At 40.8% G+C, this 288,358-nt stretch overlaps 11 protein-coding genes and 1 pseudogene across 15 annotated transcripts in view; 9 read left to right on the top strand and 3 right to left on the bottom strand.

Moving 5' to 3' along the window:
• Positions 1–3,808: 3,808 nt before the first annotated feature.
• Positions 3,809–23,925, top strand: urb1 (URB1 ribosome biogenesis homolog). Its single transcript, XM_083773778.1, has 39 exons — positions 3,809–3,987; positions 4,304–4,443; positions 7,615–7,766; positions 8,359–8,488; positions 8,837–8,933; positions 9,673–9,758; positions 9,835–9,960; positions 10,044–10,174; positions 10,404–10,599; positions 10,699–10,836; positions 10,949–11,122; positions 11,216–11,348; positions 11,457–11,579; positions 11,665–11,777; positions 11,856–11,975; positions 12,279–12,395; positions 13,058–13,196; positions 13,865–14,035; positions 14,130–14,329; positions 14,451–14,669; positions 15,196–15,378; positions 15,528–16,365; positions 16,736–16,943; positions 17,248–17,434; positions 17,521–17,579; positions 17,689–17,888; positions 17,998–18,108; positions 18,207–18,270; positions 18,928–19,096; positions 19,173–19,272; positions 19,810–19,970; positions 20,051–20,162; positions 20,258–20,364; positions 20,604–20,747; positions 21,428–21,537; positions 21,648–21,854; positions 21,992–22,233; positions 22,372–22,950; positions 23,266–23,925. The coding sequence occupies exons 1-39, from the start codon at positions 3,861–3,863 to the stop codon at positions 23,460–23,462; spliced, it is 6,810 nt and encodes a 2,269-aa protein (XP_083629904.1). The 5' UTR covers positions 3,809–3,860; the 3' UTR covers positions 23,463–23,925.
• Positions 23,926–30,622: 6,697 nt separating this feature from the next.
• On the top strand, positions 30,623–66,466 carry LOC310864997 (SR-related and CTD-associated factor 4-like). The gene is made up of 18 exons (XM_083773922.1): positions 30,623–30,806; positions 35,232–35,315; positions 36,123–36,167; positions 36,285–36,446; positions 36,536–36,659; positions 37,638–37,771; positions 37,857–38,003; positions 38,308–38,381; positions 38,548–38,641; positions 38,786–38,869; positions 39,258–39,340; positions 42,294–42,472; positions 45,157–45,257; positions 45,364–45,477; positions 45,595–45,751; positions 47,111–47,202; positions 62,764–62,902; positions 64,714–66,466. Exons 1-18 carry the CDS (start codon positions 30,777–30,779, stop codon positions 65,145–65,147), a joined length of 2,277 nt encoding a protein of 758 aa, XP_083630048.1. The 5' UTR covers positions 30,623–30,776; the 3' UTR covers positions 65,148–66,466.
• A 197-nt stretch (positions 66,467–66,663) lies between these two features.
• Positions 66,664–117,073, top strand: LOC310864169 (rho guanine nucleotide exchange factor TIAM1-like). 2 transcript variants are annotated; one of them, XM_083772752.1, is made up of 27 exons: positions 66,664–66,802; positions 91,908–92,000; positions 92,119–93,052; positions 94,493–94,949; positions 95,325–95,497; positions 96,634–96,858; positions 98,520–98,705; positions 99,673–99,819; positions 100,806–100,880; positions 101,683–101,853; positions 102,249–102,353; positions 103,022–103,103; positions 103,518–103,604; positions 104,189–104,401; positions 105,246–105,346; positions 111,628–111,813; positions 112,521–112,589; positions 112,864–112,989; positions 113,101–113,209; positions 113,509–113,688; positions 114,255–114,373; positions 114,481–114,589; positions 114,789–114,847; positions 115,063–115,174; positions 115,350–115,437; positions 115,558–115,730; positions 116,076–117,073. In XM_083772752.1, exons 3-27 carry the CDS (start codon positions 92,129–92,131, stop codon positions 116,546–116,548), a joined length of 4,749 nt encoding a protein of 1,582 aa, XP_083628878.1. In that variant the 5' UTR covers positions 66,664–66,802; positions 91,908–92,000; positions 92,119–92,128; the 3' UTR covers positions 116,549–117,073. The 2 variants fall into 2 exon arrangements, with proteins under 2 accessions (XP_083628878.1, XP_083628879.1); XM_083772753.1 differs by lacking the exon at positions 66,664–66,802 and adding an exon at positions 77,254–77,279.
• Positions 117,074–127,433: 10,360 nt separating this feature from the next.
• On the top strand, positions 127,434–128,268 carry LOC310864813 (claudin-17-like; annotated as a pseudogene). The gene has a single exon. The product of its transcript is annotated as a claudin-17-like (transcript).
• A 3,092-nt stretch (positions 128,269–131,360) lies between these two features.
• Positions 131,361–132,428, top strand: LOC310864812 (claudin-8-like). The gene has a single exon (XM_083773601.1). It carries the CDS (start codon positions 131,405–131,407, stop codon positions 132,296–132,298), a length of 894 nt encoding a protein of 297 aa, XP_083629727.1. The 5' UTR covers positions 131,361–131,404; the 3' UTR covers positions 132,299–132,428.
• A 3,729-nt stretch (positions 132,429–136,157) lies between these two features.
• On the top strand, positions 136,158–137,820 carry cldn8.1 (claudin 8.1). Its single transcript, XM_083772893.1, has one exon. It carries the CDS (start codon positions 136,229–136,231, stop codon positions 137,027–137,029), a length of 801 nt encoding a protein of 266 aa, XP_083629019.1. The 5' UTR covers positions 136,158–136,228; the 3' UTR covers positions 137,030–137,820.
• A 1,655-nt stretch (positions 137,821–139,475) lies between these two features.
• On the top strand, positions 139,476–140,903 carry LOC310864265 (claudin-8-like). The gene has a single exon (XM_083772892.1). It carries the CDS (start codon positions 139,575–139,577, stop codon positions 140,625–140,627), a length of 1,053 nt encoding a protein of 350 aa, XP_083629018.1. The 5' UTR covers positions 139,476–139,574; the 3' UTR covers positions 140,628–140,903.
• A 1,209-nt stretch (positions 140,904–142,112) lies between these two features.
• Positions 142,113–170,767, top strand: LOC310864381 (glutamate receptor ionotropic, kainate 1). Its single transcript, XM_083773063.1, has 15 exons — positions 142,113–142,477; positions 151,025–151,192; positions 151,679–151,936; positions 154,269–154,450; positions 155,381–155,434; positions 158,030–158,203; positions 158,677–158,820; positions 160,353–160,460; positions 162,696–162,809; positions 162,909–163,112; positions 163,783–164,006; positions 167,395–167,513; positions 167,691–167,908; positions 168,848–169,073; positions 170,275–170,767. Exons 1-15 carry the CDS (start codon positions 142,393–142,395, stop codon positions 170,562–170,564), a joined length of 2,568 nt encoding a protein of 855 aa, XP_083629189.1. The 5' UTR covers positions 142,113–142,392; the 3' UTR covers positions 170,565–170,767.
• Positions 170,768–180,394: 9,627 nt separating this feature from the next.
• Positions 180,395–187,769, bottom strand: bach1a (BTB and CNC homology 1, basic leucine zipper transcription factor 1 a). 3 transcript variants are annotated; one of them, XM_083774093.1, is made up of 5 exons: positions 187,672–187,769; positions 185,773–186,031; positions 184,408–185,538; positions 183,278–183,484; positions 180,395–182,316 (listed from the first exon to the last, which is right to left on the bottom strand). In XM_083774093.1, exons 2-5 carry the CDS (start codon positions 186,010–186,012, stop codon positions 181,912–181,914), a joined length of 1,983 nt encoding a protein of 660 aa, XP_083630219.1. In that variant the 5' UTR covers positions 186,013–186,031; positions 187,672–187,769; the 3' UTR covers positions 180,395–181,911. The 3 variants fall into 3 exon arrangements, with proteins under 3 accessions (XP_083630219.1, XP_083630218.1, XP_083630220.1); XM_083774092.1 differs by having other exon boundaries at positions 187,668–187,755; XM_083774094.1 differs by lacking the exon at positions 187,672–187,769 and having other exon boundaries at positions 184,408–185,432; positions 185,773–185,890.
• A 135-nt stretch (positions 187,770–187,904) lies between these two features.
• Positions 187,905–196,763, bottom strand: usp16 (ubiquitin specific peptidase 16). Its single transcript, XM_083773602.1, has 18 exons — positions 196,526–196,763; positions 196,296–196,365; positions 195,915–196,108; positions 195,524–195,627; positions 194,408–194,523; positions 194,057–194,268; positions 193,765–193,866; positions 193,325–193,455; positions 192,610–192,697; positions 191,983–192,043; positions 191,727–191,818; positions 191,582–191,635; positions 191,318–191,485; positions 190,107–191,007; positions 189,903–189,997; positions 189,210–189,296; positions 188,725–188,872; positions 187,905–188,624 (listed from the first exon to the last, which is right to left on the bottom strand). The coding sequence occupies exons 2-18, from the start codon at positions 196,357–196,359 to the stop codon at positions 188,503–188,505; spliced, it is 2,739 nt and encodes a 912-aa protein (XP_083629728.1). The 5' UTR covers positions 196,360–196,365; positions 196,526–196,763; the 3' UTR covers positions 187,905–188,502.
• A 280-nt stretch (positions 196,764–197,043) lies between these two features.
• On the top strand, positions 197,044–199,214 carry rwdd2b (RWD domain containing 2B). The gene is made up of 4 exons (XM_083772774.1): positions 197,044–197,371; positions 197,472–197,539; positions 197,710–198,117; positions 198,922–199,214. The coding sequence occupies exons 1-4, from the start codon at positions 197,159–197,161 to the stop codon at positions 199,163–199,165; spliced, it is 933 nt and encodes a 310-aa protein (XP_083628900.1). The 5' UTR covers positions 197,044–197,158; the 3' UTR covers positions 199,166–199,214.
• A 26,254-nt stretch (positions 199,215–225,468) lies between these two features.
• cadm2b (cell adhesion molecule 2b) overlaps positions 225,469–288,358 on the bottom strand; it is a 167,069-nt gene continuing 104,179 nt past the window's right edge. The window contains exons 2-9 of the mRNA XM_083773804.1: positions 267,667–267,816; positions 247,616–247,768; positions 246,472–246,609; positions 241,148–241,306; positions 240,217–240,307; positions 239,864–240,042; positions 227,820–227,942; positions 225,469–227,481 (exon numbers count right to left, since the gene is read on the bottom strand). Coding sequence (XP_083629930.1) covers positions 227,363–227,481; positions 227,820–227,942; positions 239,864–240,042; positions 240,217–240,307; positions 241,148–241,306; positions 246,472–246,609; positions 247,616–247,768; positions 267,667–267,816 — 1,112 coding nt within the window. The 3' untranslated portion in view covers positions 225,469–227,362. The remainder of the gene's footprint in view (positions 227,482–227,819; positions 227,943–239,863; positions 240,043–240,216; positions 240,308–241,147; positions 241,307–246,471; positions 246,610–247,615; positions 247,769–267,666; positions 267,817–288,358) is intronic.

Consider the following 288,358-nt stretch of genomic DNA (forward strand, 5'->3'; position numbering starts at 1 on the left):
AAACGCTATATGAATCATATATCTTTGTTGATTATTGTAGCACATTGTGGCATGGAAAATAGCCACACCATAAATAACCACTTTCTTTTCCATTGCCAGGGCAGGAACATGTCCCTTTGCTGACATGATGATTCTGCCCAAGCCACATGTGGTAGAGCCTCTCTATGCTGATGACCATCCTGCGACCAGATCCCAGAGCTGAGGCCTGACCAAACCCATTCCTCTCTGGCCTACAGAGTTGTGACAGGCTTTGCAAACCCTCCATTTTTGTTTAGCAGGAAAAGTATTTTAGGAAGTGAAGCACACAAGGGCAGAACTTTGAAAATAAACCTGGCGTTTATGGACTGGAAAAGACTTGCATAGCTGTGCCACTCCAGCTTCCTCTGTAGTCCGCCAGCCCTGCTGGGTCCCATTGGGATAGCTGAACACTCAGTTCTAATGAGGCAACACTGCTGGGTCCCATTGGGATAGCTGAACACTCGGTTCTAATGAGGCAACACTGATGCACTGCATGCATGGAAGAATACTGGCTACAGGCCATCTTATAGACTTAGATTTTACTGGCACAAAGATTTGGCTATTAAACAAAATGGGACTTTTCTTGTACCTGAATCCAACAATTAATTTAATTAATGTCTGTCACATTTAGTGACAGAGATCGTATAACCATCCAAATGATTTCCAGGTTCTATGTCAACTGTGCTTTAATATGACAATATTTGCAAATATACAATTCCAGACCTTATCTAAAATGTACTAGAATTGGAGGAATGTCTAATCATATTCATAATCATATTAGCTTAACTGCACTGGTGCACAATAACACCACTTGGGATCTGACACTAATACCACTGGACACTGGTTGCAGGTCCACTGGATTAGTTACAGAGCGGTGTGTGTGTGTGTGTGTGTGTGTGTGCGTGTGCGTGCCATGCATGTATGCACGCGTGCGTGTGTGTGTGCGCGCAAGTGTGTGTGTGTGTGTGTTAAACTAACCTTCCAGAGCCCAGGCGGTGGCGTAACCGTCTGGGCACCCGACTGGTAATCCAGTCGCAGTGTGCCGCGGGTTCGACTCCCGAGCCCGCCACAGCCTTTACTGCATGTCTTCCCCCATCTCTCTCCTGTTTCCCGTCAGCCTACTGTCTGTCCCTTCAAAAAACCAATAAAAGTCAATTAATAATTTAAACAATTGAATTGAAAGACAGATGACTTAATAGATAGAACCTGTTGACACGGCAATGAGAAAATCTTAGGCAAATTGGAAATGACCAGGAGCAATACATGACATTGAGACTCAGAGGGAGACAAGCTTTCACTTCACCACTTCTGTGGGAAAGGGAATATTTTGGGTGGGGTTCCTTGACTGAATTATTATGAAAAGCTGGTGCCTTTAGTTTGTAAATGATTCGACCATGTCACAGACCAGACCTTGCATCTTTCCTGCAAACAGATGTGTACTGTGTGCCACAGTGTACTGTGGCACTATAAGAAATTCAAATTGCATGTACAACCAAATATAACTACTACATTTTGGATGGCTCATTAAAAACCCAAACCACTGCTTATCCAAGGGCGAATAAACCAGGTAACAGGTTGTTAAATATAACTAGCCAACAAATCCATGGATTCTAATCCAGGACACCATTTACCATTCTCATTGCCTTGTTGAGTTTAAAACAGCAGAGAACATTTTTATTGCCAGGTTAGGGCTGTGTTGACCCCAAATCCCCCCTGCAGCAGATGGCAGGTGCAGCTGCATCTGTAAGACAACGAGTGTTTGAAGCATACTTTATGAAAACTATAAAGCTGATAAGTTAGATACAGTACATAATGTACTGTAGCAGCTAACTTATCATCTTCTAGTTTGTATTTGGTGAATGTACAGTACATTCACCACCATGTGATGGGTATTATTTTTTTTAAATTTTGGAATATATTGATGTAATGTGAGGGCTCATACGTCTAAGACTTTTAACCACTCTTTCTACAGCATGGTTCTATAGGACTCAAGGCTAGACATCTGTAAGAGGCCTGGTGTGTATGTGTGTATGTGTGTGTGTGTGACTGTGTGTGTGTGTGTGTGTGTGTGTGTGTGTGTGTGTGTGTGTGTGTGTGTGTGTGTGTGTGTGTGTGTGTGTGTGTGTGTGTGCGTGCGTGCGTGCGTGCGTGCGTGCGTGCGTGCGTGCGCACATGTGTCTGTTTGTCCGAAGTTTTCCGAACCGGAGCACAGGATATTTGGGAAAGACTGACATCATCAATATTATGTCAGAGATCCACATGGGAGCCACACCTTTATTAGACGTGCTTTTTCCTCATACTGTATGTTTTGTTTTTGAATTTCTTTTGTTTAATTTTCATTTAATATAATAGAAATCAATGGGGCTCAAACAGGGCTGAGACCTTGAAGTAAATTTGGAGTCATACATCATAGATGCATCACATGACGACAGACATGATTGAGACATCACAGGCTGGCCAGATTATTTGATTCAAGAATTTGGTTGATACAGTTGCTGCAATGTTGAATGTACGTATAGGCTACATGTCCCCAGATGAATCAAGAATCAATATAATCAAGAGGGGTTTAGGCTAAGGTAGATGTTGCAAAGACTGTGCTAACGCAGCCCAACTTTGCACATCAAGTTGCCTTGTTAGAAGAAACTGAATAATACTTATGGTACTGTGGAGAGGTGGCACTCTTAGCTTGTTCAGAACACACCCAATGGATATATGACCATAATGAGCCAGGTGTGTGAATGGCAATTTATGGTTATACATCTGGAAGTCTGCTTTGTTTTAGTGAGGCTACAAATCAAGTTTAGGAGGGAAACCCTAACATAAATGACCTCTTGTGGTTACATGCTTCAACCGCACCTGGAAGGTAAAAGGACATCTAACATTCCCAGTTCTGCCCCTTTATTCATGAGAAAATTGCCATTAATTCTCCCATTGCAAAACAAAATCAATGCTACTAATTCATTAGGAACAATTATTATGCCAATACATTTTTAAGTAAGGTTTCTAATTTACTTTACATCCTTACATGGTGTCACTATATTTTGGGCAATAGAAAATGGTTCTAAAACAGTGTCTATATTATTCAATAATAAAATAATCCTTCGCTGTCCTGTCGTTTTTTTTAAGTATGCTGTTTGTTGGCTAACATTTCAAGATCACTTTGAAGTTGTGTCTACAGTTAACATTTTGACTGAAAGAATAACTGAGAACGGAGAACCAGCTGTAGTTTGGTTTGAAACCACTACACTTTAAATACAGTGTTGAGCCACAAGTATGTCTGCTCAGCCTGAGCAGAATATATCTTTTCCCAAAACAAAAGTATTACTCTGTACTTAACTGAAACTAAAACAAAGATTGTAAAGAAAGAAGAAAAAACTAAAGTGAGGGGAAACTAAAATTAGCCTCAGACTGTAATCATACCCCTAAATCTATAAATTAAGCGGAATGTACACACACACACACACACACACACACACACACACACACACACACACACACACACACACACACACACACACACACACACACACACACACACACACACACACACACACACACACACTCTTTGATTTCATAATTTGCAAATGAATGAGTTATATATATAAAACCAGAACGAACCTTATTTTTTTTAGAATGGAATGATCAGCGTTCGACGGCCTGTAACCATTTTTATATCTGTGCTTGTAAGTGGGCTCGGAACTAGTATTGCAGCGAACATGTGGCTCGCCCGGAAGATTATATTTGCTGGACTTTTTTCTGTTTACGCCTCACGCAGGCTGGCAACGTGTGCTTGACACACGCATGTAAACTTTTGACCAAGACCGCTATTACGGTTTTACAAAATGGCTAAGAAACGTCCCAATGAAGACTCGAATGCGACTAGCTCGCAGGCTAAAAAGGAAAAGTTAATAGAGTTCAATGGAACAGTTTTTAAAAACATGTTGAAGGATCCCACGAAGGCAATGAAGGGTGAGAATGAAACTTCAACCTACTTAAATGTTTGGGCTACAACCTACTAATGCTAGTTACTTGACGGAATACACTACTTTTTCTAAATCAGTGAGCAAAACGAAAAGCAAGATATTTTAATGTCACTTGTGTGGAACTGTACTGTAGGGTGTAGGCCTATTGACATTTAGAGATAAGGAAATCTGCTTTGAATATATATAGGCCTACCATTATTATGTACTGTATCATGTATGCACTATATTACGAAAGCCGGTGGTCATACCTTAATTTTAGTATCTCGTAGTGCAGTAACCTTTCTTTGTTATATTTCCAACAGGGCTGGATACATTCATATCATTAGCAAAAAAGCTGCCATGTGCTGACCTGTATGATGTTGTTGAAGGCTACATGAAAATCTCCATGGAATGTGCTGAAATGTTCAAATTGTTGGAAGGAGAAAAGATCATAGAAAGTGAGGTAAGCTCAAGGACAAGTACCCTCTCACTTTGCACCACACTTGGTGGGACAGTCCCGGGACCCAGCGGTGGTCAGGCTTTAGATGGGTCCCACCGTCCCAGGGACATTTTTAGCCCCTTTCGGGGCCCTCCATAAAGCTTTTCTGAAATTTGGATGAGTTTTATGTAGGGTCCCTGCTCATAACTATATTTTCGTATGGGAATTCTGGAACGCGGACATAAATATTCTCTCTAAGATCGTATCTGTGGCGTTTGACTGCCTTTTTTAGTTTAAGTTATTCTGAATTCATGAACTATAAGTACCTATACAAACCGCTGCGAATATCTCCTGTGGCGCGGAAGCCGTTAAGTATTTTGTTTGACCGATTTGGTCGCTTTATTTCTTCTTGTTTGTTTACCGTTTATTGTACCGCCTCCCGATGTGCCATTGGCTTGTGCGGCTACGTCCCTGCCTCTGATCTGCTCTGTCATAGCTATAGCGCCACTAGCTAGCCAGATAGGCGGTACAATGAGGTGTCAATAAACAAGGAAGGAAGAGAAGCATCAAAGCGACCAAATCGGTCAAACAAATTAAAAATACTTAACGGCTTCCGCGCCACAGGAGATATTCGCAGCGGCATGTATGGGTACTTATACTTCACATATTCAGAAGCCCTCACACGAAAAAATGTCGTCAAAGAGCGCAGACAGGCGTTATCCACGTTGTTTATGTTTTATGTATGTCCGCGTACCAGGTGGCAGGATACTGCTGGAACAGGACCCAATGGTCCGTGTCGTCAAAAAGTCAGAAACTTCAGTACCATTGGGTTCTGCTTGGAGGGCTAGGACATTTTATGAGTCCTACTTCAACAACGTTAAGAGTACAGTACTGAGTACAGTATTGCATCCTAGGACCCTCAGAGGGTGACATGATTGCATCCTTTTACAATTTAGTGAGTCTCTAATAATGGGATGAAATGAAATCTAGTTGCAATACCCTTCATTGACTCCCTACTCATCCAATTTTCATCTGCGATCTGCTTGTATTAAACGTAGTTAAACTAACCAACATTGAAGCTCTAGGCCAAGCTTGAATTATCCTCTTTCAACCTGCCGAGCTTTTGTGTCATAAAAGTCCACATGTTATGAGCTACTTTCTGTCAAGAGATTCGGTGCAGGGCAGGTGATTCTTTTTCTAAGTGTTGGAGTTTGTTTTTATAACGGATCACGCTGCTGCCTCCTGCATTATGTGCAAATGCAAAACGGGTGGTACGCAGGGCCTTTCAGTGACTTACGACGAGTGCTTCCAAAATCCATCACCGGGGCAGTTTCCAGAGGAAGCACACCTGTTTTTCTTTCTTTATAATATACCTCCCTTCATTGACAGCCCATTGATCCATACGGTGGACTCCATGTTGCTCCCTGGAAGGAAAGAAACATGCTCAATTGAGACCAAGGAAGCTGAACGCGCAAGTGTTGGCTGCATATAGCCCATTGCGCATGTTTCTTTCCTTCCAGGGAACAACATGGAGTCCACCGTACGGTCTTCGCTTGAGGTCCTCTTTTAATAGTCCTTGGCTGAGAGTGGGAAGCTGAGAGCCGACAACCAATAGTCAGACAACCACTAGTAAGACACCCACTATAGTAAGACACCCACTATAGTCAGACACCCACTAGTCAGACACCCACTAGTCAGGGGATCCGGACGCAATTCCGACGGAGCATTAGTCCGACATGCAGGAACAATGGTCGAGAAGCCATGCACTAGTCAGACACCCACTAGTCAGACACCCACTGGTCAAACACCCACTAGTCAGACACGCACTAGTCAGACACCCACTAGTCAGACACCCACTAGTCAGACACCCACTGGTCAAACACCCACTAGTCAGCACTCGCTAGTCAGTAGTGCCGGCCTAATTGTCCAAAAATTGGATTCGATATTCGTTTTAAAAACCCACGTGGATTCGAGCAATTCGGATTTCGGATTTCAATTCGAGCCATTCGGATTTATTAATAATTATATTTACACCAATACAACCTGAGACATAACATTTAAGATCGCATTGCTGGCGCAACTCTCTCCGCGCATTGGTGCTGCTGAAAACGCATGCATTCTCCTTTCTCCAGTAAAACTTTTTTTTTTCTTAAATGAGCAATCCTACCACACAGCCTTATCAAAACGAGGCACGGAGGCAGTATTAATTGAATTCACAGAACACTGCATTGCTGCTGCTGCTGCCGGAACCGGCACCACATTTCATCCTTACGCATTTTATTTATCTTCTTATAATTTCCTGAAGGATAAAGTCGCTTCATGATTCTCCTGTCTATCCGAAACAACACCGACCCAGATTCTGATCACTAGATACGCTGTTGACGGAAGATTTCACCATTCTGAGCAGCCTACACTCTGCGCAAAGAACGTAAAAGGCTCCCGCGGCCCCGCCCGCCCTGTGCTCACTACGCAGGCTGCGCTGCTAGGAAGAGTACGAGGCAGAGATGATTTATTCTTTAATGTATGCCGGTGTCGCGTGGCAAATATAACTAATCTACAAGCTCACAAGTCACAACGCGTCGCTTACCCATGGCACCGTCTCGCGAAAACTAATAATAATAATAAATAAAATATATTTTTTATTATTATTTTTAATTCGGACCTTAATTTGATATATTCGGTTATTAATTTATTTTTTGGATTCGGAAATGGATTCGGAAAACGAATATTCGTTGGCAGCTCTACTAGTCAGACACGCACTAGTCAGACACCCACTAGTCAGCACTCACTAGTCAGACACCCACTAGTCAGACAACCACTGGTCAAACACCCACTAGTCAGCACTCACTAGTCAGACACCCACTAGTCAGACACCCACTATAGTCAGACACCCACTTGTCAGACAACCACTAGTCAGACACCCCAACAGCACCACTCTGTTCAGACAGTGATTCACCTGCATTTTTATGAAACAAGCACATTGCAGATAGAAAGAGGATAATTCAAACTTTTCGTACAACTGCAATGTTGGGGAGTTTAATCTGTCGTTTAATTTAATACAATCGGATAGGACTTTTCTGTTTGGATGTAGATGGGACTTTTCTGTTTGGATGTATGGGCTGCCAATGGTTGGTGTTGCAACTCTAGATTCAATGTACACAGTATAAATGATGATTTTTATTCTCTCTGTTCCAGATGATAGTGATCTTCCAGAGCTTTGAGATGGTCCTTTTGAGGACAGCCAGTGACCTGTCACACTTTAGCATGGTTGGCACCACTATTGTGAGAAAGATAATTTCCAGCTACATGAGTCTCATACAAGAATCTATCCATTCTCAAAATTACAGGTACTTGTAAAGGGCACTCAACAGAATTTTCAATCAAACAAAAGGTTGAAGCTCTATGTTGTGTTTTTCAGTAACAGGGGTTCAGTAACGGGGGGTTTCCCGATCTCTCCAGCTCTTTAATAAATAGAAAAAGCATTTTCAGGTGGGTGGTCACATTTGGTCACATTTAAGCCAATCAGTACCCATTTATCAACTTAAATTTATAGTGTTCCAGTTCCAAATTTCTCTGCTCACTTCCAATTTCACTTATTTATCCTTTATCCTATATAAGTCCTTATTGGATAAAATTGGTATCCTGACCTGAAAATGCAATTTCTGTTTTGTAAAACGCTGGAGAGACAGGGAGACTATAGCAATGTTTATGACTTTTTTTTTGTGCTTTATATGCCTTCATTATTGGCAGGACTGTAGGCTGACAGGAAATGGGGAGAGAAAGGCACAAAGGCTGTTGCGATTGGGACTATAAAAAAAAAATTAACCTTACCTTACCTTAGCTTTAAAACGTTTGTGTGTGAATCATCAACATCCATTTAAATCTGTACTAGTTTAAAGGTTTGTGTCCTTGCTCCTGACATTGTTCCTGTATTCATAGGCTTGTGTGTCGGTGCCTCAGTCTCCTGTCTGCCATGGTATCTCAGGGTCAAGATGCTGCCAGAGAGGTCTTCACTCTGATTCACTTTAATAAAGGCCTGTTTGCATTGGCAAGGAAAAAGAAAACAATGGTGAGAAATTAAGGTTTAGATGGAGATGCTGTTTGTTCTCTGAGGAAGTAAAATGTTCACTCAGGTGCTGAGAACCAAATGGTAATCAGCACAAACTAGAAGATGAATCCTTGCATATTAAAGGTTTAATAAAACAATGAAGAAAGCACAATGTATTGAAACATCTGCTTTTTCACTTGCAACCTGGAATTTGTTAAATACAAAACCTTCTGTTTGTTCTAGAAATTTTCACCTTCTTAATGTAGAAATTCATCATATGACGGAATAGATACTCCTTATAAACATAAACATTCATCTACTTACATAATTCATATCTAATTAGTATTTCTTTTGTGTGGTCTTTTCTAGGGAAAATCTGATGTCCGTGTTGCTTTTATTCGGTTTGCACTCTCCTTCTTGGTGTCCGGTGACAGTACAACGGTTGGACAGCTATTAGAGATCAAAGGTAATACTTTGATGTGCATTGTAATTTACACAATACAGATTAATATTACTGTAATTTGATTATTTTCATTTAGATTATTTATGTCATGCAAGCAAGACATTATACACAGGGCTGCACACAACTTTTTTGGTCTAGTACTCAGAGGAGCACCTGGAGGAGTTACTTGGTGCTCCTAAAATGCGGTGACCCGTCTCGCCGGATGGATAAAAGAAGGATGCATGAATAACTTGCTGTGATTAGCCAGTAGTAGCTACTTTGAGTGGCAGACAGTGGGAAATGCTCTCGCCACAGAATTTACTAGTATTCTGGCCATGATAATCATTCTTTGCGGCCCCAGCTGTTGGTACGCAGAAGCGCTTCCCGGCGCTTGATTGACAGCGCATTATGAATTTTGACGGTGCATGCGCACTGGCGCACCGCTTATGTGCAGCCCTGATTATACAGTCAATTCAAACTGGTGAAAAAAAATCCAACAACAGTTAACCAATTAAATCCTAGCATCCCTATTCTGAGTATTTCATAATTGAGCGAACGTTTGGCAAAAATAGAAGATCTACAAGCTTGTGAGCTTGTAGATCTGCAACAAGATTTGGTTTAGCGGGAAAAATACAGAGCCCTGGAGAACCCTGGTCAAAGTATAAAGGGTTTAAGTCTTAAATTAGAGTAAACCACAATACAGAACACAGTAAACTAAAATACATATTTAATCTTTTCTAATGTGATTATTGTATGTGTTAAGAGTTCCTGCCAGAGATCCTAAACTCGGAGCTGACCAAGGAAAGGATGTCCATTGTCAACCTGATTTTGTCAACACTGAGCACTGGAGTAAGTTTTTGAATGCACTTGAGGCTCTATTTTTTAGATTGTTGTTAGGATTCTAAATCTTTATTTTCTATTGCAGGTTGTGCAGAACAAAGGTCTGAGTAAAACACAGAAAGTGCGTTTTTTCACACCGTCTGTACTAGCCAACATAGCATCTCTATACAAATGGAATGGGATTTTGGATGCAAGAACAGATGAAAGCAAGGTATTTTTGTCTTTTGATGTATAGGCCACAGATACATCACATCTGTATTCACACCAGGCCTAAATCTCGTTTTATTTTTTCAGACTGAGGAGAACCCAGAGGAGGTTGGGAAATTGGTAGTTCGTGAACTTGTTCATAAATTCCTCCTGGACTTGTGCTGCTCCCGCAAACATGGAATCAACTTTTATGACCCCAGCTTAGGAACAGCTGGCAAGTAAGTACTTGTATTGGGCTTTTATTTATTTTATTTCTGGAAGCTCTCCCTTTATTAACCACTTGCCCTATTTCATACTTCATTCTACAATGGTGTTCTATAGCATTTTGAGCTTGTATATCTACTATTTTCCTTTTTGAAATAATTTTAGTTTTCTCCTATAATGACATGCCCAAAATAGGAATGCCAGGTTGACAGTGGTTAACTGCTGACTGTGCTTTCTGTCCAGGGTTGGTAACGTTTTGTTGCTTCAGTTCCTGGTGGGGTTGAAACAGGCCACAGAGGATGAACTGGTGGCAGAGCTGGTGGTCAGCATACTCAAAATTAGCCCAGATATTCTGCCTAGATACTTCAAGGAGACACAATATTCATTCACTCCTCGCCTCACAAGTGCTTGGCAGGCCAACGTCAAGCTGTTGAAGAAGGTGATGATGATTGCCTGTTATTTGTATTATTACCTTTTTGTAGTGGCGACTAATGCTGTTTTCCCCCCTTTTTAATTATTTATAGTCTCTACATTTCAGATCTATGAGGCTCAGCCAGAAATCTCCAACGTGTTCCCGACTCAGGAGGTTGTCCCTGTATCTCGCCTGCTCTCAATGATTATGGTGACATCTTTGCCTCCAGTGTGCAACAAGGCTTTCTTCACACAGGGCCTCAATGTGAGACAGCAATTATCATATAGATGTAGATTCATTGGTTCAATGTCCACAGTACAATAAAAGGTTTGATGGTGTATTTTGATAAACGTCTTCTCTTGCTGGTATCCAACAGTTTTCCAACATTGCAGTTCAGCATACAACCCTCTCTATGATGTCCTTCATCTTGAATAGAGCCCATAAGAATATGGAGTACTGTTTAGATAAGTCTGCGTGGCAGAGCTCAGACATATACTCTCTTGATATGATGGAAGACTTGGTGCTGCAGTACAGAGAGACACTTAGCAAGGTAACTTTGCGCTAACAGAAAAATACTGTCATTTAATTATCCTCGCCACATCTCTGAATAAGATCACCAGCTCCTTTTTATTCTCTACTCTAGACCTTTCCAGATATGACAAATATATTGTCAAAGTGGCAGTCACTGGCGAACAAGAACAAGGCAGAGAGTGGAGAAAAAAAGACTGAGAAGGAAGAGATCTCTGAAGACAAGGATGCTAAAACTAACATCCAGGGTAATGGCATCAGCATTAGCATGCATCTTTCTTATTCTGAGTGGTGCTGTTAAACAGAGGGAAAAATGAAAGATTATTGATCAAATCCTGTGTATTTTTGTTGTGCAGTTGCTGATACAGCTGAGGTCATCCTCCTGAAGGCTCTCATTCTCCAGGTCATTTGCCTTTATCAGAAGGTAGTGCCACATCTGGTTACCCAGTGCAAATTCGACTTCAGCAAGCTTTTAAAAGGTAATAGTCTCTGTATGTTGAAGACACAGTTATTGGAACTAAATTCAATTCAACGAAGTAATTGTTTTTGTTTTTCACACAATAGGGATCGTATCAGAGAAGGGCATGAGGGAAGAAGTTCCTCCTGTTCTACAGTATCAAATACTGCAGCTGGCCTTGGATCTCCCTGCTAGCAAATTCTCCTGGTTCCGTATTCAGGTGATATTACGTTTTGAATGTTCCAGAGATTGTGTTTTCTTAAGAATATGAATTAACTTTCATTATATAATTGTACAGGATATTGTGGATCCAGAAGCAACATCTGGGGAGAAGTCAGTGCTTTACCTGCTTCTCAAGATGTTTGTTAGTAGCAATAACAGCCACCTGAAAACCTCCACTCGGATGCTGGTCCTCAAAGTAAGGAAATGTTCTCCCTGGACATCTAGCCAACACTGAGATGCACGATGATGCTTTCATATTAGTTTGTAATTTTTTGCTGAATTACAATTGTAGGTACCTGCTTTGTGTGCATGCTTTTAACATCAACGTATCAAGTCAATAACACATTAATCACCATTTTTGAACTGCGCAAATTATAATAAATAATCTGTTAACGGAGATGTTAACAGTATTATTTTTATTATAAAAAACAACTGTAAAGCTAATTGGGCAGTATTAATACATTTAAAATACTTTGTACTTTGTGCATTTTCTATGAAGGTGCTAAAGGACAGTGGTGTTTTTGAGTACACTTGGAGGGAACTGGAACTCTGGCTCAACCACTTGATAAGACTGGAACCAGCACAGCAAGAAGCTGTCATCCAGTTTCTAGAAAGAGTGAGTATCTCTTTTCTTCATTGACAGTGCCATTGTTTATCTTATAATAAATATAAATATTGATATCACAACATTGGTGTAATTATATTATATATTCCTTAATGTAATATTTTAGAGACCAAGTGATGCCAATACAACACATTCAACAAAAGTCAAAACAAACAATCCAGTCTTACTAAATTGATTGTAGATAAGAACTGAACATGTAAAGCACTGCAAAATAATTGACTTCAGTATATTTGAGATACTTGAACAATAAATAGCTTATTTTGAACAATAAATAGCTTATTAAGTCCAAAACGCACCAATGATTCGCCATGCAACTCCTTAGTTGCAGCATGCAACTACTTGCATCCATTATCCCCAATGACAGTTGCAAGGAGTTGCATTGGTGCGGTTGACCTTAAAACCTTTTTGTTGCAAGTTGTTAGTAGTTGCACATTGGTGCGGTCTGGGCTTTACGCTACTTGGTATCAATTCCATGATATTTGTATTACTAACACTATTATTTATTACTGTATTCTTCTTGTAATTCTTAGCTTAAATCAGCATGATGTAGAGACTGTATAAAACAAATTGCAGCTTGCAGAATTGTGGCATTGTGGCTGCAAGTTTACTCATTTGCCATTTCTGTGGATAAATAGAGTGATCTCTCTGTACAGGTGCTGGTGAGATTAGTGTGCAATCCTCACACCTACACAGATAAGGTTGCCAGTCTGGTACAGGAGGCAGCCTACGTACAAGCTAACCTGAGTGGTCAGGAGGGAGATGCTGTCAGTATACCCATCTCACACATAGATGGTAAGGGTCTCTACCTTTTTGTTTAAAGACCTAGTGAAATTAAAAATATGTTTTTCACACTTTTAGACCATATCCGTGGTCGTCATCATGGGCATACCTAACAATAGATGCCAAAACAATGGGAAGATTTCCACCTTTGTGTATTTTTATATCAAAAGTCCATACAAATTTTAATTACTTCCTTTGAATGAAAACGTGTTGCGTGATGACGTGTTGAGTGTTGCATAAAAACGTGTTGTGTGATGATGTGTTATTGTGTTGCATAAATATAACTGAAGCTTGATTTCATTCACCTGTTTGATTCCCATTGCTGCAGTTCCTCCAAACAGCTGTTGTTTACAGAACTATTCCGTTTCTAATCTCATTCAAGATCACATCCAGACAGTGTATTACTCGTTTAAACTTAATCAGCATGCTAAAATATCTATAACTTGCCGACTGTCTGACTTGTAAATAAACAAAACTACATGCATCATGCGTGTAGTAGAGGCTGCAGAGCTACCGTCCCATCGCCTGAAGGGATGCAACGATCTGATTGGTTCAGAAACTTACAGCCTTCCGTTTTAAGACTCAAACTTCAAAATAAAATGACAGAAATGGTCATTGCACCAGGTCTTTAACCTCTTGTCAATTAGTGGCGTTTCTACAAACCTGCTGATGTCTTCTAGATGTGCTCGACATGGTGGATGTAATCATGGATGGCAATGAAGGAGAGATGGAGGACTTTGGGCCATGTCTGAGTGATGACCTCATCATTCAGACCTTCCCCTTCAGCCCTGTGGTGCCTGCTGTTCTTGAGGCCCGTAACAAACTGCCCTTGGCCTTCAAAGTGGAGAATGGTAAACCTGCCTTGGATATCACATCAAACAAAACGCGTTCTTTAAGTTAATGAAAAAAGATGTTTAACTGTTATTATTATTATTTTTAATAAAGGTGTGGTTTACGAGTACATGGCGGCAGTGCTCTCGGATGTGCTCCACTGTCAGAGAGATCCTCTGCCTTTGTGTTTGGCACTATTGCAGTACGATAAAGAGATTGTGTCCTCTGAAGACTCTGATGATCCTCATCCTTCCGTCATACACTTTCATCACTACTACTCTAAGTGGATACCGCAGCCGAGCCAGGAGGAACTGGTCAGTGTTAACCTTACTTGACGCATCGATCAAGTAATCGATCATGTAATAGTGGAATTGACAAATAATTCGGATAATAATTTGGATAATGGTTCTGATACGGTTCTGCTTTGGTTCACAGTTCAAATCATCTGAATGCAAGTGCCCAGGCCTGCCAGACCCTTCTTCATTCATCACATTGATGAAGGCTGCATATAACCAAGGCCCCTCCATCTTCCTTGAGGACAGCTTAAAGAGCAATGCAGAGGCATCTCTAGCTGCCATGGAGATGACTGAATTTCCTGTGGCGACCAAGCAGATCTTGCTGTACATCAAATCCACTGTGGATAACTTTGGCACGGTAAGGGGACGTGTCCACAGAATGTGTTTCATGTGCGGTGGAGCGCTCTGGATATCATGTCGGGAGAGCTCACACAGTGTGTATAGATGCAGGCAATGTTCGAACCTATCGAGGTACCTTCATCTGCGTTATTTGCACAAATAGTGTATCTGAAACAACATAAACATGGATTATCATGGTTGTGGTAACGGTTCAACGTCGGCTCGTAAATTATCGAGTTCTCATAAACAATCGGGATCAAATCGCTGGCACTTATCTCCAAAAGTTTATTTATTTAAAGTTTATTTATTTAAAGTTTATTGTCTGCTTGATGAGTCCAGTGCACTCGGCCAAAAATTGCTAGCCGCCAAGAGCACTGACATGCCAGCACGTCTTTACTATAGAAATGCATGGCAGATAGGCAATGCCAGCTCAAGAATGCTTCATGTGGATAAGAAGAGCTGAAAACAACCTGTATTATGGAAGTTGCATGTTAATCAAAAATGTTTAACTGTTATTCAGGTCTAACTTTGTTTTTCCTGTGCAGCTTTCCAAAGACGTATGCACCCCAGTTTTAAAGACCTTAATGGGAATCCTCCTTGACATGGTGAACAAGCTTAAAGGTATTCAGAAAGCAGCAAATTCAGAGTCAATGGAAGTTGACTTGCAAGAAGGATCAGACCTCTTTTTGGAAAGCAACCCGTCTGCAACAGAGGCCAACAGAGATGAGGTTTGAAATAGAGACTTGATTCTTGTTCTTCTTCTTGTTCTTACTTGGGGGAATACTTTTTTTCCTACCTTAATGGCGTGGTTGAGGAATCATGATATAAAATTGTGTATTTTGTTTGGTACTGTATGTAATCACACTATCTTATTTAGATCCTCTTGGCTGTGCTGAGCTCTATCTTCAAACACCCATGTTTTGAGCAGTGGTTTTTGGCTTTGGAGGTGGCTGCTTTGCCTCCTCACAGCCTGAACCCTGTCAGACTGAAGCAGCTATGTGGCCAGCTGACTGATGACATCCTGGTTCTGCTGAAGACCTGCACCTCCCAGCTTCGAGATCTGGGCCAACTGGAACTTTTCAGTAGCTACATGGCCGCTGTTGAAAGAGCGGTGCTCCGAGAGCTGGAAGATAAGAGCTCTCAGGCACCAAAGAGCCAATCACGGCCCATACAAGCCCTCCTTTCTCTGCACGGCTACATGGACCCCTCTCATCTGAAGGAGGTGGTATCCACCTTGCTGCTACTCCCCCAGCAGAGCCTCATCACCCCCAGCGACGATGAGACGCCAGCCGACCTCAGTGTGTATGGTCACGCAGCCCTGCAGATCCTCACAGAGAGCAACTCGAATCATTCCACAGATCACCGCCTTTGCCTGACGCAAGTGCACCTTCATGGTTTGGCCACACTGTTTCTTTCTTGCTCTAGTCCTGCGCTGGAGTCCTTCCTTTTACAGAGGCTCTCAACCGAGCCAGGTGATGCCAAGCTTATCCATGAAGACGTACTGCTTCACTGCCTCCAGCGGCCCCTGCCGGCTACACAGGCTATTTGCTCCCTCCTACTGCAGAACTGCACCACACACCGCCTCCGCTTTGAGCTGTGGTGTCTTGAGCCTGCAAACTTGGAGCAGCTTTCCTGCCAAACCGAAGCCTTCCTCCCCCTGCTCAACACCTACCTACAGGCAGCAAGTAGGGAAGATCCGGCCAGGCCCAAAGATGGTATGAGGAATTGAACTTTTTACATTTTTTTTTTTACATTTTTACATTAACCACTTTAACCCATGCATCCCTATTATTTGCTGAAAATAGCAGATCTACAAGCTCACAACGCTTGCTTGTAGATCTGCTATTTTCGGCAAAGAGGTTTGGTGTACAGGGGAAAAACATCAGACCAAGTACAGAGCCCAAGGCCAAAGTTTACAAAGTATTGAGGGTTTAAGTTGTTAAATGTCTGAACACGTATGAATCCAATATGTAGAAGACCCCTGATCTAGGATTATATCCAATGTGACTATACTGTACTACTATTGTTCTGTGCTCTACTTTCCTTGTGCATTCCTTGATTTTTTATTCTGATTCTGTTTGACAGTGCAAAGACAAGTTTTAAAAGCCTTGAAGCAAGCTCTGCTGGACAGATTATGCCACTCTGTGCTGGGTGATGACAAGACGGAAGACTCTGTGGACCTACAGGCTGAGACTCTGGCCTGCCTGGTCAAGTTGGCTGCCGATGTTAAGGATATCACGGACTTGATCAACAAGTTGCCCTCAACCCTTCACACTGTGGGCCATTTTGAAAGGTAACATTGCTAATAGCCTCTGTAGACATTTTTAAAGCACAGCTCAAGACCCACTTCTACAACATTGCTTTTAATTGATTTTTTGTTATTCATGTCCTCACTGTATTGCATTACTGCTTGTTTTTTAATGTCGTTGCCTTGCTTTTCTTTTTTATTCTCCTTTGTTCTAAGCACTTTGAGCTGCATTTCATGTCATGAAAATAAAGTTTTATTATTATTATTATTAATACCAACCACTAATATTGACATTATATAGTAAATCGATTGAATCTGCTAAAATTATTGACTTATTGTTCTCCTTCAGGTGGCAGCTGGTAGATGTTGTCAGTGAGAAATTGGATGAGTGTCCAGAGGAACATGGACCCTGGAGGAAGTCTGTCATTGCTGCTGCTGCTAAGTGGTTAATCTCCTCTTACAACTACTCTAAAATTCAGGCCACTGCCCCATCAGACCAGGAGGAGAGTGTCCTGCACAGACTGCAAAGACTTCTCGTGGGTTTTTAAACTCCTCATACATACATTTGTGGCTTTTTCTGTATAGTCATTTCATAATATATCATAATCTTATTTTGGTGCAGACCGCTCCTGAAGATATCACTCCATCTGATTGGAACAGTTTTGTCAAAAATGGACTGAAGTAAGATGTTTTTGATGATGTGCCACATTTCATCCATTTTGTGAATTGTGTGCTGTACACAAAATCTGATATCCAATGATAAGCTCATGAAAACCTTCTCCCCCTCAAGATACCGCTACAAAGACCACCACTTCCTGAGCACGTTGAGTGACTTGTTGGAGTTGATGTATAGTGGTGGTGCTGCTGCCAAAAACTTACTGCCCTTAGCTACCATGCATATGATGATCAGCAGCCACTCGCTGTTCCTGCCCACCATGCTGGACTCTGAAAATGATCCGAGTGGAGATCTTCAGCATCTAGAGACCAAAGGTAAATATAGAGTGATTTTCCCATACCCTATAATTAAATTGGAGGGAAAGTTATTTGTTGACTTTCTGTTTTTGTAAATGATAACACACATGTTTTGTGTTCACCCCAGAGGCTGTGGTGTGGCTTCTTCTCTGTCTGGTTAAGAAATGCCCATTGGTCTGTAACGTTAATCACTTTGTTGTGCTTTTGGGAGCGTACGGAGCTACGCTGAGCACTACAGGTAATGCCAACAAATCTAGGATTGTGTGTGTATGCACATGCTTGGCCTCAGTGTTTGTTTGAAAGGCTTCTTCTCTCACGGCTCATTTTGATTTGCAGATCAGAAGCTGTTACTTCTACTTCAGGAATATGAAAAAAACAACATCAGCCTGTTGAAATTTCAGTAAGTAAAAACATTAGGGTCTGAGTCAAAGCAATAACTGCATAACTGTAAATGTGGCCACTTATTCAAACATTACCATCTTTTACCGTTAATTGAGTATAACAAGTAATACTTATAACAAGTAATAGAGTATAACAAGCCATCCCTTATGTGCCTCCATGCAACACTTCCCCAAATCTTCATAGGTGTTGTGCTGCTCAATGAAACTGGACGTGCAATGATATTGGTGACTGTAAACTATAGGTTAAAGTTCAAACTATTCCAACTTGACTGAAATTTTGAGTGGTGTGCTCATGGATGCACTTAACTCTTATGAATTAATTTGCTCTGGCAGATTCATCTGGTTTCCAGGCTAAAATGCACTATGCACCCAGGTACATCATTGCTGAGTTGGTCACACCCTCCATAGGAAATGAATGGTTGACACTATGTTCAGTGCTTTCGCCGCTTTGACACTGATAAAGTGTAAGCAGTCTCCACTCCACACATAGCAGCCCCAAGTGCTTAATGAAATATCCTGTTGATGTGTCAATGATATTCAAGGCTACACAAGAAAAACAAATAATTCGGGTCCCCAGAAGCTGTCACACAAAATGTCTGTGTATGTATGGGATTGACGGTCACGGCTGTGAATGAATTGTGTGTTTTGAACTCCAGATCTCTGTTGTGGGGTCCGGCAGCAGTGGAGCACCACAAGGCCAGGAAAAGCCTAGGAGCTTCTTTATGGCAGCAGGCCAGTTCTGAGGACCTGTTGGCCTTGCTCAGTAGTGAGAGAATGCTCCACACCATTGCACACTTCCCACAACATCGTCGGATTATCCCTCAGGTGGGCACATATTGTAGTTATGTAACACGCTTTAGATTTATTATAAAATAATTAATCACATTTTGCTCTCTTATAGGATGGTAAAGAGCTTTACAAAGATGCTGAAGTGAAGGATGCTGGGAACGTGTATGATCCCCGTTTCCTGTTGCCCTTGTTCAGTGCCATGCTGCGGCCAGGTGGGTGTACAGTATGCAGTCGTTGCAGTGGTGGAAAGTAACTTTTACTTGTACTCCACTACATCTCACTGATCTCAGAGGCAAATATTGTACTTTTACTACACTGCAGTAAACTACCGGTACTCTTTGTAGATTTAGATTACAAAACGTACATGAACCACTTCAGCCCTATATAGTATTTACTGTATATTTCGGCCATTTGAAAATAGGCAATCTGTGTTGCATCGCGACTCATTGTGAGCTTTTAGAGCTGCATTTTCAAAAAGATTTCATGCATTTGAAAACTTGTGAAATGGGACTTTTAGAACTTTACTTACATTTTGATACCAATACTTTTGTACTTTTACCTACATTTTGAATTCCAGACTTTTACTTGTAACAGAGTATTTCTACATTGGAGCATTGATACTTTTACTTAAGTAAATAATGCAAGGACTTTTTCCGCTACTGACCACTGTACCACTGTCATCACTGCTCCAAATCAGCTTTTGTTATTGACGATAACAACTGCCTTTTTTTTCTCCATCCACATGACAGAGAGTGTAATTGACTGTCTAAAGTTTGTATCCAGCCATGCCCTTGGGTTGACCTTTGTGGCCCTGAGTAGCAATGACTCCAAAGTGCGTGCCGCAGCCTATCATGTACTGAGCTCCTTCTACCAACACCTAGACGGTGCTCGCTTAAAAGAGAAGAGACAGGTACTCTACTGTGAAAGGTTGTGTTCACAAATTGCAAAAGAAAATTGGTCAGATCAGTGATATATTTCTTTCTGTTTTAGTTGCTGTACTTGATGGACACTGTGAAAAATAGCATTAGGCAAAAGAATCTAAGACTCCCCTTTGTGCTGACTACATATATTGCCAAAGTCACCCAGCAGATGCTTAAACCTGGTATGTGCACACTCGGTCGACTGAAAAACATTACATAAACCACCCTTGACCTATGGCATTTGGTTAAGTGTTGTTATTTTTGCTCGAATCCCCAGAGGACCACATGTACGCAATGGTAAACAAGTTCCTGCTGTCCCATCACAATCTGGACTTCAGACGAGTCCCAGAGTTTTTCAAGCTCTTCTACAGTTTTGACATAGAGGTATTACTGCTATTTGCATCTGCCCTTATAAGACATTGTTTTATGATGTATTCTGTGAAACATTAATCACAGAATGAAACTGATGGTATCCCCTAAAATAAATAACTGTCCAAACAGACAGCTTATATCAACAACTGCCAGCCTTCATCTGTTTGTTTTTTAACTGATGTTATCCCTCTCTGTATAGAGAGACTGGAGAAATGACCTTGATTGTGTGACTAATGTGATTCTCCTTGCAGCACAAGGTGGAACGGGAATGGATCCTGACTGTACTGGAGGACGGTCTGACCGATCGTTACTGCTACGAGTTGTGTGACCAGCAGGGTATTTTCCAGACCCTGCTGGCATTCAGCAGTAGCCCCTTGTGCAATGATTTCACCCAGGTATACAGAAATATTGTGAAGTCACTACAACTGAATGTTGTCTTCTGTGCATATGTTCACCCCCCCCCCCCTCATTGAGGGAGAACTCTCCTTTTTAAGTGGTCCCGGAAGTCGATGTACAGACGCATACAATAAATGCAGACACAATGCAAATATATTGGCAATAGAAGAAGAATACAAGGCTATATAAATATGAATTAAAACATCAAACCACTGGACTGATCTAGGCCAAATTTATTGTGCACACTGCCAGTATGACAGTACCTTTTGAAATATTTACTTGAATATTGTAAGAGACATGGCCAAAGCAATCCGGGGTCCCCAGCCAAACCCTGAACCCCTGTCTGAAAAATAATTAAGACTGACGTCACAGGCTAGCCACATGAAGTCAATTGTCACATTGGAGCCATGTTCCCATGTGGATGGATCCTGAGATCCACATACAATCTGTTTTCTTTTTTCATTTTGTAAAGTAGGTGATTGTCCTATTTATCTCCAGTGATTAATCTTAACTCTGAGTCATATACTGCATCTAAAGGTTTGAGTGTGGAAGTGGTTGCGTGACTATAAATACAATCCCCTTTAGTTCAACACAAAGATGAAAACTGCTTCAGCAATTCTTCTTTTTTTTCTCTTTGGTTTAACACTTATCTACAATCTGTGTTCATATGATCTTCTAGACTCATATCATCAGGGTTTTGCGCCAAGCTAGCCGTGTGACCAGAGCTGCTTATAACCTCACCAAGGTCTCTGGGCTATTAACCTGGATGCTACAGGTGGTCGAAAGAAGGTTAGCGTTACTGTAATGTATTGGATTGTTTTTTTCAGTATTTTCATTCGGACCACTACAGTGCTTATATTCTGTATTCTCTGTTATCTTATCCTGCTGTTATCTTGCAGGAATCTGGATCTGAACCTGCTCAGTGCAATCATAGATCTGCTCCATGTGCTCTGGTCTACCAACCTGGGACAGAAGGAGAACCAAGTGGATGGAACCACCACTTCCTTATCTGCAGGGGAGAGCCCTAAGAGCACGAAGAGGTGCCTCCCTCTCCCACTCATCAATGAATTCCTGTGTGTGGCATTCAGTGTCATTAGACACCTGAGGTAAAAATTTACTCACCGTGCAAACACTAATCTATTTCTAGTGTCTTGATACTGTAACAACATAAATACATCTTTGACGGGTAATGGTCAACTTTGATATTTACATAACATAACTAGTTGTGTTCTCATCCCATCAGGATGGGTGTGAAGGCTGCTCACCTCAGCCTTTTACTGCAGACGCTATGCTCTGTTCTGAGGCATTGCAGGACGGCTCTCAGTATGAGCGAACAGGCCAACTGGCTCACACTGATCCCCCAGCCCCTGTCCTGTGCTGAAGCCCTCACTCTACTCCAATGCTGGGCCTCACTGTCCCATAGTGCCACAATCCTTTCCCAGCTACAGTCTGTGGCTGAAAAACACAGGGTGAAGGATCTGCTGGGTGAGTGCTAGAACATTCTTTGTTTACTATGCCTGATAGTTTTACATTAAACAGTGGAAACTTTACCCCCGTCCTCGGTTCATAATTTAACTTGCTCCATATGTCTGATAAACACAGCTCTGTTTACCTTCCATTTAGGGATGGGGAAGGACAAGGCCAGAGGAAAAGGGTCCTTCACCCTAACAGGGGACCTGGGAGATGACACTGAGGAAGAGAAACGAGAGCAGGCTCTTCTGAATGAGTGTAAACCTTATCTCAGCAGCATCTTTGTTCACTGGGAGCCTGTTTGTACCCCCACTGTACCTCAGAGCAGTCAACTGAGCCAACCAAGTGACAAACAGGATGCTAGGCGGCTGGTCAACGATACAGCACATCTGCTCACCAAATGGTCCTTGCGTGCATTGGCGGAGGGCTCATTTGATGAAAGCAGAATCATAGACTTCCTGCAGTGGTTTCACAAGGTTGTGATACCACACAAAGACATAGTGGAAGTTGTGGTTGGTGACACCGGCATTAAAGCTGATTTCCTCGCACTCTATCATCAGGCCTTTGAGTTCCCATGTCAGGCTCGTAGTTCATCAAGAGTGGAGACACTCCATCTGTTCACCACCATCATGATAAACCTGCTAAAGTCCCAGCCCCACATCTCAGATTACCTGCATCAGGCAGCGCTCAGTGCGTGTTTGTTAGATGCCACACAGGAGCAGTCCAAAAGAGGTAAGAATTATTGTATTTAGTTATTGCTTAGGTGGAATATGCAGAAGTAGAATTGTACAGGCACATGTAATGTAAAATTGGGTCATGCTTAAATATATGATCATATCTATCATAATTTCATTCCATATTCCACATTTGAGTGCGCTCAAAAAATAGTTCAGTGGGACATGTGGCTGTGGTGGACAATAAACCGATGACATTTACAGTTACAACTAGATTACTCTTCAGTGTCTTTTCAGTATACACTATGATTTTGTTATAGCAAATATGAATGCCATTGCAAAGACAGTCCCATGCCTTTTTTCTCCTCTGCAGAAGCTGGGCTGGTGCTTTTGTCGTTGTACATACATGAGCTGTGGAGTGGTTCCCAGACTGCACAACTGTTCCTTTTTCACGCCAAGCTTGTGACTGGTGCCAAGTTCAAGGGACAGAAGTCGTCCAGCCGTTCAGTGACTAAAACGGCAATCGGAACCATCTGTAATGACATTGTTTCTACAATGAAACCTACATAATCATTACAAAGAGTGGACATTGTACTTACATCTCCTGCAGAGCTGTTGCTCACCAGAAGCAAGCCATCTCTCAACAGAGGTTTGCTCATTGACAAACGTTAAAAGTAGGATAGAAATTAATCCCAGGTGGTAAACTGTCTGGTAGGACCAGTATTGAAGGACCTGACAGAAGCAATTAAGTGTAAACAAATATCACCTTTTTAACTCTCATAGAGCGATAACCCATAATCAGAAAATCGATATAGTCAAAAGTCACACCAATGACGGCAAGCACCAGCCAATGGTGTGGCCTGTGGAGACACCTAATTTGCATAGCATGAGCTATAGCACACTTCTTGGGAGAAAAAAAACTTCAGGCATGCATATATCACTGATTTTATCATGTTTGTAGAATAACTGATTACTGTTTGTAGAATAACTGATTACAACTGTTAATTCTAATTATATTGTTTGATTTTGTTAATGCTTGCTTTATTTGCTTGGATCAACACCCATGGCAGAAAATAAAGCCTAAGCATAGGCTACTCACATTCACTTTGACTGACTCACCAGCACATCTCAGCTGTCTCCTCGTTCCCAAACAGTATCCACACAAGCATTTCAATTATTTGTATGTATTTATTGTTTTAATTACATTACATTTTTATGAAAATCCCTCAAGGCCACAAAGGTCAAGCATCAAATGTTGTTTGGCTACTTGTTTGGGAATGGCGAGCCCTGCACAAAAACAGAATATAATTTCAATCAGCAGACTGTATTCTAGAACTAAAATATTTTCAGTTTGGTCATTATGAACAGATGCAATATCATCTGAAATTAATTTGTCTAATCAAACCAATGGAAATTGTAAAGTTAAGTAATACTTACCGGTACCTTGGAAATGTTTCAGTCCGAGACATTAGACTCAAAATGAGGAATAGAAATCCCACAAAGGCAGCCAGTGTTATCCAAAATATTATAACGATAGAGTCTGCAAAGGAAAGGAGCTGTTACTGTTATTTATTATTATTACACCACAAAGTATTATGGAGGAGGGGGGGGGAGTCAATGTTCTTACATTTGTTGAACTCCAGCTTGCTCTCATCCACAATAATGGGATCAATGTAAGCCCAATAGTATTCATATTGAGTAGTAGGGTATGTGGTAGAGTTCTCCATTGTGATCTTCAGTTTAGTTACTTAGTGGAAAAAAATCAAGGTCTTCCCATCCTTTATTAATAATTCAGTACCAAAGTAAAAGAAAATGGATCGCAAAAACCTGAGGCTATTTCCAAAAGTCATGAAAACGACTGGACCATGTCAGCAGCCTCCCAGCCTTATATATGGTCGACTCTACTAGATCTAAAGTGGGGTATTCCAGCATGCAGTAATCATGTGCGGCCACAAGAGGGCCCAGTGTTCATCGTATTTCCAGCCTGATTAATAGTTACGAATTTGTTTTGTCAAATGCAACTGCCCTTTAGAAAGAAACAAGCCCAAAAAACTGAAACCCACAAAGCAGCAACTTTACAGAAAAACATGGAAAAGAAGGCATGTATGCATAGCAGAGTGCTTCTCAAATGGGGCCAGTGTTTTATGTTTTATTCATTTTTTCTCATCTTTTTTACCTAGATTTAACACAATCAACAGCCAATGAAGGTCCCCAGGAGCCCTTTTCGGGGCCTCAAACCCAGTACCGTGCAGTCCAGTTTCCTTGAAGGGGCCCTGGCCTGCAGCCCCAATGGCTAATTTAATTTGGCCATGTGTCAAGACTCAAGTATTTGACGGGATTCTCAGATTGAGACTCAAGGAGCCCCAAATTGACACACTCATTATGCCAAGAACACCCATAAGAGAAGATTCTTAGGCTCTAGCAGTAGCAGTGATTTTCAACCATTTTCATTTCAATGACCCCCCCGGTTTGACCTGAATTAGGTTACGGTCCCCCATTTCTATCTTTGGGAGTCTGGGACCCCAATGTATATTGTAAAATCAAAGTTAAATTAACTGAGTGTACACAGACCCATACATTCCAGATTCCATGGTTCCGAAATCCGAATCCTAATCCTAACTATCATTTACCTTGGAACTCCCTCAAGGACCCCGAGGGGTCCCCGGACCCCACTTTGGGAACCACTGCACTAGTATCCTTGCGTCACCAGGCTTTCCTGCACTCTAGCACCCTCAGACAGTAAATCCATGGGGCCAGTCCAATGGCGGCTCTCCTACATAGACTTCTATTGAGAATGGGGACAAAAATAGGGACAGGTCCTGGACCGGTCCGGAAGTAGGCATTAATGCATTGGACCCAGGCAACAGCCCTGCAGCTTTAAAGGGGGGATGTCACGGCCCGAGATTAACGTTGCTGATAAGGAACATCACGTGGTCTGAATGAAAACGATTTTAAACGACACGTGACTATATCTCAGGCTCTGACGTGACCTAGCATATAGTCAAGCTGAGTGGCTAGCGCACTAAAGGCTACCTGTTTTGAGGTAACTTTCTGCGTCATACTAGGTGAAATTATCATAAAAAATAAAAAAAAATCGGTCGGAAATCTTCGTTACAATGACATTGAGTTGACGTGTAAGTTTTACGGTAAACTGTTGCGTTTTCTTTTTTTCGCGTGACGAGTTCCATGCTCTCCCCGTCTCCCCCCGCTGACATGGCCTCAAACACGGCTAAGTGCTGAACAGGGCTCCGTGCTGGAGCCCTGGAGCTTCACATGAGGTTACCACTGCCTGTCTAGCGCTACAGCGCCGGGCTAACCTGAGCCCTCTCTCCCTCTCTCGACTCTCTCTCTCTCACACACACACACACACACACACAACACACTCTGTCTCTCTAATGATTAGGCCAGTTGCTGTATAGTGTTGTATAGCCTATCTGATCAGCGATCACCAGGGAGCAGCGACAACACACACACACACTCACGTCTCACACACTGCGTCTTGCATCAGCCTTCAGCGCGCATATGGACTGCCGTACGCACCGCCAGTCTCTCCCTCCGTATCTCTCTCTCTCTCTAATACTAATAATAAAACGCATCACAGCGCGACAACATATATCGGTATATCACAGTATCAGTATATATCACTGTTAACAACTTATCATATGTTGCATCAACTGCAGCGAGCAAAGGCTCTGCTCTGCTGCATCCAATAATAAATATATCAACTAGTCCAGTGCGGACTGGTCATTTCATTTGTATTGGTGCCGAGTGAAAAGCACAAGTTGCACAACCGATTGTTTTAATTCAAAGTGGTATATATATTCTGTGAAATGTGTATCGTCATTCCGTGTATACAAGCTCCAAGTGTTGTGTCCACAACTCACATGCAGCGCGTTGAGCTTGCAGATCGTCGGTGCCCCACTCGCCATGAATCCAAGCAGAGGTCTTCACAAGTAGGCTATAGGTAAAACACTGCCAGTCTGCAGCACAATGGCCCATTGTGCAAAGTGTTGAGATTTTACTTGTGCGATATTCAGATAGTCTACAACCGATTGTTATAATTCAAAGTGTTATATATTCCGTGAAGTTTATATTTTCATTTGGTGTACAAGTCATGTTTTTAATATGCCTTTATCAAATGATAGAGAGATAAGCCATGCAGCCCATTGACTGCATGTCACTCTGCCTACATGCTGACAATGTGCGCACGTTGTATTAGCCTACATTATAACGTGACATTTATTATACAGCTCGAAAATATAGCCTCTCTGCAAGCTCACAACTGGTTGTGGACACTTCTATAGGTCTGACTCTGCTATTAATTTCTGTACCAAGTCGCCAGAGCAATGGTAAAGTGTCTATCATTTTTTAATTATATGGAGAGAAAAGTCGAGAGTCGGGATCTGGAGATTGCTGACAGACAATGAAAGAAACATATACTTCCACTCACAATTTAGGTGGCTTTAGGTGGTACTTATTCCTTCATTAAAAAATATGATTGGCACCTCATAAGTGTAAATATAAAATCCAATATAATATAGCCTACAATTGAAACCTGCTACTGCAGTGATTTTATCCTGTGTTCAATGCGTTGCTGCGTTTGTGTGTGGACATATATCTCTGTCGTATGGCCAGGGATTTTTTCTAAAACGGAGGACGAAAATATCCGTTTTGCAAAAGATCCATGCACGTATAGCCTGGGCCTCAGAAGGCATGTGATGTCTTCATCTAATGAAACGATCATCTCATTAATCATTGACATAGCGTTGTTTAGGCTATAATGATCAACTTGTATGGGTGATCATTTTATGTATATCAAATATTATATTAACTCAAGGTAATTAATGCTACAGCTCTGAATATAAATGTCGGAACTGGTGTAAAATGGAGAATAAGTCTGTTGCAGTGTTGCGCACTGAAAACCAGAACAGGTACGCTCGCCCCTTTTCCAACTCACCCCCACGAAAAGTGAAGAGCGGTCGCCCTGGGATTTCGAAAAGTGAAGGCTTGCCCCAAAGCCATGAATAGCTCGCTCCCAAAGTGTGGTTATCTCGCCCCACAGCGTGGATATCTCGCCCCAAAGCACGAATATCTCGCCCCATGTTTATTTCATGTTTATTTTACCTTATTTCTCATATTAGAACCTTTAGAATCAATGTTGTTTGTCAAAGGAGAACATTTAGAACCAGTTTGTTGTTGGTGGTCAAATGAAAATGATGCATGGTACCCAGGGGGCAAACCACCCTTTTTTTAGGAAACCTGCATTTGCCATGACCTCAAAGGTTGTCCACCAGAAATAATATCTAAATTGTCAAAATTAATAATATCGAAATTGTGCTTTACCATGATTTCTACCATGAGTGTTGACTGTTTTGGCAAACACAAGCAATATTAATCCATTGGCTAATGTATGGCCCAGAAGGGACATATATCCTTGAGCTTGCATATTGTCAATATGGCTGCAAAAGAAAAGAGACAATGTCTCTTTTCTTTTTCACGTTTCACGTTTCGGGTAGGCACCATCTTGTAAATATGCACAATAAGGGTCCAGACACACCCAATAATAAAAAATAGGTATTCCATTGAGTCTCTCATGGTCAGAAACCATGAAATAGACACCAAGTTTGCATTTCTAGCTCATCTGGTTCAGAAGTTAGTGCCAAACCTATATTTTCTGATTTCCAGCAAAAGAAATTGACCGGGTTGTCCATATAGGTTGTGATCCTATGAGATATTATTTCTGGTGGACAACCTTTGAGGTCATGGCAAATGCAGGTTTCCTAAAAAAAGGGTGGTTTGCCCCCTGGGTACCATGCATCATTTTCATTTGACCACCAACAACAAACTGGTTCTAAATGTTCTCCTTTGACAAACAACATTGATTCTAAAGGTTCTAATATGAGAAATAAGGTAAAATAAACATGAAATAAACATGGGGCGAGATATTCGTGCTTTGGGGCGAGATATCCACGCTGTGGGGCGAGATAACCACACTTTGGGAGCGAGCTATTCATGGCTTTGGGGCAAGCCGCCTTCACTTTTCGAAATCCCAGGGCGACCGCTCTTCACTTTTCGTGGGGGTGAGTTGGAAAAGGGGCGAGCGTACCTGTTCTGGTATTCAGTGCGCAACACTGCAACAGACTTATTCTCCATTTTACACCAGTTTTTATATTCAGAGCTGTAGCATTAATTACCTTGAGTTAATATAATATTTGATATACATAAAATGATCACCCATACAAGTTGATCATTATAGCCTAAATAACGCTATGTCAATGATTAATGAGATGATCGTTTCATTAGACGAAGACATCACATGCCTTCTGTGGCTATTGGAGAGCTCCTATAGGATAATATAACTATAGTTGCTACTTGTTATTTTTTCCAGTGGTTCCTAAATGCTATAGTTTCTTCGAATATATCTAATCTTCACATGTTGTCGCGCTGTGATGCGTTTTATTATTAGTCCTATTAGAGAGAGAGAGAGAGAGAGAGAGAGAGAGAGAGAGAGAGAGAGATACGGAGGGAGAGACTGGCGGTGCGTAAGGCAGTCCATATGCGCGCTGAAGGCTGATGCAAGACGCAGTGTGTGAGACGTGTGTGTGTGTGTGTGTGTGTGTGTGTGTGTGTGTGTGTGTGTGTGTGTTGTCGCTGCTCCCTGGTGATCGCTGATCAGATAGGCTATACAACACTATACAGCAACTGGCCTAATCATTAGAGAGACAGAGTGTGTGTGTGTGTGTGTGTGTGTGTGTGTGTGTGTGTGTGTGTGTGTGTGTGTGTGTGTGTGTGTGTGTGTGTGTTGTCGCTGCTCCCTGGTGATCGCTGATCAGATAGGCTATACAACACTATACAGCAACTGGCCTAATCATTAGAGAGACAGAGTGTGTGTGTGTGTGAGAGAGAGAGAGAGAGAGAGAGAGAGAGAGAGAGAGAGAGAGTCGAGAGAGGGAGAGAGGGCTCAGGTTAGCCCGGCGCTGTAGCGCTAGACAGGCAGTGGTAACCTCATGTGAAGCTCCAGGGCTCCAGCACGGAGCCCTGTTCAGCACTTAGCCGTGTTTGAGGCCATGTCAGCGGGGGGAGACGGGGGGAGACGGGGAGAGTATGGAACTCGTCACGCGAAAAAAAAAAAACGCAACAGTTTACCGTAAAACTTACACGTCAACTCAATGTCATTGTAACGAAGATTTTCCAGTGAAAAAAATTTTTTTTGGTTGACACTTTCAACAATTATGAAGCTAAGTCTGACACCAAAACCACTAGCATGAGTTGATAGCCACCAGGACTGCTAACTCGCAGAGCCCAGAGGCGCTCTGCCCTTAGTCCAGATACAAGATCAATTTCATTGGTCAAATTGTGCGATCCCGACCTGATGTCATAATCCAAAATGCTAATTTTAATAGCATTATTAGCTCCCGAGGGCCGTGACATCCCCCCTTTAATGATCTTAAATCCCTTTATTTTAGATTGTTTTGTAGTAATCGTAATACATAAACATTACAGAGACTTTAGTTGTTACTGTACAATACTTTTAAACAGTTGGCATGTTGCACACATCACATGCCTACAACTGCTCCATCTCCAGGCTCCATGAACAGCGCTCGGTTTCAGGAAAGCCTGGTGACGCGACTCACGCGAGTTTAGCATCATTACCATAACCAACAGAGCATTACCCCATGACGTCACGGCGCACAGTCACGCACACTCGCACAGCACTCTGGCCTGCACTAACCACTAATGTGTATGTGCCTATGTGGAAAGGATCAGGAATAGGAGAACTAGCGGTGTTTGTAGCATTCTTACTTAGCACACAGGCAGCTGTGGACGACGTTATGTTTATAAACATCGCCTGAAGGTTGTCACCACTGGAACGACTAACGAGCCATGGATGCAGTGAACGCGTTCAACATGGAGGTAAAGTTGAAGAACGAACGAGCGCTAACAACCCGCTAGCTACAGGCTAACGTGTTCGGTGCTAACCGTGGCTTGACAGCAGCTAACTTAACAAACACATAATATTAATAATAAATGACGAGGTTGCATAGATGTTATGAAGATAATCTGTACCTTATTAATCTAAATGCCAAACTGTTTACGATATCGCCATTGAGTGAATCAATGTGGTGAATGTTGTCAGCGTGGTGTTTAGCGGGCCCGATCACGTCAGTGGCTACATAGCTAGCTAATGTTATGTTATGTATATTGATGCTTAGAAACCAAACATCCGACTAGCGTTAACGTTGCATATTAACGTTTAAAATTACGGTCTGCAATACATTATACTGTCGCACGACCGTAAAAATACGTGGTTTTTTGGGGGGGGGGGGAGGGGGTCATCGATACTCTTAAGTGAAACTACGCCATCCCCATTTCGTTTCTCGGCTCGCAGTAAACGGTGGTCAAAGGTTGACCAAGGAGCGGTTGCATAATATCATGTCTTCTTCCTCAGTGAGATAATGAAGAATTGCAACTAAATTAAAATGAATGAAAACCAAATGGTATATTTATCTGTCACAGCAGATGAAAATGAAAGAAAATAATATAAGGAGCTGGACAGAGGCCGATTGCAACGGGAACTGATCCGAAAGTTTGTGAGAAGAGAACTAGTTCCACAGGTTCAGTGTAGCCCTTTTCGGGACCCTCGGCTACCTTTTCTGAATTTTGGACGTACCCTAGGGTCCCTGATAGCTTATTCCACTCTCCATGATAGCCCCTCTCGGGACCCTACGTAAAACTTTTCTGATATTTTGTTGAGTTTTACGTTGGGTCCCTGCTCACGACTGTATTTTCGTATGGAAATTCCTATACGCGGAAGTGGAGATTCTCTCTAAAATAGGACCCGCGGCATGTGACGCCATTATTTTCCTTGAGTTATTCTGAATTCGGTAACTTTAAGTAGCTATACATCCAGCTGCGAATATCTCCTGTGGCGCGGAAGCCGTTAAGTATTTTTAATCTTTGTTTGACCGATTTGGTCGCTTTATTTCTTCTTGTTTGTTTACCGTTTATTGTACCGCCTCCCGGTGTGCGGTTGGCTTGTGCGGCTACGTCCCTGCCTCTGATCTGCTGTGTCATAGCTATAGCGCCACTAGCTAGCCAGATAGGCGGTACAATGAGGTGTCAATAAACAAGGAAGGAAAAGAAGAATCCAAGCTTCCAAATCGGGCAAACATATATTAAAAATACTTAACGGCTTCCGCGCCACAGGAGATATTCGCAGCGGCATGTATGTGTACTTATACTTTACATATTCAGAAAGCCTCACACTGAATAATATCGTCATAGAGCGCGGGGAGCAGCGAAACATGGAGTAAATGTTTTAAACAGGTGGCATGGACGACGTGGAACAGGACCCAATGCACTGGGTCGAACAAATGTCAGAAACTTCAGTAGCATTTGGGTTCTGCTTGGAGGGCTATCTCCATGATAGGACGCATATTTACCCAGTCTCTGTTCACGGAGAGCCATGGCGCCGCTTGAGTGTTGGTGAGATGTTTCAAAGATGCATAACACAGCTATAGGAGACAACGGAAACGTGTGCGAAACTGCATTATGAATTGAACAAGGTGGACCCTGTTGTAAACAAGTGTAACGCTTAATTGGGTCGTCCACTCACAGTTAACAGTCTTTGTATTGAGTTTGTGCTTGAAATTTACTGTTAGTGCAAACTGTTAATAAATATTTCAATCAATCAAAATTAACCGCTGATGCCGTTAAGTATCTTTTTTTTTTTTTAATTTAGCTTCGCTGAACGTCTCTCTCCTCTCTTCCTTATTGACTTCCCCTTGTACCGCCTCTAGCCCCTTTCGGGACCCTACATAAAGCTTTTCTGAAATTTGGACGAGTTTTATGTTGGGTCCCTGGTCATGACTATATTTTCGTATGGGAATTCCGGAACGCGGAAGTAAACATGCTCACTAAGATCCTATCTGCGGCGTGTGACGGCTTTTTTTTGCTTGAGTTATTCTGAATTCGGGAACTTTAAGTACCTATACTTCCCGCTGCGAATATCTCCTGTTGCGCGGAAGCCGTTAAGTATTTTTAATCTTTGTTTGACCGATTTGGTCGCTTTATTTCTTCTTGTTTGTTTACCGTTTATTGTACCGCCTCCCGGTGTGCGGTTGGCTTGTGCCGTGCGGTACAATGAGGTGTCAATAAACAAGGAAGGAAGAGAAGAATCAAAGCGACCAAATCGGTCAAACAAAGATACTTAAAAAAAACGGCTTCCGCGCCACAGGAGATATTCGCAGCGGCATGTATGGGTACTTATACTTCACATATTCAGAAACACTCACACGAAAACATTTCGTCAAAGAGCGCAGACAGGCCATAAACACGGTGTTTATGTTTTATGTAGTCTGCGTACCAGGTGGCACTGTACTGCAACAGGACACAATGCTCTGTCGTCAAAAAGTCAGAAACTTCAGTAGCATTTGGGTTCTGCTTGGAGGGCTATACCGCCTCATGCACCAGGGCAGGGTGGTCGGTGCAAGGCAGTAACGTGGGGACGAGAAGCAACATTTCAAAATAAAAATACTTGACGGCATCGGCGGTTTATGCAGTTTCGTACACGTTTCCGTTATAGCTGTATTATGCTGTGTTATATGCTATAGCTGTGTTATGCATCTTTGAAACATCTCACCAACACTCAAGCGGCGCCACAGCTCTCCGTGAACAGAGAGTGGGTAAATCTGTCTATGGAGAGTGGAATAAGCTATCAGGGACCCTAGGTTACCGTACGTCCAAAATTCAGAAAAGGTAACCGAGGGTTCCGAAAGGTTCAGTGTTGAACAACTCCTGTCCACTCATTAATCAATATTACTGAATTGACTGTATAATGCCAAATTCTGACTATGTGCACATTTTAGGCTATAGTTGACAGTAACTAGATGGTAGGGGTAAATATTACATAATCGGCTAATTGTAGTTATTTTATTATTTGGTCATAATAGTTTCCATGTTGAAAGATGTTCATACCTACAGTCTATGGTTCATACACTAAAACAAGCAGGAATTGCAGATCAACTATTTGCACTATTAAAACAAAAAAAAATTATTTGTTAATGTCTTCCCTGTGCACTTTTTATTTTTAAGCCTAAAAGGCAAACAGAAATAATTTATATTCATAACATGTTCCAATGCCAAAAAAAAACAGTGCATAGAAAAGCGCAATAGAAATTATTATTATTGAATAATCGTGACCGCCGTAAGTTATGCTGAACTTACACTTACCTGTACTGCAGACTTGGCAATTTTCAACACAATTTACAATTAAAATGTACACATTTAGCAGACACTTTTAATCCAGAGCAATTTACAGAAAGCAAGAACACCAGCCATTGACAATCCATTCATCCAAACAGAAAAGTCTGATCTGCTTGTATTAAACAACGTTAACTCACAAACATTGCAGCTGTAAGGAAAGCTTGAAATCCACCGTGTTATGAGATACTTTCTGTTAAGAAATTTGGTGAGTGTTGGGAGTTTGGAAGTGCTCACTGGAAGTCGCTCAACGCCCCTGCAGTGCTACCACCTGTTTTGAATTTAATTTAATGCATGAGTCAAGATTGTGATTTAATCATGCAGCCCTATAGAGCGTCGCAGTCCTGCCCCCTTTCATGACGACACCAGGCCCAGGAAATGAATCCCAATGCATTTTTCCCATAGACATTTCAAAAAGTATTTATTTAAAGACCTTTTAAGTGCCGTACGAAGCCAACTCGAGTCGTGACAAATCATGACAACACACACAATATTTTGGACCAAACAAATAATTACAAAGTGTTGTAACCTGCCGTTTTTTCTACTTTCTAATTCTTTGTTTGGCCCAAAACATTGTGTTTATTGTCATGATTTGTCACAAGAGTTGGCTTTGTCTGCGGCGTAAACGTCTCTAAATAAATACTTTCTGAAAAGTCTGAGGAAAATGAACGCGGATTTATTTTCCGGGTCTCTCGAGGGGGTGAGACTGCGACGCTCTATAGAGGGTATGCGCCATGCACGTGCATAAAGTCAATGGCAAATCGAGTGGCAAAGTGAGTTTAACAATGTTTAATACAATTTCTGTTTGGATGTGTAGCCATTGGATTTATGCGTGTGCATAAAGTCAATGGCAAATCGAGTGGCAAAGTGAGTTTAACGTTGTTAAACATTGTTTAATACAGTTCCTGACTGTCAAGGCCAGAAAGTCGTTTTTTGCCACTCAGCAGGCATTCCTGCATAACTTCCGGGTATGATGATGATATCATGCGCATACCCTCTATTAGCAGTTTTACAATCTTCATAGAATGTTTATCAAGGAAACTGAGAGCAATACTTTTTTTCTCCCAAATTCATCAGCTGTTCTCCATGATTGACTTGAAGCCTCCAATATCCCGTGCTAAGATGATGTCTCTAACAAAATCGGCTATAAAAGCTATTAAGGTAAAGTGGATATAATTTTTGTTTTTGAGAGTGAATTATATGCATATCTAAGTATTTTCTATGGCTGTTATAGGAACACGTGGTTGTATTGGTGAGATTTTATAAAACGGATTAAACACAATATTTCACAAACCAACGAACCCGACAATACATTTCATAAAACAAATAGAGGAAGATGAACGCAGTCAAAGCACTTTCTTTTCACAAAACAATGCAGAAAATAATGGCTTTTCATGAAAGATAGGCTGTTTATTGGACTCTGTTGATACTACACATCACTGTCTTAAAGTATTGACATTTGAAGGAGCAAATGTATATCATGAGATATATAGTTGAGAATCTACTGTAACTATTAATTCCTTTGCCAAAATAACATATTTAATTTACAATGTGACCAGAACTTTACCTTTTAGTGTGAAATTGGTGGGAGTTAGATTCTACCTGTTTTCAAGGCCCAATTCTGGGTAAGCACTATGGAGTAGTGTCAAAAGCAAATTTTCTGGGACTATACTACAAATTTAGTACCACTTATTTTGGGTAAGATTTTACACTATTGATAAATGAGGGCCATTAACTGTATGATTTCGGATGTGACAGTACAGTACAGTACAGTAGAGGGACCCCCTGTGAACCCCCACACGCTAACTCTGTAATTTCTCAACCGTTTCGGATGCGGGGCGGCTCGCCGGAACCAGGCCGGCACCCTGGGCGCGGTCCTGTGTGTCTGGAACTTCTGGGGACCCCCTGGGGACCTTCACACTGGTGTGTTTCTTTTTAGTTTAACATTGATTTTCTTTTCTCCATTAGCTCTACAAGCATGTTGTCCAGATTGTTGAAAAGTTCATCAAGAAGGTAAGTTTACCGGCATACCCCATCAACAATTGTCACACACACTTTAGATTTCAATATGCGGTGTAAAAATGGATGCCATGGGACTCTTTAATCTTTTTCTTTTCCTTTTTCCATCAGTGTAAGCCAGATTTAAAAGTGCCTGGGTTGTATATGGTTGACTCCATTGTTCGACAGTCCCGCCATCAGTTCGGTATTGACAAGGATGTGTTTGGACCCAGATTCTTGAAGAACTTCATTGATACTTTTCAGAATCTTTACCTCTGTCCTACGGATGATAAGGTAGTCTATTCTTTTGATGATTAACTTAAAAGGAAACTGAACACGGATAAGAAATGTCTTAGTGTGGGTATTGTATCTTTTCTTTTCAGAACAAAATTCTGCGTGTCCTTAACCTGTGGCAGAAGAATGGAGTGTATGATATGGATATCATTCAGCCTCTATTGGACATGGCCAATGGTTCCTTTGTGCCTGCTCCGTCACAAGCAGCTGCAGGTAAAGAATTGTTTAAAATATGTTAAATTAGGGCCAGGACCATAACAAGTTAATTAAGATGAATTAATTACAGACAAATTATCGCGTTAAAACAATTAACTCGTTGTATGAGTCAGACAACAACAAACCCCACACGCAAACATGAATTAACCACCAGATGAGAACGCGTTGCTTAGCCCCGTTGATGGGACATTTACATTTAAAAGGTGAATGGATGGTAGCGTGGATTAAAGCATGGTTGGCTGCAATAGCAGAGGGAGAGGCTCCATATGGGACTAACGTTCACAGCTAACCACATTAGCTTTTGTGGGGGTTTCGTTAATCTAGCCCCATATGGAACCTCTGCTATAGCTACATACGATGGCGTAGTGGCCAAATGGGGCTGCGATAGCGTAGTGGCCATATGGGGCTGACGTTCGGTTAGTTTGACTCAAGTAGGAGTTGAAAGACCCACATTCAACCCTCACTCGGCCATATGACTGGTTCTAACTAAACCGTTATGGCCTGTAAAACGGTGATGATCAGGGTTGCTGCCCCAACCCTGTGGAATGCACTCCCCAAAACTCTCCCCAGATTTCACTGTTAATGATTTTGTTCCTTCGTCTTAGTGTTTCCCCCCCCTAATAAAGTAAGTTTTAGTTGTTTTCTCATGCCTCCCCATGTAAAGCACATTTGAGTACCTGCATATTCCTCTGAGTGGAGGCCTGTTGATTTTTGGGGCCTTGGAGATTTTTGGGGGAGCATGAATGATAAATTAAAACATTAAAAGTCCATAAACTTGGCTGCAACTCGACGGATGGCTGGCATCTCTAATAGAGATAAGGGTGAAATTTTCCTATTTGCTACATCCCAAATATGAAAGTGTATGCATCTCTAAAGACATACTCAAATTGACATGGTGCATGGAAATCCATTTGCTCAAATGTATTCTGTACATGTAAAGCCACTGACTTTACAAATGTTCCTGTTTCCTAACAGTTTCAACTACTGCACAAATAGAGTCACAGCACCCTACTACTGCTGCCTCAACTGTGGCTTCTGTGTCCCAGCTGCCTAATGCTGATGCCTTAGCTGCAGTAGCACAGCTGTTTCAATCCACACAGGGACAGGAGGTGAGCCAGAAATGTGTTTGTGTTTCATTGCAACTGCTACCACTAAATGTCACGTTCGTTGCCTCACCTCTTGTTTTCACATTAGTTGCAGAAAATGCTTCAGAACTTCCAACAAGCGGACAGGTCCATGACACCTACCCATGTAAACAACATATCGGCCCATGACCAGATGCCTGCAGTCCAACCCATTTCCAACAGCACACACGCAGAACAGAAAGGCTCTTTATCCAAGGTACCAACCAGTCTTAAGTGTGTGTGTGTGTGTGTGTGTGTGTGTGGCATTTCACTCCACTTCAATACTTACTTAAAACAGTGAACGAACTGCTTTGCCAGTTATACATTTGTGTTGCTTCTCCACTGGCCAGTTATTCATCTGTGTTGCCAAACGTCAGTGGACATTTTTAATGAGCAATACAGTAAAAGTTATAAAAAAAAAAAATCACTTTCATATTTACTGTACCTTGCTGTTTAATATTTTATTTTCTACTTCTACTACTATTTACTTCATGTAAAATAATTAATTTGTGTTTTCTTAGACACTACTTGACCATTTTGATTACGATGATGAGCCAGAGGATGTGAAACATAAAGAAATCGTTGTCCAACCTCAGTAAGTTCATATTACTACGTGGGTGGCTATGTATGAGAAAATTCCATGGGCAAAAACGTGCATTTAAAATTGTTGCCCACCTTCTCTACTATAAGACCATTATTATATTATGTAATAGAGAATGTAATGATCATGAAAATACAAATTATTCTTTTGACACTTGCAGGACAGTCCCAGGAAGTGTTTTCAATCAATTTCCCGGACAGATGCCAAACATGGAGAATTTTCATCCACATATGGGAGAGACTGCCAGTAATGAGGTATTCAAATTGTTGCTCTGACATGGCTTGAAATGTAATCTCAACATAATTCTTACAAAACAATTCTGATTTGATGTTCTGCTGTTAACCCTCCTCTGATAAAAAATATCACTTAAATCTACCTGTGTCTTGAATTCTCCACAGCACTCTGGACATATGAGGCATGATGTGCCTCAGATGATGACAGATGGATACTCGTCTATGAATAAATCATATTCACACTCACCGGTAAAGCTTCAGATTTATTAAAGGTTTTGATCTAGTAATGTGAGCATCCCTGTTCCATCTGTTCTGTCTGTTAAATATCCACTTGAACCCTGGTGTCGCCGTTCTGGGGGGAAATATTCAGTGAAAATAGATGATCTTTAAGTGCTGTGAGCTTTTTTCAGCGAAGATATACGTAGAGGGGAAAAAAGGAGCGGACCAAGTATACAGTAGAGCCCTGGGAGAACCCGGTCAATTCAGTTTATGGGTTTACCTCAGTAACCCAGCCCGCGGTGCTATACACAAAAATTGTTTGACTAATCACTAATGCTCCGTCGGAATTACCATCGGATCCCTTCTTAAGCTTTATGGGGTAGAATGTGACGTGTATTCCTTTTCATTGGCTCAATAGGAGGGTTCAAGAGAAGAGTCCGCGAGGAGGGAAGGCAGGCACAGAGGATATGGTCGGAGATCCAGGTCCAGATCTGGCTCCAGGTGAGTGCCTGCGCAGTCTGGCTCCAGCCCCTGTCACAGCCATTAAAATAAAATATTCCTTCGATTCAGGGCTCTGGTGACGATATTGAAGGCACCATTTTCTTGTTTGAATATCTTATCAGCAGAAAGAAGAAGAAAAAACCTCCTGATATTTCAAAACAACAATGCCGTCAATGTTGTGCTTTGAATGTGCTTTGAATGCGACAGATTGCAGAAATATCGCACAACAACATACTTTTACCGTGACTAGTTAGCAGGTTAGCAACATGGCAAGCTAGCTGGCCAGTGCTAGCCTGGCATTGAGTGGCAACACTGATAACCTGATCACAAATGCTCCCCAAGTAGGCCATACTTTTAGCATGATTTACTATTGTGATTGGTTAGGGGCATTGGCAGTCAATGAATTAACAGATTGATGTATCCTTATGAAAAGTAATTACTGCAACAATGTATAACACAGGGAATCAATCACGGATGTTCAGTGACGTTATGTGCGTCATGGCTTAACTTCCGCTCACTTCGAGCCATTGCGTTATCATTGTGTTTCCGACAGTCTTCCGGGTGCTTCAAAACGCCACTGAGCAACTCCCATCTAAATGAATAGCGGGGGGCGAGGCTAACGCTCCGGTCTCTATCCTTTTATTACTCTATGACCTATACACATCTAAATGTGACGCGTATGTGATTATATTCACCACTCCTCTCCTCCTCCAGCTTCTATGTCGTTGATACCCTTCAGATTTTTCCACTTCTTCACTACTGTGATATAGTGTTGGGGCTCAGAGTCATTTGGGATCCACGGCTGCCCACCTGTGTCGTCTGTAAAATATAATTCTGTACAGAGATGCAATGACAGTTGAGTTGACCAAAGTTTGGCGGAGCCCTTTTGTGCCTGCTAGCACTCAAGTGCCCCCCGAACAGCTCTGGCTGAAAAGAGGAAGTCAGAAGAGGCGAGCCGAGGGTGCAGTGCAGTGTGCTGCTGTGCTGCTGTGCTTGCCCGACCTCCGCCGCTGTTTATAGAATAAAACTCATTTTGGTTGGTCAGAGGTAGGCCTGTCACGTTCACTGATGGCTTTACCATCGGTAATATTGGTAACACCCTTTTCAACCACTAGATGTCCTTAGAGTCAACACACCCAGGTCAAAACGTCATACTTCATCATGTTAGTAATAATATATCATGACTTTTCATTCATTAAAATACTCAAAAACAATACTAATAATAAACAAATAAATTCATGAAACAAGGTGCACACATTTCAGTGCAGTCACTGCAGTGCTTTTTTTGTATAACAGTCTGTACTCTGTCACAGTGCTTTTTTGCAAACTAAGTGTAACTTCTCAAGTGATCAATCAAAAGCCTCTTTAACTTTATGTTAATGGTAGTTAACATAACAATGAATCCATGATCTCATCGCATCATTCTCATGCTGTAATATAGCAGACTTGCATAACACACACATAACACAAGTTAAGCCAATTTAATTACCAAATCTAAATAATCACTCAAATGTAAAAAGAAACTATCTTAAAGATTTAATTAACGGGTGTAACTATATTCCCCACCCTAAATTCGCCCCTTTTGAGTTGGCATGCTTCAATTCACTCCGAAAACTTTTGTAGGCATTTGTAATTCCTTGTTGATACCTTGTACTGGCAGTCCAATGTGGCCAACATGTCTTCAACGCTTGATTTTCAACTGTGCCGAATGACGCCATGTCTTCGCATATGTACCTGGTCACGGCATCACCGCACACTGTCCTCCTTGTATTTAGTTTTTATTGCTCCAGCAATGGACGGCTGTGTGTGACTGTGAAGCAACTGGCATGGATTTACGCCGGGCAGCAAAACCCAATTTTGCAGCCGCAGTCTTGTGGTTCAATACCAGGTGAGCCTTTAGATTAGAGGTGTTACCTCCAGAAGCTGCCACTTCAATGAGACACAGTTTACAGACAACCTCTTCGACATTCTCAGGTTCCCTATCAGCATTAGGTTTAAAACCAAAATGACGCCAAACAAGCGATTTTGCCTTGGGCTTTGACACCAAATCCACCGCACTAGTGGCCTCTGCGATTATTGTTTGTAGTCTTCTGTAGCGTGCCCTAAACCAACTCAACTCAACCTCCCCCACTCTCGTCACGTGATACCCTTCTGTCTGTGGCTCTGACTGGGACGCAGTGCCTGCTGCAATTACACCGCCGTGAAGAGCAGGCGGTGGAGACAAGTTTGTACTGTCTAAACTACAGTCTACTTGTCTAGATATCCAACTAAACATTGATAAGATTAGCGTAGTAATTTACAAAAACGTGCAACATGGAATGGATGCAAAGCAAAAACGGTTCAATCGGTGTGCAAGTAAAGTACTTGGTGGTGTGCCTGCCCACCGGTAACGCCGGACACCGTGACGCTCTGGGGAAATTCGTTGCTGATGTGGAGCATTGCATTGACTTTGAATGAATGAAAGCGAGTTATTCGCATGAAAAGTTCGCCCCCAGTAGTGTGTAAATACCGTTAGTCTGTCCCCTAGCCCTGTTTTTAGGATTCGAGCTTCGGCAGGAATTTTCAAGCAGATGTCCGAACTATCGATTTTAATTAAATAAAAAAATTAACCTCAGAGCACCCAACCTTCCAAGCGACATTGCATAGTCTATTGGTGAAAAAGAAGTCTTGAGAACTCTAGACTTGAAAATGGCTGTTCTGCAAGGTCACAGCGCGTCATAGATGCAGATCGGATGTTTTCAGCATGATGCAACACATGAAAACGAAACTTAAAACGGCGCTTCCCGATGCAAAAATAAACAGTTTATGAAGCTTATATATGGTGCATTATCATTTCAATATATATCCATGTTAGGCCTCATGGATGTTTATTTGGGGACCGTGTTTGTGCCATGTTTGGTGCAGATTCTCTGAAATGTGAACTAATGGACATGTTGAATATGGTTTGTTCCAGATCTCCCCGGAGGAGAAGGTCAAGGTCCACGTCTCGCTCGAGGAGGACACATCATCGACGTTCTCGTTCCCGTTCTAGAGAACGCCGCAGGAGATCACCCAGGTCTCGTTCCCAGGAAAAGAAGGATAAAGAGCGTAGACAGAAAGGTCTTCCTAGTTTAAAGAACCAGTCACTCAGTGGTATGTATCAATAACATACATTACATATATTAGTACATATATTATGATAATATGTGAAACAATATGTAGGTGGCAACTGGATATTCAACCCAAAATGTACTCTGTCAGGACAATTTAGTTTTGGCTTGTGTGAACTTTCATATCATTTATAGATATTATTCTTGTCACAAAGAATATTTTGAGAAAGGTTCAGGTTTATTTGTCATATGTATAGATACAATATATATTTTTTACTCAGAGCACTCTCAGTCTTATAGACACAGGACAAAAACAAACGTCTATAGTGCAAAGAAGAACAAAACACAAAGTGCAAAGTGAAGTGACCGTGCAATACAGTTCAAGGTCAACTGTTCAGCAGCCTGACTGCCTGGGGGAAGAAACTGTTACTGAGACGGGTGGTACGAGATGTGATGCTCTGGTAGCGTTTTTTGGAAGGGAGTGGTTGGAACAGGGTATTTGCGGGATGGTTGGTGTAGATGTTGTGGAGGCTGGGTAATACTGTGCCGATGATTTTAGCTGCTGTTTTAACGGTCCTCTGCAACCTGTTGCAGTCCTGAGCGTTCGTGTTACCGTACCACACTGTGATACAGCCAGTTAAGACACTTTCGATTATACAACTGTAAAAGTTAACTAGTCCCTTTGTACTTAGGCCAAATTTTGAGGCGCCTCAGAAAGTACAGTCGCTGCTGCGCCTTCTTGAGCATGTACTCTGTGTTGAGTGACCATGTGAATGTGTCTGTGATGTGTATGCCCAGGAATTTAAAGTTATCAACTATATCGGGGGATGTGGATACCTTTGGACTTCCTAAAGTCTACAATGATTTATTTGGTCTTATTGGTGTTAAGTGAGAGGTTGTTGTACCATAGAGTTAGATCTTCTATCTCCCTCCTCTAGGCCCCCTCGTCACCGTTGGTTATTAATCCGATCACTGTGGTATCATCCGCAAATTTAATTATACGGTTATTCCCATATCTGGCGACACAGTCAAATGTAAACAAACTGTACAGCAGAGGACTGAGGCAGCAGCCTTGGGGTGCGTCGGTTCTGGTGAGAATTGTGGATGAGCATCTCTCTCCTATGTGTACACACTGGGGCCTGCCTGGCAGAAAATCAAATAGCCAGTTACAGATGGAGCTGCCCACACCAAGGCCACTGAGTTTCAACACTAATTTAGATGGTACAATAGTGTTGAATGCGGAACTATAATCTATGAACAGTAGTCTGACATAAGAGTTTTCTTTTCAAGATGTATCAAGATGCGCAGTGTGTAAAGCAAGAGAGATCTATTTGAACAGTAAGCAAACTGTAGTGGATCAATGCTAGCAGGAATAATGCTCTTGATATAAGAAATACACAATTTCTCCAGACATTTCATGAGAACAGAAGTCAACAGATCGATAATCTTTGAGACAGGTAACCGTTTTTTTCTTGGCAATGGGCAATATTATTATTATTTTTAAACAATGGCACCACACACAATGACAGGGACAGGTTAAATATGTCGGTATAGACCCATGACAGCTCATTATAGCATGTCTTAAGGACACGAAAGGCTATCCCATCTGGTCCTGCAGCTTTATGAGCATTCACTTTTTTGAACACTTTACTCACAGTCCTCTGCGTCACCTGTAGGTCCACCGCCTCAGGTGAGCTCTGCACCGTTGTAGTTGGGTCCAAGTTATGAGCCTCGAAGCGGGCAAAAAAGTTATTCAGCTCGTCCGGTAAAGACGCGGACGTGTCAGTGATTGTGCCTGACTTGGGTTTATAGCCCGTAACCGCCTGCAGTCCGCTCCACATTCGCCGCGAGTCACAGCCGCTGTAATTGTGTTCCAATTTGTCCCTGTACTGTCCCTTTGCAGCCTTGACAGCCTTTCTCAGTTCGTACCTAAATCGTTTGTAGCGTTCGGCATCCCCGGATTTGAAAGCGATGGTGCGCGCGCTCAGTTTAATACGTACAGTATGTCATTGTTAATCCATGGCTTCTGGTTGGGATAGGAGCGAACGGAGCGTACTGGAATGCAGTTATCCACACAGAACTTGACGTAGTCATTGACAGAATCAGCATATTCGTCCAAATTTGTGGCAGAGTCCTTGAAAATCTGTCGCGTCAAGGCAGCCCTGGAGTTTGGTAACGTGTTCTGTGGACCAGCACACACTCACTGTGGGCTGCTCAGTGAGACCGGAAAGCATTTTGTGCATCAATGCTTGTCTTCTCTTGTTAAAGTTTGCCTACTATGTAACTAATGTAATGTTGTTGTGATTACAATGTTATTTTGTCAAAATATTATATCTTGTACTGTACAAATGGGGTGGTTGTATTTTGTCACCCTGCTCTTCTATTGATACATTTTGATCCTGGGTCTGGTTTGTCTCCCCCCCCCCCCCCCCCCCCCCCCCCCCTGATCAAGCAGGCAGGCTGCATTAGCTTATTTGTTCACTTGCACATGAGACCTGGGTTCTGGAGTAGAACAGGAAAGTTATAGAGGGTAGCTTTAAACTTTCATCTATTTCATTATTATTTTCTTATTTTCATTTACCTGTGTATGAAATATGTACAAATACATGCTGCCTTACCATGTCTTTTATCCTAGGCTGCTTGCGGTCAGTTATCTTGGTATGCCCTGTAGGCGTTCAAATATAATTTCTTCCCCTGACTTCTGAAATGTTTGTCCTTTTTTGGTAGTTTGCAGCACTACACTGTGGGTAGGACAACTAGACAAGAAAACGCAGCAGCACGACGTGATGTCTCTTCTGGAAGAGTTCGGTCAGGTTGATTCCATCAATGTGAGTTTGGCATTTGGAGTATATTGTTCAATTTGCAGGGTTAAAATAAGGTTGAGTTGAGTTGGCGTTATCCATTGCCTCACTGTTTTTATTCACTCTTGTCTAGATGATTCCGCCCAGGGGTTGTGCTTACATCGTTATGGTCCACAGACAAGATGCCTATACAGCCCTGAACAAACTCAGTAGTGGGTCATATAAAGTCCACCAGAAACCAATCAAGGTACATACATTTCAGCACACTTATTTCCACTGCATATGTGTATTGACCAAATGTTTGGGAGTGGACACTGCGTACAACAACGTAATGATTATTGGATATTTCATTCTTCTTGCCTAGATTGCTTGGGCTTTAAACAAAGGTATAAAGTCGACACACAAAAAGTTCTGGGATGTGGAGCGGGGCGTCACCTACATTCCTTGGAGCAAAGTCAAAGTTGAGGAGCTGGAAAGCTTTCGGGAAGGAGGCATGCTGGATACAGAAACATTTCATCCAGGTAAGCACTGAACCATTTCCCTAACTCAGGGGTTTTCAACTGATTTTGACCCAGGGACCACCATCCTGACTAAGAGCAACCTGTGGACCACCACTATTGTGCGTGGCGGGTACATCATAGACCCACCCCACACAATAGTGGTTGGGGGTTCATGCACCACAGTGAGCTGGAGAAAATAGCTATAATATCAATATAATATCTAATAAAATAGTCATTTTGTTTGAATATGATGGAATATGATTAAGGATTACTGTGATTATGGTAAGCTCACATTACATATTACACACACACACCATACAGTAAGAACTCCTGTAAGTTATTAAAAGTAAAAAAAAAAAGGGGGGGGTTTTCTTTTAATGCATGGCCAGGGACCACCTGCAATACCACCGGTTGAAAACCCCTGTCCTAACTAACCACATGCTCTTGTGTTTTGATGGCATGTTGTGTTCTCCCTCATTGGCTACGTTTACATGAAGGGTGATCATTCCGAATAAATACTTCCGAATAAAATACATCCGATGTAATATTTTTTGCCGCGAGTTTACATGGGAAATGGTCATTCCGAATGAGTGTTTATATGGAGAAGTGATAGAAGACATGATACATGTTAATTCACGTGAAACTACGCCATCTGTTGGACACATAAAATATAGGCAGTTCATTCATTGTGACTTTCAGACGAAAGACGACACTTTGAAATCCCATCATTTCATTCCGCAGTAGTTTTGAGGCTGCTGCTTGGATAGGGACGGACATACATGTTTACCGTCTTTTTTTCCCCACCTGCTCCGCTGGGAAGGTGATCATCTCGTTTTTATGTGTAGCCTACTTTATTATCTACAGCACGGCCAGGGCACGCAACACACTGATTATTATTGTATCGGGTCGCTCGTTATTTTTGAGAGAGAGAGAGAGAGAGAGTGTGAGAGAGAGACCGTTGAACACACACACACACACACACACACACAGTCACACACACACACACACACAAAATGCACGAAATAACGCGCTCTATGTGCAAACTCCTCGGCGCGCCTTGGATATGAGGCTTATGAGCGCCTTGGAGTTGGAGCGCAATGGAAATGAGCATGCTCAGAAAGACCAGAATGAATTTACATCCGAAGCAGTGTATACATGAGTCCAATTTTCTTTCAATCGCATTGAAAATCGGAGTAATCCGGCCAGTGACATCGGAATGGTTTTTAGATCGCATCGAGCGTTTTCATTCGGATGTAAGTTTTTGTAGGTGTTTACATAACAACGTTTAATAGGATTGAACTTCTATTCGGAATGAAAAGGGGATTTAACTGCTCATGTAAACGTAGCCATTCACTGATTCTTATTTTCCTGTGTGCACAGAGTGGAGTATTGTTCTGAAGGACCTCAATAAACCAGCTGTAAATGGAGTGGAAGGTGAAAAGGCAGATGGAGGAGCTGCAGCTCAGATTCAGGTAATTCTAATATGGTTTTATATTATTTACCTTACTGGTACATTCATTGTTTATTGTGCTGGCTAGATATTGATTTGCGAATAGGCCAGCACTCATGGATATATAACTATCATATAGTTGATTTTATAAGTTTTAAGCACACAATGATGCTAAAATTGCGTGAAAGGCTACTTCTTTGACTGTGTCTTTCTATCCAAGTGTCAGACTAAGTTGCAAGTCCTGTTATGAATAAAACATTGTGGATCACTCTGTCATTTGAGATATAGTTCATTTAAGAAATGGCGGTATGGTTCACAACATTTTAAAGTTCGAAATACTTAATACTACATCATTATCAAATAATATCAACTAAACTCTTAAATTATTAATTGATGCTATTTGATAATGTAGTACTTCTGGTCTCCCACCGCTAGGGTTTTCCCTGTGTGTGGATTTGTCATCTCAGCAGTAGTTACAGGAGGTAAAAGGTATTGCCTTTCCAGAACGTAGTGTAGTAGAAGTGACGACTAGGTAGCTTTTGCTTGAATCATAACAATCATGTTAACTTGCACACACCACTAGATTTAAGTGGAACAAATAGAGTTGGTCTTACAAGATGAGGGTCAGGCTCCTAGGGGTGGGACGATAAGATTAACTCTATACTATTGCCATATTTGGCGATGTTGCCTTCTAAAAGTCTTCTTGTGCTGTGCTTAGTGTGACAATATCATGTTCCATTTAACATATCTTATACATTACAATTCATATGGAGTGCGGATTATTGTTTTGGTGAGACATGCATATTACACGAATGGCTTGCAAACAAGTTCTACCTAACTGAAAGGATGATACGTAGCCACAGTGGTCTTGTGCCTCGAGTGGAATTCCGTGATACAGGACACCTGCTTGTTGTAATAAAACAATGATACTTGGTGCCAGTGTATCGATAACGTATCCCGAGAGGAAGTACGATGACATATCGCAGTATATATTTTTTTTTTGTCCCACCCCTAACTATGGTTTAAGCCCCCCCTCCCCAAAAAAAACCAAAACGTGCTACACAGTATAACCGTCTAATTAAAGTTAATGCCATCAGCAGCCGCATTATATGGTCAAAATGACAGCTGTTAAATAATCAGACTGCTATTACAGTCTATTGCCACGAGATGGCTCCTTTCCATAATGCACACTCATTTGAGTCTAAAATGAAACCTGTGTAACAACTTATTGACTGGGGCATACAATGTTCCCGCACTTAATTGTATCTTAACTGATTGATGTCTGGTTATTTATGTCACAAGTCAATCAATGTGAATTGATTTGAAATGTGAGTTTGCTGCACCACACCGTCACTTTTCCAGTGGGCTGGACAGGGCAGGATGTATTTTATTTTGCATAAAATGACGTGTGTAAAATAGGAAAATGGATGTTTGGTTTTTTGCCACATCGTTGCCATGAATGATGCAAACTGAACTGCGGTAGGCTACTCTCTTCTTCAACTTCAATGTGTCTCCTAGCTCTTACTCTAGGACCTGGCTAAGATATGTATGCACTTCATTTAGCGGAGAATATCTCAACTATTCTTGGCTACTATGACCCCCGCAAACAACTTAGTAACTGTGAGAAATTCTCTATCTGGGGCGAAATACCCGAAGATGACCACAGCCTTTTTAAAATAACAGTCACTTAAAACATGCCATCTTCTAAACGGAGCTACAGATGTTCTTCAGAATTCTCATGTTTGAATACGCAATAGACCATATGCACACATAAGTTCCATAAGTTAATGGCAGGGTGGAAACTAGCCACAATTTGCCATTGACCGCCCATACATCCAAACAGACAAAGTCCTATCTAATTGTATTAAATTTCATCAAACTCACCAACATTACAGCTGTACGAAAAGCTTTAAATATCCTCTTTCTATCTGCAAAGTGTTTGTTTAATAAATATCCACGGTAGACATAATAATAATAATAATGAATTTTATTTATATTGCACTTTTCATTCACAAGGAATCCCAGAGTGCTACATGGTTAAAACATATCTATCATAAAAGGTTAAAAACAGGGTTATCAAAAAAAACAGTGCAAAGCGACAACAGTTCAACACGAAAAAGCCTTCCGAAACAGGAAGGTTTTCAGGCCTTTATGTCAAGAAATTCCTTGCAGGTGATATTTTGTGTTGGAGTTTGGAAGAGCTCGTTGGATAATCACTCAATGGCCCTGCGTGTACCACCTGTTTTGAATTAGCACATAATGCAGGAGGCAGCAGGATGATGCTTTATTGAAAGCGAGCGCTTCCCAGATAGAGAATTTCTCACAGTTCCTAAGTTGTTTAGTCATGAACATTTGAGATAATCTCCGCTAAATGAAGTGCATACATATCTTAGCCAGGTCCTGGAGTATCTAGCTTTAGTCCTGATAAGAATGTCTGATGGAGTGATTATACAATTCTTGATCGTATAAACACGTTTGTCAGCATTACATTCTACCGTGGGACCCAGGTGTTTCGTATTTGTTGACACTAAAGTCACACACTCAATCCGACTACAGGCTATAGCCGGATGTATACGTTGTCGTAGGATGGTCGTGCGCCAAAGATAGCAGATCTATAAGCTGACAGCACGCTGCGAGTTTGAGTGCATTGTTTGACATGTTGCCGTTTGTGCACAACTGGCAACATTGGCTACAAGCTGGCACAAACGATGCTTTTCAATTTGACTTTCAACCGGAGGGAGCATAAAACGTGATGCTTTTCTGTGTGTGTCAAGGATGAGACTATTGTGAGCTGACTGACTCAGTTTGTACTTATTTCTAGGTTGTTACTACATCCTTTCCCACTTGCTGGAGTTGTAAAGTAACATTCCATGGTTGACTAAGATAGTCAGAAATGTTGTGCAAACGCAACATTTCTATTACAGTGTGTATTGCCCCAAAATATGAATAAACACTACTTTTACTTGGCCAAGAAGGATAATCAAAGATAAGAAAAATAATGCACTATGCACTATGAGTCTGCGTCATGCATTATTTTTGACTATCCATTACATGACAGTTGTTTGAGATGGGGAATATCAATAGGATAATTCATAGGCAACTTAAAGCAAGTACAAAAAAGGATAGAATGATAGTACTATTACTCTTACGCCCAAGATTCCTCAACTAGAAGAAAGTTGTAAAGCTTTCTGTTTCCTAGCCATTGAGACTTGCTGTCTTCTTAAACAGCTGTGGCCATTGGCTCGGAAGGTGTGACTAAATAGTTGTCTATACTGAGTCGTCGGATATCGGTACATCTCATCTTGCTTTCCTTTAGATCAGTTACAGATCACTCTACAACACTTTAAACACAGCCAATTAAACAACACAACTAGTTAAATGTTTCTCTATTGAATAAAAATGTTTTTGTGATGAAGGTATCAATCAGAATGAACTACCACAAAATGTGCCTTGGAGTGCAGACCCTGCTCGCACCATCATCTCTTGCTGTGAACACCTGTCCCAGAGACATGACCGGCTATGTACTTTTGGTGTTGGTTTTGAGATATGCTTATGGAAAGACAGTTTCACATTTACATTGAAAATGTAAAGTGGGACATCATGGACGGCAAAGGATTACATCACTTGATTTAATTCAATCAATCCAATGCATTAACCTCATCTTTCTTCGTCTCTGTTCCTGAAATGATTTCTTAGGTAATATTGACATTGAACTTTTCAACCCAAACCCTGATTATTCCTGTTGGTCCATTAATTACTTTTCAGGGCCAATTACCATTAAAACAAAAAAATAAAAAATCAGTCTGGGTGAACCCAGATAATATCTAAATAGTATTTAATTACAGTATTTGTTTTTATCAGTGTTAAAAGATAGATTCAAGTATGCTTAATACAAACTCTCTCAAACATTACAATTTAATTACATTATTTTGCATGCATTTCCCAAGAGAGGATAAACTAGACAGATTTTTATCAGCCAGCATATAAACCCCAATATGGCCGATTTTAGTTTTGGAGGAATATTTGATAAATAATCGGCCCAGTTAATAATCCGTTGACTCCAACCAGTAATCATGAACAAATTCATTTTGTTCAGACAACTCACTCACACAGTAATTCCAATACCCAGCCATGCATCACTGCCAGCCGGGTAAAAAATACGGGGTAGTGCTAGCTAGTTCAAGCTAGCTTATTGATCTTAAACAGACAAGCTAAGGTTAGCCATCTTACTCCAAGAAAAGTAACTTACAGTGACTATACCCTGTATGACTGACAACCGATGAGACGTGAGTTTGCAATCAGAGGAACCATCCCAAGTTGGGCGATAAGGTAAGCCTACAGCATTGTGAGCCTACGTGGCTTACTCACCTGCATTTTCATTGAAGTTGGAATTGTTTTTTCGGGAAAGACTAAAGGTGTCTCACTAATGGTTTTACAACAGCGCTGTGCAATTCTGGATGGTGGTTTAATGACCATCAAAACGATTCATGGCATCCGTCAACTGTCCTTACTAAATTATCTTTAAAGATTGTCATTTTTAATGGGAAAACACATTTGATCAAGTGGTTTTGCATTTGAAACATTACGTGGTCGGATATATAGGCTCGTGTGACAGCCATGATGCCTTTCCTCAGTGTCGCACTGTTGACAAATAAATGGAGGGCAATATTTGTGGTTATCATTTGCGGGTTTTCTCCTGTCGCCATCAAAAAAAAATATATTGTACACCACTATTAAAACGGCATTGCATTAAAATTGTTTTAGTTCTCTGGGACATAGATGTAAAATGCAAATGTTTATCATTTCTAAAAAATAAGTCTGCGTAGTCAGTTTTCTTTTGCTTTAGTATCATGTTGGCATTAGGAATATCACCACCAATAATCACACATTTTATGACTGTTTAGCTGCATGAGCCCTAGCATACCAGACATTTGGAAATGGAAAATGGATTTGCAAGTTAAAAAATTTGTGAGCTTGTATATTGGCTATTTTCAGCAACGCTATTTGGTGTAGAGGGGAAAAAAAGAAGGGGGGCCTAGCATAGACATCTAGGGGAGTCAGGGCAACTAAGTGTATTTAGGGTGCAACTACAGATTTTATCAAAAGATATTGTGTTAAACAGTACATGGGGGAATGCGTGAATTTAAGCATATATAGCTTGCTGCTTAGCAGAAATGGCAATTAAAATGTAAACATTTTAATTAAAATATGTTCTTGAATGGAAATTGCAGCTTCCTTACTTCGATTTTGGGATAGTTCCACACTATATAGCATTCGGAGATTGTGGAATAGTTGTTTGGCTACGCGAGACTACACCTTTACCAACATGGTTGCAAAGTGCTTTACAGACCAGTTAAAAACAGCAAACATCAAAATGTTTAAAATTGCATTTATAGTCTGCTGGTAAAACAAGTTAAGCAATCAAAGCTGACCTAAGCACGCATCATTAGGAGAAACACTTGACATACAAATGTGTTAAAAGCGTTTTAAAAGACAACACTGACTGCTAGCCTAAGATCCAAGGGCGTTCCAGAGCAAAGGTCACACAGAGTGAAACTAGGAGCCAGTCCATGTAGTCCAGGGCTTTAAATGTGATCAATAGTCTTAAAATCAATTCTGTGGCTCACAGGCAGCCAATGTAAAGTAGCCAGAATAGGTGTAATATGCTCTGTTATCAAGAATATTACCTAATATATTCATATTCAGGTAATGTTCTTGATAACAAACTATTATATGTAGATGTCAACACCTTTTCTAACGGTAAGCATTGGTCTTGGTTATGACTTTGACGTCAAGATTCATCACACCATCCAACACCAGCCATTGATCCTTTTCCTCCCCCAAGAAGGAAAATATATATCTGTCCTTCCAGCCGCTGTGACACATCTAGAAGATGTAAAGAAGGGGACGAGAGGCTACCTTGAGGGGAACCAGTAGAGATGAGGAGAGCTGATTTGAGAGAGCACTAGCACAGTGACCTACCAGCTAAATCAATATAATTTAGGATAGATTAAAATGTCAAATTAAACAATCTTACAAGCAGGAATGGCTGGTTAATGAGTGTTGAAGACAGATTTTACCATGCATATTCGGCCCTTCAAATGCTGCTACAGAACATTTTGCAATGTAATGACACAATCCTCCACTACCCGATCAAGTCATTCCTCGAAATGCATTAAAACGTAGTTTTGATAACCTTCACAAATTACTTCATAATTTAAAACTAAAAATGTCAAAATAATTTATTGCAGTAGTATGTATCCTTGGACAATGGGATGTTTCCAAAGCTTGGCGACCTGCAGCATAATAGATTGTGAAGTATCTAAGTTCTTGATATGCCTGAAAGAGGATTTACCACCCTCTTCATATATTAAGCACTCCTATATGAAATATTCTCATTTTGCAATTATGCTTAAGTCCACACCAATGCAGCATTGACTATTTATTTTTTTGCTGCTGCTGCCTGAAGAGTTGCTAGATTGCCCTCTGTGATGGTTTGTTCCACGCTCTCTTATTCCTAACTGTTAATTATTCCAGGCACCTGTCATTACATGCAAGCCATTAGGGAAGTATTCTTTTCTGTACCATTATGTGAGCATATGTGTTTCAAAGTTTCAGCACATTTTTGCATTTCTTGTAGTAGTACTATATTACAGACACATCTTTAGATGAATATTCAATGGCTCTTGGCCTTCACAATATGATTAGCAAATCATTGTGTTCTGTGGCCTGCATTCAGATTTTTCAATTATATTTTGTCTAGACAATATTTGTCCTAGAGGTTTTTCTTTCTTCTTTCCTTGCATTACATTTTGGAGCTAAATCTACTGAACAATTGAGTAAAAAGACCTCAGCATTTACTTACTGAGATTAGATTACTGTGATATATTCACAATGCAAGAAGTAGTACTATATTTTTTTACCTTATAGGTATTTTAATGTATTGACTCCATGGGGAAATCAGTCCTCTGTAGTGTATTTGATCTGTCTCAACTATTAGGAGCAGCTACTCTGCATCACCTGGGCTCAAGCTCAAAGTGCCTTTGTCAAGGGCGCTGGCTGGAGGAGTGTATCCCTAACATGCATGTCTTTTGGTGTGCAACTCGCATGAGTTAAATCAAGGACCTGAGGACCAGTATGTTGCATAAGCTGCTGTGAGAATCACTGAAATCACAGAACCATCCAACGGCCCTCCAGGAGAACACATTTCAAAGAGACCTCTCGATAGTGTCTTTGCTATCATCATTTCTTCCCAGAGTAAGAAGATTGCTTTGGAATAGGGTGAGTCTCACTGGGCTATTATATTTCATTGATATGTAGGACCTGGTGACTGTAACATGATGTCCAACATATCACTTAAATACTCCCAACATAGTGCAAGCATGAGACAGTTTGCCATGGGCCAGTTGGGCCATTTGGCAATTGTCTAATGAGCACATTTATGCTGTAATGCAGTGGTTCTCAAACATTTTGGGTTCAGGGCACCCCATGCATAATTCTTTTTTTGTATCTATTGCACCCCAAAATTACATACTCTTCCACCTTGTACTAGGCTCTACTGTACACTTTTGTATCGTAATTATAACTACTATTATAAGTTGCTGATTGCGACCTATAAAATGAACACACGGGGGTACGTAAATTAGTATTAATTTTGCTCTGAAATGAGTAAAATAATTAAAAAAAAAAACTAGTTGGAAATAACTACTTGACACAAGCTGATAAAAACTGCAGAACACCTGGACTGGCGTCACGGCACCATGGTGTGCTGCGACTCCCACTTTGAGAAGCCCTGCCCTAATGTTAAAATCAACATCCAAGTTAGGAGGTAGAATCACGTGATGGAAATTATTGCTATGCCCATACAGTCCACTCAGTCAGGGACATATTTCTGCCATGGTTGACATGGAGTGGTTATGTAAAAGATTTGAGATTGACCACTCTCCAGTGTTTTACTTTTTAGAGTAAGTAATTTTAAGAACTATAAGTCATCAAGACTGCACATACAAATTTGTTTTATGTTGTAGTTGTTAAATGGCACTGCATTTGTCATACTGAATGCATTGTACAGGCAAACATGATGGGTGAAATTATATAAAAAGGCAAGGTTATATGTCTTAATGGCTCAAAGATCATTAACCAGTGACCAAATCATGTTATGTATAACATTTAATGTGAGGTCAGTGATTTACATTTATCTAGATGTGCAAAGGACAGGTAAAACAGTGGACCTGTATTTGCCACACAAAAGAATATACAGTATATTGGTTTCTTGTACAAGTCCTATACCATTAAGACTATCCCCTTTTAGATAAGATGTGTCAATCTAAGAATCTTCTAGCTTTATCCCCAGTGATGGTAAGAGTATTTATTGCTGTAAATGCTGCTTTTTCTACCAGCTGTGCGGACTTTATTATTGTTTGTCCTGCACTTTGGCATTCAGAGTGGATCTTTTCATGCAAGAGTGAAGTCATTCACTCTTGGGTGGACATGATTTGGAAAATGAACAAAATTAGGAAACTAAATGGATTTATTTAGATTCATAACCTACAATGTAATTTCCACATAAGAAATTCGAATTCATCCTTATCAGAAATGTGAGCATATTACCCAAGGCCAGAAATGACCAGTAAATGGGTGTATTCTCTCATTCTGCTTGATGGGCATGTAGCTTTTTGACCAGAGCAGATTAATCCATGTGTTTGAATGAGTTTATCTCTTCCCAATGGCACCTTGTGCAATGGGTTAAAATAAAGTTGTAGTACAGAACTTATCAGAGTAGAACATGTAAATCTTATTTGTGTATATAAAAAGACACAACATCTATTTTTTTTTCTGCGGAACAATCCATATCCACATTTTGTCTTGACATTGTAGATGTAGTGCCAGACCCCACAGGCTTAAAGGGATAGTTCACCATTTTTTAACTTAAGCTGTAAGAAATACTTTCTTTATATAGTGGTTGCAACTGTATTGATTGTCTGAGTCCCGTGGTGGGAGTTCTGCTCTGGTTTTGGTGAATATTAAGTAGTTCCAGTCATTTTGTGGGGGGCACTGGGGCCACACATTAAAAGAAAATTAATCCTCAAAACTAGCGTCAATTGTATTGTTGACCCATTTCTAAAATATTAGCGCAACTTTCGTTCAACTTTGACCCTTCTATCACATGGAAATATTTTTGGGCATAGTGATCATCAAATCATAGTTCTGTGTGATAGAGGGGTAAAGAAATGAACGAATACAGTTGCAACCACTATATTAATGGCAACTATTTCATACAGCTTAAGTTAAAAAAAATCTGAACTATCCCCTTTAAGATGCATAATTTCCTAAAATGACAGAACTTCCAAAGTCAGTCATTGCTAAATAGAGACATAAAAAGAGAAGTTTAATTTGCTGTAAGTTATCCCTTATTTTATAACGACCATGGTATACACAGATGTGTGGGTTACATCAGACTCACGAGGGCTCACCACATTGAGTTTTTGTGGAGATAGTGATACTGGTGTATGGATATTGGAATACCCCTCTCTTGGACAATATTTCTGAGTTCTGATGACAGAAAGGTAATCGGGCACTCACACCCATGTGAATAATGGACTTGACTGAATTCTACACCTACCACCTTTACTCTCTGGACAACCTGATGTACTTTGTCAGGATTTTCATGAGAGCTCTCATCATATGAGTGGTGGGTATATTAAACAATGTTTTCAATGGGTCAAAACTGCCAAAAAGATTTCCTTCTTCAAATTTGAGAATGTGGATATATAAATGCGTTGATCCACTCCGCGATTGTGGCTCCTTATCAGAAATACAGTGTACAGGCTTTCCTCAGTGAAACGAACCTTCAGGAGTTTGGAGGAGCAGGTATCCTGAATTCTCTACTGATTGGATCAGAAGCCAGGGTAAGAATAGACACCCCTGCTGCTGCTGCTGCTGCTGCTCCCAGAGTACGGCAGCAAAGATATAACAAATGTGATTGTATAAAGTGGTGGAAAAAGTACTCAAACGTTTTACTTAAAGTAAAAGTATTTCAGAATTCCAAATTGAGTAAAAGTGCAAAATTATTGGCATCAAAATGTACTAAAAGTACCAAAAGTAAAAGTACTCATACAGAATGTCCCATATCAAGTTTTAAATGTTATAAACATATTTTGAAAATAGATCTAGAAGCTGACAATGCGTCGTGATGAGACGCATTGTGAGCTTGTAGATTGGCTATTTTCGAATGGCCAAAATGTATATAGGGAATGGGATCAGGTGGTTAATGCATGTCTTGTAATAATCAAAGTTACTAGTAACTAACGTTTTCAAATAAATATAGTGGAGTAAAAGTACAATATTTGGATCTGAGATATAGTGGAGAGAAGTAAAAGTATTGGAAATTGGAAATACTCAAGTAAAGTACAAATCCCTCTAAATGTACTTCATTACTTTACACCACTGATTGTATAGTATAGAAACAGGACTGCATGCCTGTACTTAAGCTGGCAGTAAAGCTTTACGTTTTTTCCTAAACAACTTAAACTGTTCTTGTTTTGTGTACTTAATTATCGGATTTTACATTCTGTACAAGCCTTGTGCACATTGGGAATCTGCTGGTGGGTCTTAAATAATTCGTCTTTAAATATATTAAATAATTAGTCTTATTACTAAATTGAACATGTGTTACTAATACTATTCATATGCAAGAAGCTATTTTTAATTTAAAGTTGGATTGCATAAATAGCAGTACTACATTTGAATAGTATAGACTCAAAAGTAACATTTCTTTATTTTACCATGCAAACATAAGAGTTCAGGAGACTCTTTACACTTGAATTCATTTAGCTGACTCATATCCTCTTCAACTCACAAAGCACCCTCCTGCAGTGAGCATGGACGTGTGTTTGTGTAGAATTTTGAATTGTCAAATGCAGCTCACTGTAAATATAGTGTTCTAGGTCTATTTCATAAAGGTGTTTGTGTGCCAGCATGAAGTTAACTGCAGGAGTCTTATACACTGGTACACAGTAACAGCTACTGTAAATGATTGACAAAATGACCCACCCAGAGTTCATGTTATTACCTTCAGCTGCATTTACCATGTACAATGTCTGCTACAGTAAGTAAAGGATCCATATACATTACTCCACCTCAATATGCGGAATTAATTTTATGTCACATACCATTGGAAAATGGTATGTGACAGGAGTTGGGAATAGATTAATATATACAGCTCCATCTCAATGAATTAGAATATTGTGTAAAAGTTCGTAATATAATTCAAAAAGTGAAACTTTCATATATTCTCAATTCATTGTGCATAAAGTGAAGTATTTAAAACCTTTTTTGTTTTAATCTTAACCCATTCAGGCCTGAAAAAAAAGTTTTCTAAATTACGACAATTTTCTGAAAGATTTGAGGCACATTTGAATGATTTTTCAAAAATAGCAGACCTACAAGTTCATAGCGCGCCACTTGGTAGCGCGCTATGAGCTTGTAGATCTGCTATTTTTCAATAGCTAAATTATAACATGTTTAAAACACCAAAAGGGGTTCCCGCCCAAAATGGGTTAATTATGACGTACAGCTAATGAAAATTAAAAAATCCTATCTGAGTATCATGGACTGAACAATACAAATTAATTTACGGCTGTTATCAAAGCAACACCTCAACAGTGCCACAGGCTGATCACCCCCATGCCATGCCCGGCATGCCCCATTGATGAAATAATTTGTTCAAAAGTAGCCCAGACCAAGTATTAACTGCATACATTAATATACTTTTCAGATGGTCACAGAGCATACAGGTGTGCATAAGACTTTGTTGCCTATTAAGTGGTCTAGTAAAATATTCAAATTCATTGAGATATGATTCTTTTATTTTCCTGAGCTGTACGCCATAAGCATCAAGATTAAAAGAAAAAAAGGTTTTAAATACTTCATGCACAATGAATTGAGAATATATGAAAGTTTCACTTTTTGAATTATATTACAGAAGAAAATGAACAACTTTTACACAATATACAGCTCCATCTCACTGAATTAGAATATTTTGTAAAAGTTCATTTGTGGACCAACACCATGCAGATAACATGGCCTAAATCATCACTGTTTTGTCATGTCCAGAGTCAACACAACCATCTATTATGATATTTTACAGCACTGCCTCCGTACATTGACAAGCTTTATGTTGATGCTAATTTTCCTTTCCAACTCGATTTGTCACCTGCCCACAGAGCCAAAACTACTAGTAACTGGTGTACTGACCATGGCATTACTGTGCTTAACTGACCAGCCAACTGGCCTGACCTGAACCCCACAGAGAATCTAGGTTGTATTGTCAAGAGGAAGGCGTGAGACATGAGACTGAACAATACAAATTCATTTATGGCTGTTATCAAAGCAAATCTGGGCTTCCATAACACCTCAACAGTACCACAGGCTGATCACCTCCATGCCACGCCCCATTGATGAAATCATTTCTTCAAAAGTAGCCCAGACCAAGTATTAACTGCATACATTAATATACTTTTCAGATGGTCGACATTTCTCGTTTAAAAAAAAAGTAGTGGTCTCGTAAAATGTTCTAATTCATTGACATAGAATTTTTTTATTTCCATGAGCTGTATGCCATAATCAAGATTAAAACTAAAAAAGGTTTTAAATACTTCACTTTATGCATAATGAATTGAGAATATATGAAAGTTTCACTTTTTTAATTATATTACAGAAGAAAATGAACTTTTACAAATTATTCTAATTCGGTGAGATGGAGCTGTGTGTATATATATATATATATATATATATATATATATAGGTCTGTTTCATTCTCACTGCTGTCGCAGCTATTATACCTGAATTGCATTCCGGGCATCAATAAAGGTTTACCTTATCTTTTCTTAATTATTACAAGTGTTTTGTTCACTTGCCTTCTCTTGGAATTCAAAATGTACTATTTACACTGCACGTAGGGGACTATAGCCAAACTTTATCACTGCTCTGACGACTGGTGCAATATCCTAGGACCTAGAGACTAATCATGTTACAGAAGAGATGGGTCGCACTCAGAAAATAATATAAAAAGAGAACTCACCCATGCCATTCTATTAGCCTAAAGACATCAAGAAGAAAACATAGTTGACTCGCTCTTGCCATTCTGAATGTGACCCATCTCTTTTATAATATGATAGGGGACTATAGCTGTCACTTTCTCTTGCCTTGTGGATGTAGAGTGATGTTCACTAAAGGTAATGCATGCTTACTGACCTTGTGATTAATTGTTTTACTTGATCATCCTAGTTCGGGATGGGCAGTATATTGATTTTACATCAATATCATATATGATATGATGTAGTACTTTATTGTCAATTCACACTGAAATGTGTCTTGCCACCCAGCAGCCATGTATGCAGATATGCAATATATTACATACCTAAAGACATGAATATGTTATCATACTTGGATGTATAACGTTTCTGAAGTGATAACTATAGATGTATGGAATTTTGGATATCGTAATCTGATGTGGCATAATTATTTTCTGGATTTAAAGGCTGCATTACAGTAAAGCGATGTAATTTTCGAACTTACTTGAATGTTTTAGTTTCTATTTGTCTTTAACCAATTAGATATTATATGGACATGAGTGATGATTATTTATAAAAAATTGTATTAACCACATGAACCCAATGTCCCTATTCTGGGGGCAAACATTTAGTGAAAATAGCAGATCTAAAAGCTCAGAAAATCCTGGTTAGTATTCACTAGGGCATTTGCACTCCCTAAGCTGTTACGGAGTTTGCAAACTCCCTGGAATCTCACTATAACCTGTATGACGTTACGCTGCACATTCAAAAGCCCCAATGCAAAAATATAGATTTGCTAAATGACACATTTTGACCCATGAGATTTTGAAGTGTGTGTGTGTGTGTGTGTGTGTGTGTGTGTGTGTGTGTGTGTGTGTGTGTGTGTGTGTGTGTGTGTGTGTGTGTGTGTGTGTGTGTGTGTGTGTGTGTGTGTGTGTGTGTGTGTGTGTGAGAGAGAGAGAGAGAGAGAGAAACATGCTAATTATATTAAAGGGTGGTTGCACACTGGATGTGTTTTTCGGGAAACCGATGGAGAAACGCCACTAGAAATCCGAAAAACGCGCTCTGTGTGTGTGGAGACCTTAAGACCACTTTTACGGAGGTTTGGGTAGTGTAGTTACCTTGCTGTGATGTAACTCCAAATGTGGACAAGAAATTATATTGCTCCAGTGATTATTATATATTAAATTGATAATTCAAAATATGGAAATTGACTTACATTGTTTATGTACCGGTACTAAAAGAGTGAGTTTGAGAGCTGTTTCAGCGTACAAACACAAACAAGACAATAATAGAGCATCACCAAAACTCATGTGGTTTTATTGAGTGGTACAACCACTCCAAGGAACAGTAATGTTCCTATGTCCATCCCTATGTCTATATATCCCTATGTTTAGGGTACCAACGGGGGGCACTCTTGCACCACTCACTTCAGACAGGTCTGATCTTTTTTAAATACAAACGTTAACTTCCTGTTGATTTTACAATTTAAGATCTGGATCCGGATCCACGGATCCAGTCCGGGTTTTCTTCCTCCATAAAACCAAAATGAGTTTTGGTGATGTTCTATATTGTCTGAATCAACTTTGTGTTTATTTACGTACTAAAAGAGTGACTTTGAGAGTACAATGTAAATCAATGAGCATATTTTGAATGATCAATTTCTAATCACTGGAGCAATTATTTTTGAGTGGTGCAACCACTCCCTTACGGAGCTATGTGTGTGGCTGGGTAGCTCGGTGGCTGGCTGGGTATGAGCATGAAAACAGCATGGTTGTTTTTCACCACCTGTGTGCAACCTAACGCACACACAAACACAACGCACGTATTAACTGTATATATGATGCTTTCCGCCCCGGCCCCTTGGTTTACAAACTGTTTCAGTATGCTTTGTATTTTTCTTGAAGTTGAAGTGGTGTATATATATATCCACAAAGATTCCTTAGTGATGGAGCTTCACAGAAATATGTCAGCTTATGATGAAATAGGCTTCTCAGTTCAATCCATGGGTCCTCCTGGCTGTGTGTAAAAATGTCCTTAAACAAGACACTGAACCCCTAGTCTCTCGAGCCAGACTGTTGCCTCCCACAATTTTGTGGAATAGTTGTCTGGTTAGTGGCTATGTGAGACTACTGAACCCCTGACTGCTCATAATGAGCAAGTTGGTTATCCTGATTATCTGTTATATATACCTTGTAACTTTCTAAACTCCACAAAGTCCTTATTTAGATTTTTATTTTATTCTGTTTTTGTTTCTTTGTTTTCTTAATCAACATTATTAGATTGTTGCCAACTGTTTCTGCAAATAATTTGTCATTCGGTGAAACCGTAGTGGTTTGTCAAGCGCTGCCGGTATATTAATTGAGTCCATTTACCATTTATACTAAGGAGTAGCTCCTGATTGAGCTCATGAATCATCCATGTAGACTAGAGTTTATTTGCCATCAACACATAGTGGCTCAAAGTGTTGTTTCTTACTGATATTCATTTGATCCGTTTGTGTCTTTCAGGTGCCAGTGGTTCCACAGGCCATGCCCACCGCAGGTCTTCCTGTCTTTCCCAGCCACATAGTTATGTCCCCTACTTCCATCCCTCCTGGGGGCACCCCATTCATCCCTGCAGGGTTCGACCCTACTAAGCTATTGCCTGGTAAGATTCCTGATGGGAATTTAAATCATATTTAAAGAATAACCTAAATGGAGAAACAAATGTCTACAACATTCTTTGCTTGGAAGGTTCAATATGTGGCCTTGAGTATGTGAAAAGATGTGTATCTGCGCTGTTGGGCAGATAAATTAAATGAATGCCCTATTTTATACTTTGTTGTACGGCATCAAAAATAGCCAATCAGTCATTTTAAGTAGGGATGCACAATATAATCGGTAGCGGTATCGGAACGGTCTCGAAATAATTCAGATTATTTAATCCGTTTTCACCAGCATAAAGATTTTAAAATGAAAAATGTGGGATACCTGATGACGGTCATTTAGACCGAAACGTCATCTTAATAAAACTGCAGCTCTATAAGTGAAGACAGTGTGCGGGACCCTTTTTGAGTGGAAGGAACAGCAATGTCCGTGTTCACCTATGCGTGTGCCTATGCATGTGTTGGTTCATGAGCACCAGCATGACTATGACTACCGTACCAGTAGGGGCGCTGTTGTGCCAGAAACAGAGAGAGAGAGATAGTATTAGTGCTGCACTGTTGCCTGCTAATGAGAGAGAGAGGAGGGGGGGGGGGAGAGGGGAGTTGCACCACTCAGTTCACATGGGTGTGATTTTTTTCCCTCATGCTTCGCATTTGGTTGCCGGCTCCTACGCACCTGTCCTTGTAGGTGTGCACAAGGCCTTTTCCCTAATTAAAATTTTAAAAACAATGAGTTCAATATAAATCAAACGTTTCTAGTACCTCTAGTCTATAACAAAAGCCAAATCAAATATGATGTAAAATGTCATGATCGTGCAAGCCTAATTTTAACTTTTAAGTCATCTTGCTGTTTGAATATTATGAATTTGAACAACTGCTATATTCTATCGATATGATGTATTGGGATACAGGAGTATACATGAGTTACTCTTACCTGCCATACCCAATTAGGGTTGATTGATTATAAGTGATTATTCTATTGATTACTTTTTTGATTCATATAAAAAACAATAATTATATATCCACAAATCGATTACGCACTTGAGCCCTATTTTGTACTTCATCACACAATGGTCTCATACAAAAATTGTGAAAATGGTAGATGTACAAGCTCACAACGCATTGTGTTTTGAAAATGTTTGCCAATAATGACATGCCCGAAATTAGTGTTCACTTAGTTTATGATTAACGCATTTAGAGTAGACCGTACGACGTGTGGAAACGTCATAACTAATCCAACTGACAGATTGCTAGGACATATAGTTTATACACACGTCCTAGCGCTTTTTCATTGATATCAAACAAGAGAAAATATTCAGATTTTTTTTCTCTTTTTTTTATGTGTTAACTTTGTGTGATTGTGTTAACTGTTACCCTATACCAAGCCTTAGCCCTTGCTCATAATAACATAGTCATCAGTGGACTAGGATGAGTTTCTACTGGCTTTGCAGAGCTAGGATACTACTGGGCTTCAATTAAAAATGTACTTTTAGAAATGAAACTTGTTAATGATAACAAATTGTAACATAGTACCGTAGTTCTATATTGCAATATTAGTACTTTTACTTGCTCAAGGACACTTCGACACTAACTCTGGGGGAGCCCGTGTTCGAACTGGGAAACTTGCAGTTCCCATCCAGCCACTCTACCCCTGAAACACCGCCCTGTGTGTAGCTATGCTAAGTAGAGAGGTTAAAGGGATTTGCGCTGCAGAACAGAGCGATTTGAGCCGCCTACAGTGGCCAGTTTGTTGTGAATTGTGAATTTCTGATCTCTACAGTGGCTTGATGTACTTGTGCACTTTCTTCTGCAGGTTTTTCTCCAGCTGCCGCAGAACCTGTAAAAACTAAAGAGGATTTGTCTAAAGATAGTACAGCAAATAGTGGTGCATCCTCAGATGCAGGCACTGACAGCCAACTCGGATCACCAGGCGCACCAGTGATGAGCCCCCCAGGTCCAGCAGGCTTACCAGGTCCCAGACCTGGTATGCCACCCATGCACCCCCCTCCTGGCATGACAGCCGCTCACCTACCTCCATTCTTCCCACCTCCAAACATGATGCCCCCTCATATGATGCCAGGGGGCCCAATGTTTCCACCAGATAGGTTCAGAATGATGATGCCCTTCCCTCCCCGTGGGCCTCCTTTCCCACTAAGGCATCCTATGGGACCAGAGGGCATGGAGGGAAGGCATTTCCGTGGAAGACCAGGATTTGGAGGCCCGCCATACCAAAGAGGAAGATGGTAATGGTTGACTGGAAGGAACTACTCTGAAGGCTACTAATGATCTGCTTCTTAAGGACTGCTGTACTCTGGGGATGGAAGGATTCCAGAACTTGTGGGGAGAGACTGTGTTTTGCACCCTAGGCCTTTTTTCAGCATCATAATAAAGTACAAAAGACAAAACAACCAGTGGAAGTCTAATTTTCAATGCGGTCCTTGCTAATAATGTTCTGCTTTTAAATCCAGCAGGGACAAGGCTCTATAAATACTGCACATGTTTGTAGCTGTTGATAATGCTTTTGTATATATGAGAGGTCATTTTTTTGGTTGTGCTGATTAGTTTGAGGGGCGCAAAAAAAAGAAAAGAAAGTTGATGTATTTTTATGCTTTGTCCTTAATCCAAAAAAAATGTGTATTGGAAAATAAGTAATCAATTTCTTAATATGTTTCATATTTAATTATTTTGTTTTTAGTATTTTTGTACAAATCCAACTTAGCAACAGATGAACATCCCCAAGACAGATGGAAGATCCTATCCTACCAGCAGAGGGCAGAGTAACCATTGTTATTTGTTATCATGAGCAACCTCTGTATCCATAGGTCACACCTTGTTTTGGTGGGTAGTCAAAAAAAGAAACAAAAAACTTGACTTGAGTTGTTTCTAATTCAAAGGAGAATAAAATAGGAGAGGTTACCCTGTATTATTTACTTAAAGAGGATTGAGTTATACATTTTTGGTTAAAATCGGTATTAAATAGCTCTATATTAGTATAGTAATTGCTATAGTGTTTGTGTTTGTTCAGTAACATGAATATATCCAGAGCCAACTAACTGAAGTGATGAAACGAATGAGCAGGCAGAAAATAATTAGCACTACTATTGAAGCTGATAATATGCAGGTATCATAAATGTTGGTGACGGTCTGCACATATATTTTCAGTTTATTAAAGAAGCGGAGAGAACGTGGATGCCCCGCTACTGAACAAACACTGGCAATGATTATAATCAGAATATTTTTTTTAACAATTAAAGGCCTACACCTTAAAGGCCTACACTAAGTTAAATGTAAGGGAGAAGTCTGACAACGGTGTTCTTCTGCCACCTGCAGTTTGAATTATACATTGACCATGTAGGATTGTTATTCAGCATAATATGCAATTTTCCTCCCAGTGTTGTGTGGTGTACATGGTCTTTTTCCCCCGTTGTAAACTTGTATATACTTTAATAATCCGCATGATTACGTTTATTGTACCTAATGTGTTGAATGTTAAAATTAAATCACTTGTGTCACTATTCACCATCTGCACCCATGATCTACACACATTAATAAACGTTTATTTTGCTATGTAAGTAAATGTGTCGTGTGTGTATTATACTATCTTCTGCTAAATAGATTGGATATAGAGATTTAAGAAATGTGGCCCGAAAAGGTAAACTGTAGCCTGTAGCTGATTGGCTTGGGGAATGAGAGACATTCTGACGATCCATTCTTCGCGCGCCCGTCTCCAGGGGAAGCGTGCTCCTCCCATTACAGCGCTGTAGCAACAACATGCACGGTGCGTGTGGACGCACCGACCTCGGAGCGGCCGCATTCGCTGACTTGGACAACTCCAACCTGTTAAAATGGTTTTATTATTCGATCGGCAGCAGTGGTTTGTTTACTTGAGAAGGTGATAGCAGGTATGTGGCCTATTCATTGATACAAGCTGTCCCCAAATGAGCCTGATGTACTCCGATGCCTCCCCATGGTCCTAGTGCTGTGCAATTGACCGTGCGTGTCAGTCAGTCAATCATGCAAGTTTATAAGAGCAGACAGTGCCGCACTGACACATTCCGCGCTATAACTGTTTCTCGTGTTGTATAGTGTCATGAATCGGAAGCTTGCTAACAGTGATGGGTGTCTCAGCGCAGCCATCAGTGATTAGGCCGGTTTAGTAATTGCAATCACATTGATATGGCTCAGGCTCATGGGTGCACGCGCACACACTACACAGTCATGTATATATCCGGTGATGTTAACGTTTAGCTATTCGTTATTATTATTGGGGTTTTTTTTTGGGGGGGGGGGGGGGGGGGGGGGGGGGCAAGACGTTATTGTCTGCCATTCATTCATTGCACATTTGCACTTGGCTGTCTGAATTCACCAGCCGCGTATGACGTTGGCAATATGCAAGCGAGACGTGCAACGGTGCAAGATAACCTGTCTGTCCGCGTTACCTTGATCCAGAGGTGTTTTGATGCTGCTCTGCTCAGTCATGTACACACCGTGCAGCATCCAGTGATTGAAGTCAACGGCATGGCATTTGATTTAGCTCCGTGTGTACTGTGTTGTTGCATGGCAGTGAATATGTGAATTAATTATCCAGTCTTACGCAATACGCCGTGTGACAGCTGCACTCGCCAAAAAAATATTGCAGCATCTTTACACCCACTAGTAAACAGGCCATGTCGTGAAAGGCGTAGCTCGTCTGTGCATAACACTCAAATGACCTTGCTTACTTGTAGCCTACCAAGTTTGTTGCAGTATCGTTACAATAGGCCGATTGTTGGAATATTGTTGGACATAAAGTAGTAGGCTATGCTTGCAATGTTCTTGCTGTCAGTTCAAAATCAGATCAGCTACTATACAGCCTATAGCTAACAGGTAGGCAAGATACATGTAAGGAGCCCCTGCACGGCGGTGCCTAACCACTCCTATACGCTGCTATGTGTGTAGGCCTATGTCTGTCTCTGTAATATGTCTGAGCACGGACAGCTGCAACACCTGGGCAATACCGCTGGATAGCACTGTTGAGCAGCGTCTCACACACAGAAGCCAGGGATGTGGGCTTGTACAGTACAGTACGAGTAGTACAGTATTAGTACAGTACAGGTAGTACAGACTAGAGTACAGTAGCCTATGTGGAGTACAGAGGAGTACAGTACGATTAGTACAGTACGAATAGAGGGTATGCGCGTGACATCATCATCAAACCTGGAAGTTATGCAGGAATGCCTACTGACTGAGTGGCAAAACTACTTTAAATTAAAGTATGTGTTTTTTATAGTAGTAGTGGGATCTAGAACTAGAAAACAACAAACAAAACAAAAACAGGCCTGTGCAAACAACATAATGGCATAATGTACATCACTGCTCTTACATCATTCAAAAAAGTGGATGTTACAAGAATCTGTGTCAACTAACTAACATGCACCTTGAAATATCAACATGAGTTTATTTGTGACTCTCACATACAAGTTCAGACATGTTGACGATGAACAGGTTTGGCTGATAAACGGTGAGGTTCCTTGATTGAAACTTAGGTCAGTATCCTGTAGTGCACCTCACACCAAGGCCAAGTTGTGTTGCATAATGCTGCATAAGTGGCAAGTGCATAGTATTACTGACCACCATGGCTCACTCACTGACCACTGTCCACTGATATCTGTAACTAAAGCTAATTTCAAATTTGGCCAACAAGCAGCCTGGTCATATATTTCAGTCTTTGATCAATACAAACTTTGCAACTTGAGTCAGCTGAAAGTCGATGGCCGGTCTACAAAATCAGGGGTCTTGAGCCTTTTCCTATTAGGATCATTAACACAGACCATATCAGCCTCAACTGGTTACAAACTGCAATCCAGTTTACAATCTGTATAATTTGCATCAATTGAGAAACAAGCTTTAGATGTAGCATGCCTTGCTTTTATATTGCCATAATAGTTACAGTCGTATCATACGTTAATTTAAGCTTATCTGTGGTTACTGGTAGTCAAAAACTAGGTTGGTAAGTTACCAGCCGAGTTTTTGACTACCAGTATTGGTTACCATTTGCCAATATAAGTTTGCCTGGATCAAAGTAAATGTTTAGGTAAAGTAAGAACCATGCAGTGAATCCAACAGAATTACTTCAGTGTTATGATGTCCTCAGGGATGTAAACTGAGCCCACCTGACATGCTCATACAGAAAACTCTCATTCTCTCTGTGGATCAAAGTGGAGCTAGTTCAGCTTTCTTCTGATTTGTGTAGGTAGGTCTTTCAGATGACATTTTCCATCTCAAAGATTTCTAATCTATAACATCTGGAGGCATTGGGGAACTGTTTTAATCAGACAAAAAAGAATGTCCACACATTCATATGGTAATGCATTGGCTTTTTTGTACAATTCATGACTTTGTTCTTTTTGTGTAAAGATATGTACTACCAACCACAGATGATTACTTGAAATGCGCATAATTTAGATCCTTAAAAGTGTTAGTGTGCTGTGAATTATTCATTTCCATCCCACATTCACACAAATGTTCATTCATTGGCAAAATGGTACCAAGTAAATACTGTAGGCAGCCTAATGTTTAGCTTGGTGCCAACAGTAAATAACATAGGCACTGGGCAGCCAACTGTTTTCAGTGTTCTGTGGTTGATTCGCCATCCTAGTTAATGCAAAAGACAAGGAATATACCTCTAGAATGGCCACTTCTTCAACCAAGGACCTTAAAACACAGAGCCAGAGACACAAAGGTAAATGTAGACCTATTTTTATGGAAATGAATGGTTATTAGGGTAACATTACCAGGAACATATCACAACTCAGCAACATTATCTACACATAAGCCTGCTTTAATTTAGCCTAGTTTGCTATGAATAACAATAATCATTAATGATTATATATCCAGCCTTCATCAGTGTGATGATGAAGGCTGGATATCCGAAACGTCGTCTTTATTTCACCATGCAAGAATAAAAAGCAGTCTTGGTGTGAGCGACCCATCACCTATATTTCCATTATATGATTTGAACGGGTGACGCACCTTAAGTCAGAGCACGGTGGTCACAAGAAAAACTAACAGTCACAAAACTTGAAATCTTGCCATGATGAAAGTTGTCTCTTTCCTCAAGGTAAAAGGAGATATTCTTGGTGTTGCAAACTAGTTCTATATTAACTATTCTAAGATCACCCCATCTTATTGGATTTCACAGATGACACTGATAACATACAGTACATTTGATTATTGAACACTATCACGCACGCACACACACACACACACACACACACACACACTTTGCTGCTGTGCAATGTGTGAGCTGTTTTGTGTCTGTATTTGTTGCTGGTGGTGTGAATGAGCTATCACTCTCAATCACCCACATTATATAAGTGTGTCACTAAGCTAACTTATAACGATAGAAGAGTAAATTGAAGATGTAATACTGGCAAGACCATGACCATTACCCCATTTTATGAGATTTTTTTTTAGTTTAGTTTTTTTCAACCAAGGTTTTTCATTTGCTGCTTTCTTTTGTTTTAGGGATTTTAGCTGTTTTTGACAGGGGGGCGGGGGCTTTCGAGCATGGAGCTAAATATGTATTTTTTTATTTGTTATAGTGATTTATTTTTTAATTATTTACTATAGTCCTAATAAACCCCAGGAAATTTCATCTGGCCACAAAAGATCACGAGATCTACTGAATGTGTCAAACTGACATATTGAGTCTATGACACACAGTGTGGCTTCCCCCCAGTAAGCTACCTTCACATTCAGTAGATCCTGTGATTTTTCTGTGGCCAGATGTAATTTCCTGGGGTTTATTAGGACTATAGTAAATAATAAAAATAGAAATCGCCATAATACTTTATAAAAAAAAATACATATTTAGCCCCATGCTCGAATGCCCCGCCCCTCTGTCAAAAACAGCTAAAATCCCTAACGAAACGAAACGAAAGAAAGCAGCAAATGAAAAAAGAATAGCACTCATCTTTTACTTTCTAATAACATCCTAAAACAACATCCTAAAACATCCTAAAACTTTGCTGAAAAAAACTAAAGTTGTCCTTTAATTATAGTGCGATTTCAAACTGGAAATGAAGAATACCGGTATCTTAAATAAAATAATACGTTTTTGGCCTTATGAATATGTAATAGACAATGAAATGAAAAAGTGATTCCTGCAGATTTGTAGATCTTATCAATGAAATGAATACATAATTTGTAGTACAGCCCCAAAACACTAGCAACTTGCGGTTTTAGAACCGCTGTCCTAATATAATCACAATTGCATTCAATATTACCTTTTTCCTATTTAGTCTTATTTCAGGAATAGAATAGAGATACCCCCTGTCCTGAACATACAGTATCACCCTATGTAGGCAGAATGCAGATATACTGTGTCAAGGTTGCAATAGCATAATTTGGCAATTGGCATTGGCATTACTGTTTTGGCAATGACATTTTCTGCACAGCAAAGATGAGGAGAGCTGTTGAAATGGTGAAAAAGCAACGTATGACACAGGTGCATAAAATACATTTTAGGAATGCATTTTTAAACTTGCATGCCTGGTTTTAAACATGGCTGTGTGTGCTGCTATTTTGGCAGGCTTCCCAAAGTGCTTATGGGAATCCCTGGGATGTGACAAAAACTCTTTTCAAAGCTGGCACACTCTTCAGCAGATTGAGGGTGAAATCATGTCATATGAATTAAATCTGGATTTACGGATAGAAGATCTAAGCTTTCTTTTGGATTGTAGATGATTACTAAACCTAGTGGGACTAGGAAATGAGAAGGCCCTGAATATGAGTGGCTTGGACCTAGCTGTGGAAACAAGAAAACAAAGCTCTCCGCAAATTGAGTCAACTGGCCTGAGCAGTGGAGTATTGACTTGTGCTTCAAAGGCTCCTTTGAGGTTGTGTTATTCTGAGCAAAAGTGATTTCTTCAAAGATTCTCTTCCAATTACAGTGAGTTAACTACTATTCTACTGATTGATATGGGTGCACTTAGTTTAGAGAACTGTGGATGGGATTCAGAGATGAAACTTGCTCTGCATAATGGTCATGGGGACATGGCAGATGAGCATGAAAACGTATCAAAACTCAGTTCCTATTTCAGAGCTATTGGTGGCAACTCAGTCATGACCAGCTGTCAGAAATGCGTAGGGTGATCATCGGATTCATGTGGCTGATAAAGCAGTGTGGTTTAGATGAATAATAGATTCCAAGTGCTCTAAACTGCTGAGGTTATGACTCACTTTGGGGTGGGTGGAGTGGAGTAGGCTAACTTTACTGTGCCATTAATCATGAGAAAAAACTTCCTGAACCCACATATTTGGTCTGTGGTGTTTGATTTTCACTGCTGTAAGATGTTAAGACTGGAGGACCTTACCTGGATTTAATATCGTCGGCAGTTGTGTGACATATTTCACTCAAAAGCTCTCAGTAACCAACATGAACAATAATATCCTGTTTTAGTTGAGCTCTCAGAAACTACAAGAACCTATAAATAACTAATAAGAAGGTACCTCTACTCTTCTAAGCCAATCAGTTTCAGATTTCTTGCCATTTCTACATTATTTTACTTTCCATACCAGTGCCTTTGATGTTGCTGTGGAGAGGCAGCCCACCGCTGGGTTTTCCACTAATGATCTCTACCAGCACAGGGTTGGGGTGACTGCTTTCATGGGTTGTGTAAGAGTTGCCATTTTCATTTATAGTTTTCCATCATATAGAGTGTTTCTTTTCAGCAAGGTGAATCATCTGCCTTGTCTGGAGTAGGACACCATGGGGACTATTTTTAGTGTGTGGAGGTCTTCAAGAAAATGCACATGGGATGTATGTTGCAAGGCTGCAACATTCTAAAGAAAAGACTCGTGTATGATCCTTCAAATAATGGAATACAGTTCAATGTTGTGTAGGCCATTTTTAAACAGATTGGTAGATGTTATCTGCAGCATCTTGAATTGAGTGGATGAACATAAAACATATGTTATGCTAACTGTGAATGTAAAATAAAGGATTGCACACACAGGTTCACATGTTACATTACTATTGCTGTAGAGCCATATAATGTGGTGTGCAGACAGTGCAGTACACTACACTGAATGTCAAGTATTACATTTACATGAATTGGTTCAACACAACTTGCTCATGCAAAGCAGTACTATTGTGATGCCAGATAACCTGTGTATCACTTACGGTTATTCTTTGATTCAGTTGATTGTACATGCATCCTCAGCTTAAATGATCATAAATGTTATTTCTTTGCATGTATTGTAGGCCATGAAAGCCACCTCTTTAACAACACAGTAGACATCATGTGCAAACTCATATCAAGTATTTTTCTCTCAGAAACCGTCGGAGCTACAGTCACAACACTTGGAGGGGAGGTTCATAATATTTTTTTAAATTAATGTAATAAATAATGACATCAGTTGGCCTCATGTATGCTATAACAGCTCACTTTACATTTCGCCTTATAACTCTTGAACCGTAGGTCGTAAAATCGTGTTGTCGTACTAATGACTGTAGGACTGTTGGTATGTCTAATCAATGTATGCACCCCACGGGCAAGTGCCTCTGACACCAGACTGATTACACCTAGGATCTATTACATCACTGTACCCACACTGTACATCATTTGGTGTTCATATATTTGAACGGGTAAGGACCTAGTTATGTATAGTTACGGTAATAACTGTTCTGTAAGCATTGCAGAGTGATGTACGTTGAGGGTACTGTACGGAAGCTGTGGTCACATTTACTATGAAATCGTACATACTGTCCGTCAGTGTATCACTCAAAATCACCATACATCCCCATATGATGTGACATCATCAGGGATCCCTGATGTCATAGTAAATGTGACCTGCTGTCACAATTAAGCCCATATATAGAGATCCCTGATGTTATCAATATTGGCAGAAACTCTACATCTGACCTCAAACCCTTAGATCTCCATATATGGATATATGTCAGAACCTGTTCTGACATTCCATATGTTGATAATTCCCCATCCATCCTTCCTCTTTGATGTCTCCCTTTTGACTGATACCTGTCCATTCAAACTCTAGATGGGCCTGCCCCAAAGTTATTAGTGCAGCCACGCCCGGCAGCCAGTGAAAACTAGAGTTCTCAACAGGCCCGAAATTTAAGGCCCGGCCCTACCTGGGCCCTCATCAAACCCTTCACACTCAAGATACTGCCCCCACTGCCACCCTTAGATCTCTATATATGGAGCTGACCTGTTCTGGCATTCCATATGTTGATCTGACCTGATCAAACCCTGTGCACTCAAGACACACTCCATATATGGCCAGTACAGAATTCATTCCATATGTTGACCTGACCTTGACCTTGCCCTTTAGGGCGAGGTTGCTTCTCGCCCTCAGATGTCTTACCGGTAATAGTTTTCTGCCCTAAGTGATGATATCAAGCTTTAACCAGCTTTAACCAACATTTTACCTTTTTGTAAGGAGCCACAATAGGGAATTGCTTGCCTATTGCCAACCAATTTCCTTTTCGTACCTCTGCAGCTATTTCACTGAAGGTGTTTGGTAGTTACAGTATTATAGTAAATTGTGACACCAGGACAGCATGAGCATGTCTGAGGTGTTGCCGTGGACATGTAACCATAGACTGCCAAAATCTAACTGCTTCGAATGGATTGTCAATTTGTATTGAATGTCCAATTCAATCAATCCCTAAAAGATTTGAATTAATAGTCTTGCGCTGGTGATGAGAAAGCAGAGTCATTTCTATTGTGTGGGTCTATGTCAGCAGGCAGCGTTCCTGAAATGCTTGTGGTTGACGGAGATTTAGACTCAGCATTAACGTGTGCATTTCATTGATAGGCCTTATACGTGAGAGAAAAAGATAAAAGAGGTATCAACTTAATACCTTTCTATTTGTTCGTAAGACCCCATAAACCCATGTGGGCTGCATATTGCATACATACAGTGTGTGCACTGTGCATATATCCAGACTTTTTTCAGTACATACATTCAGTATGTATGCAAGTAGTACATGTCTTCATTTATCATGTTCCAATCATAGATAAACAAAGTAAATAATGGTCTTTCATTGCATGACCTGAATCTGTTTCTTTTATCTGCTCCTGTGGCTTAGTGTTTCCAGTGAATCTTAATGAAACAAATAGTCACATTTATCTGCAAGCCGAGATTGGCGCTCTCTGATGGGATAACTCCCAGAACAGAGTGTGTTTGTGTGAACTTTCCAGCTAATTTGGCACCAATCCCAGCAAAACTCTGAGTCAAATTTTGTACGTAATTACCTGTTTGAAAGCCGGTCCAGTCGTTGATAAGGACATAGATTATTATTGTGTCTGGTTGCCTCTGCAGACCAGACATTCCTTTCTTTACTATGAAAATCCAATGGTTTAGTTTAATGTTGGGTCACGACCTTGGCTTCAGATGCAGTCACATTGACAGGAAGCCAGTCTGACCACAGCAGTTCTTTTTTATTTTGGTCGTAGTAATCACAAAGTCTAGACATGGCAATTCTTCCATCCAATCTGCTGGACCTCTCTCAGACAGACAGAGCTACTTCTCTCTCTCTCTCCCTCTCTTCTCTGCTTGGTTATCAGGGAGTCTAAACGCAGTGCAGCCTGGGGCTTGTTGTAGCATCGGTATGTATGCAAAGCTGCTTCTGGAGAACACTGTCTCTTGGCTGTATGGCATTCAGTTGAACAGAATAGCACATCTGTAAGGTCTCAATGCATCACAGATGTGACACATGTGTGACTGTAGTTATTGTATTATGTTTTTAGGGCTGTAACGGTCAATGATTTCCTAAGCAATTATTCTATATATTTGTTTATTGATTAATCAATTAATTTAGGAGCGTGTTTATTTTATTTTGAAAATATTATATTAGCCCATTGATAGCTTGTAGATCTGTTCTTTTTGTGCAGTTTACAACTAAATTCTATAAAAAACAAATAGGCTAAATATGTTCTATCTACATGTATCTATCTATAAATGCACCAAGTCTCTGTCTGTCTGTACGTCTATCTGTGTGTAATCCATGTAACGAAGAACCGTTCGCCCCACCGACTTCAAATTCGACACACCACCGCAGGGGGCGCAGTGGCCGGTGTCAAGTCTGTCGGACCCATGGTTGTCCAGAACCACCCTCTGTCCATATATGGAGCTGGACTGTTCTGACATCATTCTGACGTCTGCATATACTCCATATTTGGGCATGCCTGACAAAGAACTCCATATATGGGCATAAAAGGCACACAGACATAATATCTGGGTGGAGCATGCATTTCCAACCCGCTGTAGAGGCCCCACGGGCACCTCTCAATATTTTTGATGGGCGCTAGCCCCTCCTATAAACAGCTTTAATGTTTGTCTTTCAATTATGCTTGTTTAAGAAAACATCATAGACAATAAAGAGATTTTCTTTGAGGACTAAAACAAACATTAGCACCTGTTGCTTAAACAAACATTATGTTGTAATTGATGTTGTAAGATGATAAGAGCGCCCCTCACTTCACACAGGTGTGATTTTTTATAATCAATTAAATCAGTTACTTTCGATTAAATGTTGCACCCCTAATGTTGTTGCCCTCAGTCCTCTGTAACCTCTGCCTGTTTCATCATGTCAAAATGAAGCCAGATACGACTTGTCATCAGTGACATTATAGCCAGATAGCCACACGACATCGCCTTTGCTATGACAACAATCCTCCAGCCTTTGATTCATTCACTGGCTTGTATAGCAGACCATGGTAGGATGTTACAAATTATGTCTGCAACGCATTCAAACATTACCTTTGTGCCTTCATTGCTTTTGATGTAACATTTTTTTTATATAAATGTTGCACTGATTGCATAAAACATATCTGTATATTTTGTTAACTCTTTTTATTTTTTAAGCTATAGATTAAGTTGTCTCTGTATACGCCATAGACAAGGCATATTTGCTTTGGATGTGATGTAACCTCTGCGTCTCCATGTGCCAGCAGAAGAGCTTTTAACATTTTAGTGTAAATTTGATGCTTCTTACTTGGGAGACGCAATTAAGCAGAGGGGGATGGAGGAGACATTCCTGCTGGCAGTCAGTTTGTACTTGGTGGTGGGGGGTGGAATTAGAGAACGGAGGAGGGAGTGAGAAGAAGGGGAGGGAGCAGAGAGTGTGAGAGAGTGAGAAGGGAGGGGAGGGGGGTTACAAACCAGCACTCCGACACTCCCCCTCTATCCCGCAGTTCTTGAACTCATCCTCAGTCAGATACACTATACTATAGGAGTCAGTCTGTTTTAAGACGTGAAAGAAGAGGCGTATCAATAATCCATTGTAGCTCTTGCCCTTGGTGTTGGTGATGTTTTGGACTTTCTCTGGGCTATCGGGAATTGGTGCGTGCGTGGCTGGTTGTTACTTGCAAGGTAAGCATTTGTTTTTGTTAGCAACATTGTGTTTTGGGCTGTGTTTAAGAGAAATAAGAGATAAGGCTGTTCAATTTCAAACCTTTTCCTCTAATAGAGGTTTAAATTAGACATGTGCAGCCAAGTGAGTTGCAAATTTAGCTTTTGTGAGTGGCATTTGCTTATATATATATATATATATATATATATACATATATTGTATATATATATATATTATATATATATTTAGCATTTTGCCATTATTTCCTTGTTTTTTGGTGGGGGACCTCAAAGCCTGTTTGGGGTGGAGTTTTTATGTTTATTTACCTCACACCTGTAACACCCTGTATGGCACAACTTTACATTACCGAATGACTGCAGGCAATAAGCTATTGTATTGCTCTTTAGTCACTATAGCAGACACAAACAATACTGCTGGTGTCTGCATCATTATAATGACAAAGCAGGTGGTGGTGGTGGTGGTTTTGTGATGCTGGGAAAGGTAGATGATGAATTGCAAATTAGAAGATGGCCAAAGTCAAGGAGAATTCCCAGAGCGAATCCTAGGGGGGGGGGGGCTGAAGGACTTTTTGGTGTGTGAGTTCATTAAAAATCTGGGCTTGCTTTGTGTTAAAGCCGGCATGGGTCCTGCAGTGAAATGGTCATCTGGTGTCATAGTTATGGAAATGTATTGACCGTCCTTAGGCTTACTGAGACTGAAGGTCAGGCTTAATTTTTCTGCTTTAAATGGGCACAATGCTCCTATCATGACTATAGAGAAAACAAGCTGAAAAGGAACTGTGGTGACTGGTGAGTTCTTCCTCAATGGGTGATATGAAAATCATGTGTGCTGGGAGTGCCAGGCCTAGATTTCTTGATACAACATAATGATTCTAGTGAATGAAAACTCAGCTTCACATTCACATCACAGATTTGTATTATTTGTTATCATAAGCTAGTAAACAAAGTGTTTATTGTTTTGTTAATGGCTAACAAAGTTCATCTGAGATCAGGTGGTCTCAAACAGTTGGCTTGTTATGAAAGTCATACTATGCATGAATAATTGCTATGGCATTACACAGTCTAACTTTTCCTTCTATTTTGCTACCACAGCTCTTACGCCACAGCACGTGGCTTATATTAGTTCTGCCCTTGTCTTGTGTATTGCTTACAAGGTTGTGCTCACTTCTAAGTAGAACATTTAATTTGCAATATACATTATGTACCACATTTAGTCCAGCATTGCTTACCCTGCATCAAGACACTGTTATGTAATTAGTTTGCGCAAGCAGAGCGCGCAAGTACTGTGGTCGTGCTCGTACGTGCACGTGTATGCTCGGAGGTATATATACTGATGTTGATGGTGACGTAATTAAGATATGTTTCAATGTCGGGAGTTGGGTTATAACTGGCTGTTGATGGTGACGTAATTAGGATATGTTTCAGTGTCGGGTGAATTAAAGGTAATGTATGTAATCTGAAACCTATATTACTTCACCATCGAAAGCCAGTTATACCCCGGCATTGATACATATCTTCATTATGTCACCATCAACATCATTATGTATACCTCCGAGCATACGCACATAAAAGCCAGCCACAACCACAGTATAGTACTTTCAACTTACATACATGTATACATACAGTACATACGTTACATGTTACCCAACCAATATTGAAACATATCGTAATTACGTCACCATTGACAGCCAGTTATAACCCAACTTTAGTATTTAATTCCAATGTTTTACAGAGAGGCTGAGATTTGAAAGTTCCTAGCAGCAAGCAGAGCGCACAAGTATTGTGGTCATGTTGGGACGTATGCACGTGCGCTTGGGAGGTATATATACTAGACGTTGATACCAACCAAGCATATATGCACATAAAAAAGCCAGCCGACCACAGTATAGTACTTTCAACTTACATACATACATACGTTACCTGTTACCTAACCAATATTGAAACATATCGTACTTACGTCACCATTGACAGCCAGTTATAACCCGAGAATGTTATTAGATATCAGATTGTATTTGTTTTTAATAATGTAATCTTCCTACAGAACATTAAATGGTTTGGCTGAGTAGTTATGCTTCATCAAGAGCTACCAACTTGCGAGATACACACAAATAAGCCAATCTCAATTACATCAACATTAACAACCAATACGATTCCTTTTAACCATCAAATGATTTCGAAACATAAATTAATTACGTGACGTCATTTACCTTTGTAGCCCCTAATTGGTTGTTGTTGGTTACGTACCCAATCTATGTTTCAAAATCATTTGATGGGTAAAAGGAATTGACAGCCAGTTATAATCCGACATCGAAACAACATGTCAATGTTTTACAGAGATGCTGAGATTTGAAAGTTTGTAACGGCCGACAGTACTTGCGCGCTCTGCTTGCACAGGCCTGTGCAACTTGCAAGTAGGCACTCGACAGAGTGCAGTTCTAGTTATTTTTAGGGTACAGGGATTTTGCCTTGCTACTATAGTGGTGCCGAGTTGTTATCAGCATACTACTAGTACTGTATGTACAAAAATATACACACGCACACAGCCAATGAAATCATCGCTATGATTCACACAAACACAAAGCTGGACATAGGACGGGCTTGCGCCCCTCAAAAAACTTTACACATAACTTTTTAAATCTGCCTTTAGCTTCCAGAATCACTCAACATGTATTCTGAAAGCTAAAGGTCAATTGTAAAAGTCAATGGGGCTGCCCCAGGCCCTATCTTGTGCCAATCCTTATCCCTAAATGTATTTGCCATTTTTTACTATTTTGAAAAACATTTTAAAATAGTTCAACTAGCCGATCTACATCGACACGTTGTAAGCTTGTAGATCGGCTATTTGAACTATTTTAAAAGGTTTTTCCAAATACAAAAAAATGGCTAATATGCTTAGGTATAAGGCCTATTAAGGGGTAAGGGCAAGGGGCAAGATATAGCCCCTCGGCCCCAAACGGTTTACAATGCAATGTACTCAGTTGGATCGCTCCTGGGCCTCAGGCAGTAGGCTGAGGCTCTTCCTGCATGGGTCAACAGTTAACATTTTGAGATTCAAATTCTTCAGACTTTAGTTGCAGTGGGGGGCGCTGTAGAAGAAAGACCTTTTTGGCTGCAGGGCTTGCAGTGATTGTTGTGGCATCACAACAACTGGGTGAGGGGTAATAATTCCACAAAATTCCTTTCCAACTCATGACTGGTGTCTATATTATGGGCATTTATTAGGCAAATATCAGGCAAACTTTCTGCATATAATAGGGCATCTACAAGCTTGCGAGCTGATTTTGTAGATCAGCTATTTGTTGAGGGGAAAAATGAAGGGGCCAAGGATAGACCCCTGGGACCCCAGTCAACTAAGTAATGGGGTTTAAGATGTTAACTAACTTTATAACAACTACAAATAGCCCTAGCCATGACCCTTAAAAAGCAATTATATTTTAAGAATTAGTTTGCCAGATATTGTTGGCAGCTTGTCCTGAAGGCAGTGTCCAGGACTACTCAAAGCAAGCATATCAACTGGGGTTTGTGTAGTCATGTGTGACAGGATCCAGTTTGATTATGCCTCAGTACACAAAGACATGTTTGGTGAGCTGGGAAGTTAAGGGGGTGCTCAGGGATGAGTTTAGTCAGGTAGGTTTTAGTTTAGAGTAGACAAACAACTCGCCTTAACCCATTTAGGACGGGAACCCTTTTGGTGTTTTTACCCTTCAAGATGGGAACCCCATTTTGGGTTATTGTTGCTATGTACAGTATATAGCACCATAACATTTATTAAAGTTTTTCCAGAAAAAGGAGAACGCATAAGTGTCTTTTTGTCTTCTGAAATTTGACAAAGATGTTGCTAATGGATCATAGTCTAGCCCTATTTAATCAAAATTGTCATGAATATTGCAGCTATATTTATTATTATCTTTATAAATGTGTGGTCATTCAGCCATTTGCGCACGCACCATTGCAACTCGTCAATGAGTGTCCTGAATTTGGCATAACGTATGCCCAAGGCTGGGCCGGCTGGCACCGTGGGAAAAACAGCACCTTTAAATTTAAGCTGTCCACTCCACACAGTGGCACTGGCTGTGTTTTCCCATTCATTGACCTGGAGGTAATTGATCACCTCTATGAAAGAGAATACCAGGTGAGTAAGATGAACAGCAGAAACATTTGTAATATATGAGTGCTGCAGTTCTTCACTATCCATGGCATTGTGCCTGTTCTGTTGCCAGTGAAGGGGCATTCAGGCAAAGCCAAGCCAGCTGCCACAGTGAGATTGGTAGGTGAATGGCTCACCCAGTGGAGTCCTGGCCTCTGGTCTTAATACACAACAGCAATTCAGTCCTGTTTATGAGGGCTTTACAGATCTGCAGTGGATGGAGATTTGGAGTTACACAAAACAGTATATTTCTCTCACTATTGTGAGAAAGAAAGACAGACAGTGGGAGAATCAGCCTACTGCAGAACAGTGGATGAAAGGGTCTGAAAGCTAATGTATATTATTACACTGCTTAAACTAGTTTGTGTCAAATGATTGATTTAGTTCGTAAGTAGCCGTATAATAAGTGGGATAATAATCTGCCGATAAACACCTTTAGGGAGAAACTGGACCCTGATTGGCCCTATCGTGGTTTATTTTTCCGATAATGGCTGCCTCATAATACATCATACATGTAGCCTTAATGTTCGCGTGACTTTAGGCTGAGTCTTCCCTGTCCAGCCATTGAAGACTGAAGCTCATTTGCTTCTCGTGAGAGAAATTTGTCTGCTGAGTGTGTGTCAGGCGTGAAATAGTCCAATGTAAAAGTCTGGAATGTGAAGCATGTAAGGGCAGACTAAAGTCGGCGACTTGTGTAACTGTTGTCACGGGAGACTTCTTCACTGACAGTGACAGTTACCAGCTATGAAAAGGTCATCTTATTAAATTCTGTTGTCATGATATTTTGTTAGACAGATGTGGCCTAGTTCATTCAAACTTTCTTTTTCTTTGCCCAGACAAATGATGTGTGACTTTAATTGAGCTGGCTGTCACCACACCATGGCATAGCATAATTGATAAACTCAGTTAAAAACCTGTTGGTACTTTATAACAAGTTGGAGCATGACATTTATTTAACATTTCATTCCTTCAGAATAACCATAAACGTATGCATCAGGAATCTTACAACCAGTAAACTATTCTACAGTAAACTATTCTAGCAATAGCCAAACAATTACAGTATCTAATGTTGGCGTCACTCACAATTATTGAAAAGTCGTTAGGGGCTGCTCCCTAACACAAAACAAATTTGTGACAAATTGACCAACCACAGATTACAGTCAATTACAGCCCAGCTAATCACAGGCATACCTGACCTTTGCATTGCAAATGCTGGACTATGATGATTTGTGACTCCCTGTCACTGTAATTGATGATGTAACTTGTAAGATGGTGAGTTTGACCATGTGAAATTAGTAGTAAACAAACAACAATGCATATTATCTAGCGCAGGAGCTCCCAAACCTTTTCAGCCTTTTCAGCCTTCAACCCAAACGAGAAATTTGGTGTCTCTTGAATCAAAAAAACAATACATGTAAAGGAGCTGTTTGTAAAAAACAATGAACATATTGTTTTAAAAAGAAAACAATAAATTGTGCTGCCTGTCAGCACCTTGATAAGAAACAGCACTTTCATGTTGCCTCAAATCCAAACCCTTCAAAAGGTGGTAGTTATAGCATCACCGTTTATCTCTTACAATAGCGCTATGGTTGTGGCTAAATGTGGATGTTTCAGTGTTGTTAATTACCCATTCATCTGAGTGAGTGAGGGTTGCTGAATGCCTTCTTTTTATGGTCTTCTTGGTGAAACCAGAAACATGTACAGACTTATTTGCTTGCACCCTCTCAATTTTTGAGGGGCACAACAGTAGAAATCCCCTACTCACCACACAGGCCACCCGTTCCTCCACCACAGAACCATTATCTACCCCCTCTTTTGTCTCTGCAGAGGTGTACGTCTTAGAGTATATTAGTAGGTGTTACACGACTTCAAAGGCTGCCAATGAGAGGCTAAGCAGGAAGCAGGACCTTCTTGATTTCCCTACCGATTGTGATCTTGCGGGTCAGCAACTTGTTAGCATCAGTGGCAGTGATGAACGAAGCATGCATGCCACCAAAACACGCAGTGTTTGTAATGCAGTGTTTGTAGACCGTACAATTTGATAACCACTAAAACACTGTGAACTCAATCAGTGAGCTCAACGTGTCGCAACGCGCTGCATTGTGGGCTTAAAGATCTGCTGTTTCTGGTGAGGAAGATAATTATTGTTTGCATTCCAGTCCCATGCACTGATAACCGTAAAGTGCTAAAACTTAGACTGGGACTAAGATTTAATTGAATTATTCAGCCAGTACGATTCTCAAAGTAAAATACATTTATTGTGGAAATAAGTGACACATTGTATCTAGGGGGGCATCATTCACCAAAGTAACCTCTATGTTGCCACCCCCCCTTTATCCTTTAATGATCTGATTTCACTAAATCAACATTTTAATGCCATGGACGTACATTGTTGAATTTCATTACTAAAAAAATTTGAATCACTATAACCTAACCAAAAAGCATGAGTGTAGTTCACTCCTGTGCACATGTCAAGTCAAGCAGATGAAGTCAGCAGCCAGCATACACCCAGTAGTGCCCTAGAGACACTATTGATGGGAACATAATACAGTAGGCATATACACATTTACTAAAGCTGTGACCAGGGTAAACATCACAAGCTGTTGTATACTACAACAGAATCTAAACAAGTAGTCATGCAGCCATTTTACAATGTAGTGCCTCAACAGTTAGACAGTTGGAACAGAACACAAAACAACTGAAAACAAACAGCATTGCCAGATTTGCCATCCATAATAGGCCGGATACAGTATACATCTCATAAATAGTTGGGTGACATTATGTCACAGCTTTATTGAAGAAGCCAAAAAAAAAAAAAAAAAAATCTGAATATTCTTATCTCGCCCCGCGTCGCTGGGACGTCGCTAGGACGTCCTCACACGTCAATAGTACTAATATTTCGGGATCCTTATGACGTTCTCAGACGTCCTATGTATAGAATCTGTTAACCTGTCTGATTTCAGTAAACAGACATTTAATCCCATGGAGGTACATTATAGAATTGTATTGAGCAAGCTTCAGAGAATACAGGACAAGGTGCTACACAGATAGGCCTATTGTGGTTACACACTTATAGATTGTATTGTGCGCACATAAATTAAATAATATTGGCAAACACCTCATTGCTGAATCATACCAGCTTACACAGGTCTTATGGTCCTCGTCCACAGTGTTTCGTAGAAATTAATTATTTCTTCCAGGCCGAAGGCCGAGTTTTGGCCCCAACTCTTTCATATCACCCTACAGCACCTGGACTACATTTGCTAGTCCAAACATCACACTACTAATCGGTATCGGTACACATTATCTCTAAAGTCATCAAGACAGACCTGTCCAATATTTCATCCTGATTGACTAAGATTGACTTCTAGTCTGGCCTAGTTCCTCAATGTAGCCTCCTGTGCTACCATCCATTCAATGGCACTGCATGGGCTAGTATTCCAATCTACCTGTAATTATAGTTTTGTCCCATACGGTCATACCAACAGTAATGCTAGCCATTATTCAGGCTGATATGTGTTGACATATTTCTTGGGGTGCTGAGCTACATCTGAGTGTTAATTTAACTCTTCAGAGTGTATACATTCAATGTACACACCCTAGGAGTTAAATGAACACTGACGACTTTAGTGTGTACACATACTACACACGCTTCCCACCTGAGCCTTTCACAATGGGGTCAGACAGGTCACAGCTCTAGCCTTTCCTGGCTGCTGCAATCCTCTGTCTGGAACATAAAACCAGTCCTGCGTTTTATGAAAATGACTGGACAGTATATAAGGCCTATTGGTTTTCTGCACTGACATGGTGAGATTAATATACTCCTGTTAGTGTTTAATCTGTATCCTGACTGCGTTCTCTATTCTGATTGGATAAAATTGGTATCCCAGTTTCAGCTTCTGTTTCGATTTCTGAAAATGCATTTTCTGTTTATTAAAAAACTGTTAAGAGACATGGAGACTAAATGGAGTTACTGCAACTAACATTATATAGCAATGAGTACTATCACAATATGGAGCTTTTTAACACGTTTAACTAAAGAAAATCACTTACACTACCTTTAATTCAGTTTGTTGCCACTAATGAGGAGTTTAGCTGAAATATGTAGGCTGCATCACCTCTTATGGATGGTTAACATTTAGCTGGGCAATATGGAAATAAATATCATAATAATAATATTGATAAATGTCACAGTATCTGTTTGGAAAATGTCAAAGGAATGTCAAAGTGTCTTGTTGATGATCATCGCATGGAAAGGCTGTCATTCTCAAGTATTTCAGATGTCTTACTTAGTAATTGGTTTGTAGCCTTAAACCCCAGGCTTTATATTTTCCTTCATATTTTTCTTGCTTGTCGGACGAATGCTTGAAATCAACGAGCATGTTGATGTTGATCAGCGACTCTGCAACAGATATGTGTTATATCTTTTGTACACATTACACAACGGTTCACAATTACATAAAACCAGTAAGACGCCTGAGGCGAGGGCGAGGTTGCATGCACACATCCGCCTCGTTGACGGCAGACTGCTGGACGAGCACTTCTGCTTTGGCATGGGGGGTCACATCAACATAATGGTAAATGGTGCATTTATATAGCGCCTTTATCCAAGGCGCTTTACATAGATTGTGCATTACATTCACCCATTCACACACACATTCATACACCGATTGCAGCGGAAGCCATGCAAGGTACCAACCAGCACATTGGGAGCAATTTGGGGTTCAGTGTCTTGCCCAAGGACACTTCGACATGTAGACAGGAGGAGCCGGGATTCGAACCGCCGACCCATGGATCATTGGACAACCTGCTCTACCTCTACCTCTTGAGCCACAGTCGCCCCAACATGGAATGAATTCTGTACTGGCCAAGTCGCCATATAAGGAGCATGTCTTGAGTGTACAGGGTTTGATGAGATCAACATATGGAATGTCAGAACAGGTGAGCTGAGCTCCATACAGTATATGGAGATCTAAGGGTGGTAGCGGGGACATTCTCTTGAGTGTACAGGGTTTGATGAGGGCCCATGTAGGGCTGGGCCTTAATTTTCTAGAGTTCTCAACAGGCCCACCTGTCCATTCAAACTCTAGACGGGCCTGCCCCAAAGTTATTAGTGCAGCCACACCCGGCCAGTTCTCAACAGGCCCGAAATTTAAGGCCCGGCCCTACCTCTCATCAAACCCTGTACACTCAAGAGAATGACCCGCTACCACCCATAGATCTCCATATACTGTATGGAACTGACCTGTTCTGACATTTCATATGTTGATCTGACCTCATCAAACCCTGTACACTCAAGACATACTCCTTATATGGCCAGTACAGAATTCATTCCATGTTGATCTGACCCCCCCATGCCAAAGCGCCAGCAGTCTGCCGTCAACGAGGCAGATGCGTCCCAACAACATTTCACTGCTTATACCTGTATACGTTTGTGATAAATTAAACCTTGATTCTTGATAAATATTGAGATAAATATTGCCCAGCCCTACTAGTGGAAACTTGATACTTCAGATTACGCTGCTACTTGCCTCAAAGCTTTTTAAGATGCCTCAGGCTCCTTTCATCACCATTTTGAAGCCTCTTTCCAGATTTTTCCTATTCAAGGTTTCTAAGGTTACAGATCAAATTTAGTCAAATACTCTTGATGCAAGTCAAGTCAAAGATGCAAGTCAATAGACACTTTTGGGCACTACTCAGTGAAGAGTTGTCTTATTCATCAAGTAACATAATGAAGAACTGTTCTAAATAGAGGATGTGCTAAAAGTAGGTTGTGGGGATGTCCCCCTCTGGACTGACAGAATTCTGAATGCACGCTTGTTCACACTTGGAGCATTAAATGAGTCATGGGAACTGGACATAGGTCATTTGGTGGTTCCACTCACATGGAGGCATATGACTTTATCACAGTGGGGAAATGTTGAATTGTCAACAACCTGCAGCCAGTGAATTTCAGTAACCCCCCCCCCCCCCACACACACACACACACACACACACACACACTCTTCACTCTTCACACAGCTACCTATGTTATTATCTCTAGTGTGGAGTGTTCAGATTACAGGGTTTTGTGTTGGAGCTTGTAACCAGTTGTCCTATGCATTCTTGCCTTTCACCAGTGTAGTTAGGTTAGGGGACAGGAATGTGTTTTGCAGGACACTTCACAATAGTGAATTTAAAAACGGATTTGTGCCTGTATCCCACCTCTTTTGCAGAATTGGGAGATGTATCCTCAGATTTGCTTAAGAACTTTAAGTACAATATTTTTGCACCTTTCTTCTTTCTTTGAAACATGAAACTCATGTGTTGTGGAATGTATAGCCAGGTGTTTCATTTACTTTCAAGTTCTACACCAAATTGAGATCCATAAGTCAGTTTTAGCTGTAGGGCAAGCATGTCATCATTTCCTCAAAATGATAAAAAAAACACTTGACATTTTTGTCCTTGGGGATGTAACGGAGACATGGGACTGGGACTGGGGGCGTTGGAAATATTTGCCCTGCTCCTGTCCCAACAAGCCCAAGTATTTGTCAAATATAAGCTGTGCTTTTAAGTGCTCTTTAATAACAAAGAGCCTTAAATCTTACCTATCACATCGGGATGAACAAATCCTACTCGACATGGGATGACATAATGCCTCACATGTCCTCAGTTATATTGGTTCTGTAAGTAATACTGTTGCGTAGATGTCTCATATTCATTTGTTTTTCCAATAGATGTTGTTGGCCATTCTATATTTTAAGCTTCAGAAATGTAGGGGAAAGAAAACTTTAGGCTAGTTATTTCAAAAGAAAATGAGGATCCGAACATCCAGTGGAAGAACCAAAAGGTTCTAATTGCAAGCGAGAGGCAGCATGTGGGAGAAAATGCCCTTTACCCTAATATTAATTGGAGATGTGGGACACATAATATGAGTTTGAAGCTTGAACCTTGCTCTGCCTTTGAGGTACTCGGTCGAAGACTAATGCATTATAATGGCCAACTTGCCTTATGGGGGCCACTCACCATGGCTCCTACCATGGTGAGTTTCATTGCTATTCTGATGCTTCTGTGTTGTTAATCTAAACCCACAATGAAGTTATTCTTCCTTCAGGTCTGTGGGTGGCTGGAATCTACTGTGGTTATGTATTTCATTAAGGGCTCTTGTAATGGATGACTTGTCTATGCACATTCTGCTGCTATGTGCTCTAATGTAGCCCTTTCTGCTATGCTTCTTAATGAAGAGGAGTATTCTGGTTGTGTCATACTGACAGTTTGCCAGAGGCAATTTTACAGTCCAATGTATTTATTCATGTCACACATTGTTTTGACCGAAATAGGAAATTTGAAAAGATAACAATACATAATAAATGTCTTGTTTATATCAGTGCTCATTGGGTGGTCTAGATTGGCTTTCCTAACTTTGACTTCATGTATTAATAAAGCATAGCTGATAGAGTCAGTGCATCAGCAACATTGTGAGCTTTGGAAAAATACAGGGAAAACTAATTTATCCAAATGCACTCCTGAATTGAGGTCATTCTGAACCAGTCAGTTGTTAAGACAAATGCTACTTGGCTGGAATTGATTCCAAAACACCTTTATAGGAGTGCATGTGAGTGCATGACCACACGAGAAATGTGTTTCTATTATTTTAAAACCAAAATCAAACTATTCAATTGCGGAAATGTCCCCCCCCCCCCCCTCTTTTCCATGGCTCATTCAGTTGCATTGGTAGTCTACTGTAGGCTACTCTGTCTGCTGGTGTTGAGGTGTTGGTTTTAATGTAAAGGCAAGGTGTAGCAGTTTACACATACCAACCCAATCACAGAGAGAGCAATCAGACCAGTGAGAGCGGCCAATACACAAACATTGTGTACACAACAGGTCGATCAGACAGAACATCTTGGTGCACCCTCACTGTTCCAACCCTGGTTTGAAGTGCATTGTTTTTTACATTGCCACACATATTTCTGTCATTATTAAATCCCACTGGTAGACCAGCATCTTTAGATGTCTATACGATCTTAGACATGTAAGATGCTACAGAATTGTACAATAGGTTGCCTTTAATCTCCCTTTAGTGTGATATTCATTGTGAAACCACAGATAACTCAAGATGATACAGCACTGTATCACTTAACAGCTCTTATGTTTACATAATAGAAACGTTATCCAAAGACATTAATTAAGCTTCACAGTTTCATTGTATTCACATTTATTTCAACCCTAACAGGCCTAGCAGGGCGGTGTTCAGGGCTACTACCACAATATTGTTTAGTTTTTCTCTGGGTTGAGAGTTTCACATTAACACAATTTAGGCATTTATAATTAGGCATTTAGCAGAGTCTGAAGAGATGGGTTTTCAGACTACGGCAGAATATTGGGAGTGAGTCTGCACTAGTTCTGAAATGGGAAGTGCATTCCATAGTTTTGGAGCCAGAAGGGAGAAGAGTTTGTAGCGTGTGGAGCGTTGTCCCGGCGTTTCTAGTGAAGGTTCTTCCAGCTTCCCTGCGTTGACTGATTAGAGTGCGCGGGAGGGTTTGTAGGGTTCAATCAGTCTTGTCTGGGTTCAGCTTGAATACAGAAACACACAGAGAAACTGTATGGTATATCATGAAGCTTTATGTTATGCCTGCCAGCATTTTGTAAGACTAGTTGAGCCTGTGAGTGACTACAGAATTAATTTAAATGAGTGCAGTGGCATTTACATCATCCTCTTTCCCCCTATCCTCATCACAGTGTCAGACCTGATTGGCTAAACAGCGAATCAACTGCAGAACCATTCAAAGGGGAAAAGGACAATAAATTGGTTTGATGGAGTATCAGATATTGTGCAGTGTAGTACCTGAGAGAGAGGATTGATGACTGAACAGAATGAAGAGCAACATGAGGCAGAAAAAACGGGGTCAGACCCAGCTTATGTAACACCCCCCCACCCCCCCCCCCCCCCCCGCTCACTGTAGGCTTGAGTGCATGTGGCAGCATAGGGCTGGGCTCCCACACATCTGCGTCAAGGGCATGGAAAACACAATAATGTATCCCCCCCAATGATTCTGTCCTAAAAAGAAAACAGGGGGGAGGGGGGGGGCATCAGGTGGAACAAGCTCCCCATCTGTTGATGGTCTCAGGCATGGAACAGAACAGAACATTCTGAGAGAGAGAGAGAGAGAGAGAAGCAAGCAGCCTGTCCAGCCTAAAGGCAGGTAGATTGGTCCAAATGTTCAATGTGGTGGAAACTTATGAGCTCATTTCTACGTAGACGATCCCCCCCAAATGCAGGGTGCTTGGTGTACAACCACAACAGCACTACATGTAGGGGTCGGTGTTGTTCACATCAGCTCTGAATAACTCAAGCTCAGTGAGGCTTTATGTCCCCTGTCATGGTACTCACTGTCGTTACTTCCCCTCCACTTAACAGGATCCCCACCGCATGTTGAAAGGGGGCCGAATGGTCTGCTTCCTCTGTCAAAGCGAATAAAGTCTTTATCTGGCTGGCTCGATCAGCATCGTCTGTTGGGGAGGTGATTGTGGAGATGTCATATAAACAAGGGCGTCGGTGGTGTTCTCTGTTTTCTTTGCATGGTCCAATCCAAGTCAGATTTTTCATTTGAAATGTCTTCATTTGAGGCAAAGCTAATATAAGTGTAAGCCATCCTTCTAGCAGTGGCTTGCAACTGCTTTGCATTGCAACCGAATTTCACCCAGCCGATGAAATCTGGACTCTGGATATATTATTCATTCTTCCCTTTATTAGAAGAAGTTTTATTTATTTTTTGCTTTTGTCCTACTTCTGTGATCTGTATCCCGCCCCACTGGAATTTCAATGTTAGGGCTACATAATACATTATACACCAGGTAGCTGTGTTTGAAAATGGAGAATATCTAGGCTTTTGTTCAGAGTATAATTATTGTTCCAGTGCTTATTCAACTAACTTAAAGGACCATACCAGCCGTTTTGACATGGATTCCTCAAAACCGTGTTTTTTGGGGGGTTGTTTTTGTCATTTGGAATAATTGGTGTGATATGTTTTCTGTGACTTTTTGTGACAACAAATACTAGTATTCTGATGTGGGTGTGTAATTTTACATCCATTATGCCATATGCACAACAAACACAACCAGGCGGAAATTCATTAAAGGAGAGAGGTCGCATACACTTTGTCCACTGTGTCTGTCACCAGAAATGGTGATGTCACAGAGACAAAAAATGTCAAAGCATGCTGGAGAGTGATGTCAAAATCACCACAGACCCATATGAATAAGTTGTCCAAAAACACCTTATTATTGGTTATTGTGATAAATATACCAGTGAAATCTCATATCAAAATTGTTTAATTGGACAAAGATTCACAGAAGTTTAGATCTGACATTTCTGGACAAATGAGAACTGCTATCAAAGGGATCACAAGTAGTCATAATATTCCATCTTAGTAGAGACATTAGCAAGCACTTGAACTGAACTGTTTGGATGATATGTCCTGTTTTTTTTTCTTCTTTAGAGCTTTGCAGATGATACCAGACACCTCAGGACAATCCTATCTGAGAGATCCAGTGTTGTTCAGCATGGCAGAAAAATCTGTACTATCTTGCAGGTAACAGTCATATTTCAGCCACATTATTCGATTTTTTGAATACAGTGTCTTCAGGTTTTGTGTATTCCGTTATATATCCCATGCGGAGTGAGTAAACCATGTCTCCTTTCCTCTTCAGCTTCTGAATCATGGGGAACGTGGAGAGCCAGAATGGGGTCCATGCCCTCTACGGTAACCAGCATGGCCATTTGTCACGCAAGCACATGTCTCGTTCCCTCCGCGTCTCCAACAAGCAGGCCAGGCGCTCTCGACATGCCTCATCGGGGAAAATAGAGCACAGGAACTCAGAGACGAGCACCCGCTCTAGTAGCACGCCCAGCATCCCACAATCACTGGCCGATAACGGGCTGGAGCCCTTCAATGAAACCGACGTCCTCTCTGACTTTGGCAGCCCTGTATGGGTGGACCGTGTGGCCATGAACCTGCGGCCCATGTCCTTCCACAATGACCTCGCCAACCAGTCGGTGCATGCGGAAACTATGCACATAACTTTACCAGGCCCCGTTGCACAGAGAGCACAGCAGAGAGGAGCGCACGCAGGTGAGGTGACCTACCTCCAGAAGACGAGGGATGGCCCTAGGGAGACGGTGAGCTTCAAAAAGAAGAGGTCTAAGTCTGCTGACATGTGGAGAGAGAACAGCTTGGAGTTTTCCCTGTCAGACCTTAGCCAGGAGCATCTCACCAGCACAGAGGAGATCGTAGACGCCAGTGAGCGGCACTTCACTGACTGTGACGGCCAGTTACAGTCCATTCCCAAGGCATTGGAGGTGCTGGACTCCGGCGACAGGGCAAACTCTCTGGATGAGCTCTACAGCCAGAAGAGCCCTGTCCACAGACCACCCCATGGCCGCTACACCAAGTGGCACGATGTCAGCAGGGCCGCCAGAGAGGGCGAGGACGATAAGATGCTCTCCCCCTCAGAGGAGGACGGGGGCGGCTACGGAGCGTACACACTGCCCTGCCGGCGTTCCCATTGCCTGTCCGAGGGCCTGAGCAGTCATCAAGCTGCCATGTGTGCCAGTATGCAGGGTAGAAGGGCACAGACCATACAGGTGAGAAGTACACTTCAACTCGCTCCTACCTTATGCAGCTGTCTGGGCTGCAATTTAACAACTTGAACCCTAGCATTCCTATTCTGGGGGAACATTCACTGCAAATAGACGATCTAAAAGCTCACAGGAGTTATTATTAGCAAAGAGATTTGGTGTAGAGAGAAATACTAGTGGACCTAGTATGGAGAGAGCCTGGGGGGTCCTGGTCAACTAAGTGTATACGTTTTAATTGGTTATTATGTCTATTACACATAATTCCAAAAAATCACACCCGTGTGAAGTGAGGGGTGCTAATATATTAGTCTAACTCATGTTGCTATGATTAGGTGATGTAATGGTGATGTAAAACAAACATGGACAAAACAAACATTAAATTCTCTTTATTGTCAATGGCATTTAATGTTTGTGTTAGGGACAAGATGACGTAAATTTCCCTTCATTGTCAATGGCATTTTTTATGTTTGTTTAAGGAAAAACAAACATTAAACCTGTATAACGCCCCTCAACAAACACATGCATAGGCATATTTCCTGTGCATATCTGTCATCTGATGATTACTGATGATGTATGCATTTCATAATCTCTAACTTGGTAGCGTGCGTGTCAGGAACCTGAAATGCACAGACTTATATCGCCACCAAGAAATGTACTTCCCCCTTTGAAAACACAATCCTTTTTCATTATTTTAATTGTGTCTGGAGTATTATGCGTCCACTCCATTCACCAAGCCGCTAATGAGCTCCAAGAAGCAGGTTGTACGTAAGAGTAAAAACAGCACAGCCTGCTTGTGCCAGGGCACCAAAGTGCCATTTGGCTGATGGATGTGTTGTTGTCCCGGGGAGGGAGACGGCACTCTTGTGGGGAGGGGGGCTTGAAGTCACTCCCTGTTTGAAATGCCTCAACCTTTTGTTATGGTAATGAAGGGAGGCCCTGCCGTGGAAGAGTGTAACAGTAAAGCGTGTATTGGTGGGGCACCACGGCTAGCGCGGGTTAACGGAGCTCTGGAGCGCATGATTTGGGTCATGTGATTAGATGGAGATGCCGGGTTTGGTGTGACTCCCTTCATCTCCCAGGAGCCCACTGGCCGGCTATGAGTGTAGGAGAGGGCAGACCCCATCCCATCAGTGCCACACTGGGAGGGAGGACACGGAGGCTGTACTAACGGTTAACACTGCTGTGCTGTGAGGAATTCATATTAACAGGATTATTAACAGGATTAAGTACAGGATTAAGTATCTCATGGACACTGTGTAATCTACACAAAATAACAAACAAAAAAACATGTTGGCCATGCAAGCACGGATGTATCCTGTATATTTACAGAGACAGTATGGTGTTCAGTCAAGGTAGGAGTTTTGTTTGTCTAGCTGTGTTGTTGTTGTGTTGTGATGTATGGAAACCTGGGTCGCTATGCCGTCTTACGCCTGTTTGGTGTTGCAGGATGTCACGGCGGGCGAAGGCAGCGAGTATGAGGACAGCGGCATCGACGGGGTGACAGCGGAAGCGGAGCACAAGTCCAGACGCTACAAGACCATGTCTGCGTCCTTCTCCGTGTGCTCGGCGGCCGGCAGGAGCATGTTTGCCGGGAGTGACAGTGCCAGCAGCAGCAGCGGCGGCGGGGCCAGCGAGTGCGTGCAGGGCGTGTACGAGAACTTCCGTCAGGAACTAGAGAGGAGCTCCTGTCAGACGGAGAGCTTGGAGGAGGCGGGGTCAGCTCTCAGCGATGAGCAGAGCACCATGAGCTCCACCTATCAGGACCCATTGCTCAGCGTTGCCCAGGGAACCGTACGCAAGGCTGGCAGGCTTGCCGTCAAGAATTTTCTGGTTCACAAGAAAAACAAGAAAGTAGAGTCGGCCACTAGACGCAAGTGGAAGAGTTACTGGGTTTCCCTCAAAGGTTTGCCCAGCATTAAATCACTCCACACACTGCCTTAATATATCATCATCTGTTCTATCTGTTGTTGTATAGTTTCAGACATACTTCTTCATATTTAACCTGTCACACTATGCTCTGTAAGCAGCATAAATATCAGTATCAATATTGATGACAGCTGACTGAACGCTAAATCAAGGCATTCATGATCCCTGAGTACATGAAATGCTGCAAACTCTGCATTTCTGAACATTGGCCATTGGGGAGCAGAATTGAATTGAATTAGCAAATCAGGATTTGTATTATTGGTTGTATTGTGCTGCAGAGTTTGGAACATGTAAGAATTTATTCTTACAATTTATTTTCCATTATTTGTAATGAATTATTTTGTTTCCTCAGGTTGTACACTGTTCTTCTATGAGACTGATGGCCGGTCAGTGATTGACCACAACAGTATTCCTAAGCATGCTATCTGGGCAGAGAACAGCATTGTCCAGGCTGTCCCAGAACATCCCAAAAAGGACTTTGTGTTTTGTCTCAGCAACTCACTGGGAGATGCTTTTCTGTTCCAGGTAAAAACAAATCCAGCTGGTTCAAAACGAAAGAAGTCAGCTACTGCTGTGTGATGCAGCCTTTTAATTGACCGGTACAGACCTTTCCTGTTGTAGTCGTGTAGTGGTGGAAAGTAACATTACAACAAAGTACATTTACCAAGTACTGTTCTGTACTAGCCATATATGGAGCGTGTCTTGAGTGTACAGGGTTTAATGAGGTCAGATCAGCATATGGAATGTCGTCAGGTCAGGTCAGCTCCATATATGGAGATCTAAGGGTGCCAGCGGGGCAGTGTCTTGACTCTTGAGTGTACAGAGTTTGATGAGGGCCCATGTAGATCCGGGCCTTAATTCTCCGGCCTGTTTTCACCGGCTGCCGGTGAAAAAAGAGAGACATCGAACAGGAAGGACGGGTGGGGAGGATCAACTTTATGGAATTTCAGAACAGGTCAGCTCCATATATGGAGAAATAAGGGTTTGAGGTTTGAGGTCAGATGTTGAGTTGCTGGTCGGCTCCATATATGCTGAGCTAGGTGATGATCCAGTCTTCTCCATGTATGGCTATCCAGGGTTTGATGAGTCAGTGTCGTGATCATCATATATGGAGACGACCATATATGGAGCGTGTCACGAGGCGTGACCGACTGACGGCCATATATGGTGCCGTGTTGTGTCACGAGGCGTGACGGACTGATGGCCATATATGTTGGCATGACGGATTGACAGGTTTTGCAGGTTTTCATAGTAATCTGTAATTATTTGAAAACTAGTTACTAATTACTTTGTTGATGTTGATTATTATTCCAAAACACACTAACCACTTCAGCCCTTCATATATTCCAGGCCATTTGAAAACAGCCGATCAATAAGCTTGTTGGGCTATTTTCAAAAGATTTTCAATACATTTTGAACTTGTGAAATGGGACATTCTGCACAACGAGTTATTTTACGTTTGGTACTTTAGTATATTTGATACCAGTACTTTTGTACTTTTACTCTTTAATTTTTTTATTCCGGACTTTTACTTTTAACATAGTATTTCTACATTGCAGTATTGATACTTTTACTTAAGTAAGAAATGTGAGTAGCCTACCTTTTCCACCACTGGTCGTGCCTGACCTCTGAACCTTGGCCGTCTGTCCCACTCCCCACAGACCTCCAGCCAGACAGAGCTGGAGAACTGGATCACAGCCATCCATTCAGCCTGTGCCACCGCTGTCGCCCGCCAGCACCACAGGGACGACACTGTGCGACTGCTCCGCGCCGAGTTCAAGAAACTGGAGCAGAAGATCGACATGGACGAGAAGATGAAGAAGATGGGAGACATGCAGCTGTCCGCTGTTACCGATAGCAAGAAGAGGAAGACCATCTTGGACCAGGTAAAATATTGAAGCTCTGACGCGCTTAACACCAGTTTTTACACCATACTGCTGGCTTTCTCTCAGACTCAAACACTGCTGGGACCTTAGAGTATATGAAATAGAGACGGCACCCGAGTTCTCCTCCCATCCACTTGCATTAAGTTGCTCTAAAGCGCATGAGGCGATTTCACTCCTCCTTCCGGGTAGGAACAGAGTGCATTCTGGGATGGATTTGCCCCAAACACATGAACGCGCTGCCGTTGACTATCATTGCACGCATTCACGTGTGTTCACGTATGAAACAGCATTCAGCGAATTTACCATACATAGCTGGCAAAAAAATGATTTAACCAATTACATGCTGCCATCGGTGGCTAAAATTGGTGGTGTTCCCTGAATCCTGCAGAAAACTACATTGTTTTGACAGCTGTGAACTCGTTCATTGGAAGTGATTGTGTGATGACACATAGCTTCAGTCTGTGCCGTCTTCTCTCAGTGTAAACAATGGTTTTGTACTCGCGGGGTCTGATTAAAGTTTTATTAAAATACAAGTTGGATATTTGAAATGAAACCTCTAATAGTTGCTCAATGCTCACCCATAAACTACTGTAGCTGAGTGACGAGGAAGGAAGATGGTCAGCAGCAGCACAGATGGACTTTAACCACTGACACTCTACAGTACTTGACAGTGGTCCCACAGTAGTTTATCCTTAGCTACTCCCCTTTTCCCTTTATTTCTACACCTAATCTATACTTGCAGATCTGTTTTCTCTGCAGAATGTTCACATGCCAAGAATAGTGTTGTTCTGGTCTTCATAATAATAATAATAATAGCTTGAATTTATATAACGCCTTTCATTAAAAGGACGCTTTACAAAATGAACAACCAACCAACAAAACAACAAACAACTACCGGTATATGCAATAAGCCTAGGTGTCTTTTCAAGGCTGTTGGAGCATGGGCATGGCTGCTCTAGTTGACTACATCACATTACATAATGTGAATATGTCCTGATGTTGGCACTGGTCGCATTCATCCTGCCATCTTCTCAATTAATTGCAAAGGCTCATATTGTTGTTCACTGGACTGTTTGCATGAAAAGAGATCAAATGGCCATTGTCCTGTTGGTTTAGGTAGTGCCTGGCTGGAGCAGTCTGTTTGGCAGTGTCAAGTTTCACATTGTGAAGACCTGAATGGAAGCAGGGTCTGTTCCTTAGGGACTGGGACCATTTCAGCTCTCTATCTGCCAGTAGAATATTTAGCATTGTTTCTGTGCGGTCTCTGGGCTACTTGGCAGTGATACAGAATCCTCTGCCATGTTGCTAGACGCCCATTCCAAAGACTAGCGCAGGACCATGACAGGGAGGGGACACCCCAATGAATAACCTCAATGTCCCGCTCTGCTGCCCCTGTAAACACCAAGCCATTAGGCAGAGAGTGCAGGATTGCAGTTCTTTGAGTATACTGGTGACAGAGTCTCTGACAACGCAGAGAAGGCACCATCTTGACATGGAGGTCACGGATAAATGGCAGAACAAGCGACACACGCGCTCGCAGCCGCACACACACACACACACACACACACACACCTTTACCAAACCTGTGATATGGGCTCCAACCTGCATGTGGTTTAGGGATGACTAATTAACTGTTTCTTTTTGTTCCTCCCATCCAACAGATCTTCTTGTGGGAGCAGAACCTGGAGCAATTTCACATGGATCTGTTCCGCTTCAGATGCTACCTGGCCAGCCTGCAGGGAGGAGAGCTGCCCAACCCTAAGCGCCTCCTGGCCTTCGCTTCCCGCCCCACCAAGCTGGCTATGGGACGTCTGGGCATATTCTCTGTCTCCTCCTTCCATGCATTGGTAAACGTCCTCTTTTTTTCCATTTAATTTGTAATGCATTTCCTCTATTTCTAGTGCTTCTTATATTCAGTTGTATTTATCATCATGGTAGGTGTTTATTCCAAGATAGACATGATATGGACAAAAATTTATATAACCCTCGGTCCAATATACCTTGGAATCATGCATAGGTTGGTACCTCTCTTGAGAGGAAATTGGTTTAGAAATGAATCAGTGCTGTGTCAAGGTGTGGTTTTACTACTGCTATTTTAGAGCCCAATATGTAGGGCACGTGTTTGGAAGGGTTTGTTTACAAGGGATGTCCTCCTCCACAGTGCTGAGGTGATAGAAGTAAGCACAGCAGCACAACATTGGAGAGTAGTGCTGGCAGATCTATAAGGTCCTTTTTTTCATCTATCCTGCCACCTACGCAGCAGACTAGTGCAGAGCAGGTGGTTGACAGCAGGATGGAATGTAATGAAGTCATTTATAACAGGAATAATCCTTCCGTCTGCTCCCTGCATCAATTTCTCTTTTATTTCTTTATCGCTCTTATTTTTTTGCTATTTGTTATTCCACTTAACTCTTTAATTGCCACATTTTACTGACCAAATACTGACTTTATGTGGCCTAGCCTAAAACTGTCATGTTGTGTACAAGTCAGCATGGGTAGGATTGTTACATTGGCACATTAGGCAGTGTGAACCATTATGCTGTACTAATATACTTGATATTTCTCTTTTTAGTTTTTACGTTTGATTTAAACTGCATGCCATGCCTTAGACTGAGATGCACTCAGTGCCGATCTAAAATCAGATTATTCAGCAAAAAATTGTCAAAATGTTGAGAATTGCATAAAATAACTGAATTTGACGTTGAATGTGAACACTAGGGGGTGGCAATTGCCATCCCCTGGAACCCCAAATCACACCCCTCTGTAATGTTACAAGATGTAATATATGATGGTTTCCTCTGTGCTGTGTTAAAGGTGGCTGCTCGCACGGAGAGCGCGGTGAGACGACGTACACAGGCCACATCACGTTGCAACAGCAAGCGTAAAAGCCGGTTCTCGTCCCTCTGGGGACTGGATACTACCTCAAAGAAGAAGACGAAAGCCTACCCCACTATCAACCAGGTCTGCAATTAAACTAAATTTGGAACATATCACTATGTGTTGTCTTCTTCTTCTGTCGTATGTCCTTAGACCTTCAGCTCCGGTGCAGAAAGCCAGTCCAGTGTGTCATTGTCTAGGTCAATTAACCCACGGTCACCGGTGGCCGGTATATGGGGCAGCTGGTCAGCACGTGTTCCACAGTCTGTAATGGTTCCCCACATTCGCAGTGGGCACTGTCTGTGAGACCCCATTTCTGCATGGCTGCAGCAAAACGTCCGACACCTGTCCTCAAGGTTGAGGGTTGTCCACTCCTTGCGGGGGAAGTGCTGGCCAGGAACACATGTGGGATCCTCGATGTAGTGGTGAAGCCTGGATGGTTCTGCTGCCTTCCACTGGTCCCTCCATCTCGCCTTCACCCAGGAAGCCTTGGAGGTGTCGGCTGGTGTTGTGCGGAGCAGTTCCTGGGCCTGTGTGGCAAAAGGGCGACGGGACTTGAGGCGCGTGCGCTGTGGTGTCTCCGTGACGACCTTGTGGAGGAGGTGGGATTCGATAAACCGTGCCTTCTGAGCAAGGGCTAGTGTGGCCGCCTCTCGCCTGACCTCTGCAGGGGCGATTCCAGCAAGTACTGGCAGTTGGTTGGTTGGGGTGGCTCGTAGGCATCCGGAGACAGTCCGTAGGGCGCTGTTGAGGGCAGCGTCCAGCTTTTGGACATGGGGGCTACGGCTCCAGACTGGGGCACAGTACTCAGCGGTGGGGAACACCGGGTGGAGATGTGCAGCGTCTTCGTGGCGGCTCCCCACGTGGTTCCGGCTAGACGCCGTATCAGTGCTGCACGGGCGCTGGTTAAGACTGAATATACTACGTGTTGTGATCTTGTAAATCTCAACATTTTCAGCCAAATGTTCGCCCCAGAATAGGGACGCTATGGTTCAAGTGGTTAAACTGTAAAGTCTATCTCTCAAAGCACATAATTGTTTCCTTTGTGTTACCTTCTGTTTCTTCCACAGGTCTTTGCTGATGGAGATGAGCCAGTGAAAAAACCGATAGAGGGCATGTATGTTGATGCTGCCAAGGAATCCATGGTAAGTCAGCATCATTCTTCCATACGGTTTGGTGCCAAGCTGACGCTGAGGCGTATAGTAGGTGAGACCACAGATGGAGCTTTAAGCAGGTTTTTGGCCAACATTGATGTCAGTGAAATATTGGTCTTGAAGAATCAACAGAGCAGCTGCCAGCTGCTGGCCAAGAAGTTACAACTATGATGGATAGCTGGGAGCAATGAAGGTCTCTCTTTTAAAGTCTTCTTCTCCCTTAAAGCAAAAACACAAAAATGAGATGTGTCCATTCAAGAAAAAGAAAAAGAGTAAAGCAAAAGTGGAGAAAACCTTTGACACATTGATGATGGTGATGACAAAGTTGTCCCAGTGGTGACACTAGCAGACATATAGTAGAGGGCTACTGCAGGAACTTTCCTGCGGTAGCCCTCCACTTCAACACAATATACTTCATTGGCCCCCAGGAGTCTATACTAGGCCCCTTCTTTTTTACCTTACACTAAATCTCTCAGAAAATAGCTGATCTGCAAGCTCACAACCGCCAATGAAGTTCCTATGCAAAGCATTGTGACGACTGTTCGCCCCAGAATAGGGACGCTATCATGTGATTTAAATCACAACTGTAGCATTATGTTGATTGATGGATTGAATATTTTATTGATCATTTAAAAGTACAGCAATATGAGAATATTAGAGAAAGTGCTCCTCGGAGCACAGGTCTCCACCAGGTCAGGAACGTTTGTAATGTGTAGGAGTAATATATAGGTTTTTATTTATAAAAAATGTGCATGCAAAGTTTCACAGCAATTGGACGTTGTTTTTTTTCTAGAAAAATGATGAAGGAACAGCAAAAAGCCTTCAAAGACCCAGTACAGAAAGTGATATCTGGGTCCCTGACCACCTTACTCCTTCCTGGGTGTGTTTGCCAAATGACCAGCCTGTACTAACGATCATCCAGCCGGGGGAGTCTGCACTCTGTGCCCTGGAAACGATCTGCAAGGTAATACGCCAAGTGTCATCTATCCTGTGGATCATGTTTCACCTACGAGAAGATACAGCAGATCTGAACCTTTCCTGTCCTAATTACAAGCTTAAATTAATGCTGATTCCATGGTATGATAGGCTAAACTGGATTACATATAAACATCTTAATAAAATAAATGGCATGTGGTTATAACTAAGTGTGAAGTAATTGGTTGACTCTTTAAAGTATCAAACATGTAAAATTCATCATGACATCTTGTTAAGAGACTATTTTGCAGCGTATACATCTTTATTGTCATGGCTGGGATGCATTGTAAATATTTGTTTTCAGAATAAAATAAATAGGCTAATTAAGCTACTGTCAAAAGTGTTAAAAATACCAATTCCCTTTTTTTCCTCACTTTTTCACAGGCTCACGATCTTGATCCCACCAAGCACTATTTGCGACTGAAGTTCCTCATTGAAAATCAAGTGCAATTCTACATCCCCAAACCAGAGGAGGATGTGTGTGACTTGGTATGCATGAATTCAGATCGTCTCTTGTCTTATCTCCAACTGTCACTCGACAGGGGTGGGGTTGAATGGGTGCTGGGTCCAGGGGTGGGGTTGAATGGGTGCTGGGTCCAGGGGTGGGGTTGAATGGGTGCTGGGTCCAGGGGTGGGGTTGAATGGGTGCTGGGTCCAGGGGTGGGGTTGAATGGGTGCTGGGTCCAGGGGTGGGGTTGAATGGGTGCTGGGTCCAGGGGTGGGGTTGAATGGGTGCTGGGTGCAGACATTTAACAGACGCTATCACGCTTTTGATGTGCATTCCCCACAAGCCCTGATTTATACCAGTGTCATATGCCTAAAATAGCTGATCTACAAGCGTGCCGAATTGAACTTGTAGATCGTTACAACAACCAATGTCATGAATTCTAAGAAATCTCTGGAATGATTTTGACGGAGCATGATGTGTTTCAGCCGGGACAGTGATTCACGTGATTTCCTAATGTAGTTTTCCAATGGTACTTCCAGCTTCTCCAAATACAGACTGTGCGAAATCTCTGTGTGCATTCCTAACTTGTATCGTTCCGTAGTAACAGAATGCCAAAAGAAGACAGTTCATACGTGATTAAACAAAGTCTATGGGATTGGGAAGAACATGTTGTTTTTTTTGTTATAATGAATGTATTTTCTGTTTACAGCTTTACAAGGAGATTGAGCTCTGTTCCAAAATAACAAAAGTCATCCAGTTTGACCGCGATGAATCCTGCATGATTGGTTATGGTATGAGCACTTTTTGAGAATTGCATGAATGCACATAGAATTCCACTTTCTGATAAATGACTCTTACTTACATTAATACATTTTGATTACATTTTTTTTGAGAAATTATATGCACAAATCTCCTAACAGCCAGAATCAAGAAGCTCTATGTATACAAGTCAACATTTTGTTTTATGTTATGTTAACCCAGTTAGGTTTTACGCAATTCAGTTGATTTCTATTTTTATTAGACAAATTGGCCATATTCAAATGGTAGCCATTTTACACTCTGGGCCCTCTCCCCAAGTATGATGTTAGAGCAAAATGGCCACTGTGTGAATATGGTATATTGCCATGAAAGCTGTAAAAATCTCCCTGATGCAGTTTATGTAATAGGTTGCCCTTCAATTCCTCTGATCTGTGTTCCTCCTCCAGGTTTCTCTATTTCGGTGGTGGAGGAGGATGGAGTTCAGCAGCTTTACATCACTGATGTGAAGGCGGGCGGACTAGCCTTCGCCAAAGGTTGGTTGACCTAAATTACTAAGAGCTTTTTCTGTAACATGTCCCATTCTGCGCAAAAGAGAAACAAGCTTTTCAGAATTGACATGCAGTCAATACAGAAGTCTTATGGTTTCACCTTAGAAATTCACTAATGTAATGTATTCATCGGTAATAAGGGCCTTGGAGAACGCTGCAGCCCTCAATAAGCTTTGTTTTGAATTCTGTTGTGATATTTCTAGGACAGCTACAATGAAGGAGAACATTTGCCCGGAAATGTAAAACATTAACCGTTGCATTTCACTATCAGCACCAGACTCACCATCTTTTACTGTTATTCAGCATAATGTCATACTGGAAGAATTCCATGTCAAAATAGAAATGCAACCACCAGATGTGTGTACATATGTAGGAAACCAATAACTGAACTCAAATTCATAATAACTGCTGGAATATGTTGTTGAATATAACATACTGTTTTTAATAAATATCATTGGGTTGGGTTGCTTTCACTGTGTTCAGAGTTTAGGCTTAATGCAGTCTGATTATACCTCATTGGTAGCTATACATTGTTATTCAAGTGTGACTAATCCAACGCCACTGTACAGGCCTCAATGCAGGGGATGAAATACTGCAGCTCAATGGAAAGGACTCTCACTCCCTCAACTTCTCCGACATGAAAACAGCATTCTCCCAAGCCTTGCTGGCCTTGACTGTCAACACTCTGCCTTCAGTAGAGCGACGTCAGCTCTGCTTCCTGCCTCCACGGAGGTCAGACGTAGAGGATGACCTCTACACTGACATTTTCTCCCAAAGTCAAGGTACGGAGCAAACATAATTAAGATACATCATCTTCACTGACTTTTATTTTATTTATTTATTTTTTATGGACGGACAGACAGTAGGCTGACAGGAAATGGGGAGAGAGATGGGGGGAGACATGCAGTAAAGGCCGTTGGGATCGGGAGTCGAACCCGCAGCACACTGCCAGACTGGATTACCAGCCAAGGTGCCTGGAGCGCAGGCATCTTCACTGACATTCATATTATATCAAAACTTCTTTTTTTTTTTTTTAAGATATTTTTTTTGCGGCTTACGCCTTTTATTGATTTTTGAAGGGACAGACAGTAGGCTGACAGGAAACGGGAGAGAGATGGGGGGATGACATGCAGTAAAGGCCGTGTCGGGTCCGGGAGTCGAACCCGCGGCACACTGCGACTGGATTACCAGTCCGGTGCCCAGACCGTTACGCTACGGCCTGGGCCATATCAAAACTTCTTTATTTTAACAGACCTGCTTGAAGATGGCATTCATATCTTTTTTTTTTTTTTTTAAGATATTTTTTTTGCGGCTTACGCCTTTTATTGATTTTTTGAAGGGACAGACAGTAGGCTGACAGGAAACGGGAGAGAGATGGGGGGATGACATGCAGTAAAGGCCGTGTCGGGTCCGGGAGTCGAACCCGCGGCACACTGCGACTGGATTACCAGTCCGGTGCCCAGACCGTTACGCTACGGCCTGGGCCGGCATTCATATCTTTGCTGGTTCTTTCAGGCATCGATAGGATGTGTCTCAGAAGAAAACATTGCCTTTAAAAGCAGAGGATATTAGGGAGAGTTGGCTGGTTGAAAGCTCCTTATTGTTTTTTTGTTTTATTTTTAATAGAGGAAATCCTGGATGATGGGGTGGGACTGTTGCTGGAGAGCTCAGGAGATAGCCTGGACGATGATTCTGAGATCTTCAGTGAAGCTGATGATTGCCGAAAGGTAAGGGCATGACTTCATCATTACCCACTTTTGAGGACATTGTTTGTGTGGACATTGTTTTGATCTCAGCGTGTGCTGCATCTGATTTACCTCCAGTAAAGGTTTTCATTATATTTCTTATTTCTGTCATTGCCTTTGAAAACCTCCCACTCAGCTCTCTGTTATGATGAAAACTCCCTTCTGCTATGTAGCCTACTTATTTAGTATTTGCTGGGGTTGTAGAACAGTGTAGGTACGTATATTTAGAACAGTCAGATTCTAACCCCAACCTCTTACACTGTACCTGCATCAGCGTGTTAGCTGTAGAGGCCAACTTTAGACATGAGTCACATGACTCTCTGAAGTCCATGCACATTTTAATCACTTAATGATATAGTAGACTGGCCTCCTGTACCTCCTATCACATTTCCCTGCTCTTGACTATAGTACACATTTGACGAAGTCAGCTTTTATATTATTAGTATGCTTCAAGGTGGCTGTTGTACTTGTATATGTATATTTATGGTGCAAATATGCATGTGAACTCTGAACACTCCAAAATGAATAATAGATATACATGCATTCACAATCACAAATTAAAATGACAAAGTGTTTGCTGTCAAATTAAAACAGATCAACTCAATGCCATGGCTAACAAGATCAGAGATGTTGCCTAAGCCATGCAAAGAGAGCCTCAGAGAGAGGGGGGAAAACATGCTGAATGAAATGAAAGAAACAAGGTTTTCTTGTCATGGCAACTGGCAGACCGATGGTCAATTGAAAGCATTTGAAAGACCTCCTCTTCAAGAGGTCCTATCAAAGCTCTGGAAAAGATTCTTCTGCTCAAATGATGAACTGGCAACAAAGCTAGTGTTTTATTGGTACATCTGTTAAAAGTTAGCGTCTTTAATAAGCTGTTCAAATTAACGTGCAACTTTTATTGACTAAATGTTTACTAAGATTCCACAACTAGCACAGACGTCTGACATCACTGCCTCTAGAGGGCGCCCCCCCCCCCCCTGGATCTCAGCATTATTTCTTGTATTGAATTCCCGTTGGAGAATCTTAGATGGCCATAAGAACTGCATGCCAAAAATAAACAAACCACACTGGCGATTTTACTCATATGGATATGAAGCACCGGTGAAAAAGTACAAATTTACATTATTAAATGTAACCGACACAGTGACATACCAGACCAAATTGCCTGACAAAAAATAACACCGTGATCCGGGGATATTGGGAGTGACTCCGTCAGGACTTTGGTATTCTATTATATTTGTTAATTGAATAGAGGCCATACTATAGAAATATGTTAGGGAAAACTATTTGTCCTAACAATGCAGATGCAGTTTCATAAATTTGTTTTAGTATGTTGTGATTAGAAAAATGAATAACATCAGAGAGCTCTAACATTGGAGCCATTAAAAGTAGCCATATAAAGTAGATTATTGGTCTGCTAGTCAAAATAGTGTAATTGCCGTTTTATTTACACAAATCTGTACATATAAAATAAGGTTGAAAGTGCTCCTTTAAGTAAATTAACCAGTAAAACACCCTGAGGGCGAGAAGAGGTCGCGCTGAAACAACAGAGCTTCTTAATATGGCACAGTTGAGAAGCAGGACTTAAACTATGAATCTGGTGTCAGTGAGGTCAGATGTAGAGTTGCTGGCCGGGTCCATATATGCCGATCTAGTATGTCAAACCATGTATGGCTATCTAGGGTTTCATGAGGTCAGTGTTGTGATCTTCATATATGGAGATCCAGGTGATGATAATCAGCTCCACATATGGAGACCAGGGTTCATGGCCATATATAGCATGTCTTGAGTGTAGAGGGTTTGATGATGTCAGATCGACATCGTCGATCTGAATATTTGGAGACCATATATGGACCATATATGGACCGTGTCACGATGCGTAACAGACTGACAACCTTCAGGAGCGTGTCATGAGGCGTCGTGATCTTCATATATGGTCACGACTAACGAGGCGTGATGTCACGAGGCATGATGGACTGACAACCATATATGGAATCGTGAGTGACGGAGCGACGGCGAGTTTTTCATAGTAATCTTTGACCATTACTAGCCTGGCCCCAGCCCATAATCACTAGCCCATTAAAACAAAATATGTTCTGAATAATGAAGTGAAATGAAATGAAAATTCAGACTGAATGTCAGGCTAGACCATTACAAGCACAAATATATCAATACTCTGACAATTAACTTCTGATACTTTATCCTAAAATTAAAGGGCTCATTTGAAACTGCTCTCATACAACCGACAGATGGTGTCTTGAGACAAAAAGATATGAAAATGTTGAATACATATCATTGAGACTATATATAATGAACAAATAATGAACAAAATAAATACAGTAAACATGACTTTATTGAGTGCTGACTGGCATTGTGATAGTGAAATAAGTGAATCTAGTTTGATTCTATATTTGGATTGGAGAAATTGCACACTTTGGCTAAAGTGTGAATCTAGACTCTAGAAGCTGGTGATAACTATATGACCCATGTTTGGGCTGTATCCCTGAAGAAGCCCATTCTTTGGCATTGGTGCAATTGTGAACTAATTTGTGGAGTTGGCCTGAAAAAAGTCTGCTAAGAGTGTGAATACTCTTACGGTATAGTCCTTTATTACACTGTTGGATGCTCGATTGTGATTGGTCAGTCAAGTATTCTCTTCTCAATCACAGACTAGTGTTCTGCCTCTGTTGATATTGCTATGGAAACAAAAGCTAGCGAATCACTTTCAAATCAATATTTTCAAGGAAATTATTGATTAAACCAATAATGGATTTTATATTAACAAGTGCCTCACTGTATATTTTACTGCTTATTACAAACTAAATAATTTAGTTTGTATCAAGCAAAATACTGTGAGGCGCTGTATTTTTTAAAATAAAATAAACCCCTTCATGGTGAATAATGTCTTCTGCCTCGCATCAGTCTTGCTTCACCCTGTTGGGATTTATGTTATAATAACAACCACATTATCTCTAATGCACAGGCCCTAACATTTGTACCTGTATACCTTCCTCATTCTGGTTATAAGTACAATTTTGAGTTAGTGCTAAAGCTCCAATATGTATTCTTTCTGTGTTTCCACTCATCTGCAGCCACATACGTAATTTACTTGCGGTGCAGCTCTCCCCATCACATCACTATACCCTCATACTTCACAAAGCTGCTTTATATTCCACTGCGGTGTGGCTCACGAGCCACTCTGCTCCAGCGCAACCTTGAAGAGGAGGACTCCTCTCTCTCCTGTTCCTTTTCATCCCACTGCTCTCTCAGGACAGGAGGATTATCATGGCTCATTTACAGCACTACTGGAGCTGGCCAGATTCCCCCCACCCACACACACTCGCTGTGTGAGAGAGCGGGCGAAATGGCTGAATATTAGCGACAGATTGGTCCAGCAGATTCACGAAAGCGAAGGAGGCAGGTTGGAAGGTTAAATGCTGGTTGGTGGTGTGGAGGAGGTTGAGAAGCATCGCTTTGGCTCTCATGCGTCCATTACGATCTGAGGAGTGTCTTCTCTCCATTTTAAATGATCTTTTTTTATCGCAAAAGGATGTGGTAGTGTCGAGGAGATGTGTTGGAGAGACGTAGCGTAGAGGGTACTATCCCCGAGGCTGGAGTCTTGTCTATAGTCTGACACTTTGACTGGCATCCTGAATACTACAGTATGTCTGTCCTGAAGTGGAACAAGCACAGCAAGCGCTCCTCTGAGTCCATCTATGACATGCTTCATTTGGTGAGCTTGTTTTGTTGCATTCCTTGTTTGTGACTTTGACTTTGAGTTTGTTCGTCCTTTTTATATAGCGCTTGTTGTACTGCAGAATTGTAGTGTTTTTTTAGTTTTGTTTTAGTAGTGTGCTACAGTATACATTGGTGCATTTTCATGAATATGTTGTTACCTTATTACAGTAAGGCAAAGAAACAGGTATCCTATCACTTGTTTCACACATTTTCTTGGCCATGAGAATGTGAGTCATCAGTCATCACCACATAGCAGAACCAGAGCATACCAGAGCATGCTCCAAGATGATAAAATGCAATATTAGTTTTTATGTAAGTCTGAGAGAATAATAATTTACATTACGCAAGATTTTACAATGCAGCAGTCAAGTGTCAGAGGATGTGGCAACGTAGGCAAAGATCTCAGACTTATCTCTGGTTTTCACAGCATGGGAGACACATTTTCTCTTCCCTTCTGGCAAATATAATGTCCTGCTCTCCTTCAAAGCAGTGTTTTCTAATCATGCTTGCATCTTCATTCCATGACAGCCTCCTTTTTCTCAACTGATTCTTTTACGAATAAAGTGAGGTTGTTTTATTTGTCTGTGCCAGTGTGGCATATGTGCCATATATATGTGCCAGTGTGGGGCGATATTGTGGTGCCACTGATCGAAAGCCCATTCATTGTTGTCTCCACCAGGCCGAAGGCATGGGAAGAGAGTTCGGCCTGGTGGAGAGAGTATGTTTTGCACTCCGTCCGTGTGCGAGTGTGTCCATCTATCCGTCTGTCTGTTGACAGCTAATCTCCGGCACCGTTAACCCAGTCAATTGCACACACACTCCCTGGATGCCAACGATGAACCTCTGCCCCCAAATTTTCAGAACGACCTGGAGGCTCCACCAGGAGCAAAACACGTTTTTGGAACAAAATGCCTCGGAGCATGCAATTTACGTGAAACCTTTCACGGACTTTCCTACTAGGCTGAGGAATATATCCCACCCTTTTCACATTGGCCTGTTATAGCGCCACCAACAGGTGGATTTTTGCAAAACACATTTTTGGAACAAAATGCCTCAAATCATCCAATTGCCATCCAAGGCATAAGAAGAAATGTCACCACAAAAGTCACCCCCCCCCCCCCCAGGTCAGGACCTATACGGACAAGAAGTGTAGTACATTTATTTTAAGTGAAAAAAGTACGTTTTTATGAGCCAATGAAAATGTGGTTTGTGAAAATTCTTCTTTTGTCCCTAATACAAACATGCAGCGTCATATGCTTTTGCAACTGTACAGTATGGTAGAGGGTCATGACAAATAGCACTGAAAGCAGTCTTCCTCCAATAGGTCAAAGGGGGGTGCTATGGCAATCTTTTGAAAATGAAACCTTTGAACAGGCATAACTCATGCCTCGTTTGTCCACTTGTTCCTTTGACTCATGGGGAACATATGTGTCACTTTGATCAGTAAGCTCCGCCCTCAGATCTTCTGCCAATTTGAGCAGTTTAAAAAACGCGTATACCTGATTTTCTGGGTTTTTTGAGCAATTTGCATGAAATGTTCGTCTCTGTCAGTAGAGTTCTTGCCTTCGGACCACAAGGTTGTGTGTTCAAATCCGGGTATTGTCAGCTCGTGAGTGGTATTTATGCATATTGTTCTTATTGCGTATTGTCTTCTTTCTTGGTCTCGCCTTATCGCTGCTTGCAGCTATATTCTTATTGTTGATATCGTTTTAGTTCTGTGTGTAGGCTGATGCTTATCGCAGTCTATTTTTGTTCAAAATAATAGTCCCAGTGCACATCAGAGCTGGTCTCCAAGGCAACTCGGATTGTACTGTATGGTGTGGACAGTGGACACTTATGAAAAAGCACGATTACTGATTACATGACATTACGCAGATGTCAGTGGAGGCATAGAGGGAGGAGCATGAAATGAAGGAAGAAGGCACTTGCTATGACAGACTGAAAATCGACCAAATTGGTCCACACCATTATAATTTTTTTAGCTTACTTTCCTGAATAGTCATCAATTATAACATTGCTGTCGAGCAGAAACCTTGTATCTCCAATCTACATATTTGAACTTTTATAAATCATACAATAAATCAAAGTGTTTTGTGCAAAAGTAGCAAACATTGCGATGTGATGCATTGTGAGCTTGTAACCATTTTATTTCACAGCTGTTTTTGTAGTAGTTGTTTGTCTGTGGGTTTGATATCAAACCAATTAAATCAAGAGCTTGTGACTACGTAATAACTATGTTGGGTCCATCGCAACACCGTTTTATTTTCTCTTTCTTCCCTGTTTCCTGAAAAGTAGCAGTTTTGGACATACAAGGTTTCCACTCGACAGCGACGATAAGGTTCATGTAGATGTGGTGATAGTGACATTTGCAAGTTTCTGTCAGAACAGTAGAGCAGTTGCTAACCAAGTGCTTACTGCCCTGATTTAACCATATTGGGATCTTCTTTCCATCAGCAAATTAGTGGTCCATATTTTATTCTGTTGCTTTAGCTTCCCCTTCTTTCTCTCTGTTCTCAATTCAGAGTACGGAGCAGGTCGCTGCTTTCTGCCGCAGTCTCCATGACATGAATCCCACCGAGTGTGTGTCCTCTTCGCCCAGCCCGGACTCACCGTTCCCGCCACCTGCCACCCCTCGACAACTCTCCGATGCAGACAAGCTCCGCAAAGTCATATGTGAACTGGTGGAAACCGAACGCACCTATGTCAAAGTCAGTATCAGTCAAAGTAGCGTGTGTGTGTGTGTGTGTGTGTGTGTGTGTGTGTGTGTGTGTGTGTGTGTGTGTGTGTGTGTGTGTGTGTGTGTGTGTGTGTGTGTGTGTGTGTGCGCGAGTGCGTGCGTGCATAGCAGAGTGGCTCTCAGCCTCTGCCTGATGGCCTCAAAAGTATAATATCTCCCCCGGTCCATAGGGATATCCCTTTGGTCTAGTGGTTAAGATATTGGACTTTCATGTGGGAGACCCGATTTCGAATCTCAGGTGTTACATGCGTGTGCGTGAGTTCTATCCACGTACTGTGGGGTCATATAATGTATACATCTCCAATTCTCTGTATTATGACCCTCCATATTTATACCTCCATCCCAAGAGACATGGCAGGAAACAGCTGCGTCCTTGACAGAATATTGCTTAATCTTATTCCATCCAGTATAAATGTGGATGGTTAGAATAACTGGATAACACAGGGCTTGACATGGGATAATGTCAATGCAGTGTATCATGTCATACAATTATACAATGATAACGCGGATGCATTAGTGTCAATTACCGGTAATCCGAATTTGTTGTAAAAAAGTGCAAATGGGGCCAAGGAGTTACCACAGCTATCCAATGAATAGTATTTATTTAACTCTAAGAGTGCACAAATTGTATTTGTAAACGAGCAACCCCATTTAATCATGATTTCACTTGTTTTGCAGGATCTTAACTGGCTCATTTCGAGGTACTTAACCCCGCTGCAGAAAGAGACATTCCTTATTCAGGATGAGGTATGTTAAATTGTGGCTGTACACCGTGGAGAAAGGGTTGTAAATGCTCACCATTTCCTGGGGAAGTGTTACATAATCATGTGGAGAGTTATTGTTGTGTACAAAGAGAGGAAACGCCAAGACTTCATTGTCTGTTTCAGCATCTGTATAACCAACACGATTTGTGTAGTAAAAAATGTCTATTCAGAAAAGGCTAAATCTATTGTGAAATTATGATGTTGATTACGAGACATATTAATTAGCTTTTATCTTATTTTTTTCCCCTTCTCAATAGCTGGATGTTCTGTTTGGGAATCTGTCTGAAATGGTGGAATTCCAGGTAGAGTTTCTCAAGACACTGGAGGATGGCACCAGATTAGTTCCAGATCTGGAGAAGCTGGAGAGAGTAGATCAGTTTAAGGTATACTTTCTCTATGTACACCAGACTATATACGGTTGGTAAGGCATCTGGCCTTTTAAGGCTGCCTCTTGGAGCCATTGTTTGAATAACACCTCTTCCATCTTTTCACAGAAAATCCTTTTCTCCCTGGGAGGCTCTTTCCTGTACTATGCAGACCGCTTTAAGCTCTACAGCGCATTCTGCGCCAGCCACACCAAAGTCCCAAAGGTCCTCGTAAAGGGTGAGTAAATCAGGTCTATGTAAGCAACCAGTTGAGTCCTATCTATTCATCAGCCCTCTGTTGTCTCTGACAAGGCTCCATAAATCCACACTTCAGAAATGTCAGCCAGCCAGTTGTCCATTTGACCTCTGCATACTTTTAGCTGTGTAGCCCCCATGGCTAAAGAAACCTGTTATGTGCTATAATGTATAATGTACAGACTCAGTTCTGCTGTCTAGCAATACCCTCTTCCATAGCCCCTTGAGAATGCATAATTTGTTGGTGCACAATTTGAAATGTGTGTTCATTACTCACTCCAGCCAGGACGGATGCTAACTTCAAGGCCTTCCTAGATGAGCGCAACCCCAAGCAGCAGCACTCATCCACCTTGGAGTCGTACCTGATAAAACCCATCCAGAGGGTCCTTAAGTACCCCCTATTGCTCCGAGAGTTGTACTCGCTCACAGACCCAGACAGTGAGGAACACTACCACCTGGACGGTGAGACCTATAGCCACATGGCTCAACTGATCTGACATCTGTTATTAACAGAGGGCCACTAGCAGGCCTCATTTGAGAAGATTAATTAATTTTGACAACAGAGCATTTCTGTGAAACTGCACACATAGTGTAATTGGTGAACTCTTTAATTCAGTGGTTCCCAAAGTGGGGTCCGGGGACCCCCAGGGGTACCTGAGGGAGTTCCAGGGGGTCCCCAGCTAAATGATAGTTTGGAACCAAATGGACCCTTATGGGTCTGTAACTCAGAGAGTGTAGAAATGGTTCCATTTGTTCCATTTGTTAAAATAACATTGATTTTACAATATAAATTGGGGGTCCCAGAGATATAAATACCATTAAATGGGGGTCCGTAGACTAATGCATGTCAAACTGGGGGTCGGTTGAGAATCACTGCTGGAGCCGTAAAAATCTTCTCTTATGGGGGTTCCCTGGCATATCTTTTCAAATGGGGGGTCCGTGGGCTGATTAGTGTCAATTTGGGGGTCCTTGACATGAAAACGTTTGGGAACCACGGCTTTAATTGTCTTCTAACTGGTCTGTTGCAGTTGCCATGAAAGCCATGAACAAGGTCGCCAGCCACATCAATGAGATGCAGAAGATCCATGAGGAGTTTGGGGCAGTGTTTGACCTGCTCATCACTGAGCAGAGTGGTGATAAGAAAGAGGTACGCCGGAGGAACTCTACTCTACTACTGTACTCCTGAAATCAGCTGTTTATAAAAGTGTATAATGGACTGATGGTGGCGGTATGTGTGTTTGGTGCATATGGCAGGTTGCTGATCTGTCCATGGGTGACCTGCTTCTTCACACCAGCCTGGCATGGATCAACCCACCCACCTCCCTGGGGAAATGGAAGAAAGAGCCTCAGCTAGCCACATTTGGTATGTCTTTGAAGGACATTAGCTTGACTGACATCATAATGATTAGGTTATATCAATGTTATTAATTCAACGCTGATACCCAGTCCCCACCATTCTATCCATGTAGAATGGTTGGAGGGTGTCTCTGAAAAGCTCCTCGTGGTCACTGGTGGGTAATCTTATTTAATTGGGTTGTTTTTGTTTCGTTTTTCATTTGCAGTGTTCAAAACAGCAGTGGTCTTTGTCTGTAAGGAAGGTTCCAAACATAAGAAGAAGATGGTAGGTTCAAGTAGTCCTCTGCAAGTCATGAGAATAACAAAGCCAGCCCACAATTACATCACACTTAACCGTGGGCTGTTTTCTGAACCACATTCAGATTATGTAATTATATAAGCTAACTTCGCCCATTTTTCCTTCTCCTGTAAATCTCTGACAATAATTTGTGATTGCTGTGTTTGAGCATGTATCTAATATCACTGTATAATTGCTTATAGGGTGGCTCCCATCGAGTCTCACTCTCGGGATCTTCTGAAGAGAAAGACCCATTCCGATTTAGTCACATGATTTCAACTGATGCCCTTCAGGTCCGAGCCTTGGCCAATGCTGGTAGGTGATTGATTGAGCGGTGGTATTTTCAAATATTGATTTTGTAATGTTCTGTACTTTGCTGCCCGAGTGTTGTGATGATATTTTCAATGATTACAATTTAAAAATGGGTCTTGCCGGAGTGCTCGATATATGAGGTTATGACTCATGACTTGAGTATTCATTGTTCCCTCAGATGGCGAGGGCACTGCAGTATGCGTAATAGTCCATACCAAGTCCGAGTCCGAGGGAAGGCCAGAGAGAACATTCCAGCTGTGTTGTAGGTAAGGGCCTCCTCTGTAATGACTTTCCACTGGACCTTGAAGTTATTTTCCCTACAGGTGAAGCCTTGACAGCCGACAACTCTTGATGGTAATAAATTATGCCTTACTCTTCCCCCTCAGTTCACCAGAGAGCAGAAAGGACTTTCTGAAGACTGTCCATTCCATCTTGAGGGAAAAACACCGGCGGCTACTTTTAAAGACCGAAAGCTTACCTCTCAACCAGCAATATGTGCCCTTCGGAGGAAAACGCCTATTTGCCCTCAAAGGGGCCCGTCCGGCCATAAACAGAGCAGGTAAATCTGGTGCATCAGGGGATTGCTTCAGGTGTATTATTTGTATACGTATATCGTTGCTGTCTGGAATTTTAATAATTCAGTGCTATCGAACACCCTTTAATTCTGTGTGTTGGTTAAAGAAAATGAACCAATGGAAATTAGTAAAAAGTGCTTTGGACAAAACCTATTAACTCCATGGACCCTCAAACTGTCTGCTAAAGCAACTCCAAAGTCACAACACCAACTTTGATGAGGCAGCATTGCTTTGTTTTTTAGTTTTTTATATGTATGATGACAGTTAATCGTCAAGTAAAATGTCATAACCGTGACCGTCCTAGTGACCTCCTGTGTTTGGCTTTACAGTGTCCGTTCCGGCCAGGACTCTCGGGAGGAGGAAGCTTGTACGTAATCGCTTCACCATCGACACCGACATTGTGTTTGATGGTGAGCCTGAGCAGGACCTCACTTCACCTCAGGAACCGCATGGACAACAGCAACAACAGACTGAGCTATCAGGGGACACAGACCGCTGGGTAGAAGAACAGTTTGATCTAGAAGAGTACGAGGACCGGGAAGAGGTGAAGGAGACTGACATCCTGAGTGACGACGACGACTTCTGCCAATTAACCAAAGGGCCATCCATTGAGCCTAACCTGGAGGGCCCCATCATGGCTCTTTCCCTTGACACTGATGAAAAAAGAGGGGATGAGGATCCAGAGTCTCTCCAGTGTCCCCTCACTGGCGGGAGTGTGGAGGACCAAGGCAATCCTAGGGACGGGGCGGAAATCTGGGTACGCAGGGAGGATTCAGATGCCCCCCCAGATGGTGGCACATAAATACAAAGCTAAATAACACAAGCAGAGGGATAGTGCCTGACAAGCTTTATATAGGCTTCATAAAATGAAAGACATGAATGAACTCATGAAATCCCCACTAACAATGCATGAGCATTGATATGTATCGCACAGCTATTAAAAGATATATCCTCATGAATTATGTTGAATGCTTTTTGTACAGATCATGGGTGGAGGCGCAATACAGGAAATCCAGAGTGAGGGATGTTTATTCCAATGAGTTGCTATTAGTTTGAGACCAGTTGTAAGCTTTGAGAGATGGACTTACGGTACAATCATGAAATCTAATCAATTGTTTTGATTAGCATGGTTTGCACATATAGGCAGCTTTCTGGGGTTCTGCCTGCTGTTGCCAAATGTTGGTATTGTGATCATTAATCCTTCTGTGTGTGTGACTCAGATATATTATCATAGTTAAGGGCTGTATATAATTTTAATTTGTCTTTCAAGATTTAGAATAATGCTATGACATGGTGCAGTTTAGTTAAGTCATGCAAGGCTGTATATAATTTTAATTTGTCCTTCAAGATTTAGAATAATGCTATGGTGCAGTTTAGTTAAGTCATGCAAAGTTGACTGTACATTTGTACATGACAATACACTGATATGTTTTTGGAGTACATTTGGTTATGTACAATACAGGATTAAGTTGTCTTGTTTTTCAAATGGAAAGCTACCTACCCTGTAAATATTATTATTTTATATCTGTTCTTTTATTATATAGAATAGCACAAAAGTGTTATATTCCCCTCCTCACAGAGGCTAAGCGATATGAATTTGTTTTAACTTAACAGAATCCTGTTTTACTTGAAGTTATGTTTACTGTGGGGTTTTTTTCTTCTTTTTTTTTTTACTGTGAAATCATTTTGTCCAATACCATGCCATGTAATGACCATTTAAAGAACACACTGTTATTCATTATTAACACTTTACATGTTTGCTCTGTTGAAGAGACCTTGCACATCATCTACTACATAGAATGTCACCAAGAAATGTTTTTATTTATTCATATTCATCACTAAGTCAATTTCATCTGTGAATCACCAGACCAGATAGTAGCTTTTGTTTTGTTTGTCCCATCAAGAAAGTCCAAATTTGCTGAAGCAATCAAGGCGAATGAATAGTGAAAGAAATCATCCTTGTAAAAATGACCCATTGTGCTAAGACTGCATTTTTATTACTGTGTGTGTGTGTGTGTGTGTGTGTGTGTGTGTGTGTGTGTGTGTGTGTGTGTGTGTGTGTGTGTGTGTGTGTGTGTGTGTGTGTGTGTGTGTGTGTGTGTGTATATAGGAGAAATGTATTGATATCATAATAAATACACTTGTTTCCTACTTGAAATTCACTACTCTCTTCTATATGATGTACTCATACTGTATACAATATAAATGATGTACTGTGTATATGCATGTAATTACCGTTATAATATATTTTAGGTTTGTGTCTGACTCTGACAAGCATACAGATCTATGTGTGAGTCACAATCAGGACACCACAGATACTACAGTATGCAACTGTACATACATCTCATCTACATACATTGTAGAATATCATGTTTTATTCCCAACTCCTTACTGTATCTATTATGACTGGCGTGCAGTGATGGAAGAAATACTCACATTTTTGTTTTGCTTAAGTAAAAGTATCGATACCATATTGTAGAAGTAAGCTACTCTGTTAGAAGTAAGTCTGGTATTCAAAACTTACCTGAGTGAAACTACAAAAGGCAACAAAATATATTGACCACTTGAACCCCAACATCTATATTCTGGGGGGAACATTAGCCAATAATAGCAGATCTAGAATTGGTAATATATCAGTTGTTCTACTGCCCGTTATCCTTGAACATGCAGTGTCCTGATAAACTAAAGTATGGCATCACTGTTACTGTAGGCCTCATGGTGAGTGTTTATAAATCCAGCTCCTTCTGATTGACATTCAGCTCAGGAGCAACAAGCCAACAGGACAAACAGTCCCGCTGGTGAGTCCATTTTAAATGTAATATGATTTAATAATGTTCACTTTAGCAACCTTTAATTGTAGTTTAGCACCATTTGATGGTGAAGCAGCAGATTTTTAAATATTGTATTTATTTATTACAATTAGTAGGACTAATTGTTACATAATGGAATTACGTTTGTAGATGAAGATGTGTTTGCTGCTCCCTGTATCCATACTGGTTCTTCTGGACTCACTGGACGCTAAATCCATAAATTGGGGTGCTGGTAAGTGGTTCCCAAACTCTTTAAGTTATGGTATAGTGGTTCCCAAACGGTGTGTTGACTGAGGCTAGTGTGCTGAGAGAGAGAGAGACAAGTTCAGATGTGTCTTGGGATCTTGTGACAACCACACATTATTGCAAAAAGTTATGATTTGTATTTGATACTTTGGTGAATGGTACTTTCAACCACCATTAGGCCTATATACCAGAAATAAAATGTGTTAAGTAAAAAGGGAAAAAAATTAATTGAAGTCACAAATGTTCCAAAATGGCAAAAACAGACGATCTGTGAGCTCTCAACATGTTGTATTGTGACCCATTGTGTGCTTGTTGAGTCAAAACTCAGGAATGGACCAAAATCTGGTCAGCGTGACAACTCGGACCTCAGAAACTACATCTCCCAGAATGCAGCAGCAAGATGGCTGCTCGTTACTTGATTCTCTGATTAGGAGCACCTTAAATAAAAGGAATGGAGGTTCAGTCATTCTCAAACAGATGAAAACAGTAAAGACTACTCTTGGGTTCTACCTCCAAAGATGCCAATGGTCGGTTATGTTGTATTGTTTTATTTACACTGTGTAGGCCTAATGTATGCACTGACTGCAGTACTGTTAGTTGTGGTTAAAATCAGGCTAGGCTAATTGTGAATAGTAGGTTAAACTGTTAACGTTTGAAGTGGGGAAGGAACACATTAACACTGCAGTATTGCCTTAATTTCTGTTTGACAAGTTTAAAAGTATAACTTAACAAAATAAAATGTTAATGATTTAAGAATTTGAAAGACTACAAAAAATCTGGACAATTTCATGTTAAAGGTTTAAAATGCCTTGTTCAATTAGAGCTGATCTACAAGCTTAAAGTTCAGCTATTTTCTTTAACTACTTATTCAATTTAAAATGCTAGATGTTTACTTAACTTGAATCATTTATCCAAGCTTAAAGGGTAAAGTAATTTGAAAAATATACATTGTTTAAAATGTAGACTTTAAGTTAATTTAAGACATTTACACACTGTAAATGTCTAAAAAAAAAGTTTAAAATACTTTATTTGAAAATGTATTTAATGTTTAAAATCAAGAATGGTTTGGAAATGATTGAATGATTTGTTTGGAAATGTTGTTAATCTTTGTTTCTTTGTGTTTGAAGGTTTTTAACCTAACTGAAACGACCATGCAGCCAATCACCAATGAAGCCAATACTGAGCTAAAGTTGGAAAAGAAAAAATCACTGACAGATGGTGTGATGAGATTGGGAATAATCAATTTCTTGACAATTTCTTGACGCAGCAGGGAGGACCTTTATCAATGTGTTCCATTCATAAACCTAGCCTACAACACAGTGAAATCTATGGTGATAAAATTATACTCATAACTTGCATGTGTCGTGCCGTCTGGGACTGGACCCCCCCCCTCTCTCTCTAGCTCTCACTATACGCACGCAGCCACACACTATTCTTTTGGGCATGCAGGCACCGCGCTGAGCGCACTGATATAACAGACAGCAGCGCAAAATGTTTACACGTTTATTGAGATGAAAGTTCCAGTCCCCACTAGTCCCCACACAGTGACAGCACTCCATGTTTACGGCACGCATGCACAGACAGACAGAATATTATGTAGGCTATAATACCGTACTACTATTACACTGCACTGCATCTTTGCGCTGCGTAAAATATGCTTTCTCCGTCTCCAACTGTGTTCAGCTCCTCACCCGCCACATTGTTTGCTTCATTTCCTTTATTTACTGCGGATTGCATTCACACCTGCACCGAATCATAATCAAGTGCGATTGGAAGAGAAGCGAAACCCCCGTTTTTGCTCGGAGTATAATGCAGTTCTTTGATACGCATTACGATTCGAATGAGCCTTCACACATGCCAAACGAAGTGCACCTTCTGAAAATGCGCAGCAGAATTAGTTTTAATCGCAGCAAAGCTCTCTGGTATGAATGTGACCTTACTCTGGGTGAACCCATGTTGACAGATTTATTGTAACAATAGACATAGCAGTGTGGTTTTCTGGACCCACTGAAAAATCGGCCATTCATTTTTCCCATAGATTCACAAAAATATCTATATAAATTATTGTAAGTTCGGACAACGACGATTATGAAAGAATGTAATTGTTTTGGAGAGGACTGTTTTCAATATTTAATGATTTAGCTTAACTCTTATGTGTTGTGAACTTTCCAACGACATATCAAATTCAGCTGCTCCTCCATCTTTCAATCTAGCAATGTTCAGCTTGTATCCATTGGCCTGTTCCCACTGAAATTCTCCATGGCCACTCTCAACTTGTATCTTCTCCATACAGTCTAAAAGATGAGCCCGACTGTATAAACACAAACCGTACAAGTAAAGGACATGTTGTAACCAATTTGACAGTTTAAGAGTCATGCATACAGGACAATATTATACCCATGGTACTGATAAAGCTATCACCAATTCTATCAACCATTTAAAGGTCATAGTTTTAGGTCAAAACAGTTTGTTCATGCAGTACCAAAAAGGGTCTGTCAGCTCTTCCAGTTCTTGAGTAAATAGAAAATGTTAGAAATGTAACATAATCAGGAAAGAGACTACCTTTAATGTCAATTATAGTTTATTGTTGCAGCTCTTCTCCTGTCCATGTTTACTCAACACCTAGCCAGTATTCTCCATCTGCATTGCCAAAACCTCTCCTTTGTTCTTTAATATCAGGACACATTGTAATGATCATTAGACTCAGGACTAGAGCAATAACCCACATGTCTACTGTAGACCAGACCCTGCCCCCCCCCCCCCCCCCAGTCAGAGTTCAGAGTTTGAATGAATGTAGAATTATGTGCACAATGTAATTAGCATACAGATATTTTTTAAGTAATTTTAAAATAAAAAGTCCTCTCTCACACACTTGTGCCAGTGATCACCCTCCCCTGGCCTTTACAAATGTTGGCACTCATGTCTAAAGTTGCCTATACCCTGCTCTAATGTACTGGTTCCCAAACACACTACACCCATTTGCGGGTTGCGGACCAATTTTTATGGGTCACGACTTGAGTAAAAATCCTATTTTATTTTCCTACATTAACAATATCTTCTATGTCTAATTTCTCTTTTGGGTCATAAGTAATCAATCTATGAGCTCTAAAATCGATGTGTAGTTTTGTCTTCCACACTCTCTCAGTGCTCAGAGCTGTGCAGACAGCATTGGGAAAACACATGAATGCTCCGACTTGCGTGAGAATGACACCAGCAAACAGGTAATCGATGCTCCTGCCCCAGAGCGACTTCAGCAGTTTCCAGAACAACCGTGAAAAACAAAAACCTGAAACTCATGAAAACCATGGAGGCTCTCAGCATTTCTAGGGCATGTCACAGCTGGTTAATTATAGAGCAAACCCCTATGATCAGACTCAGAGAAAGCACTCAAATGCCGACTACCCACTTGAAAGCTCTAAAAGAAAGAGGAATGCCCATTCTGTGGTTTATTGGAAACAGCTTGAAAATATTGATTGTTTATTCAAATAAGAGAGCATCCATGGCAGGAAGAATAAAGCAGGGACGGTGTCTGAACGGAGGCCCCTAGGTCAATCATCTTTCAGTCTACTCTACTCTCTGGTCTAGTCATGGCCACATTGACCCTTGGCCCAGCTAGGCCATAATCTGTCCATTGTACCAAACACAAAACATAAGCATACACAGCATAATTCATAGATCTTTTCCCCTCCCCTCAGCATTGCTGCTTTATTTTGATAGTGTCAGACTGTCAGTGCGAAAGAGACAGGAAAGGCGTACAGAGAGGGCAGCTGGCCAGGAGTCGAACCGGGGGCACTGTGAAGAATTCTGTGTGGTATATGCCTTAACCATTCTGTTATCGGGACGCACCTACAGTATAAATCATAGATACATATTTAGAGAAATGCATTTGGGTTTGAAAGACATTTTGAGAACACTAATGCTTACTGACAAGCATACGTTATTCTGAAAGGAAGGTCAAGAAATTGATTATTCCCAATCTCATCACACCATCTGTCAGTGTGTTTTTTTTTTTACAAAAACAACCATGTATATTTGACATATATGAACAGTAGGAAACAAAAATAATAATTTAAGCACAGATAACAAAAACAATATAAAAAAAAAAGAAAAGAAAATACAATTATGAGTTGGGTTATTATAGTTCAAAAGAGTTACAAGTTATGTTGGAAAATATTGTGTTGAATCGGAACGTTGTCATACAGCACCCTCTATACACAGTTTTATTGTTATGAGGAAGCAAAAAACACACAGTATTGGTTCAATTAGTCTGTCGGAAGTACCCTCAGATTCTCAAAGTAGGTAATGAATGGTTGCCAGCTAGAAAAGAACCTTTCTGTTGAACCTCTAATTGTAAACTTTATTTTTTCCAATTTTAAAAATCCCATAATATCCTTAAGCCACATAGCTATAGAAGGGGGAGTTAGGGATTTCCACCCCAACAATATTCTACGTCTTGCTATCAGTGAGGCAAATGCTACCATATTAGACTGTTTCTGGGTTAGAAGTTCAAAATCTGATGGTACCCCAAAAATAGCGATCTGGGGTGACGGCTCCAAATTAACTTCAAATATATCAGACAAGATCTCAAATATTTTAGTCCAATAATGTACCAACTTGGGGCAAGACCAGAACATGTGTGTGTGATTAGATGGTGAGAGAGCACATCTATCACATTTATCATCAATTCCAGGATATATTGTAGCAAGTTTAGATTTGCAGTAATGAAGTCTATGAAAGACTTTAAATTGAATAAGGCCTAGTCTAGCACACGATGTTGATGTGTTGACTCGATCAATAGCCACATCCCACCACTCATCAAGAAATGTTTCACCCAACTCGGTCTCCCACCTATTCCTATTTTTGTCCATAGGGAGGATGTTTAACCTCATAAGAGATTGGTAAGTCACTGAAATATGGCCCCTTTGCCCAGGATACAGTATTAGGAGGTTGTCCCATGGTTTATTTGCTGGTTTCTCAGGGGGCTGCTAGATTTCTAAGCAACTGCGCAGTGATTAGTTCTTAAACGGCCTGCATTTATGAAGTTTATTTCTTTTGTAGTGTATGGTTTTACATTCCCCTGCCATTCACGTGCAAACGGCAGGGTCAGACATGCAAGTCAACAACCTGCTTGTCGGCAGAAGACTGAGGTTCAGTGTCTTGCTCAAGGACACCTCGACTTGCCTGGAATCTTTCAATACCAGTGACTTGCACAGACATTTAGAGGGGCAGGTGCTCAAGTGAAAAAGGGCACTTTGTGCAGCGAGTGGAACTCGTCCGGATGCCTTAATAGTGTGAGATTTATAGATTTTGGGGCATACAGTAAATAATATATTAGAAGCTTTTTTTTATCAATGTCACTATGTTCCTCATACTGTACTGTACTTTTTTTAAGGGCACATTGCTGTCCAAAGGGCAAGGGCAGGTGGTGCTCTAGCACCCCCTAGTGTCTATCTGTGCACACCACTGTTCAATACCCAGACAACCACTTCACCACCTGAGCCCCGAATCTGTCCCCTTCACCTGTCATTGAACTCAACATTTCCCGGCTCAGGGGAATTGAGTACATTGAATAATGGAGTCAATCAGCAACTCACATGCTGTGTCAGCATAGAAACCTTGGCCCCAGACGCTCTCTAATCTATGGATCTCCTCATGGTGAAATCTCCTTTTTATGTCTTCCACTGCTCTTCCACGTTCTGCTGCCCAGCCTCAGACTGAAAAAAAAACATCACATTACTCCCTTGTCAATCATCAAACCCACCACAAAGGGCCTTGAGCCTTTAGGGGAAAGGTAATTCCCATTGTACTGTAGATCTGCTGCACCGAGCCTGTATTGACTGACAGAGTGATAAAGTGGGCCAGTGTTATACTGTCCGAAGATCTTCAGACTCATATCTTACCCAAGATAAGGTGGCATGGGCGTGACTCAGAGCGTTCTCTTCCCTTTTATCTGATGAAGGGCAGAAATGAGCTAATTTACTTCTAGGAGGAAAGGAGGCAGGCGGACTAGAGCAGAAACAAACCTTTTTTGTAAGCTTTATAGAAATGTAAATAAAAAATAAAGAATGTTAAAGAACCTTGGTACATTGTTCTTATTATACGCTACCGGTATTTTAGAAGCTACTCTTTCAAGGGAATAAACTGACTAGGGGAAGTAGGATGGAAGGTATACACAATGCGCTAGACCCCTGGGAGATGGATTGCTGGGATCGAACCCATGAACTTGTGGTCCAAAGGCGAGAGCTCTACCGACTCCGCTACCCATGGTCTGGAGCTGGATGTTAATACCTTATTAATTTCAGTATGTATTCACACAGAGACAAAGCCAAGGGATAAGATTGAGTCTGCATGTATAGCGAGAATGGAAAGAAAATGTACTAAAATGTACTCTCAGTATAACTGAGACCAAGTATTTGTAATCACAGTCACGTACAGCAGGTGGCACACAATGTCTATATTCTCCAAACTCCACATTGAACAAATCCCACACACCAATAATAACCAAATTATTATCTCATTATCAAACATTGATTTTACTGGAAGCACAAAAGGTCACGTTTTAGAAGTTCATTCTCAGAATAAGTTTGGCCATAAGCACTTTTTTATGTTTTTATAAATACAACAATTTAGTCACGTGAGAAACTTTGTTTCAGTTTGGTTTAATTCCTACACAGTAATCCTCAGTGCCAGTTTATCCATTTGAACTGTAACCATTTTGGTTACATTTGTACACTCATAGTTAAATCAGCATTGTGGATTCAGCTTCATATTGTGTGACATCACAGGCTTACACTTACAGGTGTAAAGAAATGTGTGATTTTGTTTTGTGTGTGTGCAGTGCAGTGCACGCACACTCCATAATTTTGTGGTATTCCGTGAGAAGAGAGAGGATAGAGGTAGAGTGAGAGCAGAAGGAAAGTTAAGTAAAACAAATTAATATAGTGATGGCCTAGCAGGTATGTAAATGATTGAATAAATAGACACTGGTGTCAGTGACATGGTGAATGTAAAATGTTTTTCTCAACTCAACACAGGAAGTGGTGTACTGTTCTGTTTACGTTTGAAGCAGCTATGGCGATAAAGTCTGTCACTCACCAAACCTGTTCAACTGGCTTCCTAGTTTCTGTTCCTGCATTCTATCTTCTCTGGTTCTTTCTCTCTCCTTTTGATCTCTACCCTGACTCTCTCTTGCTATTTGTTAAAGTCAAATGATACCCTGTGTATTACCTTTACCTTTAAGTATGTGAATATTTTTAACTCTCAAGAAAGTCGTGCCTCTTCCAGTAGCCTGGGTTATCCCCAACATTTTGAAACGCTTCTTTTGTCTCAACCAACATTTTCTTTCATCATAACAAAGAAAATAAAAGGAGTTTTAATGTTCTTTATGCTGAATCAATACGGGAACCTATTGTTGATGCTTTACCAATTGTTGATGCTTTATACATACTATTACTCTAGTATATACACTATACTACTATACTATTAGGTTGGTTACCTTAGAGATTTAGATTATTATTCATAATAAAATAAAAATACATTAACCACTATTTTATTTTGGTGATGGCACTACTGTGCCTACTTTCTAAACTGATTTAGAAGATATTTGAAGAAGGTCTTTGCTAAGACTATTTGAAAAAAAGATCACAAAGCATCACATGTTGTGAGCTTGTAGATCAACTATTTTTGAAAATGTTTGACATATCAAAACATTTTAGTACTTGGTTTATTACATTCACTGTAGTACTGTAAATATACAGTATTTTGATGTCAATACTTTGTACTTACTAAAGTCAAGTTTTGGAAGCAGCCTTTACTTCATGAGTTCACATAAACAAATCATTTATGTCTTAGGTATAGAGCTTATTTATTAGAGTTTCGGGCTGCAATACGGCCCTCACACCTAAGCACCGCCGATCCGACCGATTATGTCTGAGTCATGATGTCGGGAGCTTTGTCTGTCTGTGTTTTGTGCCCATATGGAGATATCTATCTGTTTACCTGTTTCCCTCCCTTTATGAATAGTCCAGAGGGAAGAGGGAAATTATCTTCATTGCAAATGGCCTGTTCATTGACAACACGGCCCTATGCTTTTGTATTTAACACGCCTGTTTTGTTTGTGTACCCATACCTGAGGAAGACCTGTTGTGGGTCGAAACGTTGTCCTATTACTTCAAATAAATTATTCTGGGAGCTGTAGAACAGTGTGCGGACTTCCTTGTGGCTAATGGTCTCGCGATCACACTGCCAGCAAACAAAAATGATATGCCATCAATCACAAACTCCTCTCCAGAGGATAACACACCTCAAACTAATGACCACAGCTCTAGCAAAATAAAGGCTGGATAATAATTAGAGACAGTATTAGTGGGTATCAGTGTGCAAACTGTGCATGGCAAACAGCATTCAGCTTAAAGCGGTAAACAACAACTACAGATGGGAAACAAAAAAATAGTTTCAGCTGTGTGTGACTGTGTGGGACATGACATCACATGAAAGTATTATTTTGAGATCCTGGAAGGATCAGTTGGTTAGATCAGTGAACTTAACCAGTAGGATGGCATAGCATACATGGCGATCCTATCTTAACTATAAAGAAAGAAGAACGTCAGTGTTATGTCCAGAATTTGTTTCTCCGGGGAGTTAAGAGAGACATTCATTTTGAACAATGAGAGCAAAACTGGAAGTCCTAGCCTTGGTTCTGGGCTTCATCAGCCTGTTTGGCACAGTTACCATCACCGCCCTACCCATGTGGCGGGTAACAGCTTTCATCGGAGCCAATCTCATTATCATGGAGACACTCTGGGAGGGATGTGGATGAACTGCTACCGGCAGGCGAACATCAGGATGCAGTGCAAGGTGTATGATTCACTGCTCATTCTGCCTGCTGACATCCAGGCGTCCCGGGGGCTGACGTGTCTGTCCGTTGCCCTCACCTTTGTTGCTTTGCTCATCACAGGATGCGGGATGAGAGTTACCAACTGCTGCCGAAAGAACGTGAAGGCTAAGAGCATCACTTTGGTGACTGGGGGGTGCTTGTACCTATTGTCCTGTCTGATCACGCTCGTCCCTGTCTCCTGGACAGCCTATAATATCATCAATGACTTTCATGACCCCCAGCTGCAAGACCCACAGAAACGGGAATTAGGGGAGGCCCTCTACATAGGCTGGGCTACTGCTGCGTTGTTACTCACCACTGGGATCATCCATGTGTACTGCTACGCCTCTCGTAGGTTGAAGGATAAACAACCCTACACTGATGTATTGAAAGATGACACAGTGGCATTAGACAGGGTACCCTCTAGCTCTTACAAACAGACTCAGTATGTATGAGGAGCTGCGCAATTAATTGAACATATCACTGTCTGATATGTTGGGGGACATGTGCAGTCTGATTAGAACACACATCATGACCTTTTTTGTTGTTTGATTTGTATGGTCATTAAAGTTTAATCTGTCCTTGCTACTGTTATTTGTTGTAGTTATTTGTCTTAATACTTTCATAGTCCGGCAGCAGTTATTGTTAATAATAATTGCTGTTCTAAATAATTTATAATTCAAACATTTAATCTATTTCAAATTCTTACTATTTTAGTAAGAAATTATTCAACTGCCAGAGAATATAAACTGTTCTTAACCGCATGAAACTATAGTCCCTATATTCTGGGCATGCCATATTAAGAAAACGAGAACATTCCGCAAAAATAGCAGAACTACAAGCAACACACATTGCATGCATTTTTGTTAGAGATTGATTGGTGTACATGGTGGTCAAAACACCATTTGTTTTGACAATGTTCAGTTCCTGAACAGACATAGGGTTGTTCAGTTCCTGAACATATAGACATAGGGTTGTTCAGTTCCTGAACATATAGACATAGGGTTGTTCAGTTCCTGAACATATAGACATAGGGTTGGATACTGTGGCTTTGAGATCTTGAATTTAGGGACAGTCTTTCTGCTATGATTCATGATGCTTATCGGCTTAATGTTATTTTTGCAACCGAAGGTTGCAGTTAATTATGGAATGTCGCAGTTAAGCCCATATATGGAGATCCCTGATGTAAATGGTAAATGGTGCATTTATATAGCACCTTTATCCAAGGTGCTTTACATAGATTGTGCATCAATTCACCCATTCACACACACATTCATACACTGATGGTGGTGGAAACCATGCAAGGCACCAACCAGCACATCAGGAGCAATTTGGGGTTCAGTGTCTTGCTCAAGGACACTTAGACACTAACTCTGGGGGAGCCCGCGTTCGAACAGGCAACCTTGCGGTTACAATCCAGCCACTCTACCCCTGAGCCCATATGTCATCAATGATGTCATCAATATTGGCCAGCAACTCTACATTTGACCTCAAACCTCAAACTCTAGACGGGCCTGCCCCAAAGTTATTAGTGCAGGGCCCGGCAGCCGGCGAAAACTAGAGTTCTCAACAGGCCCGAAAATTAAGGCCTAGCGCTACCTGGGCCCTCATCAAACCCTTTACACTCAAGATAATGTCCCCCCTACCACCCTTAGATCTCCATAATACTGTATGGAGCTGACCTGTTCTGACATTCCATATGTTGATCTGACCTCATCAAACCCTGTAGGCTACACTCAAGACGCTCCTATGGCCAGTACAAAATTCATTCCATGTTGATCTGACCCCCATGCCAAAGCTCCAGCGCTTGCCCAGCAGTCTGCCGTCAACAATGCGTGCCCTTTAGGGCGAGGTCGCTTCTCGCCCTCAGGCGTTATATGAACGTCCTATAAAAGCATATAAGTATGCGGACGTCTCTGACGGCTGACGTTTATAACAAACCGTTTGAAAATCAGTTGAAAATTGAGCAAGTTATGGTTATTTAAAAAGTACATGCCCATAGACACATAAAGTACAAGTACCAGACAGACCAAATAATAGGTGATCTATTCTACAACATTTCACTTATGTTCAGTAGAAAATAAACCGGCACCCAATTCATTGTGTACATTTCACTTCATTTCGGCTTGTAGATTTTTAACTTTGATTTTCAATAGTGTCCCTCTTTGACACAACAACCTTGTCCACAGAGAAGGAGATGGTTTGGCCCAATTTGGCCCCAATCAGTGGTTGCAGGTGTTTCCTGGCAAACCTATTTAAAGACCTGAACCTCTTTTAGATTGTTTTTGGATCCAGACTCCCAGAGCAGCAGAGCTACGGTGAGAGAAGAGCTACGGTGAGAGAGATTATTCTGATTTGTTTGTTATGGTTTTCTTAAATAACTAGTTTGTAGTTTGCCGTTTTTCTCCATACCACCCAAAGTGCACTAATGAACAAAACATGGACAGTGAAGGTGTGGTCATACTGTCACACACCATCTCTTCTGTCACATTCATCGGCTCAATGTAATTTATAATGACAACGTTTCGAGCCAAGGCTCTTATTCAAGTCAAAAACTATAGTTTTTGCCCCGATGTTGCCACGGTCAAAAGACTTGGCTAGAATGATTGTCATTAAATTACATTGGTGCTGCACACATTGGGTGTGCAGGTTTATTCTTGACATTTTGTGACATTAACAGTACACTATATATACCGCCATTTTAAATTATTTTTCCGAGCATATCCATTTAACTAAAAGTCAAGAATCCAAGCCAATAAAATATTAATTATGCAATAAAATATTAATTGTCTTTAAAAATACTTTGCTAAAGCAGGTATCCAAAGCCGCAAAAATAATCCACACACAATAGCATATTGTTCATGTTTCATATAGCTTACTGTACACAGTAAGTATGTCTATATAGTATATACTAGGGTTATAGTTATAGGCTACATACAAGTAGGCATATGGAAAATGCAACCTGCCTAGAATATATAATAAGTTATCTTTTAGGACAAGCAAACTCAAGAGTTTCATTAATGAGGTGAGAACGGCTGGTAGCCTGGCAGTGTTTTATTACATTGAAACCAATCCCACTCGGGTTGCTTTGCTCCACACCTTTTACCAGCTCCATTTACATGTAAGCCAGGGGACATTTTGACACTGGCGATCCCTGGGTCACGTTCTGTGCGAGGAACAAGAAATTCAAGTATCTGATACAAAATGTTGTTGGCGAATCACTGACCAATCTCATTAAATGCTCAAAAGAGAAGAAATGCCACTTATAAACTGTCAAAAGTAGCTCTCAATGTTTTTAGGAGACAGGAATTAAGAGACATATATATATTTTTTTAACAAAACTTCTAGTAAAGTTGTATTAATGATCCAAACATAAACTTCACACTATCATGCAACAAAATTATTTGCATTTGGTGCCTAAATATTTCCCGACCAATGGCAGTTTTTATAAATGAGACTATATTAGACTTTCAACTTTAAGCTGTTCTTGACCACGACACCATACTAGTCTATATGTTTTCATGAACAATGACACTATACTATGTGTGCCAAGCATCTTGGTGCATGCAATGCAGATGAACCAGTATGGCTGCATGACATTAGCATAGTTTCAAGAGTGTATAAGTTCCTGACTTTGTCGGTTTCCTCATTTGCTTCATCAGGTGCAGCAAGACAGACGGCAAGACAGACGGGGCTTTATCTTTGGCTCTCAAATCTGTAAGCCACAATGGCTTCTTACACGGCCTACAGTGGCTATGATGGTAAACCACCTCTAACGTATGCAGCCTCTTACTATGATGACAAAGCAGCCGATACTTACGCCGACTCTGTGTATGAGGAAAAGAAGAAAATCGAAAAGAGAAACCGTAAGGAGGCCATCTGCTGTGAATTGATTGCTTTGGTTATTGGCTTCATTGGACTTATTGGAGTGGCAGCTGTGACGGGGCTGCCAATGTGGAAGGTGACGGCCTTCATCGAGGAGAACATCATCGTGATGGAGACCCGCTGGGAGGGCTTATGGATGAACTGCTACAGACAGGCCAACATCAGGATGCAGTGCAAGGTGTACGACTCACTTCTGTTTCTGCCCGCTGACCTGCAAGCTGCCAGGGGTCTTATGTGCGCCTCTGTAGCCATCTCCGTCTTTGCCCTCATTACCTCTGCAGTGGGAATGAAATGCACAAAGGTGGTGGACCATCGAGCTAAAACCAAGCATGTGGTGCTGGTGGCCGGCGGCTGCCTGTGGCTCCTGGCCTGTATCACCTGTATGATCCCGGTCTCCTGGACAGGTCATGTCATCATCAGGGACTTCTACAACCCCTTGCTGATCGACGCCCAGCGCAGGGAGCTGGGAGAGGCCCTCTACATCGGCTGGTGTACCTCAGCTTTGCTTTTCACAGCTGGGGTGATCTTGTTGTGCCGCCATGCTCCTCACACCAATGAGAAAGATGAAAGGATTGTTGGAGCAAATGTCCCAGGAGCAAATCTCTATCAACCTGCATATGGTCAACCTGCATATGGATACCAACCATACACATACCAGCCTGCTTACACCTACCAGCCTGCCTACTCTGCACCCCCTCAGGGATCTGTAATTTACACACCCAACCAGTTCCAGTAGGGGAAATTGAAATCGGACAGTTTTGGACTTTCACTGTCCCGAGTGCATTTTTTTTGTCCCCCCCTTAATTATAGCAAAGATAATCAAGTAAATGGATTGGGTATTGCTGGAAATGCCCCAGGCTGTAATTTCTTTCAAGGAGAGCCAACTGTGTGGAATGTATGGGGGGGGTGCTTCGGGGGGGGGGGGGGGGGGGTGCTTCTGAATTAATTTTGTTAAATTCAGAAAAGCTTATATTTTAAATGATGGTTATCGGTTATTGTTAAATTGCATGAGATGAGAGAAACAGTGTTTTTATTATTGCTTTGAATGTACTTAGAATAATGATAATCAAATGCACTAGGCTTTATTCAGATTTTATATTGAGATCTCGCTATCATTGTAGAGAACAAACATGTGTACTTTTCCACAGCACTAGACTGAATATTAGGTCAAATGTGAGGTGAAATAAAAGTGCTATCTTGTTTCCCTATGATGTCAAAACATTTGTATTGTCTCCCTTTGTCACAAATGCAGCTGGACCAGTAAAACGAGACTTGGTTTTACTGGTTCCACTGAAAGCAAATCCAGTGCTACTGCGTCATTTTACGTACCCTATAATTTAAACATTTAGCAGATGCTATCCAGAGTCTCAAGGTCTGGACCTTACATGTGTCATTAACCCAAGTCGCTAAATGAAATGGTCACAAGTGGAATGAGAAAAATAGAACAATGCTAGTGTTAAAACTAGGAAAAAACATGCCAGACTTAAACTCCAGAAACTACAGCTGCCCACTTTAAAAGGGGGTTTAACTTTACCAAATCCCCTATACTATTATGGTGTCCCAAGTGAGATATAGTAGACTGGATAAAAAATATATTTCAATTCCACCTTTCTAGACTTGGAGGCCTATATTGTGATCTTGTTTCTATTTCCGACATATTTATAAAATTCCTGTGCTAAAAGATAATCTTGTTCAACACACAACAGAATATGGAAACGTTTTGGCATAACAAACTATCTCTTGTTTGTCACCGGTAGTAGTTTTGTTGTTGTTGTACATGTCAGGATGCAGGCTTTGCGTTGTAGAAAGAAGTAGGTATCTTGACTATCCAACTTGTTAAAAAAAAAGTGTACTAAAATCACTAAGTTCAATCTGAATTTAACAGCATTGTTCTATCTGCAACTTGGGAGCAACATTAATTTGGTTCCAGAATATAGGACTGGTTTGAGCAGTCCCCAACCATGTAAAATCCAAAATGGTCAGCTTTCTCAAAGATTATTTCAGGATGAAAAGGCTTCGACTAATATATATCAGTAAAGTATTGTGAGGAAATAAAGAAAATGATGTATTCAAACAAGTCTTATGAAACCCAAAATATGACCAAGACAAGGTATAAGTCACGATTTGGAATAACCTTAGATATACATACATCAAATGTATTATGTCTGCCACTAACTAAACGTAACCAACATCTATGCTTATGCTGCTCTGTTGTCCTATGGTTTGTATTAGAAGCATGGCTGCCACTGGTGCAATATATATATATATATAGGGGATGAGTGGTCAAATGTTATGTGTATTACAGCTAGAGGATCCCACTTAGTCATACTAATTGGGAGGCAGGGGATGAATATAAAACAAATGTCTGAGCGGTATATAAATGAGATGTTGGTGGCAGCAACTAGCATTATACACTACAATACACTAGCATTAGTTATACTGCCTTGTTAAACCTGAACCTAAAGTGGTTACAAGGAAAGATGAATGGATGGGGTAGATTCTGAAAAGTTGAGTTTTTATACTGTGGCAGAAAAGAGACGGTATGCATTCAGTTCTGATTGCAAGGAGGGAGCGGTGATCAGGGTATTTTAGGGAAGGTTTAAACTTACTTCCTCCTACGGAAGATGACTCATCTATAGTCATGGCCCAACAAGGAGCACAGACATGATAGACTCATACAACACTGATGGCAATATTGACACACACATTACATTCATGATGTGGAAGGGGAGTTGGCCTAGTAGGCCAGTCAATAGAAGCTAAAAAGGGACGTGACCCAAAATAAATTGCAATAGTAATCGTTCAAGGTTTTTTATGATCCTTAGGTTCATCCAAATAACATTACATTAAAATGTATTATATACATTTTTGATCATGGTAATTCAGTGGTTGAACGTTGGGGTACCATTGAAAACCAAAGGCAAAGATTTCACATTTGAATTATGCTTTAAGTACCATGGGACATATCAAACTAGGGTTATTCATGATTCTGAACCCATTCCAAGCATTAGTTTTGCGCAAAAAACGGCCATAGCCCAAATGAGATGACCTCATCACATTTGTGAAGATTAGTTTGTCACATGCTACTTAAAGTTTGAAAATGTTGCCTTATATAGGTTTTCAATGGTACCCCAACATTCAACCCCGGAATTTACCATGATCCAAAGTTTATATAATAATCAATTGTTAATGTTATTTGAATGACCCTAACGATCATAAAAAAAAACCTTGACTACCTAACCTTGAAATCCTCAGACGAGCCCTCCATCGTCACTTCCAATCATCCTGGTTCTCCATATATCTGGCCAGTTTGTTGGTACTTTGCACTCCTGCGTCTTTCTTGAGTACATGTATGTCAATGTGGGACTGGGACGTCCTCTTGATTGATGCCCAATTGCCCATGTGTTGGTTCCCACAGCACCAATTTGCTGGCTGGTAGTTCTTGATGTCTTTGGCAGTGTTCAGCTATTCTCCTGGCTGCTATTTTCTGGCTCACCCTAGGTATTCCCTCATACAGGATCTTGTACACTCTTGTACACTCTTGTTCAGGTCCAACTCAAATGTTTATCTAGCCTCCTGCCGCACGTAGCCAGCCTTCATCTGCCTTTGCGATGCATATTGCCCCATCGCTACGTGAGGCTAATGTTGACCTGCACACTATCCGTATGGATTCACTCTCATCTGTGTAAATATATCGATAAAGCAGTGCCCAATGCCCATGGTGCGATGAGAGTACAGTCAGTACTCCATTTTAACCATGATAGATTAATTGAAAACACCTGTTATTTTTTCTTTCTACTGATATTGTCCTATTAATACGTGAGGGGCCGTGTTTTCTCATTTACTGTTTTAATTTATGAATACTGTTTTTTGAAAAGAACGAGGAGGAGGAGTCTCCGGAGGAGACTAAACAAATCAAAAAGAATTATTAAAAATAACTGAAAACAGTAAATGAAAAAGGATGGACCCCTCATGTAGGCTATTAGAAGGACAATATCTCTCTATAACATATAGAGAGATTTCAGTCACCAGAAAAAAGGACAGGTATTTTTGATGAATCTATCATGGTTAAAATTAAGTTTGAAATTACAATGGGTTTGTATAGGAATGGGCGGGGCAGCTAAAACGAATATCAGATATCTAAATACTGAATGGAGCAACTTAAAAACTGTCTGGGGTGTTCACATAAGCCTGAGTAGACAATACAACGACCACATGGAAAGTGAAATATACCTTTTAGTCTTGTTGCCTAACCTTATATTCTTTCCAGTTATATCTAACCTTACAATGAATAATGACTAAAATCGTCTCAAGTCTAGTTGATGTGTAAATACGATAATCTAATATATTAGTGTGCTCATTGTACACAATCTAGGAGTGTAATTTGAGAACTGTGAATAAACAAAGTGGCAGCTTACTATAGCTCACATGGTAGGTGCACAAAGGGAAAGAAGAGTCCTGGAGGGTTCTGTTTCATAGCAACAGGTCAGAGTTCCCACCCTCCCATTATGGTGTTTCTTCCTCAGGGAGGAGGCAAATACAGGTGCATACAACAACAGTGCCTCTTCCACTGGGATGCATAGAGTGAACCTGCTTCCCCCTCTGAGCAGTCACCATTCAGATACCACTGTGTCTCTGAACCTGGAGCAATAAGAGGAAAAAGACGATGGCTAACTCAACACTGGAGGTAATTGCTCTTTTACTGACCTTGATTGGACTTATTGGAGCTGCTGCAAGCACTGGGATGCCAATGTGGCGTGTCACAGCTTTCATCGGGGAGAACATCATTGTGTTTGAGACCCGCTACGAGGGGCTTTGGATGAACTGTTTTAGACAAGCAGATATCAGGATGCAATGCAAGGTGTACGACTCTCTCCTGGCCCTGTCCTCTGACCTGCAGTGTGCCAGGGGTCTAATGTGCTGCTCTCTGGCACTGGCCGGACTGGGTCTGATGATCAGTATGGTGGGGATGCAGTGCACCTCCTGCATCCAAAATAACGACAAGGTCAAGCGCATAGTCCTCGTCATTGCCGGGAGCATGATCATCATGGCTTGCATCTGTGTCATTATCCCAGTGTCCTGGACAGGCCATGTCATTATCAGGGACTTCTACAACCCCCTGCTGATTGACGCCCAACGGAGGGAGCTGGGAGAGGCTCTCTACATCGGTTGGGTGGCCTCTGCTTTCCTGTTCGCTGGAGGTTGCATGTTTACCTGCTGCAATTTGCAGGGTGAGGACAAGGCCTCAGACAGATATATGTACTCCAGGAACTCCCAGTATATGGCCTATCCGCAACATCCCCATTATCCCCAGCATCCCCTTCACCCCCAGCAGCTGGTGATGCCTCCCCAGCCACAGCCACAGCCTCTTCTCTCCAGACATCCCTCCAACCAGAGCTACAACTACAGCCACTACAGCCACCACTCCAGATACCCCTCTGTACGCAGCGCTGTGGCCATTCTCTGAGCACTAAGGACTTACTGAGGTAATGATCAGCTCGGTTATGCTCAAACGGAACACAAGGAACTTTAAAAGACATTTTTTTGTAAGACTTGACTGTGTACATTTCAAAAGTCAAAACAGGCATTTCAGTATAGAGATGAAACATTTAGAAAAAGCGTCTTTAAGTTCAATGACTAGATTTACAAGACAGAGTTAATGTAGGATATAAAGATTTGTTTTCTATGCTTATGAATGTACTTTGTTAATTGTTGTTGAAGAGCACTAGTGGGAATCTTTGGCTGCATTATGATTATAATTGTTTTGGAGCCTAGTGAAAGGCTAAATACACATTTTACTTTTGTGTTTATTGTAACATTTCATGTGGTTTTTGTCACCTGTTAATGATGGCAGTGGTCCATAGCAGTGACTGAATATACTGCACATTTATGTATAAAGTACAAAGTACTTGCGTTCATTGTTGAATTTCTATTTGTAACAGATATTTGCTACACTGTGTATCCAAAATGATCTGTTTCAGACACAATTCACATCAGAATACTTTATCATCAGGAAGCAAATTTCTTTTAGTTATTATATTATTATAATATAGTTCCCCAGACACCAACGAACTGCATCGTCTTGGTTTCAGTTCCCATGTAGCCAAGGTACTGTAATCTTTTGATATAATCCCTTTTCCCTTTTCCCTGTCTATCTCCACTGCAATAAATTGCTAAAATTGATACTGGGAAGTCCATTGTTTAAGATCAAGATGTGTCCTCTTAACACACACAAATTAATATTCTAACAAAAGTGTATACCACATTAATAGTTTAATATCAAGGCATGACAATAAAACAAACATTTAATAGGATATTCTTTCTTTCACCCACGGGTTTATATTACAAATAATTTGTCAGATAAGACATAATGTTGCTCTTTTTTGTTCTTTTCTTTTTACTATTCTAGGTCTACTGGTGTCTGAGTGCTCTTAAAATATGATGCAATTGAAGCAAATGTCTATGTAAACATGAAACAAAGACTGCTTGTTTAAGGTGTAGGCCATAACATCGCCATAGGGCTTAGCTTCAGTGCAAACAGAAAACGAATCCTCCCAGCATGATCATGTGACATCATTTGCAAGTCACTTTGAATGATTGAGACACATGGGCTGTGGATCAAAACTGATTGTCTGTCTCACCAATCTGAGAACCCATCGTCAAAAAAAGGAAAAACAGAGCCCTATTTTCCTTTATTGGCGGAGTCAACACATATTTCTATTCACTAAAATATTTTGTATACGTGACATTAGTTTAATAGAGAAAATCCACTTAATGTCTTTCTAGTTAAGTATACAGAAATGGCATTACAATAATATTTTGTGATGCAATGTATAAGATATTTTCAATTGTGCATTTTAAAGCTCACACTCGTTTCTGCCCCTTGACCTTAAAAAAGTCCATAGAGATGGCTGCCAAATGACATCACGGGTGAATGCTGAAGGATGTTGCGTTGCAAACTTGCAAAGACGCAATGTTGCAAAGACGCAATGATGCATAGCATAGCTCAATTCACAGCGTGTCTTTGCATCGTTCCATCTGCCCGTATGAACGCAACATCATAAGACAAACATTACAAGTCCATAGACTTGGCTGCCACATGACATCATGTCTGAAAGCCAGACGTTGGAGTGGCTAGCTAAGATAGATAGATAGATAGATAGATAGATAGATAGATAGATAGATAGATAGATAGATAGATAGATAGATAGATAGATAGATAGATAGATAGATAGATAGATAGATAGATAGATAGATAGATAGATAGATAGATATAGTAGTAGTACTACAGCAACACACTTGCATAGTAACCTCGTGCCACCAGTCTTTCCACCTCGGAAAGCCTGCATAGTAACAATGTGTGTGTGTGTGTGTGTGTGTGTGTGTGTGTGTGTGTGTGTGTGTGTGTGTGTGTGTGTGTGTGTGCGTGCGTGTGTGTGCTTGGCTTCACCAAGTTCCTCTCTGCTCTCTTGTGGAGAAGAGTAGTACTACAGCTATTCTTGTAGGTATCATTGATTTACATTGGAAAGAAAGAGTTGATGCACAAAGTTCCAACACAATTGGCCAGCAGTGTGTCAGCAGTTCATGCTTGTTAATGTGACAAGTACTGCATTTATACATTTACAGTTTTAGTTTTTTATAGCTTCATGTTATATTGATAGGGGTAATTGTGAAAAGCATGAAGGACTCATAAATGAAAGACCTGATGTCTGTGATACTGGAGGTTTGGCCCCTATGGCCACAGAAACCATAAACACAAAATAAGCAGTGGTCCTCCTTACCCTCATTGCTCCCAGCTAACCAGGTGATCACAAAGCATCACTCCCATAACAAACACTTGCATACCATACACACTATTCTAGTTCAGACAGGATCCCTGATTGCTGTGTACAACTATTGTGAGACCATTTCTGTTGTGATACAGTCTTACACTGAAAGGATCTTACACTGAGATGCCTCCGTTTTAACTTGGATTCTAACGTCTTTGGATATAAGTTATACACGGCACAATAATGGTTCAAGGGATTACGGAGATAGCTGCCATTTGCGTTGGCCTGGTTGGGCTAATAGGAGCTGCTGCATCCACTGGCTTGCCGATGTGGAAGGTGACAGCTTTCATCGGGGAGAACATCATCGTGATGGAGACCCGCTGGGAGGGCTTGTGGATGAACTGCTACAGACAGGCCAACATCAGGATGCAGTGCAAGGTGTACGACTCCCTGCTGTTTCTGCCCGCTGACCTGCAAGCTGCCAGGGGTCTGATGTGCTGCTCTCTGGCCCTGTCAGGGATAGGGCTCCTAGTAGCGCTGTTTGGGATGCGCTGCACATCATGCATTCAGGGAAATGCACGTGTGAAGGTCATCATCCTAATGGTGGCAGGTGGTATGCAGTTCCTGGCCTCTATCTGTGTGTTTATTCCTGTGTCCTGGACAGGCCATGTCATCATTAGAGACTTCTACAATCCTCTGCTCATCGACGCCCAGCGAAGGGAGTTGGGAGATGCTCTCTACATTGGGTGGATGACCGGTGCTGTTCTCTTCGCCTCGGCCGTGTTGTTTGTCTGCCGCCGTGTGCCCTCAAACAAAGGTTCATTTGATGTATACCATCCAGCCAACATGAATGGATACAAACCAGCACTGATGAGATACCATCCCATTTCAAGTGTTCCCAGCATGAGGACAGATTTGGGCCTGCCGAACAACAGCTTTGTTGGACACCACCTAGTCCCTTTCATGCCAGTTCCTCCAGTGACAAGTGATGGATTAGTCATCAATCCGCCTGTAGTCTATAACCCAGGCATGGTTCAAAACGGAACAAATGTGGGTCGACTGCAGCGCTCTACTCAGAGCTCTAACTTTGGCGGAAACCTGTCAACACCGGGAAACTCTTTGTATTCAAGTCAACAGACCACTCCATATCATTCCTCAATTTATACAGGCAATCCCTCCTTGTCCTATGCTTCCAGCTACTATCCAGTTCCACACAATCCTGTTTTCATAGGATACAGTAAATCAGTAGTTGGACCACAGTCTCACAGTGGCAGCAGTGCCGGCATGTACATCTAAGAAAATGGGAGGTATATATTTTTTAATTGACCTTAATCAGCATCAAAGACTGCTTTTATCTAGAATCATCAAAAGTCTTTTTGACATATTAATATCATAATGTTTCAAACACTGGATCGAGTCCAGACCAAAGTCTGTATGTCCTGCACCATGGGGGGTGGAAAAAGGTGAAAACATGATTTAATTTACTTAACAAACTAAAATAATGTGAATGTTATTATGTATCTTTAGTTTATAATAACATAATCAGGTGTAAAAGATTGAAACTGTCCTAATATGTGCTTCTTTTTTATGTATGCTCGGCTAGACTACTGTTGTCAATGTAAACAGCGTGACAATGAATAGACCCTATTTTAGCTAGAATTGGTAGGCCTATGTGTCTGCCCTGCCTGCATACATTCTCTCCCATAGATACAGGTGCACCGTGCATGCCATGGATTTGATGGATACAAGCTGTGTGTGTGGCCTATAGTTCCCCAGTAATAACAATGGACTGCTAAAACACGTATTGTAAAAAATATATTTAGATGATAACACGAAGGACTGAAGTAAAAGAATAGGCCTATAGTTCAACATCCATGACTGAATCTTTGGCCATCACCCGGTTCCATTCCACAGCCATTATTCACCACTAGGTGGCACCACAGAACACGTGAGGGATCATTCTGTCCTGATTCCTGAACTATCCTGAACTATAAATCCTGAACAGACCGTGGTCTCGGGTTACAGGTTCCCTGCATTTAGATGACGCTCTCAAAACCCTTTTACAATTACATGATTCTATTTCTAACTCTAACATATCGAGGCCTATTATTTTTTTATATAATAAAGTTTGTGTATCTAAATCATTGGAAGATGTGTTGTTGTTGTTGTTGTTGTTTACAGCTTAAAGGAGCTCAAAACAAGTTAACTTGAATCCTTTTATGCCAAGTGTATTCTGTAGTGTAGGCTACTCGTTGTTGTTTGCATTTCTGTCCAATCAATCAATCAATCAATCAATCAATCAATCAATCAATCAATCAATCAATCAATCAATCAATCAAGCAATCAATCAATCAATCAATCAATCAATCAATCAATCAATCAATCAATCACATTTAGGCAGGCTAGTTGTTATGGTAGGACGACAAATATAGTAGACCTAGGCCTATATCTAAATAATCTAATTCATGCTCGCGGCAGATTAGTTGGGTGTAAGTGTCATGGTCACCCCTCACCCACAGTGACCAGTTTGAAGATTAGGCCACATGATCTGCGTTTCCATCAGGACTGGATCTGGATCAGGTGTGGATTTGCTGGGTCTACTCTGGAGCAAAGATTTAAGACACTGTGGAGGTCGAATGTTGTCAGATTTGAAGTTAATCTTCAGGACGCAACCGACGCATGCACGGATGTGGATCAGCTGTGTGGCTAGACTAGACTAGAGGGACGCGCACGCTGGCCTGGTCTTTAGATGTAGAGTAGAATATATAGATATTAAAGTATACGGAGTACTGATGGGGGCATCACGGATTCGGTACACTGAATTTGGGAGGCGATAACCGCTGTAGGAGTTTAGAATGGAAAAAACTGGAGTTATCACCAATTGCAAGTAGCCTAGAGTGTTTTTCCTTTTTCTTACAATGTGTGAGAGGAAGATGTGGGTTGGAATTGGATGCCATGCATACTTTCGTTGTGGATACAAGAACTGACAGGCTATCAGCATGGATTTTAAAAGGGGGAAATAATATCAATGCTAAATTCGACTCTGGAGCGATAGCTTACCATGGAGAAAAGGAAAGGACTGTTATTGTGGCTGCTATACTTCACGGCGGAGTTTTGTCTCAGTTCGCAGCAAGTCCTTAGAATAGGTAAGTGGAACTGACTTGTCTTAAGGATTTTATTTAAAGGTTGACTATCATCATGGAGGCAAGGTTTTTATATTGGAAGTTCTTTTTTTTAATTAAATAAATAATTCGTTTTCGAATCAGAATTTCTAAATTATGATTGGATACAGCTCTTGCATGGTCAAGTGTACACATAATTAGAAAGAGATTTCTCTCTCTCTCTCTCTCTCTCGCTCTCTCTCTCTTAATCAGGGCAAATATTCTAAATTAATTAGGCCTATTATGATTGCATACAACACTGGCACTTTAATTGTCAAGTGTCCACATAGACTAGTGTTTTCTTCTATTTAGGCTGTTCCTTTTTCATCAGGTCTGTTTTTTCACTCAGTCTGTGTTTTTCATTCGCAAAGGTTACACACAGGTAAAGGAGGCCACTACAATAAATGACCTCAAAAGGGTTGCACAGAGGTTTTGGCACATCAAACAACATCTGGGACTGGGTGGAGAAAAGTGGTAAAAATGTGGTCCTGATGAAAGTCAAAGTGAGATTGAATGCACAATTTGTCCCCATAGGCTACATGTGACGTTTGATCAATAATGGCCAACATTTGTATTTTGATTATGATTATACTGTATCATGTATGTGCATTTTCAATTAGGTGGATGTCAGGTAAACTAGGACCTGGTAAAACAGAGAGAAGCGGGTCTTGGTATGTTTTAACTTCTGTAATTTATAAAGAAGTGCACTTTACAAAACACATGACATGTCAATAGGCCTACAGAAATAGTGCAGAGATCTGTGATGATAACTTGTATCAATCATTGGAGTGAGTGGTATAGATTTTTCAGTTGAGGATTGCAGTGATCACACAAATGTCAGACTCCCTGCCAGGATTATAGTGGCCATGGGCAACAGAGCATAATCACACAGTCAAATCCTCAGTATTAATTTATCCACTTGAAACTCTTATTATTGTAGAAATACATTAACACACAGAATGTTACAGTATTGGCCTCTTTTTCTCAAGGTAAAACAAAAAAAGTCAGCACCACCTCTTCTCTTGCCATTACATAACTTTGAAAGCTAATAGGCCAGATTATACTGCATAATCTTTCTGAATCACTCTCTGATGCCACCTAATCTTTGTTGTCATTTTCTTCCTGATCCTCAAACTCATAATCTCTCCCATATGGTATGTGTGACTCTTGCTCAATTAATAATTCTCTCTCTTGGCAAGCATTGGCATCAGATTGTGACTGGCATTTTTCACCCACACCTTTCACTGGGTCTGGTAATAATGGTAATCCTCCACGGTTCCACCCTCAAGCCCTCAAAGATATATAGCAGAAATTCTCTTCAGCATATACATTCATGCAGCAAGAGAGGAGAGCACAAATATGTATAAGTAAAATCCTTATTGTTAATTTAACTCTGAGTGTGTATACATAATGAGTTAGAGTTACAAATGGTTTACTGTAGTAGCTTGTTTATCTTGTTACTTGCGCAAGCAGAGCGTGCAAGTAATGTTGTTTGTCCGGTGCTCCGATACGTATGTCCCGTGGCAGCGTATGACGGAATGATTAATTTGTGCTTCACTGCTTGATATGGCATTGGTGTCAGATTACATACATGTATACATAGGGGCATTACCTTTAATCCACCCGACACTGAAACATATCATTATTACCACCATCGAGAGCCAGTTATACCCTGGCATTGGTACATACTGTATCTTCATCACGTCATATGCTGCTACGGGACTTACGCATCAAAAGACCCAAGTAACCACAGTTTACTGCTAATCAACTTACAAATGGCATATACATACATAGAGACATTTCCTTTAATCCACCCGACACTGAAACATATCTTTATTATGTCACCATTGAGAGCCAGGCATTGGTACATATCTTCATTACGTCATACGCAGCCACGGCATACGCATAAAACAACCTTAATTGGTTGTTATTAATTACGTAACCAGTCATTTACAAGGTTCAAAAGGTTCAAGGTTCCTTCAAGAGTTTTCAAATAAGGAATATTTTCTTTCAGTCTAACAGATAAACCCAAAGAAGATACTTAAATATAATAGAATATAATAGGAAGATGGCCTACAATAACATACAGAACATTTAAACAGTGCAGTATGACTCTGATCAGCCCATAGTGACAATCAAAGCAGATGGGGTGGGTTATTCTAGGAGCGTGGCAACAATCAAGAAAATAGTTGAAGTCCTCCTACGTGTGTGCAACACATTTACACATAATGTGTAAATGTTTCCTCACAACATGGTCTAGTCACTATATTTCGTTGCTGTCGGGAGGAAACCACCTAACTATTTATTTGAGGTTTTTGATTATTATTATTTTTACATAAATCTGTGCTATTGAACACCATTTACGCCTGTGTGTTGGTTAAAAACATATTGAACCAATGAAAAGTAGTAAGAAGCACTTCTTTGGATATATTGGACAATTTAAACCTTAACTCCATTGGACCCTCAAACTATCTGCTAAAGCAACTCCACCACCTCTTCCCTTCTTCATGCAAGTAATTGACAATTATATAAAGTCACAACACCAAATTTGATTAGGCCTGTATTGCTTGTTTTCAAAATATAAGGTTTTCTTAATTTCTTGAAAAAAATAAAAAATAAAATATAATATATATATATATATATATATATATATATATATATATATATTAATAATAATTTCATTTGCTGATAAAGGAACATTTGGAGTTAAGCGGTTTCTTCCTGACAGCAGAGCTATTTTACTGCTCAATAGGGCATACTATACACACTATAATACTATACAAGGTTATACAAGGTTGGATTCTCCCAATATTGTGACATTGACTTGATCACAACCCCATGCCTTTCGCTCTTAAATGTTGTGATGCTGGGTCATTAGCAGCAATCACTGGAACAGAGAATTCTTAGTGCTCCACATCAAACGATGCTAGTAGGGGTGGTTAGGACTGCCTTCACACTCTGGCACGAGTCCAGGTTGAAGTGATGCTGTTGGTGGAGGTGGGGGCTGCTACTGGGAGCTGGACCAGGATTAGGCTGTAGAGAAAGTAAAACACTACGTCATTGTGCTCCTTGTCCTTAAAAGGTGTTGCTTCGTATGATTATGGTAGAGCCACCATGGCTCACTGTTAACCACTTAAAGACAGGGTAACAGATTATTTGAAATGCTGGAAATTCAACTAACTAGGCCGAAAATGTCTGCTCTGCAGTGTCTGCAAATCTGTAGTTCTCGGTGTTACTCAAGTTCAAAGTTGATCAATCGGATGGTTCTCGAAATGTGGGGCAAACAAACAGACACTCGCTTATAGAAATGACATGCATTTAGACTAGATTGGAGCCCGTTGAACATCGACCAGCCTAATCGGAAATGGTGCAACTCAAGAATAATGCATGTCTCTGCAACCACATTCTGGGCCATGGGACAAGCAATCTCTGTGGGCCCCACGCCCTCATGTTTTTTTGTGTTTTTTATTTTTAATCAAGGCTTATTATTTCCATAAATGGAATTCTGTGTCAGCCATGTCTGAATGGAGTCCAGGCCAGTCTATGATGATTGATGCCAGTAGTATGATGTCATGTTGATGACATCACGGTACACCATGCCATATTATTATGCAGATCTATCAGTATTTTTAAACGGGTCCGATCCAACTGACTTATCGCCACGCAGTGCATCACTTCCTCGGGTCCTCGGCTATACATATAGACAAATTCAGAAACGGGTCTCATGGTTGCAGCTTACGTATTTAGGCGGACTCGATGTAGCTGCAGGGTTTAAACCCTCACCAGGCGCACCTCTTCTACTATAGTAGTCTGCCTCAAACGTTACTCTTTTACTTGCTTTTTACTAACGCTAACATTACAAAGATGCCCAGAACATCGGGATGAACCTGTGTAGTTTATGGCTGCTCCAACAGTAGTGGCAACATAAAAAAAAAAAAAAAAAACGGAATGTCAAAATATCTACCGCAGTGGCTGAGACCAGAGCCATATAGTAATGGTTGAGACAAAGCAGTGAAAGGTCCTGAAATATACATAACGTCTTACCCAATACCCAATCTTTCTGTTTTAGGAACACAAGGCTGCTGTACTTTATACCTCATACTTTAATGCTTAGTGAGGCGAGGTTACCCCTACCCCACACCCTTGGACGATGGGGTCCCACAACAACTGCAGGCAGGGCATGCATGCCATGATGTGCACCTGTTGGTACCCTAAACAGACATAGTAACAATACCATAATACAGTACATAGGGAAAGACATTGCTGATACTTGAAGTGGTTGCACAACCACTTTGGTGTGTTGTTTTACTCCACATTCAAGTTTGACTATTTGACTCTGGAGACAATATGATGAAATTCAAAATTCACAATTTGACATTGAAAATGTTGAAAATGTTTATCCACAGTGAAAATTACTCCTGCACCTGTTTTACAGTAATATTTACAATGTGGATGCAGTCCATTCATTCCTTGGCTAACGACATTCACCTTTGTAACACGGCAGTGCCTATACCGCATTTTGAAAAATATATTATTAATATATTAATCAAATTGAAAATAACATTTAGAAACACTGCTTCACCACAGATCTACTGTATAATGGCCATGGAAAGTATTTTTATTTAGTCTTGAGAGCAAATCTCCTGGGCATCAAAACAGGCTGCATGCTTCAGAATTGACAAAGCGAGACATAGTCCAGTACCTGCCTGTAGACCTTCTCGCAATTTGGTGTTTGCGAATTTCTCACTTGAACTGAGTCAATGGGTCCCTAGACATGGACAATCAACGAGGTGCTCATCTGCCATAGTGCCACGAATGGCGCAGTGGCCACATCAAATATGGCCACCATCGGCTATGATGGAAAATACAACTTTTTTTGTTTCTGGGTGTATTTGCACATGTAATACCTCCATTCTGACTAATTGAGGCATGTGGAATTAATTTCTGATACTATTTTAATCTTTATGGGTGATATTAACCTTGAAAGATCATGGCCAAGGTCATTTAGCTATTCCAAAGACATTGGCCATTGTTGGGAGTAAAAATAAGTGCAATAAGTCTATTTCAACTAATTCTGACATTCTTTTTTTCAAATCCTCAAAAATTATGAAAAACGGCATGCTATAGTATGCCGTCTGAGATGGGCTATAGCCCATGGTTAAAAATTATGAAAAATGAGGGTTTGAAAAATATACTAAAAAAGACGATTTTTTTTTTAAATAAAAACATTTATATTGATATCTCAATGACAAGATGATCCTTAATGGTCAAATAGTATCAGAAATGAATTGCAAATGTCACAATTAGTTGCATTAGACTTATTGCACCTGTTCTTACTCACTAACAATGGCCAGGTTATGGCCAAGGTCTTCGGAATGGCAAAATGACCTTGACCATGACCTTTCAAGGTCAATAACACACCTGAATTAGTCAGGATGGAGGTATTACATGTGCAAATACACCCAGAAACAAAAAAGTTGTATTTTCATCATAGCCGATGCTGGCCATCTTTGATGTGGCCATTGCGCCATTCGTGGCACTATGGCGGACGAGCACCTCGTTGATTTTTCATGTCTATTTCATGACACCAAATTTCGAGAATGTCTACAGGCAAGTACAGGACTAACAACATTTCCTTATAGATATAGTACAGCATACAGTTATTGCTATACTGCTTAACAAGCATTAAGTCAGATATGGCCTTTGCAAAGACAGACAATACTTATAAGCGTAGAAAGTTTTGCTGATGTGGGCAAGCAATAAGCATTGATTGCTTGGATCAACAGTCTTTACATTGAATGCCCTCGGTCCCTCTCTGAAAATTGAGAAGTTTAAATCGAAATTAAGCTCAGGAAAGACAAGTGTACTTTCCTATACTGCCGGGAATATTTGCAACCTTGCAAGCTATAAGGAAAGGGGTTAAATGGATGTGTGAGAGGACTTCAGCACAGTTTGGCTACTGTTTGTCCATAATATAGCCATTCTCACACACTACTTTACAAGACTCATAGATTTCATTTAGTAGTCTTGTAGGTCGTCACTATCTAAATATAGCTTACATAATGTAGAATAGCAAGTGGGGTAGGATATAGGCAACTAACTTGTTTGTGCCTATACCAAATGCAGTGGCTAACTTGAAGCAAGTAAACATATTTAAGAGGTTGGCACAATTCACTTGTTATCAGTCCTTTCACAAAGGAGATGACAAATGTAGCCTAATGCATTTAAAGGAAATCAGTTGTCTTTTCTCCAGGGAATTTAATATCCCAATGAATAGAATTAAGGACTCTAACCCAGCAGCTGCTCAATGAAGCTTAGTAACCATAATTAGGATTGGCACTTTCAAGCATGCTTCTAGAGACCGGGGAGTCCAGACAAGGCAGTCTCAGTTTGGGGTTGGAGGCTATGCTGCCAAACTAAAGAAAAAGGTCATTCACAATCCAAGTCTCAAGGGGAGCTTTTTTACACCTCTTTTTGCCTTCAAAATCGATCTCAATTTGGTACAATAACCTTTTGCCAGGTGCCAGTCAGCTTCACTATTCCAGCGATATCCCTTGCAAATATTTGCAGCACTGAAATAGCATCAGTATGATTTATTCTTCTGGTTAATGCTCATGTATATTGATACACTATTGTGAAAATGGCAGAGCTGCAAGGAGACAATTCTATTAGTTTTGTCTCTGTTAGCAGTCTCTTTAGAGATCTTGAAGGGCTGTTAGCATCATCAACTATCTCTTACATTCTCTAATTTTACCTTTCTCTATCTATCTTACCAGTGAAGACAGTGTCACCTGTTACAGTTTATTTTTAAATGTATACATTTCAACAATATTAGTCTCCAAATCATTAGGCAAGAAAGCCTTTATGTTTAAAGTCCCAATCTGATTGGAACAATTTAGCGGCAAATAGGCCTATACAATTTCTTGTACATGTCCGATTGTCCATCACATTACACTACTAGAATTTATATACACTTTTTATAAACAATGAACAAATTAATAACTAAGTAATATTAACATATCCCATCTATCATAATAACTAACTAAAAATGCCTTTAAATCAACGGTATGCTAATGCTGACATTGGAATTGACAATGATGGGGGCACGGTGGCACAGTCGGTAGTGCTGTCGCCTCACAGCTGGAAGGTCCTGGGTCGATTCCCGCTGGGGACGCTGTGGGTGCTGGCGGTGTGTTCTCTCCTCCATGTCATCAGTGCCCATGCATACCTGCGGGGTTGGCGAAAGGGCCTTTCTGTGTGGATTTTGCATGTTCTCCCTGTGTCCCCTAGGCCTAGGGTAGGTTCCTTCACAAAAAACATGCAGTAATCCAGGTCTCTAAACTGCCTCCCCCCTGGCCACGTTATTCCTGTCCCCTGATGGAGGGGAAACGAATAACGTGTTCCTTACACCCCAGGTTGGCGGAGGGTGTGTAGAGCCCAGGAATGGATCACATTAGAATCTAATGTGATCCTGACACAGGATTGACACAGGGGTGAAAAATGGGTTACAAAATCGTGGGATAAAACATTAATAAAAAAAATGAAAATGACAATGATATTTGACTCGGTCTCTGAGTCCATCTTTGCATGTTTTGCTTTGGGTGTTGGTGTTTTTCCTGCAGTGCATAAACAAAAACATAAATAATCTCATGACAGTGACTGTGACACTAATATCTTTGTCTATTCTATATGATACTTCAAAGATGGCTTTGGGTTGATTTGCACTTATGAAAGTAGGCTAACTGTAGGGAGAGCAGAGTATACTTTTTCTTTTTCTGAATTTTGTAGCCTATTTCACAAATCCTATCATCCTGTGATTAACATCTGAAAGACGTGGGTGAAAAAGACATGCAGGTGCATATTCACATTGTTCCAGCCATATCATGCAGGTGGCGACAATCCAGCATGTTCCTCCATTTAATCCTGATGTTTGTCATGATGCATTTTGTAATTGAAATGTATATTGCTGGCCATGGCAATTGCTAATACTATAACCATCATCTGGAGCGCCACAGTGGATTAAGAGTTGGATGGGTTCCAGAATTATCTTCACATTCTCCACACTGCCCCTCACTCTCCCCACCCCCCTCCCCATAACCCTGGCACACTTATTTTGTGATTACATTTTGTGCTCAAACACAAACACAGTTACTATATAAAAGATCATAAAAATTACTTTTTAAGAGAGACTACTTAAAAGCATAATATATTAAAAAGTACTAATAATTAAAAATCTAAATATATACTGTATGCAATCGAATTTAGGAATTTACTAATTAGTTCATACCTGTATGAAACTGTTTTAACTGATTGCTGTCAACATGCAACTGCTTTAAATGATTATTGTCAACATTATTGTCTTTCTTTGTAGCTCTTGTTCTGTGTAATCTTTGCATCATTGTAAATGATCCCTCTGAGAATTAAAAAAAATAAAACTTTAATGGAATTAAATATAATACACTAAATTACCTTTGCACCTCTAATGTGACTCTTCTCCTCTTTTCCTCAAACCCCTTTCTTTTCTTTTTACAGGGGGTATCTTTGAGACCCTTGAGAATGAGCCCATTAGTGTGGAAGAACTGGCCTTTAAATTTGCTGTAACCAACATAAACAAGAACCGGACCTTAATGCCAAACACAACTTTGACATATGACATACAGAGAATAAATTTGTTTGACAGTTTTGAGGCGTCAAGACGAGGTAAGGATGATCATATCTTGTTTTCTAGTGCTCCTTTAGTTACAGATTATTCAATATTAGTGCCACAAAAAACATGGCACATTATTAATCTGGGTAAAGGCTTTAGATTGTGTCTGAAACCATATACTAACGTATAACATACAGTACATACTACCCAGTAGGCAATTTTCTGGCTATTACTTAGTATCAACTAAGCAGTAGGGTTTCACTTTCGACATACTAAAAAGTAATTTTCCACGCATGTGATTTTGGTTGCGGCCCCAATGCCCCATCCAAAATTGCATAACATATTATTTGGTACGCAAATACATTTTTAGCATGTCCGAATTAAGTGAAACCCTACTTTTTAGATACTAAATAGTAGGCTGAAAATAGCATACTGTGTAGTACATGTATGTAGTATCATGTTAGTATTATGGTTTCGGATGCAGACTTGCCCGCTAGTCATTCTTTTATCCTTCTGCTCTGTCCATCACATTACTTTAGCCTGTGACCAGTTGGCCCTAGGCGTTGGAGCAGTATTTGGCCCTTCTCACAGCTCTTCGGTCAGTGCGGTGCAATCCATTTGTAATGCCCTGGAGGTGCCCCACATACAGACCCGTTGGAAACACCCTTCGGTGGACAACAGGGACAGCTTCTTCATCAACCTCTTTCCGGAATATGCACACATAAGTCGGGCTGTGTTGGAAATTGTGCAGTACTATAAATGGAAGACAGTCACCGTTGTGTATGAGGATGCTACTGGTGAGTGAAACGATTTATAAATGAAAATAAACAATCTACACATTGTGAGCTTGTACACGTTTTTGGCATGTGACATTTTGTACAACCGAATATAAATTAAGCAAAAGGGAGTATTTTGTGGTTTTACAGATTCACCCAACCCAACTGATGGTTGTTCAGGCGGCTTCGGTGTGCACACGGGGGAATGGGGGGCGGGGGGTATGGGGGACGCTGTTAGGGGTTAAGTGTCTTGTTCAGGGACACTTGGACACGTAAACTGGGCAAGCCGGGGTTCGAACGATGCATGATATCTCTACCTCTCAGCTAGGGACTCCCCTAGAGACCAGGATGATGAGCTTAAATGAGATGTGGTCTGTTATTAATGCCACTGACATCAGAACAGCAGAAATTAATACAAATACATAACCCTTTCAAAGCAGCATCGTTCAAGACAGGAATTATACTGTGTGATTGAAGGATGCATCACAATTTGCATGAAAATGCGAAGATTGCCATTTGTGTGCGTGCGCGACACCGTGCGTGTGCGTGTACGTGAGCACATGCATTTTTGTCACATGTGATGTCAGAGCTGTGTCTGTCTATCTCCTGTGTCTTTGTCTTTCGACGTGTGCAAGGCAAGCTGACTATTGTTAGTTAACATTGCCCAAATTATTTTCCTCCGAGGTATTACTGTCATTTAAACCTGGTTTGTGTAACAGACCGCCTGAGGTTACAGGGGACATTATGATTCTGTCAGTTACTGTAACTGTTATAGCATAGTCATATTCCTAATTGAGACATGGCCCTGCAGAAGGATAGTGATTTAATGTACAATTTTGAAAAATATAATTATAATAAGCTCCCTTGCTTTTACATTATCTAACCCAGTCCTAGTAAAATGCTTGCTCAGTGCTCACAGTTCTTAGGCAATTTAAATGCGCACATTGCATATAAATGTCACATCACATCTCAATTTTATGAGACTGTACTGTTATATTATGCATACATTAAATAAAAATACATTTCAGTTGAATCATCCCACCGTTGAGAGTTGATTGTAGAATATAATTTTTGTAGTATCTGAGTGGTAATATCTGAGCGATGTGTTATGTTGCATTATATTCGCTACTTTTGTACTCCACTTGTATGATGACGTATAGGACATTCATTTATGAAAAAACAAAACGTTAAAATATGGAGATACAAGGTTTATACCTGACAACAATGATATAGTAGACTGTATGAAAAGCCTATGATGTGTAATAGGATTATTGCATGTCCTCTTTAGTCTGATTATGTTACTGCATGGTTTCCCCTAGACACATCTGTTCAGCATATTATGTGACTTCATGGGTTATGTTGACATTTGTGGATTTGATTTATCACAAGTTCTTTGTACACATACTCACATACTATACCATACAAGACGCCCTGAGGTCGCGTACACGCATCTGTCTGGGTGACGGCAGACTGCTGGGCGAGCACTGGCGCTTTGGCATGGGGGGTCAGATCAACATATGGAATGAATTCTGTACTGGCCACATATGGAGCGTGTCTTGAGTGTACAGGGTTTGATGAGGTCAGCTCCATATATAGAGATCTAATGGTGGCAGCGGGGGCAGTGTCTGGCCGGGCCTTAATTTTCGGGTCTGTTGAGAACTCTAGTTTCCGCCGGCTGCCGGGCGCAGCTACATAATAACTTTGGGGCGGGCGTGACCTGACTGACGGATGGACAAGTTTTGCAGGTCTTCATAATTATATATATATATATATATATATATATATACAGTATATATATAAAATATATTTTTATATTTTCTCCCCCTTTTTTCCCAATTTAATGGTTCTGCCAATTCCAACTTCCTCTTGTTCTAGTCCCTTCTAACCTTTACTCTCCGCAGTATAGCTAGCAAATGTACCCCTGCTGAAACCCAAGCGCCAGATTATTTTTTTTACCTTGAATGTGACCTTGAACTCTTCAACCCAAAACGTGTAATTAACCTAAACCTACTGATGATTCCCAGTTTGTGCTCACAGATAGACACACAGACAGGAGTGATTACAAAAGCCTGCCATGCCTGCATCATTGTGGGAAGGGTACATTCAAGGGTTAATTCAAGGTAAAACAAATAAAAAATTGCAGAAGAATGTCATAATAGTGCACCAAAAGTATTTTTGAAAGACCAACACCATGTAAAGGTTGCTCAGTGGCTGCACACTTAATGGTTAGGATGGGTTAAATAAAGAGGATTAGTATGTGCAATGAAATTGGCCAGAATTGAAACAAACAGATCGATATTCTTTAAATGTTGAATGTTATCCAGAAAATGTAATTATTTTCTCTTAAATTAAGGATTGATTCGTCTACAAGAGTTGATCAAAGCTCCATCTAGATACAACATCAAAATCAAGATCCGGCAGCTACCAACGGGGAGTAAAGATGCCCGTCCTCTCTTGAAAGAGATGAAGAAGGGGAAAGAGTTCTTTGTAATATTTGACTGCTCTTATCAAACATCAGCTGATGTTTTGAAGCAGGTGAGCAGAATAATGGTAAAATGCAACGTTCCATTTGAAATCCAATTTAATTCTTCATTGGAGCATTCACCCTGTGCTGTTTGGGCATTTCCTTCTACTGTGCTCAAGATTAGACAAATTCTATTTCTTGTCAAATGCTATATTCATTTCTAAATCCAAGTCGAGCCTATTTCCTAGACATACAAACATTTAAAACCAAAGGCTGTAGCTAATAATAAATTGAGATATTTAGACTCGGCTGCTCAGTTATGCCTGCCATACACACAATACAAATTGAAGCAATTCAAGTAATTTGGTTGTGTAGACATAGATATGGATGGATGGTCCCAGGGTTTTATCATTTCAGGCTACATCATAATATGTGGCCTGGAATCCAGCCTGACTAGCTACATTCGTCTTTTTCTCACTTCGCTACTCAGTCTGGCCAGGGTCCTATTTGACTCAACACTGGGTTCAGTCTGGCCAGGGTCCTATTTGACTCAACACTGGGTTCAGTCTGGCCAGGGTCCTATTTGACTCAACACTGGGTTTTTTGGGTCTTGAGCTAAAAGGTTTCAGAACCACTGGCTTATAGGAGGCTTTCCAGACTTGTGTGTGTGTGTGTGTGTGTGTGTGTGTGTGTGTGTGTGTGTGTACTGCACTACTCATTCTGTACTGTACTGTACTACTTGTACTGTACTGTACTGTACTGTACTGCTCGTACTGTACTGTGATGTACTACTCATACTGTACTGCTCGTACTGTACTGTACTGTAGTACTCATACTGTACTACTCGTACTGTACTCTACTGTACTGTGCTGTATGGTATCAGGTACGGTCGCCCATAAACCATCTCGCCCCTCGAATGTTTTCCACAGAGCTAACCCCACCCTGTCTGTAGTACTCAAGTAAGCACGGCGTGAATATGGTCAATTATGTTTCTTCTTCAGATCTTGTCCATGGGCATGATGACAGAATACTACCACTTCTTTTTCACCACACTGGTAAGCAACGTGGTCTGCATTGAATGAGAAGTTGTTAATTCAAAGGAAGCACCGTACATTTGTCAATGTGATTATTGTATTTTGGCAAAATGCTATAGTATTACACATTCCATTGTGTTAATGAAGTGGCCCTTTATCTTAAAATATATATTTGAATCTGCGCAATATTGCTAAGGTATATTCTTAGCCACCTAAAAGCCCAAGTGTGACATGCTATCCAACTCCCTTCCCTTCCACCGTTGTCTCATTGTGGACTCAATGAGACAACATAGCTATTATCGGTCCTTTTGCACTGAAAATTTCAAAACACCTTCAAAAGATTTAAAAAATGTTCAAAGATTTTCAAAACTTTTCAGAAATATTGAAAATAGCTGATCTACAGGCACACCCACGACCCACCCAAACAGTGCATTGTGCGGGTAGATGTTCCTGTGAAACCAAATACAATAGGAATAGGGCCTAAGTGGTTAAGTAATAAGCATGCTAATTAGTCTGCACTGATGATAATGATGATGGTGGTGATGATAATATAATAATAAACTTTATTTATATAGCACCATTTTAGACAATGTCACAAAGTGCTTAACAATATAAAAACAATACATAATAATCAATTACAACAAGAAGGCAGGATATAATTACAGTATCGGATTCGGCAACGCCCTGCACATAGACACAGACAGACACACACATTAAAACCTGGGAGCGGACCAGTACAACCACAGTCTTATACTGTTGGCCACTAGAGTGCCTGGATGGTAACCGCAAGGTTGCCAGTTCGAACCCGGGCTCCCCCAGGGTTACTGTCGAAGTGTCCTTGAGCAAGACACTGAACCCCTAATTGCTCCCGATGTGCTAGTTAGTGCCTTGCATGGTTTCCGCTGCCATCGGTGTATGAATGTGTGTGTGAATGGGTGAATGTAATGCACAATCTCTGTAAAGCGCTTTGGATAAAGGCGCTATATAAATGCACCATTTACCATTTTACCATTTACCACTAAGCAGCTCCACTGGAGCAGTTGGGGGTTCAGAAACCGGCAACCTTTCGGCAACAAGGGCGCTCCTCTAACCCATAGGCCACCGCTGCCCCGAGTGTCCTATATCAGTGGGGGGTCTTTAATTTGGTTATTAGTTATTATTAAAAAATATTTAATGAGTTCCAATGGTAGCCCTACTTGCAAAGGCCCTATCCTGCCTTTGTCACCAGGTTGGTCTTAGGGACCTCTAGTAGGGCTAAATTAGAAGACCTTAAATGGCACATGGGGTAATGATGATGATGATGACGACGACAGTGTTGTCAGTGATGGAAAGTAACTAAGTAAATGTACTGTACTTTTGTACTTTTACTCATGTCATTTTTTTATTCCGGACTATTACTTATACATAATTACTTGCGCAAGCAGAGCGCGCAAGTAATAATTTCGCCCGGTCTTCGTTCACCGTGACAGCCAACCCGCCATTTGATGTGTATGCAAAAAAAACCCAGCAAATCTGTGCCTGGTTTGCTGGGACCAGATCACATAAATGACCATATGTCTTACGTCATCATTTAGAGCTAGTCATACGTATACTATATACATAATCACTCAAATAAAATAGCAAATTGTGTCTGATCTGCTGGGACCAGAGTACGTGGTGTGTATAATATGTATGACTAGCTCTCAATGATGACGTAAGAAATATGGTCATTTATGTAATCTGGTTCCAGCAAACCAGGCACAAATCTGCTGTTTTATTTGCATACGCATCAAATGGCGGGTTGGCTGTCACGGTTCTTGGCGCAAAGTAACCACAGTATACCGCTAATCAACTTACAACTACATACTCTATATAGTATATGTATACGTATGTCTTACGTCATCATTTAGAGCTAGTCATACGTATACTATATACATAATCAGTAAAATAAAATAGCAAATTGTGCCTGATTTGCTGGGACCAGAGTACATGGTGTGTATATGTATGACTAGCTCTCAATGATGACGTAAGAAATATGGTCATTTATGTAATCTGGTCCCAGCAAACCAGGCACAAATCTGCTGTTTTATTTGCATACGCATCAAAGTGGCGGGTTGGCTGGCACGGTTTTTGGCGCAAAGTAACCACAGTATACCGCTAATCAACTTACAACTACATACTCTATAATATAGTATATGTATATGTATACGTATATTTTAATTCAGTTTATATACCTTTTTTTTCATCACATATCAATGATTTATTTTTCTTTAAAAAACTAAAAAGGGATTCAGAATATATCTACATCGATAAAAGTGTATTTCTTATATAGATAGAAACTTGAACCATACTTAATAATACTAGGTGTTTATATGCATAAAGTAGGTAGGTAGCAAATAGTTACATCTAATAATTATACATTTCAAATGTTCCTTCACAGAGATACTGAGATTTGACAATTTACAGTGGTCGAAAGTACTTGCGCGCTCTGCTTGCGCACTAGTTGGCCATTTATGGCCTACTAGTGTGCAACAAGCAAGTATGCACTCGACAGAGTGCAGTTCTAGTTGATACTATTGATACTTTTTCTTAAGTAAAACATGTGAGTACTTTTTCCATCGCCTAATGTCCTAACAGGATCTGTTTGCGCTGGATCTCGAGCCATACCGCTATACTGGAGTCAACATGACGGGGTTCCGCCTCCTCAACGTAGAAAACCCACAGGTGGCATTGGTGTTGGAGAGGTGGGCCATGGAGCGCATGCAGGCCTCCTCCAAGGTTGAGAACGGCATGATGGAGGGCATGATGACAGTGAGTTCTCAGTCCATTCATCTTCATGTCAAAGACTTTTAACACAAAAGACTTGGAATACAGTGACAGAATGCGGTGACAGAAGTATGTCCGCTAAAATAAAGATAACTGCATTGGAAGGGGCTAAAAGTAACACAAGCTATCATACAACTAAAGCCACTGTGATAAGGAAAATAAAATTGACGTGGTACGATTATCCATGATTGCAACCTTGCAAGATTGCAAGGTTTGCTCTTTAAGTTTAAATTGAGACATTTGGAAATTGGTGCTCTCTCGGATTACTGTTCCAATAGTGGGAGACTCCAACAGAAGATTGCTTGCACTACACAGTCCCCTCTGGTAGTTGCCCTTGATGCCCTGCCACTACTGTCCTTCTGCCTTCTGTGGAAGAGTTGGCCATCAGTGCCAATATAATGGCAGTGATGACGAACTATTGGGTTGTTGTGCATGATTATGTGCTTTTCTTTGAATAGACAGAGGCAGCTCTGATGTATGATGCTGTCTACATGGTGGCTGCAGTCTCCCAGCGTGCCTCTCAGATCACTGTCAGCTCTCTGCAGTGTCACCGACACAAACCCTGGCGCCTCGGTTCACGATTCATGAACATGTTCAAAGATGTGAGTAATTGTTTACTTTGTCATACGAAAGTAATGTGATGAATACAGTTCAAAATAAGATTTAAGACTTGTGAATGTGCACCTCAGGATTTCATTATGGAAAGTATTTGACAAAGCATAAGTGATTAATTTAATTATTTTTTTACAATTTGTCATGTGCAAACACTCTTCAACTGGGATTTTAAATAATGGTCCATAGATTGTGTGTAGAACGTTTCACGGCCCTGGCAGGGGCCTGGGCCGTGGCTCAGCGGTCCAGGCACCTTGGCCGGTAGCCCGAGCCTGGCAGTGTGCCACGGGTTCGACTCCCAATCCCGACAGCCTTTACTGCATGCCACTCCCCCATCTCTCTCCCCTATTTCCTGTCCGCCTACTGTCTGTCCCTCTATAAAAAATATAAAATAAAAGCGAAAGCCACAAAAAGAACCTGGCAGGAAATCAGGTTTAAGCGTTTTTCACACTGCTCAACATGGCGGAAATCTGGTCAAATAGCGCCCCCTTTGGCAAATTGGAGTAGGACTGGTTTCAGCCCTATTGGCATGACCATCTACCTCTAGTCCTCTACCATAATGTGTAAGGTTCATAAACATGTGACTCTGCATGTAAGTATTAGGGCCAGAAGAAGAATTTTCATAAAACCGCAATTTTCACTGAAAAAACAAACAAAAATAACCTAAAAACAAAACCCAACATTTTCATTAGATATTTGTCCAGTTCATTTCACCGTTCATCAAAGAAGAGTAGATATAGATTAATCTTATTCTCCATGAATAGGGTGACAATATGGGTGTCACTCAATAAAAACACAGCTGATACAGTATGTTTACAGAGGATGTTACCTATGCAAGCCTATGCTAAACCTGCAGGAACTATACACTGTGAAATCCTGAGTGTTGTACAAATGTTAATAAATGTAAGCAAATGTTTACACTCATAGTTAAAATAACACATTTACGGTGTGCGCACCAATAAAATATCCTGGGCGACTTGTGTCCTTGGTCCAAGAACAGTAACGACACCCAACACATGCTGTTGGGTGTCATATAGTGTTGATTGGTGAGGATTTACTGTGGTACTCGATGACAGATAAATCTACACTGGGTAATCCAGGTCAAACAGATGTGAAATGTTCTAATCAAACGGTCGTGATACTAAACAATCTCATAGTTACCACACACCCTTCACAAACATATGTATGTGAAGAACATTGAGATAAGCTCATGTACACAAAATCCTCAGTGTTAATTTACACATGTAACTCCAAGAACGTAAAATGGAACCAAATGGAACCCTACGTTACACTTTCAGACTAATAGAGGCCATGCCTTCATCGTTGATTAACGTCACTGCTCACTGTATACAGTCTATTGTTATGCATCATGGTCCACTCTCTTGAGCAGCTATATGTTATGTTGAATTATCGTAAAATACGATCTTCAACCCTCGCTCTGTGGATTTGCATGATTCTGTCTAGACTATGGGATAAAGAAGTGTATCTGTAGCCTATTGTTTTGCAACTCCCATTACCACAGGCACAATGGAATGGTCTGACGGGACAAATCATTATAAACAGGACAGACGGCCTACGGAAAGAATTTGATCTAGATGTCATCAGCCTAAAGGAAGAGGGAATATTAAAGGTGAGCTAACCACATGCCATCATTATTAATAATTTAATCAAACCGTATAGTTTAATCATTTAGGCAAAATATTTTGGTCATTATATTTTGCTTGATTGTTCACAGCACACAAAATAATTATAGACAATAAGTGGACAATAAGTATGTCATTAAATAGTATTGATATTGTTCTCACAAATAATTGAAGGTATCAAATCGCCAGTGTTGTTCATGTTAACCAAAACTAATATTGTACACATATATATCAGGGGTGTAACGATATAGTAACTGCATCGAAAAGTATATAGAAATGTAAAACAGCAACATTTATCGTTTTTCACTGCAATTAATTGGTATTGAATCGTTTTGCTATGCAATTAATCGATTGTATCAATAGTAAAATTTTGTGCGTGGTATTTAGCAATTTTTTGAAGAAAAATGAAAAAGAGGGGATTAATTGCTTAATTTAAAATAATGTCAATGTATTTTAAATAGTTACTGTATCGATTTCAAATCATTGAATCGTATCGGATCGCCATAATGAACCAATATCGTCCATGTATCGTATTGTCAACCATGTATTGTGATATGTATCGTATCGCTGTTAAAATGTATCGTTACACCCCTAATATATATATATATATATATATGTATTTATTTATTTCAATGTTGTACTAAGTACTAAGTACAGACATTTTCAATTAAAATGCACTCTTTCCATTATTTCTGTAAGCAAATTGCAGGCAACATCCGTATGAAAAGAATATGGAAAAAGGTTTGTATTGTGGATGATGAACTGGTAGAATGTGCAGTAGCCGTGGTGAAAAATGTAACTAGCCTTGCCTTGCCTCCTATTGCCATCTGTGATGTTGACCCTTTTTAGTTGTTGTAAAAAGTGATTATGTGTTTTTGGTACTGAATTGCAGAACTGGCCAAATCCTTCTGTCAAGGGCATAATGTGGTCAAAGGGTTTTGAGATATCGGCCTCCACTAGCAGTTTAACAGCAGCAGCAGAATCGCTACAGCTGGACTGAAAAAGTGGGCCTAATGAAGAACACTGGCCTTTATTGCATTTTAATTTGCCAACTCGTTCTGTGTACCGTATCCAGTCTACATGGTTCCCCAAGTGAAGGAGGGAAAGAGATGTACTGATAACGTCAAATAATTAATAACTGATCTACAAGCTCACAATACCAGTTATGAGCTTGTAGATCGGCATTTTCACAAATTTGATGATGGGTTGTATAATAAACTGCTGAATTGTCCCAAAAGAAAATTAATTTGTATAATTCAGTCTGATTGGAAGCATGGATAAAACAAAGCAGAGACCCCCCCCCCATCACCCAGCATATCTCTGCTGTCAGGAAGAATCCACCTAATTCCAAAATGTTCATTTTTCAGGAAATATATATATATATATTATATATATATATATACATATATATATGTATGTGTATGCATGTATACCATGCAATACTGCTTCATCAGATTTAGTGACTTTATAAAGAGGGGGAGAGGTGCCTTAGCAGACAGTTTGACGGTCCAATGGAGTTAAGAGGTTTTGTCCAAAGCGCTTTTTAATACTTTTCATTGGTTAAACACTTTTTAACCAACACACAGATGTAAAGGGTGTTCAATAGCATTGATTAATGGAGAGAATAAAAATCTAAAACCTCAAAAATGGAGTTAGGTGGTTTCCTCCCGACAGCAATAAATTGCAGAACTGCATCCACATCCACACCAATGGTTCAACCTCACAACATTTGGAACATTGGGAATCTCTGCACTTCCTTAGTGGCGCCCTGTGTAGAACTCAAGGAAACACTGTGCTGGGTAGTTATAGTTATCAGCCGAATGTGCCATTTTACATCCCACAAACTGAGGTCTATAGTTCTATATCTCACTCCCTTTATCATCCCATATCTACTCATCTCTGAGTCTGTAGTCTGTACACTCTCCAACTTTTATCTTCAGTATTTGTGTTTGTACCTCCCTCTGTATCTCTTATTTTAAGTTAAGAATGTGTAGATGAGTGGTAAGTGGGAACTCTGTCCTAGTGTGTGAATACAGAGTTTTACAGGGTCCACACACACACACACACCCGCACACCGCACACCGCACACGCACACATCACACACACACGCACACGCACGCACACACACACACACACACACACACACACACACACACACACACACACACACGAGAACACTATTTACGTATGTATAAATTATCTGGATTTATAATCTTTCACAGATTGGAGTGTGGAATTCCAACACAGGCCTTAACGTGTCCGACAACAACAAAGACGGAAGCACAAATGTCACTGATTCAATGGCCAACCGGACCCTCGTTGTTACAACTATTCTGGTACAGTATAAGTATGCTAAAGGGAAAGCAGTATGCATGCCACTTATTCAGGAATATCCGTACCTATTTTACTGACATTAATGCTTTGTCATTTTCCAGGAAAATCCTTATGTCATGTATAAGAAATCTGATAAACCACTGTATGGCAATGACCGCTTCGAGGGCTACTGTCTGGACCTGCTCAAAGAGCTGTCCAACATCCTGGGCTTTTCCTACGAGGTGAAGCTTGTGACTGACGGGAAGTACGGTGCTCAGAATGACAAGGGGGAATGGAACGGCATGGTGCGAGAACTCATTGACCACGTGAGTACAGACGGAGTACCGCACTCACAGAAAGAATATAGAACACTTAATTATCCTTATACAGCAATGCAACTAAATTAACCAACTAAGCCCTGTTTTATTCTTTGTTGTACAGTGGTGTCACACAGCGAAACCTGCCGATCTACCAGCTTTTTTGAAAAACTGGGCAATGGCTGTTGGAAATGCATGTCACTCTCGTTATAGTGGCGAAAAATAAGTCTTCTGTGTATTACCCGTTGTAATAGTATTTAGTGCTGTAACCATTATCATAATACTTGGAGGACAGTACTATGACATCATATTAATGACTAGACCGTGATCAGAAATCACAGACAGACAGAAACATAGATAGACAGATATTTGGTATTGTGGCTTTATAGATATTTTTGAAGTCGATCGGATGGACGGACGTTTCTTGCGATATGCAGGAAGGGGACACACAGAATGGCAGAGATATGCTGGGGTATATCAAGTTCAACGCATGCAGAGATTTTGCACATTCATAGATGACATTTCTTTGAAGATTTTCACCTATACACCTATTTTCACATGCCCAAAATAGGGAGGCCAGGTTGAATGTGGTTAAAGGTGTGATCCATGGATGTATACAATAGCAATAAGCCATCAGCAGTACAGCCCATCAGTGTTGGATGCTTTTGTTATTCACCAGGTGGCGGACCTTGCTGTAGCCCCTCTAACCATCACATATGTGAGGGAAAAGGTGATCGACTTCTCTAAGCCATTCATGACACTGGGGATAAGCATCCTGTACCATAAACCCAATGGCACCAATCCAGGAGTGTTCTCCTTTCTGAATCCACTCTCACCTGACATCTGGATGTATGTGCTGCTGGCATGCCTCGGGGTCAGCTGTGTACTTTTTGTCATTGCCAGGTACATTGCCACTTAAGAGAAGAATTTAAATGTAATTTGATTTACTGTACTATCTGTGGATACTAAAACATGTTAACACTAGAAAAGTGTGGTCCTCAGAGTGCAGATCTCTGCCAGGCTGGTTTGGCTATACCCAGGACTGTGTCAGATGTGGGGTGTTTTTACAGTATTAAATAATTACATACATATTGATTTATTTTCACTTCTTCAATGTATATTACCACATAGGCTCATGAACAATCAGTAGTGTTTGGTTGAACTTGGTTTACAGTTTAGTCATCTACTGACCATCAACACTGTAGATGGTCAGCAGTATGTTTAGCAGCATGACTAAACATACCACTGTAGATTCTACAGTGGTATGCCCCTGCTGATATTTATTTCTGGCATAATTATTTAAATCAAGTTAATCAAGTTCATTAAAATTGTACCTCATATTCTGGCATATCCACTAGCTGATCTATTCATTTTAATGTGCCAGAGTCATGCCATTACACAAAGGTGGTGAGCCTCATGATCTTAATAACTACAGGCCTATTTCCATTATAAATAGTATAGTAAAGATATTTGGAAAATTAATATTTAACCAACTATCTAAATATCGCAATGATTATAATATTCTATCTCCTTTTCGATCAGGTTTCAGGCCTAATTTCTCCACGACCACCACACTAACACCAACAATGTTTTTTCTTCATTTGGTAAAACACGGGAGCAATATTTATTGACCTCACTGAGGTTTTTGATATGGTGGACCACTATCTTCTTCTGGATAAATTGTATGCTATTGCTCTATTATGGTTCAACTCATATCCCCACCACAGGCGTCAACTGACGCCTGTGTGTGTCTCATATCATGGTACCCAGTCTGACTGTATGTTAATGGAAAAAAGGTACCCCAAGGCTCATCTCTAGGAACACTTCTCTTCTCAATTTTCATTAATTTAATTAATGAATTTATTTATTTTTCAAATCTTTGAAATTGAGCATACATTACAGGCAGATTTTGACTCTCTATCCTAAACTTTCATTTAGGACCCATTTCAACTCAATTGTTCAAAAGATAAATTACAGTCTGAAAACTCTATATCGATCCATCAACAGTTTCTCCTTCCAGATTAGAAAAAGATGAATCTCACAGCTACTACTACCAATGGTAATAATAGATTATGCAGACATCATATACCAGAATACCACCGAAACAAATCTCTACCCCCTTAATGTAACCTATAACAACCTGTGTTGATTCATACTGAGAGATGCCCTTATAGAACCCACCACTGCACTATGTATGTGTCTTTGAATTGGTTATCACCTAAATCTCAAAGACATTCACACTGGCTGCAATTTATTTTCAAATGTATTTTCTTTAATTATCCTACTGAGTGATGGTGTAGTAGGGGTTGATCAGCTCAGAGAGTTCATGTTTAAATCCCACTCTTCCTGAAGTTTAATGCTAGAGTTATTGAGCTTAATTTACTGCTATTCTAGCAGTGGCTCACAGCCTCAACCTGACGACCTCAAAACTCTAATTGTCGTAGTGGTTAAGATGTCGGCTTTCCACGTGGGAGACCAGGGTTTCGAATTCGATTCCCGGCTGTTACACTAACATAAAAAAGAAGACCTCAACAGTGCTAAGAAACATCTGATTAATATGATTCTGTGTTATTTTTACTAACTGAAGGCTAACTACTAACTGAAGGCTAACGAACAAAAGATCACTTCAGAATTACCAGGAGACTTTTGGCTGAGAGTCTCTGACTGATGGAGCAGTGGTCTAATGATCAGGCTTTCAGTACAGACATTCCATGTTCACATCCCAACTTTTCAAGGCTTGAATAAAAAAATTAAACTCAAAAGCACCAGGAGACATCTGCTGAATGCCCAAAGGTGCCTTGGCTCAAAGGTGTGCTTGATCGGTTGCCTCTGCTACAGACAGTTGGCAGGTTCAAGTCCCATGTCATCAAGGTGCTGGAGGACCATCGGGAGACGGTGCTCTCTCCCCCTGTTTCCTGAGATGTAACAGTTGGGGCTTATGTCTGAAAGAACTGTCCATCTAACCTTTTACCATGAAAATGTCCAATTTAACATACTCTTACCACCTCTCAGTGTGCCCTTTTCCAACTGGCCTGGAAGCCAGACATAAAAGAGGGACTTTCCCACCAAGTTTTGGGCCACCAATCAGGGCCCAGTATGCAAATACACAGAATATTCTGTCAGATGATGGGCCAAAACCATGAACTATAGTATGTCGTTTTTTCATAATTTTCACATTTGTTTTTTAAATCGTTGTGAAAACCATGAACTATAGTAAAGTTGAAACACTCCAGCATTAAGCTATAGGAGAACAGGGATTTTAACATGTAGAGGTGTATTTACTGAAGGCTATTGTAAAGCAGTGGCTCACAGCCTCAGCCTGATGACCTCAAAAGTCTCATATCTCCTCTGAGCCATAGGCAGTTGCTTTGGCTTAGTGGTTAAGATGTTGGCCTTCAGTGCAGGGGACCGGTGTTCGATTCCTGGGTGTTACACTAACATACAAAACAGCACTCAAAGCATCTGATGAATGTGATTCTATGTTCAACTCTTGATTCTTTCAACTTTACTAACTGAAGATCGCTTCAACAAAAGATCGCTTCAACAGTACAAAGAGGCAGTTGTTACTGTCCTCAGTATCAGAAACAATTTCTTGTCCTGTACACTCCATCATATAACCTAAGCCTAAGGCATACTGATCATCCTTACTTTATGGTTCCCACTAGGGTAACAAAGGAAAGTGGTCGCCGTGCATTCAAATTTAAAGCACCATCTGATTGGAATGCCTTACCAAGTCTATTTAGATCAATCACTTCTTTCAATGTATTTAAATAATCGATTTTCACTCATCTTCTTTCCACAACAAAGTGCTGCCAATATGCACATTCATATTTATACCTCGCTTATTCGGTGATGTCTATAATTATTATTACATTTGCATGATGGTACCGCATGTTTGTACTAAATTTTCATGGCTACGAGTACCGGTATGCTATTCTTCCATATGAACTCTAGCATTTATGGGTTTAATCAGTGGGGTGGCAGTGGCTATCTTTGGGAGAGCTTTTGTTCTGTTTGTATGTATGGATGTACTGTTGTATTGTTTGTGTAATTTATGTATGTGTAATGTAATGTGTATGTAGTACTGTTCATTTGTGTTGAGGACCCCCTCTAAAATGAGAAGGAATGTAGTCTATGCAATAATTAACCAAGCTTGAATATTGATGGTGACTACAAGTTATTGGAGTATTCATCAGTAGTAGCGCAGGAGAAGTAAAGGTCTACTTAAAAAACAAATCAAGGTGTTTTCTGTTTTGTGATGTATTGAAGCAGTGTCATTCTGTGCCCGCAGGTTCACTCCCTATGAATGGTACAACCCTCACCCCTGTAACCCCGAATCAGATGTGGTTGAAAACAACTTCACTTTGATCAATAGTGTGTGGTTTGGAGTTGGAGCTCTTATGCAGCAAGGTAATACTATTATTCTTTATTTGATGCCAGTCAGAGGAAAATGAGACCAAATCGTATTATAGTCCCATTTAAAATTGTTAAAAATAATAATTAAAACGGAATATAATAAAACACATTTCACTCTCTTTATGTTTGTTAAATTTTAATTGATTCTATGTTATTGTTCTTTTCATATAGGGTCAGAACTAATGCCTAAAGCCCTCTCCACAAGGATAGTGGGTGGAATATGGTGGTTCTTTACATTAATTATAATATCATCATATACTGCCAACTTGGCTGCCTTTCTCACTGTGGAGAGAATGGACTCACCCATTGACTCGGCAGATGACTTGGCCAAGCAAACTAAAATTGAGTATGGAGCTGTGAGAGATGGCTCCACCATGACCTTCTTTAAGGTAACAGTTTTTTATTTTATTCCTCTTTAACTGTCTCCATGCCACATGACGCCTTATGACGCATCCCCCTTAAAAAACAACCGTAATTCTAAATTAATCGTGGACAAGAACAGTGACTTGGAGTTTTATCTGTGAGCATCAATCCTCACATATTACAGAAATACTTCTTAAGTAGAGTATGCATATTGACAATAAAAGTAAAAAAAAAGAAGTATAACAAAATATCCATGGACATCGATTGCTTTGCATGTCCCACAGAAATAAGGTGTGGATACAGGCTATGAGGCTACCATGTGAATAAGCACAGGGTGATTCTGTATTCCGTTGTCACATCCCTCCTCATTACAGGGAGAGGAGCAGGCTGCGTTATTAATTTCTCTCTGCAATATTTTTTTGTTTCAGTTGATTACATTTCAATGTCATAACAGTACCACAAAAGTACTTTGTTTTTTGTAACTTGGGAGCTGCTGTGTTGAGCATTGGCTTGCTCTTAAAGATTTTTGTACTTTTTCTCTTTTGTACTGTGTCTTTGGAGTTGATATTACTCTAATAGACCCTCAGGTGTGGTTATAATATTCAAATATGTCTTCCCTGTGAATTTTTGGTTTCTTCCAAAAAGCTGAAAGCCTTGAGTCAAAAAGGCCCAATCGAAATACACCAGTGAGACACTAAAATCATTCCCTCGTGGCTGTTGCTCCGGTCTTCCCTCTATCCTTTTATTACTCTATGGAATCAGGTATACTTAATGAACTGGTGGGTGTGGCCACATAAAAACACAATTTTAACACTTTCTGTACACTTTTTTCAACAAAGAAATCTCCTCCTAGTATAACCATAATACCTTGATCACGGCACTCCATCTTTAGTGTCACTCGACAAGTGTAAATGAACCTTTAAGCTCAATTCTCTGACATGTACATTTGTCTTCTCCTTCAACAGAAATCAAAAATATCCACTTATGAGAAAATGTGGGCATTCATGAGCAGCAGGAAAAACACAGCTTTGATGAAAAACAATCGGGAGGGCATCCAGAGGGTCCTCACCACAGACTATGCTCTTCTCATGGAGTCGACCAGCATTGAATACATCAGCCAGCGCAACTGCAACCTCACACAGATTGGAGGCCTAATAGATTCAAAGGGCTATGGAGTGGGAACGCCCATTGGTAAGGTTGAAGCTGGTTAAATTACCGTAAGCCTAATTTGTACTACGTAAATCTGCTAAAAGTGACACTGTTGTGAGAGTATAAATTACGTTTAAAGTGCAAGACCACTTTGGTAGTTTGGTAGGGGGACTGCCCATAAGTCAGACATGCCGTTAGTCAGACCTGCTTGGCCGGTTAAGACTCACCCGTGCTGCGGGTTAAAAATCACCTGTGGCTCCCGGCATGCGTGGCGGGTTACAACTAATCTGTGATGCGGTAGAGGTTTTGGTTGTGTAGTTACCTTGCCATGATGTAACCCCAAATGTGGACAAGACATTTTTAAATAAATACATTATCCAGTGATTAGAAATTGATAATTCAAAATATGTTCCTCATTGACTTACATTGTACGTACACTGAAACAGCTCTCAATGTCACTTTTTTAGTACGTAAACACACAACAAACAAAGTTGATTCAGACAATAGAACAGCACCAAACTTTGTACTGTTTTTTTTTTATTATAAAAATGCTAACATCCTGTTGATTTTGCCATTATTATTAGGAAGAAACCCCAGACTTGATCCATGGATCCAGATCCAAATCTTCAAATAGTACAATCAACAGGAAGTTAACATTTTACGAAGTTTGGTGATGTTCTATATTGTCTTTGTTTGTTACTAAAAGATTGACTTTGAGAGCTGTTTCAGCGTACAATGTAAGTCAATGAGGAGCATATCTGGAACAATCTTTTTTAATTTCTTGTCCACATTTGGAGTTCCATCATGGCAAGGTAACTACACAACCCAAACCTCTACCACTTTAACCACTTTAACCCTGGCATCCCAATATTTGACATGTCAATCAGGCGAAAGTATATGTCCCAAATTCCATTTCCAATTTCTTGAGCTCTGCAGTGTTAGCTCCACTTTCGCACTACAGGGCATCTACGTCATACAGTAGCCTCGTACTGTAGGTGGTGCGATCCTTGACTTTCCTGGCTTGCCTTGGGTTGACTCCTACATTGTCAGTTCGCTTGCCAATAGTTCTGGGTGCCTGACACAGTGACCTCCCAGTCTGGGACCCGTGGTAGGACCACATTTCTGATGTGGTCTGTCCAAACATTGAACATTTTCTTACTTTCAGTTACGTAACCGCCTAAAATGCATGAACTTGATAATGGTTAGGATGCTCATGTACTGTATAACCCCCCCTTCCCTATAGGTTCTCCTTACAGAGACAAGGTGACCATAGCCATCTTGCAGCTTCAAGAAGAGGGCAAACTGCACATGATGAAGGAGAAATGGTGGAGGGGGAATGGCTGTCCAGAGGAAGACAGCAAAGAGGCCAGTGCCCTGGGTGTGGAGAACATTGGGGGCATCTTCATTGTGCTTGCTGCTGGACTTGTCCTCTCCGTTTTTGTAGCTATTGGAGAGTTTATTTACAAATCCAGGAAAAACCTGGACATTGAGGAGGTGAGTGTGGGTCAGTGTGAATGGCACAACAAGTATTAACACCCGTGACTCAAATCAACAACTGTTACAAACCTTCTTATGACGCACACTTGTAGACAGAGACAGTATATCATTGTCTATTTGTCTTCATGAGGACTAGCGGTGGTTCTTAAACTTTAATTTTGAGGACCCACATAACATATAACTCTGAGAGTGTTCATATGCAATCTGTAAGGTTACGGGTCCATGTGGTTCCAGTACAGTCTTAGGGCGCTTTCACACCCAAAGTTCGCTTAGAAGGTCCGGATCAAGGACCAAGGACCAAATATTTGCATTTTGATTTTGGTCCGTTTGGTGTTCACACTGGACTTTGTAAAGCGTACCAAATATGTAAACAAATGACACGTGGACATGTTAAGCGAACCAAATAGTGGGGGGGAAAAGAACATGAGGGGAAATCACTGTCTACAATTTTTGCAGGTGCAACCTTCAGTCACACAGAGAGAGAAGAGAACAGCAACATGACAGGCAGCAACAACTTGCTATTGCATTCATTCTTATTAATTATTTTATTAGCCAAATAAGAGCAACAGATGAACAGAGGAGCAGGTGTTTGAACAATAATGTGCTTGCTGCTGAATGCTGATGCATAAATTCACGGAGACGTATAGCCTACAACAAGGTATCCCCGATAAAAAGGACTTTTCTTCCATGTGTGCACCTTCACCCATGTTATTTCTGCGCATCAAATCGGCGCCGCGGCGGGCATTTCCATGTCATCTTATGGTTTGGTCAGTTGGTTATTGAGCTTCAAGTCAGAACAGCTCCGCTGCAGCTAATTGAGTTGACCTAGTTTTACGTCTTTTGCTATAGTGATGTAATCAATTAAACATTTGGGACCACATGTGTATAGCTTATTTAACATTGGCTTTTTCTCGATACCTGCGGCCTGCGCGACATGGATGATTTTAAATATTTCTCTGTCTCTGCGTCTCTCCCATATAAATATATGGGTCTCTCCCCCAGTCCCCTCATGTGCGTGCGCGCCCACGCGCCCACAGACACACACACACACACACACACACACACAAAAAGGAGGGGACACGAGTTGAAAGAGAAACTCGCATGAAGACTCATGCATCGCAGATTCGCATGCGTGGCGGCGGCCGGCGCATGATTAAAATAAACAGATCTACAAGCTAACATCGTGTGCCATACCGTGCACCATTCCATGTCGATAACTTGTACATTTTGCGCATGTGAACCTCGTATGCTGCGCTGCGCCTCGACATATACTGTATGCGTCTACTATTAAAATCAGACTGTCAGCTGTCATATGATCCCCGTAAAAAAATACATGCTTTTATAACTATAATTATTAATGCAGCCTCACAACTGCCGACGCCCGACGGCTATTTTGCCTATCGTCCTGTATTTGGTCCTCTATAAAGTCCGAATGCATTCACACCAGTAACGAACCGCACCGTGGTTCGTTTGGAAGCGAACCGAGTTCGGCCTTTTTTAGCGGACCATGGTTCGTTTCTTTGATCCGCACCAGAGTTCGTATGCACGTTCACACCAACCGAACCAAAGGGGTAAGCGGACCATGGTTCGTTTTAAACGAACCAAACATGTCCGGTGTGAAAGCGCCCTTAGAGTTACAGACCTGTAAGGGTCCATTTGGAACCCTCTCAAGGAACCCTGAAGGAGAGAACCCCTGGACTAATGTAATCCCTGGACCAACAGAGCAGGGAAAAACAATTAAGCAGATGTTTGAACGTGAAGAACCGCAGTGTTACAATCACCAACACATTCGTTTTTTGTAGAGTAGTGTTTTTAAGTAGTTTTGAATTTTGATGTATGTCACATGAACATTTTACTCTAAATAGGAACAACAGCTTTTAAATGCTATTTATGTTAATTAAATATGATTTTGTCAATCCTTGACCATTCACGCCTTGCTGTTTTTGTCATTCCAAAACATTAAATGTTTTGTCTGAAAATGTCATGATACTGCAGATACATGATGGAAAGAGGTATCTCTTAAGGCCAGTTTGTCCTGTCTAGAATAACTAAACGTTAACAATGATTATTGTAGGAAAGACAGTATACTATATGGTATACGCAAATTTTCTTTGGCATAGCGATACTGCCACTTACCACATATAAACTCATTTGTAAACGTGAAGCGAAGTTAATGCAGTTTTTTTTTCTTTCTTTTCCAAATATGAATGAAAATGCAGTGCAGATTTGAAGGTAGGAAGTGAGGGAGCATCTCGGATATGTTTGGGGAGAGCATTCCAGAGGTTACGGGCAGCCACAGAGAAGGCCCTGTAGCCCCAGGTTTTCAGCTTTTTTGGGTGGTGACCAGGGGGGCAGTCAGCCAGATATTTCGTGAAGCCTCATTTGAAATCGGTAGTTCATATAATGGCCTGTTGTGGCGCTGGACCGGACCCAAAAAGCCCCATAGCTCCATAGAGGCCCATGTATTTTGGCCCAACTTCACCTAGACTGTATTACCTTAATAAACATGGTCATGAATACTTTCTTCTTCCAGTCACTAGTTTAAAGTCTCATTTCTAATGTCATAATATTCTTTTTGGAAAATTATGGTCCCATTAATTAAAAAAATTACCATAAAGAAAAAAAACCATCACATATGTTCTGAGGGGCGTGGCTACCATTACAGTCTATGAGCGGGATTCCCCTCCCACTCGAGTCAAAATAAAAACCAACGGAGAAGAAGGGGGGAAGTCCCGCCTCGTTGTCTGGGCAGCCAATGACCAGCTGGTATACAAAACGGAGCCAGCCAATGGCCAGCTGGTACCAAAGATGGCGACTTACATCAGGAATTAGCATATTATTACAGGCTTCATTTTACGTTCATGTTAGACCCGGGGAACGCTTTGTCCATATTTTTTACAGTCTATGGTGGTGACCCCTCAAAAAGACTTCCAGGGCTCACAAACCCCCTCCTCAAGATTCAACTGTAGCAGCAGAAAAAAAACGAAATTACGTTTCTCCTAGTTAAAAAGACACACAGGCTCATACAATAATAAATATATCAGTGCATAATTACTTTGAGCATATTCAAATTATTTGACGACCCCCAGGTTGAGAACCACTGATCTAGTTCTGCACAGTTCTGTCTCCCCTGGTTTATAGATTCTCACACACAACAGGAGATCCTGCTGTTTTGATGAAACTAATTCACAAATCCACCCAGTGCCTTTTACTATCCTTATCCCACACCTATGCTGGTGTGTTCTTATTATATTCAAGGGAGAACATTGCTTTGAAGTAAGCATGTCGTCCATGCACTGTCCATGCACAGAAGAAGTAACAATGTCTGTAAATTTAATTAATGTCAGGGAACAGGGTACTTGAAGTGATGTTGGTAGAACATTAGTTTGTATACTACAGTTAGTGTACTGTACACCTGACCATGATATGTAAGTCCAGATATCATCAATAATCTTTTATATTACTCCTTTGTAGAATCCACTTTATTTGCGTTTGTTTATTCTAAAAGTGTGATTCAAGACTTGTTTGTCGCTACCACTGTTCCTCACTCGCGGAGCAACAGATATAAAATAATGATTATATGTTGATTATACCTATATACAACCGAAAGTCCAACATCACTAAGATCCTATGAACATCTAAAGGTATGCTCTTGTTAATACAACAGATTAAATACACACTTGCTTTTTTTTTTTTTTTTTTTTTTTTGCGGCTTACGCCTTTTATTGATTTTTGAAGGGACAGACAGTAGGCTGACAGGAAACGGGAGAGAGATGGGGGGATGACATGCAGTAAAGGCTGTGTCGGGTCCGGGAGTCGAACCCGCGGCACACTGCGACTGGATTACCAGTCCGGTGCCCAGACCGTTACGCTACGGCCTGGGCCAATACACACTTGTTGATTCATGATTTGCATGTTGAATCGTTGATGGCATCATAGTGAATTAGTGAGTGAGTGTTACAGTATTTGTCTGATCTGCTTTAGACTATATTTACCCTTTAGATATCGGTTCAACATTTACAGTATTAATGTGGTCAATTGATCAATTGAATGCTATTCCATTTTATAGCTGAAGCTAAAAAAGGGCTTTTCATTGAGTTCTTATTAGTCTGCCTGAAATTATGAGATGAACTGATACAGCTGCCACTCAGTGTGCACTGCTACAATATTAGCCAATTCAGTTTCTGAATTTCAGTGCTGTGATGGAAGATCTAGGTGCCTATCTAAAGTGTCACAGAACAATGACGATTAAGAACATATTTGGCAGGACTACCAAATATGTTCTTCTGCCATACAAAAGACAAATAGGCTACAAGAAAGAAAACCGTGACCTAATCCTGAATCAAGGATTTTCAGCCCATTTTGAATTATGTTCTACACTTATCCTTCATATTGCTCAGTCTTTACACAAGAAATAGAGGGGTTTTCAATAGAAAATAAAGTAAAACCAAGATGTTGATCCTTGGTTCATGGACAGTGGATTGTTTTTGTGTCTTTTACAGAGCAACAGTGCATGTAGAACTGGTCCTTCTACTGTACTTCTCAATGCAAAGTACAATAGTCCATTCAAATGATGTTTAGTGATCTCCTCTTATGTGTCTGTGATGTTCACATATTTTATTGTTATACTTAGATATAGATATTCTACTAGAGATAGAATAATAAGCTATTTAATTTGTTCCATTCCAATGTGTTCTAAATGGGAAAATGTATACCCAAAAACATTTATACCTGTGTGATGCATAATATCACCTGTCTTGCTAGTTGACATTGTGTAGGTCACACTTGTAAAAAGACTGATCCTCTGTGAATTCATAGAGGAATATCTCACTTCTCTTTTCAAAACAGCAGTGAACACAGAACCTGCAATCCCACTCTGGACTTCATAGGATCTTGTCCTCCCTAATGATGTACTGCTGGAAATACCCAGTGTATGGCATTTTATTGTTCAGAAATGTGTCACTGATCAGTCTAGCAGTTTCTGAGATTTCAGTAGCTCCAGACAAACAGACACTCAGGCCGACCATCTTAAATGGCTGGACTCCTGCAGAGCCATGCCCTAAAAACTGGACTTAATTGTAAATGAGCTTGTTAGGAAGTTTTGCATTTTGGGATGACTGTTTCTTGACACTGATAAATTGTGTAAATCACAATTTGCATGACTCTCCATAATTTAATATGCCATATGTACAGTATGCACAGTATGACTTGATCTTAATGATCTATTCTATTGAGATACAGCAGTGAGCACAAAACTGACTACTACTTGCACAAGAATGAATAAGTGTGAAGGTAATCTGTCACTGTATGACCAGCTGTTAGTTAATCTATCTGTCACAGAGAAGGGTGCTAGCTCTAGGTCTGCTTGTTCTCTAGTCTCATTTTGCAGGAAGATTATAGTATTATGACCGTCTCTAATCCTGTCAATGGGGTACCGCGCCCTTCCCATGCACGACACTTTAGAATCAACCCCCTGCCATGTAATCAGTCAGGATACAGTAGCTCAACAGCACTTAATACTTTTATAGTTTTGCCAGAAGTCCATGGAGCTCACTATGGACACATTGGACAGTGTACATGTGACACAAGCTGAGACCCCCACATGTGCATGCACATACAAACATGCTACATGCACTCATGTACAGCACACACGCACACACTGTGCATTACATTCACCCATTCACACACATTCGTACAGCTTTACATAGATTGTGCATTACATTCACCCATTCACACACAGATGGCGGAGAAAACCATGCAAGGCACCAACCTGCACATCGGGAGCAATTAGGGGTTCAGTGTCTTGCTCAAGGACACTTCAACACTAACTCTAGGGGAGCCCGGGTTCGAACTGGGAACCTCACGGTTTTCCCATCCTGCTGTTCTACCGGCCACTGTACCCCTGAGACACTGCCGCCACACACGCACAGACGCGCACACACAAACCACTTTAAGCCCTATAGTCCTTGTAAAACAAATAATCAACATAGCCGTTGTGAGTATGTAGATCTGCTATTTTCGCTACTTCTTAAAAAAATATTATTGAAATGTGTAGAAATGTAGTTTTTGACAATGAATAATAATAAGAAATTATTTTGTGCATGTTTATTATTCTGGCCTCATGCCCCCGTTGTGATACTCATGGCTATTGGTTAAGGATCAGTGATTGTGCGTGCAGAACCATGATAGCTAGATATGGGACACAGAAAGTGATCCTGGATCACTCACATTATGTTTTATCCATCATTCCTACCACCTTTGGCCCAATCCTGACCCCAGGTAGGTAGAACAAGGGACAAAGGTAAAGCATGTGGTTGCCAATTGGAAAATCAGACACCCAAATAAATACATAAAAAATAAAATTTGCATATCGAGAATAAATGCATGTAAACAAAATAAATAATGTAATTTCACTGACATCTCGTACACTATTGTTAATTAGATACTGAATCTGCAATCTTACATAATAAACCTTAAAATGACTTAAGCAATCATCCAAAGTTTGCAATTTGTGAATGTAGTCAGATTGATGTAAGCTGCATTTTGGCTGCTTAAAACTCACTGGTTTTCAGCAATAACAATAGCTCCAGCAAAACAAAGTTTATTTTCTGCAGTGTTTTACTTCACCTTCACCAACATTTTGGAAAGATTAGTACTCTGCGAGTCTGTACTTCTCCCAATTGGGTGCGTGCCATTCTGAATGTATAAGCATTATTAAGAACAAACATATTCCCCATCAAATACTTGGCTATTGGTTCAGGATCAGTGATTGTGCGTGCAGAACCATGATAGCTAGAGATGGGACACAGAAAGTGATCCTGGATCACTCACAATATGTTTTATCCATCATTCCTACCACTTGTGACCTAATCCTGACCCCAGGTAGGTAGAACAAGGGACAAAGGTAAAGCATGTGGTTGCCAATTGAAAAATCCAGTATTATTATGAAAGGTGAAGCTTAAAAATGTATTTAATGAAACAATAAAATATCTACATTCAGTAGACAAACTAATCAACCACAAATGACGATTTTCCAATGGTTGAGTATTTTCGACCAGGTTAACGGTGCCGGAGATTAGTGCAAATTAATGCAAAACATACTCTCCCCATGCCTTCGGCTGGTGGACACAACACTGTTAAAGGTGTTTGCTCAGATTCTCAGGAAGGGGAATGATACAGTACAGTAGGCCTTGATAGAGAAGATGTACTATAAAGACAGATGAATTCAGGGGGCTTTGCATTAATCTCACGTAATGAGAGTTTACGTTTCTGCTATTCTGATGAATTCCAGGATTGGGCTTAGACTGCTTTCATTTTGTTTGCTGGCCTTTAATCTTCTAACCCTGCATTCTTAATCAGAACTCTGAGCAGGTTTTTTTAATATAGCATGAATGAGCCTGGGGATTAGAGACCTCTGACCTTGCTATGCTGCACAGCTGCTTCCCCACAAATCAAGTCTCTCTTTCTGTGTAGCTTGTAGAAGAGGATAATCTTTGTTTCTTTCATGGCACAAAATGATCCAAAAAGTGTACAATAAAGATGCAAACAGCGAGGGAAGAATCCACATTTTCAGTGTTGTGAATGCAAAATGGGCCCCAATTTGCAATACCTTTGCTGCATTTTAAGGTGACTTGGTCTAGTTTCGAAAAGCACCATCTTGAAGACCTTTCACAAAAGTGTCACCGTGACAGCTGGGGAGACGGTATCTTTCCCCCCGTGGCCTTATCATCATCTCTAATCCTTTGACTCCTGGGTGGTACTCTTTCATGTTAAGAGTATAGAGCCAAAGCAGTTGTTTTACACAGTTTGTCAAAGATGGACATCATATATTATTAGTTTTGTCAATGTTGCTGGAGTAAAGTCCACTTTAAAACTGAAACCAGTGCACTGATTCAAAGGTGTATTGAAGGAGTATGAAACAAGTGTATTGAAGCAAGGCACACACCTTGCAAAGACATGAGTACTGTATAAACGTGCACACATTTTGAGGTGCAGAAAATAAATACAAGAGTAATAAATGAAAGGAACAAGCAATACAAACTAAAATTCAGACGTGGGAAATACCGGGTAACATTTGAACAGAAATCGCTTAAAAGCACTCCGTTTTCTCTTGGGGCTAATTATGACCACGTATGCAACTTCTGTCCTAAAGGGACACGACAGGAATACTCTCCCCTGTCAGGCAAAATGCCACCTTTGCACCGCAGACTGTGTTTGGAGACAGCCTGTCTGCTGCTCCAGTGGTGTGTAGGATTTCCTCTGAACAAATTGTGTACCTTGGTCTGTCTGCCTTAGTTGCTTTCATCACCTCCATTAAATTACAAGAAGACAATAGTTCACCACACTGCGTACATCCTGTGACACACCCAGAGAGGGCCATGAGTACTAGCTGATGCTTATTACAGTATGTGATAACTGTAGAGCTCAACTACTGTGGCTTATTACAGTATGTGATAACTGTAGAGCTCAACTACTGTAGGCAATCTCACAAACCAAATACAAGCTCCACATTCTGGATGCCGATACATGTTTTTTGTAGCACCATAGCCTACTATTTGGCACAAAGGCAAAAATCCCAAATAAATACATAAAAAAGATAATTTGCATATCGAGAATAAATGCACGTAAACAAAGAAATAATGTAATTTCACTGACATCTCGTACAGTATTGTTAATTAGATACTGAATCTGCAATCTTACATAATAAACCTTAAAATGACTTAAGCAATCATCCAAACCACCCAACAAACACTACATTCACAATTTGTGAATGTAGTCAGATTTATGTAAGCTGCATTTTGGCTGCTTAAAACTCACTGGTTTTCAGCAATAACAATAGCTCCAGAAAAACAATGTTTCTTTTCTGCAGTGTTTTACTTCACCTTCACCAACATTTTGGAAAGATTAGTACTCTGCGAGTCTGTACTTCTCCCAATTGGGTGCGTGCCATTCTGAATGTATAAGCATTATTAAGAACAAACATATTCCCAATCAATGACGTCACCAAGATACTCCAAGTTATCATGACATGCAAGACTATTTTCTTTAGTGTTAGGAAAGACTCCTCTCCTTGCAGGCCAAACCTCAACCTCTACGTTTAGCAATGTAGTGACATAAGATGAGTATGTATTTCATTTTGCCAGAGTAGTTAACAGTCAATTCATATTCAGTACAAATTGTGTAGTGGCACAAATAGTTAAGACTTCCCTCTATTGGCCAAACAGTGGTTTGATGACTGATGTCATCAATATTGGCCAGCAACTCTACATCTGACCTCAAACCCTTAGATCTCCATATATGGAGCTGACCTGTTCTGACATTCCATACGTTGATCCTTCCCCATCCATCCTTCCTCTTCGATGTCTCCCTTTTGACTGATACCTGTCCATTAAAACTCTAGAGTTCTCAACAGGCCCGAAAATTTATGCCCGGCCCTACCTGGGCCCTCATCAAACCCTGTACACTCAAGACACTGCCCCCCTGTTCCGACATTCCATATGTTGATCTGACCTCATCAAACCCTGTACACTCAAGACACACTCCATATATGGCAAGTACAGAATTCATTCCATATGTTGATCTGACCCCCCATGCCAAAGCGCCAGCGCTTGCCCAGCAGTCTGCTGTCACCCAGGCAGATGCGTGCACGCGACCTCGCCCTCAGGGCGTCTTACTGGTGTACTTACAGCTTACAAGACGATCTTATCCAGTGACACTTATACAGGGGGGTAAAGGAACATAAAGGTTTCTTTCTACATCATATTCCTTCAGCTTTCTGTGATGCTGACTACTACCATACTGAATTAAGCCAGCAGACATTTTCAGTTTTAGTACAAGATGGTAAACAAAGATTTAATTTATTTAAGTTGGTGATCCATGGAAGCATTTATTAAAAATAAATCATGCAGGCACAGGCCAAAAGGTAGCATACAATCAATGGGTCTGTAGGTTAATGTGCAACAAAGCTACAGACAAGATGACACAAATACTGCCTTCAAGTTTATCTATACAACTTTTTACATAATTATCTCTGTTGTTGGGAAGAAACCACCCAACTCCAAAATGTTCATTTTTCAGGAAATGAAAAATATAAAATTTTCAGGAAATGAAAAGTATACATTCTTCAGGAAATGAAGAAAACCTTGTATTTTTTAAAACAATGCAATACTGCCTCATCAAAGTTGGTATTGCAACTTTATATAATTGTCAATAACTTGCATAAGAGGAGATAGCTGCCTTAACAGACAGTTTGAGGGTCCAATTTTTCCCGAAGCATTTAAAAATACTTTTCATTGGTTCAATTTATTTTTAACCAACACCTAAAAACACCAACACCAAAAATGGATTTAGGTGATTTCCTCCCGACAGCAACGAATAAGGCACGTATTGCATCAAATATTACGGCGACACTGTAACCGTTGTACAAATAACATGATGCTACATACAAATTAATTCATATGAATTATTTGTATTATAATCATTTTGTTAATTGTAGTAGTATTGCTACTGAAAAATTATTATATTCAATTAATTGTGGAAAGATTACAGTAATAATGCTAATGGATAATTGAAGACTGAATCTCTTGAATTGAATCTGTTGAATTCAAGATTAATTATTCAAGATCAAGATTCAAGAAGAATTAAAAGGAAACATTATGGTGTAATATACAGTAATATAATATTTATAGACTTATTTTAACGAATAAAACCACATTTGGATGTAGGCTATAGTAGAGTGTAGATACAATACAAGCACATCAGCTAATCTTTCAATCGTTGCAGGGGTGGTCTGCCTAAAATTGTAGTTGTGGTATGACACCTACTGGTTGACAAAGGTAATAGTTATTTGAAGCAGACAGTTCTAGATCTGACATGAGCTATCTTTGCTGTACAGTTGTTCGGATATAGTTGCAATTACCGCTCTCTGTCCCACGAGGGTGCGTGTGTGTGTGGACATCAACATTTAAATTAACCATTGACAAACTTTTAGTTGAGTAATGCATTTCCCTGAGAAAAAATATAAGATATACTTTGTTGCATGACTTTGTTCATAAATGAAGATACCTGTTTGTGCACCAGAGTATAAATTAGTCCTTGATCTTCCTGTGCAAATTTACCTGAAATGTCTGTCGATAGACCTACAGTAAAACAAAAATACTCTATTCTGCATTTTGCTACCGTTAAATGCATAATGGCAAAGCAAGACACAATTATATTTCTCAATGTAATGTTAGACTTTACATTAGGCAGAAATATGAACCGTTTGAATAAACAAATGTATTTACGCAAATTCACCATGAAAGGGAAATAAGTAACTACTTAAAAAGTCTCCACTGCTTGACGTCCTGCATCTTCAGAAATTATATGGAATCACAATTGCCAATTATAGGTTGTCATCTATATCCAGACAGGCACTCAGGATGTTGGCAGGGACACAGTTCTGTGTGGGGACTTGCTCCTCTGTCTTTGGTTTGGACTCTGGGAGGCTGACTTGTACCGAGTTCACACTCGGCCCGCTTGAGCTGCATTCTGAGAGACAAACGGCCATGTCCATGTGAGTCTGGGAGTCCTGCTCTTTACACAGGAGACTGGAGGAGGACATGGGTATGAGGAGGGACAAGGTGGGGAGGACAGGGGAGGAGATCTTGGCAAAGATCTGGAACTGGTCCTGTTCATCTCCGGACTCACTGTTGACACTCTTGCATAAGCCGGACAGACTCTGCCGTGCGTCCTCCAAGTTCTGCTTCAGGTGACTATGCTCATGCATAAGTCTCTCCTTCTCACCTCTCTGTGGAATAAGCAGGAGAGAGTGTAGCTTGACTCTCACTCTAATCTACAGTACAACAATACCAGGGGTGAAACCAGTCCTATAATGAAAACTAACCCTATGATGAACTTCAATGCAGCTGAAAGTTGCCTGGTCATGACTACTCAGTGTTACTAATACTAACATGCATGAGAGCAACACGTACAAGAGCAACACATGTGCCCATTTTGCTGCACGATGAAGTGACAGTGTGGAAGCTGGGGAGAACCAGCAGCACAATCTCAGTCATGGCACAGGCAATGCACAGGGCACTGTAAATACAATCAAAGAAATGGCTTGCCGTTTTGAAAGCAGATCTCACCATGCTTGTTGAAAATGACAATTTAAAGTGACAATTGTGCCAAAAACCTGAAGGAAAAAAAACCTGCTGATTTTGTCAAATGCTGCACAATTAAGTGGAAGAATATCATTGATTAATTAAGGAACCACTGTTAACAGCTAACCTCAAATGGCAATGGCATTATTTTTGATTGAATACTTTATTAGTCAAAAACAGCACAGAGGTACTGTAAAACACTTGAGCTAACACCAAAAAGTCCTGCGGACTTGACACTAAATACATAAACTAAAACCTTTGTGAGAACATCCCTAATCCAGACAAAATTCTATTTTGGGTGACTATATACCTAACCCATCGTACGGTTTAACCTATTAAGATCTGTAGCCGATTCTATGAATGCATTCTAAAAATCAGTAGTTCTCACTCTTTCAAGATTTTTCTAAAATGTTCCAAAATAGCAGATGTACAAGCTAGCTAGCTTGTACATGTGCTATTTTTGAATAGCAATCACAAAAATCTAAAATGACCCTCGGTTTTAGTGGGTTCATATTCATAATATGCACAAAGAGACAACGAAGATGTTACATTCAACCCCAGAGTATCAGGATGTTGTTGACCATAGTGATTAGACAGATCTCTTACCAGCGTGTTGATTTCACACTCCAGAGTGTGGATGATGTCCAGCTTTCTCTTTCGGCAGCGCTGAGCGGCGACACGGTTTTTGCTGCGGCGACGGACGTCATGAACAAACTCCAGCTGATCCTGGGTCAGGTTTTGGTCTTTCAGAAGCTGCTGGAAGGCATTCCGGCTCAATGTGGAGATCTGCTCCACTGGAAAGGGCAGCTGCACCTGTAGAGAGGTAAGTGGTAACATGTCTATCAGTCAACTTCAACCAACTATCACCAAATTAAAATAAATACAGTGGTGGAACGTAACAAAGTACATTTACTTATGCAAATATTGTACTTAAGTATAAGTTTGTAGTATTTTTTTTAACTTTACCTGATTATTTCCAATTTTCTACTTTTATTTATTTGAAAACGTTGATTACTAGTTACTTTGTAGATTTAGATTATTATTATAAAACATACATGATCAAATAACAAGCCATATTTTATACTTTGTCTCTTTGATAATGGTTGATCTACAATCTTGGCCATTTTGAAATATTTTATACACATTTTTATAACTTGCAATGGAACATACCAACATACCGGTACTCCACAAGTACATTTACTTTTGGTACTTTGTGCCTTATTACAGTATATATTTTGATGCCAGTAGTTTTTATACTTTTACTAAAGTACATTTTTGAATACAGGACTTTTACCTGTAATATTGTGGTATCGCTACGTTTACTTAAAGGGACATTTCACAGATGGTAGAAACTGCAGTCATTTGATATTTGCACCCTATGGCCAAAACAATTCTGTGTTTCGCTGAATTCCTACAATGTCCTTAATGCTTTAGTGCACTTCCCCTCCTTGTGGAGAGGGGGGAGGCTGCATGGAGGTGTGACTTTGTAGTCCAGGAAGGAAGTGAGACCAGATATTTGGTCATGAACATGGCGTCATGACTAAAATATATAAATAAAATACACATGCAGTATTACACACATAAAACCCCCCAGGAAAGTGTTTTTTTGTGTCCTAAACATCATTAAAACAAGCTCTGGTTGCAAAAGGGGTGAAGTGGCCCTTTAAGTAAAACAATTGGAGTACTTCCTCCACCACTGAATAAAAGGCTATCACAAAGGCCCTACTGCACTGTACCTCTTCTGCCCTTCTTTTGTTGGCCTCACTATCTCCATCTGTGTCCAGATCGGTGTCTTCAGCTGAGTTGAGCGAAGAGGACATGTAGGGACTCTTCTCTGACTGGAACAGGCCGTCAGTCCCTGGTGTCTGCTCCTCAGCGGCTCCGAGGTCCCTGAGGAAGGGACAATCCCCCGTGCCGGAGCTCAGGTCGAGCTGCTTTAGCCAATGGAAGTCTGAAGTCTTCGCTATATTGCTTTGGTCAACGGAGTCTAGCGGAGGTGGTTGAGTCTGGGAAGGACACAGGTCTGGCCAAAACCCCTTGGCCAGATGTTCAGCCACCTCCCTTTCCACACTACTCCTCTCCTCATTTCCCTCCTCCTGGCTTAGATCTGTGAGTGGAGCATCTGATTGATTGACAGACATTGCCCCCTGCAGTCCAGCTGGAACTGGCTCTAATAATTTTGTACCGTTATCTGCCCCAGAGGATTCGATCATGGGACATGAGCTTTGGTTACAATTGCTTTCAGCACCAGCAGTCTGGCCAACACCTCCATCTGACCCCTGTTGGAGATGTGGTGGGTTCACAGCTTCGTGTGATGACAGCTCACAAGGGAGTGCACAGTCCACCAAACTGAATTCGTCCAAAATGTCCCTTTCACAGAATTCAGAGGGACTGTCATCTTTGATGGAGTCCGGGCATGGCAAAGACAGGATAGGACACACATCACTTGCTTTTAACGCCAGAGATGGCATTTGTGGGCCATGGTTCTCTAGACAGAAATTCTCCTCCCTTCTGTTGCCCTGGCCTGCTGTGTTGTGAGGACATTGGGTTGGTGAGTTAAATTGCACATCTCCTCCTGAAGTCACAGAGCTGTGTGGTTCTGGTAACTCAGACTGGCTGCTCTCTACACTGGGCCCCAAACCAACAGCTGGAGTCATTTTCTGACAACAGCCTCTTCTCCTGGCCTCTTGTGCAGATCTGTGACCTTCAGAAAACTTTGGGATGAGGAAATCGAAGCATGTCGTCTCCAAGTTGTGAAATCCTAAAAAGTCAGCGGTGCAGTGAATGGCATGAATGTTTTCTTTTGTGAACAACAGCTTGGATGTGTAAGCAAAATTCATCAATGGCTCAAACCCCTCCATTGTCACCTGCAAGGTTAAGCATAAATGTTGAACATGACAAAAAAACATGGTACACTATTCAATTATAAAACAATACAAAGTTGACCAAATTTCTGTGCCAAAAACGTTATATTTTGCTTATAGTAATAGGTTATCAGTGAGTGCATACATATAATGTATGCTCTCACTGATAAGTTGATATAGTATGTTACCCAAAGTGAAACACTACTGTATAGACAATGTACTTATTAGGATATTGACCTCCTCGGGCAGAGTGATGACAGGATTCAGTCTGGTGGCGTTGGTAATCCGGCTGCGGAAGTAGTCACTGCAGGAGGCTAGGACCGAGCCATGGGCACGGACACTCCTGTCCTCCACCACCACCGTCACATCGCACAGCATGTCCCTCAGTCTCTGTTCATTCAGACACTGGAGGATGTGTGCACTGTGCACCGCAGACTGAAAGGTAAACACCGACGTACGAGGGGCTTGGAGTGACATGGCTCTTTACAAGCTTAGCCTGTGTAACAAGAGGGAGTAATGGTTGAATTCTCTTGCAATATACCCTTTGTCAAAACAAACTTAGACTCTAGTTCTGCAATGACCATTAAGTACTTTCTGTGATCCAGTCAGAAGATCTTGCAACCCACCATGCTGTGTTTGATACCACTGGGTGAAAAACGCTGGACTAGCACTCCACTGCTAAGTATAAAGTTGAGCGTTTCTGACCCTGCCAGGCCAGGAGCTTCTGTACCCAGTGTTGTACATGACAATGACACTATACTACTATGTTGCAGGGAGTCAGGGACTTTGATGCTGAGTGCCAAGAGAGGTCCATGGGTACCATTTTTATAATCTTTGCTCTGACTTCACCAGGGAGGTGAGTGTGGACCCCAACCTCCCAATCTCAGGGCAGACACTATATAACCACAAGGCCACCTATACTATTAGTATAGTAACTATCCATATAGTTATAGTAGGTGGCTGTATCTGTATGGTACTATAACAGCTGTTTTAATTTGTCAAACTCATTTCCAAAGTCTGGTTCCCTCTGCAAAATAGGACTTTGACAAAGAAATGTAATGTATATTATCCCTATAGTGGTAGGATGAACAGTGAACCCAAATCCTATATAGCAGTGGTTTTCAACAATTTTCATAGCAAGGCCTATTATTTATTTGGCATTTGAGCCACGGACAACCGTTTGATGACATTAGCCTCTCGGGGACTTTGGTTTTTTGACTGCCAGGGGTTAACTGGGGACAGGGAGGAACTCCTTATATGGTCACAACAAAACAAAAAATAAGTGATATTTGAATTAAGTGAAATCACTGAATATACCTTTAACAATTCCATGCTTTATTGAAATCAACGAAATGTTGATCAAAATAACAATTATTTTACATTCTCTAATTGTGTAGACTTATTGTGGATTAAGTAATGCAGATGTTTAACAACAATTTAACTCTTGAGAGCGTAAAATTAAACCAAATGGACCCGCACAGGTCCATTTGTTTTCATTTTACGCTCTCAAGAGTTAAAGATCAAATAATGGTCCATGGTTACCAACTTTCCATTATTTAACTGTGGACCATCTGAAACCCTTAAGGACCACTAGAGAACCACTGCATAGGCATGGGTCAGCGGTTTTAAGTCCCCCAAATTATGAAGTGTATCAAAAATATTACATTTTGTAACCCTGATGTACAAGCAGAACCCAATGCTACTGAAGTTTCTGACATTTTTGTGACTCAGGTTCGGTTCGGATTGGGCTGACCCAGGGGGTTCCGAGGGGGGCTATGAAGCAGCAAGAGGCAAGAGCTAAACTGTTAAACTTTAGGACAAAGTTTGAAATGCTGACTCATGTTAACATGACATGCGCTGGAGGAAATGTGAGAGGCTACTCGTCTGAAAGCAAACGACGTCAACGCCAAAGCAACGCATTAGATTCTCATATTTTCTAATACACAATTTTCCAAATCAACCAATACGATCATGTATGAGGAGTGAAAAGTTCAGGCCTAACGTTAATACAGTATTATGCAAACATATGCCTCCGGCTGGCAATCCGACATTAAACCTCGTCAGCAAAAAATAAAGCTTGCAACTGAAAAAAAGTTACATATTTATATTTGTGTACACGTAAGACGTATCACTAACCTGCCATCAGTTTAACAGGACCATGATGTTCTTATTTCTTATTTTGGTGAGGTTCTGGACCAGTCATGTAATCTGGACTTTCCACAAGTCATGTGACAGATTCGAACCAGGAAATGTTTGTTTGTTTTGTTTTTTCTACCACGCATGTGCAGCTGAAGCATGGTTGAAATATATATTCTAAGCAAGGGTTGAAGGCAAGCCCAAAAGAATCAGACAAGCAAGCAAAAATGAGTTAAGTATTTAATTGTAAATCCGCATTAAATATTCAGATATACATATTTCATTAAAAAAAAAGCTCCTCCGGGTCCTCCCACGTTATCCATGGCGACCTGTAAATTAGCGCCTCTAAACGTTATATAAAAAACGGAATTAATTTTATTTTGTGTTCAACCAACCTAAATTGTGAATTTTTGGTTTAGGCCGGGTGAACCTTTTTCAGAGGGTTATTTGTACATAACAAGCAAGATGTGAAATTACAAATAAATAACCAATAAACCCAATTCATTTTTCTCCAAACATTATACAGGTTTTACAATTATTTATATATTTTATTTTTAACCAATCTGCAATAACTATCACATCTGCAGTGGTAGGAGGTGGTCACCTACTGGTTGACTAGTAGTACTGCCTGAAGTTCATAAGTGCAATATATCCCTTGCACAAGCAGTAAATGCTATATTTTTCTCTCTCTGTCACTGTCTTTTTACTGTAAAAACAAAACAAATGCACAAATGGATGCTGGCTAACTCGAAGTGGGATCCTTTTGTTGTGGACCTGAATCAGCAGAAGGTTGGTATGTTTGTGTTTCCTGAGTTTGTGTGGAATTGCTGACTAATGGATCCTTTCATAGAAAAGGAGGTAGGCTTGGGAACCCTGGACTTTGCTCTCCGTCACGGGCTGAACGTTGGAATCACTGATATGGAACCACGATCCTTTAGGTGGCTCTGCGTCTCCTGTGGGAATAACCGTTTGAGGCAATAAGAAAAATGCAGCAATACATGATTTTATTACAGACTAATGCACATGTCTGACTTCAATCAAATATTAACCTACCTTGTATTGTCGCTCCATTGGATGAGGGTGTCGGGCATTGAGGTCGGGCTTTGACATTTGCTGTATAATGACCCGATCTCATTGTTCCACTGTGCTCTACAATACCATAGAGGCTGTACAAAACCTTATGGTCACCTTCTGGCACGTTCTGCACAAACAGAGACGCAAAACCTGGTTAGTTAGTTTCTTTTTTTCCCTTTTTCATACAGTAAATGCATTTATAGTGCTTTTATTCTAAGTACTTTATAATGTGCATTACATTCAACCATTCACACACAGTCACTCAACAATGGCAGAGCAAACCATGCAAGACACCAACCTGCTCATTGGGAGCAGTTGGGGGTGAGTCTTGCTCTTTGACACTAACCCAGAAGGGGGCCAGGGATTAAACCGGGAAACATGATTTTCATGTGGCGCTCTACATGAACCACTGCATTGAGCACTACATTTACACTTTCTCAATTATTACTCCTTTCAATAATTACCTTGAATTTTTTAGAACAGAAAGGTGCTAGGTCCAGTATTTGAGGGAACTGGATGTGTCTGTTCACCTTACATACACTGTGACCAATCTAGAGGAAGGCAAAAACAAAATAAATTCAAAACGTTGACTGAAATTTAATTACAGAAAGAAACTGTCATTACTCATGAAAATGCAATTTTACAAGTTGTTATTATTCTATGCTAAAAAACTAACAAAAAGAATACACACACACACACACACACACACACACACACACACACACACACACACACACACACACACACACACACACACACACACACACACACACACACACACACACACACACACACACACACACACACACACACACACACACTATATATTATGCACTATAAACAACTGTTTACGGTCAGGTTGGCTGGACATCTCACTCAAAGGTTCTTATACGCTGGGGTGTCTATTTTGTGCAATTCATTAATCATTAATTCAAACTGTTGCATAATGTCATGATCAGGCTACATCAACTCAGAACATGATTATGCAGCAATAAAGCATTTCTTATTCAGAACGAGGTTGATTAACCTGTATCAATGAGGCATCAACTAGGCTATATGAATAGTTTGATGCAACATATTCGCCAGCGATTTTCACATTGTTTAAACAACCTTCAATGTGATATTGTGAGTGTGATATTTTCTTCCGCTGAGATCACCTGTTGAAATCTCTTCAAGTGTAGCGTGAGTACTGGAGGAGGGGAGGAGATAAGCATTTGCTTGAAGGCATCTGTATATACGTTCTTCTTGGATCCTAAGCAAAACATAAATGTCATGTTAATTTATGACACCCCTGGTCCATGGGACCAACATGTGAATGGGCTGAAACAACTATCACAAATAGCCATATCCATCATAAATACCATCAGAGTTGTTTTTGTCGGCATGCCGCTTAGTGCACGTGACACACAATAGGCGGTTTGTCTGGGTGAGGTTCTCCACTTCTGTGAATTGAAACAGACAGGACTGCACAGAACACTCCTGTTTATCTGGGTTGGTTCTCGTGGCCAGCGTGCTGAAGGCCACCTCTGGGTCCTGGTTGACCACGGTGTACTCTTTAGGTTCTGCTCCATCGTCTCTCTCCTCGTCATCTTCCACTGCTTCAGAGTCTTCTGTGCCTTCATTCAGGGACATCTTGTCCACTTCATCTGCCAGCTGCACTTCGTCCACCAATTCTTGAGCCGTCTCAGATATATTTCCATCTTCCAAGTCGGTGTTCTTTGGGTGTTGGTCCTCTGACAAGACGGTGAAATGATTGCAGAGCGGTGATGCATCAAGCGATTCATGGTTTATCATGGAGACTTCCTCCACATTTTCTTCATTTTCCCCGTTGACCTGGGCGTTTATCATGGAGACTTCCTCCACATTTTCTTCATTTTCCCCGTTGGCCTGGGCGTTTATCATGGAGACTTCCTCCACATTTTCTTCATTTTCCCCGTTGGCCTGGGCGTTTATCATGGAGACTTCCTCCACATTTTCTTCATTTTCCCCGTTGGCCTGGGCGTTTATTATGGAGACTTCCTCCACATTTTCTTCATTTTCCCCGTTGGCCTGGGCTACATTAGGTTCCTCTATATCCTGTTCTGAAACACCCACTTCAGCTGAGTTTATCTGACTCACTGGAGCCTCTTCTTGAGTTCCGTTCTCAGCGTGTTCGCCAGCCTCTGGGTCGGGAGGATCTGCCTGGGTGCTCTCTGCAGGGCTTAGTGTGGTGAGACTGTCCAAAGTCATCTTCCCTTCATGCTTCTGTTGCCTTCGTTGATTCTGCGGACAATTGAGTACAGCACTTGTTCAAGGTTCAAGTTTATTTAGTGTCCCCGAAGGAAAAATTGGGTTGCAGCATAGACAGTACATTAAACAATGTACACAGTACAAAGTTCAAACAAACAAACAGTTCACAAGTGCATGTGCATAGACATAGGCACGAGATAATACAGTAAAAAGTGAAAGTGCTCATCATTTGTGTGAACCATACTGTGCACGGTGATGCAAAAACCCATTGATGTGGTCTATTTTTCATCAAAGAGGGAAGGAAGGTGAAGAGTACACCTTGTGTGTATGTTTGCGAGGATACCTTGGCTTGTTTCTTTGCCTGTTTCTTGGCTTTCTTCTGCTGGTACTTGCTACCAGCACCAGTGGGAATGTCATCATTTCCATTGGTCAAAGCAGGGTGGTTTGTGTCATCCTGGTCTGACTCGCTAGTCTTCTGAGCTTCTTTTTTCTGCTGCTTTTTCCTATATGCCTTTAAAGAGGGAAGCATGGAAATAAACTTCAAGAAGAATCTTTAAAGATCTTTAAAGTAATAATAGTTCTTAAATGTGACAAAACCTGACACTACCTCATCTGAAACAGGAAGTGAAAGATCCAGGAACGACTCTGTGACTAATGACACCTATGAGATAAATATGTATATCACTTGTTGAATACAGAATGAATATATAATTCATGACTTTTCAGTGTTATAATGGCGTAATATTACATACCGTGTTGCATTCTCGACACATTACTGTACTGGTCATTTCCCCACCAAACACGTCATCAACAAAGTTTCTGGGAGATCCATTTTTCTCATACTCTGGAAACAATAACTTAAATATCAGAAGGCATAATTTCTTGAAGAAAGAAATTTGCATATCTTTGTACATACCCAGCACAAACATAAATACAACAGTGTCATAAAAGGTTGGTTAATGGTTACAACAACACTTACATCTTGTAAGAAGTGTAACTGGTATTTACCTTTAACTGATTCGGTTTTCCCAGATTTTTTCAATGCCTCCAATAATCCAGAATGTAATCTCTGGAAAGAAAAAAAGCTACTTTATTGCCATGTGCATTCATACAATTTCTGACACATTAACAGTCCAACTCATTCTGTTATGAGACATAAGATACCGGTATAAGCTATTCTCTCACACAAAATACATCCTATACTATAATAATAATATATCCTACAGCTATATAACATGTCTTCCTTTTGCCATTTGTAAGAATGATAAAAGGGGATGAATGAGACAGCAATACAAAAAAAATCTAATTGACCAAGCATAATCTCAACATCTTTGAACGGATGCATGTCAGAAAGTAGGCAAGCAAGGCAATGATCTGATACTGATATACAATTACTTAATTTGAAAATATGTATTATGTATCATCAAAATATTTTCCTTTAAGTTATATACCTACTATAAATAATATTCCCATTGCGCCAAAGTTTAAACAAAACATAATTCTATGACTATAACCGATCTACTTTATTTTCAATTACTCAACTTAATTCGTATCTCCATTTGGCTGTGATAGACTTAAAAGATGAAGCAAATGAGGGAATGGTCATGTGATGTCGGTAATTTATCTGATACATACTTTGGTCTCCTCAGCTCTCATCCCATCCAGTAGGTAGCGCAGCAGCTCTTGACTGTCCTGTTGCTGGAAGCCTTTGAACCTGGCAGCCCTAGTGTGGGATGATACCAAAAAGGTTAAAGGGATACTATCATGCTTTTGATGTGCATTTCAGTTAATTGATGGTTATCATATCATCTATACTCTAGTCTTGACTCTTGACTATAGCAGTGGTTCTCAAACCTTTACATTTCAAGGACCGCCATAACTCTCAGAATTACAGACCTTTAACCCATTCTGACCGGGCACCCATTTTGGTGTCAGCATCATGTTATGCTTTATCTATTGAAAAATAGCAGATCTACAAGCTCATATCGCGCCACCGAGTGGCGCGATACGAGCTTGTAGGTCTGCTATTTTTGGAAAAATCGAACAACGACTGACATAGAAACATAGCTTTTTCAGAAAAATGTCAGGATGTAGAAGACATTTTTAGAATCTGATCTCAGGTCAGAATGGGTTAAGGGTCCATTTGGAACCACTTTGAGAACCACTGGACTATAGCATACTTCTGTGGACTATATAGAAACAAAGATATTGACAGTAAAATCCATATTCACAGGGGGAATTCCCCTGTCTGCCATTTCTGGCGTTCCTACAACTCCAACGATCCCCTACCAAGAACATTTTGAGTAAAACTGGGTGACATGGATCCAACTAAATTTGCAATTGCACTCACTTTTTACAAACTTGTGTGAACAGGTTCCGAGGAGACACAACACTTTGCTTGGTTTCCTGGATCTCATTCAGCAGCTGACACATTGACAGAGTCAAGGATCCAGGCTGGTCCAACTCAACCACAACAGGCTCCTGCAGAATCACAGTGAAAACAACACATCTTAAAGCTGTATTCAATTATATTAGTATGTATGAGTTATAGTATACAATATAACAATTGGGTGGTTGTATTTGGTCTCCCTGCTCTCACACATTTTGACCTGAGGTTCATTCAATTACTCCCCTGGGCAAGCAGGCATGCTCCAACAGTTCAGTGGTAAACATTTCAGCACTGGTTCAAATTCAGGGTAGAACGGGAAAGCTACATAGTGCAGATTTATGCAGACAGAGAAGTCAATCTGCCAATTACACTTTGAAGACAGATAATATAAGTTAACATACCAGATCGAAGGAGGCACCAGGTCCAGGTGTAATGTTAAGATTAATCTTCTCCACTGTCAGATTACAGAGAATCTGCCTTAGCATCTGGGTTTGAGAGATGTTCTGAAAAAGGCAATGGTATTATGAATAGCTCATGACAAACTAAGAATGAACATATTCTATGAAATCCTACGCAGTAAAATCCTCAGTAATTAATCCATGTATAACAGAGAGAATTTAAGAATTTGTACAGACTCTCAGAGTACAAATGAACAGTGATGATTTTACTGGGTGTTAAAGAAAGCAGTCTTACCTGGATGACAGCATTAAAAAAACATGTGTTCCCAAGGTTGCTGAGTCCCTTCACTGAAACAGCACTCTTGTCTTCAGCTGTGACAGGCTTTTGCATTCTCACGGTTCCTTTCTTCTTGCCATTGTTCTTCAGATTGTCCTCATTCTCTTCTGTATTATCATCAACCATAGTCACTGGCTGTTCTTCCAACACGCAGGCCTCCACCTTAGAACCTACATCGTCATCATCATCATCATCATCATACACGCACACAAACACACACACGCACGTTGGGAATCATTGGATTTGCTAAATGAAATCATTGGATTTGCTAAATGAAATCAACATGCCAAGAGTTTCTGCAGGACTTACCTCTCCGAGATGATTTATTTCTGTTCTTTGACAAGGCTTGTTTTTTTATGTTGGTCACTAACTGAGCTAAATGTCCAGTTTGACTGTACATGACTTCTTCATCACATAAATAACACCTGGAAGGATGACAAGAAATTAAAACAAGATTCAATGCAGAGTTCCACAGGTAAATTACCTTTTTAATTACAAGGACTCCCAGTTTTATGTAGATTAGAGTATTGATTGATTGATTTATTAACAGTTTGCAGAATTACAATACATTTCAAGTACAACTCAATACAAAAAAACTGTTAACTGTGAGTGGACGACACCATAAAGCATTACACTTGTTTACAATAGGATGCATGTATAATGACTGTTGGTAGGGCGTTCCGCATTTTGGTGGCATAGGAGCGAAATTAATTTAATCCCTTGTTTGTGCCGAATCTTGCACATGGTTTGTTGAAATCTGGTGGACATCGTTGACATTAAGGAAGTATTTAGACAGGTACATGGGTATCTTGGTGCTGTAGCGAATCTTGTGGACCAGACCCATTGCAAGATGCTGTATGTACTCTGTCGTCAACCCTAAGCCATTCCAGCCTGTCAAAGTGGGCGGGGTGAGGTGGGTTCGGGGAGTGAGGCCAAGTAGTAGCCTGTTTTAGGAAGTCTGGAGCCTTGTTTTTTGAAAGAGGGAGAGAGAGACACGCAGCAAAGGTAGTCATGAACGGGACTCGAACATGTGACACGCTGTCAGGTCAGAGCCTATATGTGGCAAGCGCCTGGACCACTAGGCCAGCAGGCGCCTGGAGCCTTGTTTTAAGGGCCTTAGAGGTACTGTGGTACCAGGAGGTGCATGCATAGTCGAAGAAACCTTGTACGAGGGCTCCTGTTAGGGTCTTCAAGGTGTTTATGTTGACCAGTGAGGAGATCCTGTATAGGAAGGAATCTTGTTCTTTGGTTGACTTTTTTGATTACGTCGGTGGCCATTTTATCACCGGAAAGATTTGCCTCCCAGGATGGAACCTAGGTAGGTAATTTCATCTTTTCGTGTGATAATATTGTCACTGACCCACTCTAACAAAGAAGCCATCTGTCAGGTTTGGTACAAGACACTAAAACAAAGCAATGACTCACCACACACTCCAGTTTTCCATGCTGACCACCAAGCAATGTGGATCTGTCCGGAGAGTCTCATAATGTTTGATCGCATGGTGGTTCTCTGAGTTTCGCCCACATCCCTTTGATAAAAAAACATATAGATAATTATCTGTCTATTTAGGGCAGTGGTTCACAAACTTTGTTAGGAATGTTAGGAAGGGTGTACAAATGGAACTAAATGGTTTTGTTCCATTTGTATAATCTCAAGAGTATAGACCATGGGTCTTTTGGAACCGGAACTCTGAGGGGCCCTGGGCCCCTGAATTTGAGAACCACTGATCTAGGGTATCATACAGATAGATAGTAATATATTGTGAATTTCACACTTGTTGTCAAATTCAGCATAAAATATGTCAAACAAGCCTACTCTATGTCCACATTTTAAACACATCCATATTGTTGCTGTTGTGTCTCGTTCCTCTTCATCACATTCCAGTGGCTGAGTATCAGAGGGCTGCTCGTCATCTTTACAGTCCTGGCAACTGTTGCAGTCTGAATTCAGCCCAGATTTCTTGACAAAACTGTGATCTATCCCCTTCTTGACATGGCTGCAAGAGGGACCTAAAACGATAAATGATAGCATGAGGCCATGACACAAATAAACAGCAGGCACTCTCAGATATAGCCTTGGATCAAGATGTATTTGATCGATTCTGACATTTCTGTATGTCATACTACACAAAAGAATCAATAAAAAGCAATCTATGACGGTCTTGATCCAAGGCTATATCAGATTTCACAACTTCACCTGTTAGATCAATGTCCTCCTCATAGTCCTTTTGGCTTTTGTCCTTCCCTCTTTTCTTTCCCATGTTCACCTTAAAACAAAATTAAAGAGGTTCACAATAGATCAGCCACTGCACTCACCTGAGCTACCTTCTTAGTTATATTGTGGAAAGTATAATTTAGTAAAGTGTATGGTTGGTATAAATCAAACTGAGAAACGGCCAGATCAAATAATTGTCCACAACAACTTACGTTCAAGTGTGGACTGTGGAGCTGTAAATTCTCACAGTTGGCTGTTTCGATTTCTCTGTGTAGAAGAGCTTTCTAATCCAGACATATTCTGGTTAAAAATAATATTACTGTAAAACCAACAAAAGGTATCCGACTCCAGTAAACAAACACTGTATAATCAAATACCCGCACGAATCCTATTATATTCCCGAGATATGATATCTCACATATGGTAGCTAAAATGTGGTAGACCAGAGTAGTCAATCGATTGTAGTCCCTGAAGTGGTGACGCAACTTCCTGTCCCCGGAGTAGAAGAGTCCGGGTTAATAGGCTTCCGTATCTGTGGCAAGGCAAAGGGTCAATGTCTGGTTTCTATTCGGAATTAACATAATGTTATCCGGTCTAGAGCCCGCCTACTGTATCCGGTAAAATGCATGCATACATACATGCGTGCACCGTTTCCGTATCCGTTCTAGACCGAAACCGGATTATCAACCTGCTGATCCGAGTTCGCTGGTAATGGAATGGTGTCTCTGGACAAAAACGTGAGGTTTAGATGTTATGCTTTAGACGAGAAAAACACTTTCGCCTGTACCAGAGCCGGCCTGTACTACAGACCGTGGTCGGAGCTAATTAATGATGTGGTAGAGAACATGTCACTGTCACGTAGCGAGTGGGCTGAAGCGCAACTTTCAGAGATAGAACTGCTGTCAAGCATGTTCCCGACCCAAGAAGAATTTGAAATAACCGACCAGATGGCGCTTGCAGAACTCAGAGATTTTGTGGAGGGTTCTACAGATACACCTCCCCCTTCAAGACCCCAGTTTGTCATTAAGCAGAAGATGGAAAGTGCGTGCATTAACTTGGTAAATAAAACATGATTGCTCTACTGTTTCATATAATAATAATAATATATGTAATCATAATAGGATATCCCATTATTTAAATGTCTTATGTATTTCTTAGGGGGACATCAATTTATCCTGCACTTATCCTTATGAATATCCGAATGTCTTACCAGAGATATCTGTAAGGTAAGCAAATCTGTTGAGGAAAGTGGAATGTTGTTATTGAAGCTGAATATTGAATTCAAGCCAACACAGAATTGGGAAATGTCCAAACCAGAGAAACAACTGGATCATGGTTGAAAGTTTGAAACAAAGTATGTAGTGTTCAAAAATATTATGAAACTTTCCACTTTCAGTTGCCTGGCTGGCATGCAGATCTTTCTTTATTTTCATTCTCATCCTAGATGTGCTGACCTCAGCAGAGCCCAGCAGACACAGTTCCATACAGACCTGAATGCGTACCTTACAGAGAACTGCCAAGGGGAAGTGTGTGTGCTCTCTGCAGTGGAATGGGCGAAGGAGAACGCACATCACTATGTCAATAAGATTAAGAGCGCATCATCAACAGCTACAGCTTCGTCATGTCCAGTGGAGCGGTTCACCCGTATATGGATCTATAGTCACCACATCTATAACAAGACCAAGAGGAAGAACATTCTGGAGTGGTCCAAGGAGCTGGAGCTGTCAGGGTTCAGCATGCCTGGAAAGCCTGGTATCGTGTGTGTGGAGGGGCCTCAAACTGCCTGTGAGGAGTTCTGGTCTAGGTGTGTTAGTGTTGCTATTTTCAGCCTATATGAGCCTGATTTCACCCAAACACGGTGAAATAATACAGATTGGCAATTCCGTACATACATTACTAGAAAACCCCCAAATCTGTACATATTACACCACTACTGTTTTGACCGAGACGGAGGCGTGGCTTTCACTAGTAATGTATGTTGTATGAAATTGCCAATCTGTTATTTCACCATGTTTGTGCAGATCGGGTTGACATTATTCTGTGCATTATTCTGTCCTTGGGTTTTCTAGTAGTGTATGTACGGAATTGCCAATCCAAATTTCACTGTGTTTGGGTCAGACCGGGTTGCTTATATACATAGCCATGAAAATAACCCATTAAAACCGGATAAGCATCTGTGTAATTTTAGATTTTAACCACTAAACATTATTTTATATTTTGGCTATTCAAAAATCATGAGAATTTGTGCAAATCTTTTAATATGAATTTTAAAGTTATTTTTTAACTTAAATCTTTGCTTCTGGGGGTCCTTGGAACAAAACATTTTGAGATGGGGGTCCACGGACAAATACGATATAATTTTGGGGTAGCCTTGTAAACCTTCCTGGAAATCGCCTGCATTTGTAGAATGAAATTATGCTATTTCAAGGGGGAGTGGTTAAACCGCTAATTTTGGTTTTCCTTCACATGAAAAAGTTTGAGCCACAGCCCACTGATATAGCAACATAGGTTTTTCAACTGATTTAAGAAGACATTTGTTGAATCTGTGTCAGGTCTTAATGGCTTAAAACTAGTTGTCAAATGTAAAAAAAATGTCCCCTCTTCACAGAGTTAAAGTTCTGACATGGAAGAAGATCATGATTCGACACAGAGAAGATATTCCTCTTGGTGAGGAGGGCAGCAGTGGTGAATGTATGGATTCACTGCGCAGATTTACAGGTTTTGAAGAAGCCATGTTTGACCCACATGGGAACAGAGGAAACCACATGGACCTTGGACAGCTCTACCAGTTCCTAAACGAGAAAGGCTGTTGTGATGTCTTTCAGATGTACTTTGGCATTGAGGGGAGATAAAGAGATCCCGAGCACAGGAATAATTTAATTAATTAACCACTTTTAGCCTGATGTCTATTGTTTATTGTTTATTGAATGGATCCCCATTAGCCGTGGCGACAGCTAGTCTTCCTGGGGTCCATATAAAATACATAATTTTTTTTTACAAATACATTACATTCAACAAAGTTAAATACATGAAAATACATAATTACAATTCTTTCTATAAAATTAAATGCAACATAATAAGAATAACATTATGGTCATGTGGTCAGCTGTAGCAAGTGTTCCTTTAAAGCATATTTGAAAGATAATTTATGTTTTGTTATGTTAATGTGAGGTGGTAACATGTTCCAAAATTATATTGATCGATACATAACTGTTTGTTTAAGGAGGTTCGTTTTTGGAGCAGGGAGTGATAAATGACCGAGGCTTGCAATTCTGGTGTTATGATTATGTCTGTCACTTGATTTTAATAACTGTTTGAAAAAGTAATCAGGTGTTTGATTAGAAATTGTGTTTCTAACAAACATGAGGACACTGCAATGGAGTTTGTTTTTAACAGATAACCAGGACAGGCGTTTATGCATATATTCAATATTTGTGCAAGTAGAACAATGAAGTGCCAGTCTAGCAGCTCGGTTCTGAACAAGTTGTAGTTTGTTCAGGTCTGCTTGAGTCGCTGCTGACCATACAACAGGACAATAATAAAGGTGACAAAACACCAATGACTGTATCACTTGACCCATGACTGAGGATGTCAAGTATGTGGAGCACTTCCTGACCATGGCTATACCTCTACCCATCTTAGTTACAATGCCATCAATATGGTCCGACCATGACAATTCACTGTCCAGTAGAACTCCAAGCAGTTTAGTTTTCTTAACCTGTTCTATTGGTATACCTGACATTGATAGGTGCAGCTGAGGGTCACCAATAAGCATATGCCTGGTGCCAAAAACAATACTATGTCCAATGTCATTATAGACCAACCAATACATAATAATAAAATAAAATAAATACATTTAAAAAATGTCTAAGCTAAGCTTGTAGTAAGACAATGTTCTCCATTTTTGTCTCCACCAGGCCGAAGGCATGGGGGGAGAGTATGTTTTGCACTCCGTCCGTGTGTCCTTCCGTCCGTCCGTTATCAGCTAATCTCTGGCACCGTTGGCCCGATCCATGCCAAACTTTGCACACACACTCCCTGGATGTCAACTACGAACCTCTGCCCCAAATATTCCTCAACGGCCTGTTATAGCGCCACCATGAGGCCGATTTAGGCGAAACACATTTCTGTAGATTACTCGTACACATTTTTTTAAATCTGGTGTATAGTCAACATTTTTTTGCAATATTAAAATTACTACAAATTCAATAATAAATCTAGCCACATTTTCACTATTTTTTCTAAAATAGTATAATATGCTCAAAACACCAAAAGGGGTTCCCGACCGTCCTGAATGTGTTAGAGAGCAGCCTCTATCAAACCAAAGTGTCACTCGGGGAGCACGCAATCTGGAGAATAACATCTCTGACTCCCCTACCATAATCAACCGACTTCCAGGACTCCATACAATGCCGGTGGAGGGGGACTCAATTTGACCTGGATGTCAAGGTCAACCTTGCATGGGGGGTGGGGTGGTTGATCGGGGCGTACGGTACGTTCGAAGCCTGTTTGATGTTGTCATGAGAGTAAGGAAGGAGCACTGGTGGAATTCAAAATGACCTTGTATAAACAGTATTGTTATCAAAATGTACTTCATGTGTACCAAAAGTAAAATTTGCCTATACTCATTATGCAGAATGTCCCATATTTCTACGTTTTCTAAAATGGTAAATCACCCATTCACACACATTCATACACAGATGGTGGCGGAAACCATGCAAGGCACCACCCTGCACATCAGGAGCAATCGGGTTCAGTCTTGCTCAAGGACACTTCGACACTAACTCTGGGGGAACCAGGGTTCGAGCTGGCAAACTTGCGGTTACCATCCAGCCACTCTACCCCTGAGCCACCGCCGCCGCCGCCCCTCCTAATTTTAAATCTCACAATGCGTCGCTATGGGCCACATTGTGAGCTAGCCTTGTAGATTGGCTATTTTCAAATTGCCGAAATGTATAATAATAATAATAATAATAATTGCACCACAGAACCTTTCTTTAGTAGACTAATTTTAGGCGTACCGATCATAGTGATGCACGCAATTTGCTTGGCCCAGTGCATGATGGGAAATTTAGATACAAAGAACTCACTCATTGATACCATAATCTGTTTTAATTGCCCAAAAAGTGCTTCTCAGGTAAAAAATGTGATTAAAATGTGATTCATTTTGATTAGTTAATTACAATGCTTCAAATTATTTATTTAATCGAGTCCCAGACCTAAAATAAATACATCCATTCATCCATCCATCTTCAACCGCTTATCCGTAGTCAGGTCGCGGGGGCAACAGCTCCACCAGAGATCTCCAGACTTCCCTCTCCCGAGCAACATTAGTGACTTCCTCCTGGGGGATTCCGAGACGTTCCAAGGCCAGAGAGTCGATGTATTTCCTCCAACTGCGCCTTGGTCTGCCCCGGGGTCTCCTCCCAGTGGGACATGCGTCGAGGACCTCCCTAGGGAGGCGCCCGAGTGGCATCCTAACCAGATGCCCGAACCACCTCAGCTGGCTCCTTTCCAGGCGAAGGAGCAGCGGTTCTACTCCGAGTCTCTCTCGTGTGACTGAACTTCTCACCCTATCTCTAAGGGAGATGCCAGCCACCCGTCGAAGAAAACTCATTTCAGCCGCTTGTATTCGTGACCTTATTCTTTCGGTCATGACCCACACTTCATGACCATAGATGAGAGTAGGAACGAAGATTGCTCGGTAGACAGAGAGCTTTGCCTTCTGGCTCAACTCTCTTTTCGTCACAACAGTGCGGTACAGCGACTGCAATACCGCCCCTGCCGCTCCGATTCTCCGGCTGATCTCCTTCTCCGTTCTCCCCTCACTCGTGAACAAGACCCCGAGATACTTGAACTCCTTCACCTGGGGTAATGCCTCATTCCCTACCCGGACTGCACAATCCACCGGTTTCCTGCTGAGAACCATGGCCTCAGATTTGGAGACGCTGATCCTCATCCCAGCCGCCGTACACTTGGCTGCGAACCGGTCCAGTGAGAGCTGAAGGTCTTGGACCGATGGTGCCATCAGGACCACATCATCTGCAAAAAGCAGTGATTCAACCCTTAGGTCACCGAGCCGAATACCCTCTCCGCCACGACTACGCCTCGATATCCTGTCCATGAAAATCACTGTCCATAGGTGACAAAGCGCAGCCCTGGCGAAGGCCAACCCTCACCCTCAACCCTCAACCCTCAAAATAAATACATTACATTTTAAAAAACTTTTTACTATAGGTAGGCTACTAACATTTTAAAACAATTAATATAAACGTTAAAAGTTGAATCATAGCAGGCTACACTTCAATGCAACCAGATAACATCAGTCAGTAATACTGTCATGAAAATAATATATAAAAAATTACTAATAGACTAGCTTGTGTGTGTGTGTGTGTGTGTGTGTGTGTGTGTGTGTGTGTGTGTGTGTGTGTGTGTGTGTGTGCGTGCGTATGTGTGCGCGTGCGTGTGTGTGTGCCATCTTTGCAGTGGGGGTTCTGAGCTGAGTTGTGTTTGAGTTGAAGTGGGATCCATGATAACGCACGTGCATGTATTTAAGTCATCAGCTCGTGCACGCCACCTTTTGGTCACACCACCACGACCACACACACGCCCAACAAGCAAGCTGCTCTATGCCGTTTGTTTCAATATTAAACACCTCGGAATGTAACTTTTATTGACATGTAGGCCTACACGGAGTTAATGAGAGTCGTCAGTGTTTTTTACCAGGCTGGTGAAAAACCAAATGACTACTATAGCCTACAAGAAGCTGTGGAAACAGAAGTAGGCCTTTATGTCCATCAGCTGATCAAACTGTGAGTGTTTGTTTGCAGGTGTTACTTGTTAGCTTAGCTCAGTGCTTTTCAACCCTTTTCAGGGTCCATTATTTAAATGTTGTCGTTGGATAAGAGTTTGTTTGTCCACACTTAATTCCATGTAGCCCCTCTCGGAACCCCCTGGGTCAGCTGATCGTTCTATCGTGCCGAGTCTTAAAAATGTCAGAAACTTCACTACCATTGGGTTCTGACTCTCGGGGCTATTCCATAAATTCCATGCTATATTGATGTTGGTACCATTAGGAGAGCTAACAGGCAGACGTTGATCAAAATGACAATTATTTTACATCTAATTGTTTCGACTTCTGGTAAATTAATTAGCCTAATTAATGCAGGTAGGCCTATTATTTTTTTTACTCTTGACGGGTCCATTTTGGTTTAATTCTATCTCGGGTTATTTGGTTAAACGCCATAGCTGCATGGAGACTACTTGGAACCACCCTCAAGGACCACTGGTAGACTGGTATAGCTAATTAGCTAGGCCTACCATTAAAAGAGTTGATGGAATATTGCGTGTAATTTCACTTTGATGAAACGGCAAATGGTTAATTAGAATCTAATTCCCAAACTTTTTCATACCAATTAAGGACACCCAAATTGACACTACTTTAGCCAGCGGACCCCCAATTGAAAAGATATGCCATGCAGGGACCCCCATAAGAATATTTTGACGGCTTTCTAGCAGTGATTCTCAACCCGTTTAATTTCAAGGACCCCTCAATTTGACATGCATTGATTAGTCTACGGACCGGTCGGACCCCCATTTAATGGAATTTCTATTTCTGAGACCCCAATTTATATTGTAAAATCAACGTTTATTTAATTTTGAGTGAACCAAATGTATCCGTTAGGGTCCATTTGGTTCCAAACTATCATTTAGCTGGGGCCCCCCTGGAACTCCATATCAAGGACCCCTGGGGGTCCCCGGACCCCACTTTGGGAACCACTGAGTTATAGAAGCATTGTTGTTTTGTGTTATGTGATATGAAGCTTTTATTTATTCTTGGAGTTTGGAAGCACCCGTTGAAGTCACTGAACCTGTTTCGCATTTGCACATAATACAGGAGGCACGACCTGTTAATGAAAACGAGTGCTTCCAAACTCCAACACTTAGACAAATAATCACCTGCAGATAATTCCTTGACAGAAATAGAAAGTAGCTCATAACATGTTTTTTGATTGATTGATTGATTGAAATCTTTATTAACAGTTTGTAGAATTTACAGTACATTTTAAGCACGAACTCAATACAAAGACTGTCAACTGTGAGTGGACGACCCAATTAAGCATTACACTTGTTTACAACAGGGTCCACATTGTTCAATTCATCAAAACATTTAAAGACATACAAACATTTAGAGACATACAAATAGACATTTCTCTGTAGGTAAAGAACAGAACAGGAATTCATCATATGGGAAGCAAAAAAAGGGAAAAGATACAATATACAGTGAGGGAAAATGGGGGGGGGGGGGGGGGGGAATTCAGATTTTACAGAGGCCAGTTTCGAAATGCAGCCATCCGTAGGTGCCCTTTGAGAGCGGTTTTGAAGGAGTCAAGGGATTCACATGTCTTAATGACTGTTGGTAGGGCGTTCCACATTTTGGTGGCATAGGAGCGAAAATAATTTAGTCCCTTGTTTGTGCCGAATCTGGGTTGTACATGGTTTGTTGCACTCCCTCTGGTGTTGTGGGTGTGGACTTCGTTTACATTAAGGAAGTATTTAGACAGGTACATGGGTATCTTGGTGGTGTATCGAATCTTGTGGACCAGACCCATTGCAAGATGCTGTACTCTGTCGTCGACCCTAAGCCATCCCAGCCTGTCAAAGTGGGCAGGGGTGAGGTGGGTTCGGGGGGTGAGGCCAAGTAGGAGCCTGACCAGTTTGTTTTGAGAGGTCTGGAGCCTTGTTTTAAGGGCCTTTGAGGTGCTGTGGTACCAAGAGGTGGATGCATAGTCAAAGAAACCTTGTAAGAGGGCTCCTGTTAAGGTCTTCAAGGTTTTTGCTGACCAGTGAGGAGATTCTGTAAAGGAATCTTGTTCTTTGATTGACTTTTTTGATTACGTTGGTGGCCATTTTATCACCGGAAAGATTGGCCTCCAGGATGGAACCTAGGTAGGTAATTTGATCTTTTCGTGTGATAATATTGTCACCCACTCTAACCAAGAAGCCATCTGCCTTGCTGAGTTTACTATTTGATCCGAAGAGGATGGATTCAGTTTTTCCCAGGTGTAAGGAAACAGGTTTTTATGAAACAAACGCTTTGACAGATTGAAAGAGGATAATTCAAGCTTGACCTAGAGCTGCAATGTTGGTTATTTCAATGTCGTTGGTTTAATGCAAGCAGATCGCAAAAGCAATTTGGATGAGTGGGGAGTCAATGGAGGGTATTGCAACTCTAGAATCATCCCATTATAAAAAGTAGCAAATTGTGGCTAACACACACCCCTGAGTCAAATGACTAATTGACATCACCAGCTGGATTGGAAGTGACTGTGCAGTGGTCTTGTGTTGCATTGTTTCCTGGTGTACAACATATAGAGTAGACCATAAGTAACAACACACACAAGAGAAGTGAAAGGGTTTTAAATGTGTTCATTTGTTGACACTGTGCGGAAGCTAAATTATGTGTGGGTCACCGGCCTGTCTCATCTGCAGTGTTGTTGGTATTAAATGTTCATACTTTTATCTGTATGGCTTTTTTTCTTTTTGAGTCGTGCAACACTCCTATAGACAGCTATGTGTGTCCCTGTGTCCGAGCATCTGATTTTTTAAATTATTTTCAGAATTTATTTGGCCATTGAAATATAGTTTGGAATCAGTTTGGAAATTCCTTCATGATTAAGAGTCATTTAGCCACAATTTGCAACACGTAACAATGCGATGAATGTAGAGTTCCAAATTCCAATGCCCTCCATTGACATCCCATTGGTCCAAATTGCATTTACGATCTGCTTGTATTGAACAACGTTAAGCTCACTAACGTTGCAGCTGCAGTAGGGCAAGCTTGAATTATCCTCTTTCAATCTGCCAACTAAGCTTTTGTTTCCTAAAAATCCACCAAGTGTCACTGTTGCACAGCCTAAAGGCCTATTCATAGTCTGGATTTTCGGTGGTAAGGTGACCACCGCTCCGGTGGTGAGCTGACCACCGGAGCTGAAATAACGTTGAGCGGTGGTGAGTAAAAACAGAGAAGGGCTGGAGCGGTGGCGGTGGTTTGCTCTTCACCGCGGCTCGTGACGTCATGTTGTAGTTCGGTGGTCACCCCACCACCGTAAATCCAGACTATGTATGAGCCTTAACACAGACACACACACACACACACACACACAGGCCAGGGAGGAGGGTTTGTACAGTACAGTATGGCCGCTTTTACTCTGTAAAACCGCTGAATAATCCCTCACGTTCATATTTTGAACGAGAGGCATGTTGGAAGTCAGAAATGAAGTGCTTAGTATATCCATCTGGTCAAAACCACGGAGAGCTCCCTAGATTAGCAGATACGAGGCATTCTTTCTGATCCGTATACAGGGAAGTGAACGACAACGCACATGCGCGAAGAGCAAGGAGTATGGTGCAGAAGGAGAGGCCAACTCCAAAAAAAAGTCTGAATATTTTTCTCTCGTTTGATATCAATGAAAATGCGCTAGGGCGTGTGTACACGTCCTTTGGATCCGTCGGTTGGATTAGTTATGACGTTCCCACACGTCTTACGGTCAAATGGGTTAACCCATTTAGACCTGACATCGGAATAAAAAAAATGTTTCTATACATGTGGTTCTCAATATTTCATGTCAAGGACCCCAAAATATATGTAATTGGCCGCCGACCCCCATCTGAAAATACGTTGTTCCAGGAACCCCCCAGAAGCAAAGATTTGAGTTAAAAACGTTCGCTCTGAAAGAATATACATTCAAAGATTTGCGCTACATTTTCACGATTTTTTAAAAATAGCAGACCTACAAGCTCGTAGCGCGGCACTCTGTATGAGCTTGTAGATCTGCTATTTTTCAAAAATAGCAGACCTACAAGCTCGTAGTGCGGCACTCGGTATGAGCTTGTAGATCTGCTATTTTTCAATAGCCAAAGTATAACATAATGCTTAAAACACCAAGGGGTTCCCGCCCAAAATGTAACTGGCCGTGGTGCTGCCTCCTGCATTATGTGCAAATTCAAAACGGGTGGTACGCAGGGCCGTTCAGTGACTTCAATGAGCGCTTCCAACACTTAAGAAAAAATAATCACCTGCACAGAATTTCTTGACACAAAGTAGCTCATAATAAATAACAGAAATCTGGACATATTTCGACATGGAAACATTGATACTTTTGCTTGAAGGGATAGTTCACAATTTGTATGAAATACTTGCCATTAATATAGTGGTTGCAACTGTATTAATTGATTGCCTGAGTCCTGTGGTGGGAGTTCTGCTCTGGTTTTGATGAATATTAATTCTCAGGGCTTCTTGGTAATCCAGTCCCAATGCAATGCCTATATATGGAGTGTCATGGCAGCCTCCCTGTCGCTCTGTCCTCACTTCTTGTGTCACAAGGCGTGACGGACTGACGCCCGTTTATGGTGACGGAGCCACGGGTTTTGCAGGTTTTCATAGTAATCTGCAAATCTACGGTCACAATTATTATGCAGAATGTCTCATTTCACTAGTTATCAAATGTATAAATTGTATACAAATATTTTTGAAAATGGCAGATCTACAATACAAACTCACAATATGTCGCATCGCATGCTTGTAGATGAGCAATTTTCAAATGGCCGAAGTGTATAGGGCTTAATGTGGTTGATGTGTGTTTTGTAGTAATGATCTAAAACTGTGGGTTTCAACCAGTGGTCCTTGAGGGGGTTCCAGGTGGTCCCCAGCTAAATGATGGAGAGTTGGTAACCAAATGGACCCTTATTAGATCTTTAACTCTTGAGAGTGTAAAAAAAATCATTTTACGCTAAATTAAATTAAATTATTGTTAAACATCTGCATTACTTAATTTACCAGAAGTCCACACAATTAGAGAATGTAGAATAATTGTTATTTTGATCAACGTCTGCCTGTTATCTCCTAATGGTACCAACATCAATACAGCAAAATCTTATCCAACGACATATACAATAATATACAAATATTCTTTAGGCTGTCCAATTGCCCAATAAATAAATAATGGACCTTTACATGAAGAGGGTTGAAAACCACTGATCTAACTGTACAAACTAACATACATACAGTAACGAAAGTTTTCAAATTAATGTAGTGGAGTAAAAGTAGAATATTTGCCCCTGAGATGTAGTGGTGAAAGTGAAGTAAAAGTCCTGGAATTTGATATACTCAAGTAAAATACAATTTATTTTATTTACTGTTGTACTTATGTTTTTCCCTATATAACAACGTCCAACAGTTAGTTAGTTAGTTAGTTTCATTTATTGTTCACATTTGGAAATTCGTCTTCGGTCTCAAACAGTAAAAAACAAACTGTTACAACAACAGCAACAACAATTAACACAATTATTTTCTCATGGCAAAGTGCAGGACAACAGTGGCAGATACATTGGAAAACAAACAAATCTAGCGAGACATGGTATCATTTAGTGCCTTAATGGCATTTGGTATGAAAGAAATTAAAAAAATGTTACGGTTAGCTCTTGGTACTTTGTACCGTCTACCAGAGGGGAGTAGTTCGAACTCCCTGCAGAGTGGATGAGTTTGTGTAACTATCGTGCCAGAATGGTATACCCCTGCTTTAAAAGAGTAATGCCACGTCTTTCTGGACGGCGAAGCTATGCCCAATTTTGGTCCGAAATCAATTCAAACACTGGTGAATTTACGTCATGTGTGTCTGAGCAAATCGACATATGTTATGTCATAAGGATGTACGATGATAAGACCAGAGCACCCCTCACTTCACACAAGTGTGATTTTTTTTTTTTGTATACAGCTTTTATCCCCACACGTCTCAATATTTGCCTTTGACAATGAAAGGAGAAATTAGGTCAAATTTATCAAATATGACGTAAATTAAACATCAAAACATTAATTGCCATTGACAATGAAGGGAAAATGTAGGTCATATGTAGACGAGCAAATCCGCTAACCAGTCAGATGTCAGTGCGAACACTAGGGACCACTAAGGGACCACCGTTCTTAATGATGATGTGCGATGATGAGCGCCCCTCACTTCACACGGGGTGATTTTTGAGTGGTATAACCACTCCTATAGACGGCTATGTGTGGCTGTGTCCGTGCACGAAAATAGCGGTATACCGTATGTTCACCAAGTGTCACTGTTGCACAGCCTGACACAGACACACAGGCCTCGGAGGAGGGCTAGTACAGTACAGTACAGTACAGTACAGTACAGTACAGTACAGTACAGTACAGTACAGTACAGTACAGCACCACTCACTTCAGACGGGTCTGATCTTTTTATAATATATATACTTTTTAAAGGAGAATGGTGCCTGGTGCTCTTGGAACCCTCCTCAGAACAGCGGGGGGGGGGAGAGGTACAGATTTGGCTCCCTGCCTCTCCCCGGCCTGTGGACCCGGCAGACCGGTGAGTGTGTTGTTACAATGTTACAATGATATTATTAGTGTTACAATGTCTTTAGCGTTACAATGTTATTGCAAGATTCCTACAACTATGTTGTTACAATGTTAAACAGTTTTCGAGGGTATTTGAAAACTTCCGGTCATTTCTTTAAATTTTGAGGTATTTGCACCAATATTTTTTACTTCTACTAACCACTACATCTCGGATCCAAATATTATACTTTTACCTTCACTACATTTATTTGAAAACATTAGTTACTTTGTAGATTTATTACAAAACATACATTAACCACTTAGACCTGAGGACTATTCTACAAATGCCTTCTAAATCCTGACAGTTTTCTTTGCTCCCCCCCCCCCCCCCCCCCGGAAGCAAAGATTTGAGTTAAAAATGTTCGCTCTGAAAGAATATACATTCAAAGATTTGCGCCACATTTTCACAAATAGCAGAGGTACAAGCTTGCAGCGCTATATATTGGGATGACGTCACCTAGCGTCGACGTCCATATATATACGGACTTGGGGGGGGGGGGAAAGAGTTAAAGAAATCGTTATAACATTTTGTAAAAAAAAAAAAAAAAAAATGATTTAGCTCCATGTTCGAATGCCCCTGCCCCCTGTCAAAAATAGCTAAAATCGCTAAAACGAAAGAAAGCAGCAAATTAAAATAAACATTACTTTCTCTAATAACAACCTAAAACATGAACCTTGGTTGAAAAAAACTAAGTTGTCCTTCAAGTCAGAAATGTAGCTATAGCATTGCAGTGGCAATACCTTGCACTGTGAGCTTGTAGATTGGCTATTTTTGGTATAGTTGGTTGCTTTAGACGCAGAAATGGTCTTATTAATTTATTTGTATTTGTCATTTCAGAGATTTAAAATAATAATAAATGTAGTGGAGTAGAAGCAATTTTTTTTCCACTGCCAGTGGACCTAATGAGCCCAAGTCTCTCACCTGTGCAATTTCCAGTCTCTGCCTCAGCCAACCCCACAACTGCCAATTAATTACTTTTACAGTCAGTTTGCACTCTTCAGGCACAGACAGACAGATAGAGATCTCCATATACAGTATGGGCACAAAAGAGACACAGACGGATAGTTAAAACGGGTGCTATGACAAGTTGACAACGCTTATTATTAGGTTCCCAAGTTGCATCGTTCTCAAGTAGGCCGGTGGCCAACGGGCACGTACAGGTGTAGTCATTTCTAACACTTAAAAAAACACATTTTACATATTTTTTATTTGTTTTGGTTTATTTTTTTTTAAAGGAAAAATGATGCCTGCTGCCCTTGATGTCTGGAATGCTCCTTGGGAACGCCAGGGGTAGGGTCGAGGGTCTCCCCGCCAGGACAGTGATCTTTGAACGTCGGGGGTAGGGTCAAGACTCAAGGGTCTCCCCGGCCGGTCAACGATAGTGGGCGTGCTATGTTGTCTGGAATCCCCAAATGTACCTCAAGCCTGGGTACATTGAGGTACATTTTGCCCGTCACAAGTATTAATAAATTATTTAAATTACAATACAAATACATTAGTAGTGAAAGTATCGGATCTACGAGATCAAAACTGGTTTGAGCTCCTAGATCTGCCACTTCCACTACTTTACAACATGGGAACGAGTATGACTATTATCCCAAAAGTATTGCGATTATCACAAATACTTATGTAGTAATTGTGATGTGCCTAAGGTTGTGTGTGTGTGTGTGTGTGTGTGTGTGTGTGTGTGTGTGTGGGGGGGGGGGGGGTGTTTTTGTGTGTGTTGAATCTGTTTTTGATTGGCCCAACGTGTAATCTACGAGCATGTTGAAATTGGGGCCCGACGTTGACGACGCTGGATCTATGGTCAGCTATAGTGTAGTGCTCCCCGGGGTATGGGTTGAATCCCTCGTGTGACCCCCGCCCAGTGTGCTCGGCTACCCGTCATCCCGTACCTCGGTTTTCAGTCTAGTTTTCTCTCTTTAGTTTTCGGTTTCAGCTGTTCGACGTCACATCTCTTCAAAGTACCAGCTGTTGAATATCTTGTGTTTCCTTCCCAAGGTTGTTTCCTTCCCGCCAGGTTGGCCAAATGTTTTCCCTATCTTGTACTTTCCTTCCCGCCAGGTTGGCCAAATGTTGTAGTTTCTGTTTGATTAACCCCCTTTTGTAGTACTTTCCAGGTGGCAAACGTTGAATTTGTGTCACTCTTCTAGTGACATAAATTAAAATTAACCGTATTACCCTACATAGCTATTAGGACGTTGTGGTGGAGTGGATGTTAATGCACATGTGCGTGCATGCGTGAGTGTGTGCGTGTGTTTCATTCAATGAAACAATTGACGAATTTCATTTCTTCAAGACAATCTACGAATTTCATTTAATTTCCCATCATTCATTGGACTCCCATCATGGCAAGGTAACTATTACCTTTACTATATGGATTAAGGGAATCTGCTAAATGCCTAAATTGTACATTGTTGATGAAATAATATTAAATATATACACACAGCAAGGTGTGTGTATATATTTATATTTGGTCAACAATGTACAATCTAGGCATTTAACAGATGCCCGTAATCCAGAACAATTTACAGTAAGCAAGAACAACAACCTGCTAATAATCATTTTTCTTTTCTTTTGTTCTTTCTTTCTCTCAAGGTTACAGAGCCTATAGGTTGAAGCTATATATTAAGTGACGGATCACGCATTACTTCAACAGATGATGCTACATATCTTGACTCCTAACCACTATTGCTAATGAAGAACCGTACAGTCATGCTACTTTGACTGCTCATATAAGAAGATTGATATATGAGGAAAATATACCAGCATCCCTCCAGAACCTGCACATCAACTAGCCAGTGAGCTTGGCCAGGACGGAATCCACAGTAAGAGAGGGCAAAAGTGGGCTGGATAGCATTCCCCCGATGGTCTTAAAGAACTGATCTCGACCTAATGTCATCCCGGTGCCTAAAGCTGGAGACCTCTCAAAAGCAGACGACTTCCGAGACATCAGACTCACACATACCACCACAAAGTTCCGTCCATCCATCTTCAACAGCTTCTCCGTAATCGAGTCGTGGGGGCAACAGCTCCACCAGAGAGCTCCAGACCTCCCTCTCCAAAGCAACATTAGTAACTTAATTCTGGGGGATCCCGAGGCGTTCCCAGAAGATTTTGGAGATATAATTCCTCCATCTCATCGTTGGGCTTCCCAGGGGTCTCTTTCCAGTGGGATGTTCATCGAGGACCTCCCTAGAGAGGCGCTTGAGAGGAATCCGAACCAGATGTCCGAACCACCTACTCCTTTCAAAGTGAAGAAGCAGAGACTTTACTCGAATGAACTTCTCACCCTAAATGCCGTATTTTACTCCTTTTATTCTGCTTGCCACACCTGGGCGATTCGACACAGGTGCGGCGTGATCAAGCTGATGCAGGAGATGGACAGGTGTGTATCTTCCTTCTATGACGCGGCCCAGGCTGTGATGACACGCTCTTCTTCCTCTGTGTCTCATCCGCTCTCCGGGAAGACCCATGAATTAGTAGGGTGTGTCTGGCAGGCACACGGCGCAGCATGCTTGAGCAGACTGCCGATCACATAATCGTCACCTTGTCCCCTTTTATAGACCACCATCGGAGGCCTGTAGACTACCTGAGACGAGGGCGTGGCTGCACGGCATCGAGCTGGACATCCCATGATGACGACGATACACTAAAGAACACGTCCAAGTCTCACACACATTTTGTAGTGTGCATCTTTGTAATATGCGTTTCATGTTAATTGTAATGTAATATTATTATATTATGCTTAATGTTGACTGTAATATTATAATGTATTTACCCCATGTGTTCTTGTGCTGTGTTCTGGGGGGTGTCCCCACTCTCGGCCTGCACCTTGTCGTGGTAGGTGGGCTTTAAACCAAGACAGGCCATTTTTTTTGTTTTATGTATTTTTGTGGCTTTCGCCTTTTATTTTCTCCACCAGGCCGACAAGGCCGATGGCATGGGGAGAGAGTATGTTTTGCACTCCGTCCGTCCATGTGTGTGTGTGTCCGTCCGTCTGTAACAGCTAATCTCTGGCACCGTTGGCTTGATCGCAGCCATACTCTGCGCACACACTCCCTGAATGCCACAGCTGAACCTCTGCCCCAAATTCACATTGGCCTGTTATAGCGCCACCAGGAGGCCGCTTTGTGCAAAACAAATGTTTTGACAGTACACATACAGATTTTGTCCAAACATCACGCAAATTGGTACACAGTCTCTCTAGAGCCATTCAACGAAACGGGTCTTTCAGATTTTTCAGACTCAATCCTGATTGGCTAAGATCCAGTACAGGCTTCAGACACTCCTCAGATCTGAACCCATTTGATTTGGCGCTAAGAACCTTCTGCATGAAAGGCATGGTGCCACTGGTGGTCTAATCTCCCCAGTTTGGTCTATGACCTTGTATCCAGACCTTGTATATTTCTTTATTTTCTAGCAGTACCTGTAAGTATGGCTCAAACTAAATGATGTAGGAGTTTCATGATAAGAAAAACAACATCCCAAATTAAAATTAAAAAAATAATTTGTCAAATAATCTTTTGTGTAGGAGTTTGTGGAGGGGCCAGCTAGCGCCCCTCAAAAATGTGTGTAGTGAGCAGTGCAGTTGTTTGCTTTTGTATGTCCATGCTTAAAAAAAGCAAAAATAAAAAGTTAATATTTTGCTGCCACATGATGTGGCACAGTGGCAGCCAAATATGGACTTGGCCACATGACGTCACGGGATACAGACGTTGGAGGGACTAGTGGCCCTCAAAAATATGGGTTCGTAGCGTTAGTCCGACGTCCCAATAATCCAACATATACTAATCCTAACCATAAGCACAGTTCCCGCACGCAGAAGCCACGGGTGAGTCGTTAACCGGCCATGTATGTCAGACTAACTGTATAATAATAATATATATGCTTGCATGGGAGTTGTACACCAGATGGCAGCATTTTACCATGAAATTGGATCCTGCACACTAATGCACATAATGCTATTTTTAAAGCTTATGCTGTAGAACATTTGGGGATATTAATTAAACAATTCAAGAATGTATTGGGGCTTTCAAAATGTCAATTGCATTTAGGTTGGAGAGCTCTTTCTTTAGCCTTGTGGTAGTGACCATTAAATTAGCAATTTAAATGACAACTTTAGTTTTTTTCAACCAAGGTTCATGTTTTAGTTTGTTCTTAGAGAAAGTAAATGATGAGTGTTCTTTTTTTTCATCTGCTGCTTTCTTTCGTTTTAGTGATTTTAGCTATTTTTGACAGGCTAAATGTGTATGTTTTTACAATTTTTTATAGTGATTTATTTTTAATTATATTTACTATAGTCCTACTAGACCCCATAAATGACATCTGGCCAAAAAAGATCACAGGATCTATTGAATGTGAAGAGGGAGGTGACAAACTGACATATTGAGCCTACATGTATGTCCCCCTATAGTAGTAAAAGTACCCCCCTTCACATAGATCCTGTGATTTTTTTTTTTGTGTCCAGATGTAATTTCCTGCAAGGTCTAGTAGGACTATAGTAAATGATAATAAAGTAATGTATTTAGCCCCATGTTCGAATGCCCCCCCCCCCCCCTATCAAAAATAGCTAAGATCGTTAAAACTAAAGAATGCAGCATATGAGAAAAGTTTAACCCTCTTACTTTCTCTAATAATAACCTAAAACATGAACCTTGTACTTTAATGCAACGGAGTACAACTGAACTTGTAAGAGTGCAACATCCCCCTCATTTTATGTCATTCATGCTAGGACCATGAGCATTAGTAAGCTTGGACAATCAGTCATAACCACTGTATCTAACTGCTGTACACTACTGTACAGCCACCATAAATCACCTTCCCAGCATAGCATTAACATATAGCATTAACAGTATTTACTAAAATGACCTAATTGGCAGTAATACATGGATAAATGCAGGTAGATGAAGTTTGATCAACGTAGTTACATCTAGAGAGCATTTACACAAGGATAGTTCTTGTAGTTTCATTTCATTCAAGTGACAGCAATTTTCATCTGCTCTTTCATCATAGTGATTGATCCAGACACCACTGAAACTCGTTAATTCATTAAGATCCCCATTAGTTGGCATGTGAATGGGGTCTGTTGCATGATTGCATCTGAGCCAGGACATGTTTATGAATGACAACATGGCAGTAGCTTGAGTCAAAGCCAGTTTCCTTCTCTGTAGGTCCACATTTTTAATGGAATCTGCTGAATGTAATAGTACACCCCTGTTCCTAGTAGCTTTGTTTCTCATCAATAACATTGTGAATCAGGCCTGTTCATTGATGATCTGCAGAGCATTTTGAAAGATTTCACCTATGATCTACAAGCTCACATGTCACAATGCGTCGTGTTGTGACACCTTGTGTGCTTGTAGAGCGGCTATTTTTGGTGAATGTTCCCCTCAAAACATTACATGGGAAGCTGGAGTTTAAGTAATTTCACACAAAGTATAACAATTATTTTCAATCTGTCATGATGGAAACTTATATTCTCTCAAGATTCCCTCATGACATACTGTATGTATAGGGGAAGATTTACATTATGTACGTACAATTAATATGACATTTGACAAAGTAACAATGTGGGTGACTTGAGCCAAAAATGTTTGCCTGTCTACCAGACACGCTGCACTGCTGGTCATCAATTTATTGGCTTAGGAATGGTACAAAAACAAAAACATCTATGAATTCAAGGCTCCGTGGGGTATGTAATTGATAGAAAATAAGTAATTATTTGGCTGAACTATCCTTTTAAAGTAATAAGACTACTTATAACTAGAAAATACTGTTCCTGAAGAAACCGTTTGGGCTCGAGTGGCTTCCTACTCAATCAAATCAAATCAAATCAAATTTTATTTATAGAGCACATTTTCAAAGACCAGGAGGCCAACCAAAGTGCTGTACAGGAAACATGACACAAGTGACATAGTAAAACAAAATCAAAGCAACAAAAAGTACACAGGTTAATTAGGTCAAACATTGAAAGCCAGGGAGAAGAAATGGGTTTTGAGTAAGGACTTAAATGTCTCTAAGGAGGGAGCAGACTTAATATGAAGGGGCAGACAGTTCCAGAGTTTGGGGCCGGCCACCGAAAAGGCACGGTCACCTCTGGACCTGTAATTGGAATTGGGCACAGTCAATGATGATGTATTGACCTTTGACCCACATGACATCACAACCCAGCAGGAAAACGGCCCTGGGAATAAAGATGTACGATGATGTCACAGCCAAGCGAGAAAACGGGCTCACTACTCAAGTCCACAATTTGTTTCTTTCCACATCTGCCTGATACTTATCAATATACTTACAAATCTGGCATCCCTTGAAGGGGTTAAGAATACTTCCCTTGCATTTCTCTTTGGATGGCAAGGGTCATCTAACGAGAAGATCTGAGGGGGAAATAATTGATCCAACCCTATCCTCCATGTTAAAACTCATTCAATGCCACAGGCACAGGACGCCTTTCCCATATATGTGAGTGGCTCGCACACTGATCACATCTCAGCACTACAAAGGTTACTTTAATTTCACCCACTAATAATGCACTATACCTAACGGGATGAAACCTTCTTGATCTTGATTATCTTGCCCCGCGGCCAGAAGGTGAGGTCATTCCTCCACTACAATGAGATGGATCAGCAAGATCAAGGTTGTGACCCCAGCATCCAGAAATCGCTCGGGTGTTTTTGTGTCCTCGCTGATCACAGGCTGCTGATTCTCAAGTGATCACCACAAAGCCATTGATGTGGAATCCTCAGTGTCCGTTTAATCATTTGTCACTCTGAGAGTATTCAAATGTATTCAAATGTACACTTGTGGCGCCGGCCGGGAGGCGAACCCGGAACCTCGTATCAGTAAGCCACATATGTTACCATTCGGCTAAAGAGCCATGGCCCAATAGGCAAGTAGTAACGCAGCCACCTATAGCCTACACACTCACTGCTGCAACAACTGAGCATTTGTTCAAAGATTGTTGGACAACCACTTCAGAGAGACTATACATCTACGTATGATACACTAACGGCATCCTAAGGTTGGCAAGGAATATTATCACCTCAAACACTAGCCATGTTTTGTACAGAGAGTATAAGTTGCTGCCTTCAGGAAGGAGATGGTGTTCCTCCCTGAAGAGGTCCTTTGTCCAGTCGACTTTGAGGTTTAATCAGGAGTTTAGCCAGGATGGGCTGAGCTGTGGACATTGCTCTTGTCTATGTTGTTATGTATGTAATTTTTGTTTTGTTTTTGTCAAATGGGTGTATGTTGCATACAAGGCCACTGGGTCACAAGACAAATTTCAGTGCGAGCTGACAAAGTACTATTATATGATATCACTCTCAGAGTTCAAGTAACACTGAGAATTTGACGGTGTTAGTTGTGCTGTCTGCTATCTACCATCTGTCTTCTCATAACCTTGTTCCATGGCACATTAATAATTCTATGTAGCACAAATGTGTGGAGTTGAATCACACCTATTTTGCCATGACTGTCGCCAAGACAATTGCTTATGTCCACTTCCACAACATTGAGCAATTATGGTGTGAAATTTAGTAGCCATGAAATGGCTACTAAATTACATTTCTCACTCTCTCAGCTCTCTCAGTCTCTAAAAATGTCAGTTGGTCAATTCTTCTTGTGAGAGCACTTGTGAAATCTCGTAGTTATCGCAGCATTGATTTCTCTTTAATCATACAGCAGATTAGCTGTTATTGATCATAACATGTAAAAGTTAATCAGGATTAGATCAATATGACATTTTAGTAAATTTGTATAGTAAATTGTATGCATCAGCAGTATTTTAATAGATATTGGAATTTGGTCATCTTGTTTGCTATGCTGATTTGTTAAAATAAGAATAATCCTGCTACCTAATTGAAGCCCGTACCCCGGCAGCCTGTAAGCTATTTATGCGGCCGTATGCTTGGAGTGGGTCTCACACCACACAAGTCCTCATCTAAGGGGGGGGCTTTTCACATAGGAACTGTATCTGTCTGGTGGTACAGGGGGCTTTCCCATAGGAACTGTATCTGTCTGGTGGTACAGGGGGCTTTCCCATAGGAACTGTATCTGTCTGGGGGTACAGGGGGCTTTCACATAGGAACTGTATCTGTCTGGGGGTACAGGGGGCTTTCACATAGGAACTGTATCTGTCTGGTGGTACAGGGGGCTTTCACATAGGAACTGTATCTGTCTGGGGGTACAGGGGGCTTTCACATAGGAACTGTATCTGTCTGGGGGTACAGGGGGCTTTCACATAGGAACTGTATCTGTCTGGGGGTACAGGGGGCTTTCACATAGGAACTGTATCTGTCTGGTGGTACAGGGGGCTTTTCACATAGGAACTGTATCTGTCTGGGGGTACAGGGGGCTTTCACATAGGAACTGTACCTGTCTGGGGGTACAGGGGGCTTTCACATAGGAACTGTATCTGTCTGGTGGTACAGGGGGCTTTCACATAGGAACTGTATCTGTCTGGGGGTACAGAGGCCTTTCACATAGAAAGGGGCCAAACCCCCAAAGGGGTCTTTTTTTCTAGTAATAATAATAAAAGATGTTGCCAGTCAGTTAATGTATAATCCATGTTTTAATGAGTTAGAAAAGCATTCATCATGCTGGGTCTGTTTTGTTGTTGACATGAAGCAATTACAATAATCTGCAGCCCTGCAGAGGTAAGATTGGAGCATTAATTCTACTAAAATACGATACATTTTCTGACATAGGTTGTTGATTATGACTCTAATAAAATATAACCTTTAACACAGCCAATAATGCTGTCAATTAATCCAGTGTATGCACTCTGTGATTTTAGAAAACGTGAACACAAATATTGAACAGTGTAAGTCATTAATGAAGTATTATCCATAGTACATTGAATGCATGAGGAATGTATTAATTTGGATACACGCTTGAAGTTCAACATTGATCCAGCCCATAAATCTATCACAGCGGCTGAAATAGAACGGTTTCACACCATATCAATTAAGCTGTTAATTTGTTATGCCATACATTAACATTTTCAATTTTGCCAAAGCAAACCAGATAATCAAAGCAATTAAAAACACAATCAGTTGTGTTTCTAAGTGCTATATAAAACTTGGCCCGGTAGCTCTTTAGGATTCTGGGCCTTCTCTTGTCGTGACCCGCCAAGGTGAACTCTTGTACGCTTGTCCATTCCATGAATACTAAATGTGCCTGGATTAAACATTTTCTTGTCTCCTCACCACCATTGAATCAGTTGTTTTACTGAGATAATGCTCTGGACTAATCCCTGAGGACCAGTACCACACTGACTGACTTTGGAAAGTTTTATGGCAATTACAAGACCATGAAAGCATGAATCAAGACTAGTTACCTGTTGGGTAGCCTGACCTAAGCAGAGACATTTCTGGTCTAGAGGGGCGGGTCGCGCCTCAGAAATGCGCGCACCCTGATTGGATCTCATCGATCTGTCCGTCACCCCCGGCCCCTCCTCTCCCCCCTAGTGCAGCGCTACGTCACATCATTTAGAGCGACGCCCACCCGGAAGGGTTGACTCCCACTTTTAGACTGGTTCAACCCACAGCTTTTTCCAGGCTTTCATCTTTCGCGCAGACGAAATGAAAGCCTGGGTATCGAGGCTACCTGTTGGGTGCTTTAATGACGCTGAAGTATGATTTGTCACTGAAAAACTCTGTGGTAAACAAAATGCACAGATACTGCTGTACCTTGTACCTTCAGTACATCTGTTGTTTGTACATCTGACAAGAACAGGGATTTCAATTTATGATACAAAAAAACAATTATCGGTATATAAATGTAATTAATTCCTTATATTGAAAAAAAACTTATTCCATGTCTGAATCAAATGTTTTTATATGATTCAGATTTTTGTAGCAGACTCATTTACATATAAAAAGTGAATTAATTGTGCTGTTTTACTGGGCGAGCATCAATCTTCCAGCCACTAATATCCTAACTTTAATTAAGTCTCTTGTGAATTGCTTGGAAGAAACGCAAATGTTCAAATCCAAACAGATGGCACACAATTTTATTTTATTTTTTCTGCATACCTTATGCCGCAGCCTGCAGGTACTTTATTTCCCCCCAGAAGACTACCAAAGACAAGGCTTCTCTTTATAGGGTCTCCTGGGCTTTCCGTGATGCAAAATTCAGCCAAACAATGCAGAAAAGTTTGTTTTAATTAGATCTAAAAATACAATCTAATATAAATCAAATGCAGACAGACCAGTGCAGGTTATTTCAGGACTTACCATACAGTGTGTGAGTCAGTTTGGATGAATGACTTTAACACACAGTGGATTTTTCTCTCATTAATCCACAGACCTGCATGTGGCCTGATTCATGCAGCACAACTCACAGTGTGCAAAATCCTCATACAGTAAACAATGGACTTGTTGTATCTGACTAGACGCATTCATCCAGCTTAATGGTGTGGTGATGTATCCAGGGGGATGTACACGCTCATGTTCCTTGTTCCATTTGACTTCCGTAACTTCCTCTATAGGACGTGTCACAACTGGATGTATGCATAATTTGTTTAATCTCAGATATGATTTTCGGCAAAACGCATCTCGAGAGCACAAATGTGGATGTTCAAAAGTGGGATGTAACACTGAACAATGCCTGCATTTTAATTCAATAATCACACCTGTGTGAAATGAGGGGCGCTCATTCATTGTCAATGGGAATTTCATCTTTGTGTAGGACCAAAATAGACACTAAGCCGATTTGCTCAGACTTGCTCAGAGGACAAATTGTACATTCATTGTCAATGGGAATTTAATCTTGGTGTAGGACAAAAATACCAATTTGCTCAGACACATATGATTCATTGTTTGTGTAAGACGAAAATCTACACTAATAGCTGAATATAGGAGGGTCTAGCGCCCCTCAAAAATCACACTTGTATGAAGTGAGGGGCACCTACTGTGGCTGCCACATGACATTACTTGACATCTTTGTTTAACTGCTGTAAACAAACATTAACTCTGTAGACTTGACATCACATGACGCCACCTTTAGTACCCCAAACAAACAATAAAAGGCCCATAGACTTGACCGCCACTCTATGTTTGGTAAAGTGCTCTAAACAAACATTAAAAGTCCATAGACGTGGCATCCATATGACATAATTTGAGGTTTGTTACTTACGCAAGCAGAGTGCGCAAGCAGAGTGCGCAAGTACTGCAATCGGCTGGGTATGTATAGTAAACATGTATGTACAGTATGTATGTCGGTGTCTCTCTTGTTTAACCCATTTTGACCTGAGATCAGATTATAAAAATGTCTTCTGTTTTCTGAAAAAGCTATGTTTCTATGTCAGTCGTTCTTCGGTTTAAAAAAAATAGCAGACCTACAAGCTTGTAGACCTGCTATTTTTCAATACACCAAAAGGGGATCCCGCCCAAAATGGGTTAAGATTACGTCAGCATCAACAGCCAATAAGGGACCACCAGTCTTGGTGACGTAACTAAGGTACATTTCAAGGTTCGTATATAGGTCAATAACGGGTGTATTAGACATTAGTTAGTAGCGCTAGGATAGGATATGTGAGTGCACGGCACGCTCTTCTTGCGCACAAGTAGGCCATACATGGCCTATTTGTGTGCAAGGCGCAACTTCAGCATCTCGAGAGAATGCATTTCTTGTTTAAATTGGCGCTAGCCCCTCAAAAAGTATTGGTGTAACTGATGCTCCTGAGTAAGCTTGTATAAATACAACTTTAATGATCATGGATTTCAGTCCGATTGATTCTGAGGTAGCATTGCCAGTGGTTGTCAAAGTGGGGTGCATGAAGTGGCTCCAGCTGGGGGTCCCCAGTAAAATGAGTTAATAGCATTATACGTCGGCTATTCAAAAAGTTTGGAATAATTTAGAAATGTTTTAACACAAATCACAAATCCTTTCAGATGGGGTCAGCGGCCATATTATTCTCAATCCTCTCCTTTTGGTCAGTCTGAGATGATACAAATTATACAATCACCACATAGATGTAAGCACAAGTGGGAAGACTTGCTTGGGCATTTCTGCCTGACGCACCTCCGACGGTGCCATGGTGCCGGCTGCAGGGTGGTGCACATGGAGCAGCAACAGGGACGTCTCCTTGCCGCCCCCTGCAGCCAGCTGAAGGATACTTGTTCTACCCACACTCTGTCCCCTGTGTTATTGCTTTTGTGGTTGTGGAATGCGTCCCAAGGGACTTAGCCGAACTGAAACATGACTGTCATGACATGACACATCCAGGGACGTCCAACTCGCTTCTCTTGAGCCACAACCAGAAGCTCAGTTGTTCTGCCTCCTCTGCAAGGACTTTGAGGGCCTTCTTCAGCTTGGAGCCTTTGATTCCATGGGACTTTAGGAAACGCTGGGTGGATACTTCCAATGCATGGGTATGTGAAGGCTCTCCAACCTGCTTGTGAGCACTAGCTCACTTGCCAGCTCTGAATACTCAAAGGATGTGAACCTTGCGTTCTGGGAGTCACAGAGCTTAAGTTACAGGTCACCTCTGTCTCCTACCACACATGGTACGGGCCACCACATTATATTTTTGGCTTAGAGTTGGAGCAATGATGACAGATCAGATGCTATAATCAAATTTATATTTATGTGTCAGTGTGCCATTGCTTGTTCCAGTGATTACACAAGCAATGGTTATGTAAAATCTTACCTTACAGACCAACTGTATCTTTAAAATGCTTTGTATCCTTTTATTTCACTAGCACATCAGTTAGTGGATTATACAAGGACATTAACATGCTTGTATAGTTAAAACTTAATTTGTAAGAGTGTGCTTACAATTATTTGTAAGAGTGTGCTGTTAATCCAACAGTAGGACTACTAGTTGTGCTTTTCATGTCTGCTTTTTTGGTAGTCCAGTTGTTACTAATCTACAGCAGTAGTAAAGTAGGGAAAAGCTAAATATAAAAAGTAAACTGTTTTCACGAACGACCTCTCCACTCCTACTTAATGAAATGCAAGAAATGTCTTGATATGTGATTATATGCTAAATTTGATGACATTTGTATTGCAGCAACAAAAATGAATAGGTCTTGACTTAATTAATACAACAAGGCCAGCAGTGCTTCAGCAAGGGCCATCTGTTCGAGAATGAATATGATTAATGCTTGAAAAGTGTAATTAGGATGTAATCCTAATATGTAAGTGCAATAATGTCTTTCATAGATATCATTCGATGCTCTGAGGCTTTTATAGTGGACATCTGCTTTGGTATGATAAGAGCCTATTGAGAACTGGAGGGCTGATATGAACTCTGCATACAGTAGAGATCAGCGTCTTTCAGACTTGTAAGACTTAGTTAGATGGCCCCACTGGGGGTCATTCTGGAATTGTTACATTGTCCAGGCTTTGGTTCTTACATTTCAAGGGCATTCCTCTCCCAATTACAATGGATCCATAACAATATTTTCTGCTTGACATTATTCACGATAGTGTATCTTAATGTAAGTACTACACTCCTTTCTTAACTATGCACAGAGGCTTTAATATAGGGAAGGCGTTCTAGTTTATGTTTTTGTTTAAATTGGCTGGGCTTTTGGTGGTAATGATTATGAAGCAAGCATTAGGAGCTGTTTGGACAAGAAGAGTGAGTGAGTCACTGTATGAATCAGGCAGATGGCTGGCTGGACAGCGTGTTGATAATAGTAACATTAGTCTGCTGGGAAACAACATTATGCTCAAGGTCAATGAGTGCTGAAGGATGGAGCACCATTATAGTGTGGGCCCCCATGTTCTCCTTCCCCATCAGGTGGTTTCATGTGAAGCTATTCAGTACACATATCTACCGGTATATTACTTCCATAAAATAAATAACATCACATGATCATGACCAATATACTTTATATTGGTCATTGTATTTACACAATTATAATCAATAGGGTTTAAACACAATTGTAGATTAGTGAAACGTACAGTAAAATGGACAGATTAATGTTTGGAATGTGTTAATCCTCTGTAATGTTGCCAATTTAAATTACAGCCAATAGCAGCATTCCAGCATTTTAGAATAAATCCTAAAAAATTATACAGTGTCATTTATGTTCCTATGCTTCACAGATAGGCACCATGCAGCAGCCCACTGTGTAGACATCTGTGGGCAGTTTAATGAAAACGCTTCAAGCATCATCATCCTAAACTACAATGAGATGGGGAAGGTATTCAGGGACACTGAAGTCCTCCGTTTGTCACCCTGTATTAATTCGCAAATGAAGCGAAGAAGTGTGAGCCTCGGGCAGTCTTCCTGAGGAGCTTTGTGTTTTTCGTTCAACAAGTCAGTCACTTTGCATATATTATTCATACTAAAGGCTTGTTAATTCTTCAGCAGTGGGATCGCAAGGGATAAAGGCAAATTTATACTTTGTTGCATATGATATGACTCACCGAAAATAACTGATTTAGTCATTTTCAACTGAAAGTTGCATTTTTCAGGTGAAAATTTGTTTTGGTGACTGAATAGGATGATCGCATGACGAAGTATAATTTGGCCATAATAACATTTAAAGGTGTGTCTATAGACAATGTCTACCAATTCATGGTTGCCTAGTATATACAATGGATACAATATAAAGTGCAAACGAAACCTCTAGAATCTAAATTAGAAATTATATTTTGTACACACAATTAAAACAGCATGACTCTTGATCAAATTCCAAACAACAGTATTAACACAGCTTTCAAGTGGTTCATATTTTAATATGCACTTTGTTATTTGTGTGTGTGTGTGTGTGTGTGTGTTTGTTTTCTTTTTTCTCTTTAAAGTGGTATAGTTGAAAAATGAATATTCAATATACTTGAAAAAGCAAACCTTGCACATCCCCCATAAAAAGCAAAGCAATTACAGTGATTAAAACTTTGTACAAAATGAGTTATTTATAGCATTGTATTGAGTTGACAAAATAACATATGAGCATTGGCAATATGGTTAGATGTCTTTGATATAGTGGCTATATACATTGAGGGGAGTGAGGATGTCTGATTCACCAATGCCTCAACATGTCATTAGTACTTTTGCAGCAAACTCAAAGGCCATAACGGTGATAGTTGTATTGTTTTCATGAGAGAAGTTCAGTTTACTTAAAAAAATGGAAAGAAACTACTTTAGTAATAACAGCAATAATATCAATAGATTATAATGTAATAAATGTCAATCATAATACATATATTTTAAGCACATTTGTTTTTACATTTGAACAAATTTGTTGAATTCCAGTTCAAACAATTCTTCAGAAATCTAAAATGGAAAAATAAAAAGTGATAGGAACAGATCTGAAATCAAAAAGTTTTAACCAGAGTTTTTCTTTTTACCAAAATTGAATACTTACACATTATATACATGCCATGTGGCGAAACTAACTCTAGTTCATCATAGATAAATGGCTAAAAATCAAGACCTATTGAATACTTTAAATACTGTATAGGCTAATATACATTTTTTTGTTTCAGGGATCCAAAAGATTCAACAATATCGTTCACCAATAGACACATTAGCAAAGTAATTTACAGCAATATCAACACATTGAGCATTAAAGATAAACATAAATAATGAACCACTAAAAGGTTCCATTCATTCAGTTTGTATCTCCCATTCTTACATCAAATAATAACAGACCAAAGTCAGATTAGGATTAGGATTTTAACCACTTAAACCCTCTATATTTAGTAAACTAGTACTTAGATGACCAGGGTCAAATCAGTAGGCCTACTTAGTCCTTTTTCCCATCTACACCAAATATCTTCACTGGAACAAGCTCACACCACTCGCAACATTGTGAGCTTGTAGATCAGCTATTTTGTGTGAATGTTCCCTCCAGAATCAGGATCTAGAGTTCAAGTGGTTAATTTTAATCTCACAATGTTTCTGAAACGTTTTCTACATCTATCTACAGTAGACTCATATTGAATCCTGAGACAATAAACGGTGTGTTTTCCATTCTGTGTTAGTCCTCAGACTTTGTGCTTTAATACTTTTTTCCCCCTGTTTTTACAAAGCAATGACATGAATGACAACAAAGATAAATAAATGTAGACATAAACAGACCCAGCCAAGAAAGAATACATTTTATCTGGAGACAATCACACAGATTGTGCTTTATCACTTTTATCTTTTTATCAGTGTATTTAAGTGTATTTATCCATCCAAGACCAAATACGAATTTGGGAAAAGATCCATTTGACGTTAATATGTATCCATCAGATGTTAATATTTGAAACATTGATACATTAAACATAATTTAATAATTTAGTTTTCCGACTTGAGTTGTACATTTCTGGTCACTTCCTGATGGAAAAATCTTCAAAAAGGTATATAAATGCTATAGTGAGGGGAACTGAGAATGTGAAACATCAGTAATAACAAAACAAAACGGAATAATGAAATAATTTAGGCACCGTACAACTAAAACACAGACAGGTTAAAACCCCCAAAAAGACAAAGGCCATGTTCTCAGCAGTTGCTTGTATAGAAGTATAAAACCTAGTCTGAGCAGTCAGAAGGAATCAAAAGATAGGAAACAGCTAGATTCTGCACCAGCGCTGAGACCATTTAAAATTGCTTGTCTGTTAGCAAGTAGTCATCATGAAACAAATAAGCAAACAAACAAACAAAAAAAGAATAATAGAGGTTTAAATGAAGTACTCTTTCTTTTCCTCTGCATGCACATGGTTCCCCTCGGCGTTGATGATGGCCGTGTCTGCATCGGGGGCATCTTCTGCTCCTTTAGCTTCGTGTGTTAAATATGTCCCTATTCTCACACACACGCAGGCGGGCAGGCAAGCAGGCAGGCACGCACACACACACACACACACACACACACACACACACACACACACACACACACACACACACACACACACACACACACACACACACAGTGTCACACCAAAGTAACAAAAATAGCTGATGCGTTTGTGAGCATGAAAGTGGTTAAGTGATGATGTATGGTGAACTACGTTGGATCCATTGGAACACGTTCTTTTTCCAACTTCCTGAAAAGTAACAGTTTTGGACATACTAAGTTTCCACCCGATAGCAACGGCATTCTAAATTATTTATTTAGAAAGATAGGTGTTACTTGCTTACCTTTATGTCTGGCCAAATATCGTCCAAGAACTATAATCAAACATAGGGTGATGAAGACTACAACTGCAACCACGCCTCCAATTAAAGCATGGTCTGGTCCATGCTGTCCCAATGCATTGGGGTCTGCACAGGCAAAATATAGAGAAAGATCAGAGAGAGAGAGGGGGGCGGGGGGGGGGTGCAGAAAGAGAGAGATTAGAAAACTTTGACAGGTAATTACTGTGTTAGATTTCCTGACAATGTATCATGCAGCAGAAAATGGCTATTATAGAAGAGCAATTTGAACTTCTAGCTCCCATTGATTGTAGATAGATGGATAGATGGATGGATAGATAGATACAGTGGCAGCCTTATATATGTTTCAATCGTTTAAATTGAAACTGACCTCAAGCCTCCAGGGGCCTCCGGATTTATTCATTTTTGGAATTATTATTATTTGTAGTAGTAGTAGCAGCAGTAATGTTGTACTATAGCACGGCCTGGTTTAACGGCCTATCAATGGTATATAAGAACATCAATGGTATATAAGAACAAACTGTATAGCCAAATTAAGATCTGCGCTAAAATTGTTGGTAGGCCAGTTGAGCATGCTTAGACTTGCGAAGAGTATCTCATCTGACCCTATCTAGTCTACCATTTTGTAATGTATGTCTATGTCTTGTCTGTTTCTTGAACGGTGACAAAAAAAATTCAGTGCAAGCTGACAATAAAGTTGTATCGTATCTTATCGTAGTAGTAATATTGCATTGCATCGCAGCCTTCCAATCAGCCTTGTCAATTCAGCCTCGTCCTGTACGTCCACTTACCACTAGTTGGCAGCAGCTAATAATCACTGCAGGTACTTGACCTGTCATCTACCTGTGTTTGTAATTGTTCCCACTTCCCGGTGTGTGCACTCTCTGCACTAGCAGCGCTGAGAGTTGCGATTGCATCATTGTATATCCTATGCTGCCCAGTTACTGTATACCTTACAGTAATTCAAGACAAAGTAAAATAATTGTTTAATAAAGCTGCTTTTGTGTATTTTTCTACTTGGCTGTGCTGTATGCTGTTCATGCTTTGAAGTCCGATAATACACACTGACACAAAATAATAATATAAGAATAATAAATATTATTATTATGAATTAAAATTATGACGTCATGAACGGGGCCTCCCCATCCTTAAGGCCGCCCCTGGATAGAAGGCACACTTTTAAATTATTTCTGACACTGTTTAACACTGTATAGCAGAGAATGGATCTCTGTTTATGACAGCAGCATTTGTGAAAATGTAATTGCATGATTACATGACACATGATCCAAAACCTATTCAAAGTTTTGAATCTGGGCAAAAGAAGAAAACTAGCACAATAAAACATCAACATGGCAGACTGTATAGGTAAGCTGCAATGAAAGCAGCCATACAGTCCTAGCTCCATGAATGAATAGTGGCAACTCTCCTTAGACCCTGCTATCCCATAGCTTCAAACACACGGTTTCTGTGCCTTGCCCTTGCCCGGTGTCACGTTCTGCATCATTGCAGGTTTTAAAATGAGTATTATTTAACCTGAGGTGTTACTCAGGGTAGTGAGTGCACTGAGGGTTTCCCAGCCCAGACTGTGCCTTTGTGTCTGTCCTGTAATAAACCTGTAATAAAAGTGGCTGCATCTTTACTGTGCAGCTTCGTGTGCATGCTCTCATTATCTCAAGTTGATGAATGGCTGTGGCTTGCATTCATTTTTGCAAAGTGACCCTGGGAGATGAGCGTGGGGATGTTCCTGCAAACCTGCTATATTCCTCTATTAGTGGAAATGCATTTTAAAACCATATAGTTATAGTATAACTTATATAGTATAAATACTATATACAGTAGTAGAGTTTGTGTAGAACATATACAAAAAGAAGAAGAGAGAAGTGGAACATGCAGTTTGTTAACGTTCATGCAGAATAGATCATTCACAGTAATTTTGTGACTGAAATGTAAAAGCAGCAATTTTGGAACGAAAGCCAAAGAAGTACAAAGTGTGTATTTTCTTTTTCCACAGCCCCAGTGAAAGTTGGATGTTTTCATGGACATGATGATTGATATCTAGAGGCTATGATTTGACTGTCAATCAGGAGCATAAGCAATGTTTATGCACATTATATCACAATTAGTGCTATATTTCTCTATAGCTTCAGAGCAGCTTATTCGTAACCAACCTTTGCATTCTTCCTTGTATGTTTATGCAATATCTGACAAATCATCAGAGTTGCAGTATAGGCCCATCAACAGTGCTTGTTGGCAAGTTTACATTATATTGAGAATAAAAATGATACAAAGAACATACAACATATGGAAAACACACAAATTTGCAATCACTACATTTTGGTACTTGGGTAACATTAATTCAGATCCAAATGTCTACATTGATGACATTCCTTGATTTAAAACATTTGGGTTATTATGAGGAAGGTAAACAGCTGTAAAGCAACCACTTTACCTATAATGCTACCAGATATAGATGAATGTATACATTTACTTGAAATCATGTACTTTCCCAGTTTCCCTTCTATTTCCGCTGTTGGCAAATTAAATGAAGAAATATTTCTAGTACGGCCACCTAGCTGGACAAAAGGTCTATATCAAATAATGACCCCATAGGGAAGAGCCATCAAGTTTCATTCAAATCACAAACCAACTACTCAAAAATATAATATTTTCTGCCTCTCTGACATGGCTAGAAAGAGATAAAAAGGTGGTTGACATCAGCAGGCTGAGCATCCATGCATGGTGATGAGTTTGGTTCATGCTGAGTGGAGACGTGTCCCGATTCAGGACCAGATCCAAAATCGCAAGCTCTAAAATCCAGCCTGAAATTATGATCTCAGAGCTGCATGGGCAAGAGGGATATTTACCTGTCGTGGGCACTGGTAAGTCTTTGGCTGTTGCCATGGTTGCAGACAGAGACAGCAATAAAGGGAAGACGAGGGGATACAGCATCATGATAAAAAAGGTGACCACAGAAAGTTTGAATGAAAACACATAAAACAAAACGAAACGTGAGAAATTAGCATGCGCCCATTTGAGTGTTTACTTGGGCGGCATGCAGCGACCCAATACAAAGCGGGCTGTCCGAATCGAATGCATGGACAACTTGGCGAGAGCAGGATAGAAACGTAAAGTGCCACTGGGAGAGCAGCACGACACACTACATGAAACGCGCGCGCGAGCGCACACACACCAATTTACACACACATCAATTTACACATCAGAAAAGAAAAGAAAGACCAGCTGCTGCCTTATATCTCCAGAATTGTGCTATGAAATGTAAATATCTGTCTCTGTATTAATGTGTGTGTGGAAACAGGATCTTAGCCTACTACAAATGGAACTAAAGGACCCTTTTATAACAAACTCTGAGACTGTACAAATGGACTGTTATGGGTCCATTTGGTTGTATTTGTACACTCTCAGGTAGGCCATTCTCCACAAACCATTATATACCGCACCTCACGCACAGCTGTCGGTTATAGTGATGATATTGGCTTGGCAGGTATTAAAGAACATCTCATGTGTCAAAATCGGGTGTGGGTCCCCACGGTAGTCTGCGTGGGGGTCCGCGGGTACAGTGGGGGTCCCCGTGGAGGTCGGCGCGGGGGTCCGCGGTATATCTGTGTGGGGTTTACGGGTACTGTGACTCGACTGAGACTCAAATGTGTTACTTTTACCCATTAAATCAGCAGGTGTGCTCTCATGCAGGTCTACGCACTGTTTAGCTGCGCTGCACTGTTATGCTCAAATTATTAGCCTAAATAATTATGAGGCATGGCGGCGGGATAAAGTTTCGTCAAAGTAGTGTCGGATGGTTTGACTTCCTGACGTCCAGCTACAGTAGCATCCCATGGCTGAGAGGTCGGCTAGAGGCAAAAAGTGTCTGGTTGCCTAGAGACGAGGCAGCGAATACGGTCGGCAGCCAATGAGAATGATAGCTTTCTAGTAAACCAGCTCTGCTGTGCTTCACACAGCAGCTGGTAAACAGCATGGCACTCCATCTTTAACTACATATCACCACCTTCACCTGAACATTCTCTTCACATCTGTGAATTAATCCTGCAGTTTTACAATCCCAGTGTGAATTAAGCTACCTCCTATTGACAGTTGTATGTTCCTAGAAGGGATTACATAGAGTAAAACCTATGCTTTGATGAGTCAATTCAGTTGAAAATATGTTGGTTAGAAGGAAAGGAAAGGAAAGGAAAAAGGAGTGCTTTGGATTCTGGTGGTTTTCTAGACGAGTGGTTTTTCAGGGGTCCTTGAAATGAAAAAGGCTGAGAATAACTTGTCCAGAGACCAGGGGTTCTCAAAGTGGGGTCCGTGAGGGGGTTCCCCAGCAAACACTGTACACTACAGCATAAAAATCTGTAATCTACTTTAACCCCATTTATACTTTGACTATTCATGATTAGCAGATCCACAAGCTCACATGCATCACATCTCATTGTGAGCTTATAGTTCTGATGTAGTTCAGATTGGGCGAGGCCGGCAAAATACAATTGGGAGTCCATGAAAACACTTGAGTTTAGACTAATTAGTATTGGAGGATATTATGTCATTTCTTCTGGCACAGATTGCTCCCCAGGCACATTCACTTGGGCTCTGTGGCAAAAAGTGCTGATTACCTAAATTATTATATCGCAAGTAACCTTTGTGCGTTCTTAAATCTTTATGCCTCATATAGTGTAGCAAAAAGTAATTTGCATGTCATAAAAATGCTTTTAGCATGTCATAAAAAAGCTTTTAATGTGTTTTACAAGCAGAGTGCTCCTGTGACATTGTCTGGCTCCAGTATAGAAGACAGTGTGTACACACTTAAACATTAACAATACCAATTCCATTAGCAGAGGTGGGATTGACACATGGCCTGTGTGCTTTTAGTCACACACAACCCACCGTTATCGCATGGGTTTGTATACACTGTAAATAACTCAGCGTTAATTTGACTGTGTAAAGATTAACTATTGCAAGTTCATTATTTTCACTCTCAGAGTTCAATTTACATTTACAATTTTACTGTGTACTTGCAGTTATTTTGAACATGTGTTCTTTGTGTGATAGGAACGTTTTTTATTTCATTTACAATATCCACTTGAACCCTAGCCTCGCTATTTTGGTTGGAACATGGGGTGGAAATAACAGATCTACAAATGCGACACGTTGTAAATGTAAGCTTGTAGATCTGCAAATGTTCTGTGACATGCTTAGTGTACAGGGAAAAAGAACAGAGTCAGACCAAGTGCAGAGGCAAAGGTCGCAAGTATTGAGGGTTTAAGTGGTTAAACATGAATCAATCATATTCATAGAAAAGATCATGTGTAACACACTGTGATAGTGTTGTCAAACAAGTCTATGAAGCTAGTCTAATAAAATATACAATATATGTAGTGGGGGTGCTTCATCTCTCTCTCAGATAAAATCTTAATTTTCACTTCATAGTCTGATAATCTGTAATAACAGTTGTCCTCTCCATTTGTTCAAGGGCTTGGTATGCAATACATGTGTTACAGTGAAGCTATCATCATTTGCTCTTGTAATAGAAAGTATACCGGGTTAATTATATACTGTAAAAGTCTCTCTCGCGCACACACACACACACACACACACACACACACACACACACACACACACACACACACACACACACACACACACACACACACACACACTATAAGATACCAAACAGAATGCAGGGGAAGGAGAGAAAAAAGAGCGAAAGAGCTGAATTCATCACATACAATACAACAATGTTATTTTCTAGCTGAAAGGGTAGTTGTTACCTCATCAATCATCAGTGGTGTGTTTAGTGTCATGTTTTGTGAGTGCAGAGAGCAGTACAAGAAAGAGAGAGGGGGGGAGGGGGGGCTCACAGAGCAAGGTACGTATACCTGCCGATTGGTTGATCGATTTTATTTGATAAATTAAAATACAATACACAGATTTGCATGCAGCATTGCACCTAATCCACCATCAGGAGATCGCAATAAAGTCTCATGATGTATTTCCATTGCAGCTCTGTGCATTTGTAACTCAGTGTACAAATGGCACCAATTTGGTTCCATGTCTCTTGGGACTTAAATGGATGAACATATATTTGTACACTCTGTAAAAAGGATAAAACTAAACTCAGCCATTGCCATTGCCAATCTACAAGCTCACAAGGCGTTGCATCCACAATGCATTGTGAGCTTGTATAGGTTTTGACTACCTTTGGCGTGCGACACTGCCGTACAACGGAGCATATATTTTAGCATTGATCACAGCAATCTGAATTACCATTACGTGTAAGTGTGTGTGATGAAGTGAGTGCCACATATCACTGTGTGCTTGATGTGGTGGTGGTGCTAGCAGACTGGAAGAATGGAGGCCAGAGGGCAGCGGGAGGAGGAGGTGGAGGTAAAGTGGTGCTAACATGTGTTAAATGAAACAGAAACAAACAACACCTGTCCACAAGGAACAGACTCAACATGAGCAAAGAATTCAGCCACAAATCAATTCCAGAGTACTGATTTCTACAGTAGGTTAATTCTGTCACCTTCACTTGAATCAATGCAGTCAAAAATAACAACAAACTGAAGTAGAGTGCTACAAAAAAGGAGAACCCCCCCCAAAAAAACATATACTGTAGTGTATAGGCTACTATATAACCTATAGGTACAGTAGCCTATAGTTTTCAAAATAACTGTTGTGTGGATGGTCTGTCTGTCTTGTTGGCTTAACAGTGTAAATCCTGCATTTCATTACCAAGTGTGCGAGAGCGAATTATAGAGGGAATATAGAGATGTGAAATGAGCAAAATGTGATGTATTGTTGCGCAGGTCGCAGTTACTATGAAATTGTGCATTTCCCGTCAGTCAGTCAGTCATGCTCCATATATGGTCATGCCTCGTGACATCACGTGATGTCATCAATATTGACCAGCAATATATGGAGCTGACCTGTTCTGACATTCTTCCATATGTTGATCCTTCCCCATCCATCCTTCCTCTTCGATGTCTCCCTTTTGACTGATACCTGTCCATTTAAACTCTAGACGGGCCTGCCCCAAAGTTATTAGTGCAGCCGGCGAAAACTAATTGTTCTCAATAGGCCCGAAAATTATGGTCAGCTCCATATATGGAGCTGACATGTTACGTTGATCTGACCCTCATTCCAAAGTGCCAGCGCTCGCCCAGCAGTTTACTGTTACCCAGGCAGATGCATGCATGCAGTTGCTTCTCCCCCCTCAGGCATCTTATGTTAAACAATGGGAGAGGAGCAACTGCAGACTGCTCATATATGATGACTTATTGTGACCGTAGGATTTCATGTCACTCAGTCCGTCACACCTCGTGACACTCTCCATATATGGCCGTCTCCATATATGAAGATCACGACACTGACCCTGGATAGCCATACATGGAGAAGACTGGCTCATCACCTAGACCTGCATATATGGAGCCGGCCAGCTACATCTGACCTCACGGACAACAAATTAATAGTTTAACTCCTACTTCTTAACTTTTGCGTATTAAGAAGCTCCGTTGTTTCAGCGAGCTTATTTACAGGTAGTGTATGACTATTTGTCATCTCTCTTACATCCAAGACATTGCAATTAACATGTATGTCCTGACTTCATTTAATATAGCATATTAGGAAATTATTATGGTAAATGGTGATGAATTGCAGCTGCGTGATGACATTTATTGCTTCAGCTCTCGTGTCATTAGCAAATTGGGCTCAGAGACTTGGACTGCTCAGAGCGCCTATGAATATCACTTTTATTGAGCTGCACGTCCTGCAGCTCTGCAGAATGACTGTCACTGTGTGGTAATGAGCGTCTTTTGCCTTTTACTCATTCTCTCATCCTTCCCGAGGGGCTGGGATCTTTGTATTTAGTGACGATCCCCCTTTTTTTCTTTTTTTTTTTTACTTTAGAGAGAAAAATATATATTTTTAAAATCATATCTCTCCTCTTCAAAATCATTAAAGTAAAGTAAAGATATCAATATTTAAAGTATCTTTTACTTATTTGTCTCTTGAAGTAACTTCTGAAAACCTCCTGAACGATACAAAATAATTAAATATGCTCTTATAAACTCTTCTGAAACGTTGATTGATTACATCATTGTCCTATTTAATACTTAATTGGCTGTTGATGGTAACGTAGCCAATCTATCTTTCAAAATCAATTGATGGGTAAAAGGAATCGTTTTAGTTGTTGACGTAATTAAGAACTTTCGAGTTGGGAGGGTACTAGTACACAAGTAGGCTATATATGACCTAGTTGTGTGTATCTCACAAGTTGCTAGTTTCAGATGAAACAGTACAGTACATACTCACCCAAACCATTTAACGTTCTCTCTGAAAATTATCCAAAAAGAAAATACAATACGGTCGATGGTGACGTAATTACGATATGTTTCAATATTGGTTGGGTAACGGGTATGTATGTATACAAGTATGTTAGTTGAAAGTATACTGTGGTCGGCTGGTGTATGTATGGTAGGTATATATACTAGTTGTTGATGGTGACGTAAAAAAAGATATGATTCAATTGTGACAATCGAAATAAGATATGTTTCGATTGCCATTCCCAGTTCCTGCTTACTGATGCATGTGTCCCTAGCGATGACATCAGGGAACGACAGTTTTCTACCTCTGGTTTGCTTTGAGGCAGGGTTCCAGAGAAGAAGGGAATATATAACCTCATTGTCAGCTCTGTAGCAGTGGCCGGCAATCTGTGTTCTTCTGGATCAGACTAGTGAAGAAACACGGGGAAGGTTGCCGTATATTAGATTAGTCAATGGGTGTCTCTTCCAAGACAGATTTTGCGCTCTCATTAGAAGGCGGGTAAGTGCCATCCAACCGTTTCTCTAATTTCTTTGAAAGTGTCAATGTCTCGGAGCCATAAAGTAGAATCGGCACAACGGTCGTCCTAAATATTTTTACTTTGAACATCTTACTAAGCTGGTATGACCAGATCTTATGCATGTCATTGCAGGCTGACCAGGCCATACCCTTCCTAGTTTGAAAGTCTTTTCGGAAGAAGATATATATGAACCCAAATACTTGTAGTCATCAACCTGTTTCAGAGGAGTGTTAAGTGTTTTTATAATGTCGTTATTGTTGGATTTGCATACATTTACATATAACAGGTATACAGGCTAAACAGTCTCTGGAAAGTACTCTTTACACATACTTATTTATATTTATTTAGTATTAAAAAAATCTGCGAAACTACGCTGCATCAATGATTTTATTGGGTAGGCCAGGGGTATTCAACTAGTTTAGGCCGGGGGCCACAACTGTAGAATGATTTTGCGTGGGGGGCGCACAGCATGCAGCGTGCTCAAACACGAAGATTTATGTATATATCATACATCTGCACAGTAATGAGCAGGATAATATGTCTATACAGGTATATGCTACCTTAGAATAGATGTAGACCTATTTGACAGTGCATAAACAATTTTGTCTTGACATTAACGACTAATTTCTCTCCAAAAGCCCTTGAATTTGATTGGTGAAACATCGGTGGGGTGGTCTAGGGCTCTCCAAAATCTGTATCAGCAAATATGGCATCGGTCAGGTTCTACTCGTAGTGTGGATGTGAGTGAGTGTTACACAGAGCTCAGACATTACAGAATGATATGGATCCTAGCCTGCCATCACTGTTTCCCCCGTTCTGTGAGCCCAATGATAGAAGAGGTTGAGATAACAAAAGCAAACGAAGGGAAGAATCATGTGTCATCCTTCATTTCACTCTCTTTTTTTTTCAAGTAAGAAGAAGAAGAAAAAAGACTCTGGCCTGAAAGAATCCTAGAAAGTTGCTGCAGTGCATAAACTGAGCTAAGCGCTTGTGAGCATGAAGTCCCTAGTCTCTGAGCTACAGTATGGCACGTCCTGTCTAAACAAATCAAAAAGTACACAGTAAAATCCTCTGTGTTACCCATGGTCCATTTGGTTACATTTGTACACTCTGAGTTAAATTGAACTCTGAGGATTTTACATTGCACTCATGTGGGACTGGTTTAATTGGTGGAATGGAAATGAATCGAAGCATGTCCGTTTTTAAATATTCTCCTCTTGTTTTTTTTTATATTTTACATAACGTGTTTTGATAAACGTTATAAGCATGCGGTGCTTAATGATCTGCTTTCTGCACCATGCTGTTTTTCTTTTTTAGTTTCTCAGCTCCTCTACTGTCATGGGATTAACTTATCTCTCCTGCAGGCACAACTCAGAAGCTAAACTCTGCATCCTTAACTCTTAGAAAGAGTCCAGGAGCCAAGCCCATGTGCACAAAGTACAGTGAGGTAAACTGGCCTACCAGCAGCATTGCCAAGGCAGGGTTTAGAAGAGCTGAGTGCCAAGGAGAGGTGGATTCTGTAGGGGTTGGCATGCCACCACACACCAGCATTTGGCCCATACACTGTTTACATCTGGTCTTAAATAGTTGCCACGAACACCATTATTGTCAATTTAACATCTTTACATGTATGTTTAGTGCTACAGACAATTTCTTTCTCAGATGAACACAATATTGAATTCCTGTAAATCACTGGTTCTCACAGCAGGGTCCGGCGACCCCCAGGTGTCCTTGAAGGGGTTCCAGGGAGTCCCCAACAAAATGAAAGACTTTAACCACTTAAGCTACAAGCTCCCAACGTGTTATTTATAAAAAGATTTATAAAATAATAAGGGTAATAATAATAAGGGTAATAATAATAATCTACTCAGGCTTTTGTGAACAACCCAGATAGTTGCTTGATTCAGTATTTTGATATGCTGTATCAAAATACAGTATAATTATACAGTATACATATTGCCCTATATTATACGGTAGGCCTATACATATTGCCCTTGTAATACGTGATTTACGTTTTTTCAATAACGTTTTCATTTATTTTTAATTATTTATTTTGGAAAAGGAAAAGAATTGGGAAAAAACTATAAACTAAAATACGTATTAGAAGGGCAATATCTGTCACCAGAACCAAGGACTGGTGTTTTGGATTAATCTAATATGGTTAAAATGGAATTTGGGTTTGTATAGGAAGGGGACGGGGTAGCTAAAATGGATACTCAAGCAACTTAAAAACTGTTTCAGGGTGTTCACAAAAGCCTGAGTAGATGGTGAAATGCCATATTCCTCTTCTTGCCTATTAATGAAGAAACGCCCCTCTCACTACTCTTGCTCAGCAGCATCAAATTTATTCAAACAGTGACGTTTCGGTCCCTTTGGACCCTCATCAAGAGTGTCTTGTGACGCTCTTGATGAGGGCCCAGAGGGACCAAAACGTCAGCAAGAGCAGTGTGTGGGATTTTTCTTCATTAATGGTAATTTGATGCTGTCCAATGCACCTGCATCTTAGCTAAGTGGATGTGCGAATATTTCCTCTGCAAAAAACTATTCTTTCCTAAAACATGTTTTTGTTTTTCTGGGTTCAGTGTGGCCTCTAGCAGTACCAGGGAATAGACAGAATCCAGTTAGGCTATTGCGTTAGAAGTTACAAGATGACCATGTTTTGGTGACTCGAAGTGTATGGAGGATATTTGACCTGAACTATATACAGACAAGCGCATCTCATTATTATCAAATTCATTATGATTTCCTGAAAATACGGATGACTGTAAGTGTAAGATTTAATACTGAACATGTATTCAGATTTCAGAACATTCATGAGTTATGTTCCACCATCCTGACTCCAGAATCTACCTCATACATAAGCAAACAAGTTTGTTTGTCACACATTGGTCACAATTGTTATACAGCCGTGGGCATGGTTAAATTTTGGCAGTTTATGGTTGGATATTTTTGAGAAATGACGACTGGATGATAAAGAAAATACATAGTACATAATGGTTAATACTCTGCTCTTACAATACTGTACGAGTCGAAATTGTGGTACAGCACATGCTAGAGCGCTATGCTCACCTTAAAATAGCACACAGTATGGCACAGACGGCAGACATTTTTTGGCTTGTAAATATGGAACAGAGGGGGATGCTAACACAAAGCTTGTTCCGACTGGGGTACTCACCATATACAAATAATATATATTCCGCACTGCTCGTCCCAAGATGGTTACTGGCCTCACAGCGGTATGTGCCATTGTCTGTTTTGTTTAGCATAGTGATGGTTAGTTCCCTGCCTTCCACAATCATACGCTCGATGTCTGGCAGCTCTCCACCATCTTTAGACCATAGCACAGGCTCAGGTCTAGGGATGGAAAAAAAATTAAGTAAATATAGTAGTATACAAAACAGTGGAAAATATAGTATTATTTTAAAAAGCAATTCAATATCATGCCAAGTTTATCTTATTTTGATGTTGGTGTTTATAATTGACATAAAAATGAACACTAAAATAAATCAATTAATAATTGCAGCTTACATGGGGTTGCCTATGGACACACACTCCAATTTGAAGTATTGACCTTCCTGTGGGATAATCACTGAATGTGTGATCTTCAGGTGGGGTGCATCTAAAAAGGACACAACCAAAACGGAGGATGTCATTAATGAAGTCATTATTATAATAGTTATATACTGTAAGTCTTTGACACACAATAGGTATTTGTTGTTAAGTAGGCTAGTTATCTTTGTATCCACTCTCTTAACCCAAGATCAATATGAAACTAAAGTTTAAATAGGTATTTCTTCTAATTTGTTCACATAATGAAATACTACATATATTATGTCTGTTCATTGTAATATCTTATATTTCCATCAGCGACCACTTAATAAATAAGTGTATCTATCTATTAAGGCTTCTAGGCGGTATCCTCTGGAAATTCTGTACTATTACTCCTTGAGTTTTTTTCTTCTAATTTAATCAACATCAAATCACTAGATTTGTTTCAAGTGTCTCCCTGTTTCAAGTGTTTCCCATTAATCTCTTGACCCAAAGAATAATCCTCACTCCTCACCTAATGCCAAGCACATTCTAAATCCAGAAACACAATCTCAAATCTCGCAATTTACTTTCATTCTAGTCTCATCACTAAAACTACGGAGCCCCTGAGTGGCCAATTGGCCATGGTAAGAAAAATAAATTATCTTGTTTGAACGAGATATTATCTTGTTTGAACAAGATATTATCTTGTTTGACCGAGATATTAACTCGTTGGAACAAGATATTATTTTGTTGGAACAAGATATTATCTTTTTTTTTTTTCACTTAATTCTTATTGATGAAAAGACGAGATATTATCTATTTGAACGAGATATTATCTCAAACAAGATCATTTATTTTTCTTACCATGGCCAAACCGTACATATGAGGTTTCCATCCGACAGCGACAATATGCAGGACTGGTACTCACAGTGGACTTCTAGCACTTCAGTTGTCATGTATGGGCTGGCCAGAGACGCGTGCTCCACACTGCAGGTGTAAGCCACCCCGTCATCCCGCCTGTCCACCAGGAACTGGAGGCTGCTCTTCACTGTAAACGACTTCCATGTGGCATTCACCTCCTTAGTGCCTGCAGAAAGCCAGTGAAGGGCACCATACTTAATTAACTGTGGAGCCCACAGCGGAGACATCTGTAAGTTGTTCAGGAATTTTCACATGCAGCATTCTTTGTGAATTCATTTATTTGGGAAAAGAAGCCCAAGAAATTACAGACATAGATGGATAGATTAGATAAGACAGACAGACAGATCAGACTTCGCTGAAGTCTGCAGAGTCCATATACTCCCACAGTGAAGCTGTCACTGTATTTCAGGAGGGTTGCTAGTGTTACCAGAGAGAGAGAGAGCGATCATACAGTATGCAGAAGCAGCATTTCAGTATGTGAAAAGGTAAGCTTGGGAAAAGGTGAGGACCTAATACTTTATTGTGGAAACAAAATGCACTCAAGCAATTTAACTTAAACCTCATTCACTGCCAGAGTTTCTTTTCTTTTCAAAATCTTTTTATTAAAGATTTTTGACAAACCCAGGGGCAAGCATTAAACAGAGACATATCAAATATGAAAATAAAAAATAAAACTCCATCCCCTATCCCACCCACCCCCCACCTACAATCCCAAGGATAGTCGGAAAATACATAAATCTATATACACATACACGAAATACATGCATACATAATTACAAAAAATTAAATAAAAATAATAAAGCAGATTTTAATAGCAGAGCAGAATTTGTTTCAGTTGTGGTTGGCGTGGCCGAGGCATAGGCACGGCACACTATACCGTTTGTGTGTTGTGGTAGAATGTCATAAACGGACCCCAGGTTTTGTAAAACTTTTTTTCAGAGCCGGCAATTGAAAACCTTAACATCTCCAACTCGAGACAGGACATTATATCACGAAGCCCACTGCCAGAGTTTCTCTAGAACAGTCTGCCTACACTGCCAGCGATTTTGATCCTTTTTACTAATCTTTCAAGACCCACAGAATATTTAGTTCTATGACATGTAAAGACCAAATATCTCAAAAGAAAGACGAGAGTCTCTACTTTCATCGGGGGGGAAAGTATGTCACTGCGATGTTCCGTTCTTTAGTTAGGCCTATTGAATATTGCTTGTTTTCACAAAAAATGCTGTCTGGGAACAATCAATCTGAGAAAAATCATGTAACATTAGACTGGACCGGCCGACTTTTTGAAAGATCATGTTATTTCTGGGTGTACATAATTTCAGAGAAAAGTCCTTAATTCAACTCTTGAGGGCCCTCTCTTCCACCCAGTGTAAAGTGGCGGTTAACAGGCAGCATCATTGTCTTCCATAGATCATCTAAACAAAGCACATTTTATAGCCTACAGTAAAACATTTTAAGCTCTAACATAATGTACAGGATGAGTTGAGACTTTCTTGGCCTCATTTCCGAGTAATCACACCGTGCATAATATATGTATATGTATGTCCATCCATTTTGTTCAAGTGGTCTCTAGCCAGGAACTGCATACTGTATGTGCATAATGACTTGGGATGAGCTCTGAGTCCATTAGAACTTAGAAGCGGGGTTTAACTGCTTATCTATGATAAATATTAGAACATATCTTCAGGAGTCTCAAACTATGTCAACTGTAACAAAAGTACCCATTTCTAACCATTATTTACACTCTGGACCACAAAGAGGGCTTTTTTGGAAGCTCCATTTTCTTTTCATGTTTTAATACTTTAGCTTACAGTGTGAGCTGCTGCATTTGACACGCAAGTTTTGCTTCCTTTCAATTGGTTATGGATTTTAATGTACTACCATTCCGTGTTGCTTGATGAGAGAAACTTGTACCATCCGCACAATACAGTAGCTATAGTAAATTGGAGGCTATGGACACATACTATATGGCATGTTATTATGAATATGAATTACTAGTGTGTAGTTGCCCCCAATGCATGCCCCCATGTGCTTTGGAATGAGCATGACCCAATGCATCCAGGGGAGGCTACAACTTACTTTTAAACCTTTTTTTTAATAAAATACAAACTACAAACGTAGTTTAATACACTTTGGGCCGATTCATACTCCTATTTTAGAGCCGAAACAAAGCCGGTTCTGGGCTAGGGCCGTATTTAGTTAAGCTCTATAAAAGTCAAATCATACTCCTCACGGCTAACACCGAACTCGCTTGTAAATACTGGAGGTCGTTGACATGACATTTCTGGCTGGGAAATGAGCCTTGCATACCGGGTAAATATCTGACTGGCCCTGGCTGACTGGTGCGCCCTCCAGCCAGTCAAAAACACCCTGGTCCCTGCTGTCCTGGGGGGTCGACCCCTGCTACAGCTCGAAGGCTGGGCTCCACTGGGTGTGTTGCGTAGGCGCTGCATTCGACCTGCTCCACTGCGGGCGTTTGGAAGGCACGTCATCATTGGATTTGGGTAGTAGACGGTGGACCGTCACATATCTACATTAATTTCATTGTATGTGGTTTTAATGATATCAGAAAAGCACATATACCGGTATATGAATTAAAGTTCTCAGTCGCCACGACTGATTTCAGTCTTTTTGATTCCATAGAACTAGAAGCCATCATCATCACGTCTTTGGAGCATCAGCGAAAACATTCTCTCAATGCATCGCGTGCATCATTTTACATATTGTGTTAATTGTTTAGGAATCAGCGCAGTAGGGAGACTGGGAGGGGGCGTCTCCTTTCATGCTGTTTCATAAATCACACATTAGGACTTTTCAACCGTGAGACTTTATTTTTACCTTGAGTGACTTTAAAAGTGTTGTGCAAACATTATTACCATCCCTGACTGTAACTGATGAGTAACACTAGAATCAGGATAAAACATGTGGCGCACCGCAGGCATTGATTTGACAGTTTCTTTGATTAATTAGTGTCAAAAGACTTTTCTCCACACTGGGACAAGTGTCTCATAAAGAGAAACAATAGAGTAAGATGTAAAATATCAAACTCTGTTACCCATCATCGATCTGCAACGTGTCATGTTGGACGCTAAGTGTGTTTGCTTGCTTGTGTGTGCATGAAATCAATCTGTTCTTTGTACTAGTAGTGTGGGATTTCCATTCTCTATAGCAGTGGTTCTCAAAGTGGGGTCCGGGGACCAAGGGTCCTTATTCTCCTTGACCTACAAATGCCTTCTGAATCTGTAGTTCTACATACAAGCTCACAACCCATTGCATCAGCATCACAATCTGCTATTTTCCCAAAATCTTGAATATCTTGAAAAATATTTTCAAATTCATATTAATTTGGGGGATGTTGACATTAAATAAATAAATAAAAATTAAATATTAAACAGACTGCTTTATATGGTTTAGAATACTGAACCTGTCACCTATCAATTGTTGAAAAACAAATCACCAGAGCATGAAATACAAATGACATGTTTTTCTATTACACCTGCTGTCGCCCAGGAACTTTTTGTGCAGGCAGGGCCCCCTGTGGGGAAGGAATTGACTGACAGGCATTAATCTACCACAGAAGTAACAGGCTGCCCCCAGCACTTGTTCACATAAAAAAGCTTTTCATACAAATAAAACTAAAAAAAACAGAATTGACCTGATACTTTTTCAAAGTAAAGTTCCTCACTTTGTTAAAGGTGTAGTGAAACGGAAATGGTGGGCATTTTATTTTGAAGTTTCGGCTTGAAACACTGGCTCTGAAGTTTCTGAACCAATCAGAGCATCGCATCCCTCCAGGCTATGGGGTTTTAAGTCTGACTTCCTCTCACGTGCAGTTTCGTTTGTAAACAAAGTGACAGAGAGACGTGGGGCAAAGCCAGGGGTTTATTTCTAACCTATAGACGCCTTAACAGACGACGTCACACTGATAAGCAACAGCATGCGCGCGCATAACGGCAGCAGAAGAACACCACCTCTCATAAGATGCAATGGAAAAGAATCAATGCTGTTTTTATTCCAGTGTGGAGGAAGAATGATTAGGATTTTTATTGTGATCTCTCGCCCTTGAAATATATAATCCATTGGTTATCCATTTCCCCATGGAAATGACATCAGTTGCTTCATTACAAACTAGCCTTTAATTGCCTTTCAATAAAACCACATTTGGTTGACACAAGTATACGTGTTACTGATTATGGGGAATTTTACATTATTGTAATCCATTAAATATTTGCTGTACAATGGGGTGATGAAACTGAATATGCCATGGCACAAATCAAATAACTTATTTCACTAAACAATTAAACACAATGGGCACAAGGAATTGACACACATATTGTGAATTGAGGCAGCTCCAAATCAGGAGCGCATTCTTTTATCAAACAGATTCACATTACAGGTGGTTGGAAGAGGCGCTTTCCGTTGTCCTAAACCGGTGTGCATAAGACAGCAAATATAGGGAAAGCTCATCAACACGCCTACAGACACCCGATAAGGAGTTGGCAAAATGTATAATGGTTGTGTTGTCGCAAGATACCGTTTACAAAATTACAGATAGTAGAAGCTCCTAAATGCGTAATTCACGGAAGTGGTTAATGCTTGCGGGTAAGGCATGGGATAAGTGTAATGCTTAATTGGGTCGTCCACTCACAGTTGACAGTCTTTGTATTGAGTTTGTGCTTAAAATGTACTGTAAATTCTACAAACTGTTAATAAATATTTCAATCAATCAATCAAAAACGATAGAGCCCATAGTCAAACAAGTTTAAAGTTATGCTATTACTTATTATTACTCACATAGACCTTGTACATAGAGGGAGAGAGAGGTGGTGTGATGGATAGCAGGCCTAGTTGTGAATGCTGTGTGCCAACTCCCTATTGGCCTTTCAGGTATACTTGCATGTCATTTCAACAAGGAAACGTCATATCCCATCCCCTTTCCCTTCAATCATAATGCCATGCTGGCCAGACACAGACAGTACCACCAAGACAAAAACGCTCTTGCAAATCTTCAACAACTCTTCAAGTGAAGTCTGCTCGGCACAATCAATTAAAAGACCTGTGTAGAGCTCAAGGTACTGCCATCAAACTGAGAGGACCTCTCCTTACACATCTTCACAGACAGACAGACAGACAGACAGACAGACAGACACATATACATATACATGCATGCACAAATTGCACACAGTTTTCAATTCATTATGCTAGTTAGGGCCAGTATTGTGAAGTAATAAGATTCAACATGAACGTGAAGTGAAGGTACATATTTGACTACATGATGAGAGGATATTACATCACCATTGAAAATCCAGGACCATACAACAGACGTACCTTGCACCTCCTTGTCATTTCTGAACCACCGGATGTTAGCAGCAGGTTTGCTGCCGGATGTAATGCACGTCAGAGTGATCATGTCTCCTTCCATGGCAGGTTTTGTGAACCCAGTGATCTCAGGCCGCAGCGGCATGCCTACAGTACAAAAAAGCAAGACACATTGAGGTTAAAATTTCCACAGACCATGCTACGTACATACTAGCGTCATATCCAGGGGTGTACTTGTACATCATGTCCAGGGTGTGTACTTGTACATCATGTCCAGGGGATGTACTTGTACATCATGTCCAGGGGGGCGTACTTGACGTGCGCTGAACTGAGGCGAAATAACATTACAGTACTTGCTTGAGGAAATACTGTTCTGGTACTTTATTAACTCATTAAATCCGGATTAAGATTTAAAATATACTGTATTAGCCCAAATGTTCTATTTTGGGGTCCCTGGCACAAAATATTTTTCAAATGGGGGTCAGCGGCCAGATACATCAATTTGGGGGTCCTTGGCACGTAAAAGTTTGAGAACTGATTTAGAAGGCAGCCTCAGGTCTTAATGGGTTAATTGGCAAACAGTATTATTAGGAGTGGAAATGTCCTTCGGGCAATTTGATTTAGTTGGCATACAGAGATACCTCTCCCTGCTGCCCATGCCAACTAAACGGAATTACCCGAAGGGCATTTCTGTGAGTGCTGGTAGTCTCTATAGTATCTGAATGTAAAGGAACCTTTCAAGACCACACAACTATAATTTGTTGACTGGAGTCCCCCAGGAATCTATATAAAGCCCCCCCTCCTTTTTCCCCTCTACAACAAATCTCGCACCAAAATAGCACACAATGCGTCGTTGTGAGTTTGTAGACCTGCTATTTCCGCAGAATGTTTGTCCGAGAATAGGGACACTAGATTCATGTGGTTAAAATAAGTTGTGCCCACGTTCTCTTGTAATTCAGTAGCACAGTCTGTCATCATTATGACTTATTTTCAGTCTGCAAAGTTGAAGACGTGTGTAGAAACTTCTCCAAAGTTGCGAGAAACACCCAGCAAAGTTAAACAAACTGCAGCCATAGGACCAAGTATAAATAGCCATTAGCCAAATGTAATTGGCCTACGGAGACGGGGGCAGAGAGATCGATCATGTACTCACCCAGAACGGTGAGGTAGGCCTTGGTGGTTTTGACAGGCATGGTGAAGAGTGAACAGGTGTACTGGCCTTCGTCTGACAGGGTAACGTCACTGATGCTGATGGTGAGCTCCTGCCACGACGCTCGCATCAACTCGATCCGGTTGTCCCTCAGCGCTGTATGAACAGGGAGGAGGACATATAAGATTGTCTCAAATAACTGTGTTTAGGTGATAGGCCTGCTCACAATCTGTATCACTCTAAAGTGTACAGCCCTATATGCCGGTAATTGTATGACAAACAGTGAATAATAAAGCCCATCTACAATCTCGTCGCATCATAAGACCTGTGAAAATTAATGCATAGTATGTTGAAAGGTTGAAATTGTTATACTATATTAATATTTAATTGTAATAAAATCAATCGTTTACTGTACTGTACTGCTACTGTGACTTCAAATAATAGACATCAAACAATGCTTATGTAAAGCATTGGGCCAGCTGGGCCTACTGTTGGGTCGCGAGGGTATTGCAAGTGGGCCCCTCAAATAATTGGCAAAACACTGAGATTGTGTTCCATCTTGGATCACAAGCGATTGATTGATCATTAAAATAAACATGCTCAGAAAATGCACACCGTGCTGCCGTGTTAAGTAGTCGGACGGGTGGGCCGCGAATGCTTTCAAAGTTTTCAAGTGGGTCCTGATTCAGAAAAGGTTTAAAACCACTGATATAAACTATAGCCAATGAAACTATAGCCACTCTCTGGGAGGCAGTGGATCAGGGGTAGAGTGGCCGGATGGTAACCGCAAGGTTGCCAGTTCGAACCCGGGCTCCCCCAGAGACACCCAGAAGACACTGAACCCCTGGGGCACGGTAGCACAGTCTGTAGTGCTGTCGCCTCACAGCTAGAAGGTCCTGGGTTCGATTCCCTTTGGGGATGCTGTGGGCGCTTGGGGCGTGTTCCCTCCACCATGTCATCAGTGCCCATACCCGAGGTGGGGTTGGCGAAAGGGCCTTTCTGTGTGGAGTTTGCATGTTCTCCCCATGTCCCCTAGGGTAGGTACCCTCACAAAACATGCAGTAATCCTGGTCTCTAAAACTACCTCCCCCTGGCCAGCCAGGGCGTCAGGTGAAAAGAAGCAGCTTGGACTCCTCATACATAGAAGGAGGCATGAGGTAGAGCAAGTGTAGCGCCCAGGATTACATTAGATAATTGGCACTGGGTGAAAAAACTGCGTTGCAAAATCATGGGATAAAATTTTAAAAAAAGACACTGAACCCCTAATTGCTCCTGCTGCTCCGCTGCCATCGGTGTATGAATGGGTGAATGTAATGCACAATCTAGTTAAAGCGCCTTGGATAAAGGCGCTATATAAATGCACCATTTAAACATAAAGGTATAATGCACATTGAGAATATTTATAATAATTTTACAAGTGAAACAGTATAGCATGACAGTACTGAATTATAGAGAAAGATTAGACAGACAGACAGACAGACAGACAGAATGCTACCACTTCTGTGGCTGCTAAAGTAACTACTAATCTATACTACTAGGAATAATAATACCCTTTAGGCTTGTCTATTCATTTCTGAATAATCTTCTACGCTATCAAGATAAAAACCTCTTGGGATCTCTCAAGGAATTGGAGGCTTACCCCACTAAAGTGTTCATTCAAGAGTGACAACCCCTTATAATCCTCAGGAAACCATGCAGCAAGCTGAAAAAGGTAACGTGGAATCAACCTCGCTTATACTTCAAAATGTAGAATTCACCTAGTTTTCCCACCAGGGGAAAAAAACTGCGCTCCTCATTGAATAAATTACACTTTCTTAATCCTCACTCCCTTTAGGCAGCTCCCTAGTCCATACACAATATCTTTCATCTGAATCTGAACTGTGTTGGATTCTATTACACAGGGCAAATCTAGCAGAGGAGTTTATCAGTGTGGTCAATTTAAAGTGGTCCCTTATCAGATAGAAACACTCTATCTACACGGAAATTATTAATCACCATCTAGATTTGTGTCAGTGATAAATATGCACAGTCTCCATTTGTGCGGAAAGTAATTAAACCAAAATGGCTATTAGATTCACACAGACACACATTACAATAAATGCTGCTCTCCTTTAATTGCCATTAATTACAGTACAAGCTGGCATGTGATCATCACATAAATGTGAAAAATGATGGGCAATATATCCCAAACGCTAATGAGTTTATTACAGTCATTATTTGACCAAAAAATAAACAGAGTAAATAAAAACAATCTTTCAAGTTACCATTAAAATTTCATAGCAAGTGGTGCCACAAGAGAACAGGTTAATATGAGCTCTGGGGCTTAAAACAAACATTTGGTTTACTTTAGCAAAATGCATCCTGCATGTTCTTTGTAGTTGCACTACTGAGCATCGGAATGCCCAGAGGCTCTGGCAAAGAACAACAAACCCTTTGGTGGATGGATGCAAGAGAAAGGTGATAAAAACCACATAACTCAAGAGATATGGAGCTGAGACTTAGAGGATCAAAGAATTAAACACGATTACACACTTCCTTCTATCACTCTAGCTTGCTAACACTGAAATGAAAGACAAGATGAGCAAGGACTGAGGATGGTGTTTGCCCAATTTACCCCACAAATTTCTGAGAAACATTCTGACTAGAAACGTATATACCAGGGGAACAATTGGTCTCTTGTCTAAATACCAAAGCTGTAACTATTCTAAAGCAATGTTTAGACTAGCGTAGAAATACTCCCTGCCTACTGACTGGGGACATCTACATTCAATGAATGGGCTAAAACTGTGTGGAAACAATTCAGAAATGTGCATAAAATAAGCTCAAATCTAGTTTAACTTCATCTTTTGCTCCTGAGCTCTCTAGTCTCCATTCACTCTAACTGCATGTGTCATAATATGTTTAGTCAAAGCATTTTCTGTCACTGCTAAATGAAAAGCTTGGGTGACAATTTATGAGAGAACTTATTTAAAAAATGTTTATATTGGCACTATCCACTTTAGGGTTATTTTCGTCGAAAAGACCCCAGACCCCACTTTGAGAATAACTGAAGTATGAAAAAATGTCGGGAGAGTTTGATGCTTGTACGATTTTATTGTTAGATTTGATGCTGGAAGAAGTTAAATGCACCTGGCTGGGCATTACAATTGTCATGTTAATTTAAATCATATCAATGTAAATGTTCTTTTACATATCAATCAATCAATATACTTTTTCAATGGAGGAAGTGTACCGGTAGAAAGAGAGTATGTGTGTTAACTGTTATTTTGCGTTGCAAATATTTTCTGAGTAAAAGCATGTTGTTTGGGGATTCTTTTGCCTTGCCGTTTGCCACAATATTGTCCATTGACAGACTGATAGTATGAGTAGTATAAAGGTTTGAATAACGTAAAGACAAGTGTTATCTATTACTCAAGCAACATACCGTAGAGCCAGGGAACCAGCATTCAATCCAGGCTATATGCCCAGATGCTTGACAAAATCTGTCACAATCAGACCCAAATGCCAATGGCTGACAAAGCTCTTTTCTTGGTGCTTTAGGAAATCAATGTGATGAAAAGGTTCATTTCCCACAAACCCTAGATAGCTCCTATAGCTGTTCATTCTGCTTAGATGGCAGCATAAATCTGCTCCCTGACCTTGTATGTGCTACAGCCTTGCAGCCTGGCAGCTTAATGTGCCGTACATCTCCTCTGATGGAGGCCTTACCAAGGCTGTCTCAAATCAGTAACACTGACACCTCAGCTTCCCCCTTGGCGAGGCATAGTCTCGCTCTTGCCCACTGATGTCATAATGATGTTTGCCTTGTCTCCCTGCCACTCCTGTGCATCACAGACCATGTCAGTAGAAAGTCATTGTCAGGTTCACTCCAAGAACCATTGTCTGTCAGAATCCGAGTCTGCGGACACGTTGAATCAAAGGTTATCAAGATTCTTGAAGATACAACAGAGCTAATAATATATTTAATTTATATCTTATTGATTTTGCGATACGAGAGTATCTGCAATTTCAATCATAATATCGTATTTAGCTTGTAAGAGCAATCCACCAACCACTGCTGAACAAGCACTGAGCTCAAGTCCACGCTGCTTTGATGACAGGCCACCACATGGGATTATATTTTTGTGCGTGTGGTTGCACTCCACTATTGCTGCATTAGCAGTAGCACTGTCACATACTATTACACTGACATGTCTGATATCTGCTGCTAAAGTGATGTCTCATCTGCACTAGATACTGTGATTCCATTCTTATTTTGCTTGCCGCAATGTCTGCACTAGAAGCATTTCTGACTCATTTCATTGCTATTCTAACCACGCACAAGAGACTGTGATTATTACATACTGTAGTAACTGGCAACTGCCTCATTGTATTGCAATTATTGTCTCCACCAGAACAGCTAATCTCCGGCACCGTTAACCCGGTCGATGCCAAATTTTGCACACACACTCCCTGGATGCCAACGATGAACCTCTACCCCAAAATATCCAGAACGGACTGTTATAGCGCCACCAGGAGGCCGACTTTTGAAAAACACATTTTATGATATTACTCCTCCAGATTCTGTCCAAAGATCCTGCAAATTGTTACACAATACCTCGATAGTCATGTGTTCAAGTCGTTTCTGTCCAATATTTCATATTCCATCCTAATTGGCTAACATTAGCTTTCAGATTTTGCAGGATTGGCCCTTTTGAAACAAAAAGCCTCAAATCATGAACGCAGCGTGCAAATTTACGTGAAATCTTTCACAGACTGTCCTACTAGGCTGAGGAATATATCCCACCCTTTTCACATTGGCCTGTTATAGCACCACCAACAGGTGTATCTTTGCAAAACACATTATATTCTTCAACCCTTTCTTGGAATTGCAAATGTGAGCTTGTACGATTCATACTGAATCTGAATAAAGTCAGATTCCTTGTACGTGACAAATGAATACTAATAAACTCATTCTGATTAAAATGTAATGTTAAATGTAACACCACCATATTAGACTGAGAGACTTTGAAATGAACAACAAATGCCTCTCTACCTGTCATGATTATCCTTATTGAAAAGGGAATTAGGTAAAAGTTATGATGTTTAATTTGTCAGAATCGCCCAGCAACAAGCCATATGTAAGATGGCTGTGCAAGCCTTTCTTCCTTCACTCCTTTGAAAATTACAAGAGTTGGCAGACTGACAGTCAGCTCTTGTCTTTAGAACTGAAGAACAGAAGCAGTGGCTGGAGATATTACATGGCACTCACTACCGCCCTTCACTGGGCAGCAGACACATGTTAACTGATGTTCTGTCACTGCCAGGTGGAAACCTTGTAGGTCCAAAACCGTGAAGCCATCCTTGCTCTAGAAAGCGGCGCGCCAATGTTCCCATCTAGACCACCGGATAATCAGCAAAGACCTCCGAACATCGCGCATTTTATCCAAACCATGGAGAGCTCCGTAGATTCCGAGTTATTCAGCTTTTTAGTCAGCCTGTAAAAGCAAAAAAAAAAAAAAAATCAGCGATCTGGTTTGATATCAATAATAAAGCTTATCAGACGGAACGTTACACCAGAAGCAGTTGCCGGTTGGATTCCGTCAAGAATTTGGTGGCCTTTCACATTGCAAAAGAGCTATTTTTTTTAAATGTAATTTTTTTATAATAAGGAATTAATTTGGATAATGGCAATGGTGATATTGTAAAAGTTGTCACTTTATTAATTCCAAAGTTTTTTTTAAGGTTTGTACTGCATTTAACTTTCAACACAAAACCTTCAACTTTCAACACAAAACTGACTTTCTGTGTGTGGAATAAGTATTGCCTTTATTGACTTGACTGAGTGTCTTTGTGTTGGGTTGAAACCATTTACAGTGTTTTGAAGTATAACCAGGTAGGTTGCTGTTTGTTACACAGTGACCTTTGTAGGGGGTTTTATGATTCAAACCTTTAATGGTGGAAACCACTACATAAATAAATGGCGCCCGATGTGGGGGCATGATAAGGTCATGTATTAATACCACGCTATACAAAGAAAAAAATGGTGCTACCTAATTTGTGGTGGCGCTACCAAATTAAAAGGTAGGTGGCACCAGTGCTACGTACCTGTGAAAAAGTTAGTCTGGAGCCATGTCTGCAGCCATCTGCGACTATGAATGTATGCGTGAATGGGTGAATTGATGCACAATCTATGTAAATCGCCTTGGATAAAGGCGCTATATAAATGCACCATTTACCATTTATTGAATGTTCCTTTAACAGTTTGACTGTTTTTTACGATTATCCCGCATTTTAATCAACCCCCCTTCACTGCCGAGATTGTTGTATTACCTTTAGAGCATACGCTGAATTATTTGGGCTTTTAATCCGCGAAAATCCATCAAAAAAAGCTCCCGTGGTTTGTTATGATCTGTGTGTAGCATCCACCATCTTGGTGCACTCGGAAGACGCACACAAGATTGGTTTCAATGAGGCGTTGCATCCAATGCATTTCCATTGGCCTCAATTTCCCAGAAGCCCTAGCAGCCCACAGCATGTGACGATTTCCGGTTTCGGCATCACAGCGAAGGCATCCAGTCTCATACTCCGCGACGAAGACGGATTTTCTTTTGATTCATTACATTACGGCGGATTAAACACATAAAACAAAAGGCGGGTATGTCCGATACGGCAGCGACATTAACCTGGAGTAATCCATTCCAGGCACGGAAACTGTTAACAATTCAAAAATGTTTTTAAAAATAGTAAAACAAGGCAAACTATAGTTTAGGGATAAGGGGTTTAGCATGGGCGAAAATAGTGCCCTATCTAAAGTATGTATGCAAATGGAGAAACATGGAGACATGGAGATATAAGGTTTTTGCACGATACTATCTCTGTAGAGTGGTTTTGGACACTTCAAATTGGATGGGTTATTTTCTATCTAGTGTAAGGTAAGGTACGTGGTCCATGACGCTGAGCTTACAGAGATGGACATTTTTACAGGAGTTCAACTGTTCAAGCTGCTCTAAGCCAACGAATGTGCAGAAAGAGCAGTGGTAGTCACTAGTCTATATGGTAGAATTAGGTCAATACAAAAAACGCTAGTTTTGTGGATTCATTTATGGCCCCCAGTGCCCCCCACCAAATGACCGGAACTACTTAATAGTCACCAAAACCAGACCAGAACTCCCACCACGGGACTCAGGCAATCAATTCATACCTTTGCAACAACTATATTAATGGCAAGTATTTTCTACAGCATTACAGTAAGTCCAAAAATGTGAACTAACCCTTACATACCCTTACATGCACTGTTTAACCCTGTTAAGTCTTTTTTTTTGCTAAGTACGTACATATTCGTACCCCCAGCTATGGGACGTTATCAGCAGGGCTGCAAAGTCTCATCCTTTGAGAGTGAGAGTCACGCAATGTAACCTTTTACCACGCACCACGCCATACTTGCCATTTCACACGCTTATTTTGTACTCTCACAGTCTCACTAGTACTACATTATAATATTTTGACAGGGACACGGTGAGCCCGCCCTATTCTGCCTCTGATTTACTGGTAAGTTAACCAACCCAACGTAAGGAACCAGCCGTGATATGTAATTATTTATGCTACAATTTACAATTTAGGCATTTAGCAGACGCTCTTAATCCAGAGCGACTTACATTTAAGCAAGAACAAAAGCATGGGAATACATCACATAAAAGTATTAATCATGAAACATGCGTAAGCTAAGAAAGTAACAGTGGAATATCTATATAATGAAACTATATATACACTATACATATAAACTATACATATTTACTACTATGCTATACATATGTACTATGGCGTACTATGTACTATGTACTATGCTAATTATGAATATTAGTAACCCAACACAATAATTATTTGATGGATGGGAATTTGGATCTATTTATATAATTATATATTTAAAAAGGACTATAACTTCGATAACTCAGGTGGAAGGAGAACCAGGCAGGAAATAAAAAATTAGAAGTAATCTGATTACAAAAAGTACCAGGCATTGAGCCTTAATTTACCCAAAATAGGTATAAAACAAAAGTTTTGAATTGGCTTTAACAGGAATACTTTTTAGGAAAATGTTCAATATAAGATGAAAATACTTTAGAAAAGTGAAGTCAGCAAGCTTTAGTGTTTCAGATATGCCGTTTTAGTTCGGAGAGAAGGATAGAATCCACATTACAGCCAAGTTACAGGAAAATTCTCTCGCCCATGAAAAAGGCAACACAGGGCATACGTGTCAATTCTAGAAGATGTTGGCACGTCCTGTAAATCCAGGAAACAATGTAGTTCTATAAGTAAATGTAGTTCACAACTCAGAGTCAGTGAAGAGAGCAATGAAAGTTAGAAGGAGCCTGGTTGTCTGGGGCAAACGGGAAAAACAATTCTATCTATCGGCTGGGAGAGAAGTGATATGAAAAACCGGGATCAACGTGACAGATGACAATCATTCACAAACAATCAATGTACCGCATACCCATCAAGCCGCACCACGTATAGCCTACAAACCAATCAAGAAGCAACTTAGGGCGGGCTATAGCGTCTCGATGGATCACAGAGGAGCACTGCAGTGCGAGCAGAGCAGACATGCAAACCGCAAATTATTTTCTCATGCGCCACTGAAAAATCCACTTCAATTTCAGCCGGTATTTGAGCGACAAAGGGAATTAAATTATTGTATCTGAATATCCCCGGCCCCAGCTGGGGGCACAGTGGCACAGTCGGTAGTGCTGTCGCCTCACAGCTAGAAGGTCCTGGGTTCGATTCCTGCTGGGGACGCTGTGGGCGCTGGGGGCGTGTTCCCTCCTCCGCGTAATCAGTGCCCATACCTAAGGCGAGGTTGGCGAAAGGCCCTTTCTGTGTGGAGTTTGCTCTCCCCGTGTCCCCTAGGGTAGGTACCCTCACAAAAAACATGCAGTAATCGTGGTCTCTAAACTACCTCCCCCTGGCCAGGCGGGGCTCCTGATGGAGGGGAAAGGAAGTGGTCGGAATAACGTGTTCCTTCCATGCGTTACGTCCGGCTGGGGAAACTCCCCCCCTGTCAGGTGAAAAGAAGCAGCTTGGACTCCTCATGCATAGAAGGAAGCATGAGGTCTATCCGCTGCCCCCCTCAGGTTGGCAGAGGAAGTGTAGCGCCCAGGATTACATTAGATAATTGACACTGGGTGAAAAAATGGGTTGCAAAATCATGGGATAAAAATTATTATAAAAAAAACAGACGTTCCTACTAGGCAGAGGAATATACCCACCCTCACATTGGCTTTAAAAGTTTGCAGGATTTCCACGTTTTGAACAAAAAGCCTCAAATCATGAACACAGCGTGCAATTAACATGAAATCTTTTACGCACTTACGCACTACTAAGCGTGGGAAAGAAGAAATATCACCCTTTTCATATTGGCCTATTATAGCGCCACCAGGAGGCCACAACCTGACCTGGCCCCCCCGCGTATATATGAAGTGGTTGAGCCTATGGGAGCCTATGGGATCTGTACAACTCCGATCCTCTCCATTTACCTTGGTTAAAAAAAGGATTTTCAAAGCTCCATAACTCGGAAACTACGAGTGCTGTCCTTGGTGATCGTCATCCATATAAAGTGCGGATGTGCTGCACAGCTTAACTACACTTAATTGCTACCACCTAGCAGGACACAAATAATTAATGTATGTTTTGTAATCTAAATCTGCAAATAAGAAACTTTTATAGTGTAAACTATAAGTAGGCCTATATATAAAAATCACACCCGTGTGAACTGAGTGGTGCAACTCCCCTCTGTCTCTCCACCCCCTCCCCCCCCCTCCTCTCCTCTCTCTCTCATTAGCAGGCAACAGTGCAGCACTAATACTATCTCTCTCCCTCTGTTTCTGGCACAACAGCGCCCCTACTGGTAGTCAGTCATACTGGCGCTCATGAACACATACATAGGTGAACCAACACATAGGTGAACACGGACATTGCTGTTCCTTGGAGTGGTTGCACCACTCAAAAAAATTGGAATACTCGATTAAGGTAAACATACCTAAAAAATCCCACCAGTGTGAACCGAGTGGTGCAACTCCCGTCTATTGGTTCTCTGTATCGTTCCAATTTGTATCGTCCAAATTTCTTCTCTGTATCGTTCCAATTTCTTCTCTGTATCGTTCCAATTTCTTCTCTGTATCGTTCCAATTTCTTCTCTGTATCGTTCAATTTCTTCTCTGTATCGTTCCAATTTCACGCATGCGCACACCACTTGTGCTCATGACAACAGGATACAGGTACACGGACATTGCTGGTTGTAGGAGTGGTTGCACCACTCTGGTGCCCCCTACTGGTATAAATAAGTCACATACCCGTGCTCACTTATACAGGTACACAAACAGGTACACGGACATACAGGTACACAAACAGGTACACGGACATTGCTGGTTGTAGGAGTGGTTGCACCACTCAAAAATGTAATTGTACTAAGTGGCTTTCCACGGTCCACCACCGGTCCTGGCACTTCCCTGCCTGCTCAAGCCATGGGCTCCAGTCTTTGCAATTAGAGTGCGTTTGCTGCCGGCTATGCCTGCTCTGTGACTGTGTGGGTGATTCTGGCTATGTTCCAGGCCAAGTGATGCAAGCAAGGGGCTGCTTCTCCACACATGCGGATGCAATTAAGAGCAGGATAGGGCCTTGTTCCAGAGGGCCATTGTTCCTGCTTGCGCTCTCAAAGATCCCACAGAGCAGATGCTACTCAGATTGGACTAGCTTCCAGTGCTTGAGGTAGGGCAAGGAAGAGGAATAAGCTTGCAGCTAGGCAACAATCCATCCTTAAATGTTAAATAATGCCACAGAATGACATTTCTTCCATTCACATCCCAGCGAGAAATTATTTTTATTCCAATAGACAAGGATTTAAGCGCTGTTTATTTATTTATATTTGTTTATTTATTTGGTTTTATGTTCAGCATTTATTGTAGAGACAGGAAACAGTCAGGGAGTGTCATGGTCCACCTATCTCTACCCAGTAGTTATTTTGTTTAAAGGGCCACTTCACCCCTTTTGCAACCTTTTTCATGTGTTCAATATAATTTTTTTTAATATATTTTAGTCATGACGCCATCCATGTTCATGACCAAAACCCTATCATGAAAATGTGGTCTCACTTCCTTCCTGGACTACAAAGTCACGCCTCCATGCAGCCTCTCCCTCTCCACTAAAGCTAAAGCATTGTGGGCATTGTGGGAATTCAGCAATCTAGTCAAACCCAAGTCAAACACACAGACTTCATTATTTTTCTGGCCATAGGGTGCAAATTTCAAATTGTCCTATTATCCCTTTTACAATCCTAAATCCGCGCGTAACATTAGCTCAGGGCAGGGTGGCTGTTTAGCAACAATGCTGCAAACTTCGGCGGACACGAACACACGCCACGGAGCACGGCCAGCCTCCCGGGACCTCGCGAAAAAACACCCTCCGCTCCCGCCCCAATGTGCACACCTACAAACTGTTTACGTCTGAAAAACTAATGTAAATCGAAATGTTGTTTATTTTTGTTTCGTCTGTTCTGAAATGTAATATTTGAAGCTTTGTTATAGTTCATTTTATTTTGTATAGTAGTATAGTATAGTAGTATATACTATACTATACTATACATTTTTTGCCAAAAAAGCTTCTGCTTCAACTTCAGCCCATACCTTTCATTAAAATTGACCAAAATAAACTAACTAACTAACTAACTAACCTACTGAATAGTGCAGTATTTAAAGAGTATAAAGTAAGTGCAATAAAGTGTAAAATGCCATAATTAAAAATACTGTATGCTTTTCAGAGAAATTCAGCTGAAGGTGATGCAGTGCACTTATAAAAGCCGTTATTTTACACAACAGATGTGGCTACAGCCTTGGAAAACCTGTACATTTTATTTCTGAACAGAAAGATGACGAGAGGCACTGGAGAGTAAACAAGTCAGGACTTTACTTTTAGAGAATCACTGAGAAATTGAGAATCGAGCTGCATTTGATAAAGGCACAACACGTCAAGCACTCACATTTACCATAAATGAAGAGAATGCCACCATAACTTGCTCTCAATCTGTCCTCAATATCAGTAGTATGCTATTCATAATCTGGTACTGACAGAAGATGTTTTGAACGTGTTCTGCATAATTTACTGAACTTTTATTTCTTCTGAGCTACAAGGGTGGTGCAGGGAATCATTCCCCTCTTTAATTGTCAGTCAGACATAGTTTGACTTTGTCCCATAAACGATTATTTTAGCTCAAGTTAAAACGAAAATGATTGGTACTGTGAAAAGAAGGGAAAGAGAAACAGGGAGAAGGTGTAAGAAGTAAATAGATTAAATTTGAAAATCCCCCCCCAAAAAAAATAAGCCAAGGCAGCTGCTGGCTAGCTGCAAACAGTTGCAATACGTATATTCACCTTCAAATGTAGTGTGTTTACTACAACGATGGTGCAAATGTGCTTTCATTGGTACTCAGTGCAGTAATTGCATCCTTGGTAATTATCCTTCATTCTCCTGACCTAATGAATGTTTCAATGCTCACATTAGCGCAATCATTTAGTACATAACAGCATTTTGATCACTACAAGCCAATTAAGACCAATTTCGCTTTGTGACCTTTACCATCTTTGCTGAATGTCTCTATTAAACGGCATGAATTATGAACTATAAACATTTGGGAGATGCAATGGAGATGAATATATGGGAAATTTGCAATGGCATATACAGTAGGCGTATCAACGACACATATCACAATAAACCATTCATATTATCTATGTTTGACACAATGGATTCCCATTTACTGAATTATTCGGCTGTGGTGCAGGAGGTAGAGCAGGTCGTCCAATGATCCCTGGGTCGGCGGTTCGAATCCCGGATCCTCCTGTCCACATGTCGAAGTGTCCTTAGGCAAGACACTGAACCCTACATTGCCTCCAATGAGTTGGTCGGTGTGATCTTGCCACCATTGGTGTGTGAATGTGGGAAGTGAGGACGCTGGCGTCGACTGTTCGCCGCTTCACCTCCCAATGTATGAATGAAAGAACCATTGTAAAGCGCCGCTTTGAGCACTTGGAAAAGCGCAATAAAAATGCAATTCATTATTATTCATGTACGACATACTACTAAATCTGATACAGATTCTCATCTATTCTACATACCTGCCACTTGGAATCTCATTATTATTCCCTCCAACATCACCACTTTATCCCCTTTTCCACTGAAGCCCAAAGGGAAGTAAATCATAATGAAGACAGGTTAGACAGCAAAGGACAGGAATGTTCTCCATTTGTTGAGTTCAATAATAATACTTCATACCTGGGATCATATAAAGCGGATCATTCTACAAAATACATATGGTCCACATTGATTTCAGCAGTCCACCACACAGTCACTTCCTTCAACAATTTAAGCTAATTGGCCTAATATATGAATGATGTGTTGGCCTGGCTCTTTAAGCAATCTATCTCCTTCTTATCAGGTCTGGGGTGGGAGAGCAGGGGGATCAGCATGCCTGACTACCTCCCCTCAGCCACCGTGTATACAGGCTGATGCTACTGAGGTGGCAACAATCAACTAAGTCTCTGAGATACATAATGCATGAGGAGGAGTGTGCCAGGGAGCCAGTTGGCATGTTATGAGAGGAGGCCAGTGTTCAGCTCAGACAAAATGTGCAGAGACAGTCCAACCCATATGGATCAGCTTAGGATTTCCAGCAAGGTTAACACTCCATTTAGATCTCCACAAGGTTGGACTGAGCCCCTTATGGGAGAGGATGAGAGAAACTCTTGCCTATACATCTCTAAAGGCTGGCCAACTATACTTTAATTAAGCTATTGTGATGTCATCTTCCCACAATGCAAACCCCTCCCCCTCCATGCACGCACACGCATGAGCACACACACACACACACACACACACACACACACACACACACACACACACACACACACACACACACACACACACACACACACACACACACACACACACACACACACACACACACACATGCATAATGATATGCTCAAAATTGTCTTTATAAGATTTACTGTATGACATTTAAGATATGCTTAATGTCGACATTCACTGCTATTGCTGCTTGAGCTAAAATGAAGTTATTATACTATCATTGTGCAGACAGACATGGCTTCTTAGGGACGTTTTCATTTCCTTACAAGACAGACAAATTATAGTCATGGAAATGATCAGATTTATTCTTGCAGTACTTCCCCGCAACTATGAACTAGGCTACAACTGATATGACACAGAAGGTTGATATTTCTAATTCCTTATATAACTAGTCCAGACACACTGAATAGGTTATTTAGATAGTTTTCTTCTTTATTATTTTATTTTCAAACTCCTGACATATCAGACCAGTGCCCTTGTCTTTAATATGGAACACCAAGGGCTGTCTGAAGGACTGAACCACTTCAAAAACATTGTCCCTTTTAAATTAGGAAAGTAGAGCAGATATATTCTTACTGCGTTTATTTAAAGCATGTGACTGTTGTGCATTCAAAAACAAAAATCTACATGAATTCCTTTGAAATGCATGAGCAGGGTGACAAAATCAACGTAGGGAAATATGGGTTTCAAGAAATTGCAATGGTACATTCGACAGTGGCACGTGGTGGCCATGGCCATGCTGTCATTGAAACCCAAGGCGGCAGAGGAGTGGAGAAGCGAGGGAACAGAGAGACGTACAGTATGAGCATGAGGAATGCAATAAGATGCATCCAAACATCAGATGCACAAAAAACATCTATATTTCTCACAAGGACTAACAACCTCAAAGAACATTTTACATGAAGATCTGTGAGATTGTAAATCCACAGGACAGAGTTCTAGTCCTCTCTGTGTGCATTCAGTCTACTGTATGAGTATAGCCTTTCATCAGCACTGGTGGAAGAACCCACCCAGACTTTCCTGAACTTGTTAGATAGGTTGAAAATGGCATCCTTTAAAGTACCAAAAGTTAAAGTACTCAAAGCTTTTCTTACTTATTTTCAAAATAACAATAATATCAAAGATGTGATTTTGACATTCATCATGGTGTTTACTGTACTGCAGCAATATCTTAACTGTGACGTTTTAAATGTGATGGTTCTCCTGTAAATTACTGTACATTTCTTGATTTCTGACTTTATATTTGACCTCAACCTGCCTGTACAATAGGGCTTAATTGGTTATTGTATTAATAATTAAAATGTGCAAAGTAACTATTAACTAAAGATGTCAAGTGTCAAGTAATTGCAGTGGAGTCAAAAGTACAATATTGTATATATTAAAGATGTAGGTAGAAGTGTAAAGTATTGACATTTCTAAACACTACTAAAGCAAAAGTACCTCAAAATAGTAACTATATACGTTGTGGCAAACCAGGGGAAAACAGCCAGGCCTATTCCCCACACTACAGAGGGAGGCTGGGGGAGGTGATAGAGGGAGTATATCACCAGTGTACACTGTGTACAGGTATTGCAGCCAATGGGAGCCTGGACATGGACGCACCTGCAGCCAGTAAGGCAATCAACAGAAGCTTTTAAATAGCCGACGCCCAAGCTGCCTGGTGAGTCAGTTTGGACTAATGGTCCAGGAGTGAGGAAGCAGGAATCACTCTGTTCATGAGGAGGCTGTTATGAGGCATATCTCACAAGCCGACTGAACTCCACAAGGGAGAGCATACAGCACTCTCCCCCACCTGAATACATTAGTCACTAGCTGTTTCTCTGCTCTGCCCACAGGACTGTGCATAGAAGCCCAAGCCCCTGACAGGAGGACCCCTAAGTTGACGTTTTGCCCACGTTTTCCCCTTTCCCTAACAAGTTAATAAAAGACAATTTAAGTTACATGTTGAATCTGACTCTGAGCCTCTTATTTTATTGTGAACCTTGCCTATTCTCCCCTGGGTTGCCACAACGTACAGTAGTTTCTTTCCACCACTGACGAGTTAAAACAGGGTTGTACTGTATGAGTAGCCATTTGTCAGAGGGAGAGAACAGCCTGTCTAAAGCCCTTCCCGTCTGCAGTTAGTTGATCGACTGTAAACTACTGTAGCATAAGGTTGAGTTCAACATATTTCACTGACTCCTGCAGGAAAGTAAACGAGAGAGGGACAGTCACAAAGCCCTATGCCAAGCAATTAAACTGCTGATTTGGCACAGTTGAGATTCCGTCTTCTCAGGCAGCCCGCCCTTTCTACCGTGCATGAAACAGCGTTGTTCCACGCCTTCCATTTCTGCCAGTAGGCCTTGTGGGCATTGTATTAGCTGTGCCAATAAAGCTTTTCATCTCACTGTTTAAAAAGAGATGGCAGGGGTAAGTATTCCCACACTTGTCTTAGCCGGGGCAACCTCTACTGAGCGGTGTACATACATTCATTTTGTGATCTGCATTGCCCAAGACAAGGCTTCTGTCATGCATTACAAATGGCTGCCCCTGCAGGGCAATGCAGACTTAGCAGTGTACTCCCCAACCCCTTCCTACAGCATTCCTGATGTTGAATGGTGATAAAGGTTTCATACTTATCAAGATTTAAGATTCAAGACTTGTATCGTTACAGGTCGTAGGCTATATACCCAAGAGTAAAATAGGTTTTGGTTGTAGCAACAATAACAATAACAGAGAATTAAATAAGAATAGCAGCAGTAACTTGGGTAAAGAGAAATAGAAAAGTATATAGATTAAACATAGCACACTTTGAGGTGCTTGAAGGTACTGTGTGCCTGGTTCCAAGGGGTCCCCCAGGCTCCCTTCTTTTTTCCTCTCTACATCAAATCTCTTCGGCAAAAATAGCAGCAAGCTCACAATCGCCTATTTTCACAGAATGTTCACCAACCATTACGATATTCCCAGAATAAGGATGTAAGGGTGCACAAAGTTAATTATACAACCTGCTACAATACTTGTGTATGTGCGATTGTGTGTGTGATCGATTGTTATCCAGTTGTCCTGCATGTACCTCAGAGGAGAGCACTTGGTAGTACTACTAAATACTTTAATTTCTTGACTTGACTTATGCTCTGTTTTGGTTTACTGTACATAAACCCAAACACATTAAAGGACTAAAATGAACACTTTCATCATTCAACAATTTGTTAATCTTTCCTAATCCACCCTAATGTAATATTCAAATATTATTATTTTCAAAGTCAAATAAAACATGTAACTAACTAGCTAATGACACGGTTATTGTCATCCCTTACATGTAGCTATGTCTTCATTAAAAGCCTTTCCTCATACTGTATGCTGTCGGGAGGAAATCTTGTATGTTCAAAGCTGTGACTTTTCCGTAAAGAAATAACCTGTGTTGCAATGTATCCATATAGTTGTTATTTAGCTACAAGCTCTTGTTTATACTTTTGATTGGTTAAATATTTATACAAAATATAGACAGATCTATAAACACTTTCAACCTGGTGTAGCGATAACGGGACATCCAGCAAGACCTGTTCTTTTCAAAATGGACAATATCAAAGATGTGATTTTGACATTCATCATGGTGTTTACTGTACTGCAGCAATATCTTAACTGTGATGTGATGGTTCTCCTGTAAATTACATTTCTTGATTTCTGACTTTCTATTTGACCCCAACCTGTCATGTATGGTTTTACGGGCAATGTAATACCTCAAGGAATTCAATTATGTTGCGTTATTAATGTTTTAACATTGGAGGGGGGGGGGGGTCTCCCCTCCTCAACAGAGGGCAAAAGCTGTTGAAACCTCTGAGTCACTCCAGGTTAACCAGACAGTGGCCTTGTGGTTAGACTGGCTGGGTCATACCAAAAACTGTAAAAATGGGACCCAACAATGCCTCCCTGCTTGGCACTCAGCATCAAAGGGTTGGATTGGGGGGTCAAATCAACTAATCAAATGATTCCCGAGCGTGGCACAGCTGCAGCTCACCGCTCCTTGGCTGCGGCTCACCGCTCCAAGAGATGGGTCAAATGTGGAGAACAAATTTCACTAACATGTAACGTGTGTAACAAATAGTACGACTTTGACTTTGACTCTCTTCTCATGGTGACCGCTTCTCTGAACACACTACCAAGGGGGTAGTGTGCACTACCAAGGGGGTAGTGTGCAATTAACATTAGGCCCTGCCTAATGTTAATGCATCCTGACCATGCAGTCGGCCTGCGGCCGAGTCCAGGCCTGCCGACACTCTGACCCGCTCCGGCTCTCTTTCTACTGCAATCACCATGCAACCTTCTACAACCCTGTGAGATGCCACTCACAGGAGACTAGGTTACACCAGCAACTGAATGGTGGACTGACCAGGCATGCAAACCACGCACCACTACTGTCGAGTATAGACTGGCCGTTGGCTCCTGCTATTGGCTGCAGTCTACGACGGACCATCCACCCTGCTCTCAATCACCAGTCAACCTTCTACAACTCTGCGAGATGCCACTCGCAAAAGACTAGGATGTATGATTCTGATACATGCTGTTATGGCAGCCACTGAATGTATGGGTACTGAGTGTATTCTCACTTCCTGCCATGAATGCTTTCTACCCTCTCTGATCCTCACTTCCAGGGCCCCATGTCATGTGTCATATAGTATGAGCTAGGATCCCAGTTCTGTTTATTCCTCTCCAACATTAATTTTAATAGTTTCCTTTATCCACAAACCTATAATCTCTTAAGGCAGCGTATTAATGCCCTTCTTGTAGTTAAAGGACAACTTTAGTTTTTTTCAACCAAGGTTCATGTTTTAGGTTGTTATTAGAGAAACTAAAAGGTGAATGTTAATTTTCTTTCATTTGCTGCTTTCTTTCGTTTTAGGGATTTTCGCCGTCTTTGACAGGGGGGCGGGGGCATTCGAGCATGGGGCTAAATATTTATTTCTTTACAATTTTTTATGCCGATTTATTTTATTATTATTTACTATAGTCCTACTAGAAAACCAAGAAATTACATCTGGCCACAAAAGATCACAGGATCTATTGAATGTGACAAACTGACATATTGAGCCTATACACACAGTATAAGCCTTCCCCCAGTAGGCTACCTTCATATTCAGTAGATCCTGTGATCTTCTGTGGTCAGATGTAATTTCCTGGGGTTTATTAGGACTATAGTAAATAATAAAAAAAGAAATCGCCATAACATTTTGTAAAAAAATACATATTTAGCCCCATGCTCGAATGCCCCCGCCCCCCTTTCAAAAAGAGCTAAAATCCCCAAAACGAAAGAAAGCAGCAAATGAAAGAAAATTAACACTCACCTTTTAGTTTCTCTAATAACAACCTAAAACATGAACCTTGGTTGAAAAAAACTAAAGTTGTCCTTTAAGTTAGTCATTTGAGTTTGCGGGCCAAACACTAGGCTGAGATAAGATTAAGATCTTGATTATAGGTCTGATGCCCCATTGAGTTCTAACTCCGGTTAGAATGCAATCGTGACAAAGATTTAAACCATGTCTTTGGTGACAGCATGCATGCCTGTCAGTAAATGTTTAGTTGCAGATCAACCACGTTCTAAATGATCTGAAACCAGTGTCATTTTGAAGGTTCCTGCATGGGTCCTCCTGGTGTCCTTGAGCAATTCACTGAACCCTAACTGTTCCCATAGGTCGATCCTGTTCAAGAGTAAATGCAGAGGACAAATTACAGTATGTGCAAATGTGCTCCGTCAATACCCCAAAAAGAACTATAGGTGACACAAATTATTATTATTATTATTGTCTGGCTTAAGCTTTAATTCAAATGGTTGCAAGTATAACAATGTTTTTTTCCTACCGTATGACAGACAAACTGGTGTACAAATGTAGGGCAGTACAGATGCTAATTAAGCCAAATAAGTATTGAACTCTTCAATCCACAATCAACAAGCATGACATTATAAACAAAACATTCAGTGTAGCATGAATAGCTCCGCTCAAAAACATTCTATCTTTGTTGATTTATTGCCTCAAGACTAGGAGACTTGAGGTAATAATTTAACTATGAGAGAGTCAAATGGACCCATACACTAGTGTTAAAGTGCAGTAGCATTGAGGACTTTACTGTGTATAGTTTAGGTTTTGTCACAATAGTAATTTATCTGCAGAATATTATACACTCACCTTTCTTATCCCCAAAGTAGAGTGTCTGTTGTGCAGGGTTTGACCACTGGAGGGAAGTGTTATCATTAAAATCCACACGACAGGTCATGTTGGCAGTGCCCCCCTCCACCACCGTCACATTCTGAGTTGAGGGGAACTGACCTTGGCTACCTGCGAAATTATGAGACAGAGTTTAGGTCACAGTCCAGTCGTAAAAGCTGTAGCTATTAGTGCAGTCTTTTCTCTCTCTACATAACTCTCAAACTTAATACCATATTTATAGTATTAATATCCACAAGCATCCAGGGACGGATTAAAGTGAAAAGGGGCCCTGTGCACAAATCGCAAAGCCCCCTTCCCCCGAAGGTGACGATTTTTTCCCCCTAATGTGTTCGGCTCAGGTTTTTAACTGTCCCTATAGCAGCCAAACGGTATGGCTGACTATAGATGTGGATGTGTTGGACGAAGCTCAAATTGAACTTTACTCAGGTATCTAGTTTGTCACTGTCCGACCTTCCTAGTCTGTGTTATTAAAGAAAAACGGGTGATAATGCCCAAAACTCGATCAGTTCAAAGCTTGTTGGAAGCGTGACTATGAGGACATTCTGAATCCAAGGGCCCCCATTAGCTCAGGGCCCATGTGCACGTGCACATTTGGCACAAGCCATAATTCATCCCTGCAAGCATCTCCCCAAGACAATGATGATGACCTGTGTGAATCACAATAAACTGAGGATAATGATTATCTAATGTGAGCATACATGGTCACTGTGGGCTAAAGCCTTGAGCAGGGAAACAGTGGCTTTTACACAGAGCACAGTGGGCTTTCCTTGTGCCTTAATGCAGGGCACTAAGTGGTAGCATGGCCTAATTAGAGGTCGCCATGCTCTTCCGTAGACTCAAGCTGCAGCTGGGTGGTAAATTGACATATAATTCCAGACACGGTGGACCTTCGATCCAAGTGGCTGCCCTACCCAGATACAGCTCCACTCGTCGCAGTGTGCAGAAGACATTCAAAACAAGGCCAAATCACCCAGCCTTGCTGGATTTTCCCTTCTTATTCCACATTTGTACTGCGGCAAAGTACCCAATTACATTTCCATTCCCCATGTTTTATTGAACTATACCAGCCTTCTAGAACCAATACTCTTATTGAGAAGAATCTGTATGAGAGTACATTGTGCAGACAAATACAACAAGCCTGACTTAATTCTTGCCTTATAAGGATAGTCCATGAGCCACAACTCAGTAAAAGAAAGACCCCTAAAGAAATGGGAGAGATCCGAGAGAGGGGAACGGAGATGGTGTTATGGCCTTGTATGCTTTTTGAGTTATTTTAAACATTTTTAATGTCTTGTATTGTGGAGCACCCCCAACCAAGGTTTTTCACAACATCTGTGTGACAATAAACATCTTGAATCTTACAAACCCAAGGACCCAATGTACTCAAGAAAAAATACAAAATAAATACCACCACATAATAAATTTGAGATTTTGAAAAATGACCATGTATGGCACCGAAATTGCCGCTGTGATTGGCTGTTGTCATTGGCTGAAAGGTGTACCATTCTGCTCTGTGATTGGCTTCCGGGTTAAACAGGAAGGTGGGGGCTTCCGGAAGTGGAACGACACCACACAACACAGCCCACAGCCTTTACCTAGCAGAACAACTAGCTACATCCTCAGCGATGCGATACAAAATCACAAATGATTTACGATCGTCGGGTGTGCGCCGGCTCACCATGGACAGCTCTCTAACCTTTGGAGATACGGCGCTTTGAAAATTGGATTATAATGGAGGCTCAACGGAGCTGGATTTAGAAATCGCATCGCTGGTGGAGTGGTGGTGACGGAGGAGGGCTATTCTACCCGGAGCAATGCTAAACAAACGGTCGGCGTGTTCATATATGGATTAACCCATTTAGGCCTGACCTCAAAATTAAAAAGAATCTTCTAAATCCTCCAGTTTTCTGAAATAAATATTTATATATATATAATTAAGAAAAAAGTACTGGCGAAGCAGACAATCCGCAACACTCCAGGTTAGAGAAGAAATAATCCTTTAAAATAGTTGCAAGGCTCGATTATACATGATAGAATGAAGAAAATGCCAGCACTCAATATATGTCCTTTTCACATGATTTTATTTACCTCTGACGAGCAGACAACGTACGTGTTTCGGCCTAGTTGGCCTTCCTCAGTGTTGTGACAAGAAATCTTCTGTTGCAAGACATTTTAATGCTGTGGGTCATGCAGTCAGAACTTTGAGGTTTCGCCTTACTCCAGAGGGAGACCTGTTGGATTCATACACTCCAGCTTTATTGGGCTGCTTCCTTTAATGTTTTAGTCTCAGCCATACTGGCTTATACAATTGGGTATTTTCAAATTCTTACTATTCTACTGATTAAAGTTCTGAAATGAGACAATTGATACGATTGATCTGGAGTGTTTCCAAAGGTCTCCTTCCCTTATTTATATTGAATATTGTTCTATGTATCTTATACATTTCTAGAATAATGGGTCAAACATGTAAACTAAAGGTTTTTATTGTGAGTTTATTAATGTCTGTTAGGTCTACTAATTTTCCAGGCACAATAGGGCCCATACATTATGATAGCTCCTTGTGTTGTATTGCCATTTTACTATTTACTGTTTCTTTATTCGTGTTCACATGATATTTATCTGTCTTGGTACCATAAATAGAGTCTTCATGTTGACATCTTGCAAGATGATAACAGTTGACTGTCTTGTCACAACACTGAGGAAGGCCAACTAGACCGAAACACGTACAAACACGTACATGTGAAAAGGACATTATATTGAGTGCTGGCATTTTCTTCGTTCTATAATGTGTCTATTAACCTATAGTAGGTTTTACTGACAGGAAAGACGATAGAGGACAGAGACCGGACCCTCCTTCACCTGGGCGAAATACAATGGATTCAACTAAATTCGCTACACCAGAAAAATAAAAAATAAAGAGTAGATTCACCCAACAGATATTGCGTAAGCTACTCAAGATTTAAGATGGAATTTGAGGACGAAATATGTGGATGAAATGTTTGTGGACAGAATGCGTCCTCAGATATTACATGCAGTGATTGGCTGGAAGGTGTGCCATTGTGCGTCTCATAACGGGTGTGCCACACATAGATATTAAATATATATGCCTCATTGGTCGCTGCAGTTCATTGGAGCAACCTGTCTTCAACGGGAGGAGGAAGTCAAGCGGAATCCTGAAGGCAAGTGCTGCTGGGAAAGAGGGAGTCGCGCCTCTGATTGGCCTACCGAACATCCCCTTCTGTTCTGCTTCCGCTATGCTTCGCAAGGAATCTCGGGAAAGCTATGGCTAATATCGCCTCCATGTTGCCTTCCCTTGAGATACAGACGCCCCAGAGCCGGAAGAGGCTATATATGGTGCCACAGGGGACACCCATTATATATAAGTGGCAGGGAGGGGGGAGAGAGGGGGGTAGAAGGGGGAGAGAGGGGGAGGAGAGAGAGGTAAGGGTTGAGTATGGCATATCCCCGAACTACATTGCGACTAGTATAGTTTCAATGTACATATTGTTATTTCAATTATATATTGTTTTTAACAGGTGCAAGGTACTTGATTTACCATGTGATTACCTTGCTTAGTCGCTCTGGATAAATGCCTATTGTACAATGTTAGACACTGTGGTGTCTTTGCTTAGGAATGCTTTGTTGTCCATGTGTTGGAACTTTATGTATCATGTCGTATCTATACAGTAGATTGTGCAGGCCTGCTTTGGTGTCCTGCTTGTACCTTGTGTGTCCCAATATGAAGGTGACATTGCCATCGCCTCTTTCAGTTACACTTCACCACAGGGACATTTGAACTGAGGGAGCAGCTGTCTGCTTCATTAGTCCAGCTCACAGGGGGATCAAAGGGGGCTAGACCTTCATTCACCTTCACCATTCAGCTTGAGACAATTGTAAGCAGAGCTCATACTGGTTGGTTATATTATGACATATAGCCTACAGTAGAGATGTCAAAATGGCATGTCTTCAAGATCTTAGTTCATATAAAACAGATGGGTGCAGAGGTTAGACCCAGGTGGTGCGCAATGAATGAATGTTACAAGAACTCAACAAATACATTTTGATTATGCATAGAAGGTCATAAAACTCCTGCTTTTTGGTTGTGTCATGGTTGTTGTTTACCTGAGCATCAGGATAGAATGTCTTCTGCTATCTGGGCTTCACCCCATTAATACAATTCTGCTGCCTGTACTGTACTGTACACTGCAGCTCATCACACCATGTAACATGCTTCTCTGTCTGTGGAGACAGAGACAAGGGTCACTGCTGCTAAAAGGCCCACAAGCAAGGTGCATTGTAGGTGAGACTGTGCTCTGATGTTATCTGAAAAGAAGCATATCGATATGAGGCTGCATGTGTATGGATACACGGAAATAAATGAATGCAACTGGAAACTGAAAAAGATCTCATCAGTCTGCAGATTGTCTGTGGTACCAAGTAATGAGAGTACAATGGTGTGTAAAAAGGTGTATGTACAACTATTATTACTGGTTCTGCTGATCTGACTGAAAGTACAATATACTTTCAGTACGGGGAGGGGAGAGGAGGCGGGCTCATAGGTTGGTGAACCAATAGGAAGTCTGTGTCGGTTTCCAGCGCTAGTTTGTTCTGCCCCTCTATGCCCAGAAAAGCATGGCTACATTGGCCGAGGCTACATTGGTGGCAGCGGTGGGGTGTCTGGCGGAACAGACTAGTCCCGTTGAGTGCAGTCGAAAGCACGTTACCTGCCTGGGGTGGAGGTCCCCCCAGTCAGTCAAGCCTAGCTCCTGGCTGGTGCTCACAGGTAGGGACGACAATTGTAGGCTATAGGTGGCTGCGTTAGGCTACTACTTGCCTATCAGGCCATGGCTCTTTAGCCGATTGGTAACTTCCACTGTTTGTTTATACGAGGTCCTTGGTTCGCCTCCTGGCCCAGGCTACAATAGCAAATGTGTGATATGATAAGAAATATGAAGGCAGTGTGTCATCTAGCATCAATTCAATTAATGTTTTCCGTTTCAATTCTTCTCAGCAATGATGTCTATGAAATACAATAGGAAAGGGAAAATCAATATGTGATGACTCACACAGTCATTTGAATCTACACATACAGTAATGAATTATCCTGAATGTTGTCTGCCAAATCATGCCTCCCTAGGGCCTGTCAGCAAGGCAACAGAGCACACTGCTTGTACAGTATACTAGAAGTGACCCGGCGTCTAGTCGCCTCCCTAGCCCGCACATCTGAGACACGCACACACACACACACACACACACACACACACACACACACACACACACACACACGTGGGCCATTTGCCGCCCACGAGGCCGCAAATGGCCTTTTTTTTTTTACAAATGGCCTTTTTGGCTTCTTTTTTTTTGTGCTAATAAAATTTACAGGTATGGTATGTGCGATATGTGTCAGATTACCATAATGAAAGTAATCCTTAATCATATTCAAGGGCTTTTGGCACACAGAGAGTGTACAAATGGAACCAAATGGACCATAACAGGTCCATTTGGTTCCATTTGTACTCTCAGAGTTAAGTTGACATTGATTTTACGATATAAAAATAAATAAATAAAAGTTTTAATAATTTGAGGTCCCAGATATAAATGGTATTAAATGGGGTTCAGTAGCCTATGCATGTCAAACTGGGCATCCATCAAATTAAAATGATGAGAATCACTGCTAGAGCCCTGCCATATCTTTTCAAATGGGGTCTTGCCCTGAAAATGAATTCATTTTACACTCTCAAGAGTTAAAGATCTATAAGGGTTACCAACTATCCATCATATAGCTTGGGACCACCTGGAACCCCCTCAAGGACCCCCAGCCCTTGAGGAAAATTAATCGGGGAACCCTAGTGTAGAATGTGTATATTTTTTCTACACATTTTACATGCAGTGTGATGAACTTAACTGGATAGATGAAATTGTCAGAAGAGTAAACATTTATTCTTCATTTCAACCTGCCTCACCCCATGTTGGAATCAGAATGCAGCTCAGTCCCTCCGGAGTCTGACAATTTTAGAAGCCAAGAATAATACTTCAATAGTATTGATTTAATTACTCCTGGTTCAGCTGAGTAATATTAAGAATGTATGAAACAGATGCATATTCAAACAACTTTAGTTAAAGGGATCATGCAAGCAACTATTCATCTTTATCAATGTAACGCTGTACAGCTATTGAGAAAATCTGTGTTCTCTTTGATATACTGAAAATGCAGAACTAACCGTTAAAGACAGGGATATTAGAGATCAGATTAATTAATGTCTGATATCTTAAGGAATAATGCATACAGGTATATTCTCTATTGGCTGATATATGAGGTGAAAAATTATAAGATCTCTGAAGAGAACAGAAAATTAGTGGAGGAAGAATGAGCCATACCACCTCCGAAAGCCTTTTCTCAGGTTCAGATGACTGCACCAATAATGGAAAGGAGTGCCTTGATGAATGGTTAGAGCATTCAAGCACACCAGTGCAGAATAAACTTTAAAAAACTGTAAAAAAAAATAACTCTGGTATGCGGTCAGGCTTAGGCTTGGCTCAGGGAAGAGGACGCCCCTGCCATGCATAGTCCTCCATGGCACCATTGGAGGTGCGACAAAGAAAGCAGGAAGACCATCCATCTGTATAAAATAATAATAAAAAATGGCTCAATAAATTGCATGCCTATTCAGTACTGAGTCATAGCAATAATATGTTTTCATAATATGAAAACATATAATTACTTTTTTTTGCTCGATTTACTGCCCAAGACGTCATTTAGTATTATTAAATATTTAGGCAGTAAATCGAGCAAAAAAAACGTAGGGGCCTAATTCAACAGAGATGAGAGTTTGTGAGCTTCCATCTGCAGCATAGACAAAATCAGAATGTTTGAATGTCTGTAAACTAACAGGTATTTCTGTGTAGAATGTCTATATCGGCACAGTATAAAATATAGTGTCCAGAACATTCATTATGTCCACAGTAGTTTATCAACCTGTGGAGATATTTAGAAAGAAAATATATATTGTAGTAAAAAGTGTCCTGTTCTTCCAGAAATAAGGTATAATGAAAAATAACGCTGCCAGCGTTATCTACCATCATGACATGGTTGATGTCATGATGATTCAGTCTATTATTTAGTGTCTGTCAATGATACAATGTATTATAATGAATATCAGTGGTGACAATACCACAATATAGAAAATACAAGTAAAACACCAAAATTGTACTTAATCAAAATATACTTAAACTACCAAAGTAAAAGTACTACGTCAAAATGCAAAAATAGTAGATCTACAAGCTCACAACGCATTGCATCACAACACGTTTTAGTAGGAACTATAGTAGTAGATATTAGGTCCAGAGTAGAATCCAGTTTAATAATGCAAAGCTCTTATCTTTATTTGACTAGACAAAAAAATGATAAAGACAAGTTTTGTTTTCTCAAATTCCAGATTAATAATTGCAAGTGTCGTTAACTTGGCTCTGTAAATGCTGGGATGCAGAAATCTGGATAGATACGTGAAACCTCTCATCTTTGACACCCCTTATCAATAATACAACAGCAAATATTGTAACAGCAGCTCTCATTACTACACACTAGAGAGTTTTTCATAGCACTTCACTTCAAATCTTTCATCGCAGCTTTTGAAGTCAATATTGAAATCAGTAACCAAGACTTTACTTCCTAGAACAATTTACTGTTGGACAGTGCAAGCAGGTCTTGTACCAGACTGCATGCACATTGCACAAGGACCCTCAGAGGGGATACAATGCAGTCTTGTATGCAGCTGCATGCTCATGAACCCTCCAAGGGGACACAATAAGGCTACTTCAAAAATAGGACATTGGACAAGCAGCCTATCTGGAAAAGGTCCGCAGCTAGTCTTCCATAAGGACAGAGGGTGGAAAAGCACAGCACGGCTATGGTGGGGAATGCAGGATATTCTATAGAGCGTTGCAGTTCCGCCCGCTTTCATAACGACGAAAGAAGAAAAAAGGCACGGTACAACAGTTTTTGTTTTGTTTTTCTTCTTACTAATTATTTGCTGCTTATATAAATGCTCAAAACATTGTGTTTATTGTCATGATTTGTCACGAGTCGAGTTGGCTTTGTCCGCGGTGTAAACGTCTTGAAATAAATACTTTTTGAAAAGCCTATGGGGAAAATTTATGGGGAATTATTTCCTGGGCCACTCGTCGCTCTGAAAGGGGGCGGGACTGTGACGCTCTATTGTTGATGGCAATTGGCAACCCTTCAAACATGCAAGCCATTTTTGACAAAGGGCCCTATTTTCGTGTTGTGTTCAACTAGCTAATCTACATTGACACGTTGTGAGCTTGTAGAATGGCTATTTGAACTATTCAAAAATGTTTTTCAAGATAGTAAAAAAGGCAAAGAAGTTTAGGGATAAGGGGTAAGGCACTGGTGAAAACAGAGACCAAATTGTCCTTTAAACAGCATGAATAGTGCAGGACTGGTCAAGACAACAAGGGTCTTCTAGAAAAGAAGAAGCAATGGGCAAAGTTTGTGTACTTTGTGGAATTTGTTGAGAGAAAAACAAATATGGAGATATTCATACATTCAGACATTCCAGTGAACAATGAAGTTAGTGTCAAGACTAAAATTACACAAAAGTTCAAGTCACAACTTAGAAGAAGCAGTTTTCCCTCCACATCAGAAGCCCCAGCAATCCATAACACTCAACTAAAACCAAGGCTGACAGGCCAAGCATTCCAGCAGGAAATGTTCTCTCTGCATTTCAACAACCATGCATGTTTTGTAATGGAGAACATACAATGGCGCTTTGAAAGAAGTTGAAAAACAAGGATTAGGAGAAAGTTAAATTTCTCAAGACAAAAGGACTTTGTTTTGAGTGTCTTGGAAAAGGCCATAAGAACTGGTAAATATGACTTGTCAAACATTCAAAATAATGCAGAGCAGTGGTGAGAGAAATGGAAGATTTTCAACCTTAGAATTAAGGTTGAAGTCGCGTGTGTATGCGTCTGTGACTGGTAAATATGACTTGTCAAACATTCCAACAAAATAATGCAGAGCAGTGGCGAGAGAAATGCAAGATTTTCAACCTTAGAATTAAGGTTGAAGTCGCGTGTGTATGCGTCTGTGACCCTAGCAGGTATCCGCACGTTTCTGATGGCATGGCTCGATTTAGTCGAATGAGGGTAAAAAGCACAAACATGTTGTGGCCACCAGTTTGTTTGATTGTGACAGATACAGAATAAATAAATAAACACGCACACACGCACGCAGAGCAAGCTAGGTCAGAGTGGTAACCAAATACTTTTGGAGCTTGCCCTTATGGCTAGGTCTGAGCAGTGGAGTTGTCCATGGTTCTGACTCCTGAGTAGTGCAGGTCACTGCAGGACAGGTGAGCTCTGTCCATGGTTCTGAAACACATGAAGTGTGATCTGTACACTGAAAAAGGTAACCTGACTCCGCCAGATGGGGCAGCAGAGAGTACACTGGGTTTCCCCCCTCCTGCTCCCATCTGGGAACTCACAGGCAGACTCGATGGTCCAGCCACCAAACGGCCTGGCCAATCAGCGGCAGCTAGAGGCGGGATCAAGTCAAGACTGTGTAGGCATGGGGAGAGAGTATGTTTTGCCCTCCGTCCCTGTGTCCTTCCGTTAACAGATAATCTCCCATTAACCGACCGTTAACCCGGTCGATGCCAAACTTTGCACACACACCCCCTGGATGCCAACGACGAACCTCTGCCCCAGATTTTCCAGAATGGCCTGTTATAGCGCCACCATGAGGCCGATTTTCACATTATTACCTATAACTGCACCAATCTGCATGAAACGTTGAATGCACAATCCCTAGAGGCCAAGAAAAAAACCTTTGCCCTGAATTTTTAGCTAGCTTTTAGGGGGTTTATACAATTGAATTGTTATGATGACATTTAAGCACAATTTTACGTGTGAAGTTTTACTGCTGCAGCTCAAGGTCAAACATTAAGTATGCACCCTTTCTACTCTGCAGGAAGAAATATCTAATTATTTGCATAGAAAAGGATGCGTTTGACTTTCTCTTTGTACATCATGTTGGTTTCTATCTCCACTGAGTCCTCTCTGTGGTGGCTGAATGCCTGGAGGGAGGGAATATAGGAGGTCGTCTGTTTGGAAGAGTGAGATATCGTGGGTACCATATGTTTTGATACAAGGTGTAGCCAGTGGGAGGTGCCACATGGGATGGGGAGAGCTGGCTTATTATTGTAATTCCCCTTGTATGTTTCCCTTTGTCAATTTGAGGTTCTATTATTGATTCCAAAGGCACAATAGACCATGTTTTGACACATTTTGTCACATTTTAGAGCAAAACAAAACATAATAATGATTGTACAGTATTTGGTTAAATGGGACATGATATTTTCCACGTTACATGCGCACTCTCCTTCGGCCATGAGAATGGACATGCTCATCCACTTGCTATGGCATCACACATTATCTCAAACAACTACAGAGTTTGAGTAGTAACAGAGAGCCAACTGATCCAGATATGGGTATCAGTGCCACCCTTAAATCATGATGATTCTTTGTTTGGTCACATGCTGCAATGGTGTTTGTACACAAGGGGACCTATTTGGGGGGAAAAGGTGAACTGGTGTGAAGGAAGCACAGTCAGTCAGGTCGATAGAGTGTGGCAACACATTGTTGGTATTTTTGGGACCAGAGAAGGATGCAGTAAATGCAGCGAATTGGAAAGATGGGTTGGATTTAGTCTCTCAAGCCAGTCAAGTTACTATTCTACAATCTTTGAATGTTAATTTCTGGACTGTTTAGGCAGAAGCATTTGAAAATGTGTGAGTCAACAGTCTGGCTCGAGAGACTAGGTTGGATCAGGCTTGATATATTGTCAGTGGGTGCAATGCTGGTGGATTCAATCACCTTTAAAATCAGTGTGTTGTGCTCTGTGCAACTGTGTAATGATAGTTTGCACAGTGTCATGGAATTAGAGTCTCAAAATGTAATTCTTCCCAAGAGCAAACAGATGTTCCTTGTGCGGGAGGTGCAGAGTCATCTATGACTATTCTATAGCACTTCAAACTGACTTTTTAAAATTAAATTAAATGCAGTTAATAGCTACATCTGGTGCTGGTCCTGTGTGTTTATCCGTTTCAGAAATGCTTCAATGATGTTTGGTGACAATTAACTTAAGCTAAACATAATAATAATAATTATTATTATTATAATTATAATAATAATATATAGTTGACCAAACAGTAAGCCTGATAAGCCTGTTATTAAAAAGAAACCAAATGTATCTAAACTTGAGTATGTGATTTGTTCAATAGACATATTTCTACTCCAATACATCTCAAATGCATATAAACTTAAGTTACAAGTTACTTTGTAAATGTTGATTACATTATTTCATTTCAACCTTAATTCATTATGATAAATCACACTGAAGGCTGGGACCCTCTTTTCCAGCGACACAGAGTCAAGAAAATGATGTGGCATATACAGTATACTGTAGGCCTACATTAAACAATTAAAGGGATATTTCACTCTCACTATTTTTTTTTGTGGGGGGGGGGGGGGTGGATTTCATCGTCTACTCAGGCTTTTGTGAACACCCCAGACAGTTTTTAAGTTGCTCGATTCAGTATTTAGATATTTTATATTCATTTTAGCTGCCCCGCCCCCCTTCCTATAGACAAACCCATTGTAACTTTCTATTACTTTTTTTGTAAGTAAGTACGTTTGAAAAAACACATAATTATTAGGACAACTAGAATTCGACTGGCCTTCGGCCGGTCTCCCAGATATTTGTGATTCAGTGTTCTTATGACTGATTGAGCCAGATGTCCTTGTGCAGGGCAGTCAAAAGTGGAGGATCTCTAATTTCAAAAGCACTCCTTTTGTTTTTAACCTGGACTTTGGAATGACCAGTAGTGCTTTGCCTCCTACTGCTCCTAGGATCTCAGGCTATGTGTTTGTTCATCAGAAATGTTGAATGTGATGGGTTAACATTTTTACATCAATTGTAAAAGAGATTGACAGCCAGTATAGGGACAGTTAAAAGCCCATGGCACCAGTGTTCTGTTCTTCTGTACCAAGATTATGGAGAGACTTGTGGGTAAAACAGGTGGACAGTAGAGTGTACAATAGTCATGGTGTGAAGAAATAAAAGCATATAGACAACTTTTAGATCAGAGAGGGGCAGAAGATATTTGTGATTGGCAGAGAAGATATAAGGCTCATTAAGGATGCTAAAATCCTCGATTTTCAGCCATGACTCAGTGAGGAGGTTTTGGTTTAATGACACATTGTAAAGTTTCACAACACATTACGGCACTGTGACAGACAGGCAGCAATGATGTTTTAATTAGCTCTGTCTAGTCTGTTCCACCACCTCCTAGGCTCCTACGCAGTTTGGTGAGATAATTGGGGGGAAAAACAGGAAGATGTGCTTATATCAGAAGAGTTGCCCACAGCTATATTGTACACATTTCACTGAAATGTTGAATCACAAGTCAGTACCGCACTCTGTCCAACTGAACATGTATTTCCCCTCATGTGACTTTGTTTTTAATGTGTATCTACGTGTTTATGCTCATCCCCAATGACAGAGAGGTTCTTTCTATCCCCTTAGAACTGTGGCTGGGAGGAGAATTAAGGTCTGGGAAACGCTCTGCTTTAGCATTAATAAAGTCTAGGGCTGTCAATCAATTAAGATATTTCAACTGATTAATTAACACTTTTCAACATGAGCGTAGACAAATGCTTTGCTTTATATGTTTTTATTGGAACAATGAGTTCCAAGTAGCAAGGTGCATGTGTACAAAATAATGCAAGTACATAACTGAACTTCTCTTCAGGTGATATTAGAGAAGTTTGTTTCCTGCTCCGAGAAGTTCACTTATGTACCTGCAATAATAGAGAAGAATCACACCTGTGTGATTTTTGCAACTCCATGTGGGGGTCCCCGGAACTTCCAGACCCACAGGAACGTGCCCGGTTCCGGCGAGCTGCCCCACGTCCGGAACGGTTGAGAAATGACAGAGTTACCGTGTGGGGACCCCAGGGGGTACAATTTCGGCTACAAAATGAAGGCCTTCCCCTCAATTGTACGAGCTTAAATAAAGGTTATGATGATGATGTACTGTACTGTACTGTCACACACAAAATCACGTAATGGCTGCTAAAAACTCAGCTTCCCATCCTGCACCTGTGTACAGTGTGAAGCTCAACAGCACCACATGGCTGCTAAAAACTCAGCTTCCCATCATGCACCTGTGCACAGTATGAAGCTCAACAGTGCCACATTGTCACCTGTTGGTACTCTAAACAGACACGCACGAATACCTGTACATACAAAAGGACACACATTGCTGTTCAATGGAGTGGTTGCACCACTCAAAAACACTTAAGTTAGGAATGTGTTATATTCACCCACACAAGAGCTGAGAACTCTCTCTCTCTCTCTCTCTCACACACACACACACACACACACACACACACACACAAACACTTCGAATCCAAATGATAGACCGGGCCTAAGAGTCTGTCTCTGTATGTATATTAACGATGCAATAAAATATTAAACTGAGCTGTTACTGCTCAAACAAATGCACATTTTGAATAATGATATATTAAAACACACTTGATGCAATACCTGCATGAATATGGGAATGATTAATTCCTTTGATATGTTACATTTCATTTTTAATTAATTAATTTAGTAATGGAAATTCACACAGAAAAAGCTGAGGTTGTCATTACCTTTACTTAGATCAGTAATGATCTGAGTAAATGATCAGTAATGAACTCTTTCATATCCCATTTAGACCTGACATTAAAATACACATTCAGACAAGAGAAGATAATGAGAATGTAAACTGTACATTGATGCAGACACAATTGGGCTGCAGCTGATATACGGATATTCATGTTGAGATGTACAATAAATGTGGACTAGTTGCTTTGACAAAATCAGATTCCATTATTTGGATTGCAATCAAGAATACACATTACAATCTGATGCAATCTGTAATGCTCGTAACCCGAGAACCGTTCGCCCCACCGACTTCAAATCCCCCACAGGGAGTGCAGTGCCTGGTGTCGAGTCGGTCGGACCCACGGTTGTCCAGAACCGCCACAAAAGACCTCTGGACAGGGCCCCTGCCCCAGGGTCCAAATATAGAGCTGGCCTGTTCTGACATCACAACACTCCATATTTGGTCATGCCTGACACAGACCCGGTCCATTCGGTTACATTTTGCACTTGCACACACTGGGGTTACAAATTGATTCAGTACATCAACACTGACTGAGGGTTATACACAGCTGTAGCAGCTGTGTATAGATTGATCTAAAAAAAAAGAAGAAACGTAGGCTACTGTCATTTTTTAACACTGAGCGGATTAGAGAGCACTATGAAAGCTGTTTTACAGGAAATAACCAAGACAGGAGATGCCTGGCGACTTTAGTAACTTTACCCTGCATCAAACGGTTGTTACCAAGCAGCACCTGAGCAGGAGTGAAACGTGCTAGACTGAGAGGTAGTGCTGAGCACTAGCCTCCCCTGCGATTTGCCATTGATGGGGAGTGGGACGTGGAGAAGGTGGGCAGGGGTGAGGGGGTGGATGTGGAGGGGGTGGATGTGGAGTTGGCAGTCAATATCCCTGCAGGGAAAACCACTCGGCGTGGTCTCACTGCTGTACGCACAAAGACGAGGGATGAAAAAGAGGTAAGCGACAAAACATCAGCTTTAAGGAATCTACTGGAAATGGTGCCTCTAGGTCAATGGTTCCCAAACCTTTTCACGTCAAGGACCCCCAAATTTTGATGTATTTGGCTGTGGAGCCCATCTGAAAATATTTTGTGACATGGACACCCAAGATTTATGTTGTTAAAATTATTTGTGATCTTGCAGATCGGCTATTTTCAAATAGCTGATGTACTGTATATAAAATAGCAGAAAATAGCTGCTGGTGCTGTGTGTACTGTAAGATGTCATACATCATATGACATGTAATATGTCATACATTGGTTTCAAATTTGGTGACTAGTTTACCAATGAAACTCGATGCTTGTAAATAAAGAGTGGGGGTATATTTTGACAGATGAGATAAATGGCATGATTGCATTGGCAAGCTTTCCTGAGATTCCTTGCGAAGCATAGCGGAAGCAAAATGGAAGAGCGGAAGGGGACGTTTGGTAGGCCAATCAGAGGAACGTGCCGTCAAGATTCTGCTTGACGGCCTCCTCCCGTTGGAGACAGGTCTCTCCAATGAACTACAGCGGCCAATCAGGCATCTATATTTTTCTATATATAGATATATTTATATATGGTGACAGTGATCAACATAACTCCAGGCTAACAGGCAGGTCGATAAAGGCTTTGACTCATAGAGATAATGAGATAAAGATGGCCTGATGAACGTTGCTGTTTCCCTATTCAAGTTTTTCACTGCATTTGAAGACAGTGTGCGGGTGTTTTTTTTCTTTTTCATGATGTCGGGCACTTGGTTGACCTTCTCCTACGCACCTTTCGCTTGTAGGTGTGCAAAAGCCTTGCTTTCTTTTTTTTTACTAATAAGAATACAAAAGGATAGATGCTCGACAGTACAAAACTTTTTTCTTTTTTCAATTACCATAACTATGGATTTTCTTTATTGCGGCATGAAGCCATTAGGTGGAAATAAATGATACTAGGATATCTTAAAGAGCAAATAACATGCATTTTAAAACGGCTTTTAATATTTAATAATCATATGGTCTATGTCCCTCAAAGTTATTTCTAATGGTTTGAGCCTCAATCACCACTCTGACATAACCAGGCCTTGTCATTTCTTTCTGGACTTTGAAAGCAGTTTTAGCTGCAGTACCACAATGTCCTGAGGTGGTGGGGGTGCTGATATGCAGATTATTTAATATTTGAGTCATTATAATACTGATGCTAGATAAAACCAGGCTTGTTTCCATTCCATGCCAGCTTGGAAAATCAACAATGGTGGACATTATAAACAAAGTGGAAATGCAAATTTGGAACTCAAGACTGAAGAAGAGGAGGAATTATACAAAGTAGGGTGACATTGATGACATCACGATGAGGCCAAAATCAGTCGAGCTGTTCCTGAGAGCAATTTCCATTAAAACACCCATATGACATGAAGGCCTGATTGTTCAAAATTGTTTATTTGTGGGGATAGAAAACAGCCCCAAAAACACAAAAGAAATTGAAAAGTTGAATTTTATGTTATAGGTCCTTTAAAAGGTTATTTACGAAGCTGGGAAAAGAGGCAAAGTTAAAGACAAGACTGTACAGAGTATGATAATCTCAATCTACTTCTCCACAAGCATACTGCTTAATTTACCCATAGATTACCAGCACATTTTGCTACATAGTAAAGTCCTCTGTGTTCACTTCTACATTTGTAACCCAGATGTGTTTGAAATGGTTTACAGTCTAAAGCAGTGGTTCTCAACCTTTTCGGGATCATCGCCAACTTGAAAATCTCAAAAGCGTGGCCCACCCGTCTGATCACTTAACTCAGCAACCGAATGACTACCGCGCTAAGTCAAATTGGTGGGCTCAGGTTTATTTGAAGAATAAGCACTCAATTGTGTTCAGGCTTGGAACAATACGCGTTCGTATCTATCACAATGAAAACAACATTTTCAGTCTTTTACAAAACCTTATTGATCTTTTTATAATAATAGTTATATAGAGCACCGAAGTCCTGACGTCACTCGCTCGAGTCGCTCATCCCCTGGTTCTGCCCGGTTCACGGAAGTAATTTCTCTATGGAGAATAACATGGGGTCATCTTAAAATCGTTTCATATAAGCATTGTGGTCCAAAAATAAACAAGCTGTCTTGGTGTTATTGTCTAGAGGTGTCTCTGTATCGTTTTGCGACAGTCAGTCACTCATATATGATACAGTCTGTTTCTAACGAAAATTTAACTAATTCAGGAGCAGTAACAATAGCGTTTTCTCTCAGTCAGTTGATTCTTCATATCCTATGAGTGAAGCGACCGGGGTGACATGTTTATTTTTCAAACACAGTACTTATATGAGGCGATCTAAAATCCCCCTATGGGGATTACAATGCAAATAAAAAGTACACGAACCCGTGGATTTGCGCCCTCTTATTGACGTCAGACTTCGGTGCTCTATTATCAATAAAATCGTAGTTCCAATTAATTTGGGGCCCACTTGCAATATCATCACGGCCGAGCCCAAAGGTTGAGAACCACTGGTCTAAACTAAAGTATACGACAAATGGAACCATTTCATTTTTGTACACTCTCAGTTAAATAAACACAGAGAACTTTACAGTGTACTTGCGGTGTACCTGCCCTGTTGCTCAGCAAACATTTCTTGGTGTAAATAAAGGTGCAATATTTTGCTGTTTGGCAAATTGGCAGAAACCTCATATCTCCATATTTTTACTTTTCATGTTTTGAAAATGTTTCATGTTTTTTTTGTTTTTGGGGGGGGGGGGGGGGAAAGTAACAGTTTTGGACATATGAGGTTTCCACCGACAGCGACGAGTAAAAGAATCACTGAACTGGCTTCCACCAGGTGATGTATGGTAATGCTCCCTGGGCTCCAGAGGGAGATAAAAAGAATGATATGAACCGTGTCCAACATACATCATGCAGCAAAGCAAACGGAGCAGTTAACTCACCTTTCACTTTGTTTTTTGTCGCAGCCACTGTTAGCATAGAGGCAAAGGAAAGGAAACACCAGGTTATAATTAGGGGGGGAAGGAGCGGAAACACCAGTTAACAGAGTGTTAATGTTTTTACACTTTCAAAGTCCTTACATTGCAGGGCACATTACTCTGTCATGCTATTAATTTGACCGAAAACATATATTTTTGAGCTGTTGTTAACTTGTTTGTGTCATGAGTCATGACTGAGTGACAGGCGTAAGCTTCCGCACAGCGATTAAAGGAATTAACCCACATAGATATTGTTTGTGCTTTCCTGCTTTTATTGGACAGTAGGCTATAGTGGAAGAGCAACAGGAAACAGGAGAGAGACAGAATGACATGCAGGTCGTCGGGCTAACCCGCGACTCGCTGTCAGGCTGCAAAAGAGCTTAAAGTATCTGTTAATTTAACTGAGAGTATACAAATGTAACCAATGATGGAAAGTAACTAAGTACATTCACTTAAGGACTGTACAATTTTGAGGTATTTGTACTATACTTGAGTATTTCCAATTTCCAATATTTTTACTTCTATTCCACATCACTTACTCCACTACAATTATTTGACAGCTTTAGTTACTAGTTATTTTGAACATTTGATTATTATTACAAAACATATATTAATCACTTCAACCCTATATACATTTCGGCCATTTGAAAATAGCCAATCTACAAGCTCACAATTGTGCACTTGTGAGCTTGTAGATCTGCTATTTTCAAAAGATTTTTATACATTTGAAAACTACACAATGAGTACTTTTGGTACTTTCAGGACGGGAACCCTTTTGGGGTTCTGTTGCTATCTACAGTATATAAAACATTCTTAAAACATACTTTTTCCACCACTGAATGTAACAAATGGACAGGTCCATTGGTGTCCATTTGTATACTCTGAGAGTGTTGAGCCGTGGCCTACTTGTGACAGAACCACATTTTCACTCCCACCAGAAACAGAAATTAACAGAAATGGGTAATTGTTTGTGTTTTCTTAGCCTGACTGCCCTGACACTAGCCTGGATTTTCATTTAGTTTCACTTCATTATTCAGACTGAAAGCCCTTCCCACAGCAACTGTTTCTGGCATGGATGTTGCCAAAGTGACAGTTGGTTCATAGTTCATACCAACCAATCAAAATAGTAGGAGAGCAGGTTGTCAATCATGTGGCTATGGCTAACCCGGTTTCTAACCAAACAAACACAGTCAACAAGCGCTACTAGCATGTAAACAAACACAGTAAAATATGTCGGATGATGATGTTTCTAAAACCTGTTTCTCATAGGGCGATTTAATAGCCAGATCGATCGGTACGGTCGCAAGTCACCACAGAAGTGCAGTACTTTCATCCAACGGAGCATTGGTCCGAACGACAACCTACCTCAAACCCTCACCCTAACCCTAACCTCCCCCGGGGCAGACACCTAAACCTAACCGCAACCCTCTCCCGACCCCCAGCGCACCTCGGACCATTGCTCCGTCGGATCAATGCTCCGTCGGATCGTCGGATCAATGCTCCGTCGGATCATAGTATGCCTCCCTCACCACAGTGGAGGCAGCCATGTTTGACGTCATCGAGCGACACCGCCGTAACAGAGTCACCAGACCTGAATCGCCAGGACATAAAGCCGATCTTGCCAAAAGTTAGAAAAAGATATTCTGTCCTGGTACTTTTTGCCCTGTCTGCTTTACCTAATGTCATTGTCATCACTCATATTACATTGATGTTGGTAAGCTATCAATTTCTGTGCCACTATGGATATGAATATAACAGATTTTTTTTTTTACTGTAAAGCAAAAAACGGGCTAGGACTAGGTGTTTTTGTTTAGTGAGAGAAGGAGCAGGATTCCCAGACGGCCTCTACTCACTCAGCTATGGTGTTGGCAAAGTCAGACATCATGATAACACTTCCCTTTCTGTAAAATGGAAATGTTTGCCACTTGCCAGCAATTGGCAAGCATATCAACGTATTCCATTATACAACAATAACACACTGTCATTCCTAAGAGGATCTTTGCTGAAAATAAATATTGGTACACATAAAACACTTTGCTGCATGCATATCAATGTGTTTACAGGTTAAACAAAAAACAAATGAACCTGTTCATTTGTTGTGTGAACATGCACATATGTATTCAAATTACTTGCATACAAATAGCGAACTTGAATAATCTAAATCCTTTGTTATGGTAATATGGAAAATTCCATGTATTATTTCAGAATCATTTAGAATTTTTCTAAATGTTGTTATGCGTGTGAAAGAGACTTTCTGGAGCCGATCTACAAGATCACAATGCTGTGACCTATTGTGATCTTGTAGATCCACTATTTTTGTGTGACACCCACACAGTATACATCAAGCCTAATTTATGTGCGCTCAGAGAATATTTTTTGTGGCACCCTGCTAGGATTTATTCTGAATAGTGTTAACCGTTCCAGGAAAACGCACAGCTGTTGTGATTTTTCAAAGAAAAGCTTTGGCTTGGCATTTTAATAGCTATATTTCAGTGTTCCAGACATTTAATTTAAAGTGAGGTGATCTTTGGCCTTTTACAAAGGCTGAAAATGTAGCGGAGCAGCATTACTATAACTTTGAACAGCGCAATGACATGTTTTCAGATTAATAATATGCAACTGTCTAAAATGTAGCAATTCTCTGGGAAATTATTCAATTCCCTTTAAATCTGTGACAGAAAAATCAGTGGCAACTAATGTATCTAATGTAGTGTAAGCATATTATGCTTCCTTGAGCATGAATCTAGTGGTTAGAACTTTTACAAATGATGCAAAAAGCAGTAACTAAATGTCTGGCTAACTTCAAACTACGTGTAGTATTGTGCATCTTGAATACTGAACAGGTTTCCTATATAAAATCACTATTCCTGCAGAGGAAATTCAGCTTCACCCAGCTGATGGCTGCTCAGATGGTCATAATGAACACTCAGCCGTTAGGGATTAAGGGCTCTTGTATGGAAAATGG

The sequence above is a fragment of the Protomyctophum parallelum genome (genome assembly GCF_964188405.1).
Source record: "Protomyctophum parallelum genome assembly, chromosome: 9".
Classification (NCBI taxonomy): Eukaryota; Metazoa; Chordata; class Actinopteri; order Myctophiformes; family Myctophidae; genus Protomyctophum; species Protomyctophum parallelum.

Coding starts and splice junctions, on each gene's coding strand:
- urb1 (XM_083773778.1), top strand. CDS start 3,861: ATGGCTAAGAAACGTCCCAATGAAGACTCGAATGCGACTAGCTCGCAG. Junction 11,778..11,855: donor TCTCCTGGTTCCGTATTCAG/GTGATATTACGT, acceptor ATAATTGTACAG/GATATTGTGGATCCAGAAGC. Junction 16,944..17,247: donor ACTGTGGGCCATTTTGAAAG/GTAACATTGCTA, acceptor GTTCTCCTTCAG/GTGGCAGCTGGTAGATGTTG.
- LOC310864997 (XM_083773922.1), top strand. CDS start 30,777: ATGGATGCAGTGAACGCGTTCAACATGGAG. Junction 38,004..38,307: donor AGAAAGGCTCTTTATCCAAG/GTACCAACCAGT, acceptor GTGTTTTCTTAG/ACACTACTTGACCATTTTGA. Junction 45,258..45,363: donor GTCAGGTTGATTCCATCAAT/GTGAGTTTGGCA, acceptor ACTCTTGTCTAG/ATGATTCCGCCCAGGGGTTG.
- LOC310864169 (XM_083772752.1), top strand. CDS start 92,129: ATGGGGAACGTGGAGAGCCAGAATGGGGTCCATGCCCTCTACGGTAAC. Junction 99,820..100,805: donor CCTACCCCACTATCAACCAG/GTCTGCAATTAA, acceptor TTTCTTCCACAG/GTCTTTGCTGATGGAGATGA. Junction 113,689..114,254: donor GGAACACTACCACCTGGACG/GTGAGACCTATA, acceptor GGTCTGTTGCAG/TTGCCATGAAAGCCATGAAC.
- LOC310864812 (XM_083773601.1), top strand. CDS start 131,405: ATGGCTTCTTACACGGCCTACAGTGGCTATGATGGTAAACCACCTCTA.
- cldn8.1 (XM_083772893.1), top strand. CDS start 136,229: ATGGCTAACTCAACACTGGAGGTAATTGCTCTTTTACTGACCTTGATT.
- LOC310864265 (XM_083772892.1), top strand. CDS start 139,575: ATGGTTCAAGGGATTACGGAGATAGCTGCCATTTGCGTTGGCCTGGTT.
- LOC310864381 (XM_083773063.1), top strand. CDS start 142,393: ATGGAGAAAAGGAAAGGACTGTTATTGTGGCTGCTATACTTCACGGCG. Junction 151,937..154,268: donor TGTGTATGAGGATGCTACTG/GTGAGTGAAACG, acceptor TCTTAAATTAAG/GATTGATTCGTCTACAAGAG. Junction 160,461..162,695: donor AGGAAGAGGGAATATTAAAG/GTGAGCTAACCA, acceptor AATCTTTCACAG/ATTGGAGTGTGGAATTCCAA.
- bach1a (XM_083774093.1), bottom strand. CDS start 186,012: ATGTCACTCCAAGCCCCTCGTACGTCGGTGTTTACCTTTCAGTCTGCG. Junction 183,485..184,407: donor ACAAAAGAAGGGCAGAAGAG/GTACAGTGCAGT, acceptor ACCTCTCTACAG/GTGCAGCTGCCCTTTCCAGT. Junction 182,317..183,277: donor AGTGTGAAATCAACACGCTG/GTAAGAGATCTG, acceptor CTTATTCCACAG/AGAGGTGAGAAGGAGAGACT.
- usp16 (XM_083773602.1), bottom strand. CDS start 196,359: ATGGGAAAGAAAAGAGGGAAGGACAAAAGCCAAAAGGACTATGAGGAG. Junction 191,819..191,982: donor GAAAACCGAATCAGTTAAAG/GTAAATACCAGT, acceptor TATTGTTTCCAG/AGTATGAGAAAAATGGATCT. Junction 191,008..191,317: donor AGGCAAAGAAACAAGCCAAG/GTATCCTCGCAA, acceptor AATTGTCCGCAG/AATCAACGAAGGCAACAGAA.
- rwdd2b (XM_083772774.1), top strand. CDS start 197,159: ATGTCACTGTCACGTAGCGAGTGGGCTGAAGCGCAACTTTCAGAGATA. Junction 197,540..197,709: donor TTACCAGAGATATCTGTAAG/GTAAGCAAATCT, acceptor TTCCACTTTCAG/TTGCCTGGCTGGCATGCAGA. Junction 198,118..198,921: donor TGTGAGGAGTTCTGGTCTAG/GTGTGTTAGTGT, acceptor CCCTCTTCACAG/AGTTAAAGTTCTGACATGGA.